Source organism: Tiliqua scincoides, chromosome 5, assembly GCF_035046505.1.
Source record: "Tiliqua scincoides isolate rTilSci1 chromosome 5, rTilSci1.hap2, whole genome shotgun sequence".
Lineage (NCBI taxonomy): Eukaryota > Metazoa > Chordata > Lepidosauria > Squamata > Scincidae > Tiliqua > Tiliqua scincoides.
In genome coordinates, this window is record NC_089825.1 from 51,120,252 (window position 1) to 51,353,877 (window position 233,626).

General features: G+C 43.5%; 5 protein-coding genes across 8 annotated transcripts; 2 read left to right on the forward strand and 3 right to left on the reverse strand.

The window, feature by feature from the left end:
* The first annotated feature begins 30,504 nt into the window (after positions 1 to 30,504).
* Positions 30,505 to 49,632, forward strand: CDCP1 (CUB domain containing protein 1). Its single transcript, XM_066629179.1, has 9 exons — positions 30,505 to 30,673; positions 32,332 to 32,682; positions 34,773 to 35,141; positions 37,454 to 37,681; positions 38,913 to 39,293; positions 40,567 to 40,932; positions 45,548 to 45,635; positions 48,788 to 48,796; positions 49,191 to 49,632. The coding sequence occupies exons 1-9, from the start codon at positions 30,505 to 30,507 to the stop codon at positions 49,630 to 49,632; spliced, it is 2,403 nt and encodes an 800-aa protein (XP_066485276.1).
* A 16,191-nt stretch (positions 49,633 to 65,823) lies between these two features.
* On the reverse strand, positions 65,824 to 107,015 carry EXOSC7 (exosome component 7). Of its 2 annotated transcripts, XM_066628365.1 has the most exons (10): positions 106,834 to 107,015; positions 105,319 to 105,420; positions 103,327 to 103,421; positions 93,084 to 93,249; positions 91,163 to 91,233; positions 83,036 to 83,156; positions 80,785 to 80,940; positions 73,620 to 73,752; positions 70,125 to 70,223; positions 65,824 to 68,303 (listed from the first exon to the last, which is right to left on the reverse strand). In XM_066628365.1, exons 1-10 carry the CDS (start codon positions 106,888 to 106,890, stop codon positions 67,903 to 67,905), a joined length of 1,401 nt encoding a protein of 466 aa, XP_066484462.1. In that variant the 5' UTR covers positions 106,891 to 107,015; the 3' UTR covers positions 65,824 to 67,902. The 2 variants fall into 2 exon arrangements, with proteins under 2 accessions (XP_066484462.1, XP_066484463.1); XM_066628366.1 differs by lacking the exons at positions 65,824 to 68,303; positions 70,125 to 70,223; positions 73,620 to 73,752 and adding an exon at positions 77,955 to 78,172 and having other exon boundaries at positions 106,834 to 107,001.
* A 2,605-nt stretch (positions 107,016 to 109,620) lies between these two features.
* ZDHHC3 (zinc finger DHHC-type palmitoyltransferase 3) lies at positions 109,621 to 155,908 on the forward strand. Of its 3 annotated transcripts, none has more exons than XM_066627939.1 (7): positions 109,621 to 109,847; positions 126,598 to 126,927; positions 129,976 to 130,100; positions 132,437 to 132,533; positions 134,980 to 135,061; positions 136,864 to 136,994; positions 151,224 to 155,908. In XM_066627939.1, exons 2-7 carry the CDS (start codon positions 126,622 to 126,624, stop codon positions 151,455 to 151,457), a joined length of 975 nt encoding a protein of 324 aa, XP_066484036.1. In that variant the 5' UTR covers positions 109,621 to 109,847; positions 126,598 to 126,621; the 3' UTR covers positions 151,458 to 155,908. The 3 variants fall into 3 exon arrangements, with proteins under 3 accessions (XP_066484036.1, XP_066484038.1, XP_066484037.1); XM_066627941.1 differs by lacking the exon at positions 151,224 to 155,908 and adding an exon at positions 143,246 to 144,854; XM_066627940.1 differs by lacking the exon at positions 109,621 to 109,847 and adding an exon at positions 109,938 to 109,973.
* Positions 155,909 to 158,705: 2,797 nt separating this feature from the next.
* On the reverse strand, positions 158,706 to 191,783 carry TGM4 (transglutaminase 4). Its single transcript, XM_066629180.1, has 14 exons — positions 191,768 to 191,783; positions 179,124 to 179,303; positions 177,906 to 178,012; positions 176,955 to 177,084; positions 175,618 to 175,736; positions 174,151 to 174,258; positions 172,928 to 173,102; positions 171,897 to 172,035; positions 170,435 to 170,538; positions 167,140 to 167,391; positions 165,109 to 165,405; positions 163,322 to 163,491; positions 161,771 to 161,907; positions 158,706 to 158,847 (listed from the first exon to the last, which is right to left on the reverse strand). The coding sequence occupies exons 1-14, from the start codon at positions 191,781 to 191,783 to the stop codon at positions 158,706 to 158,708; spliced, it is 2,076 nt and encodes a 691-aa protein (XP_066485277.1).
* Positions 191,784 to 215,633: 23,850 nt separating this feature from the next.
* On the reverse strand, positions 215,634 to 224,339 carry TMEM42 (transmembrane protein 42). The gene is made up of 3 exons (XM_066630950.1): positions 224,119 to 224,339; positions 217,364 to 217,510; positions 215,634 to 216,861 (listed from the first exon to the last, which is right to left on the reverse strand). Exons 1-3 carry the CDS (start codon positions 224,299 to 224,301, stop codon positions 216,715 to 216,717), a joined length of 477 nt encoding a protein of 158 aa, XP_066487047.1. The 5' UTR covers positions 224,302 to 224,339; the 3' UTR covers positions 215,634 to 216,714.
* Between the last annotated feature and the right edge of the window lie 9,287 nt (positions 224,340 to 233,626).

Below are 233,626 nucleotides of genomic sequence, written 5' to 3' on the forward strand. Positions count from 1 at the left end.
GTGACTGTATCACTGCGAGAGGACATCCCGCGCCTCCCCTTTCAGTTCCTGGCGCCTCCCTAAAGAGCTGCGCCGCACAGTTTGAATAACACTGGGATAGCACATTGCTTTGCAAGTTTTTTTTTTGGTTGGTTTCAGTAAAGGTTTTTGCTCCACTAAAAAAGTCACAAAGCAACATGCTAGCTCTCAACTTACACAGAAAAAGTACTTCCTGAATCACCATCTTAAGGCAATTCAGAATTCTGTGACATTTTATAATCACTTTGTAATTTTTGTTGTTGTTCTAATATGATGCAGCATTATGATATGGTTTCTGTATAGACTTGTGTTTCCATTACAGAACTGGTCTCCTTTATAAACAATGCAACAATGCCTAATGAGGGTATTGGAAATTGAGCATGTAAAAAAATATTGTACTTCCTACACTTTTACTCTCACTCATGGGAGGTCAAAATATACCTTATAACTGTGCCTGTTTTATAGGGACACTACCTATGCGTAAGATTCTGGCACTGAAGGTGCATCTCAGTTCAGAGTGCATCAGTTTTAAAATTTCAAAATCAAAACGCATAATTTGACAATGAACTTTGAAGTTCTAAGTATTTTAGTCTCTTTGAAAGCAGAGTATTTAACCAACAACTAATGTGCAGACATACAGATGTCCAAATATGCATTTAGAAATTAAACACGTATTTAACAGCTCTGTTGTTTCCTGTCCAGTGAGCGGTAAATTGGTTGGGAGGAGTCAAGCTCCATGCAGGCTGGATGACCTTGGGTGGTGGGCCGAATCCGGCCTGTGGGATGTAGGTTGCCAACCTGTTGTACTTATATAATCAGAAAGGGTGTAACTGTTGGCCTCCACCAGGAGGGGGAGCTGTGACCTATGTTGGACTTGACAAGGACATCAATGACTTTTTAAATTTTAGAGCTTCATTAGGGTCAAGAAACTTACCTAAGTTTTATCAGTTTAGGGCCCAATCCTATCCAATTTTCCAGCAGCAGTAAGGGAACAAATGTTCCCATACCTTAAGGGGTCCTCTGTGACTGCTGCCCCACCACAAGATGCAGTGCATATCCCATTGGCACAGCTGCACCGGCATTGGAAAATCGGGTAGGATTGGGTCCTTAGATGAGTAAACTTATTGTCATGGTGTACCTCCCAATATTTGATGAAGAAAAACAGGTTCGTTCATTCTTGACACAGCTATTAAAAGGATATCCTTTGCATGTGATATTCTCCACATCCAGAACCACTGTGCTGAGATTTACTGTCTCATTATTGTGACAAGGTTCCTGTGGTTACATAAGCTGGCAGCACCTGTGTAGTTCGTAAGGCAGTTACAGCACTTATAAACAGCCTCTGTGCTCTTCCAAAGAAGGCAAGCGGGAAATGCAAAGTCAAAATTTGGAAAATGAAATGGCCAGTAAACACTACCACCCAAAGAGATTCTAGAAGCAACAGCAACAAATGATTTCATTAAACACAACTGCTTCTTGTGGTAACTGAAGCAAAGGAGTCTGGAATTTTCAACAACATTAGGAAGATTTTGGAAATGAGCACTGTCCTATGCTACCATTTGAGCAACTGCAGAGAATGCCATTCCCAACACATTTGTGCTTTATGCACATCATGCTAGAAATCTTTCATAAGAACTTTTTATTGATACACCCACCCATGAATAAAGTACCACTAGAAACTCCCAGATCTGAAGCAGTGATTTTCAACCTTTTTCGTCTCATGGCACACCAATAAGGTTCTAAAATTGTTAAGGCACACCATCAGTTTCTGGAAAATTGACAAGGCACACCTTTCTGTTGGTGGGGGGCTCATATCCCCAATGATCCTATTAATAAATGACCTTCCACCAAATTCCCGCGGCACACCAGGGGACCATTTGTGGCACACCAGTGTGCCACGGCACAGTGGTTGAAAATGGCTGACCTAAAGCAATGATCTTGTGAAGCCATTGTTCTCATTGGAATATGTCACCCGTTAGAGATTTTTTCAAAAGTTTAACAAAGCATTCTAGATCTGTGCTCTTCAACCTTTTTCATGCCACAACCGCAATAAATTAACAAAGCATGTGACTGCGGACCCACCTCTGATCCTCCTCCCTCCTGTACCCAATCCATCCCCCCGCCCCTGCCGCCTCCCACCCCTGCCCTTTCCTCCTACCTTTTGTATCTTCACAACAACCCTGTGAGGTAGCAGCCTGAGAAGGGCTGGCCTTAAGAGCTATGGGGCAAGACAGTAAGAGAAGGCTGTGCAGATAAAGCAGTACCATTATTGGATTGGATCCAACCCTTCTCTTGCACAGACTTTGAAAGGTCGCCATGACCTCCTCCTAAATGAAGCTACGCAACCCCATTAGGGCTGAACCCACAGTTTGAAGAACACTGTTCTAGATCAGGGGTGTCCAAACATTTTGGCAGGAGGGCCACATCATCTCTCTGACATTGTGTCAGGGGCCAGGAAAAAAAAAAGAATTAATTTACATTTAAAATTTGAATAAATTTACATAAATGAATTTATTACAGATGGAATTTATATGAATGAATGAAGGTCTTGCAGTAGCTGAAGGCCTATAAAAGGCCTTGCACAAAGCAAGGCCAGCATTTCCTTTGCTGCCACTGCTGCATCACAGTCGTAAAACAGAAAGTAGTGGAGGGAGCCCTTGTCCCACAGCTCAGGTGAGAATTTGAACAGTCGTCCTCATGGTGAGAGCAGTTGCGTGAGGCCATCATGGGCTCCAGCAAGTCTCTGGAGAGAGACTTGGGGCTTCCAGTGGGCTGGATTGGGAGCTCCTGAGTGGCCCCCAAACCAGAGTTTGGGCATGCCTGTTCTAGATTAACATGAATGATATAGTCCTAAGCAAGGATGTGAACAGAGAAGCTATACAACTGCAGAAATAACCTGAATCACTGCAGGTTGCTTCCATGCAAATGCACTGAATGGGCTGTCAAGTCAACTGGTATTACAGCTGCTAATCCAAAGTAATCTAAATTCAGCACAAAGAAAACTCACATTCAGTGTGAAAAAAATAAATTATGCAACGAAATATGATTTGCATGTTCATTATGTAGAAACTTGCTTAAGTTTGTCATTTTACTTTGGGCATATTTAGCTCTTAGAGGAATTTTTTTTAGTTTTTTAATGAGTAGTGGCAGGTGATGCTGCCAACTGATCAGAAAATAACTAGTCTGAGCTGCCCTTGTGCTTTGTAGCAGCTGCATAACATGCTGGTTAGGCTTTTCACAGGACAAAGGTACAATTATCACTACTGTGTTGTGTGAACAGTGGAACAAATGGATAAGTACTTAAGTAATAATGGGCTCTCCCTTACTGAAACTTTAAAGCAGAAGCCGGACAGCCACCTGTTAGAAATACTGTAGCTGTTGCCTGCAGTGAGCAAGGGGCTGGACTAGCTGACCTTTCAGATCCCAACATTCTGTGATTATGTGAATTATTTCATATGTTATGAACTGTCTACAAATCCCAGGGTAAAATTTAGAATGGCATAACGCAACACAAAAACTCTTATCTCCAATTGCCTTTGCATCTAGCTCCTCCAATGCTTTTTTATGAACAGTTGTATAATGTGCATTTATACATAGGATCAATCTAGTTTAATAAGTGGCTCTCAATAAAGCAGAAGTCGGCTGCGGGTTACACATTGGAAGATTTCATTTAGATACAAAAGCAAGAAAGACCAATGACTATTGCAAAAATCCATGTTTATCCTTCTGTGTCCTTGAAATGATAGCAACACTAGCCACTGCCTGAAAGCAGTGAGTATATTGAATCATAATACTGTAGTTCAAAACTCTTGTAAAGCTATTTGAACTCAGTGGCACCAACATGTACCATTCAGCCATAAAGCACTATTGTTGCTGAAAAACGCAGAAAAAACAACAATCACCTGCCAATCACTATGGATTATATGGAGGTGATTATATGGAGGTGAACAACCCAGCTACAGCGCCAATGCAGAGGCAGAAGTTGGCAGCTCTTAATGGCAGAAAAGTTGCTATGGCATCAGGAAGTGGAGGTGAGGAGCTCATTTTAACCATGATTTCTGGCACATGAAATGAGTGGTTCATCCTTCCGAACACTGCAAAAATGTTAAATGGTCCCAATCTAAAAGGCATATTTGCACTTACGGGTTTCACTGTTGAGCACAACTGGCTTCCGTTGTTTTAAGTGATCTGTGAATTAAATTTCCCACACATGTTTATAAGGACCTAGAGTTACTATAAATCTCTCTCACACACATGCTGGATACTTCATTAAGTTTTAATCAATTATCTCCTGAACCAATACTGTGCTGAGAGATTACTTATACGCAGCTTCCTTCTTTGAAAGAATTCAGCAATGAGTGCCACCAGTCTGCTTGAGTTAACTCATTAAAAAGGAGTTGTGCTGGAGAAATGAATGAATGAATCTTATTTTGGCAATACTGAACCCAAGTCCAAGGTAATCTACCATAATGCATTGGTCTCTGCGGGATGCATATTCAGATGCGCATCCCCAGCCACACTGAAGCACAGTCAAATAAGTATCTTTTTTAAAGCATGACTGGAGCTGGATTGGGATGACAGTGAAGGATGAAGGCCAACCCTCCCAAAACAGAAGAAACCAGTGCCTGCCTATGCCTATATTTAGACATTGCTCAATTTCAGTCTATTTTGAGAGGCTATATTTGCAGATGCAAGTTTATCACTCATTGGCTACAGTGATGCCAAGCATGTAGAGGCAACAGACAGACCACTGCATGACCACTGCCTTTTCAACAAAGGCAATTCACACATTCAGCTGTGAGTCACCAAGTGATGACTTACCCAGCGATTTAGGGATTTCACATGTGATGCAGACCTGGGGAGAACAGGAAATACAAATGTCTCAAGTGTTCTGCCTCACACTTTTCCATCACATCAAAAATTGAACTTTTATGAACAAGAGAAGCAGAAAGACAACAGAGGGGCACTACTGGCCAGTGATATACACTGTCATGTTAGGGTGATGAGGAGGAGGATGAGCTCTCAATGGGATGGCTGATATCATGTTGCCTGGGTGGATACTGGGATCAGTCTATATCCCCATATCCATTCAATCAACACTGTTTCAGGAGCTAATAATATCAGTCATGCCACCATGGGCTTATACCTTCTCATCTTCCATTGTGACACATGCTATCATGGCCTTTTGCTGACTACATAGGAGAAACAGGGCACATGCTATACCAAACAATAAATGGACACAAACGTAATATCAAAAACAGCAACATTCAGAGGTCAGTGAAAGAACTTTTCAGTTTCTCAGGACACTTTGCTGCTGTTCTGAAAGTCCTCATTCTTCGACAAGGAAACTTCACACAGAAATTCCAGCACAATATTGCTGCATTAGAAGCGATCAAGAGATTTGATAAAATTTGTTCAAGCTTGAATTAGGATAATGGGTTTTTCGGTCAGTTAACAGAGGTTAATTAGTTTAGCAAGACTAGAAAGATTTTGTTATCACTATTTACTGCTCTTATGAATGGTCTCTGTGCTTATCTGGTATATACGTATTTAAACTTGACACGGATCTGTCACAAACTATAGCCCTGTGGTTAAGTCATCTCCCATGAATTCCTGTACATGGGGAGGGGGGTAGAGAATGCAAGGAGAACATGTTGGCAGATTCCCCCTCCCCCACTGATGACATGCTCATAAAGACTTGCCCCTTCCCTTCCTGTGATCTGCATTTGACTGCAGCAACAAATGTTGATCACAGTGAGATTCTCCTTGCAGCTGCCACCCTGGGATCTCTCTGAGATCAGAGCTTGTTTTTGCAGACAAGTGCTGATCAGAGGGAGGGAAGAGCTTCAAGAGTGTGTAATCACTGGAGGCAGAGCTTGCCAGCACACTTTCCTCTCCCCACCCGTATACCTACAGGTACACACCCTTCCTTATGAGGAAGACTAGAACATTTGGGGTTTTTTTAGCTCAGAAAGAAAGGTGATTGAGGAAATACATGATTTAAACTTCTAAATATATGTACAGAGTGGATAAAGAGAAGTTTTTTCCCCCCTCTCTCACAATACTAAAGCCAGGGAGAGACTAAATATTTACCAATATTAAAGCCTAAATATCTTGACTAGCAAGCGATTTAGGCTTTAGTATTGGTAAATATTGGTAAATATTTGACTTGCAAGAGAAAAGACAGCACCTCTTCACAGAGTACATAATTAATCCATGGAATTCATTGCCACAAGATGCAGTGATGACCTCTAGTTTGAATGGCTTTAAAAGGACTTTAGATGGCTTTAAATTAAATGGATTGATGGATGGCAGGTCTAACAATGGCTCCCAGGCACGACAACATGAAATTCCTTGCACTTCCAATCTCTTCTAGAGAATTAGCCCTGAGTTAGATTGCAACAACCAAAGGGTCTAGTGGCACCGTACAGTTCTAACACATTCATTGTAGTAGACACTTCTATGGACTATAGTTCACTTTATCAGATGCATGAAATGTATCCTTTATTAGCAGGGATATATACACACAAAGGTATAAGGAAGGAGAAAAAAAATGTAAATAGTGAGGTCAGATAGCCAAGAAATGCAAGAGGCATAAGCCTGTTTATACATTACTCCCTTAATAAAAAGCCTTACTGGTTCAGGCCAAAGATCCACCTAGTCAAGCATCCTGTTCCCCAGGACTGTGTGATTGGCCCACCAGTTGCTTCTGGGAAGCCCACAAACAAGAGAGATAGGCATACTTCTCTCCTGCCTGTGCTTCCCTATGTAAACAGAGAGGCATACTGCTGCTGAACCCAGAAATAGTACATATACTGTACATCATGCCAAGTAGCTACTGATAGTACTGCCCTCCAGTCCCTTTTTTTATTGCCATCCAAGTTATTGGCTGTCACCACATCAGATGGCAATGAATTCCACACACTAGTTATGCACGCTGCGAAGTTGTTCCTCTTTTTGTTTCTCCTAAATTTCCCACAAGCCAGTTTCATTGGATGACTGTTACTAGTATGGAAACTGTGGAAGAAAAACTCTCTAGGTCCAATCTCCACACCATATATAATTTTATGTCTTAAGCATGTCTCCTCCTTCACTGTTTTTTCTAAGGGAAAAAGCCCCAAACAGTGTTCTGTAATAGCCTTTCCTCATAAGAAAGGTATGATCCTGCGTGCATAAGGCTGCAATCCTAGCCTCTTTCTTGGGAGTGTCCCATTGAACACCATAGGGCTTACTTCTGAGTAGACCTGGTTAGGATTGTGCCCTAAGATTCTCTCTTCCCCTCCCAAGCTGTTTACTTGCACCTCTCTCTCTCTCTCTCTCTCTCTCTCTCTCTCACTCTCACTCTCACTCTCTCTGATATTGTTCAATGAAACCTCAACACAACCACATATAGTTACTGGTTAGAACTGTATTTTAGATCAAATTGGATGATGGCATAAATTCCCTCTCTGCAATAAATTGTGGCATAATTCGTAATTACCATAATTATACATGAATTCCTAGTTTTATAAGCATTGCTTACAGTTAGAAAGTGAACTTTGGACCTTTCTGTTCTCTAGATCGCTGTATAATTTGGCCTGATCACAGACCATATCCTTCCACTATAGGATTATCATCAGGATCCATATCATCTAGGATCTTTGCTGAATCCTGCCTTAAAGAAAACTTAATGACCCCAACCTCTCTCATTCAAGCCCCAAAATCCCCATTGCTACATTTCCAGTAATCATGATGCTACTCTTTCACTCAAACATTTATGACTGTGTATCCTTTCCTTTAGGTTAAATTGCTTCATGACATTTTTGTGGCAAGGGGGGGAAGGGAGAGACGAAGCAACAGTACAGTGAAAGCAGCTGGGGAAGCAGGCGTGAACCTCTGAAGATTGTGCAACAGAGAGAGCAGACAAGAAGCAGAAACAAGCCTGTGAAAAATGGGGAGGAATAAGAGAGAAAGAATGGAAGATGGAGAGCAGGGAAAAAATAGGAAGAGAAGCGTAAGTGAAAGGCTGAGGAAGAGAAAGAATTGTAGGTCAGCTGCAGGTAGGAGTACTGGTATAGTATTTGTATGCATGTACATACATGCGCATAGTACAAACCAGAAAAACTAGCCTGCCCTGCTTCTGCCCTTTTAATAAAAGTCTGATACAAGAAATCAACAGCTGAAGCCTTTCATAGCATGGAGATAAACATCATGACTGCTAAACAAGCTGCTATGAAAAGGTGCAGGAACAAGGGCTATTTGAAACATGGAAAAGATAACCTAGGGCTGTATTAACACTTATTTCTGGAAAGGATTTGCTGACACATCAACCTGAACTTGCAGATTGGCTGACACACAAATCAGACTTTTGCAGCATCCTGCTGAACTGTAAAAGATGAAACACATTTTAATGAGTCTGTGACTCATTAAAATTGGTTCACTTCCATTATAGTGCAATCCTATACTTCTGAAGCACCAGTCTGAGTGGCATAGGTTGCGAGATAAACCCTTGACAGCAATGCCAGCGCCACAATAGTCTTGACATCATAGATCCAGGTCTGCTAATAGACACACTACAGGTGCCAGCACAACTTCCTCATAGGATTGTGCCATTGTGGGCACAGTCCAAACCAGGTCTACTCAGTCCTATTGTGTTCAATGGGACTTATTCCCAGGAAGTGAGGTTAGGATTGCAACCTAAAAAGTCAGTAGGTCTAAAGCCGTTTTCAGATATGAAACCCTTTCTGGGAAGAAGGCTCACTGATGCCACTAGGATTTGTCTTCCACAGTAGGGAGTGTTCAACTGCAGCCAGGGCTCAAGCTTAGAAGGCTGTTTTCAAAGCCAAAACTTGGATCCAGAATATACTTTTTTAAAAAATATTAGTTATTAGTTATTTTTAAAAGGAACTAGGTAAATTGCAGTAATGCTGAAAATTAATAAATTTATAAATAATTAATTAAAAAATCTCCTCCAGGGGAAACAGACAGGGTAGATATAAGATAAATAAAATAATTGCAGTAATATTCGCAGCTGTACAAAAATATATACAAAATCCATCACTAACAAATCTATTTTACAAAAAACAACAACATACCAACAGGGAGACAAGTACTAGGGTGTATTGCATGCATCCCCAATGGCTGCTTCAGACATGACAGAAATATATATTTGTTACTATGAGTACTTGCAGAAAGGAACTAAAAGGGAATCCCTGCTCCTTAGCTCATAAGTCCATGTGATACATGTGTCTTCAAGTGCATATCATGCTGCATGTATGAGAGAAGCAGCCTTAAAATGAGGGCAAGGTCAATAGAGCCATTTGGATTTTCCAAGTAAGATACATTAGGTTTACATTTACATTGCACACTTACATGCACATGTCAAGTATGTAATGAGTATATGCAAAAAACATCACATGCAATCGGCCCTGAGTAACCACAGCACACCAAATATAGAGAAAGAAAATGTGGGCGGGCATCTGTTTTATGTGCTCTGACATGCAACCTGAGTTTACACCAATAAGCAGGCCTACCCAACCAAGCCAACCCCTAACCTTCAGTATTGGTGGCAGTGGTATGATACAGTGAGCCATCAGGCATCAGCGGGGAGGGGGGTGTTACCATGGAAAATCCACTGCCGGGTTATGTCCTAGGATCCCCAGCAACCTGGTGCTGGAATGAAGCCCAGCCCTGTTTATTCAGACTTAAGGTCAGTACCATTTACCTGGGAGTAAGACTTGCTGGACACAACAGAACTTAATTCCAAGTTAAAATAGATATAGCATGAATTACACTTTAAGTCCCCCTTCCTTCCATGTACATGGACAGGATTACACCTTTAAGTGCAGCCATAAGCAGATAAAATAAAAAGTCGTTAAATTTTGGTCCAGCAGATTGTCAGGATTTAAGAAAAGTCCATTACTCACTTAAAAAGAAACCCCCTTCATGAACTGCTGCTTCCAAACTCTCCATGCAGATTTATGGAGGAAATGTCCACCATAGGTTACAAGCTGAGACAGGGACATGCAACCTCCTGATTTTAGAAGTAGGCTACCTCAGAACACCAGGTACAAGAGAGGACACCAGGATGCAGGTATCTTGTTGCCTTGAGTGCTTCCTGAGGCATCTGGTGAGATACAGGAAGCTGCACTAAATGGGCTTTGGGCCTGTTCCAGCATGGGCTCTTCTTATGTTATTCTTCACTGTACCTTGTCCTACAAAATATGGAACTGGAAAGTTTCTGTAGTGAAGATTAGTCTGTGGAGCTCCTTGCCACAGGATGTGGTGATGGCATCTGGCCTGGATGCCTGTAAAAGAGGAGTGGACACATTTCTGGAGGAAAAGCCCATTGCAGATTACAAGCTGTGGTGGGTATGTACAACCTTGTGGTTCTAGAAGTAGGCTTCCTTAGCTGCAAAGGAGGGCACCAGGATGCAGGTTGCTTGTTGTGTGCTCTCTGGTGGGCCACTGTGATACAGGAAGCTGGACCAGATGGGCCTCTGACCTGATCCAGTGGGGTTCTTCTTATGTTCAGATCCATGGTCACCACTAGGCTAGGCAGTCCTCATTTTTCCTGGTTTAAAGTGATACATGGTGGGAGGGGCAATCTACAGGTCCCTCAAAGAGTTGAGCATCCCCTACACCTAGTGGGTGGGAATCCCAAAGGGATGGACCCCCCCACCTCTCTCTAGTGGGTGCCCCCGTCCCAAAACCATCTGAAAGGTGCCTGGGGATAGGGCACCTTTCTAGTAGGCGCCTCTGAATGCTTCCATCCCGCGCCTTGTGGACAAGGAGGGGCGCAGGAGAAGCCGCCACTTCCTCAATAGGATGCCGACTGAGTCACCCCGCGGGAGGCTCGCCTCTTCCTTCCCCCCTCGCCTCGCGCGTGTGCGGGCTGGCGAAGGGGAGGAGTTGCACCTGGAGCTCGGCGAGGAGGAGCCGTCGCTGCCTGGCTCCAGGTAGAGAGTGGGAAGCGGAGCTGGCCGAAGCAGCGCCCCGGGGAGCTCAGCGACGCCAGGAAGGGTCGCCCTGCAGGGCAGTGCCTGCCTGCGCTGCCCAGATGGCTGCGGGCTGGCTGAACGCGCTGCTGCTGCTGCTGCTGGCTGCGCCTTGGAGCCTCCAGGGAGCAGGTAAGCAGCACCTTCTCCACGCCCCTTGGCAGAGCTGGCTTTGGGTTGGGGCGCCGACTCTTCCCTGGGGGCGCCTTGGAGGATCTGGCTCGGCCCCGAGACCCTCGCGAGTGCGCTGGAGACCTGAGGAACCGAGTCCACCGCGCTGTGCCAGGAAGGCGCACGCTTGGCTGGAGTTGCGCGCGCGCAGCTTTCTCTCCTCACCTGAGAGAACTGCTGGAGTTGGGCGCGAGGTCAATACATTGGCCAATAAGGGGAGGGGGAGAATCAGGAACACCCTTAACGAGACCTTTTCAGTAGCAATTCAGTCATATTTATAGCTTCGATTCACCTGGTTTTTGCAACAGTCTCTTTGCAAGCTCTAAGGGCCCAATCCTCTCCAACTTTCCAGCACCTGTGTAGCTGCAGTGCAACCTCAAGGTGAGGGAACAAATGTTCCCATACCTTGAGGAGACCTCTGTGACTGCCTCCCCACCACAGGATGCAGCACACGCCCCACTGACGTGATGGCATCAGAAGGTTGGAGAGGATTGGGCCCTAAATCCCATGTGACTCCTTATTGAATTTCTTCAAAGTGTGTATTGCATCTTCCCTTCATTTTCAGCGACTAGCTTGGTTTTCTGCATCCTTCTGCTGTGGTGTTTTGGGTTCATTTACTACTCCCACAAGCGTGATTATGCTAATTAACTTGTGTAGGGTGCACACTCCAGTCACCCTGGTGTAGTTTGCTGTACATAGGCCTCTTCTGGATGTGTGTGCTGTCACAGCTGGATCTTAAATTGCTTTTAAGACCCCACTAAACCTGCAGACCCCACTAAACCTGGGGCTGTTGCTCAGAGTACATGCTTTGCATGTCTAAAGTCCCTGGATTCAATCCTTGGCAACTCTGTCAAGTAAATCTGTGGGAAGGGTGGCCACCTGATGCATTGCATAGCACTGTGGGACAGAGTAGACCAGTGTTTCTCAAGGTTTGTCCTCCTCTGTACCATTTGACATGATCCACCTATTCAAACTACCACTGGAAGTAACTGCTGATGACATCATTGCCAGTTACTTCTGGGTTGGTAGGCCAGATGTGATGCGACAAACACCAGTAAGAGGCTCAGGGTAGATGGGAGAGCTTTGTTGAGCATGAAAAAACATGCTTTGGAACTCTGCTATTCAAGCTCAGCCTCTTACCGCTGTTTGTTGTGCTGTGTTCTTGGTCTTGCTGGCAGGCAGCAGGAATCTAGGGGTCCTGTGCGTACCACCAGATACCACCTCAAGTATCACTGAGTTGAGAAAAACCATACCACTGGTTGAGAAACACTAGAGCAGAGACTACTGTACTGAGTGGAGAAAGCCATGGTCTGATTCAGAATCTCTGTGTGTCCATATGTCCATATAAGTAGTACAATCAGGGTTTTGTTTCCCTCCTGGCAAATGTGCTTTGGTTTTTCACTGATGCTTTTATTTTTAACTATATTATTGTACCCTACTCAAAGAGCTTTCCTTGAAATAGTTGTGGAGCATACTGAGGGTGTAATGATGCTGCTGAGAACAAACTTCTGTGTCACCTCTGTGTACAACTTGTGCTCAACAATGTAACTGTTCAGATTATTTCTTAGTTCATCCCCACCCCTTGTGCATTTCACGCTGGGAAAGTACAGCAGGCTTTTCAGTGGTTTTTCCAAAAGGAACTTGTAAGGGGAGGAATGAGTCCATACTTCTCGTCCATACTTATTTTAAAGCAGCAGGGAGTAAAGTTGGCACAGACATTGGCCTTTTTTTTAAAACTCAAGAATAAAAATGACCATGGTTCCAGCATGAGCTAATTCTTCAATCAAGTTTCTATTCCTGACAAGTAATGGATACCTTCAGTGACAAATGCACTATTGATACCAGTGTTGAATAGCACCCTTTGTGCCCCCCATTGTGGCAAGGTGGTTGGAAGATGTTTTAATGCACCTGTGATGTATCAATGGATGATACTCTTGTGGCTTTGCCTTGATATTTTTGACATGTTGTAAAACAATTTTCTTGCTGGTACAATGAAAAAATCTGCTTGGCAAGATTCAACATTCCCAAATTAAATAAGAAAGGGACGCATTGGTTTTTGTGTCAGCATTTTCTTGCTGTTGTTCAGTTATTATTATCCTTTTGGATCCAAATCTGTGGTAGACTAGTGGTAACCACTTTATGTGAGGTACTGTACTGCTATGAAAACTGGTTAACTTCTTCCTGTGCTTGCATTGTCTCTCTTCCCCATCACTGGGTCAGTGACAGTCCAGGGGGGTGGGGGGAAAGCCTAAGGGCGCCATGACAGTGGGGCCCATGGGGCAGCACTGCTGCGCTTCTGCATCCACCTGCCCTCCGGAGCCCTTCTGAGGGCCGGGGAGACCCTGTGCTGCATCCATGGATGCTCCAAAGGCCTTCTGAGGCCTCCGGAGCATCGTTGAAAAAACAGTACTTCCGGTTTCTGGAAAATTGAAAGTACTGTTTATCAGTGTTCTAGAGGCCTTAGAAGGCTTTTGGAGCACCTGTGGATATTGCATGAGCTGCATACAGAAGGCAAGTCTTCTCTTGGGGGCAGCATAGGGGCCAGGTCCACAACTGCATTGGGTATCAGTGATAACCATGTGTTGGCTCAACTGTGGCTCCTATCATAAGTGGAGAGTAATTACTCTCAGAATTGTGCCTCTAAGTGCACCTCGGAATAGAAACTCAAGGCAAGGGGGATGGCTAAAATGGCTCACATTATTGTTCTGTAGCCCTTTCAGTGTAAAGATGATGGTCAGCGTTGAATTAAAGGAGCTTAGGAACAGGCGTGGAAGGAAGCTTCCCATGGCATTCCAGTAAGCCCGGCATGTTCTTACCACTCCGTCCACTACACATATGAATCTGTCTTGGTACATTCAATATGGTGGTGATCCTGTTTATATTCTGCTGGCACTTTAGATTTTGCCACAACTGTGAAATAACTTTGCTGTCATGTGATGAGTGAAAGGTTACATGGGGCTTTACTGTGGGATAAGAATAGGCCCTCAGTTTGGCTGTACTTGTCGTAAGAGGCGACTAAACAGCCACTGGGTAGATGGAACTCGTCAGCCTGGGAAGGCAGCTCATCTGAGAGAAGGAAAACTATGATCCCAAACCTCCACTGCCTTGTGGCTACATCCAGTTATGGAAAAGGCTTCAGGAGTCAACCTCGAGGCAAAATCCGGAGCCGGAGTCCCTGAGGCAGTTCATGGCTGAACACAGTCATGTTCTGGCAACTCCTGCGACACCGCTGGAACCAACCGTATTGGCTTCTGCCTTTCCATTGGACCATTTCAGCGACGTGGAGAGGGGGGATTTGCTGCATGGGTAACAGCCTATCCTCCGTACCTACTTTACCCAGGCTTCGCGCACTGGAGAGGACACTCTGTTCCAGAACTACCATTCAGAGCGCGATACCATAGTCTTCTGAGACTGAAGGATGTCAACAAGGACTGTGAGACAATAAAGAACCCCATTACTTGGACTGCAAGTAGATGTTTTTTCCACACTAGTGTAATTCTGCAAAGGCCTGTTCCTTGTGATTTGGCTGGTCTGTTCCCATGCTATGTGTTTACATTTAAGGTGAATCCAATGCTGATCTGATTTTGTGTGTTGCATGTTTAATGTGCTGGCTCAATTGGTTTGGGTGGCAGTGAGGGAGCTGGGCCAAATAGCTAGAGTTACCAGATACAAATGGGGACAGAGAACCTATACCTTTAACCATTGTATAGAAGAGAAATTTGGCAGGTGCAGCTTTTTAAACCCTTCTGTGTTGAGCTGCATCTGCCAAAATTCCCTCTTCTATACAATGGTTAAAAGTATAGGCACTCTGTCCCCTTCTGTATCTAGTAACCCTACAAATAACCATACTACAATATCAGTTGCTTTCAGGTATTGTGGAATTGGCCTAGAAAGTGGGGAAGGATAAAATCTTAAATTTTAAGATTAACTTTCCATCCCATGATCTTCCCTTCTCTGTTTGGATGGGGTGCAATTTCAGTGCTTGCCATGGATACCATTTACCCTGGATACACCACTAGTTGTGAAGAAGTCCAGTTCCCTGCTTGGAATAATTAAAAAAGGGATTGCAAATAAAATGGCCAATATTATTATGCCACTGTACAAATTGATGGTAAGACCATATCTGGAGAATTGCGTCCAGCTGGTCGCCACATTTCAGAAAGGTTTCAGTGGAACTGGAAAAGGCATAGAAGAAAGCAACCAAAATAAGTGGGCTAGGGCATCTCTGTTGCAAGGGAAAGCTGCAACATTTAGTGCTCTTCAATCTAGGTGTCCAAACTTTTTGGCAGGAGGGCCACATCATCTCTCTGTCACTGTGTCGGGGGCCGGGAAGAAAGAAGAATTAATTTACGTTTCAAATTTTAATAAATTTACACAAATGAATACATTAGAGACGGAACTTATATGAATGAATGAAGGTCTTGCAATAGCTGATGGCCTATAAAAGGCCTTGTACAAAGCAAGGCCGGCCTTTCCTTTGCTGCCACTGCTGTATCACACGCGTGAAACAGTAAGCAGTGGAGGGAGGCCTCGGCCCGCAGCTCACACAAGAAGTTGAACAGTCACCCTCACGCTGAGAGCAGTTGCGTTGGGGCAGCACGAGCTGCAGTAAGTATCCGGAGGGCCAGAGGCTCATTGGAGACTGGGGGCTCCCCACGGGCCTGATTGGGAGTGCCCGAGGGCCGCAAGTGGCCCCCGGGCCTGGTTTTGAGCACCCCTGGTCTAGAAAGAAGGTGTCGAGGGGGGACGGACATATTTGAGACATTTAAAATTATACAAGTGGATAGAGGAAAGTTCTTTTCCCTCATGAACAAAACCAAAATCATGTGTCATCCACTAAAATTGATTGATGGGAGAGTCAGAACAGCAAAATAACTTTTTACCTAGGTTTAAGAGGTAGCCTCTCTCTGAATGCCAGGTGCAAGGGAGAGGCAACAGAATATGGGTAAATTCTTATTGTCGTTTGTACTCCAAGGAATGTTCTGTGGGTCACTGTGAGATACAGGAAGCTAAACTAGAGGGTCCCTTGGCCTGATCCAGCAGAGCGCTCTTCTTATGTTCTTATGAGGGGCCATTCTTCAGTGGTAGAACATCAGCTTTTTATGTAGAAGGTCCTAGGTTCAATCTCATGGTATCTCCAGGTAGGAGAGAGAGAGAGAGAGATTCCTGTCTGAAACTTTGGAGAGATGTGACCAGTCAGTGTAGTCAGTCAGTACTGACAGTACTAGTCAGTACTGATCTAGATGGACCAATGGTCTGATACCATTATTCTCACCCAGCAGTTCTGAAGTACATATACACAGAACTCCACAAGCCCATGTGCTCTGTGTATGCACCTGAGGTCCTACAAAGCTTAAATATAGGAAACCCTTGTATAATTATCTCATTTGAGACCGTTAACCACACCTGAAGGTGCTCCAGATTTCAGTGGTAGAACAGTGTACCCCACTTTTATGCTGGTGCAACTAGATATAATTTGAATTATTTTACTCAGAATAATTTGAATAAAAAAGAGGCTAACCTTGTTTTCAGAACTCTTTACTTCTCTCTCTTTCTTGTTTTTTTATTTTAAAGAGCATCCCACCTTGAAATGTTCTTACAACATGGAATGACGTTACTCACTCCAGTGAGCCCTCAGAGTTCTCACAGGCGCAGGAAATTGCAGTGGTTGACTGGTGCTGCCTCAATGCTGTTTTTTGCACAACTGTCCATTTTTTAATGCTAGTAAACCACAAAATGCTTATGGGGCTCTATGCATGTTTTATTAGTGGACTGAGAAAATCCAGATTGCTGGTATTTGGAGAGAAGTGGGGGTTTCAAACATTTCAAAAGCCTTTTCTGCTGATAAGAACAGAGCCAGCACAGTGGAGGCGCAGCCAGATATATTTACATCTCTGCAGAGCAAAACAAGGTTGCTAAGCTTAGCCTGATAAGGCTCCTTTTGAAGCATTGGAGCATCCTGACAAAATATTTGTGGAACTAGCAACGGGGGGGGGGGGGGGAATGTTAAATGGAGGCTGATTTATAAATGGTACGAGTGATGCTTTTAAACTTGAATCCGGGGTGGGTTGTGTTCTTTAGGGTGATTGTGGCATTAATCAAGTAAAAGCATAGCTCTGTTGACTGACAAACTCTGACAGCAGCATGATTAAGCTCTTGAATTGTTCAGCCTCAGATTCCCAAAGGATATGACTTATCTTGTGGGAAGGGTATGGATATTGTGTTTAGATATTCCCCTAAGGGTGAAAAATCTCTAGAAATATGGGGGGGGGGGAAGAAGCTTACATTCTTGGGAGACGGCATCATCATTTTAGAAAGCAGTGTTTGGGAAGGGAACCAGCCTTATACAGGGATAAGAAAGGAAGACATCTAGTTCCTACTAACCAGCCACATGTAGACATCTTTGGTCACACCCAAGTTTTTAGCCATGATATCTTTCTGGATCCTTAACAGCTTCTGGGTGTTCTAATTAGGGTGGTGGCCAGGAACTTTCTATCACTTCCACATTTTCTCTCCCATTTAGGCTTAAGGCCATCACTCATGCCCTTGTAAATTCCAAGTTAGACAGCAGATTGTCACATCCTCTACTTGGGGTTGTCATCAGTGATTGGAAGTATCAACAAGTGTGTCCTATCTTATAATAGAGGTATGCATTGAAAACATATCACTATAGTATTCAAGTATCTGTCTTTTCTTTCTATTGCAATCCTAAAGACATTTACAGCCCAGCACTATACTCCAGAAGTGCCAGTGTATCTCTGTGTGTGCTGGTGCAATGGCAGCCTCACTGGCCTAGAAGTCTCCTCTCCAGCAGATGCATTATGGGCACTGGCGCAACACCAAAAAAAAAAAAAAATGCCAGTCCAGCGTTCCAGTCATATGTTTGTTTTCTCTTTCATTTATATCACTGATACAGTTCAATAAAAACCTTGACTGGATCACACTTGTTGCCTCTTTGTTAGCAGATCAGGATGCCTTCACTTTACCTTAGTTGCTTCTTGCCTCAGATGGCCTCAGGGTAGCTCTCTGTGGGGGGAGAGGCCTCTCTGCTTTCAGTTTCTGCAGCATATGACTCCCTCCACTTCAAGGGAGTGTGTTCAGATGCTTCTTGGTGATCATGAGCCCCCGTTTTCTACTACCAGCCATGTAGCAAAGGGTAGGGAATGTGTGTGAATGTGGTGGGTCACTGAAGTTGACGTATCACATGCAAGCCTAATGATTGGCCCATGCAGTTTTCCCTCTTATAGGACCATGCACCACAACGTCCCTACCACATGTACCTATTGGCAGTGGTGTATTAATTGTTTGATAAAGTGTAGTTATAAAATAAAATTAGTTGAACTCAGCATAGCGGAATGACCATGGCACACCGCAGTTCCTTAGCCAGATTGAGGCTACCAAGTTTCCCACCTAGATTAAGAAAGCCAGGATCCACAGGTAGCTAGGTCAGGCTCCTTCTTTTTGCTATTTTTAAATGATAGCTGAAAAAATGATATTTTTTACTGTCAGGACTTTCAAGGATCATTTTATTAGATCAGTGAAATGATGAGTGATTGATTTTATGCTACTGCTGTTTTTAGATTGCATTTATACTGGCTTTAATCTGTTTTGCTGCTGCTCCTCTTCTACTGGTTTCAGTGGGTTTTATATATTTGATCTTGTGATTTTTTTTTTGTTTTAATTATTTTCTGAAACTGCTAGTGTGTTGGAACCACCTTGTGCTTGTTTTTAATATAGAATAGCAGAGTAAAAATTATTTAAAATAAAATGTGATTAAATAATTTTCCTTCGGTTGAAGAATATAATTCCTCTGAGGCTTGCCAGAGTTTTAGTATACTCATCACCCTGAAGCAGTGACATTTCATATAGATTTTGGGGGCTGATGTGGATTCAAGTTGTGCTGTTTGTAAGGCTTTGCTTTAAAAAAAGAAAAGAAAAAGAAAACAACAAAAACAAGTGAGAGAATTTTGGTAGATTACCCATCACATATCTTTGAGATGGGGCATGTTACAAATCCACACCAGTTGCCAAAAGGAATGAATATAGTTCTTTAAGCTTTTGCTTTGTTGTAAACAGAGAATTGCAACTCATCTGTCTTGGATAGCTACTGTATACTTTTCCTGACCATCTTTCCTGGATGCTTAGCCAGTTCCAATATACTGTGCAAAATCTAAAATATCAGACATCACAAAATCCACCCTGACTAGTTTTGTGTTTTGCTGTGACATCTTGAAAAACCTCAGCATTTGCTTCTCTATTGCCATGTTTGTTTAAAACTTTAGCTAAAACTGTAGTAGATACTCTACAGAAACTCCTTTTGTGGCTTTATTACTTACTACCACCTCTACATTGGCTGTGTGAACAGTCTTCTGAAGTACTGTTAGAAAACTGTCTTCCTTTCTTTGGAGTCAGGATCATCTCAGACTGCCCCACTTCTTTGTATTCACTTGTGTTTAAATATGCTAATTTCATTGACAACAGTGTCTGTTGGAGATTGCCCCAGCATGGTTTAGTCCTGTGAAGTGTAAAGTTCAAAGGTTTTTCTACCTGTGGGCAGAGTCAATAATGTGATGCAAACCTCTGTGGGAAAGGCCCATAGTCACATGGGCAAGCTGTTTGCATGCAGCTTTGCTATACAAATCGACATCACATTGGCTGACTTTTCAGACACAGGTGTTGGGCCACTGTGAGAAACAGAATGCTGGACTAGATGGGCCTTTGGCCTGATCCAACAGAGCTACTCTTATGTTCTTAATAATCTGTCCTGCCCTTGTAGTTGCAAGTTTTTAAGCTTTCCAGGAGCGTTGTGGAATTCATCCATCAAAAAGTTCCTCCCACAGCATGATTGTATTGTTTAAAAGACATTTGATCTGGTACAAGGTACACAAACTAAGAGAAGTGCATGCTTAGTTATATAAGATGAGTTTCTTAAAGAAGACTTAATCTTGTAGTTTACTCTGTTAAATAAAACATTTGCTAACGTTAAATCTTGTTCCTGTGACTTGGCTGCTTTCTTTGTTCCTGATGGATACTTTCCGTGCCCTTCTGCCGCGCCCTTGCTAGTTGGATGAGCGTTATGATTACATTGAATTTGAAACTGGAAGCTCCATTTAAAAAAACCACTACTAATTTAGAATTGGGTCTCTCTCTGTGTGAAATTTGACAAATAGCATTTTTTTCTTCTCATCCTTTAAAGTATGAGTGTGGTGTACATCAGTAACTGGCTGATGTCTGGTTACTTTAATATCTTTCTAACTTCAGAGTTCCTCATGAGGATAGAAAAGTTGGGAAGAAGATATAGAAAGGTACAAAAAGCATTCACCTCCAGTGGCTGATGTCACTTTAAAGTGCTTCTAAAATCACTGTTCTACTTTCACCATTTGTTAAGCTTCTTTAAAAATATAGGTGGCAGCTTCTCTAATTTGCTCCACACATGTTCTTTTATGAAGAAGATAACCAGTGAATCAGCTCAGAGGTGGCAGTCAGCAACTGGTTTGCTGACATTGACCGCTAGGAGAAGACTGAGTTGTTCTCTCCTGGCAGTCAAGACAGATCATGTCTGGTAGGGGCAAGGACAGCCAAGTGCCAGTTTGATCACTGTCTTGCTTTGTCTTCTGGGAAAAGGCCACCCAGGCTGCATTTGCTTTTCAACTAGAAAGTAACAGGAAGTGACCTCACTAGCATACCTCTATTATGCTTCTAGCTCAATTCAGAAACAAATGGCATTGAATTCAAAAGTATGTGAAGTTTTTACGATAGAGAAGCAGTTGCTAGAGTGGCACCATCCTGCCCCACATACAGAACCATTACGATGGAGGGGGCCATGATTTCTAGCATCGAGCTTGTAGGAAAGATTACTACTGGGGCGAGAATGCTAGAACCTGAAAAATGAATGTAACCTGAGCGTGCTAAGAGATGAGTGCTACTAGTGCTAGAAGATGAAAAATGAATGCAGCCCCATTTTTGCCTTCAGTGTGTGAGATAAGTAGTAGCTGCCACAACTTTATGCCTCACATGCTGTCTAGTGTTGGGAACTCGAGTCAGTGACTTGGACTGATTTTTGCTGACTTAGCGAATTGCTGACTCAGCGATATTTGCTGACTCAGAGTTGCGTGCATGGGAGACTCTGAAAAAGACTCGAATCAGGGGCCCCCCATGTGCTGACTCGAGTATCTGTGTCTGGGGGTGCCTGCTCACTATTTTTGCCATGTGGAAAACCTTGTGGGGCAAGCTTTCCGATGGGTGAGCAGTAGGGAGTTCCAGCCAGAAGGCACGAGAGGGTTAATGCAAATAGGAGGAAGAGGTGGGACTGGGTTTTCTTTTTCCATCTCTGATAGGAAGAAAGGATCGGATGATCATTGGACAGGCGTTCTCAAATTTCCATTGGTTGAGGGAGGAGCAGGGGATGGATGGGCAACCCTCATTGAATGGCAGGCACAAATGGGACTACTTGTTAGGGCTGCCAAGGATTTTGTTGTCCTGGTAAATCTCCTCGCTGCTGCTCGTGACCCTCCTCCCTCTTGCTGCTTCTGTCCTGGCTCTCATTCAGTCCTTCCTACCCCCTCCCACCCTGTTTACAGATGGAAGGGGCAGCAGGGGAGTGAGTAAAGAGAACTCCAACACACACACAGACACACAGACACAGACACACACACCGGTAGCAGCCTTGTTTTTCCCACGGCTGGCTTTTTAAAGGGGGCAGCTCAGCCCAGTGAGAGAGAGGAGGCAGGGGAGCAATCGCGCTTTGCAGGCATGACCCTGTTATTACTTGGGAGGGGGACCCTCATTGAATGTGCGGCTGCAGAGGGACTTCTGAGTAGAGCTGCAAGGATTGGGTTGTCCTGGTAAGCCTCCTAGCTGCTGCTCATGACCCTCCTCCCTCTTGCTGCTTTCCCCCACCTCTCTCTCTCTGTCCCTCCACCCCTCCTGCCCTCTTTACAGATGGGTAGGGACAGTAGGGGAGTGTTCAAAGAGAGCTCCGATACATGCACACACTCCCTGTCAGAAGCCTTGTTTTTTCCACTTTTTAAAGTCGCTGAAGGGTGACTCGGAAAAGTGCCCCCATTAGGACTGTTTTTCGAGTTGAGCCGTGGGGGGTGGTGACTCGGCGATTTGAGTCAAGTCACACTGGGTTTTCCCATCCCTGATTCTCCCATTGAGATGGTAATTTGTGAATTAGGTGGAGCAATCTTTGCAAATAGTAAACTCTTCATTAGGATTGGTTTGTGTGCAACAATACACTGCCATTAATTCTTGGGTTACTAGTTTTGCTTATCTGTATTTCTGTTTACCCTTCCAGTACTTCTCAGTCACGTGGAAAATATGGATCTCTGTGTGTGTGTGTGTGTGTGTGTGAATGTTTATTACTGTTCAGTTTGAGTTCGTCCTTGTCAGATTCCCATAAGTGAAGGGTCCCTTTGTAATGTACAATGCTTGCTCTCGCCCACATCTCTCTTCCAGAAAGTGTACACATCTTTCTAGGAACCAAGTAATGGGCTCTTCATTAACATCATCATCCTTTTGCTGGCCTCCTCTAATAGCCCAAGATGTCAGAATAAAATGCTCCAAACAAGTGGGGAGTGTTGTGATTACTAGTCTGTGTCCACCTAATTTTTCCACTTCACTGTCCCCTACTCCCCATTTGCCGATCCTCCTATTACTATTAGTCTTTTCTGGCTATTGTACACCAGAAACCACGCAATGCTAGAAATTCAGCAGGCTGTCGGTTTATATACTGCTTCCATGGTGGAAGATAGGCTATGGTTTGCTGCCTTTCATTGGTGATTATCTGTTTCTTCCATCACTAATTCTATCATGTAGTCCAGCCTTCTGATGACCAGGCTCACACTCCAAAGATGAAGCAGTTTTTGCAGTTCTACAAAATCTGCTGCATAGCCTTCTGTCCCGTTGATGGGGATTTAGGACCCAATCCTGTCCAACTTTCCAACACCAGTGCAGCCGCAATGCAGCTCCAAAGTAAGGGAACAAATGTTCCAATACCTTGAGAAGGCCTTGTTGACTGCCTCCCCACCACAGGATGCAGTGCACACCCCATTGGCCCAGCTACACAGACACTGGAAAACTGGATAGAATTTGGCCCTCAATTTATAAAGTATTCATCTGTATTTTTTCTGGGTGCTTAATTAATAGCTTCACTAGTTCTTGTTTTGTTTGCTGACTGCTTGGGTGTGTGTTAAATCACATTAGCACCAAAAAAGGGGAAAAAAGATTTCACAACACTTTTCCCACATTGGGTATTGTGGAATAAACTGTCAACGTGATTCGAGTGTGGCAACCATTTCCTTTGCGTTCGTTAAGAGGGCTAGAGTATTTCCAAGATCAGATAATTTATTACGTCCCTTCCTTTTCAGTGTATGTCTAGCAAAGTGCTACCAGAACTAATGTTCTGGAGCCATGCCCACTTTCAGAACCAGTGGGTGTATTTTAAGTCTGGTGTTTGCTTTCAAAAATCACCCTGATGCATTCTGCTTATGTTTGCTTTTGTAACTTTTTTCTTTTAAAAAAAGTCTTGTGGTAGTTTCAAAGCTTGTCTTCCTGGCGTTTTAGCAGTATTTTTCTATACAGTACTTGTTTTGAGTTACCATTGTGAGCTCATGGCAAGGTAATTAAGAAATTCTATAGATGTCACTTTAAGATCCTCCTAACCATAAGGATGACTCCCCTGGCTTTTTGCTTACTCCAGAGTAATTTACCTGTACTTAAGAGTTCAGGTAGATTGAGATGTCAAATTACATGTGGCTTTGCACAGTGTAGTAGTTCAGCAGTTGTAGAGTACATGTTGTGTGTGCATGAAAGACCCAGATTCAAACCCCCACCCCAGGCATTTCTGGCTAAAATAATTGCTCTTAACAAGGATGGCAGAGATTTTTATCAAATTCCCAGAATTACTGCTGTCAATTATTGACTTTGACATGATCAATGGAGATGCCTTAAAGTCAGGCTAATGTGCCTTTGTTCTTGGTGTGCTTCTCCCAGAGATCCTGTTAATTCCTTGGTCTGGTGGAGATGATGGAAGGGGGACTGGAAAGATGACTAAAATGATCAAGGGTCTAGAGCATCTTCCATGAGAGGAAAGGCTAGAGAGGTTGGAGTTATCAGGAGTGGAGGTTACATGATCAATTTTTTTCTTTTAAAAGCCTCTAATATTCATGAGACCGTTGCATGTGTCTCCTGAGTAATGTCTAATTTTACCATTTTAAATTACAAGGAGTATAAGTACATTCTCACTGTACTTAATATTCCCTTCAAACTGTCTGGAGATGATCTTTAAATTTTTCTAGCAATAAACAGCCTGGAAGTAATTTATAGTAGGTGCATTGATTGTGAATCACATGTCTTAAACAGCGCTTAAAAAGGCATCTGTGCTAGGCACATTCAGGCAAGGGAAAAAAGGCAAAATTGCCTGCAGCTAGGCAGAACAGTTTTAAATCAAAAGCAGTTGTGTTTATTATCACCGGTTATTGCTAGTGCAGGCCTGGACAAGCAGTAATGAGCTCTGAGGTTGAGAGAGGGAAGGATTGTGCATGGAAGCTAACACTGTTGCATCTGAAGATTTAAGACACATTGGTTTGGGAAATAGACTTAGACTCAAATACCTGCTCAGCCGTGAAGCTTCCTGGGTGACCTTGGGCCAGTCACACTCTCTCAGCCTTGCCATACAGGGTTGTTTTGAGGACTGAAGGAGGCAAGGAACTATGTACACCCTGAGCTTCTCAGAGGAAGGATAGTGTAAAATTGGGGGAAACTAATAAAATTGTTAACATGGATTTGAATCTACTTTTAACCTTTCCAATGTCTGTTGGATGGGTGCAGGTCCACCTGGGGAAGCGTCCCAAATGCCACCCTCACTTACCTGATAAAATGTAAAGAGGAAGAGGGTGCTGGGCTGGAGCCTCACTCTGCATTTCTTCTTCCTTTGCTAATCCAGGGAGTGGAAGGACAAGCAGTAGCATAATGGCAAAGAGGCAGTCAACCCTGGGTGGCAGCCATAGTGCAGTGCTAACTTGGGCAGCCCCTTTCCCTTCTTGTTGGATGCTAGGATCTATTCATACACAGTAAAATATACAGGATTGCCTTTGTTGCTTGCTGTTAGTTCTTCCTTCAGAATTCAGTGACGGAAGGACCAACAGGCAAACCTTGTGGGCAGCCCCTCTCCCTTCTTACTGATTGCTGGGATTAATAGAATAGCACCCTCTCCCTGCACCTTTCCCCCTTTGTGACTATCCTTCATTCCCATTGCCTTAAAATGATGCCTACACACTAGGACTCTCAGGACTCTGTTTCAGATAAGGAGACTTGTGCGCACTGATTCGCAAAAAACGTGAATGTGGATTAGCGCGCTTGCCTGAAATCGCTCCCTCACCAGCATCTGATTTTATGATGCAGAATCGAAAAAAGATGCATAATTCTTCTCAGCTGGTGGAAGTCACTTTTCGGGCATCCTTGTCCAAGATCAGAATTCCTCTCTTAATTCTTCAAAACCCAAAATAGAGGAAGGTGATGTTAAAAAATTATCCACCCTGGGTGTCAAATGCACTAGCTATGCCACTGAGGAGGAATAGTGGAGGCAAGTGAGTGGATGGAGATGGGCTCATATTGCGAATCTACTGTGCAGAGACTACTTCATGGATGAGCCAGCCCTGTATGGGAGTACCTTGACTGAACAAAGGAAGCCAGTGCCTTGGACAGTCTTCCTCCGCTTCATCATCTTCTGTGTCATCAGATTAAAGCATTTGTTCATGACCAAGAAAAATCCCCTCCTTATAAGCATGATGTTCAGTTTTTGCAGTCCTTACAAGGATACATAAAGATGTGTAGACTTTTAAAAAAGAAAAGAAAAGAAAACCCACACCGTGAATCATAGCTACTGTGGTGCTTGCAGACTATGCTGATAAAAGGAATTTATATATACTGCATGTGCTTACGAAGTTGTGTAGTTCCAAATGTTGAGGGATTAGATAGATTAGCATGCAGGTTAATTCTGAATGTTAAATGTGCATTGGAGATCTTGGTTTATTGAATTCATCAGGATGGACTTCTAAGCTTGTTTAAGAGGTCTTGTCCATGCAGGAGTGAAATTGTATTATTCAGCTGTTTACCACTGGAAGAAATTGTTTTCTGTACTCTTGTTTCAGGACCTGATAACTCTCTTTTTTGGCAGGGTGGTTAGCCCGCCACTCTGTTTTGATTCCCACCCTTGATTCCATTAAGTGGTTTAATACTGTATAGCTTTTTCTTAAGTTCTAGGCTGCTCATATAGTTCAATGCTCTATATGTGCCATTAAAAAAAGTTAGTGCCAGTAATGGCCAAACTAGATATCATTTTAGTCACATCATTGGCCCTGGAATGCTTGGTTCTTTCCTTCCTTCCTGAAGTTCTTCTGTAAATGGCATGCACAGGAAGAATCTGGTTCACTTTAGCTCCAATCTGGAACATGCTTTCTCGGAGTGCTATTTATGGAATGTGGGGGGAAGCATACATGCCAGGGCCAGTGGTCTGATTAATCATGTCTAGCTTGGTTCTAAGTTAACTAAAACTAATGTGGTTACAGGCAATGGCTGGTGAACTCTTGAGGAACAGAGCTGGTGAGGCTAAATGAATGGGACTTGGGTGTCATGTCTGGGTTTGTATAGTTGCTTGGTCAACCCTGAAAAATTATTCTGCAAAATTATTCTGCAAAATCGTATTCATCGCGTCTTGGATGCCACATTGACAATGTCTGATGATGTCCCTTGGCAACTGCTTGTCCAGTATTGTGGGATTGTTTTCAGCTTGTGCAGCCTGAGGATGTGGACAGACTCCTTTGGAGTGTGAGGCCATCTGCCTGCCTGTTTGACCCTTGCCCAGTTTGGCTGATTAGAGCGGCCCGGGGGGGACTGGCTGAGTGGACGGGGAGGGTGGTCAACTCTTCTTTGATGGAGGGGACATTGCCGCTCGCCTTGAAGCGGGCGGTGGTTCGCCCCCTCCTGAAGAAGCCCTCCCTGGATTCCACTGTATTGAACAACTATCGGCCAGTCTCCAACATCCTGTTTCTGGGCAAGGTAATTGAGCGGGTGGTGGCGGCCCAACTCCAGAGGGTCTTGGATGAAGCGGATTATCTGGATCCTTTTCAATCTGGTTTCAGACCGGGCTTTGGGACGGAAACTGCCTTTTTCGCCTTGGTGGATGACCTATGCCGGGGACTGGACAGGGGGAGTGCGTCCCTGTTGGTCCTGCTGGACCTCTCGGCGGCTTTCGATACCATCGACCATGGTATCCTTCTGGGCCGATTGGCCGAGTTGGGAGTTGGAGGCACTGTTTTGCAGTGGTTCCGCTCCTACTTGGTGGATCGGTCCCAGATGGTGGTGCTGGGGGATGCCTGTTCGACACCCTGGCCCTTGAGGTGTGGGGTGCCGCAGGGTTCAATTCTGTCCCCCATGCTATTTAATATCTACATGAAATTGCTGGGAGAGGTCATCCGGGGGTTTGGAGTGAGGTGTCATCAATATGCTGATGACACCCAGCTCTCTCTCTCCTTTCCTCCAGACTCCAGGGTGGCGGTTGAAGGCCTGGAGCGCTGTCTGGAAGCAGTGAGGATCTGGATGGGGGCTAACAAGCTGAAATTAAATTCGGATAAGTCAGAGGCTCTCCTGGTTCGGAAATCCTCGATGCAGGTGCTGGATTATCGGCTTGCTCTGAATGGGGTTGCACTCCCTCTGAAGGAGCAGGTTCGCAGCTTGGGGGTCCTCCTGGACTCGCAGCTGCTCCTGGATTCCCAGGTGGCGGCTGTGGCTAGGGGGGCCTTTGCTCAGCTTCGGCTGGTGCGCCAGCTGCGACCGTACTTGGATCGTGCAGACCTGGCCACAGTGATCCATGCCACGGTGACATCAAGGTTAGATTACTGTAACGCGCTCTATGTGGGGCTGCCCCTGAAGACTAGTAGTTCAGAAACTACAATTAGTACAGAATGCGGCGGCCCGTGTGGTCACTGGAGCCAGGCGGTTTGACTCTGTCAGTCCGCTTCTCTGGGGGCTACATTGGCTGCCCATTCGTTTCTGGGCCCAATTCAAGGTGCTGGTTTTGACCTTTAAAGCCCTATACTGCTCTGGGCCAGGATATCTTAGAGACCGCCTACTCCTGTACAATCCGGCTCGCCCTCTCAGGTCATCAGAGAAGGCCTTTTTGCAAGTGCCACCACCCAAGGAGGTCCGGGGGGTGGCTGCAAGAAATAGGGCCTTCTCGATAGTGGCACCAACATTATGGAACTCCCTTCCCCTTGATTTGAGAATGGCTCCCTCTCTTGAGAGTTTTCGGTGAGGCCTGAAAACACTGTTGTTTAAACAAGCCTTCTGATTTCTGGCCTTCTTAACATTTTTATACATCTTTTAGTTTTTACAGGCTTGATTCCTCAGTGACTTGCTCTTTTATTCTGTCTTTTAATCTGACTGTTGTTTTTATGGCCTCTGTAATGTGTTTTTAAATGTTTTTATCTGCTATGTATTAATGTTTTTAAAATCTGTTTTTTAATATGTTGTTAGCCGCCCTGGGTCCCATTAGGGAGAAGGGCGGGATAAAAAAAGTTTTATTATTATTATTATTAAATAAGTTAAAACATGGATTTACATGCTCTGCATAGTTCTGAGAATTCAACTTGCAAGTTTGATAGCGGTGCTAATCTTCATTAGATTGATCTGCTCTTCAGTCTTTCCGGGATCATAGATACAAGTTGCGGTGAGGCACTCTGATAAGATGGGCCTAACAGGATGCAAGAGTGCCAGAGCTAAGTAGCCTAGCTAGTATATTCAACTCTATTTTTAAGTGAATAGAATACTGCCTGCCTGCTCATTCCTGTATAGGCACAAGTAAAAGGGCTAGAACAGGGGTGTCAAACATAAGGCCCGGGGATTGGATGTTACCCACGAAAGCTTTTTATCTGGCCCTCAGGCTCTCAGCTTATGAGCAGTGCTGAGGTGTTACTGCTGAAAGGGCAGCCTACATGAAAATTGGGCTCTCCCATAAGAGCCCATATTTCTCCCATGAAATATGATCAAGATTTGCATATTTTCTTTTCTGTTATTTGCAGTTAATGTTCCTAAGTGAGAAAAAGCGCTTATTTTTGGTTAGGATCTATTTAATGTCACCACTCCCTGCCTAATGACATCACTTCCGACCCTCAGCAAGCATCATGAATGATATTTGACCCACTGTATGAAATGGGTTTGACACTCCTGTGCTGGATACTTGCTTTTTTAAAATGAGAAACTGAACATTTAGAGAAGGGCCTGGAATATTCCTGAGGGGGCCAGAGCCCCTTGTGGCTACAGTCTTGAGTCATTACTTGATGATAGGTAGCTTTAGAAGATTATTTCACAGAAGTATCATCTTTCTGTATACAGTTGGTCTGCACCTTACCTGAGAGTTACATTCTGAGGTTGGTGTGTGAAGCCAAAATTGTGTTTAGTCAAAGCTACCTTCAAACCCATTTCTGCCCAGCCCACAGGTGTACAGATTTGATCCCTGTTGCTTATATGCAGTGGCTTAAAGCTAAAAAAAATACATACAGTCTCTTTAGGAACAAAAATGAGAGACGTGCAGGAACGGAATCGCCTGCGCTATTTAAACTTTCTCTCTCTTTCTTTTTAGGCCAATTGCATATGCTTTGGAATTTGCGCGAGTAAAGATGCGGGCCAAATGCATGTTTCTCAAATTGTCCTAGGTTGTCTTGTCTGACAGTCTCTCTCTTTTAAGTGATGCCTGCAGCTGTGAAGTGGATTGTTTTCTGTTTAGTAATCGGAACAGATTTGGCAGCTTCTAATCAGTACTTTAGCAAGCCAAGGTGCAGACTGTGTGTGTGAACATGCTGAGAATAAATGTTCATGTGTGTTTCAGTACTTCTTTATTAACTTAGGAAAATTGCCAGTAGGGCTGGGCTGCCTCAACACAACATGTTGCTGGGATCTGAAGATGTGCTTGTCCAAGGCAGTGAGGTGAGGGTTGATATCTCTAGATTGCAGCCCCTCACATCCCAGCCCCAAAGAGCCAAAAGCAAGGTGGGGGGGCACTACAGTTGAGAGGACCTTGGCAATATCTTTGTGTGTCTAAACACAAGTGCTCTTGTAGGCAGACCTTTGGATTCAAAGGCAGGGGCAATTTTGGCAGGGGGCAGGCTCAAGATTTCTTATTTGATTGCTAAAATACTAAACTAGGAAAATGTACAGTATTGTGATTGATGGTGGGGAGCAAACAAAAGTTGTCTTTCATTTTACTACATACCTGATGTATGTTCTCTCTTTAATTTTCTCAGATGTCCTTGCAGTCTCCTTCCATTCTGGTTATGATATGACAATTAATATAACATTTGGAGGTCTTGATCCCAAAAGTTGTCCTATGTCTGTGGGAAAAATATCTGAGAAAGAACTGCAGATAAATCCTGGGGAAAGGAAGGATGTTACATTTAGCTGTTCGACACCAGAGAAATACTGGAAGCTACTGATTGTGAGGAAAATTGGTAAGTGGTGTGGTTCTACAGGATGTTAACCATGGGCTTAAAGTTTTTGTGAGCTGTTTAAAATGTGACTCATCCTGACATGGACTGTCTGCAACATGCCTAACCGATCAGTGCACATTCTTTGTTTATCACAGCTAAATTTCTACAGCACCTCCATGCTTGTTTAGCAGTATGCTAGAGATGTTGAACAGAACATGTTAGTGATACAGGGGGTGCACAATTCAGGCTGTCAGCCGATTTTAAAGCATTTTTAGTTAACTCAATCATGTGTCATTTGATTCGCCTGTCCTTCATGAATTTGTCTGATCCTCTTTTAATGCCATCCAATCTAGTGGCCGTCACCAAATCTTGTGTCAACAAATTCCACAGACATGGATTCTCCCCTCTATCTAGGCCCTACAGACCTAAGGTTATGACCTTGTTTTCCTGTGTGATAGGATAGAGGTGGGATGGATAGAGATGGGAGAAAATGTTGAAAACAAAATAAAAACATCACATCACTTTCTGCATTTCTTTTTTTGTAAAAAACTGTCCAGATCTGTGAAAAAATAAAACCATTTATTTGGCTTTTATTTATTATTTAACTGGGAAGGGTGCATTGGTAGTGACTGTTGCTGCATCTGTTGATACGATACCACTTGTATCACCCACCTAGTACACTTTTAAAGTGATTTTAATTTATAATTATGTGTTTTTATTAAAAATTTACATTATAATACCATTTTCTGCACTTCTAACTTTGGAGAATACCAAAATCCACAAAGAAAACCTGTTTTCTTCTACCTCTGCTGATGGGACATTCTATTAGATATATAGCACTTCCTTCTCAAGCTAGAAAGGGGGCCAGCGGCTAATAGTGAATCACTTGTCTTATTACAGTATGAATGTAGTTCTTCAGCACTTCAAATTCAGGGTCTTTCATCTTATCTCAGCAGATGCAGTGTCTTAAATGCTGATTGCAGGCATGTGTCTGTTCTGATTTAGTGACTATAATCAGTGGCTGATCCTATAGCCTGGTGTCAAACTCAAAGTGATGCCCTAGAAGTGACATCACACCCAGGCTTTTAAAAAAGTGAAAATGGGGGGAAAATCTTCCTTCTCCCCCCAGCAGCTTGCCACCCATTTCTCTGCTGCCTCCCCAAGTCTCCCCCTTATGGTTTCTCTGCTGTAACATAATATCAATTAATTGGCTCTTGAAAAATCAGTGCCATTAGTCAGTTTTGAGTTAAGATAATTCTGTTTTTGTTACATAATGCAGTTGTCTTTTTATTTTCTGGTTTTTTGGCTATAACTTTTGATAGAACAGATATTTTGATGCAGTCTGTTTCACTGCATTCTGCATAAAGTTATGCATCAAGTGGTATATAACATGATGGTATTATTCGAAAATACCAAGGTTTTCACAATTTTGGCCACTAGTTATTTGGCCAGGTTAGTTATTTTGGCTCAGGTTATTGCCCCCCTAAAGCTTGTTGCCTGATGCAGTTGCTACCCACTGCACCCCCTTAGCTACCACTGGCTATAATAAACTATCTGTTCCTTACCATCATTTGGTTAGAATGGGTATTGAGTCAGCGCAGGGGTAAAAAATTAACCCTCATTTGGTTGGTTGGCTGTGTTAATAATCCTTAATGGTATGCATAACTGTCTATTCCTAGACTGTACAGCAAAATCCTGCGCTTTGGGAGATATCCTGCTTCAGCCAGAATTGCCTCGCCTTAACAGGACCTTCGTTTGGGATGTTAAAGCCAAGAAGGCAGTTGGACTTCTGCTGAAGTTCTCCACGGGGTTAACACAAATGGCGCCTAACACTACTTGCTCTGAACCCGTTACTTATCGCATCAACAGCAGAATCGATGAGAACATGGTAGAAATTGGAAGTTTCTGTATCAATGGCTCCGTTTCTCAGGTGAAGGTGCAAGAGAGAGCAACTGTGACCCTGAATCTTCCTGCGCATTCAAAACGGACTACCTCTGGCTTAACGATAGATAGCGGGCCTGCCATAAAAAGTAAGTGTAAACCACTGCTTAACAGAAGCTCTCTTGCTTAAGAACATGTTAGGTTCCAGGGGTCTGTCCAAAAGTCATTTTTGGAAGTCCAACAACACTTGAACTGGCAATAAAGCTGGTGAAACAAGCTATGGAAGTAGCTCGGGAACAGCGTGCTAAAAACTTGGAGGAAGAAGGTGGGGGAGGGAGAATGAATGGAACATGTGTACTGATCTGTAAGGTTTGAAAGCCTTGCAACTGGTTTGCGAGAAGAATAAAGCCAAGGGTTGCTCATGACTGGCCTCCTCTGCTTGAAGAGGAGTCAGCCGGAAGACTTCAAGTTTCATAAGCTGATAAATGATAATGAAAGTAAATACAGAAGAACATTCTGTACTCAAGAACATTCAAACTCCCATTTTGTTGTGTTTGAATATGGAAGCGGGATTTGCTCTCCAATAACAGTAGGGGCGGATAGGTGGGGGGGGAAGAGAAGTACTAGAGGTGATTCTTCCTAGCTTCCTAAATGGATAATGAGGTCAGGGATGGTGCTAAGGGTCAGAGTTGGCATAACTTGGAGGGCTGGAAGGCTGCAGGATCCCTGCTTGCCTTTTAGCATTCCAAGCATAATTTAAAGTGATATGGAACAACTGTACCACTGAAACATCCTTCAGATGCAGAAGTGAATATTTTGCATATTGGGACATGTACAAGATTAAGCCTTATAGGAAAGAGATATAGTTGCCAGAACCCTGGAGGCTTATATAATGAATGCATAGAAAATATATTAGTACAGTGGTTCCCAAACTGGTAGGTCACAACTCACCAGGGGAACCGGAAACAGGGCATTCCCCTTAAGGAGAGTGCCCTGCAGCAATGACAGTGACGTGATCGCACTGCTGCCAGGTTCAAAGGGGGTTTTTTTCTACTCACTCATGCCAGCACCAGCCTCCTGGGGGATGTGGGGAGCCCATGGACACCTCCGCAGGGGTCCCCAAGTCTCAAAATGACTGAAAAGAGCAATCTGAATCCAATTCTGGTTTTAGATTGCGAAACCAGAAGTGGGTTCCGATCACTATTTTTAGTCATTGCGCGGCTTGGAGAGCCCTGCAGAGGCATCAGCAATCTCCCCGCAGCCCCCCAGGAGTCCAGCGCTTTCATGGGTGAGTAGGAAACCCCCCTTTGTCCCTGGCTTTAGCACAATCCTGGCGGTTGTGTCGCTGCCATTGCCCCTCCCCTGCAATGACTTGCACGGTTCTCAGCTTCCCTGTAGAAGTTTGAGAACCATTAGGTTAGTATATTGTCCTTTCCTATAGGTAACTGCTTCCTGTTAACCTCAATCTAGTCATCTCAAGTGTTCAGGCAGCCTGAACATCACTATAAGCTTGTATGCTTATAGTGATCCTGTAAAGCAAGAACATTTTTGCTTGGTAAGCAGTTAAATAACGTTAATGGGCACACGGGGGGAGCCCCCAGTTCTGCAGATAATTGAAAATGCAGATACCAGATCTGCAGTTATGGGGGCTTGCCTGTATTTTGAAAATTTCTGTCTGTTGCTGTTTTAATGGGTATGTTATCTTGATCAGAGAACACTTACATGTGTGTAGCCTTAAGTCTCGGAAGAGGTTGTGAATCTCACAGACTAAAGCAATAGTTGTCTACTCAGAATTAAGTCCCATTGTGCCTACTGCCAGGAAACTATGGGTAGGATTGAAGCCTTAACTATTCAGATTAGATTGAGTGCTGTAGTATGTGTGCAAGTAATTGCTGAGCTGGGTAACTTTCAGTCTGTAAACTAGTAGTGACAGAAGTGAGTTGGGAAGGACTCCTGCAATACAACCAATCTTTAGTTCTCACATGCTCATAATTCTGAAATTGAACTGGACTGTGCCCTCTTATAGTGTCCATAGAAATGCCAATGGCTTTTTTCCAATGGAGGAGAATTAATGTCATTTTTTAAGATTGTGAGTTCCTTGGGAGCTGGGCTACTAGTGCTACTACTGTAGGCCACTTTGGGCACCTCAAAATGTGGAAAGGAAAGGGAAGATATAAATATTGCAAATATTGCACACAGTCTTCTTTAAAATGTTGTTTCTCTCCTTTTCTAAAAATAGAATTGTGCATTATTGAATCAGTATTTCGTGGTGAAAGCTCAACGGTCTTGATGTCTGCCAACTATCCATTGGGATTTCCCAACGATCAACTCATGACCTGGCATTTTGATATCCCAGTCAATTTGAGAGCCTATGTTGTCTTCCTTAATTACACCAAAGCAACTTGTAAATGGAGAGAACAGAAAGTGGAGTACTACCTACCTGGGTCATATTCGAAAGGCGAGGTGTATTCACTGAGTGATGCACAACCAGTCAATATCCCTGGTACTTTCAACTTTTCTTTGCAAGGTTGTGATCAAGAACCTCAGAGCGTACGGTTCCTTAGCTTGATTTTTAAAGTTGTCGTTCAGTACCCTCAAAATGAAAAGAGTAAGTAGCCACTTATGTTTTCCTCTTTTCTTTGATTTTAGCATATTCAAATTTTGTATTAACAAGGCATATCTCAAATGGTGGGGTGCAAGTCAATTTTGGGTGGGTCCCCATCCATTTCAATAGGTATTTTATTTTTAATAGATTAGACTTGATGCTACCATGGTATATGACTACATTTGGGGAAATGTTGCAGATCTGTATTTTTAACAGGCTACTATGTATATGCTTTTAACAATGATAGTCAATGGGGCTTACTCCTGGGTGACTGTGGATAGGATTGCAGCCCTTGGGATGTTTGAAGAATTTTTTTAAACAGATCAGCAACTGCTTGGGAAGGTTAGGAGGGTTCTTCTTTATTTTAAATATGTTTTTAAACTTATTGTAAATGTTTACTTACTTAATTAGATTTGATTTTGTTGTATGGGGGTGCTAAAAATTTTCCTGCTTGATGATGTCACTTCCAGGTTAATGACATTATTTCCAGTGGGTCCCAACTGATTGTCATTCTAAATTGTGGGTCCCAGTGCTAAATGAGAACCACTGGTTTAACAAATACCATTTATGTCTTCCATCCTGAAACGCAAGCTGGTGTGCATGGGACATTCCAGGTGGTCTCCTGTACTGAACCAGACCTATACCTGCTTTGGTTCAGCCAGGTACTTACAGTATGTCATGTGCCCTCTGACTATGCTGAAGGGTAACAAGGTGCCTCAAGTGTGTTGACTCAGCAGGGCTTAACATATTTGTGTATTGGGTTACAAACGATAATCCCCTACTGCTATCAGAACATCTGCAAAATATGAATCCTCATTTAGACTGTTCAGTACCTGGCAGTTGCATTGCGATAAGATTAATTCTTGCAGGCTAGGAAACGGTTGTTGCACCATGACATCATTATGTATTTAAATGAAGCAAAGAGGAGGAGGCTCTGTTTTGACAGAAATAATGAAATGGAAAGGATTTGAACGGGCACCTTTAATCTCCAGAGGTGATCGGAGCTGTGCACCTGTCACCTCTGGAGGTTGTTCTGAGGCCTGGGGAGGCCTGTTTCTCTCCAAAAACTGGAAGTGACTTTCTATAAGCCTCAGAGCACATCTCTGGATGGTCCAGGTCAGGCTGACCTCCCAGGTTTGGGACCTGCGGATTTTCAAATCTGTGGGTCCCAAATCTGTGAATAAAGAGCCCTGACGGTACAAACATCACATTCTGCATAACAAGACAAATGTCCAAATATTAAGAAGGGGTGATTTTTGTGGGCCACTGTGATGGAGAAAATGTATTCATTTGGGTTGTGCTGAATTTATTGCTTGCTGAGCCGTCTTGGTTTATCCAAGAAAGGTGGGGTATATATCTTCCAAAATAAAATAATTGAACTGATTTATTTTGCAGGATTCATGTAAAATCATTTTTATATACCCTACCAACTTTTATACTAAGGAGCACATTGTACATGATTAGCTAAGGCAGTTCTATTATTCAAAGGTTTGCTTCTTGAGATTTAGGGGCTCTAGCTTGGGTGATTTGTCATGGATGATGGTGCCCTTGAAAAAGGCAGCTAGTTATTCCAACTTTAACCTTATTCCCCAAATTACAAATTGATAAGAGTTAATGTGGTGTATAAAGATTTTACTTACTGTTATTATTAGTTGTACATTTATTGTGGAGCTCTGTAAGCCACCTTGGGCATTTGCTTAGTCAGGAAAGGCAGAATATAAATTTTTCTAATAATAATAATAACACCACAACCCAATACATATTTTGCTGTCTTAAAAGCTAGACATATTCTTTGATATATTTGGGGCACTGATTCCAAAAATGGCATTGGTTTGGCAAATCAGCTCTAGTTTTGGAGTCATGGCATAGCCACCATATATGCTGATTTAGCCGGTAGTCTGCAAATCAGCATCTAAGGAGGGTATGCCATATCTCCAAAATTAGAGCTAATATGGCCAAATTGATGCCATTTTTGCAATTAGTGCCACAAATATATTCAGGAATCGGTCTAACTTTCAAAGCAACAATACAATACTTTTTTGTTGGGCAGTGTAGCAGTAGTGATATTAATCATAATTCTGTGAGAAAGGAGGTTGAGAAATAACTTCTCCATCTATTGTGAGTCTGTCTTGGTCTACAACTTCACTGCTACATACAAAGTCTATCACAAGAGACTTAACAAGCTTCCCTGTGGCACACCTTTCTTGTCTATCTCGCTCATTCCTGGAACCACACCAGTAACACTTTCTTTTTTGTAGGAACAGGGTGAGATGACACTGCTCTTTAAATGATCGCAGCTCTTTCTTCTTTTTCAGATGTAACCCACACAATTGACCTAAGGCATGAGAAGAATATTAATGTTACCATTTATTCTAAGAAACCACATGCTGGTTACCATCTGATGAATGAACCTTTCTGCCTGATCTGTAGAGGAGCTAAAAACTGTGGGTCCAACATAACTTTGTTCTCTGGTGACACATACACAATAACATTTCTGTGCAAAAATATAGAGAATCTAAGAATAATTGCGGAACAATCCATAGGTATGTCCTGAATATTTTTACTTGAAGGTGATTGGAGACCTGTAAGAATGTATTTCTCTTTCCATTTGAAGAGGTTTCTTTGTGCTTTTTCTTCCAGCTGTACTTATCAGTGTTGATCAAACAGAAACAAATAACAGTGAGTTTTTAGACTGCCAGATGGAATTAGCCTGAACTGTCCCCTGGGGCCACATCCTTTGTTACGGAGAATCAAGTTTCCACTTGTCTACAGTGTGTCTCCCAGATTAACATAATGCACACTGAGGAGTCATGTGTCTATATACATGCTATAAATGCATCCCTGAGAACTATGATCAATTGAGATTCATGGACATTTGTTTATCCTGTGCACTCAGATACAAAATGGAAGATTTTTCATCAGTGGTATAACATATTCTAGCAGAGTATTTGCAGATGTGACCCATCTAATTAGTAAATCTGGAAGAAATAATAGCATCAGTGAAGGGATGGGGGGAATGTACATTGGGCCCTCCTCATCCATGGGCTTGGCATCCATTGATTTGAAAATCCATGGATGCCAAGCCTATGGTTGGAGGGCCTCGGAGGACTTCCCAGATGTGACCAGAAGTGTTTTCTCCTGTGTGGCCTCCCCAGATGTAACTTGAAGGCAGTGTAGTTTGCCAGTGCAGTTTTCATTATTTGTGGAATTTGGTATCTACATGGGTAGTGGTGGTCCTAGAACTGATCCCCTGCAGATACTGTGGGCCCGATCAGTTTTGTTCCCATGTCAATTCTCAAAGCCTATCTTCCAAGAACAACTGGAAAATATGTTAAACCCTTTAACTCTTTTATGGGATACATGCAAAGAAAATGAAACTGAATTAAATTCCATTGAAATAATGGATTTTAATTTGGTTTTGGTTAAGTTCTCTCCATTGACGTTGGTGGTGCTGAATCAGAATTCTCTTTGGATATAGTCTTAGACTTTTGTACTTGTACAGGAAAAGCTGTAACTAAATAATGATTGGGCACTGATAGGCAAGCTTTCTTAGCATACTTTCTTGACGTATTAACATGGGTCTTGAGGCAACGTTGATCCACAAGCATTGTTCTAGTTCAACTAGGGAAAAAACAGAGGGGGTGTTTCATCTATAACTGGAGACTTGTGTAAAATGTTGCCTGAGAAAATGGCTGAAAAGCCATATAGAGGGTGTGCAGCTGGTTCTTTGGTTCGGAGGCTCCTGCTGTAACTTTGTGGCTTTCTGTATTGCAGCGTGTTGGAATATTCGGTTATGCCAAATGAGAACACACTTCCTACTTGTACCTCGTTCTCTTACTGACCTGCCAATCCAGATTGAGACATTTACATGGAAACTCACGGCCTTAGAAAATATCAACATAGAACTCAAGTCTCCACAGTTAAAACTTAAGCAATTTCTCCCAGACCAGAGATGTAATGGAAGTTACTCTTATGCCATTAATGGTACCACTCCTGGAAAGGTGTTAAGTCTTGGTACATTCTGTCCTGGTAGATTGATAGAAAAAATTCATATAAAGAACAATGTTACCATAACTCTTAGGACATTTGGGAACGGATTTGCCAACGATTCTAAGTCCCAGGATCTGCAGATGTATTTTACTCCAGCCACACGAAGTAAGTCTATTCTCTTTTATTCTTCTCTACAAAGAGTAAAGGAAGTTACATTTTATACTAGCTGAATGGGTTACCGCTTGGGTTAAAGGTCTCATCCAAAATTCAGCCTAACCTTCATCAGACTACAATATGTTTCACCTGTTTGGGGCAAAATATTTGAGTCCTAGTAAAATCTGGAATCCTTTGCTTAGGGGTAGAATAGTAGGTGAGAAACTGGGGGCCTGGGAAGAGTATTGAGGAGCTGTGTGCAGGACCAGGAGCTATCAAAGGTCCAAAAACATCCTTGGTTCAAACTGTTCATAAATCTCTCTTAGTCCTAGATTAGTAACATCTGCTTCAAAGTGTTTGAAAGCAGAATAAACCTGTTTACTTTGAGAAAAAAGTAAGCTGGGGGGGGGTCATAGCATATTGGTAAAGGACAGCATTAGTTTTGATGGTACAGTTCAGTGTTTCTCAACCAGTGGTAGGCATACCACCATTGGTATGTGCGGTGGTGTCTGGTGGTATGTGCAGCATCCCTGGTCACCTGCTGGCTGGCAGTGAGACAGCGATACAGTGCAACAAACAGCTGTAGAGGCTTGGTTCAGTGGGCAGAGCTCCAGTGTGCGGTTTTCACATGCCTGATAAAGCCCTCCTGCCCATCCTGAGCCTCTTTACCAGTGTTTGTCACTTCTAGGTTGAGAGGCCAGACGCGATGTAACTAGCGATGGCTTCATTGCCAGTTACTTCCTGTGGTACTTCCAATAGGTGGACCATGTGAAGTGGTACATCGGGGGCAAAGGTTGAGAAATGCTGGTCTGTTTGAAGACAAACCTTTTGGTTGTGTGAGCTTCATGCTTCTCAAAGCATGTTTTCACAACTCCTTTAGGATGGTTGTAATCAAAGACTTGGGATAGCAGCTCCCTGACTATTGTGGATCCAGTTATCTTAGGCTGAAGAGGAAGTATGTGAGGAATGAGGTAGGGAGAACTGGTGCATAACAGCTTATGAGAAGAACTAGAGGAGCATAGGAGCCAGAAATGTTCCTGGGAAAGTGGGTGGGGAATGCATAAGAAGATAAGTTTAATGGAAAGCATAAGAGACTGTTTCTTGGGTGGTGTTCTAATTAGTTGGTTTTCTGCAGCATTTATGTGAAAATAGAAATGCTGGTCTGATGCCTTGCTGGTTACCATGATACATAATAGTATTTTAGCAGTGCATCAGTTCTGAGCTACATTATGGAAACGAAGAGTACACATTTAACCTTGTATACATGTTCTTTGTGTCTCCACAGAAGATTATATTTTCACAGTTAGTCCAGATCGAAATTCTGTTGTTCTTCTACAAACCCCGAACTGGCTGGAAGGTCTTCTGCCTCATGCCACTGTGTCTTGGAACATCAGCATCCCACCACAACAATTTGCACAGCTAACATTTTTACAGGAGTGGATTGGAGTGACTTGTGAAAGTGGGGAAGTCAATGTGCACATTGAAGAACAGAGACCAAATCCTAAGAAATTTACAATCCGTGATGATCAGAAACTGCCAAAGACTGTAGATCTGTACCACCATTTCTGGGTAAACATTACTAACTGTAAACCAGATGCCAAACGGGGACTCTGTGTGCGATACAAAGTGCAGTTTTTTCAGAAAAAAACAGGTAAGGTTCCATATTCTCTCTTCTATCCACAAGGGGACACCTGTGTAGCTAACAATTTTAAGACAACCCACAATCTTGTGGCCTTTGAGGGGTAGCATTACCCAGGACAAGTGCAGATGTTAAGAATTGGGAATTACCTGGCCTGTTGGCTTCCCCAGATTTCTCCCCTACTCACTGGCTTCCACACTTTGGTTCTTTCGAGAATGTTGTTGGTGGAAGGCGGGGTGAGAGAGGGTGCCCTGGTTTTACCTAGGTTTTTGGGGTGCCCAACTTCCTTTCTGGTGTTGGCAAATCTCCTAAGATTTTTGCATTGAGTTACGCCTGGCCAGTGGACTTCAAGACTGCACTGGACCACCATGTAGTGGGAAAGTGGGTAATTGAAATTGGGTTGTGCATGATCTTGTCAATGATGAGGTTAAGATGTATTTGTATATTGAATACTATTCCCCGTGTTTCTGCTTAATAAGGCTTCAGAGTGACACATTTTTGCATATTAAAAATTAAAACACTACCAATTCTGAATGTAGAGTGAATACAGGCTGCATATTCTCCTGTAATAGTGAATTTAAAAAAACAAAACATTTCTAACTGCATTGTAACTGAAAAGGAAAAAAATGCACAATTACGAAGAATATTAATAAGCAATCTACACGTAAATCTCTTTGCAAAAGGCTTCAAAAATGTAAAAACACTTATCCATATGTAGGTGCTGTCTATAAGCCATACATTCAAATATTGATAAAGTTCGAGGTCCTTAGTCCATTGAGAAATAGTATTATTATTATTATTATTATTAATAATTAACAGTATTTATATACCGCTTTTCAACGAAAAGTTCACAAAGCGGTTTACAGAGAAAATCAATGGGGCACTTATCCTCCCAGTGCTTTTACTATAAATCTTTTTGCTACAATAAGGACAGTTAGCTTCCATGAAATAGGCAGATCATTCTAAAGAAAATAAGTGTCAATAAATATGAGTGTTTGTTGTAATATGGAATACAACAAATAATTTCTTCCCCCCTCAATAGTATTGTCTACACATAAGCTCTGATCTGTCGAGTTTGAACTAAAGGAATCTGGTATCAAGAATTATTAACATTGATAAAACTTTGTAAATGTGATTACTTTTTGTGTTTTTAAGTTGTCTTGGGGAAAATACCATTTTAGCTATGATTCTAAGGTGCCGGTTTTCTTAAAAACCTCCCCATCTTTCTTTTGTGAAGTGTACAATTTGTATCACTTTAGATACGGGTACATTTTTATTGTCTGGCAGTAAGGATGATATTGAAATGACAAAGTAACTCTGAAAACCAGTGGAATAGTGATTACCAATAACAGACTCTAAAAGTGGTCCACACTCTACCTACAAAGGTCTTTTGCCCAGAAAAACTTGTTTTATCCGTATGGTTGATGCTGGCAGCAGCTTCAATGAGAAGAATAGCTTGGGTGGGCCAAGTGCCACCCTGCAAATCATATACAGGGCGGCCCCTATATCCACAGATCCTGTATCTGCAGTTTCAGGTATCCGCAGATGTGGGCATGACCTCCCCTGCTCACCCATTAACTATTTTTTAAAAGTTATTCGGGTCCCAGTAACTTTTAAAAATGTTTCAATGGTCTTGCAAAAGGACACGCAGGGTTTAGGGGCAATCCCCCACTCCCTGCGCCCCTCCGCGTGTGTCCGTTAAACTATTTTAAAAACTTACCGGGGTGCCTTTTTGTTTAAACAGGCTACCTTTGTAGCCAGGAAGGAACAACAGTGAGGACTACCTGTTGACCTCACTGGTGTTCTCTTTAACCATTCTGTCTGCTTAATGAGAACACTGCCTCCTTCTCCTGCCTCCTCTGGGCAGGAGGTCTGGTCTAGAGGGTAGAGCCTCCATTTGCCTGAAGATTAACATCCACAAGGTCGCCAGTTCGAGGCCACCGGCACCGTGCGACCTTGAAGCAGCTGACAAGCTGCAGCTGAGCTGTTCCATCTGCTCGGAGCGTGGGAGGATGGAGGCCAGAATGTTAAACCAGATCGGAGTGTAACAGCTCGAATGTGGTGGTTCTTGAAAGAGAGAACCTTCTTTCAATTTGTAAAAATCCCTGCGTGGATTTAATAAGCCTGCCTGTGTAAACCGCCTTGAATAAAGTCTTGAATAAAGACCAAGAAAGGCGGTATATAAATACTGTATATTATTATATTATTATTCCTGACTGCAAAGGCAACCTGTTTAACCCACTTCTAACCAGCCCACAGGTGTATACATTTGATCAGTGTTGCACATATGCAATGTTGGGCAGAAATGGCTTAAACAAAAAGGTGCCCCAGTAAGTTCTTGGAATAGTTTAATTTGTACATGAGGGGTGGCGTAGGGAATGAGGGTTTGCCTCCATCCCCTGTGCACCTTCCCCAAGTGGCCATTACATCATTTTAAACACTTAACGGTGAAAATCAGTTCGATTTTCATCCCGGTATATGTTTAAAATGGTGTTATGGGTGCATGCGGGAGCTGTGGGGGGATGGGGCACCCATGGTATCTGCAGACTCCTGGTATCTGTGGGGGGTCTGGAATAGAACCCCCATGGATATCGGGTCACACCTGTATTTGTATATCCCATATCAAAGTCATCGTACTTCCATTTAGGAAGTTAGACAGTGCAAGTTTGCTGAACGGAGTAGTTTATGGATTCTGTTCTGTCCTGCTAATTAGTTCTTCTGGAACCACATGTTTGTTCAAGTAAATGGTAATAGAACTACCAATTGCCAGTTTGTATAAATAGTTCAGCTCGTTTTAGAAGCTTGTTGGATTCCGCTAGAGCAGTGGTTCTCAAACATTTTGGCCTGCAGAGCCCTGTACATTTCTGAAAATTATTGTGGAGCCCCAAAGAGCTCTTGCTTTTGTGGGTTCTATCTGTCTATGATACCACATTAGAATATTAAACTTGATAAATAATTTTTAAAAACCATTACTTGTTAAACATATTTTTTCCAACACAAAGCAAATTTTATTTTTAGTGAGCAGTGGCATTGCTTTTTTTGTTGTGGTTTTTTGTTCTTTAATGTGTCTTATGGAGAAAGAACAAAATGATTGAAAAAGTGCTTACAGAATTCTGTTTAGGTAACCAGGAACTCTTCTGAATTAGTATAAATGGGGCAACTTTGGTTCATAGAATAAAACATTTTTAAAAATCAAAGAAAGGAAAACGAGCAGATTTTACTCTCAGTGAAGCTTTTGTTATTGCACCAACTATGACAGATATTTTATATCAGGAATGTATTTGGTTGTTTTGAGACCTATGCTGTCATTACTGATGGTTGAGAAAGCAATGAGGAAAACTATGCATTTCTCACCTGCAGCCCTTTCTCTTGAGGCAAGCTTTCTTGCCCGCTTGGCTTTCCCGCCTCTGACAGCAGGGGTCAGCCACACAGTGCGAGCTTTTGAGGGCTGCCTGCCTGCATGCATGGAGTTGCCTTCCTTCCTTTTCCCAGCCAAGTTCACAGCTCATCCTTGCTGCACCATTGATCGCACTGATCCTTCCTGCCCTGCAGATAGGTAGGAGGGAAGAGTGGAACACTCATGAGGCGCCAGCTCAAGCACTGGCTGCTATAGCTGCCAAGGTGTGGTGAGCCTCACAGTTAGCCATCTCATTGGCAGCAGCTGTAGAGCTTCCGGAACCCACTCTTCCCTCCCAGCTGCCCTGCCTGGGCTCCTGGTGAGTAAGCGAAGTACAGGGACACCAACAGGGGATGGGGCGGTGCTTATGATGGTGTGCTCACGAAGCCCCTGAAAGGATCCCGTGGAACCCCAGGGCTCTGTGGAGCACAGTTTGAGAAATGCTGCCTTAGAGCATTTCAATGGTTAAACATTATGTAAAGTTGTACAGTCGGTTGGGGCTGTGATCAAACAAGGTGCTGATTTTGCTTGTTTCTGTTGTACAACCCTTGTAGTGTTTTTACTGAAATTCTCTCTGGGGTATGAATCACTGCACAGATTCCTCCTAATGTAAACATCCTGGTGCGCCTTGCATGTAGCAGATCTGCAATTCACTGCCTCATAGCTGAACTTTTAAAAAAATATTTCAAGTGGTGGTGGTAGAGAATATTTTGTAGCTCCTTCTGCAGTGTTTTGGATGTCCTATGACCTATGCTGAAAACCTTCTGTATTTTAAAGAGAGATAACATCTTGTACACAGCTAACCTTCAGTTTCAAAGCTTCTGGCAACTGTTCTGTTTTTTATCTCTGTTCTTCTCCTTCCCATTTTTTCCTCTCATTGCACCATCAATAATACAACTTCTACCTGCCTCTTAACCAGGGCAGCTCTTTTTCTTTGTGTGCTGAAACTTCTTATGATTTATGGGGGGAAGGGGCTATTTCTGTAAGTGTGCCTGTATAATATTCCAGTATGGCACAATTTAAATTTAGTCCCTGTCCACTGCTCGATACATGGCATGAAACTCTTTCATGAAAAGAACATTTTCTCTTTTGGGCGTCTTTAAAATAAATAAAAAAAGTATCTCTGAACCACATAGGGTGTGTCTGTGCACTCACAGTAGCTGTGATTCAGGACACGTTGTCTCTTTGGTTGTATCTCACTGAATGTTTTCTTCTTTTATCTTTTCACAGGCCTGGCAGCCATAATTGGTGCAGTGGTTGGTGGGATAGTAGGGCTAGCAGCTATCGGGCTTCTTGTATGTTGCATTAAAAAAAAGAGGTGGGTTCATTTTATTCTCAGACCTGTTGTAAGTAGAATATAATGTACTATTTTTGCTTATGCAGACCTGTGTTCAAACAAATATACACAGCCCCCAAACCATGAACAGCCTGATCCTGGTCTGAGTCTGGAGCAAGTGCCCTTCTCTTTCTGCCTAATGTGATCAACTTTGTCACAACTTGCGACATGAATTGTATGACTGGGGAGAGAGCCTCCACAATCAAAGCACCCCAATCCTGATGGGATTGCCTGTGCCGCAATAAGCACGCCAAAGCAACCATCGCTGAATCCCGCATGGGCAGAGAGGCAGCCAGAGGTCTCTTTCTCCCTTACCTTGTGTCGAGCCCCAGCCTGCCTAATGGGGCTACTCAGATCTAGACCAGTTCAATTGCTGGCGCAAAACTGAGTAGCTCTGTGTAGGGTTTTCAGTTTCAGGAGAGGGTTTAGGATCAGGTGGAGGTCTCCTTCACCATCCCCGTCCCCTCCCAGGCCTGAACCACTCTCATTTACCTCCCTCACCCTGGAATGTTCCCACCCTGCTCAGCAGCATACATCAGCTTCCGGGGCTCCTCCAGCTGGCACAGAGGCCCAGTGCCTGCCCACATTGGCCTCTGTGCTGGCGCCTCCCTCCTTCTGGTTGCTGCAAAGTGGTTTCTGGCAATGGCTGTCTCCCTGGCAGCATGCTTGAGACCAATGCTGCCATAAGAAGGATTGAGCCATAGGTCTTCTCTGAAATAATGATGCTTTACTGGGTGCATGTGAAATGCTATACCATTGGGGTATGAAATTTGAGGGACATCACTGCCTCCATATTTCACTCAGAAAGGCTTCAGTCCAACACAGATATATGTGCTCTTAAAATGTGGAATTTGAATGATGCACCTTGATGCTGGATTCTGGTCAAACATTTAACATTCATAGGTCATTTTAGGCCATTATCTAATCATTTTTCCACATTATTTCCACTGTTCTTAGAGCCACACCTTACTGCGCTTCGCATGCAAGAGAAGAAAAGATTCTACTTCTGATCCTTCTTTAGAATGAGTCAGGATTTGCCATAACACTGGAACACAACAAATCTTGGCTTGTTAACTTTTCAAACAAACTAGGATCTGGAACTAGGAAGTCCGAATCTCAAAAGCAGCGTCCCCTCTAATTTCACTCCTGATTTCTTAGAGCCCTATGGTGGCTACACAGAGGCAACTATGGAGCACTCGGTGAAGATATCATTGCCATTGCCGAGCTCCGGAGCATGAGAGGAAAGGTGCACAGGGCTTCCTTTAGAGCTATGCAGCTTACAGGGAAGGCTGCTCAGAAGTAAAATCAAGCCTTGCCTGTGAAGGGGGGGGTGGAGCTTGCACACACCGAGGGCTAAGGTATGTGTTCCGTCCAAATATTCCAACTCCCTTCTAATGCCCACTTTTTGGCTAATTAACATCCTCCTTTTCCAAGAACAACAGCTGTGGTGTGCAAAGAAATGAACAGAACTCCTTATCAGTTGAGCAATTAACAAGAATTTATTGCTACAAACACATACACTCCCTGCAAATCCTGTTGTCCAGAGGCTTTCCCTCCCCAAAACTCCACTTAACTCAGTGGGTTAAGGTCCAAAGCCGCCAGTCCAAGTCCAATCCAATCTCCAAAGCACAGTCCAGTCTTCTGAAGCAGAGTCCCTCCTCTCTAGCAGAGTGTCTCCTCCAGTAGGGTCCTGGCAGTCCTGTGTCCTCCAGCAGAGTCCTGGCAGTCCCCTTCTCCCATGTGTCTGTCCTGTAGGTCTGGGATCAGGTAGCCTCTTGGTCAGGTTCCCTCTGGGCCAGGTAGCCCTGCTCCTTCTGAAGCTGCCTTTTATCCTTGTATGTCCCTTGTTAAATCCAAATTAGGCTCAGGTGAGCCATCCCGTCAGTCCATGTCCATTCAAAGCCCCTTCAAGGTCAAATGAAGCTCAGGTGTCCATCAGTCTCCATTGGCCTTGATTGATTACAGCTGTGGAGCCAGCCCTGCCCTTCCCAGAGCTGTCAAGCAGCTGTCAAAACACGGAATCGTTGTCAACACCACATCATCCACCTGATGATCTTCTGATCTTCCATTTCAATATGTCACGTGGAATCGTGGTTTAATCCCAGTTCCACAAATCTGAATGGGTCATGCTGGGTGTGTCGGCAAACTAGCAATGATTTTGGGGTAAAAACGAGCCTTGCAATAAGTGCAGTTGCCTCCTGGCAGGGCTGGCCCATATATGAGGCTAACTGAAGTGGTTGCCCAAGGCATTGGATTTCTGGGGGTGTCTACCTCTGTCTGCTGACTTGCTTGCAATGCTCCTCTTTCTCCCCCCACTCCCTGGATTATAAGGGCAGAGTGAAAGAAAAAATATTGAGGAGATTGGTTGGCTAGGGCAGCAGGCACTAAACCCCTGCCCGTGGTTCAGATCCGACTCCCGCCGTGATCATTCCCCTGGTGAACAGAGATATGCTATTGCCCAGCATTCTCCAAAGTGGAGACCGCTACATGCCAGTAAAGGCATCCCCAGTGTGGACAGAGCTTACGGTAACCTCCGTCCACACTGGGGACCTTTTTACTGGTTCAGAGCAGTCTCCACTTTGGAGACCTCAGGGCTAGAGCATTTCCATTTCTAGGCCTCTCCATTTCTTCTTCCATTCTGTTTCCCTTCAGAATCCAGGGAGTGGGAGGAGCAAAGACTGTCACAACACCAATTAAGAGGGTATCATTTGGCTATAAGTTTGTATACCTATGCTTTGGTAAAAGTTGGCAGTTGAATTTGGTGGTTTCCACCACAGATTTGTGGACTTCTGTTCCTACAAGTTTCTCTTCCCCTTTTCAGTGTTTCTGATGAATTTTAAAGGAACCCAGTTGGCCTATGCATCATTGCCTCAACAAGTGCACAGTCAGAGAGACAAGTCCAAATTTCCCAATGTTGTCGTGCTTACAAACAATCTCATTATGATGAAATAACTATGACTGTTTACTTCCTGACCATAGGTGTCTTGCGTCAGAAATGTCTGGGTCATTATTAGTGAAGTATAGCCAATATCGGTGTATCTTCTAAGGCCTTGAGTCATGCAAATTTCAAAAGTAGAGTGCACCTTCATTTTCCTATATGTGAACTGGGTCACACAGAAAATGGGAAATCATAGCAGAGAAAAGTCTTAAATTAGCATATTGTCTGACACAGCATCCTTTTCCTGACCAGACAGTAGCTGTTTTGCATAGTTGGTTCCCAGTGCGAAAATCGGATAGTCACAGGAAAAGGTGGGGAAAGCTGAATTTGGATCCAGATCCTAGAATTTATGGGAGGGGTTTATATATAAATCCTATATTAGTTCTAATCTGGGAAAAGCAGAATATTAAATATGACCCTTTTTTAATTGACCCAATGGCTGTTGTCAGATTGTACATTTATGAACCTTTAGCTGTAACTCAAAATCATGAAGGGAGAATGTGGCTTTTGCCAGTAGTGGGCTTAAGTGCAAAAGCAACGCATCTTTCATATGTCTTTTTTTTTTTTTTGCTTTGCAACAGACATAAGCAACCAACAAGAAGGGAGAATCAGACCCCAATGGTGGGAGTTTACAATTGCAATGTCAACACCCAAATGCCTGGAAAAGAGGGTATGTTCAAAAAGGGGAGGAAGAATAACGAGTCTCATGTCTACGCTGTCATTGAGGATGCCATGGTTTATGGGCACCTGCTGGATAGCAGCAGCAGGCCAGAAACTGCAGAGATAGGTGTGTACCGGCCTTTCACTGGCCCAGTGAGTACCACACCCCCTTCCCCACCTCCTATCAGGAAAGCATCCAAAGTGCCCGAGGTGGAAGAGTCCTCTCTCGTGCCACTGACTGACAATGAGACCTATACCTTTGCACACCGTACCCCAGAGGAACTCAAGGGCAAAGGTGATGCCGACGTGAGTGGTAATGGAAGTGTGGGCAAATGTTTCCTTGAAAACGATGAACAAGAACATTCAGTGGAACGCCTTTAATGTCAAATCTTTGACTTCGCTACAAAGAAGAAACTGGGGCATGTGCTTCTGCGCGAGTTTGAAAGAGGAATACCTTTTGAAAACTACTTTTACATGCTTCCTCACTTTTCAGTCTTGGTTGCTGCTCTATTTGGTTTTTAGAATAAACTCTTGGGCAGTGAAAGTAGCACCATGGCATGTTGCTGAGGAATGCAGGTAATTTCATACATGGAAAAGGACAGCAAGGATGCATTTCCAATGTTTAGAATAAACGGATGTATTTTTGAAAACTGAAGAGGCCAAGTGTTGGAAGTTTAGTGGAACTGGAGAACTGCGTTGCTGAATTGTACTCCTGATTTCTCTGTCTCTTGAATTCAATTTGAAGATTTCAGCCGGTGAAAACTTGTGACAAAAACCAAAACGGTGTAGCTCTCCAGATTATAGTTGTGCCATAGGAAAATGAATTTTATGGACTTATTTCCTAGTTTTTGACCAAGGACTATATCAGGAATTGACTAGACACTAATACATCTAAACAACAAAAGCAATCGAGCTGGTTGTAAAAAGGAATTTTGTTCATCTTCTGTAATGTAATATATGTACAGCCAAAAAATTTTTTTCCTCCACTTTTAAATGGAAATAATTCTGTGAATTTAAGCCAACTATCATCAGTGGTGCTTTTAAAAGACTGGGTATTGTCAAGGATCTTATGTAAAGAAATAATATTTTTGAATGCAAGAATAATAATATATGCAATGTCCTGCCATTTTGCTGAATTATCAGTCTATGGTGCAAAGCATAACCAAATTAAATGTAAAAAGTATTGTAGCATATACTCATGGGAAACAAAACGCTAAGTGATTTCTGAGGTTGAGCATTACTAATTTTCAGAAGGCCTTATGCTGTGAAGATGTGGGGTTTCTTAGCATTGCACTATAAAAATATATGTATAATTTTTGGCCAATATTTTAAATATGTGCCTTTCCCTACAGAATTGCAGAGTTATACAAAGCACCTGTTCAGTTGATCGGGTAATGCTAAAATGCAACAATCGCAGCCTTGTTCAGTTCTGGATTTTGCCAGCCCCAGTTGTCCAAAGTCTGTCTGGTCTGTATGCAATTCCCTCATTTCAGGGTATGGAGCTGTTTGATGGAATATACCTAATTTTTTACATACTAGACTTCCAAGCAGGCACTGACTGACATTGCAGAAGAAGTCTTGCACAGGGGACTGATTAAATGGAGAGCAAGCTTAGAGAAGAATGGAAGGGTAACCCAAATCAATAGTTCTATGTTGGGGGGGGGGGGTTGTGTGGTGTATAAGAAAGTATTTTCATTGGGCTTTGCAAATGCTACTTGAATTTTGTCTTTATGTGTAAATAGATGACGATCACACAAGACCTCGTGCACAATTCCCATTCACCTCGGTGGTTCTTGAGCAAGTGATACTTTTGGTGGAGTTTGTGTTGAGTGGAGTTTAACTAGTGAGAAAATCCAAAGGGTTAGCATGGCGATACTCTTTAAGTGCAGTGCCTTCACATTCAAAAGTAGTTCATTTGCTGCCAACAAGTTTGTTCCAAAACTTGGGGGACCTTCCAGAGAATTGAGCTTGAGAAAAAGAAAGGGTAATATATTGAGAAATTCATGAAATTTTGTGTGCTTACTGAACTTTATGAATTCCTCTCAACCAGTGCATTCCACATATTTTGTACATGGTGGATCTATATTAATCTGCATGACCCAAGTGCACTTAATTTCACTTGTTAATATATTTATGTTGAAACCATTAATCCAGTTTACATTTACTTTAACTCCATAATCTTTCATTTTGCGGCATTAGCTTTTTTTACATGAACTACACAGTCGGATGTGGATTGGACATACTTGGTGGCCTTAAAAGGGGTATTTTTGTGCTGTGTCATCTAGCCAGGGTTTCTTGAGGCTTACCTTACATATGCAATGGTAAACACTAGGCCACCATGTGATTGTGAGAAAGGGATTTTGGCAACCCCTAAATACAAAATAGTGAATGTAAACAGTCACACTGTTGTATGTGTATTATCTTGGATGTGTGTGAGTGTATATCTTGGAAGATATATCATTTGGTGGGCCGCTGTGAGATACAGGAAGCTGGACTAGACGGGCCTATGGCCTGATCCAGTGGGGCTGTTCTTATGTTCTTATAAGACTGAAATCTTATAAGACTGAAATCTTGGAAGATTTATTTTGTAAATGTGAAAGTACAGTAAAACACTGAACATTGTCCTTTTAGGGTCCATGAAAACATCAATTCATGGCAGCAAATTTTTGCAAATAAGTTTGTTCTGGTCACTTTCATTTATGCAGGACACCATGCAATAAAATTTTGATAAGAACTGCTGGATCAAATAATGTTGTGGAATTTTAATTTTTCCCCCTAGGATCATTCCTTTTTTGATCACTGTTTCTATATATCTTCATTTAATAACTTATTTACTGTATATATTTTGTGAGTGTTTTTCTACAGACAGATTTAAGATGTGGTTATAATACCAGATATTGTCTTTGTAAATATTGATGACTTTGTGGCTGCCTGAAATTTGGACTGTTTTCATTTTTTAGCATTGTAATTTTTAAAGTACTGAATGACACAGGTGTTTTTGTAGGGAGAACAGAAAAGTATATCTTCATGCAAAAGGATGTTCATTTGTGCAAGTTCTTGAAAAAATAAAATGGCATTTTACAATGGTAACCACTTATATCTATAGTAACTGTTGTGTGCAGTTGTGGAACTAGCTTTATCATTCTGTTTTCACAGATTGGCAGGGATTCAGGAGACATGACTCAAAAAATCTGCTCAAAATGTTGTCACTCTGTAGCTGATTTTGCTCTGTTCACTGACTGCCATTGATGATTAATATATTAGTGATTAGTTATTGAGGATATTTATGTACTATTTTTCAACATCTACTCAGTTTGCTTAGCAAAATGCACTAAAAAGATAATTCCCTGTCCCCAAAGGCCTCATAGTCTTAAAAATAAAACATGAGGGAGATGCCACACCAGAAATTGGTGGAAAAGATGCTAATCTGATATAGAGATACTTTCCCCCTTGTTATCACACCTGTACTGAAGTGTATAGGAATGAGCCTACATGTGTACCCAAACAAATGTGTTAAGGCAGTGGTTCTTGCATATTTAGCAGCGGAACCCACTTTTTAGAATGAGAATCTGTCAGGACCCACTTGAAGTGATGTCATGACTGGAAGTGACATCATCAAGCAGGAAAATTTTTAAAAATCTTAGGCTGCAATCCTATCCACACTTACTCAAGAGTAAGTCCCATTTACTATCATTGCTAAAAATATACATAGTAGCTTGTTAAAAGTACAGGTCTGTAACATTTCCTCAAATGCAGTCACATACCATGGTAGTATCATGTTTAATATATTAAAAATAAAATATTGAAATGAATGGGGACCCACCTAGTGGGTCCCGACCCACAGTTTGAGGAAACACTGTGTTAAGGGATCATTTACTGCTAGTCATGAGAAAGAATTGGTATTTGGGGAGAGTGGCAGAGAGAAAATTCAAACAGTTCAATATACAGGCTGCGGTCCTATCCACACTTACCTGGAGTAAGCCCTCTTGACTATAATGGGACTTCTGAGTAGACATGCATAGGATTGGAATCACAGTTTATTAAAGGAGCAAAAATACTCCTGCAGTCCTGCTTAGAACAAGGTGAGTGTGTGTACATCTATGTATTTCAAATTAAAGAACTATTCTGAAGACCATTCGGTACTTAGAGTGGAGGAAGAGTATGAGTTTGGTTCCTCTGACTGGGAGTGGTCAGAGATCATGCTGAGTAAAGAGAAGCTAGTGTGTTATGATTAGGTTTTTTTTTTTAACCCAGGAGGTTAAACAGGATTTTAGGAAAAATCAGCTCAAGAGAGAAAACGAGGCATGAGGCACAAGGATACTGAGAGTATGGCCAAGATGTAAGAATGCATCAATGGCTTGATGTAGCCAATGAGTTGGAAGGTGGAGATGAATAGAGGGCTGAGTTTAGGTTGCCTCACTTGCTCTCTACTCCAAAGACTCTTATCTGATATCTCCTTTGTGGTGGGGGTGGAGATGGCTTTCACTCCTTCATATACAAAAGCTGTTTGTACCAAACAAATATGCTCAGAAGTCTAATGGAGGCTGATCTCGCCTGTGGTGAATAATAAAAAGAAGAAAATACTAAACAAAGAGAGAGAAAACTGCATAGGAAATGGGATGTACATGAGAAGTAAAGATATATTTACAGGGGCCACTGGTCAAAATTACCTATCCCAATCTGCTGTGTTGGTATAGGAATACTGAATTGCGTGACTCAGGTGTGTTCAGTTGAGTTAGTCTGAGCCAATGACCAGGAGTACCTAATGAAAGGAAAGGTGCAGAAGAAAGGACCAGCAAAGCACTTGAGATTTGACTCTGTGTGACTTGGGAGGGGGGGCTGGAGGTAATGAAGTGTTTCACACATGAGCAATCTTGGTTCCAGAGAGAGAAGAACAGGGCGGAGGAAGAAGGATTGAGGAGTCTGGATAGTTCCATAACTGGGCAGCTAGACTTTGTGCCTTGAGGGAAAGGAGAAGGGAGCAAGGGAAAATGAAGGATCAGGAGGCAAAGGAGGAAGAAGTAATAGGATAGGTGAAGAAGCAAAGTTTTACCTTTCTGGGTTACTGGAAGCACAGTCACGATAAGGCATTTCAAACTGTAAGTTGGGTAATGGAATTCCAAATTTTGACCCCCGGCCAGCTCTCCCCCCCCCAATATGGCTTCTTCCCACACTTGGGGAAGAAGGTCAGGCTCACTGGCCTATCAGGAAATAATTGGATTAAGGCTGAAGCACCATTCATTTCCTTAGTTGATAGAGGGGCTTGAATGCTATTCTTGTCCATGATGAGAGTACTGGAAATTCAGTTAAGGTTTGATAGGGGAAATCATTGGTCTGATATTGTTTGGTGTTGTGGCATCCAAATGGCCTTGGCTTTTGATCTGCACAGCTTTTTCCAACTCTTGAGAGCTGATCACACTCTTGGAGTGATGTGGAAACTACTGCCATATCGGGGGAATGGACATTCAGACTTTGGCTCATAATAAAACAAAAGGCACTTTGAGCCTGATTTGTGGCTTCATTTTGGTCTGGCCTTGGCCAAAATTAGAACACACAGCTAAAGCCACTCCAGTCCCATGGTTGCTAAGAGCCATTTCATAACACCCTGCTAAATATTTGTTTTATCCTTTAAAAAAAAAATCTCCTGCTTTTCTTACTCTAATTGGAAAGCTCAAGGCAGCTTACACTATAACAATATGCCAAACCAATAAAATACAAAATTAAAACTTCCAGCATAATCCAAATCAAAGATGGCAAAACAGGGCAGCCAACATAACAATCAAGAGCCATGTGCAACAAAGAAATTAGTTTAAACTCTTTCTTGTTTCATCAAGCCTTTAAAATCCCTTCAAAATGTCATCGAAGAGAGGGCAGTCTTGATTTCAACTGGAAGGGAATTCTAGGAGCAGAGTAACAAAAGGAGGTCCAGTCATGAGTTTCTCATCAATCATATTTCCAACAGATCCTCTCTAGCAGACATCATTGAATGGGCCAAGGGATGTGACTATCCTTCACGTATTTAGACCCCAAACCATTAACGGCTTTTGGTCCAATCCTAATGGGCTACTGCGCTGCTGGAACTTGTGTTCTAGCAACGCAGCATGCTTTATGGCTGTCGAAAAAGATGACACGGATGCAACACGGCTAGGCCACCTCTGCGAGCAGCCAGGTCTGCACCGCAGCAGCCTCTAAACGTGGTGCAGATAAGTCAGTGTGGGAGGCAGGGGTGGACAGAACAGGTTGAGGATGGGGACAAATTGAGGCCACGAAGGAGGAAGTATTGGTGGCAGTGGCATTGCCAATATTCTATCTCCCTTCCTGGCCTCGATCCACCTTTCTGGGCCTACTCACGCTGGAACTATGTAGCTGGCTCAGGTCCAAGTGGACCCAGTGGGGCAACAAGGTCTTACCCCAGAGCAAGGTAACAAATGTCCCCTTACCTTGAGAAGGCTTTCACATCTTGAAACTTCTCTGTGGGATGCAGCACACAGGGAGTTAGGTAGGATTGCGTTGTCCAGAGGTCATCACCAGTGCTTTGAATTACTGAGGTAAAATGCCATGAAATGTGCAGGCAGTCAATGACAGGTACAATGGGGTGTGTGCAGGTACAACGGTACAAGTACAGCATGGGTGTGACATGGTCCTTACCCCTGGTGTTGGTAACTTGACAGCCGAATTCTGTACCATTGTAGTCAAAGTCAACAGCTTCATTTGGTTTCTGAGAAAATGTTAAAAGAAAATAATATCCTCCTCTTAATCTACTGTTGCCTAACCATTATTTCCAGTTCATTAAAAAGTAACTAATGTGGGTTCTGCTCACAAACATGGTCCCATTTTGGCTTTGTGTTTTGATTACAAATTATTTTTCACGCAGGAAGTGTTGCCCTAAGCATGTCATTAAGTTTTGAATATGAATTCCTTTTATCTTAGGAGGCGGGAAAAAACCATATAGGGTATTTGAAAGCTGAACACTTAGTTCTACAAATCCGTTTTTTAAAAAAACACCAAATTAGGATTTTTGCAAAATCTAAGAGCTTTTGATGGTTTTGTATTTGTGGAATAAATGAAATTAAGTAATTTGAGTACTGCTCTTATGAAATCAAATCTGTTTAGAGACTGGATTATTAGTGGCTGGGGGTGGGAGGGGATGAGAGTGGGAACTGTTCTGATGGGGAAGATGAAAAGAATATTTCCCTTCATTTTTTCAAGCTTATGAGAGTAGATTCACTGCTAAAAGTTGCTTCTGATACACAAAAATGTAACATTTGTTAATGTAGTGTGGCATGAGTGGGCATTTGTATCTAATCTGGTCTCATTGAACATCATATGAAGGTCACCTACAATGGTTTACTCTTGAACTCCTGTCTTAAACAAAATGTACACTGGCTAAAATCAACAGTAGAGAAGGATCACGAAAGGAAACTCCCTCATCATAGGTATCACTCATCAGCTTTAATGAAATTGACAGCATTCTTGTTTTCCTCCCCCTCATAAAGCTATTAGTGTTAAACTTCCTCTGCCAAGACAAATAATATCATTGGTCCCTGTCGGAATAGCTACTGCACTTTTACTCCTAGGAGCTAAGCAAGTTTAACATGAACTCTGACAGTGGACAGGGTGGGTATTAAGAACCATTCACCAGATTTTCAGAGGTGACTGTGTGTGAGGTTTATTCAGCCCAAGAGAAGACTGAGGATAAACACAATTTCTCTTAGGACAGTTTTCCTTACTCCTACCTCAGACTTTCAGGTTATCTGAAAGGGAGTGTAGATTTGGTTGTTCCTACCACAAGGTCATTTCTTTTCTATATTGGAGAGCTTCCTTTTGAGAAGTTCATTCTCATTACATCATGTGGGGGGGGGGGAATGTGTGAGAGAGCCTCTCCTCTGTCTTGGAGAGAGTAGTGATTTCGTTTTTCAAGCCTAGGCAAGGTCTGGGGGTTAGTCATGTGTGGGGAGAAAAAACAGAGTACTGTAATTGGGGGAAGGATGTTCCTCCTAAAACTCTGGAGAAGGTAGTGACTTGTCCTGTATTTTTCACTTCCGTTGTCTGCCAGCCTGTTCACTGGGTGTGTACATCACATAAGCAAATACTTTTCAAAGGGACTTCTTGCTGAATTGCTGCCTCTTATGCATCTGCTGTTGGAAGTTTGCTTTTTTAAAAATTTGCTGAATACATGGTTGATTATTACCCCTGGCACACATATGACCTGATTGTGTAATTTGATCATGCCAAAAACTCCCAGTTGATGAAGCTGGAATAGTCCTGCCTGGTTCAGATAGAATATTAGCAGTGACATGTGGTGAGGTCCAAGGCTGGGGCGACATAATGCACTGAGCTCCCGGGTGATGTCACATTGCAAGGTATTCTGGGGGCTACCTAGAAGCCCCAGTGCCTACGCAATCACAGCAAAGGCTAAGCTCTTGCTGCCACAGCTCTAGTCTCTCAGAGAGACTGACAGTCTCAGAGACTCTCTTGGAGAGACTGGAACTTACAGCAGTGACAGCTGAGCTTCCCCTGTGATCGCGCAGCCACTCAGAATCTGGGTGGAGTACATGCGCCATCACAGGGGAGGCTGAGTTGACAGGACAGACTGACAGGCCTCTCCTGATAGCATGTCCCTGAATACTAGTAAATGTTGGTTACCAAAGTGGCTTGACTGCACCGTAGTCCAGAGGAATGCACGGTGCTCAGGTGAACTGATGTGGAAACATAGCTTTAAAAAAACCCAGTGTGTTCTTTTCTTTACAATGGTACATGTTCCTTTTGGTCTCTATGACACACACTTCCTCATACCATTATGTCTGTGTGTGCTTCTGACCTAATAACTTCGATGAATCAGACTCCATTTTCAGAAAAGATTATAGGAAAGGAGGAGTGTGGTTTTTCTCCCCATAGATTTGATGCATTTTTGATTCTGCAAGCTGTGTAGCCTGCCATGACAATCCTTGAAGGAATAAACTACTGAACAGTGAATTGTTTGTGGGGAACCAGTTCTGCTTACAGTCATTCTTGCTTTGTTCCAGTTACTCTTGAGTCTTTTAGCTATGAGATTAAATGTCGAATTAAAGATCTTGTCAGTATCTTGTCAGATACTGTATATAGAATAATGGGGTGTTCAGTGATGGTGTGAATCACAGCATTAATCATAGTTCTTCTGTGCTCATGGAAATGTATCTCTCTCATGCATGCACATACATGCATATGTGCAAAATAAGCCCAGTGATGAAAGCCACAAAAGTTCACTGTGGGAGAAGTAAAGGTCAGGGTGTTCATGGGCTAATTTGGACCCTTAAATATTATTGTTAGAGCCACAGCATGTGAGCCAAGCCACATGTAAACAGGTTGGCCTTCCTTATTTGTCCTCCTAATCTGCAGGTTCAGATGAGGAGGATTTGACTTACCGCAGGTCCTGATCCACGCCTGGAATGCCTCTCTGAACCTCCTGGACATGACCAGAAGGCATTTCTGGTCATGCCCAGAAGATGTTTTGAGGCATGAGGAGACCCTGTGTGACCTCCCCATGCCTCAGAAGGCCTCTGGTTTTTCATCAAGCTGGAAGTGCTTTTCAGAAACCTCTGAGGGACTTTCTGTGGCAAGTGGATGCTACTCATAGCCTCCCCATGCCTCAAAACACCTCCAATGTGACTGTTGCAAGGTATCCAAGATGTTCCAGGATGTTGCAAGAGATCCCAGATGTTCCAAGGCAATCCCAGATGTTGCAAAAGATCCCAAGATTCCAAAGCAAACTCAGAAGGCAGTGGTGATCAAATCCAGGCCTTTATTGTAAATCCAAAGTGAGAGAAATCACCACTGAGCGCTCTCTCCAGCTCGCTTTTATTACAATCTGGGGTTCCCTCCTTGAAACACATCATTGGTGGGTTACAAATCACCCGTTGTTCCATAATAGGCAAGCTTATACATACATCATAGACAATTCACAGACCCCCAGCAGTCAACAAATGGCACCGCACTTTCAATTTCGCCCAAAACCTGACCTCATCTCATAATGACTTATTTTGACCTTCTTTGTAGCCACTTGTAATGCAACGTACTTCGCTATTGACGTCATGGTTTGTGTGCTCATCTAAAAACTGCTGCGAAATGGTTTTCTCTGGGAACCTGACCTTTTGATGTTGACCCAGGAATGATCTTGGTGTGAACCAGAAAATAGCTTTGATATGTTGTCTTAAATCCTTTAATGTAATTAGACCACTAAAACTTACTCAAAATAACGTGTTATATTGTTAGTTACACTTGTGTATGCACCAAAACTGGTTTTAAAATGAAGAACATGAAATATAAGGAAACTAGACTGACTAGTATTTTCTACAACATTGTTATAATACTGTTTCTAGTATGTGGGTGCCTTTTGCTCTTCATAAGCCTTCAAACCGCATTTTAAAAGCACAAACACATTTTTTTTACTCTTCTAAGAAGTTGCAAATGAAGCCTGTTACACTAGTGCCTTTGTTCAAATGTATCAACATTGTTCTGCAGAGAACTTGGCATGAGGCCAAGTCCAGCCAAACGTAAAAAAGCTGAAACCATTTTAAAAACCGTTACTCTAGTTGAACATTCAGAGAGAGATGAACCATGTTTATGTTTCAGGTAAGCATATAGCATAACTAACAGTCCTTTATAACTTGTATCATGACCAGGGCACTTTGGGTCAAGTTTTGAGATGGAACATAATCCCAGGGCCCCATCATGGATTTCAATTTCCAAGGGTATGGTATTCAAGGGGTTCTGGGAACAGACCTCCCATGGATATCGGGGGCCAACCTGTATAGGTAGTCCCCTTGTTAAGATGTCTGTACTGAAGTTGAAATATGTTGAAGCATTATTTAGTTAAGTGATGTAAGCACAATTATGAACAACGTTCTGTAGTGGTTGAAATGTATGTAAATATTTCTATAAATCATTTATCTATAAAATAGATAATTCATTCCCTGTTGAATGTACACTCTGTAGTAAGACTGCTTTTTTGTTGTGCAATGTACAAAATGGACCTTAGCGCAGCTTAGATGGGAGGAGGGTGCATTTGTATTCGTGACATTTCACATGTACATATTGACAGACTTTCACTTCTGTTATCTCACTCCACGTTTCTCCAGCAGTTGGGAAGAAAATGAGCAGAGAAAATTAGTTGTGCAAGACTACTACTGGAGGGGGAAAAAAACCCACTATTGATCCCACCCTAGCTTCTTCCTTCTCAACAGGATCTCAAGGCAAATACTATGGTCTTTGTTCAACAGCTGGGGGAGTCAAGGCAGGAGTGCTGGATACTTCAGTAAAGAACAGCCTGTTCACAGCCCTGTGGATCAGGACCATGGGGGAGGGTTTAAAGATTGCCATGCATGTCCTTTGGATCAGAAATAGAATGATGGGATGAATATGCTTAACCCCTTCCCCACTCATTACTTTACTGTTTAAAATCTGCTATTCTCCTCCCTGTTGCAGACTCCTACATCTGCTTTTCAATAGGTAAAAGATAAGCAAATGTTGACTGCAGGTCCAAGGCCATTCCATTAAAGTGTGTGTGTGTATGTATGTAAGCCTCTGTTTATGCGCATGTACTAATGCCTGAAAAATACTGTAAACCTTTGAACACTGTTGTCAGGTTTCTGTGTTTAAAATCCCCAAACCTTATGAATCATCAGGGTTGAATCTTTAACATTACAGCACAGAGCTGTGGTTCACTGTTCCATCTCTGGTTTGGAACAACAGTGACTCCCTGTGGCAAAGCATAGTGTTTGATTGGCTCTTTGGATGTTTCTGTATATATTCCTGGTATTTAAATATTAATAGGAACTCAACAAAAAATGTAAGTGCCATAAGCATGTTGGGTTTTATTGCTCATTTAATGAATGGGTGCAGAAGGGAATCTGGCTGAAGTGGCCCTTGTGGTCACACTTCTGGACACTGAAGACTGCAGCAGAAGACCAGAAGCGCATTGCACACATGGAACCCTCTGTTAGCATGCAAAAATAATTGATCATGCTATCTGTTCCAAAGTGCTAATTATCTATTATGTCTTTTGTATAGACTTTATGTCCAGAAAAGCTGTCCTGTCGATCACGATAGATTATGTTGTTTCCCTGCCCCTCTCCTTGAGTTTATTTTAGTTCAGGAACAGCCATCTTTGCCATTTTGTGTTTTTAAGCCTGGGTTTGCTGAAGCAAGCTCAATGCCTAATCCTATCCAACTTTCCAGTGCTGATGCAGCCATGCCAACAGGGTGTGTACTGCATCCAGTGGTGGTGGGGCAGTCAAGGAGGCCTCCTCAAGGTAAGGGAACATTTGTTTCCTTACATTGCAGCTGCATTGGTGCTAGAAAGTTGGATAGGATTGGGCCTTTAGTTGGTAAGTTGCAGAAGTGTGAGCCAGTGATCCTTTACCCTTAGGCAAATACAGTCTCATAACCTTAAATCAGTGGTTCCCAACCTTGAGGAGCCTATGGACCACTGAAGCAAAAATTGGAATCATCATGGACCATATGCAATACCAGCTGTGGGCAGTCTGTTGCCTCCCTGTGGGCAGTCTCTGCCCTCTCTGGTGGTCCATGCAAAAACATCTCCCAATTGAGCACTCCCCATGGACCACCAGAGAGGGTGGAGAATGGACCACCCACAATCTGTTCTCTGCCCTCTCTGGTGGTCCACATGGGAGTGCTTGCTTCGGAAGATGCTGGAAGTGATCAAAAGTGATTTTTCTCCTGAGACTTCACAGATCACTTCTCAGGGTCTTGTGGACCACCTGTGGTCCACGGACAACAGTTTGGGATCCAGTGCCTTAAACAGATCACAGTGGTGCAAGGAAAGATTTTTGCCAGTCCTGTTTTGGTGAGTAATCCTCACACAACACCCACATAATTTGTGGCATGCCTCACTGGAAATGTTAACATGTTTATAAGCAGCGTTAATTGCTTTAACATGTTTTATAAGCGGTGATGTTGTATCTGGAAAATTTCCTAAAATCTGGCTTATGTGTTGTAGAATCAGAATTACCTGCCAAGAGCTTAGGTAGCTCTCCTAGCTGCATATTCTCAAACAGTAATCTTCACCTTCAGGTTATTTTTAATAAGTACCTCTACAGAGTGGTGTGAGCTCCCAAGCTTGGCATATGTTTCCAGTGTCTGGATTTTTGATTCCACCATTGGATGGACAGACTGTGCTTTATTTGAATCCAGATGTTGCCAAAGCCTGGTGGAAACTCTTTTCCAAATCCTGAGATGTAAGATTAAGAATGGAAGACTTGTGGCTACAGCAGAATTAACTGGAAGTTCTTTTTTTTCCAATTTGCCTGTGGAGAAGGAAATCTGCATCAGGGCTATCCATCCTTTTGCAAAACAGAAGCATGGGCCGTTTGCATTGTAACAAAATGCGTAACCACATGCAAAAACAATGTACTGAAATTGAGATTCTGTACAAAGTATTATTTAGTGTGCCCACACCCTGCCCACTAGTGAAGAGTTCACATCATACATCTAATAGAAACCTTTACTGAAACAAAAGCTGATATATGTATGAAATGATGTTTGTTGTTCAGCCCTGCTGAAACATTGAGGCGCCTGAGGAGGACATGATTATTGAGGCCTGCTGGCACCCATTGCCCTGGGTACCACAACTAGAGGGGGTGCTAACCCCCAATGGCAGATCCTGAGGCCTTCGGAGACCTCCCTGGGCTCCAAAGGCCTCCTGGAGGCCTTAGAATTGCACTTTCATGCCTCAGACCACTTCGCAGATGCCCCTAGGGATGTTCTGGGCATCTGGCCTCAGGGGGTTGTTAAAACCCCAGTGGTGAGTGTTAAGAATTTTTGTGTCCCTGGTGCCGGATCCCATAGCTACCCAACTGGGCCGAATGCATTCATGGAGGAAAGGTTGCAGCCATTACATTAATGCAGGGGTGCCCAAACCCCAGCCCTGGGGCCACTTGTGGCCCTTGAGGCCTCTCAATGCGGCCCTCATGGAGCCCCCAGTCTCCAATGAGCCTCTGGCCCTCTGGAGATTTGTTGGAGCCCGCACTGGCCCGACGCAACTGCTCTCAGTGTGAGGGCAGCTGTTTGACCTCTCGTGTGAGCTGTGGGACGAGGGCTCCCTCCACTGCTTGTTGTTTCACATCTGTGATGCAGTAGCGGCAGCAAAGGAAAGGCCAGCCTTGCTTTGTGCAAGGCCTTTTATAGGCCTTGAGCTATTGCAAGACCTTCATTCATTCATATAAGTTCATCTAAAATATATCCATTTATGTAAACTTATGTAAATTTATTCAGATTTTAAATGTAAATTAATTATTTTTTCTCCTGGCCCCCGACAGTGTCAAAGAGATGACGTGGCTCTCCTGCCAAAAACTTTGGACACCCCTGCATTAATGGATAAACTTAATGCTACCTCCTTGCTTTAAAGGTAGTGTACCTCTGATGGTTGGTGATGAGAGCAAACAACAGCTTATGAAGGTTATATTGGATGCTTTCTCTGAGCTTCCCAGAGCATCTCTCAGACCATGATTGGGGACGGAATGCTGGTCTAGTGGACTTTTGGGCTGATCCAGTAAGATCTTTCTTATGTTCTCAATTCTTACATCCTTAATTGAGATACTTTTAACTGCAGAGACCTATATTTAACTCAATTACTCAATAGCCTTTGTTGTTTTCACTGAACAATCTTTAAATATCACCTGAAGTGAGACATGAATATTTACTTACTTTGGTAGTATCAAACTTGTTAACTGATAAAAAACGTAACTGTTTCATTGTCCTATTATATTTTCTTCCTTTCAGAACAGATGGCGCTTTCTTTCCTGCTAACATCATGAAATTGAATTGAAAACATGCTTGTTATAAGAACTCCTTTTAAACAAGCTTCCAAGAATGCAAATGGTTTTGATTGACTGTATCTGGCTTGCCCCAAGTTGAACCGTGCTAGGAGAAATTGGGTCCCTCCTTTGCTGCATCCATGCAAGCGCACAGTGTAAGGAGAAGGTGGGACTGTGGAATAAAAAATATCATTTGCTATGGGGGGGGTCGTGGCATAAAGCAGAATCTGTCCCCTAAAGAAACCCCATGGTTTGCAACTGAGAAGCCATTGTGAAGTGTGGCTGGGATAGTGTAAAGTAGAGCTGAGCCACCATTTCTTGTTCAAGCTCAGTGGACAAGTATTTCTTGTTCATACATGTGTTCTAACACATGTATGTTTTGCATGCAAAAATTCCAGGTTCAGTCCTTCACTTCTCCCAGTGGTGCTGGAAAAGACCCCTCTCTGAAACTCTTGATTGCCTCTGCCAGCCAGTGTAGACACTACTGACCTAAATGAACCATTGGTCTGACTCAGTAGATGGCTGCTTTGTATGTTCAAAGCAGCTTTGACTTTACTGGGTCGGAAAAGCATTTTAAAGTTTTGATTTTGGGTGTTTTTTGGACACACTGAAGGCATAAGGCATGCTCTTCACGAGTCGCTGACTGGCCATTGGCTCTGAAGATTGCTCACTCAACCATTGCGCCCACTCAGTTTGTTTCCATCATTCTAAATGTGCGGCAGTTTGTTGCTACAGCTGTTTTCATTGCTATGCTACAGGCTAGCACAGAGAGCTGGCCCATGCCAAGTTATGTAACGTCAACCCCAAATGACAGATTAATGAGATGACTAGTGGTTTATCAAATAGTGAATTCTAAAATGAATTCAGAATGCATGTATATACAAAGTTCATACATTTGAATATTTACTAAAATATTCTGGATTTTGTGGAAGCACAGAAAAGTTGCAAACGAAAGAAAACAATAATTAAGCAAAATGTATTCACATTTGCATAATTGAATCTGTGTAATATCATGTTCTAATGGTACAGAGCTCTTTCTCTCTCCTTGCAGTAGACCCAAAGGCAAAATCCCATGCGGGTTCCACTAATGTCAATGGGATTTCATTTAGTCCAAGTGAAAGAGACAACTATGTTCTAGTAGGGCTTGAGTCTTAAGTCTCTCTGCTATGGAAAAATGGCTCTTTGGGTTACATGTTTATTGTCTACTGTGTGTGGAAAGGAGAACAGGATATAGGTGGCACTGCTGCCGCTGATATTGCCCCCTTCTCCACCTCAATCTGTACCCCTCCCCACCCCAATCTGCCCACTCTCACCCTCCATCCACCCCCAGTACTGATTTTGTGGCACTAGGACTCCATGGCAGGCAGCTGTCGTGTGTCCTTGGCTGCTTGTGACAGCAGCCTGACTGCACTCTATGATGGTGCATCACCTTTCACACCAGTCACAAAAGCACTCTGCACCACAGGTACAAAGACCCAATAGGATTGGGTCCTCAGTTAAATAGCCTTAACAGCATTGTGGGTTATGGTTATCCCCATTCAACTTGTCAGCTTTAAGCCTTCCATGTAACTTAGGTATGGTCTGGAATATGGACAAGCTATGCATGTCAGGAGACTACCTACCCTAGTAAAGCAAATAAAATAGACATGAGTTCTTTATATCATGTTCCTAGCAGGCTGACAGGTTACGCTGAGGGATATATTCCCACTTTGAGGGGGGAAAAAAAGCCCTTAAAATAGACTGACAACACCCTTGTAAGAAGCCTTTTTTTTTTTATTCTATGGTATTTTCAACAGAACATTTGGCAGTGATAATCTTAGCTGTAAGCACATCTAGATGTTTCTACTGCAGCTCTCCAGCTATTGGGAAAGAAACAACCACAATCCTGAAGAATATTTGTACATTCTGTGTTACCGTGTCAAAATAGCCAAATAAGGTACATGGTTTTTTTGGTTTTTTGGGTTTTTTTTTGTTCTCCCTTAGTTCTTAAAAAAGAAGAATTTTAGAAGAATATTTGCTTCAGTTCAGTGACTCTGTTCCATCTGCTGGTGCTTTGATGTCCACATCTTCCTGGATTATAAATGGGAAAGCCAACCTGCATACGCATCTTTTCAATGAACTAGAACGTCCCTCTCTGTGCGGGCAAGTAATCAGTTGGTACAAGTCTGTTGGAAAGCACCAAATCCTGAATCAAGTGACCTGCTCGCTCACCTTGTGGAGGTGAGAAGGCCCTGCGATAACAGCACAGCAGAGGGAAGGCACATCAGATCGTCTGCAGAAACGCTTCTTCCCAAAGTCCGTATCAGCTTATTATTTCTAATACAGTATTTGTATCACATTCTTCAGCCACCAAGGTTACTAGAATGGTTTATATGGTATCAGATTATAAGAAACAGCAACAGAAAAAAGTAGGTTGGGTGGGGGAAATATGTCTTGCCTCTTGACTCTGCTTCCTCTTCCTCTTTCCAGCCAAAGGGTGTTTCTGTGGCCAGTGTGAGGGGGAGGGCACAGCTCACATTGAAAGAGGTACCAGCAGGTAGACCTGGTGATAGTGATTCTTTGTCTTCTTGGCATTTCTTTTCGTGCGTGGGAGAAGGTTACACAGGCTGGAGCTCTCCAGCCTCTTCAAATGATATGATAGCACTCTTCAAACGCCCAAAGAACTTTCTTATGGAAGAAGGGTCAAATTGAGCTCAACTGCCCCTGAGAGCAAACTAGATCCAATGGGTACAAACTGCAAGAAAAGAGATTCCAATTGGATATCAGGAAAAATTCCTGACGGTAAGGGCTGTTTGGCAGTGGAACAGATTGCCAAGGGAGGTGGTGGATTCTCCCTCACTGGAAATCTTCAAGCAGAGGCTTGACAAACATCTACTGGAAATGCTCTAGGAAGATTTCTTGCTACAGACAAGGGGTTGGACTTGATGACCTTTTAGGTCCCTTCCAACTCTATGATTCTGTGAACCCTCTAGTATCTTTTGTGTTTTCCCAATGGCAATATGATGCAATTTCTTCTTGCTGTTGACCCCTTCCTTGCTTCCCCTTTCTTTTTGATATTCTTTCTCAGATTTTCTGCCATGTTTTCAGTCAAATGAGGTTACTCTAGCACAAAGCTGTAGCCTTCCTTGCCAACAAGATAAATAATTTGGTCCTGACTGTATTCCCCCCCCCCCAAATGTGTGCTCTCTTCTCTTCATACCAACATCATCCAATATGCTAGATTATGCTGAAGCAATTCTATACCACTGGTTTCCTTGATGTATAAGGTGCGTGAACTTACGTGGGCTAACCTTGTGGCTCTGAGGGATGTACAACACTAGGCAAAAGCATGCTGCGGGAAAGCACTTTCAGCTTCTCGGTCCAATGGATGATGAACGCGACACATCAACAAAATCAGGTTTCCTTTGGTGCGATCAGCAAGAAGGAAAAGAGGGCTGAAGGAGAATCACATGCAGCAGCCGCAAATGAATGAGTTGAGTATCATGCTATTTTGGCAAAGCTTGAAGGTTGCTCAGACAATGAAGCCATCTGATTATTAAGAATTGGATGTAAAAAAATATATCTATCATTCAGGCCTTAGTATGAGTAATGCAGCTGCTAAGGGTTTAGATGTAACTGTCAGCCAATTAAAATGCAGCATCTGCCTAATAATTCATTCTAGCCCATTACCAAGCCATGATTTCTATCCGCTAAGACTTTGTTTGTGTCCATAGACACATGTGCACACATTCCTTACAGAGAGAGGTGCACATGTATTTATACACACAAATGCTCAGAGGTTTATTCCAGGTGCTGAGTGAAATGCCTTGACTGTCTTTCTGCACTGGGGGTCCAGTTCTTAAACAATCATGAATTGACACACGTAAGGCAGTTGGTCCCGGCACCTTTTGTCAAACCACTTGCCCACGGCCACCCCTGAGAGAGCCACGCAGTTTTCCACCTTGCCACCATCTGGTTGGGTGGTGATCTCTGTTTCCCAGTTCTTATAGGTGATGCTTCTACCTGTCATGTCCACCCATCTTCCTTCCACAGCCATGTCATTAATGCCAAGCCAAATTTCTGTTTCGGACCCAAGGCTCTTCCTCACGTAGTCGTAGAGAGCATCGTTTTCATCTCCTTCTTGCGGAGTACTGAGGGTGCCACCTTGAGAGATGCAATCTTCGCTGGCCTCATGGTAGGTTTTGAAGTTGGAAAAAGCCAGGAAGCACTTAAGGTTGACTTTGGTGCCTTTCAGACAAACTAGTAAGGAAGAGAGAAAAAATGCCCTCAGTAAAGGAATACAATGGCTTGGGGGGAGTGTTATAGTGGCCCCATGAATTGTGTCTACTTGGGAGCAATTTTTGGCTGATTCCCAGTAAACTTGCCAAAGCATGATGGTTGTATTGAAATAATAGATTTTCATTTTGTATTATGTGAACCATAATAGCATTGACAAGGAATCCAGGCACTTGTTTCAGCAATATGGCTGTAGTAGAGTGGATCTGGAACTTCTTTATCTGGGAAGTCACAATATGACTAATACCCACAATCCTGTGTTTAATGCAAAAAAATGCAGCTGATACTCAGTTGTGGCAGAAGATCCAGACGCCTAAGATACTGCTTTTGCTGACCTTTCCCCCATCAATGCAACTGCAGTTTTGGGAGGGTTGTTGTTGCGAATATGCAGTTCTTCCCCCTCCCCTGCTAGCAATTCCATTGCAAGAGTGAGTGTGACAAGCACTTATTGGGCTGTACTGTGACATCACTTGTGATAAGCAATACACAACCGCTTCTACCCATGTCATATTTAAGCTTTAGAAATAGAACCATCTCCCACTGTACTTCTCACTCAGATCTAGTCTTTTACTCTAAATAGCAGTGAATGCAAGCGATTCCCCCCCCCCCACTGCAGTACCCCACCATTTCATGGCATGTGCTTTGCTCTTCCTTTTTTTATACTCTTTGTTGGGGGGTGGGGGCAGGAGACACTGTGCAATTCCTCTGTTCAGTAAAGCTATTTGCAGTACATAAAAACCAAAATGTCAGTGTTTCCTTCCAAAAGAAACAGATAAGCATGGCATCGTCTGCCTTGTTATTCCCTTTCCTTTAAAATAGCAACAAGTGGATCTGCCTTGAATAGGCATTCTACTGTGAGTTGTGGGGGGGGGGGCTGGCCCTTCGCCCCTAACTGTTTCCTCCCTGAAATTGCACTAAAGCAATCATTTGCCCTCAAAATGCAATTCCATGTAGGCAATGACTCAGATTTATCAGATGTACTTAATGGCTGAACATCTGAAATTATTCCCCTGACAGGTTGTATATTGTTTTATTTATCACATTCATATCTAGCCTTTCCTTCAGTAATGATCATGAACAATGGGTTGGACTGATTTTGCCCAGGGCCACTCAAGCTAAATAGACCTTTTTGCCTGGGTTTCTCAGGATTGCTACATTGCGCTGCCTCTTGTAGTGGGGTAAATTTGTTCCACGTGCCTTATCGGGTAGGAGAAGCCTGCCCTCTGCGCTACTGCAATGATGGTCATCTACACCAGGGGTCTCCAAACCGCAGCCCGGGGGCCAGATGTGACCCGTGACAAGCCTCAATCTGGCCCGCAGCAAACCTTGGTCCCCTGCCAACCTCTGACCTGCTCAACCGAATGTGACCAGAGCTGTGCTCCAGATGAGTCTGGAAGATGTTCTGAGGGCCAGGGAGGCCATGTGCCTACACTCAGAATGCCTTCTAAAGGTCTAAAAACATCACTTTCTGCTTTTCCTGAAAAACCAAAAGTGACGTTTTCGGCCAACTGAAGACCTTAGGCTTTCTGAGGCTCTCTAATGTATTTATTTAAATTTTATATTTAAAATTTATTTTTCCAGCTCTTAACACCAGGCCAGATATTTGATGTGGCCCTCTGGCCTATAAGTTTAGAGACCCCTGATCTACACAATGAGCACACCACTCAACTGTTTCTTCCTGATCATCTCTTGGCAACCATCTTTGTGACATCATGTTATGAAACATACACCATGCGCCGAGGCAATTCTGTGTCATGTGAACATGAGTTCGGGTCAGCTTGGTACCTGTCTGAAGTGCTTGCTTTTCCTTCAGCAGAGCTACTTCCTGGGAGAGATTCTGTAGCTGTTCCTTCAGGTCTTCAATCATTTTGAGGCTAACGGCATCTGGGGAACAAATAAAGAGAGAAATCAGAACCTCCCTCTTCACCGGATGAATGCCAGTTTATGAATGGAATTAAAATTCACGTTCCCCCTTGGTGACACAATAAATGAGTTCATGATCAAAATGATGTGCATAATTATCACAAAAACTGCTTGTGGCATAGAACTGGCAGGCAGTAAAATGTCTCTTCTTATCACAGAAGCCTCACCTACCGTTTTACATTAGGTGCTTTATTTTTGTCTTTTTACTTTACCTCTTGTTTCAGAATTTTTCTTTTAAATAAACTCCTTTACTGTTACTATTTTAACCTGCCTGATCTCAGTTCATGAACAAGAGAAAGAGAGAGTTGGTTGCCATCCTTGGCTACTGTCTGGCTCTTAAGGGAGCCCCAGGGATTTGAGAGAGTCTGCATTTTTCTGGGAGAGAGGTTTTTCCAAAGTCAGTCTCCTTCTGTTTTATTTTTGCGCGCATGAGTGTCGGCAGCAAGAACTACTGGCTCAGTTTAGACCCAGTTGTAAGAGCAGACGACCTGGGAGTGGGTACCAATTACTAAGCACTGAGCCTTGTGTTTGTCCATCTAACTACCACAAAAATAAAGACTGAAGCAAGTTAATTGGTTGTTACCGCAAGACAATGGACCATATAAATAAATTCTGGGCAGGAGCATTGTCCGGAAGGACATTTCTCAAGCAGCCACCTTGGTAGCTGCATGTAACTAACTGCTATTTTTGACATACAGAATAGACAGTAATTGTTTGGTTAAAAATGGTTCTCAAATATCAACTTGGCCACTTTATTCATGTCCTCATACACCATCCCTTGGCTGTTAGTATAGATCGTCAAACTCTCTGTGCTGAACCTCTCCATTTTTGTGGAATTTAGTGTCTGAGTAATTTTCCCCATCAAGCAGGAGGATTGAAAGTAGCTTGTAAATAGAAAAGCAAAACATAAGGAGGAGTGACTACTTTACTCATTGCTCAATTAACTTTAATGGGCTCCACTAAAGCTTTATATTAGTCATTCTTATTATTTTGGCTCTTCTATTCAAAACACAACCCAGGGAAACATCTTTTCAGTACTCCACTGAAAAAGAATAATATGTCACAATATTTCCTCTAAGCTATTTTTTTCTTGTCTTGGGGAGCTATTTTATTCTAGCTACTGATCTTTGCTTTAATTTTAGCATGACTGTAATTAAGCAATCATGAGGCTGTATCCAAAAGGAAAAAAAAAAGTGAATCCTGACATGGGCCACAAACCTATGCACACTTACTGGGAGTAAGTTCCATTGAACTTAGTGGTAATTACTTCTGAGTAGACATGCATAGGCTTGTGCTCTAAGTGGTGTTAGAATTAATGGGACTTGCATTATCATGCAACCCTATGGAGGTTTTCTCAGAAGTACATCTAACTGTGATTTATAGGGTTTACTCCCAGGTAACGGTGCATAGAATTGCACTGTTAGTCACATTAATAACTTGTCTCCATTGATTTCAATGGTACTCAATCAAGACTTATAATCCAGTGGTTTCCAAACTGTGGGTCTTTGGCCTACCAGTGGGTCATAACCCAATTTTTGGTAGGTCATGAAACTGACAAGGCAGATTAGGCTATGTGCATCAAGGGTTAAACAACCTGGAAGGAGCACTGCTGCCTAATCACTATTTTAGCCACAGAGGCTTGAGTGGGTTTTTGTGAAACTTTTTTGTAGGTAGGTTCTGATGCTAAAAAGTAAGGGAGCCACTGATATAATCCATTGTTGACAGGAAGATATTTTCTTCTGCTCTTTTCCCAAATTCACATTTCACCACCTTATGAGCTAGTTTAAAAATTAAGCTACTTTTTCAGGTTTCACAAAGCTTTGTTGCTTCTGCTCCTTATCTTGGCTTACCATAAATGTGACCATGTCAGGGACCTTATATGTACATTTAAGCCACAGAAGAATGACAAAGAAAAGTGACCCAAGTAGCAAACGGTCTCCTGTCAATGATGAACAGACAAACCCCCTCTATGATATGTTTTGAACATTGCCCATCTCTGCTCATTCAATTCTGTTCAGCACACATTTTGCTAACTATCCTGGTACTTTTCACGCTCCTCCTCTCTCCTCCCCCAACTCCTGAATTGACATGCTTGGTTCTGCCGGTAAGGGTGTATATCAATCCTTTCCAATTCCATATGGAATGCCCAAGCAGACTTTAAGAATGTGCAGCTATACAAAATTACATGGTTATTGTCATGGTCCAGGGTCTCTCTGACTGCTCTTACATACTCCTGGTTCACTGACCAAACACCCCAGTGAGTTGTGAAGAAATGCATATTCCCAATTTGTTCTTGTGTTTCCTACTATTTCAAGGGCCTTATTACTCCAGAAGAGTAATACAGAAGAACACAGTTCCTAGGCTGAATACGGCTTCTTGCACATGTTCACCTTGGCTGGCCAAACACACCAGACAGGTGCCCCCAAAGCCAATGAAAGAAAGTTAAATCCCTTTTTAGTATGTTTTTTGGGTTTTCTTACAGGATGACACCATTCAAAAGCTGTAAGTCAGTAAAGGAAATGAGAGCCAAAAAGATAAAACACATGCACAAATATATTTTTTAAGACATTTGGATTGAAGACTTCATTATTGACTCACCAGGGTATTGAAATTGTTAGGAGGTAAACTGATTAGTTTGAACCCTGAAGTTTGGCATATACCATATACCAAACTTGTGGATTATATTTGTACTCCAAGATACCCTGGTTATTACAAACATCTGAAAGAGAGGCATTTTAAATCACTCCTTAGAAATGGGGAGAAAAGAGATGTACTGGCAGGCGGTTATCTCCAACACACTCAGAAAGCTTCTATTTGGCATATATATCTAGCCCAAGACACCTTAATCACTGCAAAGATCTGAAAATGGGACATGTTTGCTGGAATGCTCTCCTCTCTTATGAGCTAAATGTGATGCTCCAAGATGCAAAGAAGCTGAGTAGGACACTAGCGTAGGGGAATTCTGCAGCTTCTTTGCATACTGGGAAAAGAAGCATGTCCACTCAGAAGTTGGGCAGAGGGCACTTGGAATGCAAACTTGTTTATTACTATACATTTTAATATACACACTCTGTCTTTGTCTGTCTGTCATGCACGCACCTTGCAGTTATCAGGGAATGTTTTGATCAAAACAATGAATTCATTTGCTACAGAAGCAAGATCTTTGCAGTTAGACTATGAAAACTGATACTATCAATGCGGGAAAATTAAGCTTATATACAGGTTTATATTCTCTGTAACCTATACTGGCTGTGTAACTCTCAAAGTTGAATGAAAAAGGGTGCTTTAAAACCCTAAATTCTTTCTTTAAAAAAGACCGTCCCTACCAGGTTGAGACAGTTTCATCTGATCTCTTACCTTTCCTGGTGTCTATCTTTTTCTTGGGTTTGATGTTCTGCTGAGTTGTAGTCTGTGTCATACAGAAAAGGCACACAAGAAGGCAGATTCCTCTCAGCTCCATCCTGCTGCTGTAGCTTCTGCTGCTGTTATTCTTAAGAGGAGCAGAGTTGAAATGGATTTGATCTGCTCTGCGCTAGACTTCTTAACATGGGCTTTAACCAAAAATGTCTGGCCAAGGAACAGTTCCAGATTCTTCTGTAGCATTCCAGTGACTAGAAGTTATTTTACAGACTGCTGGGAGAGATCCAGTAAACTGAGGGCTTCAAAGTACTGTCTGAGAAACATGAAGGGGTGGTGGCAGGGGAATTAGATGTTTTGTTTCCTAGGCTTTGTTTAACCAGACAAACAAAATTAACCAAGAATGAGAATATTTTATATCTCATCAGTTGTTGTTTTTTTCTATTGCTCTTTGACAAAAACTTCTGACTCGAAGGTCAAAAGTGAATATATACTTTCTTAGCATGGAAATGAACTGGGAGAATTACACCAGTTGAAATTCTGCCTGCCACTGTTCAAAGGACAGGAAAAATAACACACACACACACACACACACACACACACACACACAATGTAGCAATTCTAATTCAAAGGTCTGACCCCCTTAGACACTGTGCTGGAAAATAAAATCCTATCCTGGCAGCTTCATATTTGTAGAGAAATTGCTATCTGTTTGGCCATATAGAGAGAACATCTAAAGGCCATTCTAACGGAATCAAGCATTCAGTGGTTACATGGTTTTGTTTTTTTTGTTTGCTGTCCCAAACCAGAACTGCTTCTTAACATTTTAAGTATTGGATGCAGCTCCAAAAATGCAGTGTTAAGAAAAGTGCACCAAGGCAAACAGCAATTCTATTCAACCATGTTTGTATAATGAAAGATGTAGATTCGATGGGTTTTACACATCAAATAGATACTTAGAATAGCCTGAAGTTATTCATGGGTGGTCTTTGCCCACCCTATATGAAGATGTCCCAGATTGAACCTTCTGAGTCCAAAGTAGGTGGTCTGTGACTGCAGGTACAATCTCCTTCCAAAGCTTTGGTGGCAATTCTTACTTCACATAAGCAACTAGCCATGTGGCTTTTCACAAGCCGGAATGAATGCATCCATAAGACATCCCACTGAAGACACCAGACTGTCAACTGCAGGTGTACATGGTCAATAATTTAGTTATTGAATGTAGAAGAAGCAGTGCAACAAATGATGACTGGACATTTTGGATTATAGGACAAGACACACATAATGCCAGTTGGGCAACCACAAAAGCAGTGACATCACTGACAATTTTTGAAACGGTTCCAGGAAACAGGCAGGTATTGCCAAGTTAATTGTAGGAGTCAACACAATTCAGGTTAGAAGGGTTGAAAAGCAGGAAGAGGAAGAACGTTAGGCGGGGAGTAGAAGCATGTCTCCAGGTACGGCTTTTCAGTTACCAGTTTGGATCCAGCCAGATTCCACAGAAGCTAAAGCAATTAAGTAAGTCATGGAGGAATGCATATGTTTTTGCATGCCCTAGAAAGAGCAGCTGCCTGGTGAAAGGAGGTCAGTTGGCAGCCCCAGGTTTTCTGGGACTCTGGAAGCAAACAGGATACGCTCAGGACAGACTGCAGGAGGTACTTTGCATGGTGCGGGATGGATTGGCAATGGAAATCTAGCTAAGCAATTTGTTGTCATGAGACCTGGCCAACAATTTAAAATTTATTTAACAGAGGATTAGACAAATGCATGCAGGATAGCTCTATTCGTGATAAGTCTATTAGGTCAGATAGCTAAACGAAGACTCCAGGAGTTTGGTCTCCATCCTGTCCTGCTTGTGAACTTCCAGAGGCATCTGGCAGGCAATTGTTGGAAACAGAATGATGACTTAGACTTTGGTCTGATTTAGCAAAGCAATTTTTAATTTTTAATTTTTTATATATATATATATATAAATGTACATAAACACCCTTAATTCATGCTTGCCTGCATTTATCTGTTGGAAATAACATGCAAAGGGAAGCATGCTAACAGCCCAATCCTATGCTTCTCAGCACCGTGGGCTACAGTGGTGCAGAAATGGCCGCTGCGATATCCTGCAAGGCCAGGAAAGCCGCTGGGGGGGGGGAAGAGGAGACATTCATTCCCTTTCCCCAATAAAGCCCCAGCCTCTGCAATGGGGCATCTCAAGTCTTGAGAAGCCCCATGGTGGACATCCAAGCCAGACACAGGGCATCGGATCCAGCAGAGCATGCCTCTGTTGATCCCACCCTCCTCCCAGATTGCACTCCCACCTTCACGCTGCCTGGCACTCAGTCTTTTGCCAGTGGTAGCTGGGACTTCTTCAGTGGCGCTGATGGGACAGCGCAGGCCTCCCTGCCGATGACGTTTACACTGAGGGTGTCACAAACATGCTTTATGGCATGTTTGAGCACCCAGCGCCAGTAGTGTGAGTGTACTGCTGACACTGAAGCCCTTAGGATTGGGCTTTAAGACTCCTACATACCAATTCTGTTCCAGAGGTATGTACATAACCCAGAATGTGCATAGGTCGAAACAGCCAGCTCTTGGCAGCTTAGGGCACCTGTGCACAAGTGCCAATGCATCCGCCCATAATTTGGAGGGTTGTGAATGCATGTGTCTGTTTCTTTATGCGACTGTTGATTTACAAAATTGTGTTTATCTAAACAGCTACTGCAATTACATATAGACCCTTTCTCCCATTCTACATGCATCATTGAGTGCATGAAACCTGGTGGCAGCACCATGTGTGTGAACTGGCCCTCGGAGCAATTTTGGTGATCAGCGAACCTTTCAGTGATCTCACATTTCAAATGGTGATGACTTCCTCACCTTTCCCCTCACTGAAGAATGAAATTCTGAGGGTCCATTGACATTGGCTGATGTAAATTCAACTGATCTAGTGAACTGAGAGCACAATCCTATCTCACAATCTTATCTACTCAGAAGTAAGTCTCATTATCTTCAGTGGAGCTTACGCTCAGGAAAATGCACATAGGATTGCCGCCTGAGAGAACTTGAGAAATATTTGGGATTCCCTAATGATTGTTTGAAAAGTTAGCACCTTTTGCAACCACAGTAAAGCCCTCCACATAATAAATAGCCAATTGGTACTCATTAACAAATAAGGAAATGGAAGAAAATGATTTTTTTCCCCCAATGCTGCTGTTCTGTATAAAGTGAAATGCACTATTATATCTGGCACATAAAACAATGTATTTTTAAAACACTGGATAAACCATTTCTTATTTTCTCTTAAGCTCATGAAATCCTTGGTTTATTCCATGTGGCTTTTGGATGCTACTTTCTGAGCAAAAACAATTAAATGTTTCTGGGACAAATCTCTGCTCCACAGATGTTTCCTCTTATTGCTCTCCTGGATGCATGACAATGAAAACGTGGCAGTAACCGCGCCGCAACACATGGAAATTTCCAAAAGCCCCTATGGCATCAGCTTCCCTGGCAAAGCCTGTCCAAGGAATGGAGAGCAATTCCGGCTGGTAGGCACTTGGCTGTCTGGAGCAACATGCTCACTTATTTCTGAGTCAAGGGTGCAGCTTGCCAATGGAGCAGCCACACCTTCTTAGCAATGTGGAGGAGACAGGTCATTCTTTTGCGCTCTCCAGAATTCTTTTAACATTTGTGCAGATGCAACATAGGAAGCTGCCTTATGCTGAGTTCATTGAGCTTGGGTATTGTCTACAATGTTAGTAGCATCACTTCAAAGTTTCAGACAGAAATTGTCCTACTTGGAAATGCCAGGAATGAACCAGGGACCTTCTACGCCCAAAGCAGATGTTCTACCACTGAGCTACAGTCCTTCTCTGTGCAATACAATCTTCATTGTACCAATTGTTCTCTGGATGTCATCCACTGTGCTTGTGGAGCTCTTCCTTTGACAAACACATGATCAGTGCACTCTGAAAGCACTGATGGTCTACTGTTCATGGAGGCTTGGGGCTGGGCAGGGGAGAAGAGTACCTAAGATTGCGGGTTCATGCCTCTTGTCCAACCCCCCCTTTCCTCCCGACCAATTTCTACTGTGCTTGTGGATATCTGGTCAGGTCAAGCAACCTGCATGCAATTCTAAGGGTTGATATCTAGACTTGGCAGCAGCAGGGAGAATCTGTTTCTGTGCACTAATCAACCCTTGATGAACTGGTGCGAGCAAACAGAATCATTTTAGAATTCAATACATTTTATATATTTTTCTAAATACCTTGACAATATCCTTCTTTTGTTTTGCTACTAATTTTTACAAATTCTCATTAACAAGATTTGCAATAACAGTGGAGATTTAATTAAAAAAATCTTTATTTAAAGAATATAAATTTCTTTTTGGGGGAAAAATTTCACAAATAAACAAAACCCTTGGTAGATTTCCTATCTGGTCATCATTACAACGGGGTTCATCCCAGGAATCCAACTTTTTTCCGCGATGTTCCAAGGCTCTCTTCTTTCTCTAAAACAGTTTGCAGAGAGGTGTGCATTAACTTGCCAACTTTCTTTCCTGTCTGGAAATGTGGATGGGGAAAAATATATATGATGGCAATTTGTGAGACAGAACAGTTGAATCAGAATAAGCCATTTAATTCAGCATAAGCTTTTGTGAACTCTGCTCCACTTCATCAGATGCCTAAAGTGAGATCCCCAGCTTGCAGGAACTTGACTAACTTGAAGAATATTTTTAAAAACCAAAAAACCAGCAAAGTTAATTAAGAAAAGAGGGAATGAAACAAGGCTGATTTGCAACAAACTTAAAACTATGTAGCACAGTGACAGTTCATAATTGATAATGATCTCATAGCAATGCTAAATCATTGTAATGTAATGTAGTTTATAAAATGTAATAAATGTAATGTAATTAATAAAAAAGACTCATTGTGATCCACAGCTTCCCCCTGTGAGGGTACCAAATTCTGTTATAAATTCCAATTCAACTTTTTTTCCTTCCAAATCTCCCTTTCAGATTTTCCTGTTGAAATGCTGTCACTTTGAAATCTGCAATGGAATGACTTTTGGAGATTGAAATGTTCCTTGACCAGTTTTTGGATGTTGGACTTCCTGAGGAGGGCTACTGCTCTGGAACTTATTTAACCCACGCAGATGCTGTGTCTGCAAACTCAGTTTCTGCTTCACTGCACCACTGCAAATGAAGGCAGAGAAACTAGCCAGGATACCTACAGACCAAGAATCTGATAGGGAGCCAACAATGAACAGAGAAAGGTGCCTTATACCAAGACAGACCACTGATCCACCTAGTCAATACTGCCTACATTGATTGGCAGTTGCTCTCCAGGGCTGTAGTATTTTCCCTGCCCTACCTGGAGTCACCTGGGACTGAACCTTCTGCATACAAAAGACTGAAAACCTACACTCATCTTTGCAGGTTAGATTCTAGGTAATGAAAAATGTCCCACACGAATAACCAGCAGAAGCAGACCATATGCCTGTCTTTTCAAAAGGAAGCATAGAGGGAAATCACACATTACAGGGTTAAGTTGTACAACTGCAAATATCCCTAGACCTTTTGTATTGGAAAGGGCTCAGATACCAGAATTATTTCCCCCAGCCACTGAATTTCTACTAGAGTTCCAGAATTCAGAAGGGTGATGATGAAATATGTTCACATCCCATGTGAGGAAAACTTATTTGTTATCTCTAAGAGCATTTTGGCTGCCTTGACATCTGTGGGGATTTATAAGAAAGATACAAAAAGTACTGCTACAGACTCCATGGAGTGCAACCAGATGCTCCGCTACTGATAAAACTCCTGGAACGACAAGGAAAACAATTTGCCGCACCATATCCCTCAAACATCTTGAGAGGGAGTGTAAGCTAGAGTAAGAAAGCAGTGGAACATAAGGCATGACTAGTATAGGTAAAATAGATATTTGAAAGCCACAAATTAGCAATGTCTTGCCACAAATAAAACCTGAACCATCATTAGAGACGCATAACACTTCTCTAAAGTGTCCTCTCGTTTCAGCTTCTTAACAGATATCTGCTGGATGGAATTACTATTAAGAAAGGATTACAAAACTTGTAACCTGCACATTCAATATCCTGCTTGGATGTCCCAGCCTATCAACATTCTTTCTTTTGCCCCAAGGAAAAGGCTCAGATCACTACAGTCAGTTGCAACACCCTTTCAGATAAAGAAGAGCATGCAATATGAGGTTTGCCAATAGAACTGTACCTCACTGACTTGTGAAAAACAAGAATAGGTGCTAAAGCCATGTAATTAACAATGAAAATTCTAACCACTGGCTTTCGTTTATATCAACAAAGTAGAACCCACGCGCACACACACTGGACATTCCTTGAAAGCCACTAGCATTTTAAGGAAGGGACATTTTAAACTAAAATAGGCTGGCAGTTGAATTCTTTTGTTTTATTGATGCAGGCTCAAGATTCACACTGTTTCAATGACAATAATGATTCAAAAAATTGGTGTAGGAGTTGGGGTAGCACAGTGGCGAAAAGCTCAAGCTGCAACTCAAGAACTTAATGTTTTGGAGTGACAAGTAAAAAGATTTGCCCTTCCGTATCTCTCAAACACCTTGACAGGGAGTGGGTATAAGCTACCTTGGTTGGAATCTCAACTTCTGCCATGAACTGACTATGCACAGTCCTAACCAACTTTCCAGCACTGAGGTAAAGGCAATGCAACTCCAAGGGAACAAACATTCCCTTATCTTGAGGAGGCATCTGTGACTGCCCTGCAACTGAAGGATGCAGCACATGCTCCATCGGAACAGCTACGCCAGAGTTGAAATGTTGGTAAGGATTTGGGTCTAGGTGGACTTAGACAAGCCAGCTCTCTCAATATCAGCTTCCCAGCTGTGATAAAGGAACAACAACACTTGACAGGGTGCAACATTTATAACAAGACAAGACACGAAACGCTTTCAACACACATAAGCATAGTATTTAAAAGATTTCTATCCTGCCTTTCCTATGCCGAAGCAAATGACCAAGGCAGCTTACAAATACCACGTTAAAATGTATAATAAAGTCATAATAAGAATAGTAAAACCATTGGGGGGAACTATATAGATCGCAGCATTAGGAACTAAAGTCACAGACAACAGGACAGACAACAAAGCATATTATTATTGCTTACCTCCATCATCTCAAATATACTTTCTGGATCAAGGCTCCCTCTTCCCACTTTCTTCATACAGGTTAGGTCACCTCCACTGGTCACAGAAATGAGGAGGCTAGCCAAAGAACAAGCTTCCTCCTGAAGAGTGGCATCCACTACATGTCTATAGCCAATCTGGAAAAATGAAGAAAAACAAAAACCAGATCCAGCAAGTTGAGGTGAACATGGCAGTTCTTGTACATATGTATAGCTGCTAAATAGGCCAGAGTCTCCCTATATTCATTTCAGTGTCAGAAGCAGCAATACAAGGATATCCCACTGCAGATTAAAGTGTACTTAAGGGCGCAATCCTTCCCTTGACTTGGGTTGGTGCAAGTCCCTTGTGTCAGCCCAGGAGGATGACAAACATGACGTAAGGCACATTTGCACCTCCTCAGGTGGCCTCAGAGAAGCGCTGGCCTGCGGACGCTGACAGAAGCCTCCACGCTGGCTTCCTCCGAGTGCCTTGTGTCAGCTTGGATGTGCCGATGCAAAGACCAAATGTAGGAGGGGGAGGTGGGATGAAGGTGTTCCTGGGCAGGCGGGGGGCAGGGCTGGGATCTGGCAGTTATGCCAGATCCCAACCCCCATACCCGGGGAGAACGGAGCAGCTTCAAGTCACTCTGCTCTCCTCGGACTTGTGTCACCTCAAGTCCAAGGAGACCCATAGGGGTCAGCAGCCCTTACCTAGGGATAAGGGGAAATGTTTTCCCTTGTCTCTGGCTGAGCTACTTATGGCCACTATCCTGCGCTGGATATGGTGTAAGCCTCCTGTTCCAGCACAGGATAGGATTGCCTATTGTTCTAGGATTGCTCCCTAAGAGTAGGCAGGAGGTCTGGCTCAGTTGGTAGAGCTACCGCCTTGTATGCCTGAAGATCTGAGGCTGACAGTTCAAAACAACCGGAAGTGCCCGAAAACTGACAACACTCTGACCCTCGGTGGCAGAGAGGAGTTGCCGTCAAGTGGAGCGTGGGAGGTGAAGGGCCAGAGAGAGGCCAGACCGGGAGGGAATCCAGCTGGAACGAGGAGTTCTATGAAAGACTAGAACTATTCAATTGTAAAAATCCCTACGGGGGTTTAGAACAGCCTGCCTACGTAAACCGCCTTGGATTAAAGTCTGAGCAGAAATCTGACAAAGAAAGGCGGTATATAAATACCTGTGAAAATAAATAAATAAGAGTATAACCAGCAATTTTCAACCAGTGTGCTGTGAAGGGTCTATGGGAGTGCCGCAGGAATCTGGAGCACAGTGGTTGAAATTGCTGAAAACCCTTCTGGGTTCTGCAGCTCTGTTTCTAGTGTAATTCTAGTAATAAATTGTCTGTCCCTCTTCTTGAGCCAGCAGAGGAAGAGGAACAGAAAATTCATTACTACAGACAGTTGCCCTAGAAAAAGAAATGCAGAACTTGGAAGAGACTCCCAGAAGCCAGAAGTGATATTGCAAGAGGCAAAGACCAAAGAGAAGACCATAGGAGTCCATGTGCTGTGAGAAGAAGATAGTTAAACATTGCTAGTATAACCTTTGCACGTGGAATCTGCGGACCCTTGTGCCAGAACCAAAGAAAGCAAATCTTCATCTAATTATGGCCCCGGGGGCATAGTTTTGCAGTGGCTCCAGTCTTTCCCAGAGAGTTTGTTCCAGTAGCTGGTGCTGGGGACTCCAGCTTGATGCCGTGGCCATTGGTATTTGGTGCCCTATGGGACTCAATCCTGCACTCCATGCTTTTTAATGTCTACATGAAACCTACGGGATCAATTTGTGGAGGACACCCAACTGATCTATCTATGCCATTCTCAGCTGGAGCGGCTGGGGGGGTTTTCAATCAGTGACTGATGTCAGTGAAGGGCTTGATGAGAGCTAACAAGTTGAAATTAAATCTACACAAGAGAGAGGTTCTCCTTTTTAGGAGATATGCTGCAATTTTGTGTATCTCATTGCAGCCCTTTTGTGAAACAACGTGTTCAGGCAACTTGTAAAATCACAGCTAAATAATATTCATTTCATACTGGCCAAAGTTTTATTATCTACAACAAAGGATGCTTCTGTCTTTCCCTCTCCTATATTGGAAACTCAGAAGCATGTCAGCATGCACAACAAAAATCTCTCATGCGCCTAAGAGAGCTTTCCATGGCTGCAGCCACAATGAGTAATAATGAACTGTCTTAAACTGACACTTTCACAACAGTACAAGTTGTCAGAAGTGAAGCTGAGATTTTTCAGAGGCTTACCTTGCTTAGCGTCACAATGCAGGGTACATTATCCACATTGAGCCGAATACAGTCAAAAGGATCGTCTGAAAGCTCAATTTCCCGTCCACCTTCATCGTCCACCACACGTACTTTCGGTATCCTACAAGAAGTAAAAGCAGATGTCACTAATATGCCATTCCTGCATCTTGTGTCCTGTGTCCCTATTCCTAATCAAAACCATGATTGAAAGATCACAAATTTCCCATGTTCAGCGAAAATGTTACCTCTGCCTATTATATTTGAAAACGAAATACACTTCCTGTCCTGGAAATTCTGAATGGTTTTCAAAAGCCTCCCCATATAAATCCTGTTACTCAGAATGCACTTACAAACTTATATCTAAATGCAACAGACAAACAACACAGAAAGCCCTACATGCTCTCACTTCTTAGTAAAAGTGGTCAAATACAGGAAAAGTTGCATCAATGATTCTCACCTGGTCAATGGAAGCCCATATATGCAGCACAGAAATAGGTAGAACAGGGGCAACTACTGGCCACTACCAAGAGCTACACCCACTGAGCTCATTTTAAAAATAGAGCATCATGCCCATGAGGTAATTCAGAGGTAATTGTCTGTTATCCAGACCAGTGACCTGTTTTTTAAAAAAAAACATGACAATGGGAAAGCCCCCAATTAATTTTCTGCAGGTTTTTTCACAAAAGCTTTGAATAAGTTTTGCTGCCCTAATCTCAACTTTCACAAGGAAGTTGTATTAAGAAATAACTGAGAATAGCCTGCAAGTCTGTAAAGAAGAAAAAGGCACATTCCCAGCATAAATACAGACTTGTTCCAAAGCTGAGGTCTTTTCAAATAAACGGTCTAGAGCTGTTTTGAACTGCCTTTCATAAAATTGTGTGCCAAAGTGCTATGCGGGTTTTATATAATACTGTCAGAAACAAACACAAGACAAGATGTTTTCAACTAGGCTGTTTGGCAAAGTTAGGAAGCTCAATGGAGTTATAGCAGCTCTGCACATGGTAGGAGCTGAAAGGAGAGAGTCATGGAATCCCCATACGAGTTTCTTTCTATGTATCCTCCCCCATGTGGAGACAACTGCAGACGCGTGTGGCCTCTGGGACACCAAGTGCCTCTGGGAACTAAGTGCCAGGTAAGGCACAAGAGTTTAGCATCTGGGCGAGGAGAAGGCAAGGAGATCTCTGAGTTTTGGAGAAGGAGAGGAGGAGGAGCAGGAGGAGGAGGAGGTAAGTGTACTCATTCTAACGCTTTGTCTTTCTAACTCCCTGTCTTCTAACCTTAACCTTACCTTTAAAGCAACCTTAAATCAAAATTGAAAGTTAGCACCTAAGGGAGGTACATAGGGCTACTCTGAGCAGGAGCAGAGTCCTACTCGTGAGTAAGAGCAGCGTCCTACTCGTGAGTAAGTGCCCAAGGGTCAGGCATTTAAATCAAAATTGAAAGTTAGCTGCACCTAAGGTAGCACTTAATCGAAGGAAGGGAGGAGGATAAAGTGAAAAGCAGGTTTTCTACTTGTTTAAATTAAACCTATACTTAACCCAGGTTAAACCTAATCTAAGTTAGAACATAACCTAAACAGGTCAGTAAATTGGGACACAGGATCTAGAGAGCAATAAATAATTAAACAAACCCAAATAAAAACTAGCTTGAGGTTACAAAAACAGTCCAGCCTAAGAGAACAGAACTAGGAGGGAAAGGACCTAGGAAGGGCCAATTCCCAACCCATTAAGAGCCCCAGTAGGCTAATCCAAGCAGTCCATTCAGGAGCCTGCAGAGTAGGTCACGCCCATCAGCAGCCATTTGCCTTCCTGAGCTTTTGTAAACTCACCTGGGAAGGCCAGCCCCCTTTCAATCAGGAAGGAAGGAGGGGGGAGGAGCCAGCCAGGAGTATAAAGCTAGGCAGGCCATCGCGTGAGGCTCTCTGCAGACGCGTGTGGCCTCTGGGACACCAAGTGCCTCTGGGAACTAAGTGCCAGGTAAGGCACAAGAGTTTAGCAACTGGGCGAGGAGGCCAGGGCCCCATACACTGCCCTTCCTCTTCCCTTGAGAAGAGGGCTGCTATCCAGTGTACGGTTTTTTAAAGGACCCCTAAATAAAACAACAACAACAACAAAAAAGCTATGCAGTCAGACAGCCAGCAGCAGGGTGGGGGCTATCCAGTGTTCTGCATCGAGTGCCACATGTATGATTATATGCCTCTGGGGCATAAGTCATGGGTGTGTCCTCGCTGCAAGGAGCTCCAGGCTCTCAGGGAACGCGTCCGCTCCCTTGAAGCCTTGGTGGCCGACCTGGAGAAGCGCAGGCAGCCAGAGGAGGACCGTGGGGAGACTTCCGGGGACGATCAGGCTTCGTCCCAACCTCAGGCGTGCAGCTCCTCGGCTGCCCGGGTGGGAAGTCTCGGGACTGGAGGACGTCATCCTGGAGAGGAGGGAAACAATCCCCTAGGGGGGATCCCTTCTCCAGGGGATGGGCCCGTATCCGAGCGCACTCGGGATACTCCTCGGCGGGAGGGGGGTCGGGGGCTTCTTGTAGTGGGGGATTCGATTATTAGAAACATAGAGAGGGGGGTTTGCGACGGATGTGAGGACCGCATGGTGACTTGCCTGCCTGGTGCGAAGGTTGCGGACATCACTTCTCGTCTAGACAGGCTGGTAGACAGTGCTGGGGGAGAGGTAGCGGCTGTGGTGCATGTCGGCACCAACGATGTGGGCAAGTGTAGCTGGGAGGTCCTGGAGGCCAAATTTAGGCTTTTAGGCAGGAAGCTGAAAGCCAGGACCTCAAAGGTAGCGTTCTCTGAAGTGCTACCTGTTCCACGCGCAGGGCCAGCTAGGCAGGCGGAGATCAGGGGTCTCAATGCGTGGATGAGACGGTGGTGTAGGGAGGAGGGGTTTAGATTCGTTAGGCACTGGGGAACGTTTTGGGACAAGCAGGGCCTGTACAAGAGGGACGGGCTCCATTTGAACCAGAATGGAACCAGACTGCTGGCGCATAACATTAAAAAGGTGGCAGAGCAGCTTTTAAACTGATCCCTGGGGGAAGGCCGACAGGAGCCGAGGGGCATCCGGTTCGGGACTCCTCATCCCTATGGGACGAGGATGGGGAGGTTAGAGAACAACAAGACAAAGGCAGGGTAGGAGAAGAAATTGGGAAAATTAGGGAGATGGGATGTGATAGACGGTTTGGCACAATGAGAGGATGCGGGGACAAAGGAGCGAATAAGCAGCCCATCCTGGGGCATTCCGTGTATAAATGCTTTTATGTGAATGCCCGAAGTCTACGAGCAAAGGTGGGAGAACTGGAATGTCTGGTGACAAGGGAAAATATTGACATAGTGGGCATAACGGAAACCTGGTGGAATGCGGAGAATCAGTGGGATACCGCAATCCCGGGCTATAAACTCTACAGGAGGGACAGGCAGGGGCGTGTTGGAGGTGGGGTGGCCCTTTATGTTAAGGAAGGGATAGAATCCAGCAAAGTAGAGATTGAAGGTGGGTCCGACTCCACCGTAGAATCTCTGTGGGTTAAATTACCAGGCTTGTGCAGCAATGTAATACTGGGGGCGTGCTATCGTCCTCCAGACCAGAAATCTGATGGGGACCTTGAAATGAGGAAACAGATCAGGGAGGTGACAAGGAAGGACAGGGTTGTAATCATGGGGGACTTCAATTATCCTCATATTGACTGGGTCAATTTGTGTTCTGGTCACGATAAGGAAACCGGATTTCTTGACGTGCTGAATGACTGTGGCTTAGATCAGCTAGTCACAGAGCCCACCAGAGGACAGGTGACTCTGGATTTAATTTTGTGTGGTACGCAGGACCTGGTTAGAGATGTAAACGTTACTGAGCCATTGGGGAACAGTGATCATGCTGCGATCCGTTTTGACGTGCACGTTGGGGGAAGAATACCAGGCAAATCTCTAACAAAAACCCTTGACTTCCGACGGGCGGACTTCCCTCAAATGAGGAGGCTGGTTAGAAGGAGGTTGAAAGGGAGGGTAAAAAGAGTCCAGTCTCTCCAGAATGCATGGAGGCTGCTTAAAACAACAGTAATAGAGGCCCAGCAGAGGTGTATACCGCAAAGAAAGAAGGGTTCCACTAAATCCAGGAGAGTGCCCGCATGGCTAACCAGCCAAGTTAGAGAGGCTGTGAAGGGCAAGGAAGCTTCCTTCCGTAAATGGAAGTCTTGCCCTGATGAAGAGAATAAAAAGGAACATAAACTGTGGCAAAAGAAATGTAAGAAGGTGATAGGGGAGGCCAAGCGAGACTATGAGGAACGCATGGCCAGCAACATTAAGGGGAATAATAAAAGCTTCTTCAAATATGTTAGAAGCAGGAAACCTGCCAGAGAAGCGGTTGGCCCTCTGGATGGTGAGGGAGGGAAAGGGGAGATAAAAGGAGACTTAGAGATGGCAGAGAAATTAAATGAGTTCTTTGCATCTGTCTTCACGGCAGAAGACCTTGGGCAGATACCGCTGCCCGAACGGCCCCTCCTGACCGAGGAGTTAAGTCAGATAGAGGTTAAAAGAGAAGATGTTTCAGACCTCATTGATAAATTAAAGATCAATAAGTCACCGGGCCCTGATGGCATACACCCAAGGGTTATTAAGGAATTGAAGAATGAAGTTGCAGATCTCTTGACTAAGGTATGCAACTTGTCCCTCAAAACGGCCACAGTGCCAGAAGATTGGAGGATAGCAAATGTCACGCCTATTTTTAAAAAGGGAAAGAGGGGGGACCCGGGAAACTATAGGCCGGTCAGCCTAACATCCATACCGGGTAAGATGGTGGAATGCCTCATCAAAGATAGGATCTCAAAACACATAGACAAACAGGCCTTGCTGAGGGAGAGTCAGCATGGCTTCTGTAAGGGTAAGTCTTGCCTCACGAACCTTATAGAATTCTTTGAAAAGGTCAACAGGCATGTGGATGCGGGAGAACCCGTGGACATTATATATCTGGACTTTCAGAAGGCGTTTGACACGGTCCCTCACCAAAGGCTACTGAAAAAACTCCACAGTCAGGGAATTAGAGGACAGGTCCTCTCGTGGATTGAGAACTGGTTGGAGGCCAGGAAGCAGAGAGTGGGTGTCAATGGGCAATTTTCACAATGGAGAGAGGTGAAAAGCGGTGTGCCCCAAGGATCTGTCCTGGGACCGGTGCTTTTCAACCTCTTCATAAATGACCTGGAGACAGGGTTGAGCAGTGAAGTGGCTAAGTTTGCAGACGACACCAAACTTTTCCGAGTGGTAAAGACCAGAAGTGATTGTGAGGAGCTCCAGAAGGATCTCTCCAGACTGGCAGAATGGGCAGCAAAATGGCAGATGCGCTTCAATGTCAGTAAGTGTAAAGTCATGCACATTGGGGCAAAAAATCAAAACTTTAGATATAGGCTGATGGGTTCTGAGCTGTCTGTGACAGATCAGGAGAGAGATCTTGGGGTGGTGGTGGACAGGTCGATGAAAGTGTCGACACAATGTGCGGCGGCAGTGAAGAAGGCCAATTCTATGCTTGGGATCATTAGGAAGGGTATTGAGAACAAAACGGTTAGTATTATAATGCCGTTGTACAAATCGATGGTAAGGCCACACCTGGAGTATTGTGTCCAGTTCTGGTCGCCGTATCTCAAAAAAGACATAGTGGAAATGGAAAAGGTGCAAAAGAGAGCGACTAAGATGATTACGGGGCTGGGGCACCTTCCTTATGAGGAAAGGCTACGGCGTTTGGGCCTCTTCAGCCTAGAAAAGAGACGCTTGAGGGGGGACATGATTGAGACATACAAAATTATGCAGGGGATGGACAGAGTGGATAGGGAGATGCTCTTTACACTCTCACATAATACCAGAACCAGGGGACATCCACTAAAATTGAGTGTTGGGCGGGTTAGGACAGACAAAAGAAAATATTTCTTTACTCAGCGCGTGGTCGGTCTGTGGAACTCCTTGCCACAGGATGTGGTGCTGGCGTCTAGCCTAGACGCCTTTAAAAGGGGATTGGACGAGTTTCTGGAGGAAAAATCCATTATGGGGTACAAGCCATGATGTGTATGCGCAACCTCCTGATTTTAGGAATGGGTTAAGTCAGAATGCCAGATGTAGGGGAGAGCACCAGGATGAGGTCTCTTGTTATCTGGTGTGCTCCCTGGGGCATTTGGTGGGCCGCTGTGAGATACAGGAAGCTGGACTAGATGGGCCTATGGCCTGATCCAGTGGGGCTGTTCTTATGTTCTTAACTGCTGTATTCAGAACCATCGAGAACTGGTTTTGACGAGCATAGCAGAAACATCCCAATTGATCAACTTAGTCTGGACACATGAAGACAGACAAAGGGCTAGTCTGTTACTTGAATATAGAATTAACTGAATAACAAGCATAGCTGGTGCAGCTAAGAGACCAAGCTACAAAGAGCAAGTCCCCAGTACAAAATCTGCTTTTGCCATGCTAACTGGGCAAAGAGGAACTTTTAAAAGTGGGATGTCCCTATTCATTCCAGCATAGCACTGGCTGCAGAGGAAGCAGGGAAGTGAAGGTAGCAGTAATGGGGAGGCAGCACTGGGGGGGCAGCACTAGGGAAAAAAAGGGGAAATGGAATTTGGGTACTGCTTCAGGCACTGGTTTTGGCTTCAACTGAGCCCCCACATGCTACTCACAGCTCTTTGAAGCAAAGCCTGAGGTGTCTGAGGTGATGCACAATTGCTACCCACAACAGCTCATTCATAAATGCAAGTCATCAGGTGATGCTGCAGCCATCAAGTGATGAAACCTACACATGTGAACTATATCAAGTGAAAAGTGCAGAAAGGAATTTGAAAGAGAACTGAGCAACAGCAGCCATCTCTTTCACATCAAAGCAGTTTTATATTAAAACATTTCTACAATCTATTTTTTTCGTGGACACGTCAATACGTTCCTGGTACACGCTAATCCTGTTCAAGGATTCAGTCAATTGCATGAAGGAGAACAAACAAGAGTGCACCAGCTAATCATGTTCCATACACTGGTGAGCCATGCCCCCAAGCAGCAGCACAGAGAGCAATTGTACACAAAAGTAAGCTCTGAACACATACAGTGATTTTCTGTCTGATTTAGAACTTTAGGGTCAGCTGGTGCATTCTGTTTCTTCATGGAATAGGGGGAGGGCAAGATAACAGAACAGAGATACTAGGCAAAAAAAGAGTAACATTTAATGTATTCTGATTAAACAGGGTACATTTACCCAGTACAAAGGAAGCTACTGAGTGATGTAGATCAATCAGGAGGACTCCTATAAATAGCACCACAGGAATGAAAGATATTTAAATCTAGGAGACATTCCTCTAGGTGTGACCAAAGATAATACTGTGTATCTGCGCTTTTCTCTGACACATTATTTTATTTTTAAATTATACTTTCCAGTTCCTGAACTCAAGCCTGATATCCTAGAGATTCACTTAAAGCACACATTCTGACATGCAAAGGAATTGTGCAAAAAAAAAAAAATGTAGAAGTAAATTTTTAAGAAATATGACAGAACAATTTCTGGAATCTTGCTACAAAGGCTCAAGATTTAGCAAGAACAGCTGTTGCTAAATGGCTGAAAAATGGAGACCCCCAGACACTTTAAACATGTTCAACTGACTGCACATTTACCTTTCAAAATGACCTCAAAAATGACGGTGGTTGTTGGCATGTTTCTTACTTTCCTCAATGCTCTATAACCAAGCCTCTACAAATCTAGAGTCAACTTTATACGTATGTGGTTGCCCTCCTAAGCCTGCACAAATTTGGACTCTCCATGGAAGGCTTCCGAAAACCAGAAATCGTCTTTCAAATGGTGAAAGATGGTGGCACCATGAAGTAGTTCTCCTGCAGACTCTTTCTAAGAGACATGGGCATGCCCAACCCTTTGCCAGAGACACAGCTAGTCTTTCCGGTGGAGAGCTATCAAGCCATTCTAATCATTTGCAGCTGGTCTGTATGTCCTGCGCAGTTCAAGGCTTCAAAGGTTACCACTGTAAAGGAAAATATCTGCCCAGGTAAAATTGTAACTAATCCATGCAATGCAAAACTTCAGTCTTTAGGTTTATGCAGACACTTTTGCTCCACATGTCCCTTTTTTGAAAAAGAAAAAAAAAAGATGCCTACTTTACCTGGTATTAAATAGCGCTGCCTTCACTGCAACAGAAATAGCATCAAACAAGTTGCCACCGCATTCAAGTAACTGAAATTAAAAGTAAAAAGTAGTGATTTTTTGCTTTAATAGCCCTTCAACGACACACAGTCCTAGAACCTCTGGTTATTTAGCCTTCTGTTATTTTCCCCCAAAACCATGTACTTCAAGATAAACATTCAATTAATTAAATATGCCCAGCAACAGGATGCTGTCAACAATAATGGCAGGTTTTGTTTCATCAGCATTTGCCCTTAACTGAGCCCTGGCTCTGTGAATTTGTTGCTGCTGCTGAAATCGCTGTTCCAGAGCTATTGGCACTGAATTTTATTATTGTTTTGATTGTTTTCACTGTAAGCTGCTTCGATGGCCCATATCAAGTAGGAAAGCGATCTACAAATATTAACAATAAATAACAGAACACAGGAAGCTGCCTTATCCACAGTCAGACATTAGTTCACTTATTGAATCACACAATGTTAGCAATAGAAAGATCTTGGAGATCATGTAGTCCAACCCCTTGCTCAGTGGGACTATGGTTGCCCCAGACATGGGCTTCCGACATGGGCCTTTCCTCTGGGATTGAACCCAGAACCTTCTGCATGCAAAGCAGATGCTCTGCCACTGTGCCAAACCCTCATTCTCCAAGAGGAAAGTGTTTACAAGCAAGTTAGTATTTTCATCAAATATATCAGGAAGAGTATGTGTTGGATTGATTAGTTGCAACTTCAGTACTAATGAAGGGTGCAATCCTAACCAACTTTAAAGCACCGAGGTAAGGGCAATGCAACTTGGTGATAAGGGAACAAACATTGCCTTGCCTTGAGGAGGCCTAGATGACTGCCCCCCAACTGCAGGGTGCAGCACATGGCCCACTGGCACAGCTATGCCAGTGCTGGAAAGTTGGTTAGGATTGCAGCCAAAATGTTTTATGTGCTTTATGTACATTTTCTCAGAAATAATCACAACAACCTTGCAGAGAAGGCTGACATTTACACCTATACTATGAGTACAGTGGCTCACAGATAGTAGTTAGGACAAGCCTAAGTTCATGGTTGAACAGAGTTCGGGAATTTCTTGGCTTGTAGCCCAAGCGGTTTATCACCTTGCTTCCCTAGCTCTCTTCCATTTCAGCAATGTTTTGAAAATATTCTGAAAATAAAACAAAACCCAAAAGAGAATGCCTGAAACCTTATGAAAACAATGGGCAGAAAGTACTTCTGTCATCCCTCATCTGAGCCAAGGCTGTGTTAGAAAGGCTGCAGGCAGAAGGGTATGTGGGCCACTAGTGGGACGTGATTTGAAAGAGTTTCTAGATTTGAAGATCACTAGCTCTTGTCTTCAAAAGGATTTGTATTAAGATTGTTTTAAATGAGTATCAAAAGGAAAGACTTCAGTCCCACGAAGAGCAAATCACAAAACTCAGGGAGATAACACACAGAAGACAGAAAACATCCAATTTAAAAATGGATGCTCAAAGTCTGGAAGTCACTAACAACGGGGGAAAAAGAATGCCACTCTCTGAAGCTAGCACAGGCCAACATAAATCTAGGTGACTTTCCTTAGTATCTGACAGCCAGTTGTAACAGTTCCTCAACAATTGGACCACTGAAGTACTTAACAATGTAATTTCCAGCACAAGGAAACAGGAGCCCAGTGCAAACTGTTTACAAAATCCTAGGGAGACTCCAAGAACTCCCAATTCTTCTCTGAAGGCCTTACTTGTAGGCCTACACAAGAGACAGAATGAGTGTGTGTGTAAACCAACTCAGTGTTCTCCAGCAGCATAATGACATTTAAACTAGATGCCCTACCTTTTATATAAACATAAGAAGTCAGTCAACACCTTGAAAAGTTCTTGGAAGGTCTAATTTAACTGAGCTCAAATGTGTTTGACTTACCAAGACGTCAACATAGAGCACCCAACAGTGCTCTCTGGGGTTAATACAAAGCAACTTCAAGTCAAGGCTGCTCTCATTGTTAAATATTCTGTAGAGGGTATTTGCTATTTCTGTGCCAAGCTCCTCTCCACCCCGGCCTTCAAATTCAGGAGCGGCATTTGCTGAACTAAAAGGAAGAAAAAAAAACAATACAAGCATTTTTAATTCCAAGTTCAAGGGACTCAAGAAACAATTCAGAATGTTAAATCCTACTATCATCCCGACTGAGAGAAATGAATAAATTCAGATTTAACCAATCAGAACAAATGAGGCCAAAGAGATCTGTGGATTACTTGAAACAAGTCATGAAAACAACCCAAAAAAGTCACAGTGAGGTGGGCACAGAGGCACAGCTGGGTGATTGGAGACCCTGGTGCTGAGCTCTTGGAGCACTGGCAATTTGGGCTCCTGGGAGTGAGACTTTGCTTCTCCCTCCCTCTCCCGTAGGGGCGGGGGGTGGGAGTGTATCTGTGTCCTCCTCTATGAAGCCAGGCAGCTTCACAGTTGGCTTCTGCCCTCTGCACTACCTGGTGCCAGTCATCATGCTTGGTCTGGGTGTGGTGTTTTTAAACTCTGCTGCAATATAATCCTGCCCCATTGCCCAGCCCTTTCACCCTGGCTGTGATATGCCCAGCGCCAAAGGAATCCTGGCTATCATGGCAATTGGGTTGCCTGTCAGGCCTTGGGTGGGCCGCTGGGCAAGTTCAACCCCGGGTGGTCACATTAGGAGGCACCTCAGCTCAAATGCTTTACTGGAATCCCCTAATCACCAGGGACTGTACTTTCATTTGAGAGAGACAGCACCTTGGCAAGTTAAGAACTGCTGTCTCCTCCTGTCTTTCTGTTAAGAATAAGAAAAAATTGAAAATGGGGAGCCACACAGCCTATTAAATATGACCGACGAAGGAAGCAAATGCAGTGAGTGAGAATAGAAAAAGGGACAGCCTGACTGGCATATCTGCAATTGGCGACGCTACCCTGAATTTTTCTCTGCTGAAAAAATCTCATTGTTGTTAACAAGTGTTACTCAAGGTGGATTTTAATTTTTTTTTTAAGCATTTTAAAAGGAGAACGAAACAACTGGGCAGCCTTTCGGATGCAAGGCAGCCATGCTGAAGGATCAGCAGTGCCTCTGTAGGCTTACTGGAGGTCTGAGACAACCACCGAGGTCTGTTCACTGCCACCATTTACCTGGAATCCAGGTGCCCCCAGATCCAGACAGAAGCAATTGCAGGGATTCACTCCTTATGACCCCCTCTCTCTGTAAGGAGACACACACCTGTCAAAAATGAGTCCCGTCACTATCTGTTTCAAATCTGGATCCGAGACAATGGTGCCTCACCTCCTGCAAATGAGAGAGAGCTTGCATTCTGCATTCCTACCACTCTAGATAGGAAAGCTTTACTGCCCAAGTGTAGATAAGTCAGAGCCCAATCCTATCCAACTTTCCAGCACCGGTGCTGTTGTAATGCAGCTCTAAGGTGAGGGAACAGATGTTCCCTTACCTTGAGGAGGCATCTGTGACTGCCTCCCCACCACAGTGCCGCTGTGCCAATGGAGTGCATGCTCCATTGGCACAGCTGCACTGGCACTGGAAAATTTGATAGGATTGGGCCCTCAAAGGGGTACTGTTCGGCTGACAAAATCTTGATTATATTTGTAGATGCTTTAATCAATTAACCATTATATCTGCATATAACTGAAACAATTGTTCTGAAGAAAAAAACTGCACCTTCCTTTGTTTTTAGATGATGGGGGTGTTGCAGGCAGAGAACACCTTAGAAGAGGCATTTTCTCTCATGAGTGAGAGGAGGGGAAATGCCTTCAAAACACTGCTGTCAAACCGCCGATGGCCCTTTACACCGCGGCAGGCAGTGTTTGGACCTATTGCCAATGGCAACTGCTTGGTTTGGCCTGATCCCACCAGAGATGGAGACAGCTAGGGCCACTGTGCACCAGCAGCAAGGTCTGGCTATGTGGTGGTCTGGTCTTTTGAAAGAAGTTAGGCTAGGCAAGGAGAATGCAGATGGAAAGAGATTTGCAGAGACAGCAGCAACTGAAGAAGCCTCTTCTTTTCTTGAGGACCAACGGTACAGCAGGCTGCACGCTCCTCATGGCAGCTGCCTCTGATGGCACTTTGTAAAAAAAAGTTGAAACAGCCTACTTAAGACAATCAATGATGCGCATGGTTTTAGTGGAGATTTTTTTTTTTATTGAAAACAGATATTTTTAATCCACTGCCTGACTCACTGAGGATACCTTTTTAGTAGATTAAAAAGCTTTTGATTGATTTATCCTCCTGATTAGTTAGCTGCAATCCTACTGACACAATGGCTGCAGTCCCACTAAAAATATTTCAGTAGAGGCTCTCTGCCAAGCAAGTGTGCACAAAACCTCTTTGCTATACCTCCGTGGGGAGGGGGAGAGGGGGAAACAAACTCACAGTGACTGCAACAAGATGATCATGTGAACTTCCCCCCCCATTGTAATGTCCTTATAATGTGCTAATGTCCTTCTAATGCGCTAACCACACTTCACAGCCTGCAGTGCTCACTTTCTAGTAAAGGAGAAGGCTCTTGGTTTGTGGTGCATTTCCAGTAACAGGGGGATCCAATCAAAGATAGCATCTCTGTTGCTTGCACCCTCTGTTCTGCCACACTAATCGCCAGTACAAAGGGAAAAAAAAACCTGCAAAATAAAATGTTGGGAGACCAGAGGTTCAAAATGCACAGCAAGAACACATACTTTATGCTACTAGCTTATGCTGGAAAGCAACTGTGCTTATACCATCAGACTGTCAAAATTCAAGGGGGGAGGCAGGGGAAGGAGACTGCATCATTGCAGTTGCCTCTTCAGGAGCTTTAATTCAGCCACACAACCAGTTTAAAGCACACATAGAACAGCCAAATTTGCCTCAGTTTACCCCAAGATGCAAATACTGCATATGTAAGAAAGGCATTCTTAATAGCAGGGAAACTGCTGCAACAGGAAGGCATAATAACTGGCATACAGTTATCAGCCAGCTGAGCCCTAAAGTCTTTAACTGGCCCATATAAAGCATGGAAAAACAGGGAGGATCAAGAAGTCAATAGGTCTGAATCACAAGACTTCCTGAGATACTGAGATCTCACACACAATACTTCCTGATTGATCAGACAGTGTTTCCAAACAATGTAGACCAGGGTTTCTTAAACTTTGGGTCACGGCCCACTTCATGGGTTGCAACCTGATGTCCAGTGGGTCCTGATGCCCTGTGGATCCTTCCACCCTTCCTTGCACCCAGTTGGCTCCAAATGGGAACCTTCTGGACACAACTGGAGGCTGCACCAGGCCTCCAAAAGCAGTCAAGAAGTCACTTCCGGTTTACCTGTGGGTGTGTGTAAATGACTTCTGGTTGCTTTCAGACACCTATGGAGATGTCCTGTTCTCCAAGCAGAACGCTCAGAGGCCAAGGTTTCCCATCTGTTGAGGTTCATTCCTAAGGCTTTCAGATCCCTCTTGCAGAGTCTCTTCAAACTGGGAAAGGCCATGCTGCACAGCCTGCCTCCAAGCGGGCCGCTCCGAGGCCAGGGTTTCCCACCTGTTGAGGTCCACTCCTAAGGCCTTCAGATCCCTCTTGCAGATGTCCTTGTATCGCAGCTGTGGTCTACCTGTAGGGCGCTTTCCTTGCACGAGTTCTCCATAGAGGATATCCTTTGGGATCCGACCATCGCCCATTCTCACGACATGACCAAGCCAACGCAGGCGTCTGTTTCAGCAGTGTATACATGCTAGGGATTCCAGCACATTCCAGGACTGTGTTGTTTGGAACTTTGTCCTGCCAGGTGGTACCAAGGATGCATCGGAGGAAGCGCATGTGGAAAGCGTTCAGCTTCTTCTCCTGTTGTGAGCGAAGAGTTCATGACTCGCTGCAGTACAGCAGTGTACTCAGGACGCAAGCTCTATAGACCTGGATCTTGGTATGTTCCGTCAGCTTCTTGTTGGACCATACTCTCTTTGCGAGTCTGGAAAACATAGTAGCTGCTTTGCCGATGCATCTGTTTAGCTCGGTATCGAGAGAAAGAGTGTCGGTGATAGTTGAGCCAAGGTACACAAAGACATGGACAACCTCCAGTTCGTGCGCAGAGATTGTAATGCAAGGAGGTGAATCTACATCCTGAACAATGACCTGTGTTTTCTTAAGGCTGATTGTCAGTCCAAAGTCTTGGCAGGCCTTGCTAAAACAGTTCATGAGCTGCTGGAGATCTTTGGCAGAGTGGGTAGTGACAGCTGCATCATTGGCAAAGAGCAAGTCACGCAGACATTTCAGCTGGACTTTGCTCTCAGTCTGGAGAGGTTGAAGATCTTTCTGTCTGATCTGGTCCGGAGATAGAAGCCTTCTGTTGCAGTTCCAAAGGCATGCTTCAGCAGGACAGTGAAGAAAATCCCAAACAAAGTCGGTGCGAGAACACAGCCCTGCTTCACTTCACTTCGGATGTCAAAGGTGTCTGATGTTGAGCAATCAAAGACTACAGTGCCCTTCATGTCCTCGTGGAAGGACCTGATGATGCTGAGGAGCCTGGGTGGACATCCGATCTTCGGGAGAATTTTGAAGAGGCCGTCCCTGCTGACCAGGTCGAAAGCCTTCGTGATATCTATGAAGGCTATAAAGAGTGGCTGTCATTGTCTGCATTTCTCCTGCAGCTGTCTAAGGGAGAATACCATATCAGCGGTGGACCTGTTGGCTTGGAATCCGCACTGCGATTCTAGATAGATGCTCTCTGCAAGTACCTGGAGCCTCTTCAGTGCAACCTGGGCAAACAGCTTTCCTACAACGCTAAGGAGAGAGATGCCACGGTAGTTATTGCAGTCACCCGTCGCCTTTGTTCTTGTACAGCGTGATGATGTTTGCATCCCTCATGTCCTGTGGTACTCCACCTTCTGCAGAGGATTTCATGCAGCTCAGTGGCGATAATCTCTTTGCAGCACTTTAGGACCTCAGCAGGGATGCTGACTTTCCCAGGTGCCTTGCCAGAGGCGAGGGAGTCCAGGGCCACGTGAAATTCTTCTAGGGTTGGTTCACTGTCAAGCTCCTCCAACACAGGCAAGTACTTGATGTTGTTCAGTGCTTCCTCAGCTACTGCATTTTCTTGGGAATAAAGCTCAGAGTGGTGCTGCTTCCAGCATTCCATCTGCTGCGCCCTGTCCTGGATGACCTCGCTAATGGCAGACTTAGGAAGGGCAGTTTTCTTCTGCTTTGGACCTAGGGCCTGCTTGATACCGTCATACATCCCCTTGATGTTGCCTGTGTCAGCTGCTATCTGTATATGGCAACAGAGTTGGAGTCAGTAGTCATCAGCATATCTCTTGACAATCTGCTGGACTTTGCTGCGAGCAGCTCGGAGGACCTGCAGGTTGCGGTCACTGGGACAGGCTTTGTATGCTGCTAGAGCTCTCCTCTTTTCCTCAGTGACTGGTGTTAACTCCTCAGAGTGGGCTTCAAACCAGTCTGCCATCTTGTTGGTCTTCTTGCCAAATACAGACAAGGCAGTGTTGTAATTGGCATTCTTGAAATGTTCCCATCTGTTGGATGCATCTGCATTGGCCAGGCATGTAAGAGATTCCTCAAGCGTTCGTGCAAATCCCTCCACTTTTCCCTGATCCCAGGTCTTGCTGGTGTCAATGCGAGGTCTTCCTTCCTTTTTCGTGTGATACAGTCGCTTTGTTTGCAGTTTCACTCTGCTGCACACCAGGGAGTGGTCAGTGTCGCAGGCAGCACCCTGAGAACTGCGTGTGATCTTGATGCTGGGAAGGCTGGAGCATCTGGTGAGAATCAGGTCGAGCTGGTGCCAGTGCTTTGATCTTGGGACTCTATGTTGGTGCTTTGTGTTGAAGAATGTGTTGCTGACATAGAGACCGTGATGACAGCAAAACTCTAGCAGGCGTTGGCCATTTTCATTCATCTTCCCAGTGCTGAACTGGCCTAAGCAAGTGGGCCACGAACTGTGATCAGCACCAACTCTAGCACTGAAGTCGCCAAGGATGAACAATGGCTCTTTTTCAGGGATTTTCTTGATAGTGGTGGCCAGGTCATCATAGAATTTGTCTTTAGCTTCTGCTGAAGATGACAGAGTCAGTGCATATGCACTGATGAGAGTGACAAGTCCTGCTGATGAGTAGAGCTGCAAGGACAAAATTCTTTCACTTCCTGCAGAAGGTGGGATGATGGATTTCAGCAGGGTATTTCTGACCGCAAAGTCAATGCCATGTTCCCTGGTCTCGTTTTCCCTGCCAGAAAAATGAGAAATTTCTCTCCTTGACAGATCTGGAATCTGGCAGCCTCGTCTCTTGAAGAATGATGATGTCCATCTGCAGTCTGCTCAGCTCCAAGTCGATGACAGCTGTTTTGCGTGCGTTGTCTATTTCTTGCAGGTCGTCAGAGAAGCCAGGTGTCATTGTCCTAACGTTCCAGGTGCCCAGCTTTAGGCCAGGAGTTTTCTGTTGCCTGGTGCAGAGTTGTTGATCCGCTTCTCGGTTTTCACCCTAAACCCCACACACCCCGTGAGGTTAACGGACCGTGGCAAGGCAGCACCTTACTGGCTGGGGACTGCCCAGCTTAAGGTGGGTGGTAGCTGCCCAATGAGATGCAAAGATCTCTCCCACCGTCGGAAGCAGCCCCTGGAGTCCCGCTCTACTCCATTGAGCTTCTGCATTTTAGACTTTCATTATTATATCACATTTCAAAGCAAAGTAATATGCTCTGTTGAGTGATAATCAAGGCAAGAACTGGGGCTCCATTCCTGCAGAAGTCAGGAAGACTTATTAGGATGGGCACAGCTGGAGATTGGAGCATTTGTGAATCCAGTTGAATCCATCAGTTTCCTTCTGCCTTGGCTTCTATTAAAGTTTGAGTCAACCTCTGAAATGGGGGAAATGATGTGGCTGACATGACTGCTCCTAAAACTCTCTCCTGCCTGTCACATGCCCATTCTCCTTGATTTTCTTAGGAGCCAGGGGCAACGAAATGGTTGGGGCAGATGGTGACACTAGCAGTAGAAGCTACTCTCTGATCCTAACTTACTGGCAAAGAAACCCTTCAGTTTTCCACATCTCAGCCCATCTCCCTGTTGCTCTTCTCTCCCTCCTGCCAACAGCACTCAGCTCCTCCTGTTCCTACACCATGCATGAAGCTGTGCTTTCATCCAAACTGTTCTGCCACTTCCCCCTCAAAAGCGGCACCATTTTCCAATATTATATTGTAGATGGCCTTCTCAACAAGCCTATGTTATCCTTCTTAACAAGCCTGGGAATCTATGAACATTCCCAGGCATCATGAACAGCTCTGCCAACAGCTATGGAACTTCGCATGTCCCAGCAGCAGACAGGCTTACATGCCAATTTTCTGAAAGGCCAGCTTAAGGTTCTTGGACACAGGAATTCCAGAATTCTACTTGCCCCTGCCCAAACATTCAGGCAAGTGCCATTAAATTACATTCAGACCATGTAAGTGAGTTAGTATCAACCTTCAGACTCTTTGCATGCATCCATCATACCCTTCACACCCGAACAAGTCACTTCCCTCCTAGCAAAGAGCCACAGCATGATTCTAGTCATTCAACAATAGTGCCGTTTAACATGCAATCATCAACAAGAGTATAATTCTCACTTGATTCGTATGTCAGCTCAGGGAAAATGCAATCAACACCTCGAATAAAAACTGTAGTAGAAGTTTTCTGTATAGTCTCCCTAGGTACAGCAAATTGTAATTAAAAATAAGTGAATATTTGGCAAGCTTTCAAATATGGAATAGACATCACCCAAAACTCCAATGAACAAATGTACTCAATCATTCAGACAAGGACTCCAACTATCAAAATATGTTCATTAGCACCATCTACCGGTACTCGAATAACATGACATAGATCAAAATCTCTCTTGCACCATTCTCAACCTTGGTGAAGCCTCTTAATCCACCTTGACTCATCATCTAGGTGCAGCGTATGCTGGGCCACATGTAGGGATTGCATTAACCCTCCTTCTCACTCTCCCATGAAGCGTTTGTTCTGCAAGAAGTAAGCACAAGCAGCCATTCCCTACCACAAGTCCCACATGACTCAGATTTCGGGTTCCAAAGTCCCACACGGGGATCTTTTCCCATGCCTGCATTTTCCCTTGGAAGGTAGAGCACAGGGAGCAATTCCATGTAACTGCCTGATTATGCCAGAGATTCCCAATTCTCCAGAGATTCCTAAGATCCAGGCAAGCAGTAGCAGGTAGAGGAGACTACAGGGAGAGCAACTACAGACAACAACTCTACGCAACCACCCACACCTGCCTCGGATGCAGGGAACTGCAAGAATCATGATGGGAAGCAATGGTATTCTTAGGCCTCTGGCTTTGTATTGTTTTTCACTGTTCTTGCTGCCTACTTACTTCGTCTTGAGAAGCATAATGAGAACAAAACCATTTCCAAACAAATAAAACCAAGAGGTACAAAATAGAAATGTAAGAGTTGGAAGGGACCCACGAAGTCATCTAGTCCAAATCCGTGCCTGTAGCAGGAAATCCTCCTAGAGTGTCTCCAACAGGTGCCTGTCGAGCTTCTGCTGCTTGAAGATCTCCACCTGCCTCAGCAATTGTTCCACCGCTGAACCACCCTCACTGGCAAGCATTTCTTCCTGATGTCCAATCGGAATCTCCTCTCTTGCAGATGTTACCCATTTAACCTAGTTCTGCACTTGGAGGCAGTTGAAAACAAATCTGTTCCTTCTTCCATATGACAGCGTTTCAGGTATTTGAAGGGCACTATCATATCTCATCTCAGCCTTCTCTTCTCCAGGCTAAACATACCATCAGCCTTTCCTCTTAGGGCTTGTTCTCCAGTCTTCTAATCATACTTGTCACTCTTCCCTGAACTCACTCCAGTTTGGCTGCATCTTTCCTAAAGTGAGGTGCCCAGAATTGGACACAGTATTCTAGGCGAGGTCTGACCAATGCAGAATAAAGCGGAATCACTACTTCTTGCAAATACATTAACCATATCCTAATAACCAGGTCAAATTGTATCATATTTTCCAGTTTCATTATCTGGAAATACTGAAATGATGCTCACACTCAGGACACCAGTGGTCCAATTATTCTGGAAGGGGTGGCAATGGTGATTTTACTTACTAAAGCTAAAACAGGAAGCTGTCAGGACCCAGCAGGGTTAGGGTCCTATCCTATTTTTCAGTGCGGGTGCTGCGGTGCCAATGGGGTATGCACTGCTTCCTGTGATGGAGAGGCAGTCACAGAGGCCTCTTCAAGGTATGGGAACTTCTATTCCCTTACCTTGGGGCTGCATTGAGGTTGCACTGGTGCTGGAAAGTTGGATAGGACTGGGTCCTTAGATAGCATACTCAAAAAGGCTGGGAGGGTAGGTTTTAGAAGGCACAGAAAGGTTCCCAATGGTCAGAGGCAGTGGGTGTGGTCAAAGGCAAGCTGGAGATCAGGTTCTGGACAAGGCAGATGGGGGAAACATCTCTGATTGGTACTTCCTCCTAGGGACAAGAGCTCAGACTAAAGAGCCTAGCCCAGAATCCTTATACAGGGCCAATAGGGATCATATTGGCACTACATGATTTTTTCTAGGCTGGTTGCAATTTTCCTTCTTGTAACTATCACAATGACTCTATACACCAGCAAAGCTCAAGCCAACCAGTTCTTTTCCCTGTGAGCTATTACAGAGGCATTGAGAATAAGGTGCTTAAGCCTTGCTGCCTGCCCCTGGTTCAAGACTTCTGGTGCCTTCTAGATGTGCCATCACAAGCAATGGATGGAGCAAATGACCTACAGAGGCCTCTATAAAGCTGAATGATCCTGCACATGCACAAGGCAGGGAATGTGTTGCAAGAAATGAAAAGGAAGTAATGAACTAAAAAATATGGAGAAGGAAAAGGAGAAAAGGCTGTCAAATTAGATTGGTGGGTAAGCACAATGATCTATTGGGATCCAGAAAAAAATACAGACAAATTTGCAAAATGAACACTTAGAGCAGAATTTCAGTTTACTTGATGCAATTGGCATGGTAGTTTTTGTTTTTACTCACACACACACACACACACACACACACACACACACACACACACACCATGAAAGTAGACAGTCATGCCAGTAATATGGCTTTAACTTGATGGTACTGTATATGGTCATATTCAAGGCTGCACTCTGAGTAGCCATCACTAACCAATCAACGAAGAACTCCAGGTAGCCTTCATTTGGTTTATCCAGCTTTGGTGTTCCCATTTCTGCTTTGACTCCAACCAGAATGTCTGTATGCCCCTGTTAAAACATGGATTTTCTGCCTGAGAAATTTTCCAAGTCATTTGATCTCACCAGCATACATGACTCCATTTACTAATCTGGCCCACACTACAAAGTATTTTACCTTTAAAAACAAAATGCTTTGAAAAGACCATGAGAAACCTTTGAAATTCCTTCAAAGTACGGAAGCAGCTAACCAACTGATATAATGATCCTATGTAGATAAACATCATTAATTAGCCGCGATGGATTGGGAGACTACATTGTCAGTATTTGTTGTTCAGTACAATAATACCAGAAGTATATCTGTGGATTTATAAATACCACCTATATCCCGATTTCACATAGTATATGCTAAACAATGCATTTTATTTTAATACAACAGGAATGCAATGTAGGGTGCCAGAGGGATCAAACCAGGGCACCTGGAAGCATGGTCTAAGCACCTTGTTTCACTGGGGTAGCTCTCAGGCTGAGGGAGTCACATGTCTGGTTCTTGCGCCACCCAAATAATGGCCAGAGAGGATACAGTATCTCATAAGCCTATCAAGATCAAGTGACCTGGGGAGCCAATAAGAGCTTGACCAGCCATATACAGTTATTGTTGCAGCTTGAAGCAACCTCAGTCTAAGAATCTGGTTGCCAGAGTAGTCAGACCCCTGTGCTGCCTCTGAGGCCTGACTGTTTGCCTAAGTGACTAGGTGCCTGCCTCTGGTTCCACTGGACCTTGGCTCTGCCCTGATCAGGACTGTATTTTCATTTTGGTCCTCGCATCTGATTGCTTGCAGGCCTAATGGAGCCCTACAACAATATCCCTATTTCTCATATTCACAATCATGTGTAGAAGTAATGCAGGTAGAGGAAATGGAATCATGTCATCTGGTCCTGACTTCTGCATGAGCACTGGCCATACCCTCTGACTTTCATGCCTTGCAACAAAGGTGAGAATGTGGTCTCTATGTGCATGCTAATGCATGAGCATGGATTCTTCCACAAAATTGGGAATCCTGTGTAAACAGGGTGTCCGATTACATGGAAGTGTTGATATGCATACCTGCATGTGTTCATAAAAACCACGTTTGACCCAAAGAAAGGAGGATTAGGGCCACTTGGTACAATTCTGCCTTCCCTCCAGAGCCAGCCAATGATGCCATTTACATGGGTGGCAGATGGGGAAGGTGGTGAATAAACACCCACCATCTCCCTGCAGTTCAATGCCAATGAAGCTGGCCTCCTTACTGTCTCTTCCTCTGTGTGGGTTCTTTAATCAAAGCAAAAACTGCAGTGTACACTGGAATTGCTTCCAGTGCCTTCTGCATTTCCTGCTTTGTTTAAAGAGCCTGTGTGTAGGAAGGGGTGAAACTGCTGTTTTCTGATATTTGGAGCATGGCTCTCTCACCTTCCTCCACAAGGCTCTTTAAAGAATGTGGTGTGTTTAAAAAATCTGGTCAAGAGCAAGGTGAGAAGGTAGGGGGGGGAGAGCCCTGTGATCCAAGAACTGGAACATGGAAATCCTGCTCATTTACCTAGCACCTTCCTCTATAGCTGTTTAATCAAAGCAGGAACTGCTAAGGATCCTGGGACTGTTCTCAGCATGCTTCTGTATTCCTCATTGTTTAAAGAGCCCAGTGTAGGATTGCCTTCCATATGGGCTCTTTAAAAGAATGTTAAATATTTGCACACTTATGACCTATAGATGAATACCCTATAAGTATCCTATAGAAATATCCTATTCACCTATAAGACTATAGGTGAATATCCATGATATCACAGCAGCTCAACAAGTGGCTAAGACAAGGACTTCTAGATTACAAACAGTTGGTTTTCAAACATTATAAAGACAAACCATTGATCTTCGAAGCAAACACAGCACCATAATTTGGCAATGCAGTCTTTGGCAAATGCATGTACTTACAAGTTTTACTCTGGCAGACCCACTTGTATTGGACACCACATCAGTTTCTACTTCAGTACATCTATAGTCTTCACAGCCGCGGCCATCAACCCGAAGATCCTCCTGAAACAATAAACACCACAACCTCGTTGACAATGTCATTGATTAACCAGATGAATAAATCCTGATAAAATGACCAGATATTTTGTTACTGTTGAGCTTGGGGTTCACTAGACATGAATATCAAAGAAAAAAAAAGTTGCCTGTTAGCACAACCTACCTTTATGTACTTACTGTCAAGGAAAATTTGCTTACAGTACAATCCTATGCATATCTACTCAGAAGACTCATTGAATTCTATGGAACCTGCTTCCATGTAAGTAGGATTACAGCTTTAGGGCACAATCCTATCCAATTTTCCAGTGCCAGTACTGCTGTGCCAATGGGGTATGTAGTTTCCTGTGTTGGGGAGGCAGTCACAAAGGCCTCCTCAAAGTATGGAAACATTTGCTCCCTTATCTTGGGGCTGCATTGTGGTGGCACTGGTGCTGGAAAGTTGGATAGGATTCACCCTTAGTCAAGACTACTGGCCACACCAAGTGTCAGAAACAAAAAGGCAGATCCAGGCCAAAGGGTCAGGAAGGAGGGAAGGACCAAGGAATGTAATCAGGTGTCCCCAACACTTAACCCTGTAACTGAATGTTTCTCCTTTCTCGGGTAGACAGAGCGCCAGGCAGTGAAGTCCAATCAAAGAACCCTTTACTGATTACAGCATGCTCTTAGTACCAAACACACACACACACACACACTCACTCTCTCTCTCTCTCTCTCTCAAAAGAATCAGCTGATAAGGGAGTTCTGAGCCTCTCCTTGGGCAAGTTTTCAGATTACAGCTTTGGGAGAACTCTCTGTTCTTCTCCAAATTCTGTTGCATCCAAGGGCCCTTGTCTTCTGCTCAGGTTTTTGGGGGACATAATAACATTGGTTTTCTTTCCTTAAATGTGTTTCAGCTTCCTCTTGCAAACTGGTCCAGCCTTGGTCATTCGTTCTCCCACACATTCCTGACTAACAGCCCAAGTCTATGAATGTCTACTCAGAAGTAAGTCCCACTGTAGTCAATGGAGCTTCCTCCGAGGAAAGTGTGGCTAGGAGTGCAGCCTGAGAGCCCAGTCCTAGGCATGCCTACTCAGAAGCAAGTCCCACTGTAGTCAATGGGGCTTCCTCCCAGGAAAGTGTGACTAGGAGTACAGCCTGGGAGCCCAGTCCTAGGCATGCCTACTCAGAAGCAAGTCTCATTGTAATCAATAGGGCTTCCTCCCAGGAAAGTGTGGCTAGGAGTGCAGCCTGAGAGCCCAGTCCTAGGCATGCCTACTCAGAAGCAAGTCCCACTGTAGTCAGTGGGGCTTCCTCCCAAGAAAGTGTGGCTGGGACTGGGCTGTAGCGAACCCGTCTTCTGCTAAGCCCAGGGATGCGCCTGCAGGGTCAGCAAGCAGGAAACCTCAAGAAACAAGACCTGAGCCGCCCGCGCCCGCCTACCTGCACACCGTGCACGAGGTACACTTTCTCCGCCTCGCTCAGCACCACAGAAGCCATAAACGCTCAGCTGGCGTCAGTAAAAGGCGCCCGAAAAGTATGACCTTCCTTTCGCGCGGTGCCGACACACCTGTTCTTGCGGCGCCTTCTAATAACGTCACGGGCTTCCTTCCCCCCCCCCTGTGCGTAGGCGAGGCGTCCTTGCGCCTTTGCATCGGGTGACTCGCGTTCTGCTCTGACGTCACAGATAGAACGTTCGGCTGGCTGCCTGGCTGGGGAATCACCCGCATTGCTAGTGAAGGGGGAGGGAAGGCAGCCAGGGAGCAGCACGGCGCTTATGCTGCCTCCTGCTGGCACTGGTGCTCTGCCCTACTGCGGTGCCGCATGTCAGTTGGGTCCCTTCAGAGCTGCGGTCTTCCAACACACTTTCCTGGGACTAAGCCCCGTTGAACCCAATGGGTCTTACTTCTGAGTAGACTCGCATAGGCTTTATTTAGGTCCTGTTGGGCTTCTGCCCAAGCCTAGCCTGTCTACTCAGAAGTAAATCCCATTGCAATCAATGGGGCTTACTCCCAGGAAAGTGTGGGATAAGATCGTAGATTGGCTCTGCCAAGTAAATGCATAGGATTCTTGCCTAACAGCTCTTATCTTGTGCATGCATACTCAGCAGTAAATCCTCAGGCTGCAATCCTATACACTACTGTTTCCTCAAACTGTGGGTCAGGACCCACTAGGTGGGTCATGAGCCATTTTCAGGTGGGTCCCCATTCATTTCAATATTTTATTTTTAATATCATAGACTTGATGCCACCATGGTATGCAATTGCATTTGGGGAAATGTTACAGATCTGAACTTTTAACAGGCTTTGAACAAAGGTACTTGTTCCTGGGTAAGTGTGGGTAGGATTGCACCCTAGGATTGTCAAAAATTTTCTGCTTGATGATGTCACTTCTGGTCATGACCACTTCTGGTGGGTCCCGACAGATTTTCATTCTAAAAAGTGGGTTCTGGTGCTCAAAGTTTGAGAACCACTGCTATACACACACTTTCCTGGGGGTAAACCCCACTGCACACAATGAGACTTAGGGCCCAAACCTACCCAACTTTCCAACACCGGGGCTGCATTGCAGCTGCATAGAAGTAAGGGAACAAACATTTCCTTATCTTGAGGAGCACTCCATGATTGCACCCCCACAGCAGAATACAGCACATGCTGCATTGGCACAGCTGCACCAGTGTTGGAAAGTTGGATAGGACTGGGCCCTTTGGCTGCAATCCTAGCTACACTTCCCTGGGACTAAGCCCCATTGGTTATAATGGTACTTACGTCTCAGTAGACACGCATAGGATTAAGAAATCACTCCATATTAGCACAGTTAATAGGTTGAATGCAAAACCTAAACATCTCAGATCCTGTTGTGAGCAAGTTAGTGCCTTTACAGCGATATGCCATATTTACCAGCAACTAGGGAGTAGGATTGAGACCTGAACGATCCCGGTTCAGATCCCAGCTCAACCACAGAGCTTCCTGGGTGAACTTGAATCAGTCACTCTCTCTCAATCCCACCTACCTCACCAGTTACATGGGAGTAAAGGCCTAATGACTATAATGAGCCTTACTTCTGAGTAGACATGCACAGGATTGGGCTGTGAAAAGGATTAGGAGCAGAGGGGCAGGTGACTCAGGCCCATTCAAAGCCAGCTTCTCCTCTATGATGGGACTAAGGCTGCAATACAGGTTGAGCCTCATTATTCCCGTGGGTTCCATTCCAAGCATATTTGCATGGATGGCAAAAAATGAACCAATAGCAAATCAATTTAGAAAACAAAGTTTCTTTGCTCAGGTGATTTAAAAACAACCTTGCTGACCTTTGCGATGTAAGATAAGAGTCATTAAGACAATCCATCAATCAGTCCTACTGCAAGCGCTTACAAAGGCGCTTCACTCAGTGCCTCCCTTCAATGCAAAGAGATAACCTTTCTTTCACTGCTCAGGGAGAAGGGAGGGGTCGCCTGGAGAGAGAAGGATTGATGGATTGTCATCCAGCTGCCATCTCTCTCTCATTAAGGAGGCTATTGTTAAAGGACTGTTCAGTTTTTTAAACTGATTTTAAAGGGATGCATTTTTCCCCTTCTCCAGGGATCAGCACATTCCTTCTCATTCCTTCTATTTGTGTATAAATAGGCTGGGCCTGTACACACTTTTTTGAGAGTAAGCCCCATTAGAAGTGTGTGCTATTCATATTTTCCTTGGAGCAAGCCCCATTGAATACAAGTAGATAGACATAGGCTTGGGCTATGAGAGCCCAATCTATGCACATCTACTCAGAAGTAAGTCCCATTAGAGTCAATAGGGTTTACTCCCAGGTAAATGTGGATAGGATTGCAAGCCTGAGGCAATTCCAGGACGGCTGAGGCTGCAATCCTATCTACACTTACCTGGGAGTAAGCTCTGTTGACTATAATGGGACTTCCTTCTGAGTAGACATGCATGGCCTTGGGCTCTCAGGCTGCAATGCTATTCACAGTTACCTGGGAGCAAGCTCCATTGACTATAATGGAATGTACTCCTGAGTAGACATACACAGCTAGGGCTCAAGGTCCGTGAAAGGGGCCTCTAGCAGGCTCCCAGCACCACTGCAGCTGCCGCAGGAGCCACAGGGACACCTCCTTGGAGACGCTCCGCCCCTCCCAGGGAGGAAGGGAGGCGTTCCGGTTCTGGGGAAGCGGAGGACGAAGGCGTGCCCAACACTGGCACTGCTCACTTCCTGGTTTTCTCCTGCCCGCCCTTCCTTCCTCCCCCGGCCGTGGAGCGCGCGTGGGGGGGTAGCCGGAGGGCAGAGCGGAGCGCCGGCGTCCCTAGGAGCGGCGGGAGGTGGGCGCGCGCTGCTCTCCCCGACTGGCGGGGCGAATGGAACGTGCTGCTGGGCGGTGGAAGGTCGACCCGGGAGGCGCGCGCCGCTGGCAGAGCGGGGGCGGCCGCAGCAGCGAGCGTGTTGCAGCAACAGCAGCCTGGGTAGGTCGCCGGGAGGGAAGCGCGCCTGGCATGGAGCGCGGAGAGCCCGGGGATTCCCAGCCGGCGCTGGGCGCAGAGGCAGGCGGGCGTCGAGGGCGCCTGCTCGGCGCAGCTCAGGAAGCGCAGGTGGGGGCGTGTGGAGTGACTCGCGTGGAGGGGCTTGGGGTGGCTCTGTGTGTCGCCGGCCACAGCAGGGACCCCACACAGGTGGAACTGGTGCCACCGAGGCGTTCTTGCCTGCCCCCTCCCTGGGGGTTTGCCAGTGTGAAGGGAGCTGGGGGGCTGGCTGCACCCAGTGGGTCCGGGTCAGAACGGAGGAGGCTGCCGGACTGAGTGCGCCCACGTGATTTTGCAAGGGAAGGGCATGAGGGAGCCACAGAGCATCTCTCACCTTTGAGCCAGGCTGCCCTTGCAGGGCGTGATGCCCTTAATGTGGCACCACTTGGTGCCCCTTTGAAACCTTGACTGGTTAGGGATGCAGGCTACCCTGAGAACTTAGGGTGCGTAGAATGGGATGAATGGTGTCTTTCTCAGTTGCTGTCCACGCATCAAGGAATGCCAGATGCTATTACAGTGGAGCACGGACCTGTGGTGGTGGGGGTGCAGGAGAGGCAGAGGCAGAAGTCTGACTCCATGGAAGAGGGGCATGTGGTGGGTGCGGAAGCAGGTGAGGCAGAGCCTCCCCACCAGAGTCCTTTGAAAAGCGGTGCCGCCACTGTGTGAGGTGTGCAAGCACTCAACCCACACGCATGTGCAGTGGGTGGGGATGCAGGTGAGGCAGAGCCTCCCTGCCAGAGGCCTTCAACAAGTGGCACTGCTGCCATGTGAGGAGTGCAAGCATTCAACCCATGCATATGTGCGGTGGGTGTGGATGCAGGTGAGGCAGAGCCTCCCTGCCAGAGTCCTTCAACAAGTGGCACTGCTGCTGTGTGAGGTGTGCAAGCACTCACAGCCCATGTGCTGTGCTTGCACACCTCACATGGCAGCAGTCCCACTTTTCAAAGGACTCTGGTGGGGAGGCTCTGCCTCACCTGCATCCTCACCCCCCCCCACATGTTCCTGCTCCATGGAGACAGTTTTTCATGAGATCTGATGGCATGGCCTACATAAGTTGTCACAGTGATTTGTCTGTTTCTACAACTGAATTGGGATCAAAGCCTGTGCCATTGCACTTAGGCGCCCATTTACCACAGGCGTCTTGCTAATTTCTCTCCCCCCAAATCAGACTTTGTAACCCTGGGACCTGTGTGCTTCACAAATTGGCCTCCACCAGTGTGACATTGTGGACAGAGTGTTGGCACTGAACCAGGAAGATCCAGATACAAATTCCTGCTAGCTCATGAAGTTCAATGAGTTATATTGAGCCAGTCTCTTGGCTAACCTGCATTGCAGGGTGGTTGTGTAGGGTCAGAAGGGGAGAGGGCAAGGCTAGAATCCATGTCTTGCCCTGAAGTTCTTGAACGAAGGGCACAATAAAATGTTACAAATAAAACAGTATATTAAATGTGAGGTGATAATGCAAGTGTAATTGTACATATTTGGAATGGGGAATTCTGTAGAAACTGCAGCTTGCAATTCGGACAGGGGAGCACTACAGTATATACCGGAGGGGGTGTGTCAAAACATCTTGGCAGAAGGGCCACATCCTCTCTCTGACCCTGTGTTGTTGGGGCCAGGGAGAAACAATTAATTTATATTTAAAATTTTAATAAATTTACATAACTTTACAAAAATAAATATATTAGAGATGGAACTGAAATGTATGAATGAAGGTCTTGTGATAGCTCAAGGCTTATAAAAGACTGCAAAACAAGGCTGGCCTTTTCTTTGCTGCCATTGCTGCTTCGTGGACATGAAACAGCAAGCAGTGGAGGAAGCCTTCAGCCTGCAACTTGTGCAAGAGGTCAGTTGGCCCTTGTGCTGAGAGTAGTCACATTACATCAGTGCAGGCTCCAGCAAGTTGCCAGAGGCTCATTGGAGACTGGGGGCTCCCCACAGGCCAGATTAGGAGTCCCAAGGACTGAAAATGGCCCCTGGGCTGGGGTTTGGGCACCCTGGTATATACATACTGAAAACATTAAAATAAGTATGGTGGGGCAAAAAATAGAACTTGCAGTAGGGTAAGAATCCCAGTCAGAACATACTTTTATTGTGTAGTCTTGTGCTCCATACTGGAGTGTTGCCGCACAAGGCAGAAAGTGAGAGGCCACCTGTTCATGTGAGAAGCTTGTGGAGCTGCTCTCATAGTTTAGAGGGCCCTGAGCAAATATTCGTAATGCTGTGTATGATTTTATGTTGCAATTTAATTAAAAAGACAGTCTATCTTTACATTAACCGAACAATTACAAGTTTGTTGTTTAAGGAAGTAAATTATTATGTATATTGAATGGCAACTCATTTGATTATGTTCTTGTTTACCTAGTAAATTTAAGGGGACTTGTTCACATGTGCCTTGGAGAGTTTTGCTCCCAGGGCAAATAGCAACTGTGGGGTATCTCACCTGGCCTGGGACGGAAGGAGGAAGGGTTTATCCCACCTGTTCCTGCTATGAACCCAAACCAGATCAGACTCACTTGTGACTACTACCATATTTACATTCTTAATAAGCACACAGGCCCTAAGCATGCAATAGAGGTATTGCCTAGTTTGGTCCTTAATGTAGCTCATGTCCTTAGTTCTTAAACTGATGATGCTTGATATTAATGGAAATGCTTCAGTAGCCCCAAATATGTTTGCAGTGATAGGCAGTGCTTTTCATAAGAATATGTAATCCCATATTTATGGTACTATAACAGCTTTTGTTTCATGAACTGATAATTTTATCAATAATCTGAATCTTAACAGAAGATCATAATTATGGTCTTTAAACAAATTCTTTGTGATGTGCATATTAATCATCTTTTATCCTTTGGAATTCTTCAAAGCCCAACAAAATTTCACTTTTAGTGTAGATAGTTAAAATTATCTCAGTGTTTTAGAGGCCTCACTAAAAGAAAAAAAGGACTATTTCTATCGATTAAAAATATTGCTCCCTTGTTTATTATATCTTGATGTTTGGGCACATTACTGCACTTGTAGTTGAAATTTTTATAGCTACATAAGTTACTGTGATGCATTTCAGAAAAACGTATTTCATGAAAATAGGGTTCAGTTTATAACATGAATAAATTTTAAGTGGAGAGGTGCTGCTCTTTCTCTTAGGCACAGTTTTAGTATATCGGCAATTTCAGTGCTTTTCTCTCTTGTAGAAAACTTTGTACTGCTTTGTTGCTATCTGTTTCTGCTAGATAGAATGAAGGCAACCCATAGTTTCAAAATCAAGATTTCCTTGCTTATGTGACACTAGCTATTTGATATGGCTTTATTTTATTGACTTACATGCTATTGTTCTTGACTGTTCTTTCTTATTTAAATGACACGCTAACCTGGTTCAAATGTAATGAGACAGCAAGGTTTCTACTTCATGAACAACTTCCTACTAGCAGTGCTCTGGTACACTCTACCTGCCCTTCTCCTGTTTTGTGCACAAGAGGAAGGAAGAGGTTTTTACTTCTACTCTGAGATGAACCTCAGTTTGTGGCTTACTTCTGTTTGTGCTTTTCTGAGCATTACATTTAAACTTGGTAACTGTGATTTACTTGAATGAAAACTATGGATTTCCTGCTATGTGACCAAGCCTCTGTAAATCATGTGCTTGCATGCCCCCTCCCGTTTCTCCTAATTTGGAAGTGAGGAGGGGAGAGAGCGCCTTTATTTCTAGTTGTGTCTCCCTATAGCTTTGTTCAGATGATCCTTCAAGCCATAACCTCTCTCCCTCTGTGTGTGTGTGTGTGTGTGTGTGTGTGTCGATTAATATATTTTATTTATTTAATAAGTTCTTTTCCGCTTATGTGGGCCCCCAAGGCTGCTAACAAAAAGCATTCTAAAACTTTATTAAAACAACTTTGAAAAATCAGTAAGTGAAACAAAGCCATCAGCCCACATAGAACTATAATGATAGCAATAAAAAGCAGCAAATTAAGGATATCAGTAAAAATCATCCTCAAAGTAGATGTCACCACAAAAGCAGGGCAGCAATGCACAATAAGTGGCAATAAAATGACAGTAATATTTCTTGTTCTAATCAAACCATACTTTGTGGCATCTGAAGATGGGAAACTATGGCACTCTCAGGCACAGGGCTTGTTCCTGATCCTTAGAACCTTGATTGGGAGGATCATCTGAATCCAGTCAATATGAACTGTCTGTCAAGGCTGTTTTGGCTACCCTTTCTGTATATTTTGTTAGCTTTTGCTAAACTATTCCTGCTTAAGTTGGTGGTATCTTTTCTTTGGCCCCTAAATGTGCCAGGAAAGGAAAGATCCATATCATAAGGACAGTAGGGACATTGAATAATCTGTCCCACTGTAACTCAATTGCACTTGCTACCTTCCCTGATAATATATTGTATTATCTTTGCTCATTCTGCTGAATCAACAGTTAAAGGTAATGCTTTATCTCCAAAGAAAAGTTAAAGGCATGCTTTGGGATTTAGGAATATCCTAAGGTGTGCCTTTCATGATCCATAATATCTATGGAATCATTTAAAACTGCCTAGAAAGAAAGTATAACTAGTCATCCAGTCTGTTTCAAGAAAATAGCATGGCTTTTCTTCTTATATCTTTATAGAGTAAGTCACAACATGAAGGTTCTGAAAGGAAGGAAGAGCCAATTTATTCATTAACAAGAGCTAGACATCTCTCAAGCTATAGATTGCTGTTTATTAGCGGAACTGTGTGTATGTTGAAAGTGTCATCTTAGGTGAAGAGATCCAGAAAAGCGTGCAGTGCTCCATGTCAACATGCCCATGGTTAACCCACTGACATGTTCTTTAGCATCACACATCACATGCCTATGTGTACCAGCAGTGCTCTTCAATTATTTGCATCAGCCAATCATGATGGCCCTGTGTAATAGAATATATAGAAATCTGGCATGGGGAAAAAATGGAACTTAGAGCAGGAATGAGTTTTAAGGTGCTTTCCACTAGACCAGTGATTCTCAAAGTGTGGGTTGGGACTCACTAGGTGCGTTGCGAGCCAATTTCACATGGGCCCCATTCATTTCAGTTTTTTAAATCTTTTAGACTTGATGCTACCATGGTATGTGACTGCATTTATGGAAATGTTACAGACTTGTACTTTTAACAAGCTACTATGTATATGCTTTTAACAATGATAGTAAATGGACTTACTCCTGCATAAGTGTGGGTAGGATTGCAACCTAGGATTGTTAAAAAATTTCCTACTTAATGATGACACTTCCGGTGGGTCCTGACAGATTCTCATTCTAAAAAGTGGGTCCTGGTGCTAAATGTGTGAGAACAACTGCACTAGACTAGAAGATATATTGAATGGTCTCATTTTGATTAAACATACCCAGTATTCTCAAACCTCACAGGAACTGGGCTGACGGTTGTGTGAGACCAGGGATCAGCCTGCTTGGTGTGGGTAGCAAAGTTCAAAGTGATCACTGTTGCACAACACCCACATTGCACTATATCACCTCTTCCCTTCTTCTGTTTTAGCATTTCAGTGCAGAACCGACAAGGAAGAAGCTGTTGTTTGAATTCATTTTCTAGTCCTTCTAGGTATTCGCTCTGTGACTTTGGTGCTGCACTTAAACAGAGCAGTATCACAGGATAGAATCTGTGTGAAGCTGCAGAACTGGAATTCATTTACAGATATTAGTATCTTGGGGCTCGAATTGTTAAGGATTATAGGTTGTTCTTGTGCTACAAAGCTTAAATTGCTTCCCATTTATGAACTGTGTTCATAAGTGATTACAAAATGCTGTTGTAGTCAGGGTGTATTTTCTGTTCTCATTACCTTTAACTTGCACTTTGTTAAAGCAAATTGCTTCTCAAGTGGTTGTAGCTGTATATACATACATCTTTCTCAGTCCAATTAATGCATTGTGTGAAGCAAGATGTTTATGAAAAGTCATGCCATAATAGGTTAATAGGTTTCTGAGGTGCCACAACACTGTCTTCTGCAGCCATGGAGTAACACAGCAGCCCTTCTGAAAGTGCCTGAAGCACAGCCAGTGGCCCTTTTATTTGGCACAACCGGTTTTGTAATGGAAGACTTGTCGTGACCCAGCAGAGGTAGTGATATTAGTAAACAGAGATACACCAAAGATGGCAAAACAGTGCATGCTTTTTAAAAGAATTCTAAATTTGCAAGCTTCATGTTGAGAAAGTAGTGAAAAGTGAAATATGAAGGAGTAAGTTAATGATAAATCCAGAACCAGCATTGCCTGTTGTATCAAGGGGACAGCAAGTGTTCTTGGAACGTTCATGTCTGAGAGATTGGAATGTTCATGTATGAGAAATTATTGCATTAAATTAATAAAGCTAGTTAGTTATTTGATTTTTCTCTGTAAACCGCTTTGTGAACTTTTAGTTGAAAAGCGGTATATAAATACTGTTAATAATAATAAAGTCACTAAGGGCTCAATCATATGGACCATTAGCGCAGGCGCTGAGTTCCAGCGCTAGGTGTCATAAACATGCTGTAAAGCACATTTTAGGTACCGTGAGAGTGTCGATGCTATGTTTAGCACCTGAAGGATGTTGCCCAGAGGTGAATGCCAGGCTTTTGGGGTGGGAGGAGCGTGGGCAGGGGGGAGGAACCAGCCCAGGAGGGGAGGCCAATGGAGGTGTCCGCCTGATCCTGTCTTTGTTGGGCTGAAAAGCCTGACGTGGAGGTCCTTAAATATGTGCCAGCAAAATAGCTGGTGCAGCCTTGATAAGGCCCGTTGTGGGTCTTGTGCACTTACTTGGGCAAAGAGGACAAATGTTCCCTTTCCCCAAGGAAACCTCTGGTGGCTTTCTGGTTCCTGCAGTTGCCATTTTGATTCTGCTGTTCCTCCAGGTGCTGGAATCTTAAGATTGGGTTGTTAAGACATCTGCTGCATTAGAGTTGATGCTGTGGATAGAAAATCTTTCTCATTCTTGCTTGATCTATATGTCTGAGTTCAGTGACTGATGAATAGGGAGAAAATTGCTCTGATTGTCACTACAGGTGTGAACAATGAAGGCTTTACTGTCACTATGTTGTGGTGACAGGCTGAGAAATGCAGCAGTGATTAGACATGATATGCTCATGATTTACTGTCTTTTGCCTGGAATGCAAGGTTAACTGACGACTGCAAAGAAAATGAATTCCCCAGTGAATTTTTAAAGTGTTTGTTTTGATTTTTTTAAATTAAGGCCTATGAAAGCTGAGATTACACAGTGTATATTGATACCCCCCACACACATTTTTCTGCACAGTAGTTTTTGCCTGCATCAAAACCCTCTTGATCTGATACAGCCCTTTTGTCACTGGTAAGTATGGTAATACTATATTTTAGATTTTCAGTTAACACTTGCCCCAGCTACTCCAGATGGTAGTTTTTTTACCCTGGAGCAAAAGCCTGTAGTGATTTATTTAATTGCACATCAAATTGAAAGACGCTTCAGTGGGGCATGAAGTTGAAAATCAAGGGTCTTTAAATGGGTAAATTCTGAAAGTGTGTCTGTTTGAGATTCATTTTGCATTTCCACTTCGTCTGCTCCTGAAAGATAACCAAACCATACCATAGATTTTCAGAGGCATCACTTTCCTTTTTCAAGCCTTTTCTTGTATGCATGTTGCTTGTGTCATTCGAAGCAATTGACTATGAATGAAATTCAATTCCAGTCTTGAAAATTTACAGTAATTTTTCTAGCCACAGTACTGCCTTAATGTACCTGAAATAACCACCATGTATTTCTGATATTGTTGATGCAGCAGGCCTGAGGCTCAGCTGTAGAAAAGATGGAAACAATTGTATGTGACTCTTCAAGAAAAAATCTTTATGCTGTTATGATCTTTTCGTTTCTCATTATTTCTCTTTTCTTTAAAGTTTGTCTAGTGTAAATTAGTAGAAGTAAGGCTAGTAATTTTAGTAGTGAAAATCAATTCCCCAACACTCTGTCAAATAATAAACAGCTTTGCTGCTCTGTCAGCCAGTTGTGATAAAGCTTGACCTTGAAGTCCAAAAATTTCAACCTCCCACATTTTTCTTTGGGGAATTCAGCTTTTACTCTTCATACCTGTTCAAACTCTTGCTTCAGAAATATGTAGCTTTTGCATTAAGTCTTCACAACCAAAGTAGCAGTGCTATCTACTATAACTGAAATACATTGGCTGAAAGTAGATCTTTATATGCACAAATGTTGATTCAGGATCAGTCTAAATTACAAAGATAACTTTGTAAGCAGAAATAGCAGAAGACTAGTCATGTTGGTAAAAACAAATACTGTGGCATTTTTCCTGGACAATTTTTCTTACACAAGAATTGACTCCCTCAAATGTATGACTACTCTTAATCTTTCCATTGACATAAATTGTGACTATTCACTTTTGTTAACATAAGTAGTTGTCTCTTACCTATTTTTAGATAGTATGTTTTGTCTTATATATAAAAGAGCACATGCGTCTTGAAGGTACAGAATTCCAATTATGTTCTTATTTATATTTGAATTGCTAATTTAAATTTTAATATTCTGCAAGAGTCTGACTTAATTCATTGTTTCCTTTTGTTGCCTAGTATCAAATGAGAAAAAAGTAGTAAAACTTCAACACCAGCTTCTACAGTGGTATTTCAAATGTTACCTTTTTACACTTGGTCAGTTTAGTCCAAGTAAGTTAACTAAGATAGTTTTCAAGCAGCCTATGGAACCAAATCACTGGTGATGGTACCTTAGAATATTGAAATTCTGTATCAGTGGTTCTTACACAATTAGCACTGAGACCCACTTTTTAGAATGAGAATCTTTCAGGACCCTCTGGAAGTGATGTCATGACCAGAAGTGACATCATCAAGCAGGACAATTTTTAATAATCCTACCCACACTTACCCAGGAATAAGTCCCATTTACTACCATTGTTAAAAGAATATATATTGTAGCTTGTTAAAAGTACAGGTGTGTAACATTTCCCCAAATGCAGTCACATACCATGGGAGTAGCAAGTCTAATAGCTTAATAATAAAATATTGAAATGAATGGGGACCCACCTGAAATTGGTTTGTGGCCCACCTAGTGGGTCCCCACCCACAGTTTGAGAAACATGTTCTATATGTTTCATAGAACTGTGTTGTGAGCCAATTGAAATGTAAAGCTTCAAGGTGAACTCATCCTTTGGCAGATCCTGTTTTCTTACCAACTTCTGAACCATTTGTTGAAACTTTAATGCAGTTGTTAAGTACGGTGGGAGAGAGAGAGTACTTGTGTCTGAGCCAGGTAATTCCAAATTGTGAATCAGAGCACTTTTGCATGAAGATGTTGCAGAAGGCACAACAGAATTTACTTCCATATAAATGTGCGTAGGCTGAAACTTCTGAGTAAATGTGCATTGGCTTTATTTCTGTGTCATAGAACCAACTACAGGAGAGGCAACCCTTGACTTAACTCAGTGGTGTCCAGAAACTGGTGTGAAATATGAAACATTGTAAATAGTGACCACAATACTATCATATCTGATGACAGTGTAATTGGAAAGTTTTTTACCAGCTCCCATATATCCATGTTGGATTTCAAAAGATGAAACCTCAAAAGTGAAGGGATTAGTTCAAAAGAAATTGATGAGGAGAGTCAGATGACTTCTGAATATTTAGAGATTATTTTAAAACCACTGTAATCAAAACTCAAATAAAATGTATATTATGCAAACTATGGGAAAGTAAAAATTAGTCCCTGTCTGATTAATGGGGCAGAGTAGATTGCTTGAAATCAAGGTGGTTTATTTCATGATTCAAATCATTTGATTTAAATTGGTTTCCATTGGTACTTCATATATTTCCTAATTATGCATACTAACAGCCCATTCCTAACCAACCTGTCTAGCACTGATGCAGCCACAGTGCAGCCCTGAGGTGAGGAAGCAAACATTCCCTTACCTTGAGGAGGTTTCCATGACTGTCAACCCCCTCCCACCACAGAATGCAGCAAGTATCCCATTCGCACAGCTACATTAGTGCTGGAAAGCCTTGAGTTAACATAATTTTAGTGACTAGATTAATTTACATCCAAATAAAGCATTTCCATTATCTAGGAGAATATACTTTGTGCAATTTTATAAATATTTGTTTATTAATGTTGGGAAACTTACATGAAACTGTACACTAAACAGTGTTCATGTGGCTTTTACTTCTAATGGTCAACATAACCACCTGCAATTTTTGGCATTTTTCCAGTGTTGCTGGTTTCTGTTCCACTTCTGCTTCTTCTGTTTAAGGCTCCTGCTTTGCCGCATCCCATGTACATGCCAAAATGTAGCTAGCTAACAATCAGAAGCAGGAAAGTAGTCAGGGACATATTTGAAACATTAGAAGTCAAAGCTGTGAAATAACTACCAAAGGAGAACAGGGCATTTTGATTAGGTCCTTCACCAGAATCTCTGGAATAAACTTAAGTCATGGGATATGAAGGCAAGACTGGTTAATGAAAAGGATAGTAAATGGACAGTTTTTATAATGGAGGGGAAAGCTGTGAGAATCCCCTAAGGCAGTGTTTCCCATACTTTTAAAATCCTAAATACAGTTTTTCTCTCGGCTGGGCAACCCACGGGGTTGTACATGTTGATAATAACACCTAATAGTATAATAATAGTATCCCCCTGGGGGCTGGGGATAAGAATAGGCCCTCAGTTTGGCTGTACTTGTCGTAAGAGGCGACTAAACAGCCACCGGGTAGATGGGACTCGTCAGCCTGGGAAGGCAGCTCATCTGAGAGAAGGAAAACTCTGATCCCAAACCTCCACTGCCTTGTGGCTACATCCAGTTATGGAAAAGGCTTCAGGAGTCAACCTCGAGGCAAAATCTGGAGCCGGAGTCCCTGAGGCAGTTCATGGCTGAACACAGTCACGTTCTGGCAACTCCTGCGACGCCGCTGGAACCAACCGTATTGGCCTCTGCCTTTCCATTGGACCATTTCAGCGACGTGGAGAGGGGGGATTTGCTGCATGGGTAACAGCCTATCCTCCATACCTACTTTACCCAGGCTTCGCGCACTGGAGAGGACACTCTGTTCCAGAACCACCATTCAGAGCGTGACACCATAGTCTTCCGAGACTGAAGGATGCCAACACACAGTATAATAATAGTCTCCAGAACATTTGGTAATGATGTCATCACTGATTTCTGGAGCACCAGGAGGGAGGCTGTGTGGAGCTGTACAAAACTCCAGCTGTACAGCTTACAGCACTGGTTCCCAACATTTGGTCCAGGGACCACAGGTGGTCCCCGAGACCTTGAGAAGTGGCCTGCAAGGTCTCAGGAAAAAAAATCACTTTTGTGTGGTGAAAACCGCAGGTTTTCTAATACCTGCGGTTTTCTTTATCCATGGAGGTTCCAGGAACGGAACCCCCGTTGATAATGAAAGCTGCCTGCATTACAAATTTAAAAGTATTTTTTGTATGCAGGGGTGGGGGTTGCATGTGGTTCATGACAATCACAATTTTTGCCTCAGTAGTCCATAGTCTTCTAAAGGCTGGGAACCACTAGCTTACAGGGAGCACTGGTTCCCAAGGTCTTCAAGTACATCCACATGACCCCTGGTTTGGAAACCGCTGCCCTAAGGAATGGTTTGGGACTGGTGCTAGTCAACATAATTTATGTTATAAATACAGATAATCCAAACTCTCCGTGTGTGTGTGTGTGTGTGTGTACTGTGATTAAGTTGTAAAGAGCTCTTCAGAGATGAAACGTCAGTTCAGTATGGAGTGATGGTATTTTTAAAACAAAAAAAAACTTGGCAAGTTCATGCTGGGGAGTTCGGGGAATCATGTCCTTCATGTTGGTTTCTTGGAACCATCCAGTTATTCACTGATGGAAGGTTGTTGGACTAGATGGATCTTTGGTCCAATAGGGCAAGTGGTCTTATTAAAAGACCATGAAATATTTGTTTATTGATATTCACTCACTCTTGGTAGTGCACCCAAGTTTGTATGTTCCTCAGATGTAAATAAAGGCACCCACCTTGCCTTGAAGACACAGAGAGAGAGAGATGTTCTTGGTCTCTGTCTCAGGTGGTTAATGTACCAACAACTTATGAGCCCCTATTACACTTTGGGGGCTTGTTTTTTTCTTATCACAGTTCTTGTTCCACTTGACGCATTCACAAGGGAATGGAGCATCCTGGTTTTGCAGTTTTGAATTCAAAGAGCATATAATCAGTGTTTTGCCATTTGTGCAAGCCCGTACAACTTGGGTTTTTGACCTGCCTTACAGGAAAAGTTGAATACGTTTTGTCATATTGTTTTAATGTCTGAAAATATGCTATAAACACATGCCCTGGAATCACACTTGACCACCATTTCTTGAGTGTCTTTGTCGTGCATGTTCAGACTGAGTGCTCCGTAAAAATTGCAGGAAAACAGCATACTTGGCTCATCATGGAAGTGTGGGGCTCCCACCTTCTGTAATATGTGAAGCCGTTCTTAATTTTGTACTTGAAAACATTTTTTATGGAAAGCATAATAGATTTGTTAATATTTTAAAACTTTTTAAAAAAAGACCAAGTAAAACAAGAGAAAATATATGTTAAATTGGCAATCTGTACCAAGCGTCTAACAAAGCATAGTCTGTAAAAAGCAGACCATACCAAGTTGTTTTAAACACTGGAAGTAAGTTTTTTAAGCTCTCTGAAGACAGTTTCTCTGTGAATGTTCAGAGCACAAATATGAAATGAATATTGTGCATAATGAGGTTGATGTTTACCTACTGAGTGTTCTAAAATGCAGCAAAGAAACAGAAGTTGGAACAGACACTATGTTAATTAGGCTATAAATAACATGGCCTTTTGGGGAGAATTCAGATTATAAAGCAGTGAATGAAAAATATGTTGTGTCTTTTGAGAAGACACATTTATGCATCCACATTGCTACTTGGACCTTGAAGAACCTTTGGAAGCCCAGGAAACATAAAGGAAAACAGTTTTAATACAAAAAATTGAACTAATTTGAGAAAGGTGGTGTGAAATATAACTCCACAGAAGAGCCACTGCTGTGCATGCAGAAGGCCCCAGATTCAGTTCTGCTATCTTCAGGTAGGTCAGAGAAATTTCCTGTAAGACTATATCAGATCTAACCAAATGTTTAGGTTATAGTTTATGCCATGCTTTCTTTCAGTGCAGCCCCTTCATTTGGAAATGCATTGACTGCTTATTCCCATGGATCTGCCAGATGCCATTTAATCAAACCATATTTTACACAATGTTAGTGTTGTGTTTTGTTTAAAAGATAATTTTTAAACTGGAGGTGCTCAAGGTGGCTTAAAAGTCACCATGAAGCTATATTAAAACTAAGATCAAACAACCCCTCACACCAAGACAGCATTAAAAACTAACAGCTCAGTCCTGAGCTTCCCAGCGCCTGCTGGAGCAGCAGTGCCAAAGCAGCTACCGCTGTATCCAGCAGGCACCAGGAAGCAGCTGGAGGTCTCTTTAGTCTGTGCTGGCTATTTTCCCAATGCAGAGTTGAGACACTCCATGTCAGGCCTTCCATCCTAGTTCCTCCCTGCTCCTCCCCGTCCCCCTGCCTGCCAGAGGCCACACCACTGCTCGGTGGTTGAACCCCCGGCTGCAGCGCACCCTTTTCCTACTGGTGTAGGCCCAGTGCCGGCGTTCCTTACTTGCCAGGTGTCATAAACATGCTTTACGGCACCTAAATGGCATCCAGTGGTAGGGCTCAGCCCTGGCACTGGCTGGGTTCAGGATTGGGTCCTTAGCCAGCAATAAAGCAATCCTACACAACAGAGAAATTAAAAGGTCAATAGAAAAGAAAACATTGGTTGCTAACTAGTTTACTGTTTGCTGAAGGCTTGTTAGTGGTTTCCCCATTCATTTTAGTGAAGGGAATAGCTCTTTATGTGCAGTGTGATCCAAAAGTGCACCTGCTTTTTCTGTATGGAAGGAGCTCTGGATTGAGGCACTACTAGAAGCAAATTGAACTTCCCTCTTCCCCTCTCACTCCAGCAGAAGGCAGAATAAAAGGAAATACCTTTCTATTATTTTCCACAATGTCTCTAGAGTCAAGGTTGATGAGCTCTTCCTTGTGCAAAAGGATTTTGGCATGACGACTGAACCCTTTAATTGCAATTAGCAGTTCACTCAAAGTGTAATTGAGTAAGTTGAGCAAGTAAGTTTAATACTGGAGCCAAGAATGCTCATCTTCAGAAACTTGTGTCATACTCCATGCAAAAATGATTTCAGTTGCCATATTTTGTCAGAAAAATAGTTTCTAGTCCTCATGTTTGTGGAGGTACAGTGTGACAGTTGGAGAAGAATTTCACCTTTTTCCAAATCCATTTTTAGGTAGAGGGATTATTTTAATAATTGGAAATATTTGAATATTTATTTTTAGTTAGCAAGTAGTGTTAGATCTATGTGAAGTATACATTTATGATTGGTTGAGTCCCAAAAAGTTGCTGGAGGTGCATGAGGTGCACTGTAGTGGTTATTAGGTTGACAGAATCTACAATAACGCCAATTTAAAACATGAATTGTTTTAATCTATTTCTGTAAATACATGGTTTTGCTTTTGTGACCATTTAGCTTTGAAATATCACTGAAAGTTTATAGTGCCTAGGCCCAAGAGAGCCTTTTCAATAGAGAATTCTCTGCTGTGTCCCAACGATAAAAGTATTAAGCAGTAGCTCCCCTGCCAAGGCTTTTATGACTATTTTGCTTTCATTCCAGTTTTTAAAAAAGGCTTCTTCATGAATGTATTATTTGATTGCCTGTTCTTTGGACTCCAGGTGGGCAGCCGTAATATCTTGCAGGTCTTTGCAACAATTCTGTAAGTCCCCCAGTTTTGTAGATTGGAAACAGAATGAGAGAGATCCCAAATGATTGAGGGCGCAATCCTAACCCCTTATGTCAGTGCTTTTCAGCACTGACATAAGGGCAATGCAGCTGTAAGGTAAGGGAACAAACATTCCCTTACTTTGAGGAGGTCTCCGTGAGTGACACCCAACTGCAGGATGCAGCGCATGTTCCATTGGCACCGCTATGCCAGTGCTGGAAAGCACTGACATAAGGGGTTAGGATTGTGCCCTAAGTGAATTTTGCTTTGTATATTAAGAATTAGCAGCACAAGGTTGCTCCTAGTAGTAGGCTACCTCAGAACACCAAATACAAGGGAGTGGCAACAGGATGCAGGATTCTTGTGTCCTCCCTGAGGCATCTGGTGGACCACTGCGAGATACAAGAAGCTGGACTAGATGGGCCTTTGGCCTGGTCCAGCAGGGCTCTTGTTCCAGATCACTCCTGTGTCAGGTAATCTAATGTGGGAGTTACAACAACTAGGTAGGAGAAAGAAAAGTGGTGCTGTAAGGTTGATGAGGCCAACCACTTTTTGACATTGAAAAAGATCTAACAGTACACACAGAATTTTTTTCCACTGTCACCTCTGGTGAAGTGCATTTTTGATGCATTTGTCATGTCACCTGCATTGCAAAGGCTTAACTGCTGCTTAAGTTTAAAGATCAGCCAGGTCTGGCCTTTGAGTTTGCAGGGCCTAATATGAGGAAGTGAAAGTTATTGTTCCATTGGAGTTTCCCACATTTGGTGCATCTTGGCAACCTATTGACTGAGAAAGTGGAGGCAGTTGCTGACAGAGCTGCATGAAGCCCCAAAAGACCAGGTGGCCAAAGGTTTGAATACTTCTGTTCCTGTGGTTACAGCTGTAGATGAAGCTATTCAAAGTACTGCTGTTTGTGAGCGGGCCTACAAATTGGAATGGTGTGGAGCTGTACTTTGTTCATTAGTTCTGATTAGCATTGAGCACTGGGGTTGGAGGACACACATGCTCAGAGTGCATGGCTGTAATGTTCTACAAACTGAATCAAATGAATATCAAATATGAACTTTATTTCCCTCCACGCCCAATGATGGGAAATTTGGTTACATCCACTACATGTCAAGGGGAAAGGAAGAGAGGAAATGCTCAGTTGATAAGGTTTCAATTGCTAAGAGTTTAATTGTATATTAAATGTTCAATATTCAAGAATAATCATTTTTTATAAAAGTGAATGTGAGAGTCTCTTCCTAAATATTGTCAAATGGATTTTATTTTTTTAAACCTGTTCGATAGTAGGAGATGAATCTTGGAAAATTTCAGTCACTGCTCACTCAACCTTGGGTTATACTTGTGTTCTAGTCTGTTTTGACTGTTTGGTGCACATCTTAATTGTACCTATGCAATAAAGCAAAACGTCTTGCTATCTACCTCTACTATGAAAGTAGGTCACTTGTGGTTTGAAAATTACTTTCTAAAGTATAACCTAGTAGAATAGTAAATGCTTGCATCACAGACAAATTCTACTGTCATTTACAACATTCCTTTACATAACTGTTCCGCCTTGAGCATTTCAATCATTTTTAAAAAATTGTTTTAATCCATAGTTAGATGTATTGTGAGAATAGATCAAGCCCCCCCCCCCCATGTTGATTTGATTCTTAATACAACCTACTGAAACATTTGTTTGGAAGTGCTATATATATAAAGTAATTGTTGCTAACATTCTTTTCTGACAGACTCTTCTCCTTTCCCCCTCTGATGCACATGATTTTTAAAACCTCCCTTTTTCTATCTTCTGGAATTTCCCCCATGAGGTACATGTCAAGAGAGAAGCTTGTCAGTTAAATTTGTAAGCAGAAGAACATGTGTATGTTCTCTTTCAGATCCAAGAATGGACATTATAGTCTATGATGATTACTCCAGTCCACCGCTTCAGAGATATTGAGAGGAAACCGGAATATCTCCAGCCGGATAAGTGCATTCCACCTCCCAGCCGCAGTTCCTTGGGAACAATGTGGTTTATTCGAGATGGCTGTGGTATCGCCTGTGCAGTCGTCACCTGGCTTCTGATCTTCTACGCTGACTTTGTAGTCGTCCTTGTTATGCTGCTTCCATCAAGAGACTATATTTACAGTGTGATCAATGGAATAGTCTTCAACATGTTGGCATTCCTGGCTCTGGCTTCACATATTAGAGCTATGCTAACAGACCCAGTAAGTTGATAACCGAGTATATTAACTGGTTACTGTTGTTCATGTTCTTCTGGGGGTAATATAGGGCCATAATATCCTGGAACTCGTTGGGCGAGCACGATATTGGCCAAGTGGCAGAGTTTTTTATGGATGTGATCCCTTTGAGTGACAAAAACCTCTTTCTTTAATTTAAATTAAAGCCCAGTTTTTCTCTTTTGGATCATATATTGCAGTGCATTATTTAGGTAACCTATTTTGCCAGAAGGGAGCACCAGAGGAATCCTGTTTGTCATTCATGTCTGTTGAACTTTGGCACACTGTAAATGGACTTGCTTTGTGTTTTACACAACAGTTGCCCCTGAGCATTTTGCTGCTGGTCCTGTCAAGTAGCATTATAAACTGAACAAGTGCTTGACCAAATGTTATGCAATACTCTGTAAAGAGAACAATATTTGTGCTCTAATTGTTAGTCATGCACGGTTGTCCAGTGGACTTGTAAAGCTGAGGGAGTAAGGCAATCCTGTATTTTTGTTGAGAATGAACTGTTTACCCTGTGCAGGGAGAATGCAGATGGGGAGAAGAGTCTACCTTTTCTGTTTTTTTCCCCTCACCAGTAGTACATGCTGAAGACATGTCATAGCGTGTAAAACCGAAAAGCTGAAAATACCTGTCTCTGCCTTTCCAGACAAGTATCATTGCAGCTGAATTATACTGCAAATGCTTGCATTTTCTTGTTTGGAGGTTCTATCCAAGTGCATTTTAACGATCCATCTTGAAATATTGTTTGAAGCCTTAAGACCTCCAGATGGATGTGGGATTGAAATTCAGATAAATATGCAATTTGTGTCAGTTTTGCATTCTGTTCTTACGATATTTGGAATTTTTCCCAAACAGTGTTATCTTTGAACTTCAGAATGCTAGCTAGTAGTAGGGATAAAACTAAGAGGGAGTCAATGAAGCTGATGGGCAGTTTTCATCTTTCCAAAGACTACTGTGCATTAGGGTTATAATTGATCCCATAAAGATATAAAATTATGTCAAACCTTTCCCATAACCTATACAGTCAGCCTGAATCTTACATGAGGGCTATGTTCAGAGGCTGGAGTGTAAAGCCAAAATCATGTATAGTCAAAGCTCCCTTAAATCCAATAAATGTGTAGTGTCTCTAAAAGACCTAAAATTGGAGTATGAAAAACACATGGGAACTGAGATGACTGAGGGAATAGCAACTTCATGTTCTCATTTCATACTCACTGCAGGGCATAAACAGAGTAAGAAAATGGCAGGCAGAATTGCCTGCACTATTTAAACTGTTTTTCTCTTTGAATTTTGGTGGTGGTGAGTGCACATGCTTGAATTCACACGTCAGTTGTGTGTAAGATGTGAGCTGACTATTCATACACCTTATGTTCTCTTAAGGGGCAAGTTTGGTGCATGTAGACTGAATTTGAGGGTTTCACTAAAAGGATATCAGTCCTTGAAACCTATATCTGTAGCAGATCTCGAAGATGAACAATTTTTAACTACTGTTTAAAGTGACCCAGGATATTCTTACTTATTTTATTTTTTTCCACATTTTTATACAACCCTTCCTCCAAGAGGAGCTCAGGGTGGTATACATGGTTCTTTCCCTTGTTTGTCGTCACAACAATCCTGTGAGGTAGGTTAGGGTGAGAGAGAATGACTGGCGTAAGGTCACCCAGGAAGCTCTGTGGCTGAGCAGGGATTTGAACCTGGATCTTTCAGGTCTAAGTGCAGCACCAGGACTACTAGTGGTGACAATGGGGTAGTGACTACACCATCCTCGCACTCAGCTTACACATGGCTACTTCCGGATGATAGCACCATTCTTCAGCTATGTTCATGTGTACTAACAGGCTTGTACAAATCACTGTTAGGTGGAGGTGCTTGTAATTATAGGTATGCCCTATTAATGTTAGTTTCTTCATACATCTGTGTTCATGGAGCTGTTCCATAAGGAAGAATTTGAAAAATCTGAATTGACCCTGAAATGGTCATCATCACCATTTGAAAATGCAACTGTGTGAATAGAACTTCATGTGAACAGCTTTTTATGAACAAGTGATGTCCTGATTATGACAATTTCATTCATATCATTGCAATTCCTTCTCTTGACATATTGATATGATGAAATTGCCCAAGTGCTTGGCAAACGATTTTGCCTCAGTTTCCATGTAGAGTTGTAGCACGTGGTTGATTTCTGCTTGTGAGCAATCTGTCTTCTAGTACTGTTAAGTGTGTTGCTCTTATGTTACATACTTGCACATTGAGGAGTTCAGCTGTTCACCAAAGGTGACAATCCATTATTTGTGAATGTCTGTTGTGGCTTCCTCTGTCATCTGGTATGTCAAAGTTCAGCCATTTGTTCTTTATCTGAATACAAGGAGCATATCCTTCATAGGGTTGATGATCATTTATAGCATTCATGCCTTGTGGCCAAAACTTGCCCTTTAAAAGGTGCATTTTGCAGACTCTCAGCTAGGCTTGCTGATTTTATATGAAATATGTCATACATTCCCTTATGAATTAGAAGCCTGGTTTGTGATTGTAAAATAGCTTCTTTTCTAAATTAACATCACGTTTTATGTAAAGCTTATTTAAGTCTTATATGAAGTAAGATCAAATTTCTATAGGCTGTTCATGGGACATGTTGATTAATTTAAATCTCCCTTTCACTAAGGGTAAAAGGCAAGGATAACTTCCAAGGAAGGAAGCTGTGCAGGCTCCCTAGCCACTTTGTGCCAGTCATGTACTCATGTAAAAGGAAATGCCTTTTAATCCAGTTTAAGAAGAATATTCTTGTAATTTAAATCTACCACTACTTGTAGATACGGTCCTCGTAGATATGGTCCTCCTAGAGATGGTTTGTAGGTTGAGCTTCAGTTCAAATTTTTAATTACCAGTTCATTAATTTTCCTTCTTGAATTACAAAATTAGGTTAATATGTCTACCAACCTGGGGTTTGCTGACACAGTGTTTCTCTAATGGACCTATTGAACTTTTTGAGGATGACTGGAGGGACTCTGAAATGTTCACTTTCATTTCCAGGGTGCAGTGCCAAAAGGGAATGCAACAAAAGAGTTCATAGAAAGTTTGCAGCTGAAGCCAGGACAAGTTGTATACAAGTGTCCAAAATGCTGCAGCATCAAACCTGACAGAGCGCATCATTGCAGGTATGGGAACATTACTATTAACATAATATCATGCTCATTACATGCGCTTTTTTGTTGTATGTCTTGATACTGCAGTGACCCGAAATTCAGTGCTTTGCTTCATCATGTATTAATATGAGACTTCTAAAATTTACTTTGCATGTTAAGTAGATTTTAATTGGCATTTTCCAATACTTGAGACAACACGCTGACGCTCCTGCAGCTCTCAAAACATGCTCTAGCCTACTACGTTGTGTCTGTTTGAAACCTTTCTCTGCTGATATTCAACTGATATGCTGATATTTATTTTTTCTCATTTTTATACCCGCTTCCTCTAAGGAGCTCAGGGTGGTGTATATAGCTCCTTCCCTCCTTTTGTCCTCACAACAGCCTGGTGAGGTAGGTTAAGCTGAGAGATAGTGACTGGCCCAAGGTCATTTTGTGGCTAAGCGGGGATTTGAACCTGAATATTCCAGGTCTAAGTTCAGTACTAGAACCACTACACCATGTGTATTTTGTATAACAAACAGGATGCTACGGGAACAAATATGTCTCTATAATTTCAGTGGTGAGCCTGCTGTGGAGGCACATTCACCACATTTCTTGCCAGGCCAGACTCAGAAGAACTCGTTCCCCTAGTTTGGAGCAGATCAGGAGAGAGATCTTGGGGTGGTGGTGGACAGGTCGATGAAAGTGTCGACCCAATGTGCGGCGGCAGTGAAGAAGGCCAATTCTATGCTTGGGATCATTAGGAAGGGTATTGAGAACAAAACGGCTAGTATTATAATGCCATTGTACAAATCTATGGTAAGGCCACACCTGGAGTATTGTGTCCAGTTCTGGTCGCCGCATCTCAAAAAAGACATAGTGGAAATGGAAAAGGTGCAAAAGAGAGCGACTAAGATGATTACGGGGCTGGGGCACCTTCCTTATGAGGAAAGGCTACGGCGTTTGGGCCTCTTCAGCCTAGAAAAGAGACGCCTGAGGGGGACATGATTGAGACATACAACATTATGCAGGGGATGGACAGAGTGGATAGGGAGATGCTCTTTACACTCTCACATAATACCAGAACCAGGGGACATCCACTAAAATTGAGTGTTGGGCAGGTTAGGACAGACAAAAGAAAATATTTCTTTACTCAGCGTGTGGTCGGTCTGTGGAACTCCTTGCCACAGGATGTGGTGCTGGCGTCTAGCCTAGACGCCTTTAAAAGGGGATTGGACAAGTTTCTGGAGGAAAAATCCATTACGGGGTACAAGTCATGATGTGTATGCGCAACCTCCTGATTTTAGAAATGGGTTATGTCAGAATGCCAGATGCAAGGGAGGGCACCAGGATGAGGTCTCTTGTTATCTGGTGTGCTCCCTGGGGCATTTGGTGGGCCGCTGTGAGATACAGGTAGCTGGACTAGATGGGCCTATGGCCTGATCCAGTGGGGCTGTTCTTATGTTCTTATGTTCAGATTTGCACAGCATTGACTGGCCAGGCTGTGTGTGTCAACTTATATAAAATAATTCTCCCATTCTTGGAGCTGGACTTTGCTCAGCACAGATTGGTTGGCCCTTGTGACAGTCATAACGTTCTCTCTCCTGAACAGGGCTGTCCTGCTCATGAGGTAGAGTGAAACAGGATGGGAGGAAAACAGCAGGGGATGTACCCTGCTGACATCTGCCTCCTCACTAGGCTCACTGTGTCTCTCAACCAAGGGGATGATCAAACACCAAGTCAAGAGAGGGAGCCTGACTGACTGTCCAATCCTACCTAAATCCCCATAAGGCAATGCAGCGGTGCTGGTGTGAGCTACAGTGTGTCCCACTGGGGATTTTTGGCTGCTAGAGGTTTCCTCAAGGTAAGAGGACGTTTGTCTCCTTGCCCTGGGATAAGCCCCAGCAGCTACAGTGGGTCAACTTGGACCTGTGCCAGCGATATCACTGATGCAAGTCTGAGTTGATCCATGCAGATGGATCTGGCCCGGGAAGGAGGTTTTGATTCAGCACTCACCACCACTGCTGAACCTCCTTCCCTTTTACACTAGGGCCAAAGAAGAGTCAACAACTATACTACTCTGAGATATACTTAAACCACTGAAATCAAAACAAGACTGTCTGAGCCTTGGGGAAGCATTGCCAGGCAAGTTTATCACTTATTAATGCTGCTGTAAATCCAACTGATATTTCTTCAATTATGAATGATGTTGTGCATCTAAAATGTGTCCTCGGTTTAGGTAACTTGAAAACCAAAGTAGCTTTCAATGAAAGGGACGTATTTTTCCAATGATCTGATATCTGAAGGTCTGAATATTCTAAGCAGTTGGGATATCGTATCAATTTATGAGTGTGTTTTTTTCTTTTTAGTGTTTGCAAGAGATGTATTCGAAAAATGGATCACCACTGTCCCTGGGTTAACAACTGTGTAGGGGAAAATAACCAGAAGTACTTCGTACTGTTTACAGTAAGTAAGTTCCGTGTGTGGATTTTTGATATAGCTCAAACAGGGGCGCTGTAGCTTCCAAGTTCCATTTACTCAACACCTGCAGTTGCCTTCTGAAATAATTATCCTGGGAAGAGTTATAACTCATTAACATTGCAAAATGATTGAGTAATTCAATCATAGTCCTAACATTAAGTAATCCAAATGTGTATAATTGGTTATTTGTTTCCAGTTTGACAGGATATTTTAAATGTTGTAATAATACAAAGTCTAGCTACTTCACAAGCTGCTACATCTTTGTTTGATCAGAGTGTATCTCTCTCCCCCCCCCCCACCCAAGGTGGTCTGGTTGGTTGTTAAATAAAAATCAGAGGAAATGAGTTTATCAGTAGCAACAGTAGAACAAGAATCCCAGTTGTTGCATTTTTTTTAAAAAGTTTAAGAAACTAGTGAACCTGGATGTGTGTTGGTTGACTGGAGATGTATTTTTTGCCTTTCCCAGTAGTGTGTTCTGTTATCTGAGTTAGGTGTTATTTCCTGTAGGTATATTTCTTGCCATGGGCTTACACTGCACCAGGATTACACATGATTTGTACTTGAGGGGAGGGTCAATGTTGAGCTCTTAAAATGTTGGTGGTCTTGCCTTTTGGACAGGAGGTCAAACTAGGTTGCTGACTTTTCCCTTTTTAACTCTATTAAAATAAAACAATTTGCTAACATTGTTGCATATTACTGCTGAGTCCATACTCAACCACATTTTTAAGGGTCTAATTTGCTGTTATCATATATAATAAGATGTTGCAGGCAAGGGTAGATTTTCCTTTCTCCTTTATCATATAATTCAGTTCTGTTAAGAGAAAATGGCCCTCTTGTTATAGTTGGTTTGCTGCAGGTACTTTTCCACTGGATATGCGTAGTCCAACCCATTGAAGTAATTTAGTAGATGAGGTTGAAGATTTAATCATGAGGGCAAGAATAATGTGTATCTGTCTTCAGTGCCATGTCTTGGATTTCAGTGCCAGCTAAAAATTGGCAAACCACAATTACAAAATAGAGCTTATTAACTCTTACAGTCCAATCCTAGCCAACATTCCAGCACTGATGCAGCCGCAGTGCAGCTCCAAGGTAAGGGAATAAAGGTTCTCTTGCCTTAAGGAGGCCTCCATGACTACTCCCCACCACAAAGTATAGTATGCTGGCATGGCTGCACCTGCGCTGGAAAATTAGTTAGGATTGGGCTGTTAGGTTATTAAATTTGTCCTGCATTTATCTTAATAAAGCAGTTCTTCAAACCCAAGGCTATGACACAGGGAAACTGCCAAAGGGGAGACAATTTACACTGGTATGACACAAGGCAATCTTCCTTGGATAAAATCCATCATATTTTCTTTTCCAAGTAATTCCAGTTGTTTATTGAGAGAGATGCATGTTTAATTTTAATTCTGTTAGATTAACGACCCAAATCCTTTGTGAAATGTGGGACAACTTCTTGGAGTGAAAATGTAAACTTGTGTATGGTGCAGTATAGCCTGAAGCCTTTATGGTGCATTGCCATCTAATTTACATGCCTACCAACCCTATGCATATTGGGATTCTACTATGTTCAAAGAAGCTTATAAGCCTGCATAGAATTATTTGGCTGCAATCCTTAAGTTGAATTACACAAGCGAAAAGGTAAAATGCTGGAAATACATAAAATTTATTTAAAATTTTAAAAAATGTATTTCACTTATCTCTTATTACAAATATTATATATGGCAAACAACCACATACTTATTGCCACTTCTAAAGCCTTCTCAGATGAGGTTATAAAAGGATGCACAGCTTGTGTACTGATAACTCTGAAATTTTTTTGCTTAACTATGGAAGTAGGTACAAAAAATGTGCCTCTACCTTCCCTTATTATTCATATTATGTAGAAAAATGGCACAATTGCAAAGCTGCTATCTATTGTTCTTGTGCTGGATAAAGGGTCCAAGCTGTGGGCAGGTTCTCTGATTGAACCTTGTGAGCAAATTACACATTGGGGGCCATATTTGTGGATCCTGTATCCGCATATTCACTTATCTGCAGATTGGGTTCATGCCCCCCCTGCGCACACTCTCCAGAGGTTAGGAGAACTCCCTCTTGAGCTTCCCCAGGCCTCCCAATGCCTTATAAGGCATTAAAAACATTGCTTCCAGTTTCACAGAGTTACCAGAAGTAGGTTTTTTTTACTGCTATACTCAGAGGACACTCCAGAAGCAAGGGCAGTAGAGCTCTTCTCTCCTCTGGATGCGGGGGGGGGGCTCCACTGGTATCCATGGTCTCGGTTAACTACTGGGGCATACCTGAACATGCAAGTTAAGCATGCGTAATTACTTAAAAATTTTCCTCTCTGTATTTTGCACATATGTTAGAATCATGCATGTAAACTTAGTTTTCAAACCTGCATTTCTTAATGGTTCAAAATCATATTGTGTTTCAGATGTATATAGCACTAATTTCCCTGCATGCCCTGATAATGGTTGGGTTTCACTTCCTGTATTGTTTTGAAGAAGATTGGACAAGTGAGTATCGGCAAATGTCATTCTTTCAATCTATTTGAACTTGATATTTTCCAGAATGGGGAAAAAACCTTCCCACCTCATGAAAAAGTTTTGAAAAGTTTGGTCCTCTTGAAAAGTTTGGTCCTGTAGATGGGGTAAAAAGGCTGTAGATGAAGGGTTGCTTTTGATTTTGGTCTGTGCTCACTTTGTCTCTGCTGTGCATCTTTTATTAGTTGCTGAAACTTTTTATGAAGGAACAACTGTGAGTTGCTGATGAGCTTTCCTATTCCTGAAAGGAATGTTCTCCAACTTCATTATCATGCAGACTATCAGTTACTCTTTATTACAAGGAAATGTATTAGAAAGAAGCATATGTATTAGTGGTCTCCAAGATGAGACTGTGCAAGGCTAGGTCAGAACCCTGTGCAAGGCTTAATTGGAAGAGGGCCTTGTATGCCATCCCAGCATGGATTTTATCTCCAAATCAGTAGTGCTGCCTCTTAAATTTCTTGCCTCCTTAGTAATAACTCCATATGGCTGCGGTTTTCAAACTCTCCCAGAGTTTGAAAGCCACAGTAAGTCCCTGTGGGGAGGGAGGCAGCGGGGGCAGGGGAAGGCCGCAACACGATCCCCAGGATCGCACCGCTCAGGGGGGCTGCAGGGACTGGGGTGCACTCACCAGTCCCTGCAGCAGCCATCCTGGGGTGCAGGAAGCCCTGCACGAGCCTCTGCAGGGCTCCCCAGGTCAGCAGCAGTGAAAGTGGGTGATCGCATTCTGCCTCTGCAAAACTGGAAGTGGAGCGCAATCGCTCCACTTTCACTGCTGCTGACCTGGGGAGCCCTGCACCCAGGAACGGCTGCTGCAGAGACTGGTGAGTGCACCCCAGTACCTGCAGCCCCATCAGAAGTGAAAGTGGAGCAATTGTGCTCCGTTTCCATTTTAGTGGAGGCAGGGCGCAATCGTCCCACTTTCACTTTGGAAGCCTCAGAGAGCCCTGCAGATGCTCACATAGGGCTCCCCACACTCCTGGGAGGCTGCAGGAGGCTGTGGTGAGTGCAGCCAAGCCCCTGCAGCCCCCTGAGCGGCGCGATCCTGGGGATTGTGCCACTGCCTCCTGGCTGCCCCCCAGCCCTTAAGGGCATAGAGGTCAGGGCCCTCAGGCTGGGGTGTTGCGACGCCCCAGTCTGAAAACCTCTGCCATATGGAGATAATAGCTATGGGAGTGTAGCTGATTTGTATTTTTAAGGTTTTTTCTTTTATGTGCATATTTGATGCACAAAACTTATAGCAAGTGTTTTCAACTAAGAAACAAGTGCTTATTGTAGCAGTACTCCCCAAAATTCTGTTCCCAGATAATCCAAATTCAATTCCAATAAAAACTTGCTTTTGGGAGCTGTGGAAATTATGAAAATGAAACTCAGTTGTGTATATTTCTTTTACATAGGCTTCTGCAAAGATCTGTACACTGGTATCTTGCTTCTGGCCATTGAAAATCTGTTCATCCCTTTCACTTCCCCCACCATCTTTGGCTCCTCAGGTTTCATCGTTTATTGCATGTTCACATTCAAGCCATTGTTTGCAGTCTTAAGGGCTTATAAATTTGCTTTTGGGAAATGACAAACTTGAAAGCTGCGGCTTTGATGAGTAAATTCCCAATTACATGCCCAGATTGTATAATTGTGAAGTACACGTGACCTGGATTATTCCAGTACTGTTTATGCCTAATAAAGGTTGACTTGACTGACTATTCCAGTACTGCATCGCATTGTCTCTGTTCTTGTTTAGAATATTTAATGCTTTGTCGTGTTGTTTTTTTTTCCAGAATGCAGTTCTTTCTCTCCACCAACAACTGTAATTCTCCTTATTCTGTTGTGTTTTGAGGCTCTTCTCTTTCTCATCTTCACATCTGTAATGTTTGGGACACAAGTACACTCCATCTGCACTGATGAAACGGTGAGTGCTTCCTGTCCTTGCCTTTTTTTTCCTCCTCTCATTTGATCATCCCTTAGTTTTTGCTTTCCTTTCCACTGTATGTAGGGATTGGTGTGAGAGAACAACCTAAAACAGTTAGCATGCCTGAAGTAGGCAGGTAGAGGTGTGGGAGTGAGAAAAACATGGCAACATTGATGGGGCACTCATGAAAGAAATCTTACAATTTAACAGTAGTTAGGATTACACTGTGGTGTTCCATCACTCTGTGGAATAGAGAGCCTGGCCCAATAGACTCTGAAATGTACACAACTGGAATTGCTCCAAAATCCCAGTTTGCACTATCTGCTGTTCACACCTTTACATGATGATATGCAAAGATGGCTGCCTACCACATTTTTCACACCATTTTTATGTCAGTGCATCTTAAATTTGTCACTTGCAGGACACAACTCCTTCAGTAGTAATCTCTGCAGCCCCATGCTGCATGAACAGCAAACCATGCTTACAAATAGTGAGAACATTGTGTGGATCCCAACGTTCTTTGGAGAACTTCTGGGTTCTTTTCTGTTAACCTCTGTGTGTGTGTGTGTGAGAGAGAGAGAGAGAGAGAGAGCGCACGCACGCTTTAGTTTGGGTTATACCGTCTGCCCTTTTTAAAATGAAAATTCTAAGGTACTATTGCACTATAGCAGTGGTTCCCAAACTTTTTAACACTGGGACCAACTTTTTAAAATGACAGTGTATTGGAATCCACCTAGCATTACGAAACTAAGCAAAAGTTTTACCTTACCAGCTGCCCAAGCCTCTGTTTTCATCTTTTTAACTAAGGTGGGGTGAGGGAACAGCTTCTGGAGCATTTGTAGAGTTCCATGTTCATTGAATAGGGACCATTTTAATGGCTTTGCGTTGCCCTTCATGATAAAAGCAAGACACATTTGCCTACTCATGAGTTAATGCACAGGTTTGGCTCAGTTTTGCTTTTCCTAGGGCTCAATACGTTTTCCTTGTCAGCTGGGGAAGAGGGCTTCCTTTTCAAGAGTCTTTGGGGGCCTGCATTCATCAGATTAGGGCTTTCTGGTGGTGTTGCATTCTCCTTGACCTGAGCTTCAAATGAACCAAGGCATGGTCGCCTACTCACTAGTAAACATGCACATGCTGTTCCTTTTGGTTTTCAGAGGGCTCAGTAAATTTTCTTTGTCACCTTTGAGCTTGTCCGTTTTGCCAAAAGTTGGGTTCTAACAAACTGGTGTGTCCCAATCCACAGTATGGGAAGCAATACAGTATAGTGTTGCATTTTGAACTTGCCACAGATTTCTTGCAATAAGACCAAACATCCTTTAATAACTTCTGTTTGTATATGGTAGGAGAGGTCTATGTATTTTTGACAAGTGTGCAAAGAGGCAGGCGTGGCTCCTGCACAAAACAGAAGAGTGTAGCTTTTTGCAACACAGCCAACTGATTTCACAAAAGGACCACATCTATGCCCCAACACTCAAACTTTGAACTGTTTTTGTCTTGTCTCATAAATTGCAAGGAAAGCCCTGTGTATTTCATTTGTTTATCTTTATTCTGAAAACCTTCCTAATACAGGTATGAATGGCAATGTGTCTGTGGTTTTCTAATGGGTGGTGGGGCTGTGGTGTAAGCATTTTTGTTAGCTTCTACAAAGGGCCTCTCAATATAGAATCATCCACTGTTCTCCTGTGCCTGGGAAGAAGATACTGTACTGAATTTCTTTAAGCAATACTATATACCAGCAGTTGTCAACCTTTTTCATCTTGGAGCACACTGACAAGGCATTAAAATTGTCAAGGCCCACCATCAGTTTTTTGACAACTGACAAGGCATACCACACTGCTGGCAGAGGGCTCACATCCCCCAATGTCCCTACTAATAAATGTCTAACTTTTTCAAAACTATCTAAGCTAGTGGCTATTTGCAACAGCCATTAGCAGTCAATTCCATTTAGTTAACTGTTGTATAAAATAGTGCAGTGGGCCTGTCGTATCTACAGGACTTGTATCCACTGATTTAACCAACCATGGATCGAAAATATATTCAGGGGCAAAAAATTCCGCATACAATGCTGTACTGTCCTGCAATTTCACAGATCTCTCTCTCCAGTGTTCGTGTCATTTCACGAGTTACGCAATTTACGTTATGCTATTTATGCAATTTTATGCCATTTTCTCTGTGGATTTGAGTATCTGCATTTTTCCATGGAGTCTTGAACCAAACCCCCGTGGATATGGCAGACCCACTGTACTTATCTAGCAGCTTAGCCAAAAGGGTGCAAAACACTAGGCACCGAACTGTGCCATTTAAGCTGCCCCTTCCCCTTGCTGCCAAAGCCAGTTGGGGCAGTGAAAACAATGTGGAGGCTTTGTTTTCACTGCCCTAACTGGCTCTGGCAGCAAGAGGGAGGGGCCACTTATATAGCATGGTCGGGTGCCAAGAAAGACTAAGGCCAAAATCCTAACCAACTTTCTAGCACTGGCATATCTGTGCCAATGGGACGTGTGCTGTATCTTGCAGTTGGGTGGCGTTCATGGAGGTCTCCTCAAAGTAAGGGAATGTTTATTCCCTTACCTCAGAGCTGCCTCATTGCCCTTATCTCAGAGCTGGAAAGTGGGTTAGGATTGCACCCTTAGTGTTTTCATCCCTTTAGCTACACTGCTGCACTTCTTTGCCCATTCTAAACCTGCTCCTGATTATTTTCGTGGAATGAGCATGAATTGTAAACTAAGGAAAGAAGAAGAAAATCCACCTATCCGTTTTGTATACCGTGCACAATGTTTTACAACATTATCCCATCTACGTACTTGTTAATATACATAAAGAATTCTACAAGGTTGATGAAGCAGAACTTCCCTCTACAGCAGGGGTATCCAGTTTTTGGCAAGAGGGCCACATCATCTCTCTGACACTGTGTTGGGGGAAAAAAGAATTAATTTGCATTTAAAATTTGAATAAATTTGCATAAATGAATATATTAGATATGGAACTTGTATGAATGAATGAAGGTCTCGCAATAGCTCAGTGCTTGTAAAAGCCCTTGTGCAAAGCAAGTCCAGCCTTTCCTTTGCTGCCACCGCTGTTTCACAGCAATAGGTGGAGGGAATCCTTGGCTCACAGCTTGCTCGAGAGTTCAGACAGTTGACCCTTGCACTGAGAGTAGTCACGTCAGACCAGTGCGGGCTCCAGCAAGTCTCTGGAGGGCCAGAAGGTCATTGGAGACTGGGGGCTCCCCAAGGGCCAGATTGGAGGTCCCCGAGGGCCGCAAGTGGGCCCTGGGCCAGGCTTTGGGCACCCCTGCTCTACAGAAACCATGCTCATTCATTCATAGCGAGGCTTATTTGTCTGTTTTTAATAATGGTTTCTATCAATTTAACGTAACTAGGATTTACGTGCCAGTTACTTAACTGGTCAAACAGTATGTGAAGCCGAGAATGCCAGTATATAGGTGGCAACTTAGTTTTTTATTTCGTTATGCTGTCATTCTTTTTGGAATGAGCAGGAGTGAGAATTGTCTGCCTCCTGAGTCCTGCAGCACTCAGAAGCACATTTAACAACGCGGCAAAGCTTATTTTATTTTATTTGCTCATATAAGGGATGGGGCTAAAGTTCTGAAGTAGACCTATATGCTATCAATGCACAGACCCCCAGGTTCAATCCCTTGCATGTCCAGGTAGGGCAGGGAATGATCCCTGCCTGAACCCCTGGAGCAAGGGTGCCCAAACCCTGGCCCGGGGGCTACTTGCGGCCCTCGGGGACTCCTAATGCGGCCCGCAGGGAGCCCCCAGTCTCTAATGAGACTCTGGCCCTCCAGAGACTTGCTGGCGCCCATGCTTGCCCAACACGAGTGCTCTCAGCATGAGGGTGACTGTTCAACCTCTCACATGAGCTGTGGGATGAGGGCTCCCTCCACTACTTGCTATTTCACATTTGTGATGCAGCAGTGGAAGCAAAGGAAAGACCAGCCTTGCTTTGTGCAAGGCCTTTTATAGGCCTTGAGCTATTGCAAGACCATTCATTCATTCATAGAAGTTCCATCTCTAATATAGTCATTTACGTACATTTATTCAAATTTGAAATGTTAATTACTTTTTCCGTGGCCCCTGACACAGTGTCAGAGTGATGATGTGGCCCTTCTGCCAAAAAGTTTGGACACCCCTGCCCTGGAGTGTCGGTTGTTGCATTCAGTACTCATGTAGATGGACCAGCTTGTTATGAACTGCAGACATCTTCATCAGTAGTGAAGATCATTTCCTAGGACTGCTCAGTGTGACAGGAACCAGAAAGAACCCCCTTATCATATGATCTGATTGTCTTCTCTGTAAAGCCTCTGTGATAGACTTGGAGATTAGGCAATTTAAATTTTTTTAATTATTTCCCAATAACAATTAACGAACTTGTTTTTGTAATTAGTGAACTAGATGAACCTGTTCGTGTACTAGGTCTCAGAATGTTATTTGTTGCTTCTGTTTAACATAGATGTGACTTTAAAAATGTTGTTTTTCCTTCCATCTGTTTGTCCATGTATAAATAGCAGCCCTGGTCTGTAGTGTGGGGGTTAACACTACAATCCCAATAAGAACACCTCCTCTTCCCAAGCTACTACTTGTCCCGAGATAAAAATTACATCTGGTACTGGTGTCAGCTTTTTCCATTTGGACCAGTGATGGCTAGTAGGTGATTTTTTAAAAGTAGAAATATTTAAATTTGAGCAAGAATTCCACTTCTTAAAGGAAGCTTCTTTGCTTTCTACAGTTCCTTGATGCAGCTGTTTAACCATACTCGTATCTGTCTCAGTGTTAATATCTATTCTAGTTTGTGGCCATTTGTTTCAGCTGCCACTACAGTGGTTTTCAGTAACCTCTAAGTTTCCAGAAGGAATTTGATCTTCTTGACTTCTCTTTCAACATCCCTGTAACAAATCCTCTCATTTTTGAGAAATTTCCTCTTAAAAGTAAATGTGACTGTTGGACTTCCTAGGTAACTTTCCTCTCATGTTTATCTTGAATGTAATAGTGTTGTGGTCACTAACACGAGTTTCCAAGTGGTTTTTCATCTCTCACACCAGATCTGGGCACTGCTCCGTATTAAATCAAGGGTGACTTTCTTTCTTGTTGACTGAATGACTTGCAGTACAATCCTATGCATGTTTGTTTAGAATTTGTATTGTGTTTAATATGGCTTTCTCCTAGGAAGGCGTTAATAGGATTGCGGCCTAACTGTCCTAAGTTACAGTCATTTATGGCATAAATAAATGGTTTTTGTCATGACCTGAGTATATATTTACCCAGTCAATGTGAGGATATGTGAAACAGCTTGCTATGTCCTTGGGCTGCCTTTCTGATTCCTTTCTGCATCTCAATATCCCCATTGGCCTTTGGTGGTGTTGTGGGGGTGGCAATCCTATGTCCCTGGTATTATTTTTGTAGGCTTGGTATTTCCAGACCACCCTCTCAGTGATTCTGGGACTGAATTTGTTCTGAAGGATTCTGATTTTATATGCATTTATGTGTCTTTGACATCTCAAGATCCATAGTGCGACTTAATGTGTTTTTCTTCATTGTAAATGCCAGTGTGAAAAGTTTGCCTTTAAAAATGACTGGAGAATAGATTGGTTTTCCAAGATAGCCTGTGTTAAATACAACTATGTACACTTGTCAGATTGTTTTATTAACCATGACCTGTCTTTTAAATACAACTACTTACACTGATGCGTTTAACTAGAAACCTACTATCAGGAAGGCTTATGTTTGCTCTCCCTCTAACCTTTCCTAAACTGAGATTCCTTCCTTGCACATCAACATGCTCTTTTCCCTGCTGACAGCCTATGCTTTGCTAGTCAGAAGTTCAATGAAACTTCAGAAGCCATGCTGGCGCACTTCCTGAAAATACTTTGAATTGGGCAGTTATTCAAGGAAGGGATAATATTGAGATGTTTTTGTGTGAAAATGTGGCAGTAGTGTAAAAATGCTACATCAAGCACCTTTTTTGAATAAGGGCACCATGGTGCCTTTTCACAACAATTATATGGATTTCTCTTAACTTTATTCATAAACTGCTATAGGTTTGGGTTTTTTAGCCTTTTTTTTTTTAAAAGAAAGAAATGTTCCAGAAATGAATCTGGTTTTTTCTTTCCTCCAGCCATTTGATAAAGGATAGTCAAGTGGAATCCTTTTTCCCCAAAATCAAAACTCTATATAGATGTTTAAAAAAAAAGACCAAGTTCCTGACTGAAAATGTCATATTTCTGTTTTCAGGGAATAGAACAGTTGAAAAAAGAAGAGAGAAGATGGGCTAAAAAAACAAAATGGATGAACATGAAAGCAGTATTTGGCCATCCGTTCTCTATAGTTTGGCTTAGCCCATTTGCTACTCCAGACCAAGGAAAAGCAGACCCATACCAGTATGTGGTCTAAGAATTCTTGAACAGCATTACCACTAAAACAAAACCACATTTACAGCACTATGGTTATTTTACATGAATGGTTCAAATGAAAAGGCAAAATCATTTTTAAATGCCTATACAATGGCTGATCATTGCAGCGAAAAGAAAAAAAAGCCCTGTATTCTGAATTTTTGTTAATTCTTTCTGTCTCTCTGGTGGCTGAAGCTTTTTTCATTTAACTTGTTAACTTTACCTGCCTATTTGTTTTTCTGTCTGCTTTCTCTATGCCATAACTAATGTAAAGGGGAATATTTTTTCTCTCTCTGTGTCCACCCATATTGATTAAGTAGTCTTTACACTATGGTTGACGTATGAGTGACAGTCTGTGCCAATAGTGCCATCTTCTTACTTAAAGATTATAAACCTCATGATGGCAGAACCTGATTTTAGTGGGCAAGTGGGTCTGTGTTATTTTTCCCCCTTTGAGTTTTAAGTGTCATTTACTAAAAATTGAAAGAAGACAAAAGTATGGCACTCCAAGAGGCCCAGTTACTAATGAAATTTCTAAGCACTTGTGTTTTGAGAACATTTTGCCAGCACTGCTGTAGTTTGGGTGCTCCCAATTACTGAGCAGATTCTGTCTTTCCGGCATTGTTTGCGTCCATACTTTCCTTGGTTAACAGGAAATGTTGTCTTCCTAGTTTTAAAAGATGGACAGTTTTGAGTGTGTATGGATTCTAATGCCTTATAGTGGAGTAGGAGGAAAAAAATCTTGATTTAAACATGTAGAATAGTAAGGTAACAGTTGTCTTGGTTTAAAACAATAAATGCAAGATGCTGATTGAACAGTGTTCATGTTTAGAAGAGACTTTACAGGCCCAGGTAAATCCCTAAGCACAGAATGTTTGTGTAGATATGTCAGAATTGTCTTTTTTTTTTAACATGACCACTTTTTTATAGCTCTGTAAATGTTTGTTCTCCTTTATATTTATACATATTATATATTTTACATTGGGGAAGCGTCAAGTGTTAAAGAATTATGCATGCCTTGCGTCATGACTATGTGGATGGCAAACCATGTGTGTGTAGAGTAAGAACCAGGAAGTAGGTGTAGAGGTCATTCAGATGAAAAAGAAAGCGGGTAAAACAGATTACACACAAACGGAGTCTGTAACCTTTTTTGTATATGGGCAGGGATTTTATTATATACTTTGATCAAAAGAGGGGCCAACTATTAACTGCTGATGGGACCCACCAGAGTAAATGCAAAAAACCACAAACCCACCCATGAGGAAGAACTGCAAATATATGTCCTTGAATTTATTATTTTGACTGAATCAAAGCCATGGGGTGGGAGGGGTGTTGGTAAAGGAGGCTCATGGATCTGTCTTGTTTTGAAAATAATGTGAATGCTGCATTTTTTCAATTCTGTCAATGCTTCCATATGGAAAACAAATGCAATAAACCTTTTCTGAACACTGTTTCTGTGTCTGTTTCAAGGAAAAAGAAACCACTCTTGAAATGCCATCTGCAACCAAAACGTGAGCAGAATGAAGATGAAATAGGTTTAAAATTATGAAAGCTGTTTAAAATCAGTGATTCACTGTTGTGACCATTTTGTCTGCTTTTGAAATAAGTTAGCATTGGCTGTGTGACCAGTGAATAAGCAGACATTTCTATAACAGAATCTGTTTTTCTGCTTCTATGATGGTGCATTTCAAGCGTCTCAGTTGCTATAGGAATGCACACAGCAGATTAACCGACCTCACTCTGTGCTCAAATAGAAGAGATTCCTTTGGAAAAAGGAACCCTTTAAAAGCATGTGATGTTTAATCGTTGGGAAGGAAGGAAGGAAGTTCTTTCCTTGCTTTCAGCCTAACGTTATATACATGTTTACTCAAGCCTTAGTTCAGCAACACTTACTCTGAAGTATCTGTGCATAGGATTGTATTCTTCATCCTCTTGCCAAAGGCCCTTTTTTAAAAACAATAAAATATTTTTTTTATTTTTTGTTAAATCAGTGAGATACAGCAGAACATTTTTCAAAGTAGAATACACGTATTTTCTATTTCTAAAATAGTTGATTTTATGGAACAGTGCAACATAATGGATGGATAATGTGTGGGGGAAATTGAGCAGTTTCTATGTTGTGATAAACTGTTTTCAGGTTATTATTCCTAGGAGGTGATGGAGACAGTGCGTGCATTTGTGTGTGCTGTATTTATATGCTGCCATTGGTTCTGAGGGTAAAGGGACCAGCCTTGCCAGATGGGGTCCTTTCCCCACCCTACTGATTGTAAATGAGTAAAACCAAATTTTAAAAACCAAAATATACACAATTGTTTAAAGTAAAAATCAAGTTATAAATTCGTCTGGTGATTGGTTTGATTTTGCACAGCCAAAGCCTAAGTTATTTTTGTCTCAAACTGCAAGTAAAAGGAGGCCAAAACTGATAACCATAGTTCTAGTTTCATTTCCAACAAACACACACTGTCTCATTCCTTTATTGAGGTTGATTTGGGGGGAGGAAGTGTTTTTTGTGAATGCTATTGTATATTGTATTGTCTTTACACTTTTTAAAAGCATGCCATTTAAACGCACACGCACATTGGCACATCTTTAGGGCACTGGAAAATTTTCTGATAATATCCAGAAAACCCATATCACTGGATAATAAAGGCCTACAAACTGGCTTTCAGAGAAGAACTAATAAGAACTTGAATTTGTCATGAAATTTGTGGTGGACTAATCTTTTAACACAATGCCTTTGTTTTCTTTGATGCAATACTGATTTTAAATCAGTACCCATCTTCTACTGCTCCCAGTTTCTTCCCATGCTGTGAAATGTGTTATGCTGTGTCACCATTCCTCCCATTACATTTTATAAAGGACGAAAGATTGCCCTGGCGTTGGAACAACAAAGAATTACCAACTAATGTTTGAAGAACGTTTTAAGTGGCCATTTATATATATTTTATGGAGAGAACTTGAAAATTAGGGTCATTATTCGTCTAAGTGTCTTGGATCAGTGCCTGAATGGACTATTTCAGCAAGCAGTCCTGGTTTTGGCTTATGAGAAGTTATCCACCACTGTGAATATTTTTATAGAAAGGTGATGTAAAAATGCCAAAATAAACATTGTAAGCAGTCTTCTCAATGTGTTGATCAGGAGTATCATAATGGTATTGTTTCAATGGAAACATATTTCAACATAACCTTGTATTAATTATTTGTATATATTCTGATTATGTCTGCATATTAATGCTTGTGTGTGAGAGTGGAATTGAGTTCAGAGCATTTAATTTTAAACACTAAAGTCCTGTGATTTCTCAACGAATCAACACATTTATTGTAGCTTAAGCTTTTGTGGGCCATACCCACTGTGACTTCAGACCCATAGAGGTATATATACCAAGTTGTAAATACATTAGTCTTTAAGATGCCATGGGGATTTTTTTTTCTTCAACATACTAAGACCACATTCCGATGTTTGTTTAGCTATTGAACTCATTAGGACTCACTTCTGAGGACACATGCATTGGATTGCACGGCAAGACCTGTAACCCTCTAGAACAGTATTTCTCAAACTGTGGGTTGGGACCCACTAGGTGGGTTGTGAATCAATTTCAGGTAGGTCCCAATTCATTTCATTATTTTATTTTTAATATATTAGATGCTACCATGATATGTGACTGCATTTGGGGAAATGTTACACACCTGTACTTTTAACAAGCTACTATGTATTCTTTTAACAATGATAGTAAATGGGACTTGCTCCTGGCTAATTGTGGGTAGGATTGTTAAAAATTTTCCTGCTTGATGATGTCACTTATGCTCATGACATCACTTCTGGTGGGTCCTAACAGATTCTCATTCTAAAAAGTGGTCCTGGTGCTAAATGTGTGAGAACCACTGCTCTAGATTACAGTGATTCTCAAACTTTAAGCACTGGGGTCCACAGGACCCACAGGAAGTGATGTCATGACTGGAAGGGACATCATCAAGCAGGAAAACTTTTAGCAATCCTAGGCTACAATCAACCACACTTACGCAGGAGCATGTCCCATTTACTGTTAAATGAATATACATAGTAGCTTGTTAAAAGTACAGGTGTGTAACATTTCCCCAAATGCAGTCACATACCATGGTAGCATCAAGTCTAATATATTAAAAATAAAATATTGAAATGAATGGGAACCCACCTGAAATTGACTCACAACCCACCTAGTGGGTCCCGACCCACAGTTTGAGAAACGCTGCTCTAGAATATTTATGTTGTGAATATAGGCTAGAAATGGGAAAAGGTTTACATTTTCATCAAGGAAATAAGTAATTAAACTTAATCCCCTCATTTGTTTGAAAAAGTTTTGTGTCTTTTCATTGGTAGAAGTGTTTGAAAATGGTTTTCCTTTTTTGCGGTTTTTTGATTTGGAAAAAATAAAAGGCAGAAAGTAGTGTAAATGTGTTTTTATTCTATACTCTCACTCCAAGTTCTCATTTTTATTACTCTGAAGTGCTTTAAAAAGTGTACTAGGTAGGTGATATAGGTGATTAATATCTTAAACACCAAAATGTGGTGCTTTGTGTTTTGAACAAAAACACACACCTCTCATTGGTTATTGGGTTTTGAAGAGAACAACAGAGACAGGTAATGTCACAGATTGAGGTTTTCCCCAACCTGAGCTGCTGATTTCAGAAGCAAGATTTTAAGGACTTTATCAGACTCTGTATGTCTGTAGTTTTATTCTTGTACTTGCTCACTCTCTGTTGTGAACATGCAAGCATTCCAAACCGCTTGCCATGACACAATTTCCTGACATTGCAAGTTACGGTACTTTTGTGCCTAATCATGGTACTGTAGCAGTCGACTCTGTTCTATCGCAGAAGCTGGAGAGAGATTGGACAGCAACAGTATCATGGAAAGGAGGAAATGGAACCTACTGCTTAAAAGGAACTACTCATTGCTTATAGGCAGGAGCAAGGCCTCCCTGGACACTTCTGCACTGCACAAGGATGCCACACCTAAGGGGAACTATTCAGACATCTGAATGGAGAGGAGGATGCCAGTGGAACATAATTTTGGCAGGGAGGGGTCCCCTTCTGCAGCGCGCTGAGCACCTTTTTCTAATGGACATAAAGGTGTTATATGGGTGACCAAATGCAGCAACATCCTTGGTAACAAATGTTTATACTGTGCTTTTCATTTCCCTATACAAGCCTCAGCTTCCACCATATTTATTTAAAACATTTATATCCTGCCTTTCCAAAAGCTCAGCATGTTATATGGGACTTTCCAGCTCTACTCACAGAACACAGGCAAGTGTCAGGTGGCATCGTACCCCCTGGGGTGTCTGTGGTATTGCACATAGTGAGAGATTTACCATTCCTGTGCTTACCTGGATTTCTGAACTGGTGTTGATGTCTATGTAGCAGTGGCTGCTGTGAGGATTGTTCTCAGTCTTTCACTCCCTCTACCCAACCCTTCTATTTGTGACCAGGATTTTTGAAATCAAAATTTGACCTTCTTTAAAAAAAAAGATTCTCTACCTGCAGAGTTCCTGTGACTTTTTATTTACTTTAAATTCCAGTCAGTGAAGGAATGTGTGATTTATTAGGACATTTCACACTTTATGGAGTCCTGTCTAGCAGCTGTCTGTGATTTCACTAACCCCTGTGGACCAGATGCTCTGTCTTCTACAATTGATTTAGAAAAATTCACTTAGGGCCCAGTCCTATCCAATTTTCCAGTGGTGATGCAGCCATGCCACTGCATCCTGCAGTGAAGGAGCACTCAATGACACCTTCTCAAGGTAAGGGGGCATTTGTTCCCTTTGCAAGTGTTCCCTTTGTACTTGCATTGCAAGTGCATCTGTGCTGGAAAGTTGGATAGGATTGGCCCTTAAAGGGTGGTATTGTACAGAAATAGTGACCTTTTGTTTGCTAGGATGTATCTAGACCACCAGTTCTCAACCCTTTTTGTCTCTAGAGCTCTTTATACTCTTAAACAGTGGAAGCCCTGCTGATACATGTGGGGAGTCTTGGGGAGCCATATAGAATGGTGGTGCAACACTGAGCAGATGGTGGCCACTTGCGTGCTCGTGGAGTGCCCAGGCTCCTAGAAGCACACTTTGAGAAACACTGGTCTCTAATCCATCACCTTAGTTTTGCTTTGCTTTGAGTCTTGATCTGATGGTAATTTTCTGCGTGTTCTCCATTTGTACAGTATATGGTTTTTCCCTTCACAATTGGAAACCTGATTTTTTTGTTTCTCTGTGAATGTGGAGATGTTGCCTCCATATCTTCATTTGCCAATGTTAGATTCTATAAATTGGAAGAAGGGAGGGCAGCCTGAGCCAGAATTGTGCAGTAGGTAGTTTCCTGGAACCATGAAGTGAGGTCTGCCGTGCAAATCAGTGGAAGAAATTAAAAGCACAAAGATAAAAGCTTGCAAGAGAGGAGGAGAATTGGCGGTGAAAGAGGCACAGTGTACTTATATACTGTCTTTCTCATAGGATTTATCCAAGATGGTTTACACACAGGCATTCCTAAACTCATGTGGGGATGGGTGAACTTCATAGAAGAGTGCGTACCGTTTTAGCACAAGCTAGTGCAGCATTTCTATATTTGAACGGTCAAATTAACTGATCTGCCAAAAAACTGATCAATTTAAAAGGAGTGCAAAATGATAGGGTGAACTTTTTTTTGCAAAATCCTTAATGATTTTTGATGTAATTACTTTTCAAAAACCATGGATTGCAAGCAGCATCTTAGAAGTATTCTTCCGTCTCACAGAAGGGGACTCATCTCCTAAGACAGTGACAGAATGCTTTTTGTCCCAGAATTGTCTAATCTTTGTTCATTCCTAATGGAAGGGGGACCCATATGTTTAATTGCCAAATGGATTGTATCCAGAGAAAGTGAATCCTAACCACCATTTGAAATCAATGAGACAAGTTTGCCATGACTCACTTTAGCCTCATGAATTTCAGTGGAACTTAGTCCTGACTTGCTTTCTTTGGGTACAACCCTTAAAAATTCTGAGTGACGTGGCTGTCTTCATACAAGCTTTTCCATGAGCATGCCCTGAAGTCGAGTACTGAACAGGAACAGTACCTGGCAGATCATAGAAAGAGGAGCAGATTCCACCATCTTATGTAGTGATCAGTAGCAGATCATAACCATCCATCTAGATATACTCAGAAAGTTCATGGTTAAGAATGCTGCATCTGGAATGATATAGTGAAGTTATCTGTATAGTGGAGGGGAGTCCAAACTTGCCTAACATAATCGCCACATACAATAAACTTCAGATGTTTGAAAGCTGCAATCTTTTAAGAAGCACTTAAATTCTTGAATATTTACTCACCATGAGCATTAAACTTATGTTTTAATCCAGTGGATTCTATACCCAGTAAACTATAAAGCTTGAAAATTTCTTATTTACCTCTTCTATCAATTGTGATTTTAAAAAAAAGGAGCTCAGCCAATTTATTTCTAAGAACCACATACTATATGTCAAAGAGGCACATATGATTTGCGAGCCATTGTTTGGCCATAGTGCCTTTGAATTTTTCCTGCAGTTGTGTGTTTAAGTTGTCCTTTTATAAATAGAGTGGACAGAACATGTCCTGATACTTCCTTTATTGAACCACTGGGAACTGTTCTTTTGCTTTTTATTTACAGCTGGAAGCTGTTCTGAATGCTTCTCTTTTTTTTTTTTTCCTTCTCAGGAGGCTTCACATCCCCACCACGAAAAGGCCTTTAAAGTGCTTATGATGCAGCAGTGCCCCAGAGTGCTGTGGTGTTACCTGCCTATAGTGAATCAATTCTAACTGTTTTGTCTTCCACAGGGCATAGAGCGCCTTAAAAAACAGGAGCCAACTTGGGAAAGAATCCGCGGCTGGGAAGGGATGAAACAGGCTTTTGGGGGTGAGATTTCACTGCGGTGGCTCAATCCTTTTGCAGACCTGATTTGCAAGAACACCCCGTCGTCTGGCACTGCAACAGTGGCTCCATCTGAGATGGTGGCTCAGGAAGCTTTCGAGCGGTACTCTGACCAAGAGGTGGTTATACAAGTGTGTTAAACGAGTAGTGCAAAGTGCCCTTAAAAATATCCATATGCTTTTAAAATCGGTGCACTTGAGACTTTGCTTCAAAGGACCCTGATGCTTGAAATTGAGAGGCTCTACTGTTCCTCTAGCCAAGGACTGCACTAAAAGGAAGCAGTGCAACTTCGTTCTTGTAACATTGTTGTATTGATACCACTGATGCTTTAACTGAGCTTTCGTAACTGATTTATTATATTAACGGTTTGTCTAAAGTGAACAGTTGTTAAAATCATGCAATAAGAATTTTGTCCAAAGGAAAATGACCAAGCTTAGCATAGCATCTACTGATCTGTTTAGTGTATGGTGGTGTTGTCTTTCAATATACCAGGACTGACTAAGGGAAGAACCAAGAACAAAAATCCAACTCTGGTGGTATGAGCCTGGAAGACTGGTGAAAACATTTTCTTGTGCAATTCATTCTGAGAACCTTTTGATTCAACTAAATGGTCCCTCAGGGAATGTTAATGTACTTATTGTTTTGCCACAAATGATGGCTGTATTTTAACCAGAAGATCTATTTGTGAGGCTACTTGGGAAAACCAGCATTAACAATAATTTTTTATTAGTATTACAGATACACTTCTTATAGGGAATAATTATGATGATCAGGCATGTTAGATAAAAGCTAAATTTTGGATGCTGATCTTTTTACTGGTTTGGTGCCAGTCTTTTAGGACTGCCTTACTTACAAATAAGTCCCATTCATCTCAACCATTTTGAATGAGTCCTACAAATGGATCCAGGTTTGGGACCTGTTTGGTGCAATACTTAAACCTCTGGTTCTGAAAGAGCACTGCTGTACTGTGGTCGTAGTCTGGCTGAACTGACTGAGGGCGAGAGTATATATTTTGGGGGATGTTTAACTTTTTAAAAAAATTATTGATCACTTGAATGGCAAAGTCACGAGTGATTGCTCAATTTAATTTTGCTTGGTACTGAGGTCACACAGTATCCTTAAGAAAGAATTGCAAGCTGAGAAGATTATATTAGGAAAATTTTGTGTCCTAGTGAATAATTTGAGAGCAGCCTAATGTAGTAGTGTTGCTGAAGCTGGACAGCATAGGCCTGATGGTAAACCTATGTAAGCATAGAATAAGTGCACACATGGAATATTTCTGGAAACAAACATTTCAGATTAACTGAGTAGCTTCTAAAACTTCTTTGAACTCTGGATGTTTTTTCTATATTCTACCAAGGGGATGTATTCCTGCCTTATAACTGCTCACCAGTTGGAAAAGCATCAGCAAGTTCATTTCGCATCTCAGCTGCCACTGTGTCAAATGGAGGATTTTTAAAAAGTTGTACAGTCTGATTGAGGCTTTCAGTATGACTACAGGTCCAGCCAAAGCCCATATGCTGCCTTGGCCCAAGCCCATCATGCAAATGTTTTAAAGCCCACTTCCCCGTACCCCCTTCACAACTCTCAATTGCTCTCTCCACATTTTCCCCATCTCTTCTATGCTTTCTTTACCTGCTCCTTGTTTCTTCCATGTCGCCCGTCTTTACATTTCCTCTCCATGCCCCTCATACTTTCTGTGTTCCCCCATGCCCCTTTTAAGCTTACCATCACTTCTTCTTTCTTTGACCTACGTTTTGCCATATCAAAAGGCGAAAGGAGAGAAAGGCATGGTGGAAGTGGGGGAGCAGACAAGACTCCTCCTAATTCTTTCCATCCTGCACCTCCTCTGTCTCATTTGAAGGCAAGTAACCAGGATGAGGAAGAGAGCGGTGGTGTGGAGTAGAGGGGTAGACTGGAGGCAGTGATTGCCCTGGACCCCAGGTACCTCTGGGTACAATTAATGGGCTGGCCTTGAATGTCAGAAGTCAAATAACTCTTAAATTAACTGGGAGCATCTAAAGTGACTTTTTGGGTTTCGGCATATATTTATCACTTTGAAAGCTTTACTTCTGAAATTAAAATGTAATTAAATTTGCAACAAGGAAGCTTTGGAGGGTTGGAAGCTAGTTTTCTGTATCGCCTAGAAGGAGCTGAAATGCTCCCAACGGTTCTCATTATTTGAGGCTAGAAGATGTTCATAGCATGTATACGCAAAAGGGAAAAAGGTCTCTGGGGCCAAGTGTTAACCCACAGAGCATGCATTTAGCCTTAAACTTGCTGCTACAGGAAGAGATGATATAGCTGCCCTTGCCCATTAATGTCTGATCTTTTTGTCTGCCTTCCTGCTCTTCGTATGGTAATGAACAGATTCTTGCATGTTCTGCTATGGATGGGAGAGGCAGGCAGGCAGACAACAAAGGAAGTAGCTACTGCACCTATCCCCTTTCCTACTGTAGGTAAACACAAACTTACTGCGGTTCTCCAAACCGCAACTTGACCCAAATGAGATGCAGGTTTGGGTTGAAAAAGAATATAATGCTAGAAGGGATGAGAAGAGAAGCTACTGGGGTGGTGAGGGGAACTCTACAAAAATAAAAGTAATTTAACAAGTGGTAGTCAATAAATAAGATTTAGAATTAAAAAGGAATTTTATATGTGGCAGTCAATAAATAATAAGTATTAAGCCATTTCTGCCCAATGTTGCATATATGCAACAGGGACCAAATATGTACACCTGTGGGCTGGGTAGAAATGGGTTAAAAAGGTAGCTTTTCAAATACTGTATGTGTATTCCTCCATGAATACTGTGGAAGTCTGGCATGTGATGCAAAGCACATGGAGGACGGCAAGGGCCAGTGCAGAGGACTCTGAAGGTCATGAAGAGTCTATCCATGTTAAGCATAACCTCAGGTTGTTCAGGCACCATTCAGTAAAGGTAAAAGCTTTGTGGGCCAAAAGCTTGACTGGTTTAATCACCGTTATGGTTAGCAACAGTTACGTGGCATAGCACAGTCTCCTTAGTTCAGGTTGATACCTGGGCCTTGTGTTTTTATATAAAAGAAGCGGTGTTGAATTTGTAGAAAATGAGCTGCTATTTGAGAGTGTTCACAAGTAATAACAGATCAAATGCTTGTCCACGTTTGACAAGTACAGTGTTAAATGGATGGGGTATTGAGTCAAGTGGCTCCTGACTCATATGCAATAGTTATCTGAGGGGAAAAGTCATATTCAGTTTAAGAATCTGTCCTTTTTTAGTCATGAGGCTCCCCATCAACCTCAGTGGAGCATGTTATTGTATTGACTTAGTAGCCCTGCCTTGGAGAGGGAGGGAGTGGGATCTAGCCATTTAGAATTCTGTGAATTGCTGCTTGTTCCAAAGTGTATCACGAGTACTTATTACTGTTTACTATTTTTACTTAATGACTCACATGGGGAAAACATATTTGTTTGTCTTTTGAACATTGCCTTATGAAATTGACCCGCACTTACGCAGTGTGCTTCCTGGAAGAACAATATTAGAGCTGTGTGTCGGATAAGAACAGCTAAGCACCTTTTCGCGCTTAAAAAGTGACATGTGAGTTTCAGCTCTGATAATGGTGAATATTGCAATATGTGAATAAATGATAAAGGTACAAATCCCTCTTTATACTGAGAGAGAATTGCCTGACAAATGGCAGGCTTCTGCTCTGACGTTGCCTGTAAAATGGGTGAGGAAAGAGACTGGTTCTGAAGTTCTTGTGGCCTGCATTGATATGTGGCACAGATGCTGCTGTGGCTTTCCCACCCATCCCTTTAGTTGTAGGCTTCCTCTCTGCATCCTGCACCTAGTGCCGGGACCAGCTTTCCAGATGTCCTTCAGGTAAAGCCCAGCACCAAGCACCTGTAAGCTTTCAAGTGATGGGCAGTGGTAGCAGGTAGTGACTCCTTTCACCCATTGGCAAATGGGAGGAGAGAAATGTGCAACACTTGTGTGGTACTGGGGGATTTGGGGTGGGTGAGCTGGCTGGTTGGGCCCTTGGCATCTTAATGGGTGTGGGCCCTTAGCCGCACCAACCAGGCTAACCGATGAACTACCATTCATCTCTTTAATGCCTAGCTGAAAAAGGCAGTGAAATGGAGGAAAAATAACAAGGGAACAAATACAAAATGGAGATTCTGTTGGAAGACCTTTACAGAAAGCATTTCCCTTGCGCAGAATGAAAAGTGCCTTTATTTTATAAAGCTTTACCTAGCATATTGAGACCAAACAGTTTTGCTGAATACCAAGGTTGATCTGCTCTGAACCAAAGCTTCTCATTTTGTCTGCTTACTTTTAGAACCTTTATTAGCATAAATTCTAATATGCCTTTCCCAAATGAGTTTTGAAAACAAGTTGTGCTTTTTTTTTTTCCTTTTCCCAGAGTGTCTTTTGGGGCCTCCGGTACTCCAAACCAAATAGCCTCTTTTTGTCTGTGATGCAGTGTTTGCATTACTTACTAGGTGTACTGCTGACTGCTGTGAGTTAGCCCCATTGAAACCAACACAACAGGCTGCCTTGAAAAACTAAGTATTTGCAGAAGCACGACCTTGGATGGCTGCGGGGGGGGGGGGGAGGGGGTGGTGGTGAGGAAATGTTCTCATGTATTCAGCACATCATGTGTTTATGGTGCCGTGCGACCAATTATCTTGTGTTCTTTTTCAACCAACGGTATGCCTTAAATAAGAAATGCCATGGTTCTGGTAAGCTTGAAAGGTGCCTTAGCTCAAACGGTTTAATAAATGATGAGTGGGGACTGAGCATCTGGGAAAAATATATTTCTTGTGTTTTCGTGAGCTGCACACCAGCCTCTTCTATGCAACTAAAGAGTGTGTGTATTTACAAATTGTGATGTTCTATTTTTGCTCTTTGTGTCTCATTTTCTGACATCAGCTGAGTAACGGTACTTATTAAAGAATCAATAGTTTCATCTCAGTCTTTTCTTCTCATGTTTCTAGTACCTTGAAAGCTGTTGAGGTAACCTTTTTCTCTGCATTCTGGAGCACTAGCTCAATTACTGTTCACAGTCATCCTTTTCCATGCACAAAGGAATATAACACATAGAAGTATTGTAGTGTTGGAAAAGAACAATAGGCTATCTGGTTTTCACCAGCGGTCTGTGAAAGAAGCCGTTCCACACCTTGTCCCTCTGCTGATCAATCCACAGAATTCAGATCACATGACAGAAGCCAAGTCACATGGTAGAAGGGAAGGATGACTGGCTTTTGAGACACCATCTAACATGGTGCAGGGAAAATTTCATAGCCAACCTTCAAAATGTCAGGTGTTGAGGGTAAACAAGACATTAGTTTGACACAAGTGGATCCTTTGGAATGTTACTGACAAACTAACTGTACTACTGGTTAGTGACAAATAAAAATCTTGCAAGTCAACAATGACAGGCTTGAATAAATATTGCAACAAATTGGAGATGGCCAGTCTCTGTAAACGCGGTCTGTATTAAAGCAGGCTTTAACCCATTTCTGCCCAGCCCACAGTTGTACACATTTGAATCCCTAATGCGTATAATGTAATGCAATGTTGGGCAGGAATGGCTTGATCTGCAGGTGTGGGGGGGGGGGGTTGTAGATCTATGGAAGAACATCTGTCTTGCATGCAGACAGTCCTGGGTACAGCAGAGAGAGAGAACCTGGGAGGGGAGAGCAGTACTCCTTCCTCTCCTGCTTGTGGACTTCCCAGAGGCAGTTGGTGATCTGCCATGAGAAAGAGGATGCTGGATTAGATGGGCTTTTGGCCTGATCCAGCAGAGCTTTTACATGCTCCTTAGAGAGGGATGGGGGAAGAAATAGCTTTGGGAGTGGTACTGAGAAAAAAGGAGTAGGGAAGAGCTAGACATTTTCTCCCCCAGTTCTCATGTTACCAGTCTAAATTCACTTCTGCTCCTCCAGCTGCTAGCCAGGGTTTTGTTTTTTTTTAAGCATAGGAGATCCAATAGTGGATCTCCACTGTCAACTCTAGTTGGCTTCTCAGAATGAAGAGAATTTTTTTTCTAGAGCTCTTCTATTGATACAGACATATGCACACAAGCATGTGTTTAGTTTGAGATCATTTCCCCTCACCAGACCGAACAACCAGTGTTTGACACAGATATTCCTTAGTTTGTGAACTAGCTGCTGTTTGTACACTGTTCCTCCTCCATGTAAAATTTGCTTGTTGCAAATTAGAGAACAGACAGAAAATAGGAAGCACACAGAGAGGTCAATAATACAACTACATTTTTATTTTCATGAAAAGCATAACTAAGTAGTACACCAGCTCAAAATGGCAACAAAGCGAAGCCAAGATTAGTGAGAGAGGTACTTTTTGAAGGTTATTTACCTTCATGGTTCCTGCGATAGAAGTAGGGGTATACATACTGTGTGGTTAAAAAAAAAATCCATACCAAAAAAAAAAAGCAGAATTCTGCATCTATCAGGTAGCTGTCTGGACTTCACTCTGCTTTCGACAAACATAGGGAGGAACAAAGACCTAAAGAAGGTTTCTTCCTTGGCAATTAGGAATCCATCAGCCCTGAATCTCACAGCTGAGATCTCCCCTGGCCCTGCCAACCTTCTCAAGCCCAGCTTTGAAGACACAGAAGTTAAAAATTTAGGGTGCAATCCATCAATCTATCAGGGGTAATACATCTACATATGGGCTTCCTGTAGCATGTGGTCATGCTGGTGAATTGCATTGCATGATCACTTATTCAAGGAGTAACCGGGAAGGATGTTCACATGAGGATGGAACTATCCCTTATTTCACTTTTTTTTTTTTAAATGAGATGCTCAGCACAATGAATTCAGCCTCAAATCCTGTGTTTGTGCAGGATCACAGAACATGCACAGCCCTGAATAAAACTGTACAGTGCCACATTTCAGATGTTGGGGTTATATGCAGCTTTGAAATATAAGGCATGTTGTAATTAGACCCCCAAATGCTCAGCAATCAGAAAATGACCAAATTAGCAGCTGGCAAAGCCACATTACGTCACCCAAAGGGGCAAGAAGAAGTGAATGTAATGTTCTTAGCACTGAACAAAGCCTGAAATTGTTTGCAACAGGAAAACAGAGCCAGCTTTTTCCCAAAGCGATTGACATGCACTCCAAATCTAAAAAACATGTTCTTAGGCATCATTAGCTGTCAAGTCTGCATGCGTGCAAGAGCAGATTTCAATAATCTCTATTAAATTCCCTTTAGCTGGAATCACAACAGCTATACCCTTAAGCCACTTAAACTCTGTTAGCGAAATATTTATGCTTCTCTTTCTGTCTCATGTTTTGGCCCATAATCAAGGCTGCAGGCAGTGTCAATAAGGCTTATTTACAGCACTCTTACTGACACCTTGTGATGGCATTTGGGAATGCTCCTATTCAGTGATGTCAATCATCTTTTCCACATTTATCCCTTTCACCTGGGTGGAGTTCAGTTTTGCCACTATTTTTTTCAGCCCAGTTTTTCTTGGTGCACATACTATTTTGGATTTAAAGATTCCACCAGGTGCTAGATCCCTGAAAAGGAAAAAAAAAAGAGAGCGAGAGAAATTACAGAGTGCTTGCTACAGCAGACTAACAACACTACCTCTCTGAAAACTATTAATGTAAATAGTAGTCCTTCATGTACTTGATCCTCGGTAAACAAACTCACCAATCCAAAGCATATGCAATGTGCACTTCACTATTTATCACAACTGAGGCAGGTTTATCTACCTGCATGCAAACTGCTGATGCACTGACTCTGCATGAAACAGGTTAGGGACATTAGTGGCATCACTATGGAGGTGCAGACAACATAGGATGATGTACTTGGGGCGGGGTGACAACACTACTGGCTAAATTTGTGAAAATCTTTGTATTTTCAAATAATACAATCAGGTTATATGTCATTCAATGAGTAATTTCATGCAGAATGCAATGAAAAAGCTGCATTTAAATAGTTGTATTCTATCAAACGCCAAATAACCAGAAAGGAAAACACAGTTGCCTTATGTTAGAAAAAGTGGATTTTCATAACACAAAACTGATCAATGAGACTGATTGTTCTGAGAGCCAATGAGGTGTTGTTATGACACAGCAGGGATCCAATAACAATAAGGTGTTCTTATGAGTCAGCTTTCATTTCCATGTATCAGAGCTAATATTAGTACTCTTATTCAGTTGTGTGAGTGTTGTCAAGTTTACCATTGGTTTTTTGTTGGTTACTGATTTGTTGGGTGACCTGTACTGTTATACAGTATATTAAAATAAAGTTAATGGGGGTCACATGAAACCTAATGATGCCACTGCATTTAGGCTGTGAATATGATATTATAATATATTCTAATATATTCTGAATAATATTATGATATTATAATTATAATTTATTCTGCATGGTCTGGTATGGGAGGAGATCTATCATGGGGGTGATGCAAATTTCCAGGTTACTGTGCTTTGGTTTTAGAAACATGCCTTGGGACCAGGGTATGTGAAATGCCACTTGTTTCCATGTGAATCTCACAGTTCACGGAGATGAATTTTAGTGGCTCTGCTCTGTGTCCCCCACTGCCAGAGGTAAGGCAAGCTAAGCTGTAGAAAAGGGCCTTTTCAATGATGGCACCCTGGCTATGAAATGCCTTCCCCAGAAACATTCCCTGGCACCTCTCTGTTATCTTTCAGGCACTTAGTGAAGACGCTTTTATTTGCTTTGAAACACTGATTTGTGTCTTACTGTTGCTGTTGTTGGTTTTAAGGTATTTTTTATTTTGTATTAGTTTTTATAGAGACAATTGTTTTTAATTGCTTCTATGTTTCTTATTAGCTATTTAGGAAACTTAAATAGCTTTTAAGTTAAGCTTTTAAATAGCTTTTAAGTGATTTTAAAATTAAATATATATTTAAAAATTTAAAGGTAAATGTAAATATGTTCCCTGGAGGTGTTGTGTCTATAAGAGATCACTAGACGTAGGACAATGGTCAAAATGGACTCTGTATCAGACCAACATGAGACTTCACTAGGGCTATATGTCATGCCATGTGGTCAGAACATGGTAAAGCAGTACCCACAATCTAGTACGTGAATAGCTATAGAGAGTGTGCGGCAGTGGCCCCTCTCTCCTGGCCTTTAAAAAGAACTTGCAGATCTGCTTTTTCTGCATAACTCTTGGGGAGGGAGTGGAAACCGCTGCTGAGGTATGAATGGGGTGAGACTTGAGGTGTTAGTGCTCTTATAGAATTTTGTTTGCCCAGCCTGGATTGTGGTTTTTCAATGTAATAAATATTTTTCAGCTGTTTTATTATTTTTGTTAGCTGCCTTGAGGCAATCGTAACAAGTCAGGACCATAAACAGAGAAAACTCAAGATGATTGATTGGCAAGATCTGGCATGAACCATCTGTCTTTGATTCTCCAGCTTTATCACACCATGTGTAAACAGAGATGTGGTTCAGACAGGAATAACAGATGCTGCCATCTGGTGAATCAAAGCAGTGGGCCAGCTAGCTCAGGACTGTATACACTGATGGGTCTTCCCTTGCCTTGCCTGGAGATGGCAGGGATACCTTCTGTATATAAAGCAGTCCAGGAAGCAAACAGAACAGAAAAGTACAGCTTAAATTTTGAGACAACCACGTAGGGCCTAAGAGACGGGGGTAAAGGGGCTAATTTGTACCCAGGCCCAGGGTCAGAAAGGGGGCCCAGGAGCAAAAGGAGGGGGCCCAGAAAGTTCCTGGAACCTGACATTTTCCTATCTTACCTGAACTAACTGCCAGCACATAATGCTGGGGCACAACCATGTGCATACAGTGTTAACTGCCACTGCAAGCCATAAACACCAGGCTCAGGAAAGCATCCATGATCCTCCTTAACAGAGTGTCAAATCTAGGAGGAAACTGGCCTGCTACAGTTGCTCTTTGGCTTGTGGATCCCATAACCATGGAGGTGGGTATAGAAGCTCAGGGACCCAGTTGTGGGTTTACAACTGCTGCAGAAGTTCATTTTGATCCATTCTAGTGTGATCCTAATTACGATAATGCTAATATTCTGCAATCCATTTTCTATGTTGCAAAAATTTTAGAGAGACTTAGGAGTGTGTTTGGTTTTCCACATTACTTTATCTGGCTGCTAATGCTGCATGGTTGGGTAGACCTGGACTCTGCATCAAGAAGCCTAGTAGACCTGAGCTCCAAAGACTATTGTGGCTGTCAGCACCCTCCCCTGCCCTATTTTGCCCTCCCCCCCGTTCTGCCTGCCCCCATTACCCCCCTTCTTCTTTGGGAAGGGGCCCAGAAGAAACTTTGTACTCACTGCTAAAATTCCTATGAGAGGAATTTTAGAGAAAGTGCTTCAGAGAATGCATCCCTGAACCACGGCATGACAAGTAGATGTGTGTGAGAGAAAAGGATCCTGTTGAGTTTGCCCTCCACTGCTTCGTCAAGCCATGCATGTCACATTTCCCTTACCCTTGATCAAATGTTTCCATAGCAAAAATGCCCAGGCCTTCTACGTGCAGCTTGCAATTGTCCAAGGGAATAGATAGTGTATTCTTGAAAATAAAAGCGCAGGTAAAATCTTGATTAATCTTTGCTGTTTCCGGCATCTGTAAAACAAAGAAGGAACACAGAAAAACAGATTATTATGAGAAGGCAAGAATACAGCAAAGGTCTGTAGTTTGCATAAATACAAATACAATTAGCAGAATGTATTTGTAGCCCTCAAACTTTAATGTACAGATACTGAAAGCACAAAAATTGCAGAATTGGGTTGGGTAAGAGGTCTTTCCTCTACCCTTGCAGAAAATCACAGGCGCAGTTGAAGCAACCTTCTACATCTCCTGAGATTGCTATGGCTAAAAATTGGATATGTGGGCTTCTCCCTTTCTGGCAGTGCAAGTGCAGGGTCTGCTGGTGGGAGTTTTGCTGGGTGGGGTGGGGGAACGAATGGCCTGGTACTTGCTTCCCCACATCCTAGCAGGAACCCTCCAGTAATCAGTCCAGGGGCTCAGATTAACTGAAGATACTCAGCCAACACCCTCCCCAAACCTGATAATTCAGATTGGGATATGTCCTATGGGGCATACCTCTCAGTCCAGTTCTTGCCCCCAGCTCATCTACAGTAGTTTTGGAAAAAGGCGCTGGGATAAGGGGTCTCAGACCTCCATGAATATTCAGGGATTGACTCAGAGAAAATACATGCTCTCTCTGAGCCAAGTCCCTGCCTAGTGAGAGAGGGGCAGGATGCTGCCAGTGTTGCTCTGTCCACCATTGTTCAGTAAGCAACAACCTATTGCTAGGGATAAGTGGGCATAGTTAGGCCCAGGCCCTTGAGGGGTGTGGCCGACCAGCACCGCCCCCCCCCCGTGACACTGCCCTTGTGTTTGCCATGAAATGTGCTCTCAACAGGGAGTTACCAATCTCAATTCTCTAACAAGGGTATTTGTAGACATGCATTTTCAATCCTCTGTTGCATTTACATGTTACATTCATAAGTGTACAATGTACACCTAAAAATGTACTGTGTGGAGCAGCTAAGTCTCCAGAATTTTTGCCTGCTAACTCTTATATGATTCCCTGAAACACCTTCTCTACTTCTAGAGGTCTTCTCCAGCCACCTATTTTGTTACTCTTATTTCCAACTCTTTTACTCTCTGCTTTTGTACATACTACCAAGTCCAGCTGAAGGTACTGAGCTTCCTAAAGGAAGCAGTGGTGTTGTCCCAGTGCCCTCCTTTCAGAAAAACCAAACACCTGTTACTTTGCTTCTTCCTCCATGTGGGTCCTTTAAATAAAGCAGGAAATTTGAAGCATGCTTGGTGTGCTCCCAGTGGGTTCTACACATCCTGTTTTGCTTAAAGAGACCAAAGGAAGGCAGGAAGCAGCTATGGGTTGCCACACGCCTCTTGTCTTTTTGCCAGTTTCCCCAATTTGATGCAAGTGTCTTCAGTTGCATCATAGATGGGCCAGCCTTTGCACTGCCACCACACCTTTGCATTGCCCTATTATACAGCTTCTTACCTCCACTTTGAGAGGTGGGTATTGAAAGGTTAAAGACTGCTCATCTGAGAACCTCTCATTCATTTTTTCAACCTCGGCAATAATATTGATTTTGACCAGAAGTTCATCCTCTACTGCCATCAGTGTTTTTATATAAGCATCAGCTGCTACTTTCAGAGGGATCTGAATAACTGCATCAAGAACAAGAAGAGACAGCTCAGCTAGAGAAACTTCTGCATTACACAACACATGGTCCTTTGCAAACAGATGCTTTGCTATTTTACTTTGTACTTCCAAGGAGGAGATGTAAAGGAAACTGGAGAGAGGACTGAGGAGGTGAGGGCATGGGCCTACGAATGCCCAACAAGGAATACATTGTTGAGACGTTTCTCCCTCCTTTGTCTGATGTCTCCCATTTCCAAGTGGGAAATATTAGAAGATAATGGGAATATACGAGAGTGGTATCGGGGTCAGCAAGGTCATGTATTAGCTAAAGATCCCTGCTCATCTTGAGGGCCAGTGGGCCAGGTCAACGGTTAAATTCTCAGGATCAGTGGCGCTGATAGCACCTATTGTGCCATCAGTTTGTCCCTTTGCAGGGCTTTGTCTCAGTATCCCTGATAACCTAGTGCTGGCACTGGGAGTATGTGAATGTGGAAGAAGATTCTGCAAAAAGGACAATGCAACTCAATTTCCCTGTCCTGATCTGTAACTCAGTTGTGCTCCTAAAGTGTTCTCTCCATATGGATCTGCCTGGCCCATGAGGTTATCTAAGGAAGTTCTGTTGTAGGTGCCTTCACCATTGGAAATACAGTTGGCAAAGACGCAAGATAGAGACTTCTCTGTGAGGTGCCTGGCATGTGGAATGCCCTTTCTGTTGAGATCAAGTATGTCCTTACTTTGTCGTTGATGTACTGAAGTGCTGTGACCACTTGTTTGTTTCACCAAGTCTTCAAATGATTAACAACCCAGTCCTAACCAGGGCCTGTGTAGGCAGAACCTATGTGATGCAGGAGTGTGCTGTAGCAAAAGCTCCAGTGCTTTGCAACAGTGCAGAGAGCTGCCACACCAGTGGGAGGGCTAGAGCCTTCCTGCATGCACTGATGGTCATCACAAGGCCCACCAGAGCAGGTAAGTCCTGCATGGGGGTGGGGAGAGGGGAAGATGGGGTGGGGTTGAACAGGGTGGGGGAGAGTAGGGCAGGGCAGCAGTGGGGCGAGGACTGGGTGGATCAGGCCTGGGAGGAGGCAGGTTTGTGTGTACTGTATCCAAACCCCCTTCTCAATCAAGGCAGACTTGCACCAATGATATTGTTGGCCCATTGCAGCTGCTGGGACTTACCAATGTCCCTTACCTGGAGGAGATTTCCAGCAGGCAAAAATCCCCTGCAGGTTACAGCAGTAGCCACACCAGCATTGCTGCATCATCACACAGGGTTTAGGTAGGATTGGGCTGTTAGTTTGCCTTTCGTTCTGCGTATGTTGAGGTGACTGCTCTGTTGATATATTGATAATTATCTTGGCTGATCTGTTTTTTAGGATTTTTTTTTTGCTGATTTGGGTTTTTGATTGTTTTACCGTTTTAATGCTATGGTGTTTTACTGATTTTATACTGATTTATTGGCTGGTTGCAAGCCACCTTGAGCTTTCTGACTAGGTTAGAAAAGGTGGGATTAAGATGTTGTACATAAATACAGCAAAAAGAATCACTGTGACAACATTTTGAGTTCAGCTCCTGGAGAGCAATTGGTAGGCACATTCATAAGAAAGGTCACATAGGATATGACAGCTGGCTCTTGGTATACGTACCTGGCTTCCCTTCTGTTTCAACAGTCTGTTTGATGATTGAAAGGCTGGCTTCTACCTTCCCAGTGTACGACTCCAGTTGACAAGAGGCAGCTAGGTTGACTGTCCAAGAACCCCCGGACTCATTCTTTATAACGATATTCAGATCAATGGGCTGCCCTGGCCACAATGCTTTTTCGCCTTCCAATTCAAACTGAAGGTTGGGCTTAGAGACCTCAGCAGAACCATAACCGACTCCCAGATTGCAAGATTTCAGATAGGAGCAAGCGGTTTCCACAGCTTTCCTTTCTTCTGGAGAATCTGAAAAACAGGAAAAGGAGAAAACAGTCAATCCAGAAGTCATTATAATTCAAACATTTCCACTGTTCATTTTGGAATGATCCATGCCAAGATACTTATTGCTATTATTCGCAGAAATATAGATATAGCATGGTCTGCCATGCTGTCTCCAAGAACTGAGAAATGCCAAATGAATCTGCAGGAAGCTATGAGTAATTTTGTATCCTTCCCAAAGGATTTGGTAGGTATATGAAACATCAGACTTAAGGTTCAATCCTATTCAACTTTCAAGCACCGATGCAGCTATACCAGTGGGGTGTGTGCTGCATCCTGCAGTAGGAAGGCAGTCACAGAGGACTTCTCAAGGTAAAGGAATGTTTGTTCCCTTACCTCAGGGCTGCATTTGCAGCTGCACCAGCACTGGAAAGTTGGATAGGTTTGGGCTCTAACAGCCCAATCCTATCCTTGCCCCCCACCCCAAGCTGATGCAACTGAGCCCAAAATGGGTGCACTGAATCCATTAGGGGAGGCAGACTGGGAAGTTTCAGAGGTGAAAGGGGATTTAATTCTCTTTACATCTCTGTAAGACTCCTGCTCTGCAATGGGTCTCTTTGGACCTGCCTGTGCCAGCAAAACTGCTGATGCAAGTCCAAGAAGAGAAAGAGGGTGTGGAGGCTGCAGATAAGAGGGATAGGATACGGCATGCACCATCGCTGCTGGATCCACTCCCTTCCCCAGCCTCCCCGCCCCATTCCCCCTCCCCCCCAGCTGCTTTACATGCTTCAGCATGTGGCTGGCGATCCATTGGTGGACTGTGAGTGCTTCCACCATGGGCAGTTGTGCTTTGTTGGTACCCATTCTGCAACAGCAGAACTTGCTTCTGCTGCTGCAAAAGGCCGTGTGTGTGACAGCCCAGTCCTCAGTAGGAGTGGGCTGTAAGGACCACTTCACACATCACCTAGCAGCAAACCTGGTTTTGCCAACAGTGAGCTGCAGGCCTATCTGATGTTCTAATGTTCAAGAGACAAATTGAGCACCTGATGTCCTCCATCAAAGTACACTGCAAGAGTTCACATTATGAGAAAATTCATAGGAAGCAGCCTTATACCAAGTTAAACCATGGATCCATCTGGCTCTGTTGTGTCTACACTGGTTGTTGGTAGCTCTCCAGGATTTCAGTTGGTAGTGGTGGGGTTTCCCAGTCTTGTCTAGAGATTCCATGGATTGAAATTGGGACTTCCTACATGTACTTTGCTACTGAACTCTGGCTTTCCCCCAAATTTACCAACTGCTCTGTGACAGTTTTTTCACTTAGCCTAAATCTCAAGTTAAAGTGGCAATCACCAAGTCATAATAAACTTCTTCGTACGAATTAACCCTATGATGAGTCAATGCCTTAATCTTGTCATGTGCATTTCAGAATATTATGGACTGTGGAAACCTGAGAGTTCTTGCAGCAGCCTTACCTTTGCAGCCTTTCCTTTGCAGCAGCTGCTGCATCACAGACGTGAAACAGCAAGCAGAGGGGGGAGCCCTTGTCCCACAGCTCATGCGAGAGGTAGAACAGTTGGCTGCCATGCTGAGAGCAGTTGCATCAGGCCAGTGTGGGCTCAAGCAAGTCTCCAGAGGGCTAGAGGCTCATTGGAGACTGGGATTGGGAGTCCTGAAGGGCAGCAAGTGGCCCCAGGGCCAGGGTTTGGGCACCCCTGGTTTAAGTTCTACCACGTATGGAAAATAAAGGACATATAAACTCACTTTCTGGGAATTTGTATTGATGAGTGATGTCTTCCCGGGTGTTCTTTCCAACCGCTTTGGTGCTGATGCTCTTTCCTATCACTTTGGTGTCTTCACGCAGCTTGATACACTTTTCTTTGCCATCCACATTCTTAACAAGCCAATAGATCCGGTCTGCATTTACTTCAGCAAACACAAACTTGGAGTCATAGGGAAGATAGACGTCTCCCTTTCTGATGGCATTTACTGGACATGGGCCACACTGAAAAATCCCTAAAGAGAAGAATGAAAAGGACCCTGAAATGTTAAAAGCATTCATGATCACATCCTCAAAAATAACAGATTTTAGGATAAGGCAGTTTGCATTCTAACCAGATGAGGGCATTTTCAGAAGACCATTTTACCTTATGGGGAAATATTGAGTAGGGAAAGTCATTTCCTGGTGACATTTTCACTTCAACAAAAACTGTCATGGCACAAAAGAAACGTGCAGCTCAAAATGACTTCAGGTATTATCTCCTGCTGAGTTGGGTGGGGGTGGAGGAAAGGAAGTGGAAGTAACTTGAAGGCTGATTTTTGTACTGAAAAAGATGAATGAGCTGTCCTTCAAGGGGAAGAATGGACTTCCTCCCTTTTTCAGATCCAAAAGAGCATTTAAAGAGGAACTTACTGTTGGTCCAAACATCTAAATCTACTCTTGATCTGTAATGAGTATTAAACAATGTCAGTGAGCTTTAAAATGTCAAGGACACTTGAGAACTGTCGACCTATCCCGCTTCTGCCCACAAGACCTCTTATTAAGGGTTCAAACCATGTGAGCACACAAAGCCACATATTAAATTTGCAAGAAATTTTTGCGGTATTTTTTGAGCATCATGTGCAGTCTCATAGAACTGCTCAGAGCAGTGTACATGGCTTCTCCCATTCCTTTTCCCTTTCAACAACCCTGCAGGGAAGGTTAGGCTGAGAGTGATCTTGCAACATGAGTCAGTGTGGACTTTCAACAGCTACTTAGTTGTTGCAGGTCCGAGTAGACACCCCCCTCCATACCGGAGAGGCTTACTCCCAAGGAAGGGAACAATTGGTGCCCATTTTGGTGTCCTTGCATCAGTGGGTGGGGGGGGGGGGGAAGGATAGGACTGGGCTCCCAATTTCATCCCTTTACATTGCACAGCATGGAATTATGCAACCTTTGCTATTAGCTGCGGGAAACTGCATTAACATTAATTAAAGCACTTCCCTGTGCAGGGTGAGTATCTGAATTTCCAGAGAATACCAGCAATATTCCCTTCCCCATGCATGCCTTTCATTTCCCCCCCTTTCTTTCCCCTCCTGACACTTTGGTTTCAATTGACGTTGTCTCCTCCTTTCTCAGATTAAAGAACTGATGAATAACCCCCATGCTCTTTTTGCATCTTTGCTTCTGGTAGCCATGGTTGCAATTCCCAGCCCAGGCAGTGCTGTCAGGAATCCTGCTTCAATAACGGTAGAAACCGGCCATGCACACAGGCAAAAAGCAGCAGCAGGCAAAGACTCTTGCTCCCCAGTTGCCAAAGCTCCGCTAAAGATGCTCTGTAAACTGGGACACTCAAACAAGGACTGAGCACACTGCTGTTTGGTGCACAAACCGTGCTAGATCTGGTGTAGGCATGTAGTATGTATACATTTTGTAGTGTATACATTTTGAATACATGCAGAGGTATTTTATTATGTGAATTATTGGACAATGTTCCTTTATGGGGACTGAATCACCCAAGTTGGCCCTGCCTCATCCAGCATCTTGTGAAAACACTATTCCTAATTTATGAAATTTGATTTACAGTGCAATCTTATGCCTAAAGCTGCAATCCCATACTGTACACACTTTCTTATGAGTAAGCCCCACTGAAACCATGGGAATTTTTTTCTGAGCAGGCACACATTGGGGTGTACTGTTAATGGGACAAATTCATACAAATCTCTAATACAGTAGCCCTCTAATACAGTATGCAAGGATTACATCAAGCGTTCGTATGTAAAGCTAAAATCACATCTACTTAAAATTACAAGTTGTGCCTTGTTATCCACTGGGGGTCTGTTCCAGAACCCTCAATGGATAAAGAAGATCAGCAGATACCAAATCAGTGGAAAAATAATTTCAAAGACCGACTGCCAGGTTTCTTGCTCCTCCATTGCTGCCCCAGAATGCATTGATATAGATGCAATACCACATTCAGCCACTAGAAGGGGTGAATAATGGAATCTAATGGAATGAAATTACAGTATAACTATTTTACAGTGCCAAGGTAGGAAATGGGATTTTGGTGCTTCCCCCCCCCCTTGTTACCAGGCATTTAAAGGTGGACCTTGGTATCAGTGGTGAGTCAAATCAGTGGATACTAAATCAGTGGATACCGAGGTCCCCACACTCTGAAAATCCCTTACATTCAGAAAATATTTACTGTCTCTTTAAAAATTACAAGAGGCAGACAAGAACTGAGACCACTGAAGAAACAGCAGCTTCATTCTCCGATCTCAGGCTTATCCCAGGGCATGTACTTACTCAGTGGAATGGTGGGTGGAAACATCTGTACTATTTAAACTGTTATTTTCTCTGCTTTTTATAATTTTTTTTGTTTGCTGACTGCAAATAGTTGAATTCACACAATTACACTAAGACAAGCGGAGGCGTATTTGCACGTTTATTTATTTATTTATTTGCAGTATTTACCCTGGCTTTCTCCCCAAAGAGACCATCTTTTTTCTGAATACCTACATATATGTATATAAACAGATATAACCAAATTATCCATAGATTTTTTACCTGTGGTTTTATCTCAACATGATGAGAAGGGCCCTTTAAATTAAAGGTAAAAAGTTGTTTAACAATAGCCTTATTAATGCGAGAGAGGGTAGCCAGCTGACAATCCATCAATTACTCTCTCTCCAGGCACTTAGAACAGCTACACTCCAAGGCAAGCAACCCCTCCCTTCCCCCTGAGCATGTGAAAGAATGATAATCACTTACATCCTTCACTCTGGGTGAAGGAAGGGATCGCTGCCTTGGAGTGAAGCCTTTCTAAGCACCTGGAGACTGATTGATGGATAGTTTGCGTAATGATTCTGTCTTACATCACAAAGATCTGCAAGGCTGTTTTTAAATTGCCTAGCAAAGGGACATTGCTTTTTAAATGGATTTGCTTTAATGCAATTTTTGCCATCCAGGTGAGTTCAGGGAATGGAACCCTCATGAATAACGAGATTCAACCTATATATATATATATATATATATATATAATGAAATGCCTATGCTTGTGACCCTTCTGTCAAGTCTTACCTTGGCTCTGTTCCTGAGGTGTGGCATCAATCGCCTGCCATCCATCATTACCCTTTGGTAAGTCCGGCCTCTTCATCCAGACATCATTCCATACATGGAAGTTCCTATGTGCAGTTAGAGGTCAGATTTGAAAGCTGGAATTATTCCCAATGGCAATATCCTTTGCAATGTCAATCTACCACATATTAGGCTTACAGCAATCTGGCTTCAGTGCTATCCTTACTATCTAGTAAATTACCTGAAATTAATATCTGGCTTTGTTCATATAAAGGCTACCACATTTCTCCTTTACTTCTGTCCTTTGCCTGATGAGAGGCCTGAGTGCTGCAGCTAGTGCTGGAAATGTAACAGGATAATTGCTGGACTTTATATTCTGAAGGTGGGAGAACCTGTAACATAGCCAGAGATGGGGGCGGCATGGAAAGTACAGCAGGCACTGCAACACGCTGTATAAGTGGCCCCTCCCATTCATCACCAGAGCTGTTTGGGGGCAGTGAGGGCAATGCACAGGTGAATGCTGAACAGTGAGCACCTGTGCATTGCCTTCGCTGTCCCAAATGGCTGTTGGCGAGTGGGAGGGGCCGCTTACACAGAGTGTTGCAGTGCCTGCTGGACTTGCTGTGATCCTCCCCTCTGGCTATGCTACTGGGAGAACAACCGCCTGTCTCTTTTTCTTCTCAGAAGCCCTGTGTGCACTCTGTTTAGCACCTACTAGTGCTAAACAGTAAGGCTAATATACAGTGAGTCTACTTAATTCCTTCTGTACTCCTTTTTTGATCAGTTCCAAAATGCAAACTTCGGCCTGCGCACCCACCCTGCCTTGCTGCTTTATTTAACATCCAGCCTGATGAAGAGCTCTGGAGAACTCAACTCTTGCTTGAGATGTGGTGTTTATTTGGTTCAACCTACTAAGGATATTACAGGATGGTGGCTTCCCCTTCCCCAATGGACCAACCCAGCTCCCTATGTTTTCTGGTGTTTTTAAAAGACTGTGCAAGGATTCCCCAACAAAAACCAACCAGTTGATTTGATTTAACTCTTGGTGCAAGCCACAGAGTATGCTAAAAAAGATAGTCAACATGCAGACATATGAACCTGTCTTAGACACAGTTTGATCACACTTGCATAGCTGGGGGGGGGGTCACATCCAGAGGCCGCCCTGGGACTCAGAACACAATCCAGATGTGACCGGAGCACAACTGGCTGTTTCAAATAGGATTTTCAAAATGTCTTGGATCCAAGGAGGTTCATGCCCATTATAAATGGCTTTTGCATGCACACTGCAAAAATGTCTAGTTATGACCCTGTCTACACTCTGTAGACAAGTAGCCATGGTTTCTCAATATTAGAAATTGAGAGAAGATTCTGTTCAAAGGCTCAAAATGGCTTCTCTCATCAACCCTCACTATTTCCTATGTGGGTATTTCAGGCATGAATAGCATAATTAAACTGTAGTGATTACCAAATAGAATCATTTGTTAGATGGTCCAATTTTTGTCCACTTTCATTCACATATATGTCCACTTTTAGATTTTCTTCTGTGTCATGAGCAGAAGCAAAGTTGGTCACACTTCTAGCTGGGATCCCGAGACTGCGCATAACTGAAACACAAAGAAAGAGGTCAGCTCTTGGTTACTGTTGTGATATCCACTGCCGTTATAGTTCATAGTTCCACTATGAGGATGGTGGGGTAGTATAGAAAGGATTGGACTCCAGTACCAGGTAGCACATATGAGACACAACTGGCTGGAATATCCACAAAAGGACAAGTGACAGAATGACTTCAATGGCCCTTCTAAGCCATAGCTTTAGAATGCCATCAAACATGAGAAAAACCCTACCACAGCAGAAAGTCCTACTCAGATTTTCAGACACGAGTCTTGGCGGAGATGCAGCAGGGGTGGCCCCGACGTTGCAGCAGCAGTTGTGGCAGCGTGGGGACCCAGGGAATTTTTTACTTAACCAAGTGGTTGCACTGATCTCCAGGAGGGTCTGGGAGGCTCGCAGCCCCTTCTGCAAGCCTCCCTGCAGCTCCTCCAGGGCTCCTGGAGCCCTGTGGAGCTGCAGGGAGGCTTTACAAGCCTAGAAGAGGCTGCGAGCCTTCCAGACCCTTCTGGAGGCCAGCACGACCCTTCAGGTGAATTTTAAAAGCCCTTGGGTCCTCAAGATAATGGAATTGCTGCGGCACCATTGGGGCACCCTTTCCTGGGCCGCTCCCCTTAAAGGGGAATGGCCCATTTCTGGTTCCCCTTGTGGACTGCAACCCACCAGTTTGGGAACCACTATGAGTCAGACCAAGGGCCTGTTTAGTTCAGTATCTGGATATCAAGAGTGACTAGCTAGATAATTCTGCAGAGCCGACAAGAAGACCATGAAGACAACAGCCCTCTCCAATGTATATTTCTAGCATTTCTAGCGTATGCTGCCTCATGGACATTTCATTTAGCTAAATTCACAGATCAGGTAGGTTACCTCAGAGATGTAGTTACTTACCTGTGGTAAGAACTCCAGAGAAAACCCAGCACTGACCAAAGTTGACCGGTTTTTTGGTTTTGTAATACTGTTGCAAAATTGGGGCACTTCCAGTCCAGGCCAAAGGGGAAGTACCACCGGAGTACTTTCCTGACCAGTTCCCAAACAGCACTCCTGCATCATCATGAGAGTTAACCTAGGAAACAGACAAAGCTGAAGAGATCAAAGCCACCCAGCCCACTTTCTGTATTTTCTCTACTTTCTACAGTACCTGTTGCATTAGATTGTCACCTGATGGACCTTCCTCTATCATCCCTGCAGAAATCAAACTGAACTTAATCTTTAGAGCAGGAAGTTTTTATTTTTCAAATGAGCAAGGATTTGCATTGCAAATTTGGCATTTTTAATTCTGAACTTGAAAGACTAATGTCATTGTCTTTCAGCAGTAAAGCATGTTTGTGAGACCTAATGTCTGGTGAGCTCTCGCGGTAACCCAAGTGCTGGCTGGTGCTAGGCTAGCACCAGGCGGGTGTCCGGCTTCTGCCACTTGGGGGGGGCAGGAGGCGTTCTGAGAAGGGAGGAGGCAGGCGGAGGGTGGGGAGAGGCGTGCAGGGAGGTGGGGAGAGGATATGGGAGGCATGCCGGGGGAGGAAGCAGGGAGGGAGGGAGGCGGGACCAGTGGAGCTTCGCTCCACCAGATCCAAAGCCTGTGTCAGGTGTGCCGCCTGACATGGAGGCTTTTACCTCACCATCAACCTTTTGGTGAATTGAGTAGTCCCATTGCACACATGCCCGATCTTGTCTGATCTTGGAAGCTAAGCAGGATCAGGTCTGGTTAGTACTTGGATGGGAGACCGCCTGGGAATACCGGGTGCTGTAGGCTTATATACCATAGTCTTTCGAGACTGAAGGTTGCCAACCAGTCCCATTGCGGGCTCCTCCCTTTACCTGGGGGAAGGGAACGAAAGTCCCCTTCGCCAGAGGTGCTACCTGCAGCTGCCTTAGGCATGCAGGATGCGGCAGCAGCCATTTTCATTGTCACCGCAGCCGTGCACCCGGGCAGCTCAGGATTGGGCTCCGAGCCTCTGTGATCTAGACATTGCTCTGTATTCTAAGCCCTTTCCCATATACGTCCATTTGAGAGTAGCATATTCCAAACAAGAGATAATTGGCAGATATAGACATGGAATATCATGGTGCCATGGCCACTCTAAGTGAACAAAATGTCAAAATTAAGGACATACCAGTGCTGACATGAACCTGGTGATGATCACAGGATCTTTTCTGCTATTCAACTTGAGTTTGCCTTTGTCCAGAAGGTAAAAGCAGCAGTCCAAGACAGACTCCTCAAACTGTTTGTAGTTGGAGAAGCAAAGTTACTTTAGTATGAGTTGCTTATTATAAATCCTCTTTCTTTAATTAGCACAACATAAGGCTGCTGTTGAGATTTAAAGACTTCACTGAGAAGTCAAATTAATGCAGCATTTGTACAATGTGCTCTGTTGACCACCAATAAAAAGGGGATCGACTGAGATCCTGGTTGCTGCTCAGCGGGGAATAAACTTAATGAGGGTACACAGACATCTCTAAGGTCAGTGCTGATGATAACTGAAATTATTTTACATAACCATCTTTGAATGTGATTTGTTCAACCACTTCGAATATAGCATTATCATTAGCAGAACATCACACTAATTCTGTTTCTAAAGACAGCAACATCTGCTGCGTGCCAACTTGTGATTGACCCCCAGTGATAGGAACGAGATGCATTTAAGTAGATCTTTCCTTTTCATGTATTAGTGATGTGGCACAAATGCAGAACTCAAGAAAGTCGGAACTGAGATGTACTCGAAAGGAAACTGAGTGTCTAAGGCTTCTCGCACAGTAGGAGCAGTGATGTCATCAACAGCAGCACTCAGATGCTGACTTTGAAATATATTCAAAGGACTTTAGCCAAGAAGAAGCATCCGGCCCAGTTGGAGTCCAACTGAGAAGTTTGCCTAGGTGCACATGTTTGTGTCTAGGTTATCAACTTTTTCAAGGGCTGCCTAAGAGCTGGAATGTAGCTCATGTTGCATTAAAGCTAAACTCCTATACAAATTTACCTGAAAGTAAGTCTTATTGAACACAGTGGAACTTACTTCTGACTAAACATATACATGCACTTTCATCTACCTATTGTATTTATCTGGGATATATTTTAATTTCATTTTTCAATTTTTATGCATCTGTTTTAAACTACTGTAAACTACTCAAAGAGTTAGGGATGTCATGGGCTGCTATTATGTCTGCCTCAGGGGAGGAAAAAAAAAGGGACCAAAAGAACCAGAGATTGGATAGACTATCTGCAGCTGGCAACTGAAGCTATGGATGAGAGCAACTGTGGCATCTGTTGTCTCACAACACTTCTTTGAGGTAGGCCACCCAGAGGACAAGGATATGTGACTGTCCACAGGTAGGTCATGGCTGTGAATCTGGGCCAAGCCCAACTTGCTTTCAACTGCATCACACGGGCTCCTTGTTCCACAGAAGAAGAAACTGCTGAAAAGGCTACATTCTCTTACACCAACAGGCATTTAGTCCGCAAAGCGTATCAACTTATCCAATCTGTTTCCACCATTTGACATTCACATTTATCTTACTCAGCAGCATAACAATGCATACTGACGTGTAAGGGACAGATAAGAAGAAAGAAATATGTGATGTTTTACCTGCCCAAAATTCCAAGGTCTTTCACCAATATTTTTTGCTGAACCAACATAGAGATAGCCGGTGTCGTTGAGCACGTACTCAGTTCTCTCAGCATCACTGGGCATGAAAACAGAATCAGCTAAAAGCAAACAAATGAATGCATTATTTTTTTCCAGTCAATTGACAGAAAGTCTGGTGGAAAGAGCAACCCTTATGGTGGAGTGAACTTGCAATTGTCACACTGAAAGAGGTGGAAATACATGTAAAATTGATGGACCAAAATCCAAAGGGATTCTGACAAAGGGATTCTATTATTAACTGGTGATCTGGTTTCTTGGTTCTAAATACAGATTCCCAAAAAGATTGTTGCAGGATAGTAAGTTGCATATTTGTCTTTGTTAGTGTGCTTCTGGTGATCAAGGGTTTCCTCTATAAAGCTTTTTTTGTTGCTTAGGGGTGCTCAAACTTTCAACTTTAGGGATGCTGGACCTTTAACAAGTATATAGAAGAGAGAATTTCAGCAGGTGCAACTTGTCATCCCACAGATGACAAGCTGCACCTGCTGAAATTATCTCTCCTACACAATTTTAAAGGTCCAGGGTCCCTAAAGTTGAAAGTTTGAGCACCCCTGCTTAAAGTGATAGAATTTGACTCTGTGGGATTCCCTAGGAAACAGACTATTCCTCTGTGTATATGGAATGGCTAGCCAAAGAGGATAATGGTGGTGGCGGCAAACATTAATGACCTTGGAATGTACCACATGGAATTGTACCACATGGTAATCTAGAGTTGACCTGATTAAGCATGCCGGTATAAAGAAAGCTGCCAGGGACAAACAGGAAAAGCATGACTAGGAGAAAAGCCCAGACCTGTATAATGACTAACAGAACCATGTGGAGACACTCAGAATCTTAAGGGGGAGACAGTTGGAAGGTGCAACAGGAAGTCTTAAGGCAGGGCCAGTTCCCCCACTGCAGCTTAAGGAGAGCAGACTTGCAGGAAAAGAGTTATAACACAGCTAAAGATCTTACCTCCAACCTTATGGCTGCAAGTGCTTTGTGTTAATGGAAGAAGATCTTCGTGGCAGAGTGTTGTATGAACCAGAGCTCTGTTTTCAGTGTGTGATTTTCTGATGCATTGTATCCTTGCATGTACCTAACCCTCCCATGTGGTATAACGGTTATGAGAATAGCAACCATAGTAAGGCTACCACACCTTGATATTCTTATTGTACTGTTGTACTTCTTGTTGGACCTTTGAAAAACCAAGTGTCACAGCTTGTAGAAGAACACTAAATGGAAAATCTCTTTCAGTTAACCTTATATAGTAGCCACAGAACTAAAGCCATAGTGATTACCTTCACACCAAGGGTTGAACAAAAGGTACACAAAGTTCTTTTCCGGACTGTAAATGTTGGGCCCTGTTTTCACACTTAGAAGGTATTTTCCAATAATTGCATCTGCTGAAGGGGTCACATCAATCAGGCACTAAGAAAAAAGATAAGATCTTCATGATAGTACAATAACTTTTATTATAATTAGACATCCCATTGTTCTGTGTGTAAATGTGGACAAGCCCAAGTTTAGTGCATGCCTCAATTCACAGGTGAACCCAATGGTTGTCTATGGCTCATTAGGTGCTTGAAACAGTTTTTTTAACCATACTTCTGTCTATCATTTGTTGGAATAAAGCAGCCAAAAAGGATGCTCAAGCTCAGATATGATAAAATGAAATCAAACCATCGGTTGCATGGATAATTCTCAAATAGTCACATGATAGACAAAGGGGGAACATGGCCAGTTTTTGAATGCATCACTAAGACAATATGAATTTGGCAAGATCAGATTTAACTTGGCCCAATTTCTATGCCCTTGTAAAAGGGCCTTTAATAACAATGAATCTCCCAGACCGGTTCCTGCCCTCTCCTCACCCTGGACCGCCTTCCCCCACCTTGAAAGCCCTTAACATCGCCCAGGGCTCTTACCTTGTTCTGAGCAGTGTCTGTCTGGTGCTGGGCCAGTGCCAATGCTCCTTCCTCACAGGGTGACATAAACGTGCTTTAAGACACATTTATGACACCTGGTGCTGGCACTGGATCTCAGCGCCAGCACTGGAGGCCCATTGGATTGGGCCCTTATTAACAGGGGTTTTTGTTTGTTTGTTTGTTGGCTACGTAAACTGCTTTGTGAACTCTTTTTGTTGAAAAGCAGTATATAAGTATCCATAATAGTAATAGTAATAATACAGTATAAATCAAGGGTTGTTTTAGCTGGACCTTTCAACCTGGGATATTCCAAGGCTAAAGTACCTCTTTTCCATTTGTTTGGCAGATGGTTGTGTGCCAGGGATTAACAGGCTGTTCTAGCCCCGTTTTCAAGGATAAAAGTGTCCCATTGGATTTCATCGGTTTTTCACCTGGAAGAATACAAAAGCAGAAAGAGTAAAGTTACAGTGTAAGAGAGAGTGGCTGGTTTACTAGATACCTAGTTAGTTATGTTTGGCTTATACACTGTTGGAGTAGGATCCTGACACTGTGCTAGATTGGTTGTGAGAGCAGATCCAGTATAATAAATCATTTAAACAAGATGTAGCTTTTATATAGCTCTTTCTGAATGTGCAAAGCACTTCACATTTAGGATCTTGCTGTTGTCCCTACAACAATCCTGTAAGGTAGGCAAACTGGAATTGAAAAGGAGGAGGTTGCCTAAGTCCACCTAGTGAGTTCGTGGTAGAGGCAAGTCCTGATTTTGTACGTCAGTCTCGTAATCATTATGCTTACATAATGGCAAGAATCACTCTTTAAAAGAATAAAAGCACCAAAATTTTACCCCTTGTGGTAAATGATCAAAAATAACTTGCTTCAGATATCAGAGGATGATTTGAGAGCACATGTTCCTGTTAATTTATTATAACTAAACCAGTCTTGTTTGGTCAGTACTTACATAGGACACAAGTTGGAGACCCCATGGAAGAAAAGTAGGATAGGAGTTCAATATGTGTTTCCACTTGCAGTTCCCTTGCTCCTTAATGGGACATTCTTCTTTCCCTTTTGAACACCTTACAGCCCAATCCTAACTAGCTTTCCAGCACTGATACAGCTGTGCTAATGGGGCATGTGCTACATCCTACAGGGGGGTGGGGGAGTCATGGAGGCCTCTTCAAAGTAAGGGAACATTTGTTCCCTTATCTTGGAGCTACATTGCCGCTTCATCGGTGCTGGAAAGTTGGTTAGGAATGGCTGTAAGTCCTGTCAAAAAAATATTTAAATTCCAGCACACTGACTGAACAAAGAATGGCAACTCAAAGGCCAGTGCAGAAGTGATGTTGAAATTGCAATAAACCTCCCTTCAATTTTTAACTATGAAACTGTCCAGAACATTAAATAATTTTTTTCAAATCTTGAAATTTGCACAATCTATTCTGATTAGTGTTTTCAGACTGAAAGCAGTCTTCAACATACAAAAATCTTTGTTACTGCTTGTTTCCTAGAGACATACTATGATGAACAAGACAGTGATATGCTTACCGATGCTAAATCGAAGTGTGATTTTATCATTGGCCTTCGGCTCCCTGTTGAATTTCACCTTCAGTTGAAATTTCTGCCCACGCCTCACAATCAGGCTTGGGATGTTGTAGTCTTTGGTATGATGGGAATGGGAATTTTGTTCTTTTAGGAAATCAACTCCAACAGCCTGCAGAGGACCTTCTGGAAAGGATGACAAAGCAGGAAGAAAGATATATATATTATTTTCAGCCACCGGGTAGATGGGACTCGTCAGCCTGGGAAGGCAGCTCATCTGAGAGAAGGAAAACTCTGATCCCAAACCTCCACTGCCTTATGGCTACATCCAGTTATGGAAAAGGCTTCAGCAGTCAACCTCAAGGCAAAATCCAAAGCCGGAGTCCCCGAGGCAGTTCATGGCTGAACACAGTGACGTTCTGGTAACTCCTGCGATGCTGCTGGAACCAACCATATTGGCTTCTGCCTTTCCATTGGACCATTTCAGCGACGTGGAGAGGGGGGATTTGCTGCATGGTCAACAGTCTATCCTCCATATCTACCTTACCCAGGCTTCGCGCACTGGAGAGGACACTCTGTTCCAGAACCACCATTCAGAGCGCGATACCATAGTCTTCCGAGACTGAAGGTTGCCAACAAACTCATTGTAAGAGAGAGGAATCTCATTCAGCTTGACTTTTTTGCAGATGCTAGAAGCCAAACATTGCATAACTCTGATTTCTCATGGAGAGGTGTATTGGAATCACGGAAGATATTGCTAGGAGTGATTTTCAACTTTTTCACCTCAGGGCACATTGGCAAGGCAATAAAATAGTCAAGGCACACCATCGGTTTTTTTTACAATTGACAAGGTATACTGTGCTGTCAATGAGGGGCTCACATCCTCCAATGGCCCTATTAATGAATGACCCTCTCTCAAATTCCCATGGCACACCTGGGGACCATTTGCGGCACACCAGTGTGCCATGGCACAGTGGTTGAAAATGGCTGTATTACAGGGATAAAAGCAGCAGCTGGGGCAGTGAGAGTTTGTGGGTTGGAGAGTGAATGGAGGAGGGAAAGGAAACTTGCTGGCATATTGGACTGACTTTCTAGCACACTGATGGACTGGTGGACAAACAATAAACTGGCACACTGACTGATGGACTAACCAAACAGACTGCTGAGTGGTGCTGCTGTAACCTGAAAGAACTGCTGCTGGGAGAACTGGGAGGAGGGACCCTGCAGCCACCTACTAGTCACCTTCCTGCTGGTGCTGGGGTTTGGCAGTAGGTGTATACGCTGCTGGAGCTAGCTGTGCTTAGGCCAGAGAGGAGCTCATTACCTGGAAGGGGGCATAAGTTCTCTAGGCCAAGGTCAGAACAGGAATTTGGCAAAACATTTTAAGGAGTTTGATACAAATTTAAAAGAATATTCTTGTCTTCTGACTAGTGACCCAATCCTAAGAAGAGCCTGCACTGGGGGAAAGTGATTTCTGCCAGCTGTAAAGCACTGTAAAGTGCTTTGTGATAGAACAATGTTTAACCATGCCTTCCTCTGATGTTGGTGGTCATTGGGAAGCCTGCCAGAGCAGGTAAGTCCAGCAGGGATGGGGGAGGGCAGGGAGTGGGTTTAATGGGGCAGGGAAGGGCGGATCAGATCCAGGAGGGGTGGGATTGGCAGCACCACTGTGTGCCACATCCAAGCCCCCTTCCTGGGCCTGATCCACCTGCACGGATCAATGTGGACTTGCACCAGCAATATCACTAGTGCTGGTCCAAGTTGACCCATTGCAGCTGCTGGGGCTTACCCGGGGGCAAGGGGACAAATGCCTCCTTACCCCAAGGAAAGCTGCAGCAGGCAAATATACCCTGCAAAATGCAGCGTAGCCCAATTCTGCACCAGCACCACTGCATCACTATGTAGGGGTTTAGATAAGGTTGGGATGTTGAGCTTTAAATTGTGATTTTCTTTTCTGCCACATCCCTTTCGGCCAGCTGCCACCCATTTTCTATATGTACAGTTTCACCAGCTGCACAAAGGATGCGCAGATTATGCTTTATGCAGCCCAGTTGTGATGGCTGACTGCCAATGGAACAAGATACCATATATACTCATGTATAAATTGAAAAAAATTATGTTTAAAAATGGACCCTGGAAACGGGCCAACTTGTACACGAGTCAATACAGTGAATGAAGCTTCTAAGAGCAGCTGCCTGGTGAGGTGGGGGTGGGACTGGGCTGAGAAGCAGGACAGAGGGGGAGGGTGAAGAAAAAAGGAGCACTTTTACTTACCAGTTATTGTTCAGAGGCAGCAATGATAAAAGGTAGCCATTTTAGCTTCTTTTCCAAACAGGAAGAGAAGTGAAGGCGCTTATGGGAAATTCTGTATAAGGGCTGCTGCTATGGAAGTGCAGCATTGTACTCCACACAAAGCATACAACTCCTGAAGCACCCATCTCCTTTCCTATTTGGAGGAGAAGGTTTAATGATGTGGTGATGGCATCTGGCCTGGACGCCTTTAAAAAGGGATTGGACAAGTTTCTGGAGGAAAAATCCATTATGGGTTACAAGCCATGATATGTATGTGCAACCTCCTGATTTTAGAAATGAGCTATGTCAGAATGCCAGATGCAATGGAGGGCACCAGGATGCAGGTCTCCTGTTATCTGGTGTGCTCCATACAGGAAGCTGGACTAGATGGGCCTATGGCCTGATCCAGTGGGGCTGTTCTTATGTTAATGGCTCCTTTTTCCCCTTTTTCTTTTTGGCTTTTTGCTTCTGCGTCAGAACAATTCCTGATAAGTCACTTTCAAAGCATTTCACACACCCCCAAGTTTAACCCCTTCCCCCCCCCACTGATCCAAGGGTCATAGAAAATTCCATGATATTTTTTCCCCTCAAAAGCTGCCCTCAACTTATCTGTGAGGTCAACTTATAGGCAAACATCTACGGTATTTGCCTCAGTTGCACGAACTTTGTCCGTGGGAAACATCTTAGCTACTCCTTGAACCAGAAGTCAGCAGCCTTGCCCTGACACCACACATTATGGTGCCTGATATACATGCTGGTTGTTTGTCACCTGGGGACTTTCTTTCCAGGAAAATCTTGCATGTTCAAAATGCTGTGTAAACGGTGCTCCCACCAAATAGGAATGCTATTTCATTGCACTTTTAGTTCAGCATACGGATTATGAAGAGTAAGCTTATATTTGGGGGTCTTATAATTGGTTTTAAAGGGAGAAAAATGGGTTATTCAGTACTGGATAGAAAAGTACTGAAAAGAAAAGGCTTTGGGGGGGGTTACTACTTCCATTTAGTCTTAGTACAGGGGTGCTCAAACTTTCAACTTTAGGGATGCTGGACCTTTAACAAGTGTATAGAAGAGAGAATTTCAACAGGTGCAACTTGTCATCTCACAGATGACAAGCTGCACCTGCTGAAATTATCTCTCCTACACAATTTTAAAGGTGCAGGATCCCTAAAGTTGAAAGTTTGAGCACCCCTGTCTTAGTATAACAAGTATGGGGAAGAGATCACAGCCATTGTGTTGCCCTAGATCAGGGGTGCTCAAACTTTCAACTTTAGGGATACTGGACCTTTAACAAGTGTATAGAAGAGAGAATTTCAGCAGGTGCAACTTGTCGTCCCACAGATGACAAGCTGCACCTGCTGAAATTATCTCTCCTACACAATTTTAAAGGTCCAGGATCCCTAAAGTTGAAAGTTTGAGCACCCCTGCCCTAGATTGTACCATGACAGCAGCCCAGACGCTTTTCAGTTTAAATCTGATACAACCCTTTGAACGTTACCACTTGTGAAAAAGGGTCGAAATGACAAAAAAAGCCTCTGGAATTCCATGCCTGTAATTAGTGCCTACGGCAATTTATTTAACATTGTTTGGTCACAGGAGTGGCAGAGTTCCTTTCTGAAGGAAATAAAGAGGGCATTCCTAATGTGTCTGTTTTCCATTAAATAAACAAAAAATGAATAGGAAATGCAAGCTGTTAACTTGGTAGCAGCAAAATTCATAGGGGAAAAATGTTTCTCTATGACCCATCATGTATTGCTTGCTCCTTACCAATGTGCACATTGCCAGCAAAAGACAATATGCTCTATGCCTGTGTTTCTCAAACTGTGCATTTGGACCCACTAGGTGGGTCCCCATTCATTTCAATATTTTATTTTTAATAGATTAGACTTGATGCTACCATGGTATGTGACTGCATTTGGGGAAATGTTACACACCTGTACTTTTAATATTCTTTTAACAATGACAGTCAATGGGACTTACTCCTGGGTAAGTGTGGGTAGGATTATGGCCTAGGATTGTTAAAAATTTTCCTGTTTGATTTTGTCACTTCTGGTCATGACATCACTTCTGGTGGGTACTGACAGATTCTCATTCTGAAAAGTGGGTCCTGGTGCTAAATGTGAGACAATGCTTTCCCCTGATTATATCAATTTCACTAGGGAGATGGCAGATGGGGGTGTAGAAGATTCTCTTTAGGCTAACACCCTGGGCTAGTTGCAGGGCAATATGGGACAGGTTAGGTAGGTGATGGAGTGTCTTTTCTAGAAGTAGTTGGTGATGGTATACATTTCAAGCAGAACTAGCATCACGTGCAAATGGGGGCAATGATTCCATCTTTTACCAGGTTGCAGATTGTAGCTGCAGGCATCACTTCATTGGGTGCTGGGTTATTGCCAATGGATGGCTCCAGCATGCAGTCTGGAGACAACAGTGATAGAACAATGAACCATATAGGTCAGGTGAGCTAGTTCCACCTGTTTGCACATATAAACAAGTGTTCCCCTCTGCCATTGGAATGGGTGGTAAGTGAGAAATTCAACCTCCTGCAAGGTAGGAAGGGAAATATGGGGAAGAAATCTGACCTCTACCCCACCCCTCCAAAGACAGTCAAGCACTGGTGAATAGACAGTGCAGGGCCTCTGCCATGTTGTTGAGTAGTAGGAATCAGTATTGGATGCTGCTGTTGGAAGTAAGGAGATATTGGCCCATGGAAAGGTGCAGTCTGAAGAACTAGAGAATGACTAATTATGGGGCTGAGGCACCCAGTTGCATCCTTACACAAGTCTTCAGGTGCCACAAGAGACAACATCACACTGGGTGCAAGAGCTGCAAAGTAGTCATGTTTTAAATACATTTTGTACAGATACAAAATGGATGTTTTGCTTTGGACTTCTTGCTTGTTGGCACAGGCATGATGGCAAAACCAGACAGGACACTTACTTCTAATCTATTAAGCACCCCATCTTTGTGTTCCCTTTCTGTGCTTGCAGTCAGTAGTTACATTAAATATTTGCTGCTCCTGACAACCACAAACATATTTGCACCATAACCTCCACAGTGTGGAAAGTGACAACAATTACTGGAAGGTGAGGGGAAGAAGAAGCCTGCAAAGTGGAACTTCTTCACCACATGTTCTGGGCAGTAAAAATAGGGTCATAAGGCCTGATGATGCTGGACTCAGACTGAACCTTGCACTGAAAAGGATGCTTTTCTTGATATCAGAAAAGCATCAGACTTGAAGGGTTAGTAAGGAAGGAGGTGCAAGAGCAACTTCAGCTAAAGCCTGCCTGACTTTACCCTGTAGCCATATCAAATACTACTTCACATTTGCACAGCACTTTTTGAGTGTGCAAAGTGTTCCATAGGTACTGTATGAACTTGAGGCTGCTCTTAGAGCAACCCTGTGAAGATAAGTGAGTGTTATTATCCCCGGATCCCAAAGGATCTCCTCTATGGAGAACTCGTGCAAGGAAAGCGCCCTACAGGTAGACCACAGCTGCGATACAAGGACATCTGCAAGAGGGATCTGAAGGCCTTAGGGATGGACCTCAACAAGTGGGAAACCCTGGCCTCTGAGCGGCCCGCTTGGAGGCAGGCTGTGCAGCATGGCCTTTCCCAGTTTGAAGAGACACTTTGCCAACAGTCTGAGGCTAAGAGGCAAAGAAGGAAGGCCCATAGCCAGGGAGACAGACCAGGGACAGACTGCACTTGCTCCCGGTGTGGAAGGGATTGTCACTCCCGGATTGGCCTTTTCAGCCACACTAGACGCTGTGCCAGAACCACCTTTCAGAGCGCGATACCATAGTCTTTCGAGACTGAAGGTTGCCAATATGCTATTATCCCTGTATAGCCGTAGGCAGGAATGGCTTGCCTAAGGCCACCAAGTGGCAGAAGAAAGATTCAAACCAGCAAAGTCCTGATTTGTAATGCATTCTTTTAGCCACTATGCTACACCAGCTCTCTCACTGTCATCTCTAACAGTCCATGGGATATGACCTTAGTGTTTGCATTCTTCCAACCAAATTTACTGTGATGTGGCAATTCCGTGATTAAAATTCTCAATATTTTTTTTTTCAAAAAGTGGCTGCAGGGCGGGGTGGGATTTGGCCCCTTGCCCCAGAGCCCTGATCCAAACTCCTCCCTCCCCCACAGCTACTGTTTGACAAAGGACATGCTGAAATGAGTCCAAGCTCTGGAATTTTCTTGTTACCATATCTAAAACCAATCCCACATTTAACTCTTCTTCTGCAGCAGTCACAAGAACACAAACTGAGGGGTGCATACCAGAGTCTGATCCAATTCCCACTGAAGACCATGCAGATTTCTCCACTGCTTCAATACAAACTTTGACCCAGGTTTCCTAACATTATTTGACAGCTTAAATCAGGGGTGGTCAAACTGTGGCTTGGGAACCACATGTTTCTCTTTGATATACTGCAGCCATTTTCAACCACTGTGCCGTGGCACACTGGTGTGCTGCGAATGGTCCCCAGGTGTGCTGCGGGAATTTGGGAGAGGGTCATTTATCAATAGGACCATTGGGCGATGTGAGCCCCCACTGACAGCATAGTGTGCCTTGTCAATTATCAAAAAACTGATGGTGTGCCTTGACCAGTGCATTGCCAGTGTGCCGCTAGATGAAAATGGCTGAAAATCACTGATATACTGTATAATGTGCAGCTCTTGGAAATGTGTTGGCTGAGCTCCTTTTTGCATCATAATCAGTGGTGGGATTCAAATAAATTAGCAACAGGTTCTATGTCCTAATGAACAATAAGGAACTCAGCTTCAATTGACTGCCGCAAAGGACGTTGAAAGACTACGGCTGCACTCCTATACTGTACAGTACACACTTTCCTGGGAGTAAGTCCCATTGAACATAATGGGACTTACTTCTGAGTAGACAGTCATAGGATTGCACTGTAACTTTAACCCAATGTCTAAATCCAAATGGCAAGTCTGCAATTCTGTCCTCTGTAGTCACACTTACAGGCCTCTGGCCACTAGTTTCCAATGAGGATAAACATGCGGCTGAAATGCACACTTCAAATGGACATTTTTCTTGAATTCTCAAGGCAGTTGTATAATGAAATCAGGAAGGCACCAAGAAGAGGAGGTGGGAACTGCCAGGGCTCCAGGTTACCAACCTCTGGACACACCACAGCAGCATAGCACCTTCACATCTGCACAAACCAACTTGCTGCACTGAGCTTTGAGCTGGGCCACCTTCCTTCTCAGTGGGAACTTGGTGATTTTTACCAGAGCAGTCAATCCTCTCAAGGATCTGGTTCACTTTTAGTGGTGAACATCTGGTCAGCAAAAGTGCACTGAACACATAGTCTGACACCTCATCATCAACCAAAAGCAACAACAGCACAGTAACATCTTTACATCTTCCCTTCTTTTTTGTTCTATTACAACATTCCTCAGCATCTGCCTCTCGCTATTGTGCATGGCCCACCTCTGGGAAGTACAACTGGAAGTAACTGGAATGACTTTATCACCAGTTATTTCCATACTAAGAGGCCAGACATGATGCAACAAACCACAATAAGAGGCTCAGGCTACAATCCTATCCACTTTTTCCTGGTAATAAGTCCCATTGACTATAATGGAACTTACTTCTGAGTAGACATGCATAGGATTGGGCTCCCAGGGTAGATGGGAGGGCTTTTTTGAGTACAAGAAAAGCAGAACTGAGCCTCCTACCACTGTTTGTTGCATCATATTGCTGGTCCCACTGCCAGGCAGTGGAGGTCTGGGGGGGGTGTCCCGCCATGAGTACGACTGGGCACTACCTCAAGTACCACTGGTGGTATGAGTACTACTGGTTGAGAAATGCTGCTCTATTCCTTTTACCACCCAGCCCCAAAAAGAATTCCAGTGAACTCTAAAGCTTCCCCCTCCAACTCTGCAATCCAATGCACGTCTACTCAGAAGCCCAACAAGTTCAAGGGGAGTTGTTGACTTCCAGGGTTTGAGAGAGAATGGCAGCCTTGAAGGACAGTTTCACTAATGAGCAAAAAAGTACTATGAGGGGACTGTTCTTCTAGGTTGCTTTCTGACAGGCAACAGCAGATACCCATCACTTTGGTCTACTCTAGTGGCAATTCTCCCACAAGTTTGAGGGCTGCTACTGACCAGGAAGTGCAAAGCAGGGGCCTGCAGTGGGTGGGGAGGCAGGTGAGGCAGAACCTCCCCACCACAGTCCTTTGAAAGTGTTGCAGCTGTGTAGGTGCCCAAGCACCCACAACCCAGCCTAAAAATGAAAATTAACAGCACATGTAACAAGCCTTGCAGGTTTTGAGGTTCACCCTGATCACAAGTTCTTCCCAGTGCTTCTCCAGTTCTTCTTCATTAGGTGATAAGACCTAAACCCAATTTGCAAACTTGTTCAAAAAATCTTCAATTTCTAGTCAGCCTGCCATTTCACTTGTGGGGGGGTGGGGGTGGGGGTGGGGGTGGGGAGGGAGAATAACCTAAAGGAACTTTTCTGCTAGAGAAGGAGCAATGCTAACTGTACCATCCTCAGCACACTTACCTGGGAATAGCAGCCCAATCCTATGCAAGCCTACACAGGAGTAAATCACATTATATAGTCAATTGGGCTTGCTTCGCAGGTGTGAGTAGGATTGCAGCCTAAGGGCTATCCAACTTTCCAGAGCCAATGCAGCCACATTGCAGTCCTGAGGTAAGGGAACAAACATTCCCTTGTCACAAGGAGACCTCCAGGACTTGGTGCTGAAAAGTTACAGTTAAGAGGACTTGGGACCTAATCCTATCCAATTTTCCAGTGCCAGTGCAGCTGTATCAATAGCGCATGCACTGCATCCTGTGGTGGGGGGCAGGGAACATTTGTTCCCATACCTCAGGGCTGCATTGTGACTGCACAGGTGCTAGAAGAGAGCCTCACTGAGCACAATAGGACTTACTTCTGAGTAGACATGCATAGGATTGTGCCCTAAGGCTGCAATCCTACTTCCACTTTCCTGGGAATAAGCCCCATTGGCTATAATGAGATTTACTTCTGAGTAGATATGCATAGGATTCTGTTCAAAGGCTGCAATCCTATCCACACTTTCCTGGGAGTAAGACCCATTGAACACAACAGGACTTACTTCTGAGAAGACCTGCATAGGATTGTACCCTTAATGAAGTAATGTTTTGTGCCACATTCCTGCCTTTTTTTAACCTGAGGAATTTCAGCTGTGGGACCTCTATGTGTCTGATAGTGTATTATACAATCGTTGTGTAAAACACATTGTATTGCAATGAAAAGATCCCAGGCACAAAACTGCATTCCCAAACCCCAAGGATGAAAACCAACCCCATGGTGCAGTCCTGTGCTTGTGGGAAGTAAGAGCACAATCCCTATGCCCGTCTACTCAGAAGTAAGTCCCATTATAGTCAACAGAGCTTACTGTAGCTTGAGAGCCCAAGCCTATGCATGTCTACTCATTATAGAGTCTCTTTATAGCCAAAGGGGCTTACTCGCAGGAAAGTGTGGCTAGGACTGCAGCCTTTGAGCACAATCCTATGCATGTCTACTCAGGAGTAAGTCATTATAGCCAAAGGGGCTTTCTCGCAGGAAAGTGTGGCTAGGACTGCAGCCTTTGAGCACAATCCTATGCATGTCTACTCAGGAGTAAGTCATTATAGCCAAAGGGGCTTACTCCCAGGAAAGTGTGGATAGGATCGCAGCCTCAGTGATGAGGATGAGATGCTTCCTTCCTTCACCTTCTGATTGACAGTGGCTGCAATCCTAACCACACTTTCCTGAGAGTAAGCCCCATTGAACAAAATAGGAGTTACTTCTGAGTAGACCTGGTTAGGATTGTGCTCAGTGCCTACCCAGAGGTAAGTTCCATTGTGTGTCCATGGACGTGCGGGAGGAGGGGTGCTTGCCCTCAGGGGCAGCGGGGGCTCTTTGGGCAGGAGCTGCTCCGGCACCCTCCTCTTTGTCCCGCCCACGCCCCCAACCCACCGCGAGAGCTGAGCCCAAGGAGCCTCCAGGCGCAGGAGCAGTCTACTCGCCAGTCAGCCAGCTGGGCAGGGGAGGTGTGGGGCAGGCAGCTGGGCTGCTTCTCTCACCCTAGTCAGCAGGCTTTATCTGGGGGCGTGCGTCACGGGAGACTCCAGTTGGCCGCGTCTGGCTCGCCCCTTCAGCCCCAGCAGCCTCAGCACCCGCTGGGAGCGACCCACTTTCCCCTGGGAGGGGTTGGCCCCGCACGGCTGCTGCCCCCAGGAGGGTTAGCCCTGACATTTCAAGGCGTGAGCTCCCTGGCCAGCAAACGGTTCTTAGAACCAACAGCTGGATTAGGTACGGGTTCTATAGAATAGGTGAGAACCTGCTGAATCCCACCACTGATCACAATTATTATAAAAGGTAAATTTAAAAAAAAATTCAAGCTTTATATTTACCAGGTATAAACTGAGAGCCACTAGATTGAAACATCAATGTGATGTTCATGGCAAAAAAATATATTTATGGATTTAAATGCTTTTTAAATATTGTGGGTCTCAAACATCTCTCTCCCTCTCTCTCTGCTCTCAAACATCTGAGGTTTATTGTATGTGGCTCCTATGTTAGGCAAGTTTGGTTAACCTGGCTTAAATTAATAAATATTGAAGCTTGAGTCTGCTTGTGAGCAGAAAAATGCAGTGGCAGTTGTGATGAAAACCCTGACAGATACAGAGCCTTTCTGAAGATTCATGGCAAGTGTGACCTGACTACCATTTAGCCTAACATGCGCTGGAAATAGGCAGGCCAGTGGGCCTGCACTGCATCCAGAACAAGTTTGGGGTCAAAAGTAGTACAGCCCAAAGCAAGGGGAAACCTTTCTCCTTACCCCATGTCACACTGCAGTGGCCCTAATGGGTCTATTTGGATCTGTACCACCTAATGAGGTGGCGCAGATCCAAGCAGAATGGAGTGACCAGGGCCACTTCGCATCACTCAGGAATGGGGCTAGGATTCGGCCTAGCTGCCAGATCCTGCCCTGGCCTCCCACTCCCCACCCACCCACCCCCAGGAATGCCTGCTGCCTGCCCTCCCTGCTTCAAAATGCCTCCTTCCCCACCCCTCAACCCCTGTGTCAGCCAACACAAGTCACCTTCTCCCTGAGGCTTAAGTCGGTGCAGAGAGACAGGCACACATTCATGCACCAGCCTATCTCCCTTCAAAGAGCGAAAATGTGCTTTATGGCACTTTTGAGACACTCCTTGGCTGGCACAAGGGACTTGCGTTGGCTCAAGTGCCTCTCAGGATTGCGTCCTATGTGTTATTCATCAACAGTAGCCTATGGTATTGAGCTGAGGATCTCATACCTGGCAAAGAATGTCCTCTATCACTGAGCTACGGTCTATTCTTTGTAAAAGTACAGCCCCCTTTCCCCCATATTGCATGGCCTTTATGTGCAAAACTCATTATGCAGAAACAGGAATATAAAAATATTCTGACAAACTTTCAAATGCTTTCTGCCTTTTAAAAATGCAATGTATTCAAATTTAATAACTTCAAAGTAAAGCAGTTGTCTAATTGCTCCACTGTAATCCAAGCTCTGATTTAGACTTTGTTCATGCTGGTTTGATCAAGCCAAGTGTTTTATAGCACTAAACAACAAGAGGAGAAAGTTGCAGAAATGGTTGAAGCTAGAGGTGGTGGTGCTTAGTTTGTCCCTGCTAGGCTTGACTCCTTCTCCCTGGCATGTAGTATTTGAGATGGAGCCACATGCAGTCTCAGAGGGTACAACCCAATGACACAGGTGTTTTTGTTTTTTTAATTACGGTGAGATGTAGACCCTAAACAGCATTTGCTGTCTAGTAAGAATTGCTATAATGGATGAAAAACCACAGGCAGAGCTTCCCTATCACATCTAACACAACATTTATCAAAAGAAAAGCAACTTGCATGTTCAGCTGCAAGTGCTCCAGTGATCAATCACTGTGTAAATCACTTCTTGTGTAAATCACTTCTTACTTATACATGACTGAACATTGTGGTGGTGCAGTCAATCTTAACAGAATGGATGTTTGGGCACAATGGGTGATCACCTTTCTGGGAAGGTAGCATTCAGCCTGTACTAGATGGACTTGCATCTGTCTGTACTAGATGGACTTGCATCTGTCCTGAAGAAGCTGATTCCAAGTCATAAGAAAAAATTATGGGTCCAGGCTCTATTAAAATCTCATGGGTTGAATATCTGCTAATTAGTCAATATAGTCAGAATATCACTCAACAACTCTTTTCTCACATGTGAAGTTCCTGGTTTTATCATACAGCAGCAGAAGCTATTCAAATCACAGAACTTCAAATCATAGGCTATTCAAATCACAGGTAAGTTCACATGTGTACTTACCAGCTCCGTTACTCATGATTCTTCCTGGGCTTTGCTCCTGCAGCAGTTGCAGTGATTTCAACCAAGTGAAATAGCAGTGATTTCAACCAAGCTTTTCTGCTTTTCTGCCTTTGTTGAAAGAGCTGCCTCCTTTTTATCAGATCTCAGGAGGTGTCAAAATGTACACTGCCAAGGGGTGGTGTTTGTAAAGTGGGAGTTGATACATAGGAATGACTTGAACCTTTACACTAAGCATAAGAATGCCTTAAGAAGCCATCAGACATGCTTCATGTGTAACTCTGACAGGGTGAAATCCAATGAAAGCCACAAACATACTTTTGAGTTGTCTTTTGTAAAGGAAACAAAATATGTGAATTGGGAGTGGGATGGAATGGATACAGGTCTGTTACATGGCTCCTATCAGTAGTACCTTACTATCACAATGGCCTTTAGCTGCTGTCTAAAGGACCTTAATCCTTAAAGCAGGGGTGCTCACACTTTCAACTTTAGGGATGCTGGACCTTTAACAAGTGTATAGAAGAGAGAATTGCAGCAGGTGCAACTTGTTATCCCACAGATGACAAGCTACACCTGCTGAAATTCTCTCTTCTATACACTTGTTAAAGGTCCAGCATCCCTAAAGTTGAAAGTTTGAGCACCCCTGGTCAAGTCCATACTGAAATAGAACAAGGTGGATATTAGTTCAATGACAGCCCAATCCTATCCACACTTTCCTGGGAGTAAGCCCCATTGACTCTAATGGGACTTACTTCTGAGTAGACATGCATAGGATTGGGCTGCCAATCCTGAGATGGATTCAGGACTGAGATGAGTAATGCTATGGTCTATCTACTAAAATCCATGAGTAGCCTGTATCATTTCAGGTTGCAAGTACTTATGTTCTATAGCAGCTAGAAACCCTCCTGCAAGTAAAAAAAAATAAAATAGCACATTGAAGCCAGACCTCTTATTGGTATGCTAGTTTTTTGCTTGCAGAAAATTTTACATAGGGGAACATTCAAAACCTGACTCCCTCACCAGCAGTCTGAAGTAGTGCAGCCTGATTTACCATTTCAGGACTTGATCAATATACAGTGCAATTCTGTACATGTTTACTTCAAAGAAAATCCCACTGTGTTCTGCAGGACTTACTCTCAGGTAAATGTGTTTAGGATTGTAGCCTTAGTCCTATCTCATTCTCAGTCCTCTCATGCACAAACCAGCTCTTGGCAGACCCCATCTCATCTGACCACATCTTCTGCCTCTGACTCTTGCTGATCGATGTCTGTCTGGAACCTGATCTCAGCCTGTTTCAGCCATATCATTGATATCTGTGATTTAGGAGTCTGAAAGGAGTTTTAGGTACAGTCAGTTCTCATTATCTGCTAGGGTTAGGTTCCTGGAAAACCTAGTGGATATCATTGATAGATACCAAACCACTTAGCCTATGGGAAAAATGAGGTTAGGTTCCAGAGGACTCACTTCACCATATACTCCATGAACCTGAATCTTATCTTGAAGTCTATGGAGCTGAGTAATAGCGAGGACTCATCAATATCTGATGCTTTTTCCTCCATGCAGGCTATCCTTCAACTTGCTGAAAGTCGCTGGCTGTAATGGAAATGTGCAAGATACTAGAGGAGATAGGATGTGGTGTCAGCAGTGGTCCCTTTAAGGGTTAAGGCTTGGGCATTCACAGCAGGGGTGTGCTGTTTAGCTGCAGCCACTTGAAGGCAATAGGGCCCTCAGGCATAAAAGCTCCTGATAAAAGGGAGAGTTTGGGGGGGGGGTAGTAGAAGAATGAGATTGGATTAATGGACTACTGGAGCTGCTGATGGACTGATGTGTGAATGGATTTTGGAGGCTGCTAGAGCAGAAACTGCTGGAGACACTGAGATTGGTGTTTGGCTGCTATGCCTAAGCCCTGCACAGGACCAACTTGCTGCTGTAGTGGTGGGAGGAATTGCTGGCAGGAGAGGGGAGGAAGGAGGGCCTCTGCAGGTGGAATAGGCAAGCTACCCTGGTGGTGGGGTCCAGCAGTGCTGCAGGGCAGGGTCATTTCTGAGGAAAGAAGGGGAGCTAATTAGCTTAAAGTGGGCATAATTCTCCAGGTGGAGCTTGGACTGGGAATCTGGTAGAACACTGGCCCACTAATGAGGCCTCCATTAAGCAATGGGGAAGGGTTGCTTCATTCTTCTTCCTCTTCCACCAGACTCTTGTCACCTTCCCTGCGCTTGCTCTCGGGTAGTCTCCCAGAGACCTCACATCATAGGCCTCTAATCATCACCAGAGTTGTAAAGGTTCAGCTTGAATCCTGGAGATGGTGGGGCAAGTCTAGAAGCAGACACAAATGTATCTGACAATTCTCCATGTGCCAATTTCAGTGCCTGTTTGATGTGGAAATTGACTCAATCCAGACAACTTTGAAAAAGCTAAGAGTATAATTGACTGGATGCGATTAATCAGCCATATGCTGTCGCTTCCTCTCCTCCCTGTACGGTGCCAGTGGTGCCTTCTGCCCAAGAGGAGGCCACTTTCTCTTCCCACAACCTCTCTCACCTCCACCTGCCTTTTTGTAGCTGTGCTAAGCCCCCCCCCCATGTGCACTGGCACAGAATTCACAGATATTGAGAACAGAGTTGTGGATAATGTGAGGTAGGTGGCAAATCTGCCCCTCGCAGATAAACAAATTCACGGATAGCCAATTTGCATATAAAGAGAACTGACTGAATAATTCTATATAAAACCAAGCTCCATAAAGCAAGATTAAAGTTAAAATAGCTACTTGGAAAGTAACTTTTATAACACATTATTAAACATCACTTAACTTTCTACTTTATAACAGAAAGCATAGAGGTCCATGAACAAAGAGACCCCCCTTCTCCAAGACATTAGAGGAGTCAGTGAAACACAGATGCCATATCTCTTAAGAACATAAATCCAGATGAGTAGAAAGGAATTCAAGGAAACCCTTGAAACCTGGAGTACAGGCTGGCACCAGACAGGGAAGCCTCAAAACTGTTCAGGTCCTCAGTCTGCCTTGGATATCACTGCCTGGAACATTTTAGCGCAAATATAATCCAGAATACCCTCACTAGCACGCTATTGGTGATAACACAGTTATGTGTACAAATGTATATCATTCTTAGAAGAAATATATTAGGTTAATGCTTAAAATGTATAATGTATAAAAACCATTCCAGTAAGGCCTTGTGGCATGCAAGCTTCGTAGACATAAATCTCTCGCATCTTATTATGCACTAAATTTTTTTAAAATTTTTTTTATCCACAAGCTCTGGTATCTTTTCATTCTGTGCTCCATCAGCAACCCTTTCAGTCCTTGCTAGCCACCTCACAACAACTAGACCCCTTCAATCCTCTGGTGCCTGTTCCAGAATTGGACACCAAGGCCTGACATTCTTGCTAGTTTGATGGCATGTTGCATGTGTGAATTCAGGCCACCTGGCCCAGTTCAGATTCGTTAACTGGCAGAGGCTCTCCAGGGTGTGAGGAGCAGGGCCTTTCCCAGCCTCAAATTTGATCCTTTTAGCAGATGATGTCAGGAATTGATCCTAAGATCTTCTGCATGCAGATCACATGCTCTTCTAAGTGCTACGCCCCCTTCTGGGCAAAAGATAATGGCTTCATGTTTAAAAATAAGGTGGAGAACAACTTTCTCTTTAAAATGCTGGCCTTACTAATATTTCAAGTCACACATCACCTTTGCTCATTATACACCCTCTACGTTCGTCCTCCAGTCTGATCTACACTTCCACTTCCTGACCCGAAATCTGTATATCCTTCCTTTATCTGTGGTGAAACTCAAAAGCCGCAAAACCTGCTGAACGTGAAATCCAGAGCAAGCCACCATTTGCATGATTGATGAATTGTGCATAAAGAAAAAGATATACCCTGCACATGCCTGATTTCATCTGATCTTGGAAGCTAAGCAGGGTCAGGCCTGGTTAGTACTTGGATGGGAGACCACCTGGGAATACCAGGTGCTGTAGGCTTGTACCATAGTCTTTCGAGACTGAAGGTTGCCAACCATAAGGAACAGATCTTTTAACAACTCCCTTGGTTTTTACAATCTCACATGCATGTCATGCTAGTTGGGCAGAGGCGACAAACCAAACGTTAATCTATTGTAAGCCAAGCATACTTTATCTGAACCAAAAGACAGAACCAAAATGAATTTTGGTAATGAACCAAAAGACAGAAGGGAAAAGGAAATTTAAAAAAATTTAAATACCATAATATTTGTTGCCACAAAGTACTGAACAATGCACATTCCAGAATGAAATCATTAAAAAAAAATATCTGAATTGTGACAATATACAAATATTACTATGAAAAAAATGGCTGTCAGTTTCCTTCTCTTGCAACACATGTTAATACAACTCTGTATAGTGGAGGCTTCCTCTCAGCTAAGTGTGCGCAGGACTGCAGCCTTGGAATGTTGATTTGCAATGCCTCCCTTTGCACAAGTTGGCACAAACATGCCTTACAGCACATTTGTGACAGTCAAGGAGGCAGCGCTGGTCTCGTGCACGCTGCCCCGGAGACAGCTAATGTGAAAGTATTGTAAAGCTTTGTGGTGGCAAGAAGGAGGGAGGCACTGGCACAGAGGCCAGCGCGGGTGGGCACTGGGCCTCCACACCAGTTGGAGGTGACCTGGAAGCACTGGCTGTAGGTCTGCTGCTGATCGGTATAGGGCTCGTCTGAGTCAGGGGAGGGGAAGGGCAGGCAGGAGGGTGGTTCAAGTCCGGGAGAGGGGTAGGAATGGTGAAGGAGGTATCTGCCGGATCTTAATCCTCCTTTTGGCCCTAAAATCCCTAGATGGGGCTACTTGGTTCTATGTCAGAGATTGAGCTGATCCAGATTCAAGTAGCCCCTTTGGGCAGGCTGGGGCTGGACACAAGGTAAGGGAACTAATGTTCTCTTATCTCAAGGAGACCTTCAGCTGCCTCCACAAGATACAACGGTGGCCACTTTGGTTCTCCTGTACCATGGCATGAGCAGTCCTGTAGGACTGGGCTGCTCATGATTACTTCCTACCCTGGTCTACTATCATGATAGTATCCACATGATCTATGAATGTACATCCCAGTATCCAATGTGGAATTATGCAAAGGGAAGATCAGTTTGGAGAAAGAAGGATAATAAAACATAAAGCTTCAATTATAAACATATGTAGATGACAGTATTTGCAACAGTACATTTTGAAAAAGAGAACATCAGTGGTGTTGCTTGCTAACTTCAACCGTGACTCCCATCTACTACGAAGTTTTTTTTAATTTTAATATAAATTTGATCCTGCCTAGCCCCATTAGACAGCGTTACTTAAACACTTGATGTTGCAAAGATCTCAGTGACAACATGATTCTGAAACAGTCAACACCTAGAGCAAACAACAGTGTTCTAGCAATCGGAGAAGCGTTGAAATCTGTGTAGTTAATAAGTAGAGCAAATATTGGTTTGGAGTAAACCGTTTATTCAAACACACATATATAAATTGGAATTAAACAAGAAAAGTTATTGACCAAACATCTCTCCACCTTTGGTATATGACTACTCAAAGTAGTTGTACTTGAGGGTCTTTGGACTACAGTTTCCAGAATCACTGCTTTATAAGCATAAGGATTCCTTGGTAGGCATAAAGATACAGGAATATTTATAGGTATGCGGGTATTGGATAAAGGTATGTTGCTTTCTGTGCTATAAATAAGCACAAATAGTTTCAATAGGGCTGTCTCCTGCTTGCTCACATACAAGCAGGCCCCTGTATCCACAGATCAGTTATCCACAGATTCAGTTGTCCATGGAGTCCCTGCACCTATTAACATTGTTTAGATCCTTACTGGGGTGAAGATGTTCTTGCTTTTACAGGTCACTATAAGCATTCAAGTTTATGGAAAGCAGGCTGCCGGCAGCCTGGATGCTCGCTCAATGCTCACAGGAAGCAGGAAGTTAACTACCGTATTTTTCGCTCTATAAGATGCACCTGACCATAAGACGCACCTAGTTTTTAGAGGAGGAAAACAGGAAAAAAATATTCTGAACCAAACAGTGTAATAAAATATTTAATAAACTATAACAGAATAACATTTGAACCATGTAAAGTGAACAGCAGTCAACAGTGGCATTAAGAACCATTATCACTGTCATTAACAAATGGAGAGACTTAAAGGTTTGAGTACTCTAGTTTTCTGGAAACCCCAAGAACTCATCATCGCTAGAGTCAGAATTTATGAAGCTCACAAAAGCAGGTGCACACAAATAGGGGATCACATTATCTTTCTGCTACAATGATGTTCTGCCAAATCCCAATCCACTGGGCCTTGTGCCTGCTTAAGGCTGATCAGTCCCCCATGTGCAACTCACCAGTGCAGCAAGCAAAAGTGAGTCCAGTTCCAGTCCACAGATCCCAAGTAAATCAGTCCCATCAATCAGAGTTGCCAAATCAGAGTCCAGAACCAATAAGCCAAATTACAGTCCAAGGTCAGTCAAATCCATCAGGGTATCCAAGTCCAGTCACAATCCACAGTCAGATTCCAAATTCACTAAACCCAGTCAGTCTCCTCTCCTACCTCCAACCTGCACTCCTTCAAAACCCACAAACCCTTTCTGCCTCAGGTACTCCTTATATCCCTGAGGGCCCTATTGCCTTCCAGTGGCTGCAGCTGTGCAGCACACTCTGCTGAATGCCCAGGCCTTACCCTTAAAGGGGCCACTGCTGACACCACATCTACCTCCTCGCCAGTTCTTCCGTGATTCCAATACAAATGAACAAGTGGAAAGTCCAACCACAACTTGAATTCTCAAGATACAACAAACCTCTGGATTTATGGTGAGAACCTAGCCTTACCTGGGACTTGTGCAATAAGCAAACGCTGGCATTCTGACCAAGGAGACAGTTTTTTCTTTGTGATGGGGGGGGGGGGCTTACATTCAGATGCTGGATGAGGTGAGTGAAAGCTCCCCTCCCCTGCTGTGTGAGTGTGTGTGGGGGGGCAGAACATCTGTGTGTGTAAGAGAAGGGGGCAGCCTGTGTGTGTGAGAGAGGGGGGAAAGTGTTTGTGTTGCAGAGAAGTTGTGATGCTCCAGGCTGGGGGGGGGAAAGAGTCTGTGATGCTCTAGGCTTGGGGGGGGGGAAGAGAGAAGTTGTGATGCTCCAGGCTTTGGGGTGGGGTGAGAGAGGCTGTGATGCTCCAGGCTTGGGGGGGGGGGAAAGAGAGAAGTTGTGATGCTCCAGGCATTGGGGGGGGAGAGAGAGGCTGTGATGCTCCAGGCTTGGGGGGGGGAGAGAGGCTTTCCTGGGAGTAAGCCCCCCTGACTCTAATGGGACTTACTTCAGAGTAGGCATGCACAGGATTGGGCAGCAAGACTGTCACCCCACCCATGCTTTCCTGGGAGTGAGCCCCACTGACTCTGAGACTTACTTCTGAGTAGCCTCTGACTGCAGAGCAGATCGAGCGGGCAGGGGGTGGGGCCAGGGCTGGGGCCGAGGTGTTCCCCTCCCCAGTATTCGCTCCATAAGACGCACACACTTTTCCCCCCACTTTTTTTTGGGGGGGAAGTGCGTCTTATGGAGCAAAAAATACGGTAGTCAATCTAATCTGTTCAAGCATTCAGGCTGCCAGTAGGCTGCTTGCATGTTGCTGTAAGCTTGAATGCTTATAGCAACCTGTAAAAGCAAGAACACCTTTGCCCTGGTAAGGATCTAAAGAACATTAATGGGCGAAGGGGGGAGGGGGAGAGGCTGTGGTTTCTGTATCCGTGGGGAGAATGGTATGGATCCGCTGCAGATATGGGGGTCTGCCTATAAGTGAAAATTTGATACACTGGCAGGCTGGTGGGCTTGCCCTGTAATCAGCACAAGTTTTGGGCTGGCTATGGCTCAGTCCAAGGCAGGGGGATATCATCCCTTTACCCCAGGTAGAGCCGCAACAGCCCAAATAGGTCTACTCAATCTGTGCCACCTAAAGAGGTGGTGCAAATCCGAGCAGCCTGGAGCTGTGCCGGGCTGCCTGGGAATGGGGATAGGATCCAACCCAACCTCCTGCTCCCTGCCCACTGGCCTGCCCACCCCAAAACGCCTCCTCCCTGCCCTCCCCACACCCCTCCCCCCAAAGTGCCAGCCTGCAAAGTCCAGCGCAAACTTGCCGAGCCTGGAGCCTGTGTTGGCACAGGAAGGCAGGTTCGTGTCCTCGCGCCAGCCTCTCCAACTCACAAGTCAGTGCCTTACAGCACATTTGTGACAGTCCCGGTCTATTGCAAGGGACTTGCACCAGCCTAAGGGTGCATTTGGATTGCACCCTTAGTAACATAACATGTGTCAATTGTCTTGCAGGTTAGTGTAACTTTATGAATTGAAAACATGGGCTGGGTTCAAATGTAATACAAAACTGTGAGTGGTGGTAACCATAGTTAAGAACACACACCACTGGGAAAATCATGGTTTTGAGACTTCTTTTCCATTTTTTGTTTTCCATTTGCTCAGAACTCCACTTTATAAATTCATTCCAGTTCTCCCTTGGTGCAGCAGGCTCTTCAGGCAGACCATGGTCCCAACTACGATTTGTCAATGGTCCGTGAATTCAGACATAACAGGAGACTGCAGCACAAACTGTGGTTTCAGATCCTTGTTTGTGGGCTCCAAGCTATCCAGAGATCTTGGGCAGGTTCAGTTCAGACATACAGCAAAACCTATATTGCACAACAGGTGGTGCAAAACCTGTATTGCATAACAGTAATGCGTGCAGGAACAGCTTTAACAGAAACAGCATTATGTCATATTGTACAACTGTTTAACAGAAGAGGAATGTTTCAGCCCCTGCAATGGCTTCTGCTTGCACAAGAACTACTGTGGAACAGAGGTAAATTGCCCTGAGCAATAACCTTGAACAATGATTCTGTGAGCAAAAGAGGTCACTGGATGTCACCTACTGCATGAGAATCCTGTCCTTACAAGGTAACTTTTCCAGCATAAATAACTCCTTAAGGGCAAATTCCATGCATCTGTATATCTTAGGCAACATGCTCAAACCTTCTTCTCTCCACATTGCAGCCAAATTGTATTGTAATACCCCTTATGGAATTGATTGGTGTAGGGACATAAAGCTATGCTTCCACAACAGGTGTGAGGCTTCCCTGGGGGGCTGATACTTGGGGGCAGGCAGCCTGCAGGATCACAGTAGCTTCTGGTGGCCACAGTAGAACAAATCCACCCTGGGAAGCTTCAAGCAACTGCCTGTACTTAAAATTTTCATAGAATCAAGGCACTTGGCCTTAGTGCAAAGGATCACACAGGTGCATAGGATCTTATATTGGATCAGACCATTGGCCCATTTTGTTCAGTATTTTCTTCACTGACGGGCAGCAGAACTACAGGGTTTCAGGCAGGGATCATTGCCAGCCGTACCTGGAGATGCCAGATACTGAGCCTAGGACTTCCTGCATGCAAAGCAGGTGCTCTATCATGACTCAGGAGTTGTTGGCAACCTTCAGTCTCGAGAGACTATGGTATTGTGCTCTGAATGGTGGTTCTGGAACAGCATCTAGTGTGGCTGAAAAGGCCGATTTGGGAGTGACAATCCCTTCCACACCGGGAGCAAGTGCAGTCTGTCCCTGGTCTGTCTCCTTGGCTATGGGCCTTCCTTCTTTGCCTCTTTGCCTCAGTCTGTTGGCCAAGTGTCTCTTCAAACTGGGAAAGACCATGCTGCACAGCCTGCCTCCAAGTGGGCCGCTCAGAGGCCAGGGTTTCCCACCTGTTGAGGTGCACGCCTAAGGCCTTCAGATTCCTCTTGCAGATGTCCTTGTATTGCAGCTGTGGTCTACCTGTAGGGTGCTTTCCTTGCACGAGTTCTCCATAGAGGAGATCCTTTCGGATCTGGCCACCATCCATTCTCACGACATGACCGATCCAACGCAGGCGTCTCTGTTTCAGCAGTGCATACATGCTAGGGATTTCAGCTTGTTCCAGGACGTGTTGTTTGGAACTTTGTCCTGCCAGGTCATGCCGAGGATGCGCCGGAGGCAGCGCATGTGGAAAGTGTTCAGTTTCCTCTCCTGTTCTGAGCGAAGAGTCCATGACTCGCTGCAGTACAGAAGTGTACTCAGGATGCAAGCTCTGTAGACCTGGATTTTGGTATGTTCCATCAGCTTCTTGTTGGACCAGACTCTCTTTGTGAGTCTGGAAAATGTGGTAGCTGCTTTATCGATGCGCTTGTTTAGCTCGGTATCGAGAGAAAGAGTGTCGGAGATCGTTGAGCCAAGGTACACAAAGTCATGGACAACCTCCAGTTCATGCGAAGAGATTGTAACGCAGGGAGGTGAGTCCACATCCTGAACCATGACCTGTGTTTTCTTAAGGCTGTTCATCAGTCCAAAATCTTGGCAGGCCTTGCTAAAACGATCCATGAGCTGCTGGAGATCTTTGGCAGAGTGGGTTGTGACAGCTGCATCGTCGGCAAAGAGGAAGTCACGCAGACATTTCAGCTGGACTTTGGACTTTGCTCTCAGTCTGGAGAGGTTAAAGATCTTTCTGTCTGATCTGGTCCAGAGATAGATGCCTTCTGTTGCAATTCCAAAGGCATGCTTCAGCAGGACAGCAAAGAAAATCCCAAGCAAGGTTGGCGCAAGAACACAGCCCTGCTTCACTCCGCTTCCAATGTCAAAGGGGTCTGATGTGGAGCCATCGAAGACAACAGTGCCCTTCATGTCCTTGTGGAAAGATCTGATGATGCTGAGGAGCCTGGGTGGACATCCAATCTTGGGGAGAATCTTGAAGAGGCCGTCCCTGCTGACCAGTTCGAAAGCCTTCGTGAGATCTATGAAGGCTATAAAGAGTGGCTGTCGTTATTCCCTGCATTTCTCCTGCAGTTGTCTAAGGGAGAATACCATATCAGTGGTGGACATGTTGGCTCGGAATCCGCACTGCAATTCTGAATAGACGCTCTCTGCAAGTACCTGGAGCCTCTTTAGTGCAACTCAGGCAAACAGCTTTCCTACAAAGCTGAGAGATGCCGCGGTAGTTGTTGCAGTCACCCCTGTCGCCTTTGTTCTTGTACAGCGTGATGATGTTTGCATCCCTCATGTCTCCAGGTACTCCACCTTCTCTCCAGCAGAGACAGAGGATTTCATGCAGCTCAGTGACGATGATCTCTTTGCAGCACTTTAGGATTTCAGCAGGGATGCTGTCTTTTCCTGGTGCCTTGCCAAAGGCAAGGGAGTCCAGGGCCACGTGAAGTTCTTCTAGGGTTGGTTCACTGTCAAGCTCTTCCAGCACAGGCAGGCAATGTTGTTCAGCGCTTCTTCAGTGACTACATTTTCTCTGGAATATAGCTCAGAGTAGTGCTGCACCCAGCGTTCCATCTGCTGCGCCCAATCCTGGATGACCTCACCTGCAGCAGACTTCAGAGGGGCAATTTTCTTCTGTGTTGGACCTAGGGCCTGCTTGATACCATCATACATCTCCTTGATGTTGCCCGTGTCAGCTGCTATCTGTATCTGGGAACAGAGCTGGAGCCAGTAGTCGTTAGCACATCTCCTGGCAGTCTGCTGGACTTTGCTGCGAGCAGCACGGAGGACCTGCAGGTTGCGCTCACTGGGACAGGCCTTGTATGCTGCTTGAGCTCTCCTCTTTTCCTCAATGACTGGTGTCAACTCCTCAGAGTGGGCTTCAAACCAGTCTGCCACCTTGTTGGTCTTCTTGCCGAATATGGACAAGGCGGTGTTGTAAACGGCATTCTTGAAATGTTCCCATCTGTTGGATGCATTTGCGTCGGCCGGGCCTGGAAGAGATTCCTCAAGTGCTTGTGCAAATTCCTCCACTTTTCTCTGATCCCGGGTCTTGCTGGTATCAATGCGAGGTCTTCCTTCCTTTTTCGTGTGATACAGTCGCTTTGTTTGCAGTTTCACTCTGCTGCACACCAGGGAGTGGTCAGTGTCGCAGGCAGCACCCTGAGAACTGCGTGTGATCTTGATGCTGGGAAGGCTGGAGCATCTGGTGAGAATCAGGTCGAGCTGGTGCCAGTGCTTTGATCTTGGGACTCTATGTTGGTGCTTTGTGTTGAAGAATGTGTTGCTGACATAGAGACCGTGATGACAGCAAAACTCTAGCAGGCGTTGGCCATTTTCATTCATCTTCCCAGTGCCGAACTGACCTAAGCAAGTGGGCCAAGAACTGTAATCAGCACCAACTCTAGCATTGAAATCACCGAGGATGAATAATGGCTCTTTTACGGGGATCTTCTTGATAGTGGTGGCCAGGTCATCGTAGAATTTGTCTTTGGCTTCTGCTGGAGATGACAGAGTTAGTGCATAAGCACTGATGAGAGTGACTTATCCTGCTGACAGGTCCTGCTGATGACAGGTCCTGCTGATGACTGGAGCTGCAGGGACAAAATTCTTTCACTTCCCACAGTAGGTGGGATGATGGATTCCAGCAGGGTATTTCTGACCGCAAAGCCAGCGCCATGTTCCCTGGTTTCGTTTGGTGGTTTTCCCTGCCAGAAAAATGAGAAATTTCTCTCCTTGACAGATCTGGAATCTGGCAGCCTCGTCTCTTGAAGGGCGACGATGTCCTTCTGCAGTCTGCTCAGCTCCATGTCGATGACAGCTGTTTTGCGTGTGTAGTCTATTTCTTGCAGGTCATCAGAGAAGCCAGGTGTCATTGTCCTTACGTTCCAGGTGCCCAGCTTTAGGGCAGGAGTTTTCTGTTTTCTATTGCATGGTGCAGAGTTGTCGATCCGCTTGTCGGTTTTCACCCTAAACCCCACGCACCCCGTGAGGTTAATGGACCGTGGTGAGGCAACACCTTACTGGCTGGGGACTGCCCAGCTTAAGGCGGGCGGTAGCTGCCCAATGAGATGCAATGATCTCTCCCATTGTTGGAAGCAGCCCCTGGCGTCACACTCTACGCCAGTCGAGTGAAGACTTATAACCGGTAAACTGCTGCTTCCGTGTTGTGCCAACGCCGTATGGTGAAGTTGGATTGTCCTCTCCAGAGTGCGAAGCCTGGGTAAAGAATGTATGGGGGATAGGCTGTTACACATGCAGCAAATCGCCCCTCTCCATGTTGCTGGAATGGTCCAATGGAAAGGCAGAAGCCAATACGGTTGGTTCCAGCAGCGTTGCAGGAGTTGCCAGAGCGTGACTGTGTACAGCCACAAACTACCTTAGGGACTCCGGCTCTGGATTTTGCCTCGAGGTTGACTCCTGAAGCCTTTTCCACAACTGGATGTAGCCACAAGGCAGTGGAGGTTTGAAGTCAGAGTTTCCTTCTCTTAGATGAGCTGCCTTCCCAGGCTGACGAGTCCCATCTACCCGGTGGCTATTTGCTCACCTCTTATGACAAGTACAACCAAACCGAGGGCCTGTTCTTATCCCCAGCCCCCAGGGGATGAGGCAGGAGTGGAGGGGCAGAAAGGGAGATAACGATAACGAATTTTTAGCTCCAGGGTAAGGGAGCAAATTTTCCCTTACTCTGAGGCAGCCTACCTTTCAGCCACTCCCCAAGTCAAGATGCAGCACAGGCACTGTTTTCATGGCTCCATGACTCAGGAGTAAGCCCCATTGAACTTAGTGGAACTTACTTTATTCATAGGCTCCATCACATTTTACTGGAAATCCACAGAGACACTCAGAAGGACTAGTATGAGAACTGTAGATTCAACTATCACTGTTTGTTGATCAGCTGTCTGTTGCAGCTGTCGTCTTTTTGTCATTGTCAGCTTGGAATTTTCTGAGGCTTAGCAGATCGTTTCCTTTTGCTTATGAATTTCAGGTTCATCTGAAGGTATATTTGATTTGGATTGGAAATTATTGGCATGAAGGCAATATGCGAGAATATGCAGTGTGCAAAAACACAGTTATCTAATTTTGAAGTTTCCCCACCTTGCTCAGCTTCATTTCTGGTAGAAGGAAAGTCTATACTTATATCACATCATAGTTTGCCTGCTGCAAGCACTTTTAACATAGTTGATGTGTCAGATATACTTGCCCTTCCATGCAGTCTTGGCAAGGACTCAGATTTATCTCCTGAGCATTGAAGGCCACCCCCCCTTTAGAAAACAAGTTTCTTGATTGCCAAATTCTGAAAAAAACAACAACACATATGGACTGTGTCACTGACAACTCTGAAATCAAAGAAAGCATGGGTGCAGTGGCATAGCTAACCCAGTTGCTGTCTGGTGCAAAGAACATTCTTTAGCTCCCCTCCCCAGCAATGACATCAAATTTAATTAATTAAATTGGGTCTTTTTATTTGTTAAAGTGAGTGAGAAATGTTGGTTAATATTTTGAAAGAGCAGGCACTTGTTGAAAGTACTTGTTGCACTTTTAGAGCGCAATCCTATTCATATCTACTCAGAGTCCTGGCTACTCAGAAGTAAGTCCTGTCTACTCAGAAGTAAGTTCCATTATATTCAATGGGACTTACTCCCAAGAAAGTGTCTTAAGGATTGCAGCCTCAATACATTACGTTAAAAACATTACTCATCTTACTTGTGTCTACTCATAAGTAAGGTCCATTACTCAGTTGGGCTCGCCCCCAGTCCAGCAATCTCCCCCCCAACCCCCCCTGCACCTGCAGCCTCTATCTCCCAGTCTGAGCCCCATCCCAGTTGTGTCTACTCAGAAGTAAGCCCCCTGAAATGAAGTGGCTTGGATTGCAGCCTAACTAGTCTTGCCCCCCCAACCCCTCTGGACCTGCCTGCACTGCCCCAAAGAAAATCCCGTCATGCATGCACCCCCCCGCCCCAAGATAAAAAATATATGCAATATATTTATACATATTTATTTATAAATTTATACATATACAAGATGGTTGATGCTGGATGCAAAAAGGTTGGTTGCAAAGTTTGCTGCAAGTAGTGGTGTGTGATTTGCACAGGTGTTTCTTGACTTGGCCTGCTGGAGACTTCTGCAGACTCTGCAGAGAAGGTTGGTTGCAAAGTTTGCTGCAAATAGTGAGTGCGTGCTTTGCAAAGAATTTGCATATTCTTGTTCCAGAATAAAATATGGCTCCAACACAGCAAACAAAAAAGAAGTGTAGGCAATACAGTGTGGAATATCTGAAATATGGATTTGTACCAGCACCAAATAACGAGCAGCAACCAATGTGCCTACTGTGTGAGGGAGTTTTTTCAAATGAAGCCATGAAACCTTCCAGACTCCTACAACATTTGAAGAAAATGCACTCTGATAAAGCAGACAAAAACTTAGCAGCTTATTTTCAGTCACTTCGGGAACAATTACAGAAAAGGAAAAATATTGTAAATATGTTTGCTAGCACTTCACAGCAATCCAGTGATGGTTTGCGTGCATCATACAACATCTCATTGCTAATTGCTAGATCTGGTAAGCCTCATACAATCGGGGAACAGCTTATTCTGCCAGCAGTCAGTGAGGTTCTGCGCACAGTTCTACACAAGTCACCCGAACAAATTATTAAAGCTATTCCTCTCAGTGATAACTCTGTTCAAAGAAGAGTGGATGAAATGGCTGAAAATATTGAAGACACATTGTGCAACATGCTTAGAACAATAGAATTTGGTTTACAATTAGATGAGTCCATTCTTCCAGGCAATCAATCTTTGCTTCTTGCTTATGTTCGTTTTGTCAAAGATGAAAGTTTGGTTCAAGAGCTGTTATTTGCAAGACAACTAGAAACAGATACAAAAGGGGAGTCAGTATTTCGTGTTGTTGAGACTTTTTTCAAGGAGAAAGATATCCCGCTTACCAACATTCTTGCTTGTGCAACAGATGGGGCACCTGCGATGACAGGTCGTTACCGTGGCTGCATCAGTTTCTTGAAAAAAGCTGTACCTGTGTTTACGGTCCACTGTGTAATTCACAGGCAACATTTGGTCGCAAAAAACCTAAGCAGTCGACTTCACGAATCATTAAACACTATTATCAAAGCGATAAATAAAATTAAGGCACATGCTCTCAATTCTCGATTGTTTCAACAGCTCTGCATTGAGAACGATGAAGATTTTGAACATTTGTTGTTGCACACAGAAGTTAGATGGCTGTCAAAGGGAAACTGCCTGAGACGTTTCTATTCAGTTTTTGGAACAGTTGTTGAATTCTTCCAAGACTCCAATTCTGTTCTCTCTGATGAACTAAGAAACATCAAGCATGATACCGCCTACTTGTCTGATGTATTCACAAAGTTTAACGAAGTTAATCTGCAACTGCAAGGAAATGAGATTAGCTTTATCAAAGTCAAATCTGTTCTCCCCACGTTTCGCTCGAAGTTACAGTTGTTCAGACGTAACATAGCCCGTCGTGAGCTCTTTCAGTTTCCGAGCCTCTTTGAATTGGAGAAGGAGAAGAGCATACCAGACGATAACCTACAAGTGTATTGTGCACACCTGGATGAGTTGCACAGAGACATGTCTGATAGATTTCAGGATTTTTTTTTGCTTCAGATACCAGACTGGGTGATAAATCCATTCCTAGATATCGGCAATGATGAAACAGGAATGGTAGAGGAAGAACTTATTTCACTCCAAAATGACATTGAGCTCAGGCCAAAGTTCAAACAGTCATATCAAGACCTTTGGTTACAAAAAAAAATTTTTTGACCGATACCCTGCCCTGTGGAACAAAGTTAAGATGTACGTCATTGCTTTTCCTACATCATATTTAGTGGAGCGAGGCTTCAGTGCAGTCGCCTACCTACTTTCCAAGCAAAGAAACAGACTGAACATTATTGAACGTGGGGATCTAAGACTTTTCCTTAGTTCCTTCCAGCCAGATGTTGATAAGCTGATATCCCTACACCAAATACATCCATCCCATTACACTTGTGAAGACAATGTAGTTGCAGAAGAGATGCAAATTTAGCTTTTTAAAAATGTTATTTATTAAAAATGTTAAATGTTATATATTTAACTTTAAATACTGTTTACTAGATTTATTTGTCAAATACATATGCTTTTTTTTTATAGTGTTGTATTACTTGTTTTGAATTTGCAGTAGACTATTAAGCAAAGAGGTGGGGGGCGCTAGGAATTTTTCCTGGGCCTCATTAGCCCGAAAAAGTTTGGGAACCACTGCTCTAGATTTATGGTGAGAACTGAGCCTTACCTGGGACTTGTGCAATAAGCAAACACTGGCATTCTAACCAAGGAGACAGTTTTTTCTTTGTGATGGCAGGTTGCTGTCAGCTTGGGGGGGGGGCCTACATTCAGATGCTGGATGAGGTGAGTGAAGGCACCCCTCCCCTGCTGTGTGTGTGTGTGTGGGGGGGGGAAACAGAGCATCTGTGTGTGTAAGAGAAGGGGGCAGCCTGTGTATGTGAGAGAGAGGGGGGGAGTGTTTGTGTTGTGGAGAAGTTGTGATGCGCCAGGCTTGGGGTGAGGGGAAAGAGAGGCTGTGATGCTCCAGGCTTGGGGGGGGGGGGAAGAGAGAAGCTGTGATGCTCCAGGCTTTTGGTGGGGAGAGAGAGTCTGTGATGCCCAGGCTTGGGGGGGGGGAGAGAAGCTGTGATGCTCCAGGCTTGGGGGGGGGGAGAGAGAGAGTCTGTGATGCTCCAGGCTTTGGGTGGGGAGAGAGAGTCTGTGATGCCCAGGCTTGGGGGGGGGAGGGCTGTGATGCTCCAGGCTTGGGGGGGAGAGAGGGCTGTGATGCTCCAGGTTTGGGGGGGCAGAGGCTGTGATGCTCCAGGCTTGGGGGGGGAGAGGCTGTGATGCTCCAGGCTTGGGCGGGAAGAGAAGATATGATGCTCCAGGCTTGGGGGGGGGAGAGAGAGAGAGGCTGTGATGCTCCAGGCTTGGGGGGGCACAAAAACAGGCAGGAGCAAGAACATGCAACCCCCAACAGGCACACAGGAGCCTGGCCCTGTGAGTGAGGGAGGGAGGGAGGGATGGTGAAGAGAGCGTAAGTCTGTGTGTGTGAGAGTGAGGGAGGGAGAGAGCGAGCATGCGAGAGAGAGGGAAGGGGATGCTGACTGACCAGCTGCAGCATGAGGGGCGACGGAGGAGCCCACCAGGCTTGCCAGAGGCTGCACGTCCCTGGGTAGCAGGGGATGCGGGGTGGGAGGTGCAGGAAGCGGATTGAGGCTCCTGGCTGATGGGGCTCTGAAGTTTGGCCCCCAAGAGGAGGGGGAGGGCGCAGCCGCAGCCACCACAGCAGCGCTCGCTGTCCCGCGTTTTCTGGGACTGGCAAGCTTGGCTGGGTGGGCAGGAGGCTGCATGCGAGCGACTGTTGGCTCTGCCTCTGGCAGGGCTGCAACAGCCCAATGGAAGGCACGGGGGGGGGCATTGTTGCGCGTTGTTGCCCCCCAAGCCTTCTGCCCAGTGCATTTGCTCCCCCCTGCACCTCCTTAGCTATGCCACTGCATGGGTGTACACACTCTAAAGATTAACACAAAACACTAAAATCCCCACATTTTTGTACCTCAGTCAGGATCTTGTGAATGTTTCCAAACCAAATTTGATTCTGCAGAAAGTTTAAAAGCTAAAAAAGCAGACCAAACAACCCACCTTGCAAAAGTGAAACACATTGGGTGATGTTAGTGAGGAGATGACTACAAGCTGTGACCTGTGCAAGTCTGGAGGCCATGACTTCACTTGGCCTGCAGCAAGCATGCCATTTGAAAAGAATGGAAGCGTAGAATATCTGATTTGACTTTCAGTGCTCTTCTGTTTAACAGGATGTATCACATACTAGACTTTCTGGTTTGCGCCTTATGCTGGCTCTACCGCAAAAGGTGATTTTGGGGTCAGTATCACTAGAAACAAAGATGGCAGCCTTTCCACCAAATGCATGAGTGCAAACCAAAAAGATAGTGCCAAATGCCTGCGGTAACTGTAGGATTAATGAATTATGAATACAAAACGCCACTGACATTTTAACGTACTGGTTTTTCCTCATTGTACACTGATCTTGAAAGTTTTGAAGGTGGGTGGCTAAGGATGTGTCAAGAGAGGCCTTCCCCACCCCAACAGTTCACAGGCTACAGATGTATCCAAAGTAGCACGTTTCCATTGTCCAAGGATACATATCTGAAAGGAGGCAGTCTACAACACACACCATGATCTGTCATTGGGTCTGCTTCTGGGACTCAGGGGAAGTTACACAAAACCCTGAGACTCCCCAAGACCATATCCTGAGGCGCTCAATTCACTAAGACACTGCTGCACCTCAATACTCATTACGTACAGTTATCTTCCAAGTTAAATCTGGCAACCTCTCAATACTGGAATATGGCTACTTCCTAAGTCAGGTTATAAAGTTATTTCTGGAACAAGCAGAGTAACTTGTATAAGCAAGAAATTCATGTTTACATTTAGATAACTGGATTGGAGAATGAGGTGTTTGAGCAACCAGAGCAAGGTTTGAAAATGTGATTCCCCCCCCAACTATATTGTTTAAGTTTTTATTTGTACTAGAGTCTGTTTTGGTTAATTCAGAAATATGGCTGTACACAGTGGCATTGCTAGGGGGTGCAGGCCACACTGGGTGACACGCATGGGGAGGTAATGCACGCTGGGGGGGGGTGACACACTAAAATCACGGTAGTTAGGAATAACCCCATCATATTATATACCATTGGATGTGGAATTTTGAGCAGAATGCAATGCAAAACACCAGAGTGAAATATCTCCTTTCTATCAAAAGTTATGGCCAAAAAAACCAGAGAACAAAAAATGCATGGATCCCTATGTAAAGTGAAAATGAGCCATCTCATGTGTTTACTTGCAAGTAGGTGAACTTGCCTTAGTCCATCAGAAAGGGCAGGCTGAGAGGAATCCAACAACACCAGAATGGTCCTGATCCAATGAACACCTGAGAAGGAAGTCCCTGCCTCCAAGCAGATGACTGTATTGAGCCCTATGGAAAGTGAAACTAAGCCTCAAGGTCATGTTTACTCGCAAGTAAGCAAACGTGCCTTGGCTGGTGTGGAAGATCAGGTGAAGGAGAGTACAAGGCTACCAGAATGGTCCTGATCCTATGCACCTGGAGCTAAACAAGTGCTCCAGAAGGCAGCCTCCCTCCCCCCCCCACTAAAAAGGATCAAAACAGAGGTTTCAGCTGATAAGGTGAACTTTTTTGAGACTTGCAAAGCCAGGTGGATCCTGACAGTGATCTGGTTTATACAGAAATTCTTAAATTGAACTGGGCACTGGGTAGGGCTGAAAACCTTACTGGTTTTGGAGGGGGGGGGAGTTATTGCAGGCAGGCTGCAGAGGAAATTCACTTGGTGGAACAGGGCTGGCTTCTGCTTATTTAATTATTTGTTTTACTTTAATTATTTATTTTAATTTGCCTGATGATGTCACTTCCACCATGACATCACTTCTGGTGGTCTTGGACAGATTGTCATTCTAAAAAGTGAGTTCCAGTGCTAAAAATTTGAGAACTGCTGCAATAAAGTACCATGGACACTCGCCTATAAACCAATCCCACAGATAAGTCGAGGACAGGTTCTGAGTCAGCAGTCATGGAATTTTCTATGACCCTCAGATAAGGCAGGGGTTAAACTTAGGGGGGGTGTCTGACTATAGTTTTGTCTGACTTTACCCGAGGCCAGATCCTGAAAAATAACCTACCACTAATTGTCACCTAAGAACTGTAGTCTCTAATTTATTAAAAACATACGTAGTAAAAGATCATAAGATACATTTTTATTCTTTTTAAATTCTGGTCTTCACCACCTTTTTGTAAACACTATCAGAGTAAGTGCACTGTAAACAACATACCAGTAAAACAGTGGTTCCCAATCTGGTATTTATGTACTCCCAGGGACACTCAACAGGACCTTTAGGGGTACTTGAAAAAGAATGGAATAATGGTAGAAAAAGGCAGGTTGTGTTCCAGAATGCCTTGCAAGGACCAGCAAGGCAGGAAGGGAGGTAGCTAGTTGGCTGTGAAAGCCCCACCAATAGCTAGTTTTTGGTCATCAATTTATCTATGAACCAATGATTGAGAACCAGCACATTAAAAAAGCTGAAACATAATATGGAAAGTGATCAATCACCCAGAATTTCTCAGCACACTTCTGGTGCAAAACAGTGCAAAGGCAGAGTCTTCTGTTCTTTGAACAGATGAAAAGAGAAAATATGTGATGAATACATGAAATCTAGGTTTTCACAGAGAGATGAGGGCTTGTATTATTACAAACATTTTGCTAATATGAAGGGTACAATTTATGGAAATGAGCTGCCAAGGGATATGCAAGTGAAAAGGTTGGGAACCACTGCAGGAGATCCATGAATCAAATCCACCTTTAAGGTGTCTGGTGTGTTAAGCCAGAAGTTCTACATACAACATACAACCCATAACACATAATTGGGAGTGTGCAATTCAATTCACAGCAGAGAGATACAGCTGCATATATTTGCAACTTTTTTTACTCAGAAGTAGACCCACTGCTTTCCATGGGTGTTATTCTTAAATAATGGTGCACTATTTAATTGTAGCCTTTGTTTCAAATGGAAAGGAGAATCCCATCCTAGTGCTGAAAAAAAATGACCTGCTTTGCAGGTATTTGCAAAGCAGAACCAGGTTGCAGCAGAAGGAAGGGGAATAAAAGGTTAACTTTGGCTGGAATTTCCCAGTTGCTGTAGAAACAAATGATCTCTGTGGTGCCAGAAACTTTTCAGAGTTGAAAGGCTCTGCCCCCTGATTGACCCATAGATAAGGCAAAGTGATAATTTGAGCTTGATTACTTGGCAAAAATTTTATGTACTATAGGTGAGTATCTACAGTAAGTTGACACCCTTGGGGGGGATGTGACACCACTAGTGACCAAAATCACAGTTTGGAAGAATAATACCATCATATTATATATCAATCAATGCGTAATTTCATGCAGAATGTGTTCTATCTTTGTTCTACCAAAAGGTACAGCCAAAAAACCAGTGGGGGCAGAGTGATAGTATATCACCACGCCTACCATCTGGGGTATTGCCCCGCCCACTGCATAGGGGGTGATGCGCTGGCATCCCGCACCGGGTGACGCGAACCCTAGTGACACCATTGGCTGTACATGAACATACTCATGATTCTTTAAAAAAAAAATTCGAACAAGAGAGTTTGCTGTTCTTTCCAGAAAGAGTTAACTGGCGTTAACAGGCAAAATGAAGATCATATCCTTTTCTGATTTCTTGGAATCCATTCTGTCATCATCTCTGTTATTTCAGGACGGCTCATGTGCATGGGAAACAGAGACTGAAAGAGGAGGCCCTCCTTGTCATGTGCAAAGGGTGATAAATGGCACAAACCCAATTCTCCACCTTTTTTTACTGCAAGTCACCTTGAAGCTTTTGGCAGAGATGGAGAAGACTTGCTTAACTGCAACAAACCCAAGTGCTCTGATTGATCAGACTTCCTGCTGTAGAGCTTGCAAAAAAAAGAAGAAAAATTAACAAATTTACTGAGTGTCTAAGGGCGCAATCCTAACCAGCTTTCAAGCACTGACCTAGCTGCAGTGCAGTCCCAAGGTACGATAACAAACATGCCCTTACCTTGAGGAAGCCCACTTGACTGCATCCCCATTGCAGGATGCAGTGCATGCCCCACTGGCACAACTGTACCAGTGTTGGTTAGGATTGCACCCTAAATGTACTAAAAACCATCAGAATTGTTGGATGGTTCATTGGAGCCCATCATGCACCCCAATTTGCAGTTATTTATTATTAACAGTATTTATATACTGCTTTTCAACAAAAAGTTCACAAAGCGATTCTATGTATGTTCCAGCAGCGCTCATATACTTCTAAATCAGTATTTTCTAAACAATGAGTTAGGACCCACCAGAAGATTTTGAGTTGATTTTTGGTGGGTTGCAAAAAGTTTTTTTAACATTAAAAAATATATATCTTTGCAAGCACCCTTGCCTGGTTTGAAAAAGAAAATCATTGCCTGGAATGCTAACCTGTGGTATTTGGTATAATCTTCATATCCCCAAATTAAAATGTCACATTTTCCCATTTTCTCTAGCAATTGGCGTACCATACAGACCACTTATGAACCTAGTTTCAGCCTTTTGTCTGATCTGGAAGACCCTAACTGCACATATGGTCTCCAGTTGAGCCTTCTACCTTGGAATGACTATAAAGGTTTGGGGCAACAGTCCTTGAACTCCATTCTAGGGAGAGTCTAGCAAATGTCTACACACAAACACATAATATGTAAGGTCTCTATCAGCCCCAGGAGCATAAAACCCCAATCATTATTAATAATTTATTAATTGTTAATAAATATTTTTCTTTTTTTGGTCTAGTCTAGTGCAATGTTTCTCAAACTGTGGGTTGGTACCCTCTAAGTAGGTTGTGAGCCAATTTCAGGTGGGTCCCCATTCATTTCAATATTTATTTTTTAATATGTTAGACTTGATGCTACCATTGTATGTGACTGCATTTGTGGAAATGTTACAGATTTGGACTTTTAACAAGCTACTATGTATATTCTTTTAACAATGATCATCAATGGGACTTACTCCTGGGCAAGCATGGGTAGGATTGCAACCTAGGTTTTTAAAAATTTTCATTTCTGGTCATGACATCACTTCTGGTGGGTCCTGACATATTCTCATTCTAAAAAGTGGGTCCTGGTGCTAAAAGTTTGAGAATCACTGGTCTAGTGGGTTGCAATAGATTGCCATTTTAAAAAGTAGATCCCAGTGCTAAAACGTTTTAGAAGCCCTGTTCTAGATACATGGGCTCTAATAGACAGGACAATTTCACTAGTGCAAAGAGACGTGTGTACAGAGCTGCTCCTTCATGTTAAAGAGATGAAGATCTGTGTGTGAGCACCACAGCTATGATTCAGATTGCTTGATTCAGTGTGATTGAGTGGCAAAGACCTACAGTAGTGTCTGTTCCCCCAAAAGGTCTGAAGCATCAATAGTAATTGACTGAAACAATCATTGTTTAAAAACAATGTACATTTTATTAAATACAACTCACTCTGAACACATTAATTTGGATGCAGGTCCGACTAATTTCAGTTGAACTTGTTTCCTGATAAACAATCAACTTGTTATTGGGGTCGGCGTTGTGGAAGTAAGCAAGTCTAACCAGGCAGATAGCTTCCTGGTGGATGATCAAGCCGGTCCACAGATGAGAGAATGGGCAGACTGTGTCCTATTTCCTCAGTCTGAACCAATCCATTGCTAATATCTATACCTGAGCAATGGGTTGGTTCACTGAGGAAAGAGGACACAGTCAGAAGCTCAAAACAACCAAATGAAACTAAATTGGCCTCTTATGTCACCTGACTTTTACTGAGCTGGCCATCCAGTGCTTGAACCATAGCATATGCTTGAACCATAGGAAACCAGCAGCCTCATCCTCTTAGCAAGATGCAATGGTGATTCAGAGAGTAAAGCGGCTGGGTCCTGCTGCCAGAGTTTCCCAGTATCTTATGCTTGCTTAGGATTATGGACTAAACAACAATTCCTTACCTCCTTTTTCCTCACATAGCAAACCCTGAAAGAAAGGTTATTACTGCTCCCACTCTACAGTTAGGAAACTGAGGCTAAGAAAAAAATGAGTTACAACAGATTACTGAATAACTAGGCTGGGATTTACACTCACGCCTACCCTGAAACACTTTACCTGCCAAAGCACAAGACTATTCTGTGATACATAGTATCATATGTGTTTTATTAACTGAGAAAGAACATTCTTCCTAGAAGTTTTGCTAGGTCTGAGACACATCCACCTTCTAATTCTGTGGTAATTATTCTTCTTTATCAAATGTCCTGAAATGTGCCTCAATGTCTAGAAAAATTATACTGTCTCTTCTCAGAGGCACTCTTTCAGGTTTCAGTGTGCTAGAATCCACCACACCTGTCTTTGCAGTACTCAAATGTACCAACTGTAATTCCATTCATGCAAACAAAACAATGGACGTCTCTTCAGCTTGGGCAAAGGAAGTCAGAGGGCCTTGTTTTGTCCTGATATCATTATTTCCGGTCTCTGATGAATGAAAAGGCCTTCAGGTTTCTACTGCTTCTTTTCCTCTGGGTGCCTGTGTTCTGCTGATGAAGGCGGTGCAGTATGGAGCAGCGCAAGGCCACAGAGCATAATGGATATCCCTACCCACCACAATAGGGCATGAGTCTCCTGAAACAACAAGTTGCCAAGAAAAGCCTGGAAAAAAAATAAAAGAAACCCTCCCCTCAAATAATTGATAGCATTGCTCAATCCTAAAACACAGCTTCCTGCAGTTCAGCTGGACTGAAATGGCAGAACAAGTTAAACATTGGCACTGGGCCCATTTAAACTATGTGGAAATTTGGGAATTCCACCACAGTGGGATCTTTGCTGCACACCCAAATAAAGTGGGGTTGTTCCTAAAGGTCCTGATGGGGTACTTTTTCATTTGGGGTGGTGTCAGGGGGTTGGCCAAGTTGGGTTCTGCCAGGGGCCCACATAGGCGGGCTAACCCCTGAACCTTCAGTACTGCTGGCAGTGGCAGCAACCAGTGTACCATCAGGGGATGAGCGGTGACTGCCATGGGATGCCCAGTGTAAGGCTTTACCCAAGGATCTCATTGGCTGGTGCACATTGAAAGTAGCACACAAAATGGCTGGGGCCTGCTTTGATGGATCACATGAATTGGACCACATCCTCTGGTGTTACTTATACTCACTGAAGAGACAAAGTTGGAAGCTGTTGATGTCACTGTTGCTGACGCTGAGGAGGTGGAATACCTTAGGGCTTTGGCAAACAAGGTCCACATTACAGCATTGCACGCAAGCACCAGACCACCACATCCTACTCGAAGCATCATGGGTAACTAAAGACAGGCGACAGGAAGGAACATTAATTGCTTTATTTTCCATTTATTACAAGAATTTGCTATGCAGTGTGAAAACATCTGATGTGGAATTAAACTGGAACTGGACCTAAACTGTGAGCACTCTTTTATATATGTTTTGTTGATCCCAACTGAAGGTTTCATTTTATTGTTACAGGGGGTAGTCTGGTGGGAAGTAGAGATTGTGTCTGGATCTGTTTTTCTGACAACAACGCAAGTTCTCCACTTTCCTATTTAGTCCTGAAGCCAAAACATAAAGACAAACTATATGGAAGAGAAATACTGTGGAAGAAACTGACAAAATGCAATAAACAGACACACACCTTTCAATCTTCTACTGCTCAGTGCTACAAAGTATATGGAAATTATGGCTGGCATTGTTGGAAAGGAAGAATGTTCTTACAGTCTTGGGGCAATGGTTGCTAGCTTAGCACTGGATTCTCTCCTTGGAGAAGGAAAAAAACATGCAACCAGGCATTAAGACAGAAACATTAAATGATACAAATTGAATTTGGACAGTTTCACTCAAGGAGAAAGACTGATCACAGTTTCCTGTTTTTCTGATATCAGATTATATCAGTGGTTCTCAAACTTACCTGGGTCACGACGCCCCTGCAACAATTTCTCCCCAGCTCAGCCAGGTGCCACCACCTTGGATCTCATGAAATTCTGTGAGATTCAAGATGGCTGCACCCAAATATTGTGAGATTTGGGCACTACCATCTTATGAGATTCTGTGAGACCCAAGACAGTGGCACCAAGGAGAACAGGTAAGAGGGGCACCAGGGACACACACTTTGGGAACCCCTGGGCTATATCCTGCTTTGGAAAAACTGTACTATTTACATTATTATCTCATATACATATTGGTATTATATATTAAATCACACAGACACAGACACACTTTTGCCTGGGCCTCAGCAAAAAAAAAAATCAGGTTCCAGATCAGATTCAGGCTGGTTCCAAAGTAGTGAGTGTGAAACTCCTCAAAACAAAGAAGTGCTTGTCAGCTAATATCTACATTACAGCATGCTCTGCCAGAGTTCAGATGCCTAAAGACAATGTAACGTTTAACCTTAAAGTCAAACATTCTTTATCAAGCTCTTTCTTACAGAGTTCAAGAAACGACTTGACAAAATACCAAGCTTTTCCCCTTTATTGGCTAAGTATTCATCAACTCCAACCCAAGGGTTCCAAGGAACCCTTCACAAACAAACACTAGTTGATAAGGCCTCTCATATTTACTTTGAACAAAGTCCAACTGCATTTAGCAAATTATCTGTCTACACACTAATAGCAAACGCAGGTGGTTAAGTACCTATTAGTTTGTATGCAAAACAGGAAGACTCAGTCAAGGTTGTAGTTTCTACACACTTGGGGAGCTCCTTAAATACACTGAAGTAGATAAGCTTGTAGATTTAAAAAGGAAAGGGGGGGAACCCATACAGCATGCTCAGCGGCCACCAGGAGCCATGGTATGGTTCAGATATCTGTTGGAAAAAAAACCACTAGCACAGCAGAACACCTAAAAGGGGAAGCAAGGAGAGGAAATTGGCCTGCTTAAGGTAATTGGACCATTAGCATTGGGGAGATGCAGCATTCTTGTTCCAGGTTCCTCTTAAGTGCTCTTATTAGAGGTAGTCAGGCTTTTAATATATGAATATACAGCAAAATGATGTAAATCACAATCTACACTCCTATGGGGGCCAAGCAGGATGAAACCTAGCCCTGTGAAAAAGTGAAGCCCTGCGAAAACTACATGTTTAAAGTGTTGCTGTATGTGCTCAGTTTTGCTTTAATTAATAGTAACTGGACTCGAATCTCCCTCATAAAAAGGACTGCAGAGAGGGATGGGGGCTTCAGATCTACCCGCACCACCACCCTGATCTGCAGGGGCCTAATCTACCTGCTAATCCTGGCACCAACTGGATATTTTTGTCAGCAGCCATCTTGGGTTCCTAAATAGATTAGGGCCATGGTGGGGGAGGGAAGATTAAATCCTTCATTGCCACCACAGTTGTTGTGATCTGCCAGGGTGTTAGAGATCTGGTTGCTGATAACTAAATAAAAGTTTCCATCAGGGATAATAATGCTTTGGACGTCACACACATATTTTTCTCTTGTGCCTTCACCTAATTCCATAGAATAAGAATTGAGTGTTTATGTGATTAGAGAAAAGAATGAGAGTCTGTTCCTGGAAGAGGAAGAAAGGGGAAATCCTGGACTCATACCAAAATATCAATGGCCAAGTTAGTCATACCCAAAGATCATACAAGTGTATATGTCACCACAGATACACCCAGAGTGTTACGGGCAGTGCTTTTAAAAATGTGAGTGCTTTTACGGGCAGTGCTTTTAAAAATGTGAGTAAAGGGGAGAAAAGAATAGCCTGCAGGGATCATGTGTCAAAGCCAATGGCCCACCTGTGTAATTAGGTGAGGAAAGGAAAAAGGAGACAAGGGGGGAAAAAGGAGACAAGGGGGGAAAGGTGAGGGTGGAGGTGTGCAATAGTCTACTAGAAGGGCTGAAAGAACCAAAACTGGAGGAGAGTGAGAAGGAAAATGGGAAGAAAAGGGGCATACACTGAGGGTTACAGGCAAAAGCTGAGCCCAGATCAGGCCATGAAAGTACTTCACCCATTTGCGGGGGGGGGGGGGGGAACTAGCCCACCAAACTCTCTTGATCCAGGCCACAAGCCCTCTAGACAGGATTTGAAGCATGCATCAGCTGAGTATTTTGGGCCAAAGGAAGTCTGAGGTTGTTCTGAGCAAACAGTCCCAAGATAGAACAAGCTTTCACACACACTTGTAGCACTCACAGAGAGGAAAGATAGAGACAATCGCTAAGTGTGTAGTCAATGTGACTTAACATGAGACGAGGCAGGGAAAATAGTGGGGATCTGATGGGTCCTTAATGAAACTGCACCATGGACCAAGGTTACTGTTACTTTTCTGCAACATGCTGCAAGGGTCATGGAGACAAGGGGTCAACTGAGCAAATCTCTCAGCACAAGGACAGGTCTTAAAGGTGCTAACAGGGCTGCGAAGCAAGCCCTGAACATGCATGGAGGGAGTAGCCTTGAAGGAAGCAGGGAAAGGGAGCAATAGCTGCCTTTGAAAGAGAGAGATAGGGATGATAGAAAGAAGAGGCCCAACAAGGTTGGCTGACCAGCCTGTGCTGTGGATTGGACAGATTTCTGGAGGAAAACTCCATCACAGGTTACAATCCGTGATGTGCATGTACAGTCTGAGATCAGCCGGTTGCTCACCATGAGGGCTGGGTAGGAATCTTTTTCTGTCATCCGAACTGGCTGTGGATGGCAGTTTTTTTTGCCTATCCCAGATGGGTGAGGGAGGGAAGGTGTGTTCAGTAGGTTCCATGCGTTAAAAATTGGTCACCTATGTTTAATAAAGTGGCCCAAGTTAAACCCAAGTGCAGTCTTTGTGGGGGATGTGTGTGAGGATAAATAGAATGCCAGATACAGAGGAATGGTGGCGAGATGCAAGTATCTTGTGGTTTTGTGTGCTCCCTGAGGTATCTGGTGGGCCGCTGTGAGATATAGGAAGCTGGACTAGATGGGCCCTGGGCCTAATCCAGGTGAGCTCTTCTTATGAGGCTCTAAAGTCAAGGGTTTTTACAGATTTTTGCCCCACAGAATCCTCTGGAATTCTTGGTGACTCAGTCAGAAGGTCTTCTAATGTTAGTCAAGGACCCCTTGGTGGGTGCTGCCTTTGTTTGCCACCCAGCTGAGGGTGCAATAACTAGTTTTCTAAACTAGATCACCAACCATGAGTTGGTGATGACTGTTGGGAGATGTAAAGTCTTTCCTTTGTTTTATAAAAGTTCCTCCCCCCTTCCCAAATTGAGGAGCACAAGGAAGTGGTGAGGCTCACAAACCATCAAATATTCTGTTCCAGCTGGATTTAGAGCTGGAGAGTTTCACTGGAATTTTGCAGGTGTGAAAACTCCATTAACATTTGAGAAATAAACACATGTCCATTCAGACTTGGAGCACTGAACTTCACAGATCAAGGGAGAAAAGGGGGGAAAGGGCAATTACATGGCCCTTTACACAAAAGTGTGGCCTTCCTGGCCTAGGGATCTATAGCCTCTTGCCATCACTCCTTGAAATAGTCACATTCTTGACCTGGTCCTTTGCTCTCCAAGCAGGCATCTAGCACCACATTCACGTGTTTAAATGCACACCTCCTGCACATCTTAAATTAAGGAAATAGAAATAAAATAGTGACCACGTAACAGAGGTAAAGCACATTCTTGGCAGCCTCATGATGACTCTCATAAACCAAGAGTGTTTTAAAAAGCAACAACAAATACCCCCTTCTCAGAGCACCACTGCTCCAATCAAACTACCAGCCCACCCAGCCACATTTAATTGAAGAAGAAAACGTCAGAAGATACTCAACCCTGGATCTTTAGTGTAATCCACCACTGCGCCCAAAGCCATCTCTGGCCTCTGCTTGATGTTGATCCCTTCCCCATACATTACTACCTAGGAACACAAAAGCCTCCTGGCTTTGCCCCCCCCACCACGCCCTGTAAGTTAAGGCACCTGAAGGTGTGGTAGAGTCCACTTAATCCCCATGGAGAAAGCAACACCTTTCTGTTGTGTTTGATCATGGGACCATTTTATTTGTGGCTTTGTGATTGATTTTCCTACCCCCACCCTTTTCTTTTCCTTCTTGTATTTGGTTGAGCCTGCCTTATGTAAGTGGCCTGCTGTTAGCCATACAAGTGAAGTTGGCATTTACACTTTTAAAAAAATGACCATGTATTCACGGGGATTTCAAGGTCATTTGTTGATGAGAGCAAGGATGGTTTTGGAGTTAGACCTGAGACGCTGCTGCTAGGTGGTGCCCTCTTCAAGTCGTGCCCAGGGCACATGCCCTACCTGCTATACTTTAGATATGCCATTGCATAATGGGTTAAGGAGTTGAGAAACCTGGCTTCAAATCTCTACTCAGTTACCTTGGGCCAGTCACTGTTTCTCAGAAAAATCCATTTCACGGGACTGGATTTTTTTTTTTTTAATTAAATAGGGAAGGGGCAAGAACTCCGACCACAGCCCTGAAGTCTTTGGAAAAAGAGTGGGATATAAATGTCTACAGATCAAGCAGCTCTCAAAGGCACAGGAGCAAAGACTGGAAAGCCAGGACTTCAAGCAATGGCTGCTGTCTTCCATTTGTCACAATTCCTTCCAGTTGTGTGACTTACAGATGGTCACATTGGAAGTTGGTCTAACTCTGCTTTGGATTGGAAACCAGCTGATCTGTGTTTCAAAAACACATCTTATACCATTCCAAAAGGACATTAAACAGGGTAACTGAGAGGCAGTAAAAAGTCATATGTCTCCTGTACACACTTGTCATGCTACTTACAACATGTGCATTTGCCCCAAAACAACTTCTTCCGCTGGACCATCCCCTTTAACTATTTCCCACAGATTACTTCATATAGCAGGGGTGGGCAAACTTTCAACATTAGGGCTCTTGGACCTTTAACAATTGTATAGAAGAGGGAATTTAAGTAGGTGCAGCTTGTCATCTCACAGATGACATTCTCTCTCCTAAAGGTCCAGGATCCCTAAAGTTGAAAGTTTTGCCCACTATAGTTTGCTGGACTATAGCTAGAGAGGTTTGAAAAGGTGTTATTTACCTTACTCAAAAGTAAGCCCATTGTGCTCAGTAAGACTTAGGATATAAACCTATCTTACTCACTGGAAACAAATGCCTCTACCTGGAGCTACTACTATCCTGGCCCACCACTTTCTTTTTCTGATAACACAAATTTGCACCAATTTGCAAAATTTTTAAGAAGCATGCGGCAGAGAAGAAATAGGAAGTAAGGGATGGAAGTAAGGGTAAGGGACTGTAAAATAAATCAGTTCCCTATAGCTCTGCTTTTTCTGAGGAAGGCAAAAATAGAAATGATTAACATACAACTTCATCCAGCAGCCATCACAAACACAGCTCTCTTATCCAGGGTGATCAGATGCAGTGGAGGACAGCATGCTTGTACCTTTAACACTTTATAGAAGAGGGGATTTGGGCAGGTGCAGCTTTTTAAACCTTCCCTGTTAAGCTGCACCTGCCCAAATGCCCTCTTTTCTACAATAGTTAAAGGTATACCGCTCTGTCATCCTGCTCTTTATCAGGCAATGGAAACTATTTTCTTGGGTGAGTAAGGCAGCAATCCTATCCACACTTACCTGGGAGTAATCCCCATCGACTATAATGGGACTTACTTCTGAGTAGACATGCCTAGGATTGGGCTCCAACACGGTGCAGTGGTTGATATTTGGGTGGATCGCGTTGGGGGTACCCAAAGGGGAGCGAAAGAGCCCAAGCCTCTGCTTGTCTACTCGGAAGTAAGCACCATTCTAGACAATGGGGCTTACTCCCAGGTAAGCGTGGACAGGACTGCAGCCCTAGCAGGACGCGTGGATACGAAGAGATGCAGCGAGGGAAACACAGGCGAAGGCTCCTGAGCAGAGCAGGAGCTTCTCTTCGCAGCCGCCTGCCCCGAAGCAGCAGGAGGAAGCCCCGGCAGCGGGAGGAGGTGCCTCTTACCCAGGCGCACAGACTGGCCGCCGCGGCCGCCTCCCCCTCGGCTGCGAGAACTGCCAGGCAGCCCACCCGCAGGTAGTCCACACCCAGGGCCAGCTTCGCACAGCAGGCGGCGAGCGCCCCCATCAGGCCGGCCCCGGCGGCGTAGGCGGCCCCCCGGCCTGCAGGTACAGCGAGCGCTGCCATCCTCCAGCCCAGGGTCCAGGCAGCCACGTGTTGCCACCGTACGCTCTTCCGGGTGGTGTCGCATCACGTGACACTTCTTGTCCTTCCCTTGTCACGTGACACTTCTTGTCCTTCCCCTGATCATGGGCAGAGGTTTGGGGAAAGGTGTGATCTCTGCTCCTCCGCCTGGTTGGGACGAAGGTTGTCAGTACTGCTACGATCCCGCCGCTGCAGGCAGTCCTAAGGCCACGATCCTATGCACGCTTACCTGGGAGTAAGCCCCATTGACTATAATGGGGCTTACTTCTGAGTAGACATGCATAAGATTGGGCTCTGACAGCTCAAGCCTATCCATGTCTAAGAACATAAGAAGAGCGCGGCTGGATCTAGTCCAGCTTCCTGTATCTCACAGCGGCCCACCAGCGGTCTACTCAGAAGTAAGTCCCACTGTGTTCAGTGAGACTTACTCTCAGGAAAATATGGATAGGATTGCAGCCTAATAGCCCAATCCAATTCACACTTTCCTGGGAGTAAGTTCCGTTGACTGTAATGGGACTTACTTCTGAGTAGACATGCATAGGATTGGGCTATAAAGCAGCAATCTTATACACGTGTACCTGGGTGTAAGATCCATTGAACACAGTGCGACTTACTCAGGGTGCCCAGATGTCATAAGCACAAAAGAGGACGTAGAGGAACTAATGTATTGCAATGGAATGGAATAATTTCTTTCCATTGCATTATATTAGCACCTCTAGTGGTTGAATGAGATTCTAATCTGTACTAATGCTGGGAGACCTGGAATACATATAGAAATTTAAATTAATGTCTATTTTAAACTTATACGGAGCAGAAACTGAGTCAAAAGACATTTGTGGTTTGCACTGTAAGTTGCTTGATGCTTTTTCAAAATCCATCCCCCCTTTCCTGTGCAAATCAATCTTGCAGTCTCTCCTCCTCCCCCCATCCCCACCCATTCAATCAAGCGCATCAAGTGTATTCAACTCTCAGCACATCAGTCCTCCATGTATTTATTATTTCTTCTCCAGCCTTCGACACTGTGTCAGATATGCGAGGCGGCCCTTGAGCTAAAAAATGAGCCCTGCTCTAGGAGGATTTCCTGCATAAGGGTCAGATTAGATGACCTTGTGGGTCCCTTCCATGACTCAATGAACTAGCTGTAAGGTAGACAGCGCCGCTTTTTCTCTTTTTCTTTAGAGTTCTTTTAAGAATACCATTAAATCTCCATTCTCCAACTGAGCACACCAAACTAGAATTGAAGTTTCAGTGTGATCAAGGTGTCTGAAGGAGCGCTGTGATTTTCATGATCACTGGTGGCCAGTTTTTAAGTACTATATATATATATTTTTTAACAGGAGCAACATCATTACTCAGCACACACACACACTGCAAAATGTGTAGCTAAGATCTAAAGAGGTGGAGGGTTACAGCCCAATCCTACCCACGCTTTCTTGGGAATAAGCCCCATTGACTCTAATGGGACTTACTTTTGAGTAGACATGCCTAGGATTGGGCTGTTAGTGCTGTGCAGGGAAGGTGCCTTGGAGCAAAAGCGGCCAGGGTTCCAGAGGCAGTTCTGATGCCAGCAGTTGCTTTGCTTTGAGTGCGAAGAAGGAGCCACGTGCGCCGAACGCCGAATTGTCCGGGCGTTCCTGGGCAGTTGCGCGGCGTCCCGGCTCCCTCCAGCCTGCCGCGGCTGCTGCGCAGGAGGGAGGCGCGACATCCAGGTGCCCTGTGCGCCCTCCCCTGCACGACTGGAGCGCTCCTCTTCGCTCCGGCCCTTCTCTGCTGCTGCATCTTCAAGCAGTCGGTGTGTTGGGGGCTGACCCGGAGGAGGGAGGAGGAGGAGGCGCCTTGCACTGGAAGCACCGAATAAGGCGCAAGCCTTAAAAGATAAAGGACTCAGAGCCCACCCTATGCATGCCTACTCAGAAGTAAGTCCAATTATAGTCAATAGGGCTTACTCCCAGGTAAGTGTGGATAGGATTGTGGCCTCGGATTGCAATCCTGTCCACACTTACCTAGGAGTAAGCCCCATTGACTATAATGGAACTTAGTTCTCAGTAGACAGGCATAGGATTGGGCTCTGAAGTCCTTTGGAGCACCCAAGTCTTCTGGCTTGGAGGTACACCATTTCTACTCTCCCCCCTCGAAAACCGCAGAGACCTTAAAGCTGCCATTTTCAACCACTGTACTGTGGCACACAGGTGCACCACAGGAATTTGGGGGAAGGTCATTTGTTAATAGGATCAATGGGAGATGTGAGCCCTCACTGGCAGCGTGGTATACCTTGTCAATTGTCAAAAACCTGGTGGTGTGCCTTGACCATTTTAGTGCTTTGTCAGTGTGCCACAAGATGAAAAAGGTTGAAAATCACTGCCTTAAAGGCTTGATTGTGGTGGGCGGAATGGCACTTTGCACAGACTCAGAGGCACAATGGCCAAGGCCATCGTGTTGGATCAAGCCAAAGGTCCATATGTGTTAGGCATGATGATTGTAGGTTGGGCCACTGGAGAGCAACCCCAAAGCCGAAGGAGGGCTCAACACTGAGCAGACTCCTAACATTAGGGATGATCTGAGCTGTGGGTGGTGATAATTAATAATGGTGAAGGGGGGGGGGGTCTGTGAAGACTTGTGAGGTCTCAGCTTCCCCAGTCCTTCAAAGACTTCTTTGAGGGCAAAGAGATGGTGGTGGGAGGACAGTTTCTTTGGCCCCCACTAGGGTGGGTGGTCACTCCCCTCCAGCCTGTGCTGTCTGGGAACATCCTTTTTTCCCCACTCTATGTTCCCCTCTACACTAAACCTCTAATGGGGACTGGCATTTCTGTCACCCACTCCTCTGATGTCTTTCATCCTCTGGCTTTTGTCCCTGGCAGGGTTTTGAGCTGTTTTGGAAGTCCTGTGCTTTCTGTATGCCCTATTATTGACCAGTGGGGACATCTATTTGCTGTTAGAGGCAACCAACAGCATACCCATGAGGAAATGTGGAAGGAGTATTTAATGCCCCCCAAGTATGAATCTGCTGACATCTATGGCTGGGTGAATGGGAAGCTGCTTATCTAGTACTCAACATGCATGTGTGATGTACATATTTCCCTTGTTCTCTCTGCAGTATATAGGGGGATTTGAGTGAGAAATCAGGATCAGGGGAAGTGTGCTTGGGATCAGAGGAAGTATGCTTCCTCAGAGCCCAACTGCAATCCCCAGACACTTTCTGCTGTTAGAGGCTGTGTCCCTTCACAACAGAGTGACCTTGGAGTGATGACTGGCTAGGGTGAAAAGGTGTTTCTCCAAGCTTAAGGAATTTCTCCCCTACTACAAAGCAGTCAGATGGACAGGTGGTTTTCAAACTTTTTAGCATCGGGAACCACTTTTTAGAATGCCAATCTGTTGGGACCCTCTGGAAGTGATTTCATTAGCCTGGTAGTGATGTCATGACCAGAAGTGACATCACCAAGCAGGAAAATTTTAACACCTACCATACAACAAAATCAAATATAATTAAGTAAATTAAAAGTTTACAATAAGAATGTTTGAAAATTTATTTAAAATATAGAACCCTCCCAAGCAATTGCTGATCTGTTTAAAAAAATATTAAAAATAAAATACACATTGAAATGAAATGAATGGGGATCCACCTAAAATTGGCTTGCGACCCAACTAGTGGGTCCCAACTCACAGTTTGAGAAACACATAGACTCCTTAAAAGCTTATTGCCTGGTGGTAGGAGAACTAGCTCATTGGTTGTGTGCATCCCCATATCCCCTCCAGGGTGCTGTAAACCGTTGAGGACTGCATCAGGCAAGTTCCTTGACACACACAAAATACCATGTCTCCTGGAAACAGTAAATATGTTTAGTCCACACAACTTTGGAGGGGGGCTATCAAACATTTACAAACATTTTAGATTGCATTCTTTAGAAGCTCCCTGATTTTAAAAGTGACTTGAGGAGCATCTGTGAAACATTGTGGTCAAAGCATTGCTTTACTACGTAGTCATGACTGAGTTATTTGAAGTCTCTAGGGTACATTAATTCTCAAGGGTTCCACTGGCAGGTTGTAAATGATAGGATTGGGCTGCACACACATACATGCAAGGTAGGTTAGACAGAGAGACAGTGATTAGTTCCACCTATGTGGAATTCCTTGGTAAAACTTGTGCACAGCACCTGGAAAAAAAAGGACCTGGCTAAACTTAAGGGCATCCGCATTCCGCATATTTTCAGAACCCCAGATTTATTTTTCTTGGAGCTCCTTGCTATGTGTCTTTTTGGAACAGCTTTTTAGACCTGACTTGCAGCTGACCTGAACATTAAATACCATTACATTTGAACTGGGAAGTCTTAGAAAAAATGCCTACCATACTTGGGAGTGTGAAATTACACATTGAACAATATATAACATGATGGTATCATTAATGCACCCCCCCCGCCCCGTGCATGTTACCTGGTGTGGCCTGCACCCCTGCACTCTCCTAGCGATGCTACTGATCATAATTTCCTAGCAGCTCTTGTCTGGGAGATGGAAGAGGAACAATTACATGTGAACTTCTAACAAATAAAATCATATCTGTGAATTTGCTGTGCAAAATAAGAGGCCTGCAGGGGCCCCGAATCTGGATCTGTAATGCAAATAGTTACAGGGGACAACAAAAGCACACATTTTTGTGTGCCTGACTAACATCTAAAAGAGCACTTGCAGTTCAGTTCTAGGAGAGCCAGTATGATGTAGTGGTTCAGGAGTTGGACAGACTTGGAAGATCCAGGTTCAAATCCCTGCCTAGCCATGAAGCTTCCTGAGTGACTTTGGGCCAGTCACTCTCTCTTAGCCTCACCTATCTCACAGGGTTGTTGTAAGGAGAAAAGGAGGGGAAAAACCATGTACACCACGCTGAGCTCCTTGGAGGAAGGGTGGCATAAAAATCTGAAGAATAAAATAATGTATTTCACTCGGTTCCATTCAGTTCAAGATGGCTTATTTCCAAGTAAGTGTACATAAGGCTTGCCATCATATTCAGTTACTTTCTTCTCAGTCCTTAACAGCCTTGTCCAGACGTTCCACTGATATCAGTGGAACTGACTGCCAAGGAAGTGTGCTTAGGTTTAACGTCTTAACGATTCATTCCTTCATATCTTTTGAAGAGTAACCTGCAATTGTTGCTGCAATTTACAGTGTGGGGGGAGAGAGGCAGGAGGAGGAATGATGAGATAGTGCAGAAGGGAGTATGCAACTTAAGTCAGTAGAAGATGTATTCATTTATCTGAATGAATCAGCTGATATCTGGATAGGTGAGTGTCCAGTTCCACAGAAAATTTAGCTTAGCACTGGTTTTGAACAGCAGGAATTAAGTCTCATGTAGATTGATGTTCTTCTTTGCAGAATATGGCATTCTTGCCCATTTGTTTGTCCCAACAAACTTCCTCTTCTAGAAGACAGATGGAGACAAATGCCTACAGTGCTGATTCCTTTGACAGATGTCTTACTGCTGGCTCGATGAAACAACTAGCAGAGGGAGTACCTGGATCCCTGAACCCACAACTGATGCGGAAAACACTGAAGAAGTCTAGAGAGCCAAGCAGATCAAGATCCTATAGCAGAAGATCAGAGAGCCAGGACAGTGCCTATTACTCGGGGGATGAGGATCAAAGCACATACAAATGGGACATCAACACTCTTTACTTTATAAGCACAGAGCAAGATGTTAAAAAATACAAGAAGCAGAGTCAAGCCAGAGCTGGCTCTTCACAGCAATCCATGAATCGAGACTATGGGATACAGTTGTTTTCTGGATGGATACATAGCCAAACTCCAAGAGGTCACAGTAAAAACAGACATTATTGCTATGAAAGAAGCAGATCAAGAAGTCCTTGTGGAGGCAGAGCTAGAACTCCTCCATGGGGGACTCATAGAATGCCACCTGAAAAGCCTCGTGGAAGAGAGAAGTATAATTTGCATCACTTGGAGAGTGAGAACATTGACAATACTGAGTGCCTTATTATGTCTGTGAAACAACCAGCAGAGGGAATCCCTGAACCCCTAAACCCACAACTAATGGGGGAAAAACTGAAGATGTCTAGAGAGCCAAGGAGATTAAGATCAAGAAGATCAGAGAACCTGGATGGTGCCTGTTACTCAGGTCATGAGGACCAAAGCACATACAAACAAGACATAAATACTCTTTACTTTAAAAGCACAGGCCAAGTATATCAAAAGTACAAGAAACAGAGTCAGACCAGAGCTGGCTATTCACAACGATCTGCTAGCCCAGACTATGGGATTTTGTCCCTTTCCAAATGGACACATAGACAAACATCAAGAGATCACAATGATAACAGGCATTCTTGCTATGAAAGTCCAAGACACAGATCAGGATCAGGAAGCAGAGCTAGGATGCATCCTAGGCAGATTCATAAAGTACTGTCTGCAAAGCCCCATGGGAAAAGGAAGTATAATTGGCATCACTTGGAGAGTGCAGACATTGAAAACCAAGACAATACTGAGTGCCAGAGCAGCATTTGTTGGAGTTCCAAAGTTCAACCAAATGAGAGAGGAATGGAATCTCCATCCCTCTCAGAGTCCAGAGTCTGTAGTTATGACAGATCTGATGAACCTGAAAATATGTCCTGGACAGCAGTGTTACCACTATTAGGAAACACGTAGGAGATCAGATTCTGTGGCATCCCACAGCTGCAAAGAGCACCGGACACACATCTACTGTGACAGGCTATAATGTGTCATTTGGCTTGGGAAATAGGCCTAGCAACAGAGAACCAGAATTACGCCACCGGTTTCCAGCTGTCAGGACATTGATGTTATGGATGCCAAAGGCGCTTAGTGAAAATTCACATCAGCTGGATTCTTCAGAACAGAAAGTGTCACTTTTGACACTGTTGTTTTTAAATGAAGCGGGAAGAAAAGAATTCAATTATTTTCCTAGAAGCAAAAAAACAACTCCTTGTTCTTCTTATGCTGAGGCTTATAGGATTACTTCTGCAAGAAGTATGTTCTATTTTTGAATTTTGTAAGTTCCTTAGAAATATAGAATAATGCTAGTATCCACAACCCCCTTTTCTTCAGACTATATATATTACATGTTTCTTATGTCACCCCCACTGTATTGTCCCAATATTGCAGTTTCAATATTGCATTGTTTTTAAAACGTAAAGTTAGCGCATGGTTTTAGATTGATTTCTTTCTAAGAAAAAATAATTTTTTCCTGCATTGTCTTTATCTGTGTAGAATTTTATCAGCATAGCTTGTTTTGTTCTGCTAGTAAGAATCCACAATAATCTATCCTTAATGCAGGCTTGGTTGAAGTGGGAGGTGGTCAAAACTGTCAGCAAAAGCAAAGCTGCTGCTGACATAATTTGATACTGATGCAGTATGTCCCGATATACCACTCCTCTTGCTGAGGCGATTTACACAACCTCAGAGTGGTTTAAACTCAGAGCTGACAAAACCAATACAGCCATTAGAGCTATTGATCACTGATCTGATGACAAAATTGATGGCTTTAGAAACAGCAGAAGAAATATCTGAACACCACTTTATATATTCCCATCAAAAAGGACTCTAGAAGATACTTCATATTACTGTTCCAAGATGGTTAGTGCTGTCCAAATTGAACTATAATCCAATTAAAAAAAAACAACCAGGATTTTCACAAGGTTATTTCTTGGCACTGACCATGGTCAAATGACAGCCTTCCCTGCATTGACTTCCTACTTTCAAGCTACTCCTTGGATGATCCCATGAGCACGCACTCAGGCTTTCGTGGTCAGAGTTCAACTGTTTGTAATTAAAAGCTTCTGAGGTTCTAGAGCATGTTCCATGCAATTTTGATGTCCCTGACATTTCGCCCTCACCTGTGAAGGGTTTTGATCAAAGGTAAAAAAATTAAAAGCTGGTAAACACTAAAACCCACAGGAAGTAAACTAAGCCCTAAAAGATAGAAGGCTAAAAGGTACTAATGAAGGTTAAAAGTATACTAGGACCTAAAACAAACCCTAAAATGGAAGACTAAAACCTACTAAATGAAAGTTAAAAGCATCCTCCCTCAAAAGGCTTTAACGTTTACTTTTGTAGATTTTAAAGCATTCTCCTATATCAGAGCATCAAACTATGAGCCAGAACTCTCAAGAAGGAAGAATCTTTTCCTTCTTAGGAGCTCTGGCTGGTAAGTTTGTCTCTCTGATGTAGGAGTATGTTTTGAACCTTCACTTTTGTAGGTTTCAAGTCTTCTATTTTAGGGGGAGTATGCTTTTAACTGTCATTTAGTCTGTTTTAGCTTTCTATTTTAGGGCTTATTTTACATCCTAGCATGCTTTTAACCTTCATTTAGTAGGTTCTAGCCTTCTATTGTAGGTCCTGTGGGTTTTAGTGTTCACCAGCTTCTAATTTCTTTCCCATTTGACCTTTGATAAAGCCCTTTACATGAGAGGGTGAAACGTCAGAGATCAAAATTGCATGGAATGTGGTCTAGAACCTCGGAAGCTTGTATTTACATCCCATATCAGCTTTTTTTGAAAGAGAAAACTTTTTCATGTTTATTCATCAAGGAAAGCAGCTGAGATTATCCAAACAGCTACCATATTATTCAACAAAGCTGGAAATCTAAAATTTAATATGGTGCAGTATTTTGAATTGTATCAAATAAAATCGTACATAAAACCAGGGAGATAAAACAAATCTGTGGGTTACTATGGGGGATGGATCCACAAGTACCTGTAATGTCTTCAGGATATGGGATTAATTTCTTGCCTAGTAGTTCACAGGATTTAGACAAAACCCTAGTAACTTTAAAAGTTTAGAAGAATTGAGCTCCTAAATTGGCACCAGCCATATTTTTAAAAAATCCCTATTCTAGATCACCCTCTATTTTATAATTCAGATAAGTACCAGTGGTTTAAGATGTGGGAGGATTTTGAATTAGAGGTTAAGAGATCAATGTGAAAAGGGAAAACCTATTATTGGAAATTAAATCAGAGAAAAATGTACATGGAGGATGTATCTTGGTATCAGCCTCATCAAAAAATTAGATTCTGTATCCAATTATATAGTCACAGAGCATAGTACATGGCTCCTGACAAAACTGGAAAATGTACTACTCTGATTTTTCACTGTCTGCCAGAAAAGAACACTGGGCTCAAACTGCTATTCAGAGAGATTACAATAAATCATAGTAATTATAATTTCAAACCAAGACAGGAGAAAACCCACAGATGTACAGCTCAGCATCCCTGAGCCTCTGGCTCATGGCAGAGGCCAGTGTGCTTTCCTTTGCTGCTGTCATCCCTGGGCAAACAGCAGCACTGGCATTCCTGGA

Coding starts and splice junctions, on each gene's coding strand:
- CDCP1 (XM_066629179.1), top strand. CDS start 30,505: ATGACAATTAATATAACATTTGGAGGTCTTGATCCCAAAAGTTGTCCT. Junction 30,674..32,331: donor ACTGATTGTGAGGAAAATTG/GTAAGTGGTGTG, acceptor GTCTATTCCTAG/ACTGTACAGCAAAATCCTGC. Junction 37,682..38,912: donor AATTGCGGAACAATCCATAG/GTATGTCCTGAA, acceptor TCTGTATTGCAG/CGTGTTGGAATATTCGGTTA.
- EXOSC7 (XM_066628365.1), bottom strand. CDS start 106,890: ATGGCTTCTGTGGTGCTGAGCGAGGCGGAGAAAGTGTACCTCGTGCAC. Junction 91,234..93,083: donor TGCTCTATGTTGACGTCTTG/GTAAGTCAAACA, acceptor TTTTAATTTCAG/TTACTTGAATGCGGTGGCAA. Junction 73,753..80,784: donor GTATATTTGAGATGATGGAG/GTAAGCAATAAT, acceptor GCTCCTCTTAAG/AATAACAGCAGCAGAAGCTA.
- ZDHHC3 (XM_066627939.1), top strand. CDS start 126,622: ATGATGATTACTCCAGTCCACCGCTTCAGAGATATTGAGAGGAAACCG. Junction 130,101..132,436: donor GACAGAGCGCATCATTGCAG/GTATGGGAACAT, acceptor TTTTCTTTTTAG/TGTTTGCAAGAGATGTATTC. Junction 132,534..134,979: donor AGTACTTCGTACTGTTTACA/GTAAGTAAGTTC, acceptor ATTGTGTTTCAG/ATGTATATAGCACTAATTTC.
- TGM4 (XM_066629180.1), bottom strand. Junction 174,259..175,617: donor GACCTTGGAATTTTGGGCAG/GTAAAACATCAC, acceptor AACTACAAACAG/TTTGAGGAGTCTGTCTTGGA. Junction 165,406..167,139: donor TCAATACAAATTCCCAGAAA/GTGAGTTTATAT, acceptor CCTGTTTTTCAG/ATTCTCCAGAAGAAAGGAAA.
- TMEM42 (XM_066630950.1), bottom strand. CDS start 224,301: ATGGCAGCGCTCGCTGTACCTGCAGGCCGGGGGGCCGCCTACGCCGCC. Junction 217,511..224,118: donor CGGCCAGTCTGTGCGCCTGG/GTAAGAGGCACC, acceptor GCCTGTCTTTAG/TTACCCATGATGCTTCGAGT. Junction 216,862..217,363: donor CTTCCAACTTTGTCTCTTCA/GTGAGTATAAGT, acceptor TTTTTTTTCCAG/GCTTTTCTTGGCAACTTGTT.